This window comes from Pristis pectinata, chromosome 9, assembly GCF_009764475.1.
Source record: "Pristis pectinata isolate sPriPec2 chromosome 9, sPriPec2.1.pri, whole genome shotgun sequence".
Taxonomy (NCBI): Eukaryota; Metazoa; Chordata; class Chondrichthyes; order Rhinopristiformes; family Pristidae; genus Pristis; species Pristis pectinata.
The window spans coordinates 86,154,775-86,443,132 of NC_067413.1; the positions used below are offsets into that span (position 1 = coordinate 86,154,775).

A 288,358-nucleotide genomic window follows, 5' to 3' on the forward strand; every position below is an offset into this window, starting at 1 on the left:
CCTTATTAGTCCTCACAAAATACATCACCTCACATTTTGTAAGATTAAATTCAATCTGCCATTACTCCGCCCATCTTTCCAACACACCAATATTACATGCAGCCAAAGACTACATTCCTCATTATCAACACCACCACCAATTTTCATGTCATCTGTGAACTTTCTAATCATACCTTCTACATTCACATCCAGATCGCTGATGCCGACAGCAAACAGAACATTCTCTGCAGTTCACCACTGAACACGGGCTTTGAATCGCAAAAACTACCTTGACCATTATGCTCTGCTTCCTATCACAAGCCAATTTTGCATCCATTTGGCTAAATTGTCCTAAATCCCACAGTCTCTATCCTTTTGGACCAGTCTCCCATGTGGGACCTTGTCATAGGGCTTACTGAAGTCCAAGCAGATTCCTTCAACCATATTACTCTCATCCACATACTTAGTCACCTCCTTGAAAATTTGAATCAAGTTAGACAGGAGAAAAGCTGTGCTGACTATTCTTGATTGATCCCTTCTTCTAGTGCAGATTAATCCTGCCCCCTGGAATTTTTCCAGTAATTTCCATATCACTGATGTTAGACTCACTGGCCTACAATTATCTGGCTTATCCCTACTGCCCTTCTTGAATAAATGTACCACATGTGCTGATCTCCAGTCATCCACCACTTCTTCTGTGACCGGAGATTTGAACACTTCTGTCCAACTCCCCCAGTGTCTCTGCTGTTTTGCTCCAACTCCTTGTTAATCACTTCTTCTACCTGTTCCCACCAAACCCACATTCCCACCTTCCGAAGCTGACACTGACTCCTCACCATCTTTCTGCTAACCATCCTGTCTGGAAATGTTTCCCACATCATCCGGCACCATTGTGTCCTCCCTCCCTCATTCTAATGTGCTTCAGATCTGGTTTCATAGTCTTCCAAAGCATACCAGTCTACTTGAGGGATAGATTTACCCCTCCCCAACCCATGGCCTATCTGAACCCATTCCCACTGACTTTTTACCAGATTGGGGTAAGCATGAGAAAAATCTCGTTCAAGAATGATCTTAACAGCACAACCCCTCCCTTACCCCTCCCTTCACCACCTGCAGTTGCCAAGTTACCAGACCCGGCAATCCAACATATAGTCCCCTCAGACTGCTGGCAACTAGAGTAAGGCAATATTTCCATTGCACGTTGTCACTGAATGCTGGACATTGGAGCTCTCTGTCACAGCACTGGAGAGTCTGCCTGTTCTATTCATATGGAAATACAGACGAGGTCAGAGGTTGAAGGAAGTGGGTCATTCCCAGTATAAACACAAATCCCAACCAGAAATAAGGGAAGAAAAACAAGTAAACCTTTGGACAAAATTGTATCCAAGTGAAGGATAGCAAAGCATCCTCTATTGTTGTTTACAAATTTTGCTTGTTCTGTGGCTCGGCATCCTTAATGCAGCATTTGAAATCTCTTTTGAAACAAATTCAATCCCAGTTATTGTGATCATAAGGTATGGTTGTATGTGCTAACCACTTTGTATTGGCCTGTTGTTTGTACGAAATTACTCTTTAGAGCCTGGGGTGGAACAGAATTACAGAAAAGAGTAGATGCAGTTTCAATCTGGTCCTACTGCCGAGCCAAAATATAAATGGTAATGACAAATAAACAGATTTAGAAGTGGTCAATGTAGTTTTCATTGCTTGAGTCATGGAACTTCCCAACATTGAAATGAAGTCTGGAAATCCATCATTAAATATACCAGATTAAACATGTTCATACTCACAATCAGGAATTGTAAACATAAATGATTCTTAGAAAAGAAAACACACTAACAAGAAATTATCCTCAATTGCACTTGTAGTTTATTATTTCATCTGCTTAGTATTGTCAACACACGCCAGAACACAGTAACCGACACTACACCTTGCTTTACCTTCCAAAAATTAATGGCTTCGGCACTGGAAAGTACTTCAGTGCTTCATACTCACAGAAACAAAGCTGGAAATCTGATTTGTCCTCGCTCCATTAAGCAACATAAAATATAAAATATCACTGTAAAGATTAAAATCTACATTATTTAAGCAGTTTATTTAATAACTAAAGAAACCAGCATATTGACCTTATCAAATTGACCTCCTTGTTTTAGCTCTTTTATTGTTTAAGGCATGTAATGTTGACCTTGTAGCTTCTCATGTACAGATGTACCTACATAATAAATAGATGTATGATGCCACTGTTGATTAAAAGAAATTGCTAAGTCTGAGATATTTGAGGGGTAGTAAGTTAATATTTTCAGGCAACGTTTAATTAATCTAATAAGCAAAACATATATCCTAACCTCAAGTTGTGTATACATACACACACGCACATGCATGCACGCACGCAAGAACAGTCTTCCACACACATTCTCACATGTGCTCACACATGCATGCACACACACAAAAACACTGTCACAAGTGCACACACACGCGCAATACACACGTGAGCAAAACAGTGCAGGCATGTATGCACACGCACAAAAACGGGCATATCACCCACACACACACACAGTCACACAAACATACGCACATGGTCACACACAGACACGCACACACGCGAGCCTTTGCAATGAAAATTTCTTTTTGTTGCAAAACAACCTGACTTGATTTAAAAGATGTATTCTTTTTAAAACTTAACTAACTATTCTTATTTGGGAATAAACAATAGGATTTAAGTCACAAGACAAATAAATTTAATCCAATTCTTTATATTAGACTTCTTTAAAAAATGAATAACTTTATACTCAAAGCTTCAAGGAAGCTGATAATAAAGATGTCTGAAATGATCTCTAGAGCCTTGACACAAAGTAGCAGATAGCTTGTTTAGACTAATCTCTCTAGTAAAATGAATTGCTAGAACCTTGCAACCAAAAGTAGAACACTTCAACAATGAAAGGATCAAAATGCTCACATAGGAATATTATGAATATTATTTATAACACTATGAGTTAAAGAGGCGATCTAAATAGCCAGGTTCACTGGACTTCAAATTGTTGTGAAGTTGTACACTATTTGCCTGCAGTGAACTCAAAGAATGTCTTTAACATTCCAGGGCAGTTATGTTGATAATAGCTCAGCTCAGCTGAGTTTAAACTAAGTAGTCACTACCTCTGTCAGTTTAAGGAAGGAAAATCCTTCGGAAGAGTCTTTAGAAAGCGCCGATCTCTGTCCCCCAGGGTCTGTAGGGCTTGCCGATGTTGTTTGTTGGAGTCGGAGCTGATGAACTGAATGTACTGGGAGAAATCAAAGGGAAAGTGCTGAAAGACAGAGGGAATGCAGATAAGGATGACATTGAGAACAAAGGGGGGGACAGTTTTGTGGAGGAGGTAACCACTGGAATGACTGGACCAACACTGCAACTGGGAGCCACCCTATGTGGAGACGTATCTGTGTGTGAGGAGGTTCCGATCCGGTTTTGATGGTGAGGCTCTGTCGAGGCAGTATTACTATTGTTATGGACAACCTGTGGCATCAGGAGCGGATGCAGATGGTGATGTGGGTGGTGACTGAAGCCATTGCCCCAGGAAAGATGTCCGATGCTTGGTGGGGCAGTGCTTGCAGCTTCTCTCTGCGATGCATAGTTGTTGAGATGAGAGACCAGACGCACTCGGAGTGGATCGGAGTTTTCTAGGCCTTCAATTATACTCAAGTAGCGAGCCACTTCAGCCAAACATTCTCGAAATCCCAGGCTGCGGTAGTCCATGGCTAGAGCATGAGCATCAAAATAACCTAAAAAATCAGATAAAAATGTTTTATTTTATAAATTACACAATAATAGTTATGTATTTTATACAATTTTATTTTATACAATAAAGTTTTATACAATAGTAATTATGCAGTCACTTCTGGAGACTTCTGAAGTTTTGTTTACAAAGGGGCTTTCTTACAAAAGGAATCTCATTTGCACTATTCTAAAATAAAAATAACTTGCATTTTTATGGTGAGTTTAACACGGTAAAAAAAATCATAGCTGCAAAATCAGACAAAATGGCCACTGAGACAATAAAGAATAAATTAGAGCAGTTTGGTTAAAAGGGTAAATTTTAGAGTATCTTAAAGAAGTTTCATCCAAGATTTATTTTTAGCTAGTCCCCATTAATAACTTTAAAATTAAAACAAGCTCATGTTCTCGGCTCAGAAGTACCCTTCACTTAATGGAAGTTTCTAGACATTGCATAAAATATGTAAACGTTAACTCAATTTATAACAGCAAAGTTGGGGTGGGATAATCAAACTGGTGAAGCTTGAGATATGGATTAAGAAGTTGTTCTCTAAAGTTCTGCACAGCCATACAGAAACCAGCTAGAAATTAAATAATGACTTCAATTTCAAACGAAAGCCCAGACATCAGTTGAGTGTCCTGCATTATTCAAGTAGTGGGTATATATAAGAAATACCAACGAACTGTTACCTTTGCCACCGGCCGCATGCAGCATCTTCAAGTGATCAACAGTCATTTGCAAAATTTCTGCTTTTTCCAGTTTGGCGGATCCCTGCCAACAGAGGTAGTAGCTACAATTAAATCTGAGTGAAACTGACTTGTCCAAATACTGACCTGCACGTACACAATTTACTTATTGCAAGAATGCGTTTGATTGCGAATTAGCTTTACTTGACTCTTGGAAGTGCTCAGATAGACTTTTTTAGAGCAACTTAGTTGATTTTGTTGCAATTGTTTTAAGTTGAAAATTAAAACTTTTTCACATACCTGTTTCTCATAAGCGCTCGGCACCAGTCTTCGTAGTTCAGACAAGCTGTTATTAATACGATCCCGGCGACGTTTTTCTATGATCTATGTAAAACAGTTTTGTTTTTAATTCGTCAGGCAGAACACGTACGGACAATTCTGGTTCAGATTTGCCACAGCGAAAGCGCTCCCCTTTCTCAAGGTGACTGTGAAACTTACCCCGCGTCTCCTCTTCCTGGCCAGGACCTGCGAGGAGGTGCTGGGGGACATGGAGCCCGTGGCTGTGCTGGAGTTCCTGAAATTCAATCCGGCAAACCGGAATCAGCATTTTAACACAGAGGTTCTGCGGAAAGTTTACTTCGATCTGAAATTTGCAGACCGAGGAAAACAAACCAATAATAAAACACAACTTTCAGAAATGTGTGTTTTATGTGTTGTGTGTTAAATGTGTTAAATATGTGCAGCAAAGATTTTAATGCGTGCAATTAATATTTTGCATAATTTAAATAAAATCTATTCAACCTCTGGATTTCAGAATAAACTATCATCTCTATTAAAATTCTACTAACATTAAGCATTACCCATTTTCATCGGCGCTTTCTTTCTCTACTTCGATCGTTTCGTCCAATTCACTGTCCGATGAGCTGTAATCGTGAGTTCTCTTCATGTTTGGTTCAATTGTTCCCGTGCGTCCTATAACATTAATGGAGCTTTGCAGCAGATATTGTCCGCTCCGCTGCCTGCAGTAGACTGGTAGCTTTTCCCACGGTATTGCACTTACCAACTCCTCCAGTGACCTGTCAGCCCCCCGCCGCTGGTGGCGGCGATTGACAGCCCGCGCGGCCCATTCGCCCAGCGCCCGCGCTCCGGGGGCCGGGCTCCTGATTGACAGCTCCGCCCTTCAACGGGGGAGGGGGAGGGGAAGACGCGGCCGTCCGGAGCCGCCGCGTCGCCATTGGCCGAGGCCGCCGTCCCGCCCCCCCCTCCTCCTTGCGGGGGTGGCGGCCAATCAGCTCGCGCCGCCCGCGGCTCAAACGTCAAGCACGCGCAGGTCGTGGGAAAGTTGCAGCGGCGGGCGGCGCGGGCCAATCAGAGCCGGCGGCTGTCGGGCGTTCGAATGTAAGTAGCAATTGGCCTGGGCGACTGTCGGTCTGCGGCGGACCGTGTGAACGGTAACATTAGCCCGCTCCGAGGCACGCCAGCCAATTCCAGCAGCAGCAGCGCCGCCCCTCCCTCCAACTCATTGTGCACTGCACACTGGCCCGGCTCACTCACACCATTCATTTTGTGTGGAGACATCCGCACTGCTGGGGGGGGGGGGGGGGAGAGAGAGAGAAAGGCAAACCCAACCCGCCTTCTCCAGTTTCATTTATACAAAGGATACGCGATGGGAACCATTGCAAGACAGGGCTTCACTGCACGCACTGATCAAAACAGCGCAGCTAGAAAGCACGGTTCGCTCAAATGCACGAAGTGCTCTGGGGTCCAAAGATTATAAGATGCAACATCCACTCCGTATTTATAGCCATGCGTGCCAAGAATGGTTAGGAAATGCAAATTATTTCACGTTTAGCGAATAAGCACTTGAGCCCAAATTTGTCTTTGTCAGAACGCCGCTGTTTATATTATGATGTGCCAAGTCGTGATGTAATAAAAAAAATACCGCGGGTCATTAAAACACAGACACGGCACTTTGCAGCACCACAATTTCAACTAAAAACCAAACACAAAACTGCAGATGCTGGAAATCAGAAACAAAAACTGCCAGAAAAAAAACTCCAGGGGTCAGGCAGCGTCCGTGGAAAGAGGAACAGTCAACGTTTCTGCGTCTGCGACCCTCGCACGGAACGGAGTTCGTGACCACAACCACCGCACCCGAGGAAGAACAGAATGTGGCACTACACGAGGGCAGAAAGTTGAAGAGAAAGAAAGATTTGCATTTGTATAGCACCTTTAACGGATGAAGTCCTTGCAGTCACCGTTGTATTGTCGGAAATGCGGCAGTCACTGCACAGTGAGCTCCCACGTGTCGCAATGTAACAATAACCATCAGATCTGTCTTGGCAGTGTTGCTTGAACGGTAAATATTGTCTTGGTCACAAACAATAAGTCAATGTGTTTCATTGAAATTGTGTCACGGGATATTTGACAACCACCACAGAGTTGACAGCCTTGTCTCATCTAAAAGTGGGCACCTCTGACATTGTGGCATTCACTGACTACTGCTGTATCCACCTCAATTTACGCATTTGGAGTGGGACAATGTTTGATAAACCAATTATTTTATTAAAGATACAGTCTCATATACATTTCAATCTTTGGGCATTCTTCATATGTAAATCTAGATAACATATCTTGGCAGAATTATACTGAGGAGATAATCAAAGGTAAGGAAATATTCACCATCAACACCCACAGCTGAAGATTTCCAGGTTGAGCAACTCTAAGCTGGGTTCAGCTGTGTGGCATTCCAAGCTCTTAATATACCACTGACATAGGCTAGTGGGTCTGCACTTATCAGGCCTTGACTTTCCAGGACTTTAATGGCAGAGGTTACTGGCAGATAAATACAAACCAGAAAATCCCAGCTACTCTATCCAAGTTCATACTACTAAGAAGAACCACTCATTTAGTAAGCGATCATGCCCACAAAACACTTTAGGGGGTAAATAATAGTGTTTGGATACACTTTCAACATATTTAATTTCACAAGTAGTGTGTTAAGAGATTGCAGGATAAATATGTGAGCATTCTAGGTTAGATAAAGTATATGAACTGCATTTCATTAACTATTTTCACTACTGCAAATAATATGAGGGATAGGCATAGTAGCTACAAAGGAAAGGTATGAAACCATAATTTTGCCATATAGTGAAGAAGTTACTGTAATTGGAATGAGGGGATTTTACCAGTTTTCCTTCTATTCAAATAAATATTGATCAGCCAGCTATTCGTAACTTTTTTATTGAAAAAATGCGCAAAAGCAAGGTTTTTATTGACATGAGCTTGACCTGTCAATACACTAATATTTGAACATCACTCTCTATGTAAAGTTCTTCATTCTTGCCTGCGGTCAAAATTTTGCTCCTAAATCATCAGCAAAGTGCTTTTCAATCATACAATAAAAAAAATTGCTAAGTAAACTCATTGTTACTTTGTGCACTACTGTAATATTCTGTATTGCATCTAAGTTGGGGAACTATTTATTTTATAAGATATCTTTATTAGTCACATGTACATCAAAACACAGTGAAATGCATCTTTTGCATAGAGTGTTCTGGGGGTAGCCCACAAATGTCACCACGCTTCCAGCACCAACACAGCATGCCCACAACTTCCTAACCCATACGTCTTTGGAATGTGAGAGGAAACCGGAGCACCTGGAGGAAACCCACGCAGTCACAGGGAGAACGTACAAACTCCTTACAGACAGTGGCCAGAATTGAACTCGGGTCACTAGCACTGTAATAACGTTACGCTAACCACTACACTAATGTGCTGTACACTGCAGAAATTTGCACCAATAACATCTCAACAGTATGCACAAAATTGCTTTAAGTATTAGGGAATTAAAAGTTACAACCAGAACTTGCAGTTTTAGAGACAACTGAAAGTTCAGAAGTTCGAATTGCTGCTGGAAGACTGTCAGCAAATCCAGACCATGACAAAAAGGTTGCCAAGAACTGAGCAAGCCTTTCTTTTCAAAGTTTAACAACTTTATTTCTGAGGGCTTTGAGCTTAAAGTTTCCAATTGCATCCTGTAAATCTGTTGGTCAGATTTGGAAGCTAACTGAGTTTATACAAATTGCTTTTTTTTAATTTGATCTGTTTTTTTGCTTGACCATGAACCTTGCATACCTAACTTCTTTGTCGTTAACTGCATATGTAACCAGTAATCTTTTGAAAACTGTTTTAACATGCCTGAATAAAACAGTTTTACTCAATCATAATTTATATCTTGTCCAGCTTGCATTTTAATGAGGGCACACTCTGCAATCATGGATGGTGAATTAAGTTTTAAACAAACAAGTCATTCTGTAGGGTTTCTTTCTTGGCACACAATCGCAGAAAACTTATCCAAGGGTCAAAGATTACCTTTCATCAGGGGAGGTGATAATTATATGATGAAAAAAGACTGCAAAGGAGGAAAAGGGATAGAAATTGGTACCAGAAATAGGTGTCACTGTGGCTTCTGCAATCTCCCCGTTCTGAAAATTTGGACACAGAATACAAAATTGACATTGCTGGAAAGTTAGGATCATCAGAAAACATTTTTTTTAACCTCGCTTGAGAACTTTGGCATTGAAATACTTTTAATTTTGGGAAGGCTTTCCTGTATGGTGACTACCAGCATTTCCAGCTGACAGTGCATCAGTGTCTGCTAACAAAAAACAGCCCCTCTGTCCCATTCTGCAAAAGTAACTGGCTGCTAGTTAATCAGATCCTGGCCTTTCTCTCTTTAATAGCGCTCACTTCTGCCTCTAATAGAGACTGGATCAGAAGCCTCCCTTCAGTGCCATTCCACAAAGCTCCTGCCAATAGTGGAAAGAATTCTCACTCGGCGTTTTGTAAGCAGGAACTTCTGCACTCAGGAGAATTCCTGTTTACTGCGTTCAGCAGCCGGGCTCTTGTCAAACAGCATTGTTGGCAGAAGGGGTGAAATGGATAGCAGTAAATGAGAAAGGAAAGGAAGACACCTGTCACTGAAGAGAAGGGAAAGGTGAGAATGGATGAGTGTGGAGAGGAAAGGGAAGCAGGAATTGATAGGAGGAAGAAATGAATGGGAGAAGGAAAGAGGAAATGCTGAGGAGGTGGGAAGCAGTCAGGTATTAACAAAGGGAAAGAAGAGGATCAGCATGAAATGAGAGAGTGGACAAGAATGACAGCTTGGAACAAAGAGGGGTGCTGATGGACTAGTACCAGCCTGAACACTGGAGTTGGAAGAAGGGCTCAACCCTGGAAAGTGTCACAGCAGAGCGGAAAATGGGAGGAGAAGGTGCTTAAGTGGACAGCTGAGGAGGGCAGCAAACCTGTGAAATGGGAGAGAAATCTAATTACTTCTGGGAAAGTGCCATTGTAGTTGGTCTGTTGCTTTTCCCTTAAGCTTAAAAATCTAATAATTGTAAAATATAAAAATATTTTAAATTGACCTGAAAATTTCAACATCAAAGCAAATTCTATCCAGGGGCTGGGAGCTGTAAGGAGATGGGCACAGAGGTTACCACTGAAATCTTTTAGAAATGCAGCATTCATTTTGGTTTCTCGTTTCTTCTTCCTTTTCTCCTGGGAAAGTGTAAACACCCAGAGGTTATCCACTAGCTACTTGTTTCCATGTTATGATCAGAGCTTTCTTGAATAACCAGTTCACATGAAGCATTTTGTAGCAGATCCCAGTTTCCAAAGCTGGCATAAGTGAGCTATATTTTTTTAAAACACCACCCACAGCAACCCCACACCACTCCACACACACACACACACAAACGCACACACACGCACACGCACAAACCCACACACAAGCACACGCACACACACACACACACACACACACAAGCACACGCACACACACACTTGCACACACACCCACACGCACCCCCACACATACACATACAAACCCACACGTGCACACACGCACCCACACACGCGCATACACGTGCACTCACACACACCCACACACATACACCCAGAAACCCACACACACACAGACCCACCACCCCCCCCACACACACACACGCGCACACACACACACACTCAAGTACAAATGGAGTTTATACCCTCTTTATTGACCTGAGGGAAGTTTAAACACAGCAAATGAGAAATGAAAGAGAAAGGCCTAAGGTCTCAGATTCCCACTTGCTGCCTCCATACTTTCCCAGGAATTCCTGGAGTTATTTTCTCAGAGACGTACAGCTTGCATTAAGCAGAGGCTGAACATTCCAACTATTGAGGCAGGAAGAGGCCTTCTTAGTCCACTAGGTAAGTTTCCTATGAATATGATAGTTGGACACCACAGCACAGAACATAGAACATAGCATAGCACAGGAACAGGCTCTTCGGCCCACGATGTTGCCCAGAACAGTTCGGCCCAGAACTGTTTAGCAATTCCTGTTTAATATTACCTTGTACAGCATCCTCACAGGGACAGGCCAAGGAAGAAATAGAGATTTGAAATGTTAACTGCAGGACTCCCACATGTCACCACCTATCCCAACCCCATCTCCCACACACCACCAACACCCATTCCCCCACTACCTTCCACCAAGCAGACAGCCAACCCAATAACATCAGAGGTTTCTTATGTCTGCTGCCCAGGACCAGGCAGATCAATTCCGACGGGGGCTTTCCTATTGGATATTTCACTATGGGTGGGGTTGACCCTGTGTCTGGGACAGACAATATTGTGGACCAAGTAAGAAATGTGCATTTGTTTCCTCTCAGTTCAGCCAGATACCTCCACCGAACTGCCCCCACTGCACATCACTCCCCCCAACAATAAAGATTCACAATGAGACCCTATTAAACACAGGCCACTTCCTGTATCTCTGGACCCAACTCTGAGAGAAGCCAGACATGGATGATGGAATTCACTGCTGCCCTCCATGCACCAGTATAGCCTTTTGTCAACTGAAAAAGAGGATGTCTGAAGATCAAGAACTTAGACCCAGCAATCCTCCCCATACATTGGAGATGTGAACTACTCACAGCAGGCATCTCAAGGTACTAGGAAGATATCACAAATAAGAAAGACATCTGTCTCTGCAAAATCCTCCAGGTTCACTGGAAGGATAATTGAACCAACATCAGTGTCCATTAACACCCTAGTTGCTCTCAGATGTCTATGTTGGACAGGCCACATCACCTGCAAGTCTAATACCTGACTAGAGAAAGAGGCAGTCTGTTCTGAGCTCTGCCATGGGAGGAGATTGACAGGTGGACAGAGAAAAAGATTCAAGGATGTGTTCCCTGAAAAAGTTCAACATTCCCACTGACTCCTGGGAACCTCCAACTCTTGGCCACTGAGTGTGGAGGAGCAATCATAATGGCATTAAGTACCTTGAGGCAATGCATCAGGTGCACCTAGGAACCTGCATAAGCAATGGAAAGAGCAGATCACTTCACAAACTAAGCACTTATCTGCCTTTTTGAGTTTTGGCCACCTCAGAACTCACAAACCTGGAGTGGAAGCAATTCATCCTCAATTCACAGGGAATGTCTACAAAGAAGAGCCAGACACAAACTGAAAGAGTAAAAATCTGCCCATGTGTAACTTCTGCAGAAAACACTTTCCCACTAGTTACTTAGTGTCACGTTGAACTAATCATGGATTACTTCTAAACTGGATGTCTCATAAAGTAACAGGCTCTTTAAACCTGATCTATTTGAGAAAGGCTTTATTTAAGAAATGATTCCACTTCATTGAAACCAAACTGAGTAAACTTGCTTCTCAGTGTAAGGAAATTATAAGAACCTTTTGATCCACCCTACATTTCATTCCTGTAAACCTAAGCACCGCACTGTATATACCTCTGTAATATTTGACCAACCCATCTCTCCCATTATATTGTGGGAGTAGATCTTATGATTTGTGTTTCTGCCAAAGAATTCATCGCAGTCGGACATTGGGGGAAATCTTTCTTCCTGCAGGTTAAAACTTTCCACACCATTAACCATGCAGCCAGCTTTCATATCATCCAAGGACATCTTTATTATGTCCATGCACTTACAACTAACTAATTAATATGTACTACTACAAGGGACCAGCTACTGAGCCTTGTGGAACCCCGCCCTTTGTCAACCATTACCCTTTGCTTCCTGCCACTGAGTCCATTTTAGAACAAGCTTGTTTCTCTTCATTGGATCTCATGGGTTTGTACTTTTTTGACCAGTCTGCCATGTGGGGTCTTAACAAAAGCCCTCATATTCTTCCTTGTTTCCTCCTCAGAAAATTATATCAAGTCAGACATGACTTTCCTTTAACAAATCCAGGCTGATTGAACTGATTAACCTGGGCCTTTGTAAGTGGAGGTACACAGTTCCCCAGAGTGGATCCTAATGGCCTTTAATTACTTGGTTTATCCTTTCCATTCGAACAATAGTGCAACATTGGCAATACTCCAATCCCTAGCCTGTGAGGATTGGTAAATGACTCTGTGAAATGATGGTTAACTTCCTCCCTTGGTTCTTTTAACAAAGTGGCAATTTTTCAGCCTTCAATGATACTCAGTGAGGCCTCTCTTACTACGTTTATCCTGTTCACTGTTTCCCATTCTTTCTCCTTAGCTGCATCTTTTCTGAAGACAGCAGACTTTTGGAAGATGACCTCCTCGCAAATGGATTTGAAAGCCTTGCATTAGCAGTGACTGTCAAAGAAGCCATCATTCCCAACCTTTTTGCCTCCAGATCCCTCCAGGATTCTGCCAAAGTTGTATTTAGGATCTCCCAGACAGTAGCCCACAGGTGCATCAGACAGGTCGTTTGCTGATTTGTCAACAGTGCTTGCAATGACACCAGAATGAGCAGGTACTTGGGTTTACACTCACTGATTCTGGTTGCACTTCCCAAGGCATTCCTCTTCCCCATCAGCATTCAGAATTGGATCCTGACAAGACGGCAAGATACCCTTGGGGTTTCCTGAACTACCAGCCTGCTCTTTTTGTCTGCCTGGTAGTCACCCCGTCCTTATCCACCAGCTGACAACACTCCCTACAACCATGGTTGTCTAGGACATCGGTTATAATGGAAAAACCTGACTTGAAGAGTTGTTAAACATTTACACACGTGAATCCATGGACACTGTTTTGATGCTATCAAAATTATCCTGTACTTTGGGGATCTGGGTAGAAAGGCATAATCCAGGATTCTCTCCTGTAGATGTTCTTATATCTTACAAGAAATTGATAAATATCTCATCTGCATCCTGAATAAAGTAACTCAGCAAAACATGTGAAATTGTTACATAGATCTTCTATTACTTTCTACCCAGGGCAGAAATGTCAAATACTAGAGAGTGGCAGATGCCTGGAACACACTGCAAGGGGACGTGGTGGAAGTAGATACGATAGTGACATTTAAGAGCACTTAGACAGGCATGTGAACAGGCAGGGAATGGAGGGATGTGGATCATGTGCAGGCAGATGGGATTAGTTCAGATCGGCACAGACATCCTTTCCTGTGCTGAACTGTTCTACGTTCTAACAACAACTTCCAGTTATATGATACCTTTATCATAACAAAATGATCTCAGGAGTTAACAAGCAAAAACTTATACTGAAACACATAAAAAATATTGGGGTGGTGACCAAGTTTGGTCAAAAAGATAGGTTTAAAGGAACATCTTAAAAGGTGGAAGAAGTGGTAGAGAGATGGAGAGTGGTAGAGAGATGAAGAATTCCGAAGTTAAAACACATGAAAGTTAAGGGATGCCTGCCAATAGTGGAGCAATAAAGTTAAAAATGATCGAGAGGCCAGAACTGGAGGAACCAAGACATCCCAGAGAGCTACAGGGCTGGAGTGGATTACAGAGATAGGGAGGCACTAGACCATTGAAGAATCTTAAAGAAAGAATAAGAATTTGAAATTTTAGGTGCTGCTTAAGCTGGAGCCAATGTGGGCCAGTAAACGGATGTGATTTTTTGCAAGTTAGGAAATGGGTGGTAGGGTTTTGTATGACCTCAGGTTTGCAGAGAGTACAAGAAGAATAGTATAGTATGGATAGTATGGATATCAGAAGTTGACCATTATATCCTACACCAGTCCATAACTGTATCAGGACAGTAGAGAGGGAGGCTGCAGCTCACCAACCACAATACAGAGCTTGCTGCTGGGGGTGGGGTCTCATTGGCCTTACTCAGCATCTACCTCTGGAGATTCAGACTGACAGGTCAGGTGCTGGTAGACATCAGCAGCCTTTTGGAAGAGGACATACTCACTGGTGGATTTGGCAGCCATATGTTAATAGTCACTGTCAAAATCACCACCATTCTCAACCTTTTTGGTTCCAGATCCCTTTCGATATCTACCAAAGACATCCATGATCTCCCGGACAGTAGCCCACAAGTGCATCAGACAGGTATCCTTTGGGTGCCTACAGTGACACCAGTCAGAACGAACAGGCTTACTGGCTTCCTACAGTTATGGAGGGACATTCATCCTGGTAATAATCCCCATCACCCAGAGAATTTACCAAGCTAAAGGACATCCACTTCAAAGGACTGCTGATGTCCTACACAGAAAGGTGCTGATGTGGTTTTCATTCTCTTTTACTGGTGCAAATCTGCAATGATGAGATTACTTTTAAAGTGCATCTCCACAACTACCAGTGGTGGTTTTAAACTCATGATCTTTGAGTTGTTAGCCGGTACTAGTGCACCCACCAGTCTACCTTTAAAAGAAGGAAGAAAGGTAGGACTGGAAATTAATCTGTGCCTTTACCTGAGTACTGAGTGTGCTGAATCCAGCCCTGCACCTGAACACATCAGCTTGTTAGGTGGAGAATGTAATCCCTGTGCCCCGTGAATATTGAACAGACAAGCTGCCAGTACTTATCGGGCTGCTCATTGGTAGTTGCAGAATCCAGAAAATGACACTTCCGTTACAATGCTTAAAGACCGTGTGCACCTGTTAAGTGGAATGTGATCTTTGACTGCTGAACCGTGCAATCTGTCTCAGTCACTTCAGACTTGCCTGAAACAGCTGACGCAACGACTGGCAGATCCTGCACCGAGATCCTAGTGCAAGTGCTCCATTGGAGGATTGGTCTGTGATCCTTGCTGAGGAGGGGCTGAAGAATGCAGAAGATGCCAATGCCAGGAGAGCAGGACATAGTACCAGCTGCAATATCGCAAGAGATTCAATGCTTTCAGAAGGGTTGTTAAAGTCAGAATCCTCACTCAGAACCTGCAATAATTATTCCTTGTCCAAAGCTTTGGAAGGACCATCCATACCTGGAAAAGGACACAATAAACAAGGAGACCCCAAAACCAGTGCAGAAGGATAAGGTGGAGGGAGAGAGGTTCAACACTGAACTGAAAAAAAAGAGTGAAATTTGATGGATGAATAGAAGGAGATACTTTGGTCCAATCCCCATCTTACATTTTTCTTCCTCTCTAGGCTCTTTCTCTCTGAAATTACTGGTTCTATTTCAAAGTCCAAGTCAAAGTCTAGTTTATTGTCATATGCACAAGTAAATGTGTGCAGAGGTGTAATGAAAAACTCACTTGTAGGAGCATCACAGGCACATTACATCAGATAAGCAACATCCACAAGAAAAATATAAATTAAACATAAATTATTCATAATTTTTACAAGAAAGAACACAAGTAGAGCAAAATAAAGTCCATTTTAATGCAAAATGATCAAGGTGGTTGTTGTGTTGCTATACTGTAGTGATTAGAGTTGTGCAAGTTGGTTCTAGAACCAAATGGTTGAAGGGAAGTCGCTGTTCTTGAACCTGGTGGTGTGGGACTTCAGGCTTCTGTACCTCCTGCCCAAAGATGGTGTGGCCTGGATGGTGGTGATCTTTGATGATGGATGTTGCCTTCTTGAGGCAGTGCCTCATGTAAATGCTTTCAATGGTGAGCAGGGATGTGCCCGTGATGTATTGGGCTGCGTCCACTACTCTTTGCAGCTTCTTATGTTTCGGTGCATTTGAATTTCTGTACAGACCATGATGCAACCAGTCAGGATCCTTTCAACAGTACATCTGTAGAAGTTTGTTAGACTGTTCAGTGACAAGCCGTACCTCCTTAACCTTCTAAGAAAGTAAAGAAGCTGGCACAGCTTCCTTATGATTGTATCTATGTGCTGGGCCCAGGACAGGTCATCTGATATGTTAACGCCTGTATGTTATGTTAATTTAAAGCTACCGACTCTCCACTGCTGATCCCCCAATATAGACAGGTGCATTGGTTTGCTACCAAACTGAGCAAAATCATAATAGAAGCACAATAGATGGGCCAATAGCTAAACTAAACCAAGAGGTATGAAGTCCAGCTTCTGACAAAATCCTAAAGCAAAAAAAAAACTACCATTAAATCCACCAGGTTTTTAAAAGTGTAAGGGTGGCAACATTTCAGCAGCCTATCAGAATAATCTTCTTTCAGCCATAAAGGCTGAAACTAGAGAAGGACCATTCGGGATGGGAGGGAGAATCAGGAGTCCAGTCATCAGGAGCAGGCAGGAGCCCTGCATTAGCAGCAGAAGGAGCTCACCACCTCACAAACTACCCAGCTGCCTGTCGCATCAGTTATCGTTTACCGTGAAGAATCTGTGGGTCTGATGTTGGCGTCATCAGTCACCTCAGAACTGGAGTGGAAGCAGGTTATCTTCGACCCCAAGGGACGTCACTAAGGAGAAGCTGTAATATAGTTATAAGCTTTAATGAATTCCAAAGTATTCAACTCCACATGGACTTTACATAATATTAAGAGAAGGCCCTTCTACCAAATGCTCTGCTTGTCTGATTCTGTCATTACAATGCAGTGAGCACTATCATTATGTTCATTTTACTTGCATGTTTTTGTAATTGTATTGCTGGAAATAGATCTTTTTATGCAATTACGGACACTTTATGTTGTTGAAAAATCAAAACCTCACTAAAAATCCACCTGAATGTCATCTTTACATGTAAGGCAAAGTAAAGAGCAACAGATAATCATTAAAAAAAGGGGACAATTTTTTTTCGTCCAAGACCATCTTGAATCCTCTTTGAGGACTGTGAGCTTTGACAGCTTCTACATCTGCAATGAATGTCTTTAATCCTCTCCAGCGAGTATCCATTACTGCCCAGAATCCCATGATCCCTGCTGGATAAAGTGTCCACTTCATGCCGAACAATGGGCTGAGGTCGAGTCAGTTTGGTTTGTCATGGAGACAGGAGATCGTAAATATAAGAAAAGCTGCTCACCCGGAGAGCATGGGGCATCTGGTTGCGAGATGTTGCAGGGGCCGTTGTTTTTGTCTCATTTTGCAAGAGTCGCATGACCTGCTCGACCTGCACTCCCCAAACATATTTTCTGTCAAAACACAGCAGAGACTCAACAAACAGAAAGCCTTTTCTTATTTAATGGAGTGAAAATGGCTGGACTCGATGGTCAACTGCTTCTGATCACCATCACAAATGGGGCTTTAAACTTTCTCAGGGTGGCGGGCTGAAGCTGGCTCTTTGCTTTGTTGTTTTCCTGTGTGTGTATTTTTGTTTGTGTTTGGCCTGAGACAGGAGGAGGTCCCCAGCTTTCCCACGCTTGGCCTTGCAATTGCTGTATTTTAGTTATCATTCACATCAATTCTTGTAATCAGCTCAGGCTCTCAGCAGGCTGGGATATGGGTGTCCTCACAGCCTTAGATCCTGTTAAAGTCATTCCAAAAGAAAATGGAGAAAGAAGTCAGTCAGCCAGCATTAAAAAAAATTGAAAGCTGTTTCCTTGATCCTTCCCAGTGCAGCCACAACCCACTCCCGTGCAATATACTGTTAAGGCAAGCAGGCTGGCTTTGCAGTTTGTTTAAAAATTGCTCTTGTGTTTTGGGTGAGGCTGAACAGGAGTCTACATTGCCCATCCCTAGCCACTTAGAGCTAAGAATCAACTCCATAATCTGGGGTCACATGTAGCACAGACTGTATAGAGGTGGCAGCTTTCTTTCTCTGAAGAACATTACCGAACCCATCAGGTTTTTTTTATATATCACAATCTGGCAGGTTTCATTGCATTTTCCTTTGGTTCCAGTCCACATATTATCAGATTTTATTTTTTTTAAAAATAATTTCAGGACTTGGCTGGTGGGAACTGAACTCCTGAACTCTGAATTGCTACCCTATTTCTATAAGCGCTGGAGCTACTGTGTGAAGGTTTGCATTCAAAAAGTTAGAAACAGATCCTTAATAGCAATTATAATTCTTGCAAGACCAAGAATTGGAATCTATTATTCAAATAGCAGCAACTGTTTCCTGTAGATTTTAATCATCTCTCTAATGGGATTTGAAGTCCCAAAGAAACAGACCCTTTAGAAATATAGCTCTATACACTTAAGCTCACTCTATAGAACAACTGATGCATTTCCTGTGGTTCATGTTTTACAAGTTGGGCCCTGTATTGTTCTTCATTTGTTAACAACTTGAATTATGAAGCCAAATACTAATTGTACACATACGTAGACTATGAAAAATAAGTATCAGTTGAATCTAAGGATACAGCTCAGGAAATAAAAATTAATTATATAGAAAGTGTAAAGAGGTAAATAAGCTTTGAATATTGCAGCACAGTCCAGAAGGGGCCATTTAGCCCATTGAGTCCAAGTCTGTTCTTCAAAAGCAAGCCAATTACATCCACTATTCAGCCCTTTCAGCATATTCCTTTATTTCCACTTCTGTACAGAAATAAACCTTTCTGCCCAATCAGTCAGTTGGTGCTTATCTTTTACACCAGCTGCAGCCTTAATCTCATCCTGTTTCCGAGCTCACCATCCCATTTTCCTTTACCACATATCTAAACATCAGCATAGTCTCTGCTTCAATCACCAACTCTGATAATAATAAAAAAAACAAAAGCTCTTTCATGCTCCAAATCCTAAGTCTCATACATTTATGTCTCAGCCACCAATATAACTTCTAGACCTACTGGTTTCTAATTTGTTGAACCAGATTGGTTTGTTTTTTCCTTCCAGCCCACCAATGATTTAAGACCTCACACCACACACCCTTCATGGTGAGGAATGGGTTGCCTCTTTGCCACTTGTTCAGGATCTGGACTTAAGAATGAATTAACTCAATGTCTACCATTGGAACACAGTGGTTGGCCGGTCCAGACACCTAAGCAGGTATTTGATATGAAGTCTAAGACTCTGAATAAAGATACAGTACGGATTAAACAAATTAAAAGCCCATAGGCCTAGCAGTTGTTTTTCGTGATTATGACAGTAAATGCAAGCAATTTAGTATTTGGAGGGTCGAACCTCTTGTGTGCTATCATAAAGGTAAACATCGGGTTGATTCACATACAAGCTTCTTTTCTGAAGCTTGGAATCTGGCCTGTCGCATAATGCAACTAACCTTTCTGGTGCAGCAGATATATAAGATTGCAGTGGTTCTTCATTAAAATAAAATCATGTTGTTTTATCCTCTAAACATCTGCTTGTCAGGTGAAATTTTATATGGACAAATGTCTTGGTAAAATAAGAAATATATAATATAAACATGAATGATATCAAATACCAAAATTAAGAACTTAAAAAGATTTTTGGATTATAGGAGATAGCATAAAACTTGTCCTATCATTGCAGAGCAGCAATCAACAAAGTTAATAGAATGCTTTGCAATATAAACAAAATCAAAGAAGAGCACTCGGAGATGATTTTGTCCGATGTTCTTGGTGCAATTGGCTGAGTTATAGTTCTGTAAATATCCCTGACACCAATCCTTTTTGTTGAATGACCAACTTATGGCAAAGCTTCAAGTTTACAATTATTAATTGATTATTACTTTGTGACCTTCCATAGATATGGTTAATAGTAAACAGTGTTATAAAATAAATCCTGAACGCTACTTCAATCTTAGTGGCAGAATGGGAGTTTAGAAAAAATGAAAAAACTGCAGACAGATACATAAAGCTCTCAACTCAACAAATTATCAACACGTGGAATAGAATTTCAGGGACGGCAAAAAACCTTTAAGGAACCGCAACACAATAGATGGAGTTTAGGGTAATCCAGGATCAAGTAGCTCATGTTCATCCTTCTCTCCATCTTGTAATCCAAACCCAAGTTTTAATCAAAGACACCAAGAAACATTTAGTTCCTCCACATTATCACTTCACCCCCAGTTAGAAAACATAATGCTTAGTCTTTCTTGCAGGGGATATGACATGCTGATGGGGATGGAGGTCTGAAAATCTATTGAAAAGGGAGAAGCTATTTATTGTTGGACATGAGTAGGATTTATCGAAAATCATTCTTAATTCCTTCTGGAATCCATGCACAATAAAACAGTGCACATCATAATCATGAACCTTTTAACACCTTGATTTCAACTACACAATAAAGGGTTATTTCAACTGATCAATAAGCAATAACATAGAAAGTATGCGGAAGCATTTCAACTGGATGATTCATACACATTGAATTTTAACTTTCCATATCTTTCCATTCATACGTGTTTTGATGTTTCCAAATCATTTTGATATGAATATTTACCAGGTCAGGGTTCTGCCTGAACAACAAAATGGCTGTGATTCTTATCTGAAATGAATCCTGACAACCGACTAGATGGCAATGGAAAGGTTTTCTGGCATGTTTTGAGAAGATTCCCAGGGGAATACTGACGTCAGCACTGCATACAAGTTCCACAACATTTTTACACTCTGCATCATTTATATAAAATTAAATCACAATTACAATTTTAACCCTTCATTTTATTCTATTTTGATGTAAGTACAAAATGCACAACATCAGCAAAATGTTTGTTTGATGACTGCAGTTTTACCCTCTGTCAACATAATGTTCAGATCAAGAAATATTGTTCCTAAGCATAATTCACATTGTTACAATAGCTTGATTAGATATGGCATCTGCAATATGAACAAGTAAATTTTCCACCTTTGTTAGTGTAAATGTATAATTTCTTAAAAAGTCACTCACAGCATCAGTAAGTAAATTCACCGCGTGTGCATGTGTGTGCGTGTGTGTGTATATTTCCATGTATGTTCTGAGTCTGTAAACTGATATCTTTCAATTAGCTCATGAGATGGAATCATTGCAATCAGTCTTGGGCTTGGACAGAGTACATTGAAACAACTCTTGTTCACTATCCAGTAATCCCTAATGGAACATACATGAACACAAACATTAACAAAGATAGGATTAACTTTCTGTGATGTCTTCATGATTGAATAACATTCATTATCTAAGCTCATGTGAGGTCACAGACAACAGCCAGTGCCTAAGAAATTGTACCTAAATATGAATCACTGCCATCAGGACTGGGCAAGAATTTAGATGGGGAAATAAATAGAATATATTTTAAATGCATATGTAAACCCAATGTCTTTCACAATTCAATGAAATATTTTGTTCTGTTTTAGATTACAATAGTTCCTCTGAAAGCTACTACAGGGAAAAATGTAACAAATAAAAAACAGAGAGAAAGAAAGAATTTACATCTTTATAACTCTGTTTACAAGTTCAGGAAATCTCTAATGTATCTGACAGACAGTAAGGCAATTTATAAAGATAAAAATATAATCTGTATTGATGGGAAAAAAAACAAAAAAGCTGGAAATGCTCAACAGGTCAGGCAGCATCTGTGGAGAGATGTTTCTCTTTTCATAGGTGGCTTGGGACCAGACAGCTCCAATGTCTTGGGTTTGATTCTTCCCTCAAATGCTCCTGTTTGGAGTTTGCATATTCTTCCTGTGATGACATGAGTTTCCCCTAGATACTCTGTTTTTTTCTCACATCTCAAAGACAGGCTGGTAGGTTAATTACCAATGTCCCCGGAGTAGGTGAGTAGCAGGACAATCAGTGGGGAGTTGATCGGCATTTGAGAGAGACTAGGCAACAGGGAGAGAAGTAGGGGAATGGGACTGATGGGAATGCTCCAAGAGCCAGCATAGAGCCAATGGGCCGAATGGCTGCCTTCCGTCTTATGAGAAATCTGAGGTTCTTACTGATCTGCAAAATATTTTCAACATTTTATGGTTTCATTTCTGATTTCCTGCACCTGCAGCATCTCCCCTTTGGGTCTTTATTGATGGAGGTAATTAAGGGATAAATGTTGACAGAAGAACTCTGTTCTTTCTCCAATAGTTCAAATGGGATTTTATTATTTTGGCTGAAGGGATGACATCCCTGACAAAGCAGCACTCCCTCTACTGGACTGCAGTATTAGCCTGGATTAACAGTAACCCCACATGCACATAGTATACTTAACATAGGAAAACTGTCCAAGAAGCTTCACATAAGTTTAAGTTAGATAAGTCTTAAGATTGGGATGTGGTTCCAAGACAAGCTTTGTCAATTTGAAACCACGTTTGATCTCTGGTGCTTGTTGGGTGATATCCGCTTGTTGGGTGATGTCAGTCAAAATGATGATGTTAGTTAAACAATTGGTTAGAGAAGGAAAACCATGCTATTGATTCAAAAATGTGTGCCCCTGAGGAGAGTTGGACAGATTGGAATTCAGCTTCATTATAAGTTCCTTTGTAAGTTCACATATGAAAAAGTGAGTCACTTAAGAGCCAAAGGACATGGATTGATTTATATCTGAGACTATGTAACAGAGGGAGATCCTTAAAGAATAATGCAGGTTGAGCAAAGACAGCTTCCATACAAATAACCCATACATACTGGGTTTACATTAAGCACCGAGTGCCCTTCAAGAACACCTGTACATACTTAATGTACTGAAATGTGTAAAAACCACATAATACACAAATATCTGAAATGGTAAGACAAATTCCTATAGAACTAAAGGACATCAGCCTCAGTCAGGAAGCCCTGATCATCCTGTTGCTTGTGTAAGGTCATTCAATAGAACACTAACAGTTCAGTAGCAATAGCATCATTTGAAGCTTCGCATGTGTCACCACAAGCTCAGAACTTCGCAACGTTCTCACAGCGACTCCTGTTAATAGACGCAGTTCCGACTGCAACTGGGAGCTTCCTGTTCGAGCAACACGTTAGTGCTGACAGAAATTGCTGCACTTTGTCCAGACTAAACACAAATATATCTGTCACATCTCAGAAGCTTTGGGCATTTAGCCCAAAGTGGGAATGGATGGTGGGGGAGGGAGGAGAAGTAGGAGGAGCTGTGTTAAAGTTACATGAACCAGTTGTTGAATGTTGCTCTTTGCATGCCATTTTAACTTAAACATTTTTCTAGTGATGTCTAGTGGGTCACCTTGTCAAATGCCTTCTGAAAATCCATCTGCACTATATTCACTAGCATCTCAATATCTATCCACTATTACATTTTCAAATATGACTTCTCTTTTAAAACATCCATCCTGTCTGGCTCTGATTAAACATGTACACCAAGTATAGTAACAAAATGGGTTAGCCACTGGATTAGTGGACTGATGATTTAGAGAAACAAATTAGAATCCCACCATGGCAAGTGTAGAGTTTATATCTGAAATAAAAGGCTAGTATTGATAATAGCGACCATGTAACAACTGGATTGTTATTAAGAACTCACTTGGTTCACTGAAGTCTGCCAGTGAGTTATGTGTAACCTCGAACCACATTAATATTCTCAACTCTGAACAGACATCTTAAGTGGCTAGAAAACCACTTAATTCAGTCAATTATGGGTAGGCAAAAGATGATGGCCTTGTTAATGGCACCCTCATCCCAAAAACATGCACAATAATTTTATCTTGGATTATGGATTCTAAGACATTTACAGAAACGATTAAATCATGATTCCAATCTTTGGAATATTGCCTCATTATTTTACTGCATATTCCTTGTCTCTGCTTCACTAGTGCTTTTATCTCTCACTGCAGTTTTTATCCTTCTCTTCCTCTGTGTCTTTTCCAAGAGTTTCATAAATGCTGCTCACCTTCCAGTTTAGTAATGGACTTGCTCAACCTGCTATAATATTAGATTAAATCCAACCCCCGAAACTGCTCAGTGCTTCCAATTCACGGGGGCATTGACTTGGTGAAAATGGTCCTTTTGTATGATATCCCACTGTCCCAAGAGTCACTCCCGTGCCTCGGGTCTGAGAACGCTTCCCTCAGCACCAAACTCACAACTTCTCTTTTATTGCTTTCTCTTCTTAACTTGTTGGGCTATTCTCTCCAGAAATTTTCCACATTTTCCATTCTGTCCTTCCTCCAGGCCCCAGGGAGATAGCAAAATGTTTGAAACTTTTAGACACAGTTCCAAGAACTTCTGTACCTCTGACTGTATCAGTACCTCTGACTGCAAATCCATAACTCCTATTGCTCTTTTATACTAATATTCTATTGACTTATTACCTATTTTGTTGTCCATTGCTCCTTCATGTCATAATATTGAGTCACTATCACTGTTAAATATGCATCAAACAATTTCAGTAATTAATGAGCTCTGTCTCCCTATGCTGCCTCTCTATTCTGCATTATCCATCTGTCTTGAAATGTAATCACTGCTTCTAAAATGTCCACATTCTTTAGTGTGTGATCCAGAAATCACTCATCTCCAAAGCTGCACAGTGCATCTAATTATGGTTTAGGTACAACATCACTCACTCCAGTGAATAAGTGTTCCAAAATAATGAAAAGGTGCCATCAGGATACACTGAGGCCCATATACTTCTCTCTCTCTCTCTCACACACATACACACTCAAAATTTCATCAAATTCAGTAAGCTCTCACCCATCTGATAGCTGTTTTAATTGTTGGGGAGAAACTTTAACGAAACTGCACCTCGTGGATGAATGGTCAGAAGGAAACCACATTTTTCTGACCTTCCACATTTCAGGGGCATTTGTGGCTTATGACTGTTTTCCTACTTACCTCTGAAAATATCTTATTAGTTTCTCTACAACAGGAGAAAACAAACCAGTCAGAGAACAGCTAATTACATCCCTTCTGTAATCTACTAATTATCTATCATTTCGACATAGTTAAGGTTAAAAATAAACAACTTTAAACAGCTTCTAGCATTGAACAAATAAAATGAAGGCAATGAAAATCAATATTACTGATAAGTCATTGAAAATATCAACCTCAATATCCTAATCATTGTTCTAACTTTAAACATATTATGTTATATTAACAAGACATTAATGAAAAGTTTTGAGGCTTGAAAGAGTGAAATGGAATATCATACAATAGTGGGGGTGGGAGCCGAGGGAGGGAGTATAGTGATAGACAGTTTTCTGAAAAGGATCCTGGTCCTGGTGAGTTGGAAGGGAACATGGGATCCAGGGCCTCAAGTGTGTCAGAAAGGAGCAGGGGTCCTGGATCCCTGTGAGTCGGAATGGAGAACAGGAACTTGGGCTCTGGTGAATCAGAAGGGAGCGAGGCAAACATAACCTGGTAAGCCAAATGCAAGACTCTCAGGATTTCCAAATGGTTGGATAGTGGATTATTGGAATTTTAATGTACTGGGCAAGCCAAGTTTTGAAGACTTCAAGTGTCTTGATAAAAGTTTATTGACAGAATTAAACTGTCTTCTCTAGTTGTCTAGATACTATTCTGTTGGAAAATATGGTCAATGCTTGTGATCTATGCATTGGCACCCTCCAAGGCTTGTAGACAGCCTACTTATCTCAATTGTAAAAACAAAATTCATTATTTTAGAGACATTTTAATACAGTCTACAGACACAACACTCAATCTTCGGGGAGGGTTAAGAAGGACGATTCCCTGAACATCTAGTCTACAAGTCAAAAAATTGTGTACAGATCTATAATTGATACTGATTATATTACAGCTGTGAATACACTAAAAGGTACATCAAGATGTACCTTTTAGTGTATTCACAGCTGTAATATAATCCTTTGGAACTTTGCATGAAAGATGTGGTATAATTGCAAAGTTTTCTTCTTTATAATGACACAAAAAGGGACAGGTACCAGCCAAATCAGAAGCCCATTTAACCTCATCATGAATCAGCCACATTATAATTCAAAGAGGAAACAACCCTGTCTCAAATTAGAGCTTTCACCTTATAATATGTTTAATAATTTTTTGAAAAGCAGTTTGAAGGAATTGTCTAAGTGGCTGTTTTGGTTTGGGTTAACTCCCACGCTTTTATGTTCCTCTACATTTTTCATTGCTGTCATTGGGGGATAGAACCCAATATCTAGGGGGCTTTGGGTTGACTCATTGCAACACAAAGATTGCCCCTGCACTAAGTTCATAGCAGTAGACAGCTGCAAACCAACTTCTCATGACATATCAATTTGGAATACCCACCCACACATATGATATTATTAATATATGAAAAACACTTTCAATCATCTCCAAGTTCTGCTGATTATCAAATTGTGAGTATATTCTTTTAAGCACATTATAAATTGGTGCATTATTCTGCATTTTGGAGTGGCCATCATGCAAGTGGACCAGTGTAGGAGTGGGAATCTGAGGCTTTAGCTCAAGAGGCTTTGGTGAGGAGGCACAGGTGAGTTGCAGGCAAGAATGGGTAAGGATATTTTATAATAGTTAAATAAAAAGACACCAAATTACAACTAATTAAATAAAGTAGGGATGCAGGATCAGATGATGTGTTGTAGCCACATGATGTGGGAGCTGGTAGACTCTAATGTGGTTCCTGGTGACCACATCTGCAGCAAGTCTCGGTTGCTTGAGGAACTCTGGCTCAAAGTTGATGACCTGGAACCTGAGCTTCAAACACCGCGACGCAACAGGGAGGGGTAGAGTTACCTGGACACTGTGTTTCAGGAGGTAGTCATACCCATTAGATTAATTAATTCAAATTCGGTCTGTGGTCAGTGACAAGAGGGTGTGACTGCAAGTGAGGCAGGTAGGGGGATCCAAGAGGTAGTGCTGGAGGAGCCTCAGCCCTTGAGCTTGTCCAACAGGTCTGAGATTCTTGCTCTGTGTGTAGATGAGAGTGGGGGCTGTAGGAAAGATGAGCAAGCAAACTATGGTTCAGGGAGCCATTCAAGAGGGGGTAGGGAAGAGAAATGTAGTTATAATTGTGGATAGTATAGTCAGGGGATTAGACACAATTCTTTATCGCAAGGATTGCAAGACCTGAAGGCTGTGTTGCCTGCCTGGTGCCTGGGTTTGGGACATCTCATCTGGCCTGCAGAGGAATTTGGAATGGGAGGGGAAAGATCCAGTTGTCATGGTCCATGTGGGTACCAACGACGTAGGTAGAACAAGGAAAGAGGTTCTGCTGAGGGAATTTGAGCAGCTAGGGACTAAATTAAAAAGCAGGAGCATAAAGGCAATAATCTCTGGATTACTACCTGAGCCACGTGCAAATTGGCACAGGGTCAATAAGATCAGAGAGTTAAATGTGTGGCTCAAAGATTGGTGTGGGAGAAGTGGGTTTGAATTTGTGGGACATTGGCACCAGTAATGGGGAAGGAGGGAGCTGTTCCGATGGGACGGGCTCCACCTGAACCAGGCTGGGACCAGGGTCCTGGCGAATCACATAACTAGGGCTGTGGATAGGGCTTTAAATAAATAGTAGGGGGGTGGGTTCAACAGATTGGAAAAGTATGGATAAAGTAAACAGAAAGGAGAGTGCAGGAGAGGTTACTGAAGTCTCCAGAATAGAGAATAAGACAGAAAGTTTAGAAAGGGATAAGAATTTAACTTTAGGCAACATGGAGACAAATTTGAAAAGGCTGATGAATACAGGACTGAAGGTGTTATATTTGAATGCACGCAGTATACAAAATAAGGTAGATGAGCTTATAGCGCAGTTAGAAATCGGCAGGAATGATGTTGTGGGCATCACAGCTAGGAGTTAAACATTCAAGGATGTATATCCTATCGAAAAGACTGGCAGGTAGGCAGAGGAGGTGGGGTGGCTCTGTTGGTTAAAAAAAAATGAAATCAATAAGAAGTGACATAGGATCAGAAGATGTAGAATCCTTGTGTAGAGTTCAGAAACTGCAAGGGTAAAAAGACCCTGATGGGAGTTATATACAGGCCTCCGAATAGTAGCCAGGATGTGGGGTACAAGTTACAACAGCAGATAGAAAAGGCATGTAAAAAGGGCAATATTACGGTGGTCATGGGGGATTTCAATATGCAGGTAGATTGGGAAAATCAGGTTGGTACTAGATCCCAAGACAAGGAATTTGTAGAATGCCTACAAGATGGCTTTTTAGAGCAGCTTGTGGTTGAGCCCACGAGGGAAAAGGCAATTCTGGATTTGGTGTTGTGCAGTGAACCAGATTTGATGAGGGAGCTTAAGGCAAAGGAACCCTTAGGAGACAGTGATCATAATATGATAGAATTCACCCTGCAGTTTGAGAGGGAGAAGCTAAAATCAGATGTATCGGTATTACAGTTGAGTAAAGGTAACTACAGAGGCATGAGAGAGGAGCTGGCCAAAGTTGATTGGAAGGGGACCCCAGCAGGGATAACGGTAGAGCAGCAATGGGAGTAATTCGGAAGATGCAGGATCAGTTCATCCCGAAGAAGAAGCAGCATTCTAAAGGGAGGATGAGGCAACTATGGCTGACAAGGGAATTCAAAGACAGCATAAAAGTAAAAGAGGGCATAAAATATTGCAAAAATTAGTGGGGAGCTAGAGGATTGCGAAGCTTTTAAAAACCAATAGAAGGCAACTAAAAAAAGCAATAATGGGAGAAAAGGTGACATGTGAAGGGAAACTAGCCAATAATATAAAAGAGGATACCAAAAATATTTTTAGATACATAAAGAGTAAAAGAGAGGCAAGAGTGGACATCGGACTGCTGGAAAATGACGTTGGAGGGGAAGTAATGGGGATGAACTTAAGTATTTTGCATCAGTCTTCACTGTGGAAGACACCAACGACATGCCAGAAAATCAAAAGAGTCAGGGGGCAGAAGTGAATGTAGTCACTATTACTAAGAAGGTGCTTGGGAAGCTGAAAGGTCTAAAGGTAGATAAGTCACCTGGACCAGATGGACTACATCCCAGGATTCTGAAAGACGTAGCTGAAGAGATTGTGGAGGCATTAGTAGTGATCTTTCAAGAATCACTAGGTTCAGGAATGGTTCCGGATGAATGGAAAATCACAGATGTCACTCCACTCTTTAAGAAGGGAGGAAGGCAAAAGACAGGAAATTATAGGCCAGTTAGCCTGACTTCACTGGTTGGCAAGATGTTAGAGTCCATTATTGAGTTTCAGGGTACTTGGAAGCTCACGATAGAATAGGCCGAAGTCAGCATGGTTTCCTTAAGGGAAGATCTTGCCTGACAAATCTGTTGGAATTCTTTGAGAAAGCAACAGACAGGATAGACAAAGGAGAGTCAGTGGATGTTGTTTACTTGGATTTTCAGAAGGTCTTTAACAAGGTGCCGACATGTGGCTGCTAAACAAGATAGGAGCCCATGGTATTACAGGAAAGGTACTAGCATGGATAGAAGATTGGCTGACTGGCAGAAGGCAAAGAGTAGGAACAAAGGGGGCCTTTGCTGATTGGCTGCTGGTGACTAGGGGTGTTCCCCAGGGGTCAGTGTTGGGTCCGCTACTTTTCACATTACATGTTAATGATCTGGATGACGGAATTGAGAGCTTTGGGGCCAAATTCGTGGATGATACAAAGATAGGTGGAGGGGCAGGTAGTGTTGAGGAAGCAGGGAGTCTGCAGAAGGACTTGGACAGGTTGGGAGAATGGGCAAAGAAGTGGCAGATAGAATACAGCGTAGGGAAGTGTATGATCATGCAGTTTGGTAGAAGGAATAAAGGCATAGACTATTTTCTAAATGGGGAGCAAATTCAGAAATCAGAGGTGCAAAGGGACTTGGGAATCCAAGTGCAGGATTCCCTAAAGGTTAACTTGCAGGTAGAGTTGATAGTAAGTAAGGCAAATGCAATGTTAGCATTCATTTCGAGAGGACTAGAAATGTAAAAGCAAGGATGTAATGTTGAGGCTTTATAAGGCATTGGTCAGACCACATTTGGCGTATTGTGAGCAGTTTTGGGCCCCATTTCTAAGGAAGGATGTGCTGGCATTGGAGAAGATCCAGAGGAGGTTTACGAGAATGATCCTGGGAATGAAAGGGTTAATGTATGAGGATCGTTTGATGGTTCTGGGCCTGTACTTGATGAGGGAGGATCTCATAGAAACCTACCAAATATTGAAAGGCCTGGATAGAGTGGACGTGGAGAGGATGTTTCCAGTGGTGGGAGAGTCTAGAACCAGAAGGCACAGCCTCAGAAGAGAAGGACGTCCCTTCAGAAAAGACATGAGGAGGAATTTCTTTAGCCAGAGGGTGGTGAATCCATGAAATTCATTGCCACAGATGGCTGTGGAGGCCATGTCATTGGGTATATTTAAAGCAGAGGTTGATAGGTTCTTGATTAGTAAGGGGATCAAAGGTTTCGGAGAGAAGGCAGGAGAATGGGGTTGAGAGGGGAATGGCAGATTGAATGGCAGACCAGACTCGAAGGGCCAAATGGCCTAATTCTTCTCCTACGTCTTATGGTCATTCTGTATACCTTGTCTCTCACTGCTTCACCCAAGCATATTTGGTCTGCTGAAATTATTTATTACTGATAGTTCTCTCACTCTATTGCCATCATTTTATAGTGTTAGTTTAGCAGAAGTTTCCTTTACAGAGTTCATGGCGGCAGAGTGTTAAAAGCTCTGAGGAAATATCTGGAGTGCGTCTCCCATAAAGTGAAACTTATGCTCTTATACACACCACGAGTGCGATAACTTGATTATGAATCATAGCATTATTGCAGGTATCAAGTGTGGATCTTGTGAAATAACTGCCAAAATTTCCTGATCAAGGAAAGGCTAATAGGTTTATTTGTGGGCATTAATACACAGAAATGATACATAAGATACAGAATTTAGAAATTTGATGACTTTGAGTTCTTTTTGCCGGTCTTTACCCCAACTCCCCAGAGTGAAATGTGATTACAATGATTTCTGAGATGAATAGCACTTCTCTGGATGCTCTCCTAGAACATTGCCACAAAATAATAGTTCACCCAATTCCGAAGCCAGATGCCACTGGGCACTCCTGACTTAGCCAGGCTTTAGTATCGCAATCATGCCCAAAGCCTGGGCCTCTGATTCTTCTGAATTTTCGGGCAGCAAATCTCAATTCAAATCTGTCCTTGGCACATGGTGCTGTGACTGATAACACAGGAGCCCAAGCACAGAGGGGTTGCAAAACAACAAAGCATTACAAAAGGTATGTTTAATTGGGATAGGAGCAGGAACTGATGAGTAGCATTGGCAACCCCTGTACCACCCACACATCTACACTGAAAAACATTGCTGCACCCAGACTCTTATGTTTTGATTCAACCATTCACGACCTGCGCTCCAGTAGTTTCAGCGGCTGAGAATTTAGCTTGACCTTTGCCTAAACAGTGTGAGTTGCATGAGTAACCAGAAATCGGAATGCTTTATGGAGTCCCAGATGGGGGTAGAAATTGTTTCATTGCCTGCCAATTCCAACTAAAAGGCCTCAAACTTTGAACTCCTTAAGCAAGGGGGCAATTATCAGTGGAGCTCACAGTTAAGTTGAAGGGAGGGAACTGAGCTATGCAATGAAGCATTTATTAAGTGCAGTGTAAATGGTAGCAGCCAAAGTACAGATTGCTTCATGCTTCTCTCAGTGCCCTACCTCCCCTTTGCCCAACCTCAACTTTCTGCACCAATTGCAGGGAAACTGGTAGAGCCTTGGGGGTCAAAGTTGCGGAGTAATGACAGCAAAAGAAACAAATCAGACCGGCAAAAAGAACTCAAGGTCAACTAAAGGTGGCTTGAGGTAGTGCATTTCTGAAATCTGCCACACAAATGCAGGGTTCCCTAACTTGATAAAATAACTCGAGCATTGTCTTTGTGGCTTATTCTGCATGCAGTATATACCTGAGAAACTATGATTCCACAATGCTATAATTCTGCATTATTTGATGAGCTAAAAATGATTCAACGTCATTTTCTCGTCCATCATATAAGGTACAAACTGATACTTTCTTGAAGAGGTGATTGAAATAATAAAATATGACTGATCAATACCACACAATCCTGGGATTGTTCCTTCAACCACACTTGAGCAAGAATCATGGAGAGATACAGCACAGAAACTGTCCCTTCGGCCTTCGGACTCCTTCACCCACCTACTTCAGAATCAGAACCAGGTTCATTTTCACTGACTTATATGACACGGCATTGGTTGTTTTGTGCCAGCAGTGCAGTGCAAAGTCATAAAATTACTATAAATCACAAAAATAAATAAATTGCACAATAAAAAAGGAATAATGAGGTAGCATTCATGGACCATTCAGAAATCTGATGGCAGAGGGGAAGAAGCTGTTCCTGAAACATTGAGTGTGGGCCTTCAGGTTCCTGTACCTCCTCCCCGATGGTAGTAACATAAAGAGGGCATGTCCCAGGTGGTGAGGGCCCTCAGTGATGGATGCCGCCTTCTTGAGGCACTGCCTCTTGAAGATGTCCTCGATGGTGGGGAGGGTTGTGCCCGTGATGGAGCTGGCTGAGTCTACAACTCTGCAGCCTCTTGCAATCCTGTGTATTGGAGCCTCCATACCAGGCGGTGATGCATCCAGTCAGAATGCTCTCCACCGTACATCTATAGAAATTTGTAAGAGTCTTTGGTGACACACCAAATCTCCTCAAAGTAGAGCCACTAGTGTGCCTTTCTCGTGATTATATCAATGTGTTGGGCCCAGGATAGATCCTCCGAGATGTTGACACTAATTCTACAATAATCCCATTTTTTTTTATTTTCCTACATTTTCAAGAAGTGCCACCAGATTTACCACTCACCTAGGGGCAATTTACAGCAGCCCTACAACCAACATATCTCTTAGGCAGGCCACAATGTTCACATTTTGGTTGGACAAACCAGAACAGGACACAGACAGTAAATGGCAGGGCCCTGGGGAGTGCTATTGAACAGAGAGACCTAGGGGTGCAGGTACATAGTTCCTTGAAAATGGCACACAGGTAGACAGGGTGGTGAAGGTGGTGTTTGGCATGCTTGCCTTCATCGGTAAGGATATTGAGCATAGGAGTTGGGACATCATGTTACACCTATACAACACATTGGTAAGGCTACATTTGGAGAACTGTGTACAGTTCCGGTCGACCTGCCTTTGGAAGGATGTCATTAAACTGAAGAGGGTGCAAAAAAGATTTATGAGGATATTACTGGGAGTGGACACCTTGGATTACAAGAGGCTGGACAGGCCAGGACTTTTTTCCCCACGGAGCGTAGGAGACTGAGGGGTGACCTTACAGAAGTTTATAAAATCACGAGGGGCATAGATAAGGTGAATAGCCGCAGTCTTTTCCCCAGGGTAGGAGAGTCCAAAACTAGATTGCATAGGTTTAAAGAGAAGAGGGGAAAAGATTTAAAAGGGACCTGAGGGGCAATTTTTTCCACACAGAGGGTGGTGAGTATATGGAATGAACTGCCAGAGGAAGTGGTAGAGGCAGGTACCATTAAAACATTTAAAAGGCATTTGGACAGGTACATGGATAAGAAAGGTTTCGAGCCAAATGCAGGCAAATGGGACTAACTCAGTTAGGCAACTTGGTCAGCATGGAGGAGTTGGGCCAAAGGGCCTGTTTCCATGCTGTATAACTCTATGACATGCCAATGCCCAACTTCCAAAACAGACATTCCGAGCTCTGTCACAGGAAGGGATTACTAGGCAGGCAGAGGAAAAGGTTCAAGAATGTGCTTAAAAAAAAAAGCAGTATCCCCACTGATTTGTGGGCGCCCACAGTCCACGCCTACTCAGAGTGGAGAAGGAGTTTTCAGGATGGGCCTGAGAACCTCAAGACCCATAAATGGCAGAAGGAGCACACCGCCTCACAAACTAAGCACCTACCCGCCCCGTAAAGCACCTACTGCCCCATTCGTGCAAGAACCTGTGGTTTCCAAATTGTTCTCCTTCTTGTTGTGTCAGCCACATCCCAAAAACCAAAATAAGACTACAGTACTTGGGCATAGTGCTTCGGGAAGTAGCAAGCAGACCATTTTGAACCTGATGGAAGTTTATTCTTAGTATGTGACAGGAAATAGTGTTTTACAGAATAATGATTTTCCCTGGTTGTGAGTATAATTAGATCATGAATGGATTTCATGTTCAAAACCCACATTATTTGAGTCTCATGGAAGGGAGGCAATGGGGAATCCAACAACACCCAAGGGCAATCATTGTGAATAGATCACTCATATTTAAATCAGGAACACTGCTTTTATAAACATATTTAAAATATACACTGTAAAAATTAAAGATTTATTGAAAATCACCTTCTCATAGGCTACTGGGACAAAAATAAAGGATTTTTAGTTATATGATTTACTCCAAAACTAACAGTGTCCCACTCCACTCTATCACTTGATATCCCTAAAGTAACAGATGTGACAGTGAGTGTGTGCTGCTTGGGACACAAGGTCAGACTGCAGGTGGCTGGCATTGTACAGCTGTAGTTCCCATTTCATTCAGTAAATACTTACTTCCTGCCATGGCTCTGATGCAAGATATGTCTCACAGAAACATAAATTATGTAAAACACTATTTCCTGTCACATACTAAGAATAAACTTCCATCAGGTTCAAACTGGTCTGTTTGCTACTTCCCAAAGCACTATGCCCAAGTACTGCAGTTTTTATTTAGTTATTCAGATGTCACTGACACCAACAAGGAGTAATTGCTGTCTCTCCTTGGTTGTCTTAAGAATCACCGACATTGTGAAGGACCGGAGTCACATATGGGCCAGACTTGGTCACGTTAGCTAGCTCCCAATACTAAAGGAAGAATCAATTGGGTGCATACAAATATTCAGAAGCTTTTCTGATTATTTGGCAGATTAATGCTTTAAATGTCACAGTTATGGTGGGATTTGAAGTAATGGAGGCATGAGGATTTCAAGTCAGCACCTTTGACTTGCTAGTCTTTGCAGGCAAGGTAGTGTAGCAGTTAACGTAACGCTCTACAGCGCCAACGACCTGGGTTCAAATCCAGCCACTGTCTGTAAGGAGTTTGTACGTTCTCCCCGTGTCTGCATGGGTTTCCTCCGGGTGCTCTGGTTTCCTCCCACATTCCAAAGACGTATGGGTTAGGAAGTTGTGGGCATGCTATGTTGGCGCCGGAAGCTTGGTGACTCTTACGGGCTGCCCCCAGAACACTCTACGCAAAAAGATGTATTTCACTGTGTGTTTCAATGTACATATGACTAATAAAGATATCTTACCATGGTCAATAGGCAGAGTACTGGATCAAACTGAGCTTTTTTTTAAAAAAAAAGTTCCATTCACAGGAAATGTGTATCAAGGGCAAAACCAGCAATCAATACCCATCCATAATTGTCTCTGAGATGACAAGCTGCCTTCCTGAACTGCTACAGACTGTATTTGGAAGATAAACTAGCAGTCCCATTAGGTGGGGAGTTGAAACCATCAAACCAGGGAACCAACACTGTTTCAGCTATGAATGTAGAAAGGCAATCAGGGTCAGACAAGCTGGTGAAGGAAGAATACAAGGCTACATATATGCCTCATGGACAACAATAGGAGACTATAGATGAAGTAGCCTGCTAATAGACAGTGCTAACTGAACTCACAGCTAATGGACCAGATCAAAGCTCTGCAGTCCTGCCACCTGTGGTCATAAGCATGCTGAATTAAACAGTCAAGGATGATGAAAATTACTCTCCTCACTGCTGGTGAAACCCACAATGCGAGTACAAAGTTAAAGGCTGAAGGGTTTGACAACCACCTTCACCCAGAACCACTGAATGGACGATCCATCTCAGCATCCTCCCCAGATCCCATCATAGAAGTCAGTCTTCAGCCAATTTGATTCAGACCATGTGATATCACAGAACAGCTGAGTGTGCAGCAGCCAGAAAAGGCTACTGAGCTGGCCAACACTTTCACTGTAATGCTGAAGGTGTATACTTCAGAGCTATCTGCACCTCCAGCCAAGTTGTTATAGTATTGGTATTGGTTTATTATTGTCACATGTACCGAGACACAGTGAAAAACAGTTTAGCAAGCCATCCATACAGATCATTTCAAAACATAAGTACATTGAAGTAGTACAAGGAAAAAGCAAATATAAAATGCAGAATAAAGTGTTACAGTTACAGAGCAAGTGCAGTGCGGGTAGACAATAAGGTGCAAGGGCCATGACAAGGTAGATTGTGAGGTCTTTAATGTACAAGAGACCTGTTCTAGAGTCTTAGCAGGATAGAAGCTCTCCTTGAGCCTGGTGGTACATGTTCTCAAGCTTTTGTTTTTTCTGCCCGAGGGAAGAGGGGAGAAGAGAGGATGTCTGGGGTGGGTGAGGTCTTTGATTACGTTGGCTGCTTTTCCTAGGCAATGAGAAGTGTAGACAGAGTCCATGGAGGGTGGGCTGGTTTTTGCGATGGACTGAGCTGTCTACAACTCTCTTAATTTCTTGCGGTCTTGGGCAGAGCAGTTGCCATACCAAGCTGTGATGCATCCGGATAGGATGCCTTCAATGGTGCATCTATAAAAATTGGTGTGGGTCAACGGGGACATGCCGAATTTCATAGAACATAGAATATTACAGCACATTACAGGCCCTTCGGCCCATGATGTTGTGCTGACATTTTATCCTGCTCTAAGATCTGTCTAACCCATCTCTCCCACATAGCCTTCCATTTCTCTATCATTCATGTGCCTATCTAAGAGTCTCTTAAATGTCCCTAATGTATCTGCCTCCACCACCTCTTCCAGCAGTGCGTTCCATGCACCTACCACCCTGTGTAAAAAACTTACGTCTGACATATCCCCTATACCTTCCTCCAATCACCTTAAAATTATGCCCCCTTGTGTTAGCCATTTTTGCCCTGAGAAAAAGTCTCTGACTGTCCACTCGATCTATGCCTCTTATCATCTTGTACACCTCTATCAAGTTACCTCTCATCCTCCTTCATTCCAAAGAGAAAAGTCCTGGCTCACTCAACCTATCCTCACATGCTCTCCAATCCAGGAAGAATCCTGGTAAATCTCCTCTGCACCCTCTCTGAATCTTCCACATCCTTTCTATAATGAGGTGACCAGAAATGAACACAATACTCCAAGTGTGGTCTAACCAGAGTTCTATAGAGCTGCAATATTACCTCGCAGCTCTTGAACTCAATACCCTGACTAATGAAGGCCAATGCACCATACGCCTCCTTAACAACTCTATCAACCTGCATGGCGACCTTGAGGGATCTATGGACGTGGACCCCAAGATCCCTCTGTTCCTCCACACTGCTAAGGGTCCTGCCATTAACCTTGTATTCTGCCTTTGAATTCAACCTTGTGAAGTGAATCACTTCACACTTTTCCGGGTTGAACTCCATCTGCCACTTCTCAGCCCAGCTCTGCATCCTATCAATGTCCTGTTGTAACCTACAGCAACCTTTTACACAATCCACAACACCACCAACCTTTGTGTCATCTGCAAAATTACTAACCCACCCTTCCACATCCTCATCCACGTCATTTATAAAAATCACAAAGAGCGGGGGTCCCTGAACAGATCCCTGCAGAACACCACTGGTTACCGACCTCCGGGCAGAATACACTCCATCTACCACCACCCCGTCTTCTATGGGCGAGCCAATTCTGAATCCACACAGCCAAGTTTCCCTGGATCCCATGCCTCCTGACTTTCTGAATAAACCTTACATGAGGAACCTTATCAAACGCCTTACTAAAATCCATGTACACCACATCAACTGCTCTACCTTCATCAATGTGCTTTGTCACATCCTCAAGGAATTCAATCGGGCTTGCGAGGCACGACCTCCTCCTCACAAAGCCATGCTGACTGTCCCTAATCAGCCTATGCTTCTCCAAATGCTCATAAATCCTGTCTCTAAGAATTTTCTCCAGTAATTTTCCCACCGCTGAAGACTCACTGGCCTGTAATTCCCAGGGTTATCCCTACTCCCTTCCTTGAACAAAGGAACAACATTTGCCACCCTCCCAATCATCTGGCACTACTCCTGTGGCCACTGAGGATGCAAAGATCGTCACCAAAGGTGTAGCAATCTCTTCCCTGGCTTCCCGTAATAACCTTGGATATATCCCGTCTGGCCCCAGTGACTGATCTATCCTAATGTTTTTCAAAAGTTCCAGCACATCCTCTTTCTTCACGTCAACATACCCTAGTGTATTAGTCTGTTGTACGCCATCCTCACAAATGTCAAGGCCTCTCTCACTGGTGAATACTGAAGCACAGTATTCATTAAGGAACTGTCCTACCTCTTCCGACTCCAGGCACATTTCCTCGTTTATCCCTGATCAGTCCTACCCTCACTCTAGTCATCCTCCTATTCTTCACATATGTGTAGAACACCTTGGGGTTTTCCTTAATCCTACTCGCCACCTTCTAGCTCTCTTAAGTCCATTCTTAAGCTTCCTCCTGGCTACCTTGTAACTCTCCAGAGCCCTGTCTGATTCTTGCCTTCTAAACCTTAGGTAAAGCTTCTTTCCTCCTCTTGACAAGATATTCTATGTTTCTTGTCAACCATGGTTCCTTCACTCTACCATCCTTACCCTGCCTCAACAGGACAAACCTATCCAGAACCCCATGCAAGTACTCCCTAAACAACTGCCACATTTCCATTGTGCACTTCCCCAAGAACATCTGTTCCCAATTTACGCTCCCAAGTTCCTGCCTAATAGCATCATAATTCCCCCTCCCCTAATTAAATACTTTTCCATATCGTCTGCTCCTATCCCTCTGCAAGACTATGGTAAAGGTCAAGGAGTTATGGTCACTGTGGCCAAAATGCTCTCCCACCGAGATCTGAAACCTGATCAGGCTCATTGCCTAGTACCAGGTCCAGAATGGCCTCCGCTGTAGTCAACCTCTCCACATACTTCGCCTTCTGAGGAAATTGAGGCACTGGTGCACTTTCTTAGCCTATTGGTGATGTTTACACCTAGAAACTTAAAGCTCTCAACCATCTCCACTTCTACACCACTGATACACGCAGAGGCATGTGCTCTGCTCCGCTTCCTGAAGTCAATGACCAGCTCTTTTGTTTTGCTGACATTGAGGGAAAGCTGTTATCCTGACACCATGCCACTAGGCTCTCCATCTCCTTCCTGTACTCCACCTCATCATTATATGAGATCTGGCCCACTACAGTGGTGTCATCTGCCAACTTGTAGATGGAATTAGAGCAGAATCTGGCCACGCAGTCATGAGTATGTAGGGAATAAAGTAGGGGGAGTAAAGCACACAGCCTTGTGGGGCACCAGTGTTGAGGATAATCGTAGCGGAGGTGTTGCTGCCTATCCTCACTGATTGCGGTCTGTTGGTCAGGAAGTCAAGAATCCAGTTGCAAAGGGAGGTGCTGAGTCCTAGGTCTAGGAGTTTGGAGATGAGTTTGCTTGGAATTATCGTATTGAAGGGAGAGCTATGGTTAATAAATAAGAGTCTGACGTAGATACCTTTGCTCCAGAGAGGAGCGCAAGGCCTTTGAGATGGCATCCACCGTTGACTTATTCTGGTGGTAGGTGAATTGCAGTGGGTCAAGTTTGTCTGGAAGGCTGGAGTTGATGCATGCCATGACCAGCCTCTTGAAGCACTTCATGATGGTGGATGTCAGAGTCACTGGGCGGTAGTCATTAAGGCACGTTACCTTGTCTTTCTTTGACACCGGGATGATGGTGGACTTTTTAAAGCAGTTGGGAACCTCTGTTTGGAGTAGGGAGGGGTTTAAAAATGTCTGCAAATACTCCTGCCAGCTGACCTGCGCAGGATCTAAGGACACGGCCAGGGACTCCATCCGGGCCGGATGCTTTCCGCAGGTTCACTCTCCAGGAGGCTGATCTGACGTCTGCAACAGTGACTGTGGGTACAGGTGCATTGGGGCGGGTGATGTCATTTCATTGCCTTACTGTTCAAAACATGCATAGAATGCACTGAGCTCATCGGGGAGGGATGCGTTGTTGTCAGCGATGCTGCATTTCGTAATCCGTTACAACATGTAAGCCCTGCCACAAATGACGGCTGGTCAGGAACTCGATTTTGGACTGGTATTGTCTCTTGGCATCTCTGATAGCTTTACAGAGGTCGTACCTTGATTTCCTTTACAGGTCAGAGTCACCTGATTTGAATGCCGCAGACCTGGACTTCAGTAAGGAGTGGACCTCTTGGTTCATCCATGGTTTCCAGATGGGAAACACCCGGATTGACCTCTTTGGTACATAGTCCTCAACACATTTGCTGATGAAGTCTGTGACAGCAGTGACATGCCCACTTAGGTTAGTACCACTACAAGACATACATTGGCCAAACAAGAGGGAAAATTGCGCAGGTAAGTTGTATCCACAAGTAGTAGTACACTTCCAATCTAGCCAATTACAGCTCCATTTGTTGAATCTCAGTGATCAGCAAAGTGATAGGAAGTATTGTTCACCATGTTATCGAGGCACTTAATACTTAAGTTGGAAATCTCACCATGGGCTCCAGATCTCAACATAACCTTAATCCAAACATGCACAAAATGAAAGTCAAATGCCAGAGGTGAGGAATGAGTGGCTGCTCTTGACATCAAAGCACCATTTGACCATGTCTGGCATCAGAAGCCTGGTCACACTGACGTCAATGGGCACCAAGGGAAAAACTCTCCACTGGCTGGAAACATACCTCACAAAGGAAGATGGGAAGAATTTTCTCAGCCCCAGAACATTGCTGCAGGAATCATTCAGGCAAGAATTTCTAGGTCCAATCATCTTTCATCATAAGGGCAGTGGGGATATTCACTGATGACTGCACAATGTTCAATTCCATTTGCATTTCTTCATGAAATGAAGCAGTCCATTCCTGTATGCAGCAAGTCCAAGGCAACATTCAGGCTTGCACTGGTAAGTAGCAAGTAAAAATTGCATCACATAAATCCCAGCAATTAATATCTCCAACAAGGAAGAATCTCCTCTTGACATTCCCTACATTACCATTACCAAATACAACCTCCTGTGGATCACAGAATTATCTGACCTGCATAAAAATCATGGCTGCAAGAGGCTCAGAGGCTGGATATCCTGCAGTGAGGGACTCACTTCCTGACAACCCATAGTTTTTATGTTGGTAAAGGGGAAATCAAAGAAGTTATCTGTATGCTGGGAGTGAGGTCTGGGTATCCATAAATGAGGTAAATTGGAGAAGAAACTAATAAATGGGGAATCTTCAGGACTCCAATAAATGGGGAATTGTGCTGAAAGAAAGATTAACGTTTATAAATAATGTTTTGCTGTACAATATATTTGCACCTGAAAGATGATTTTGGCCACTAACACCACAGCCACATCAAATGGAGTGTGGCCTTGTGAAGAGCTTTAAGACCTTTCTGAGACACAAGTACCAAATAAATTCAAATGCTTATTTCTTCCTTGGTGCCATATTTGGATGCTTTCTATATTAGGTACAAAATAGCAGGACAATTCTCTTTCTAATCTCGGTTTTCTCATTATCCCCTCCATTCTTTAATTAAGACACAGGCTCATATTGAGTGCAATTAGATGTTGGAGGCTCTTCATTAACTAATAGCATTTCTACTTAGAATCTAGCAGGGGAAAATCAGCAGGTTGTTAACTGGGGTAACTCAGTACAACTGAGCCTGATCCTCTTGTCCATTGGTGACTACACAGGTACCATCCAACAGGGGAGTAACTGCATAACCACTAATGGGTGTTACAGCTGAGTAACCCTACAAGCCTGAGTTCAGTGAAAGTTGAAGTGCCCTCTCAACTTTCCTCCCAACCACTCTGAGATCAGCTAACGTGAACTTTAAAAGTTGCAGTTAGAGTTTCTGAGCACCTGGCATCAGGCATCTAAGTCCCAGTTTTTAAAAATTAAATGGTTTAGGGTCATACAGTCATATAGCATGGAAACAGGCCCTTCGGCCCAACGTCCATGCCAACCAAGTTGCCTACCTGAGCTGGTCCCATTTGTCTGTGTTTGGCCACATCCCTCTAAGCCTTTCCTATCCATGTATCAGTCCAAATGTCTGCTAAAATTGTCCCTGCCTTTACCACTTCCTCTGGCAGCTCGTTCCATATACCCACCACTAACTGTGTGAACAACTTACCCCTCAGTTCTCCTTTAAATTTATCCCCCCTCACCTTAAACCTATGCCCTCTAGGTTTAGACTCCCCTACATTGGGAAAAAGTCTGTGACCATTCACCTTTCGGCAGAACATTTGCAGTCATTGGTCCACACCACGAGCCTGAATTGGAAATAAATGTTCAAAAACTCTCATGAGTGTTCAGCTCTCATAATCTACTTTAAAATCTCTTAAAGAGCACAAAGTGAAATCAATGTAAGATCTGCCCAGTACCTATTATGCAGTCAGTCAAAGAGCAGCAGCTTGATCATGTGATACCATCACTCACAAATTATATGAGAGTAAATTGTGAATCTCTGACCACTTTCCCTTCAAAAACAGTAACCCATTTTTGAAACTTAGGTAGGTGTTGGTTGATAGAACTCTATTTCCATCCTGTGGCAAAAAAAACCCTGCTCTTTCCTGCTTCCCTCTGTATTGCTCTTACTTTTATACCGAACTGGAGGATAATTGGGTACCTGTATGTAGGCCATGCACCATTCAACAGTGCAGGTTTCTAATTCTGTGAATGCTCTGGGGTCTGTGCAACTCTAGCACCTAATAAACTCTACAAGACAGTAGACTCTACAAGAGTAAACTCTACTAAGTTTCCATGCATCAGAACTAAGTCGATGACCTACTTTCCTTTTGCCTTGCCCGCATTTGCCGGCTGCCATTTCATGTTACAAAGTGTTGAACCACTTTCAACCTGGAGCCAGGCTGGAACTGACCGGGATAGCAATTGGTAGGTGGTGGTTGGGGGTGGGGGGTGGCGGGAGGAGTAGGGGAAGCAGAAAGGGGAATATCATTCTGCCTCTACATGTGCCTCATGTATCGTCATATGTGCAGTTTTGCTGGAGGGTTAAATAAACCTGTTCCACATGATCTAGCAGCTCTATATCTTTTTGTGCTTCTCTGTATTCTCCACATTACCCATGGTAAGAATAACGAATAAAAACAGAGAATTCAGGAATACTCAACAGGTCAGGCAGCACCTGTGGAGGGAAATGGACAACCGACGTTTTGGGTCGAGACCCTTCATCTGGACATTTTGTTTTATCCTATCAGAGACATTCCTCCCCACTCCCCCAACCGCAGCTTCAATTCTCTCCTTTTCAGTTCCGACAAAGGGCCTTTGACCTGAAGCATTCTGTTTCTCTACCCACAGATGCAGCCTGACCTGCTGAGTACTTCCAGCATTTTATATTTTAATTTAGTTTCTCCACATTCTCTGCACTACACATGGTTAAATTAGGGAACATGTAGATTTGCACATAGCTTACAACATGGTTTAGTGGTTTTGAACATCTTAAAAGCCATTGTCCTGCACTTATACAAAATGTTATTAAAAAGTGGAGGCATAGAGAGATGTGACTTAAATTAAAATTTTTAAAAAAGGAGATGCAAGTTGTGTCTAATTAGTATATTTTAAATATGAGCAGGCACTAGTAAATTTTGACCAAATGGAACTTAAAACATTTTTAAAATATATACTAAAAATCAATAAAAAGTGCTGGAGTATTTCAATTCTATTGTGACAGTTTGACACATAACTTAAAATGTAATTTATGCTGGAATTTTTCATGCAGTGCTAGTTTTAAAATGTGATGACACTGCCTATAAACTGCGTGCATTCACTTCCAACTTACATAAATATCACTGAAAATCTAATAAAACATAAACTAAACATATCACTACTTCATCCAAAATAAGTCATTTATGCAACATTTCAATGAGTATGTGACCAGTTACACATCTTGCATTTATGCCTTTAGGAGAAATGATCCAGGAGGGCGCATCAAGCAGAAATGAGATCCTGAAACAAAAGAGGAAAAATTAGGAGGAATAAGCAGAAGGTTTATAGGAAACCATAAAGGGGGAGAAAGTAGAGAGTAGGAAGAGTTCAGGAAGGGAATTCCAGTACATAGGGAAATTTAATACCAATGTTCAACCCTCTTTCGTTAACACACTGGTTATCATCATTGACCAGGAACTTAACCAGACACATACTACGTGAACAAGACCAGAGACTGCTGTTCTGCAGAGTTCCTCTTACAGACTTCCCAAAGCATTTCCATCACCTATAAAGCACAAGTGAAGGGCATAACAGAACACTCTAAGCTCACAGGCCACCACTTCCAAATGATAACCCATCATGACTTAGAAATATCTTGCTGTCCCTTTGTCATCAGGTTAAAATGCTGAAATTTCTGCCTAATAACACTGTGGCCCCATCTTCACCACGTACAAAAGTTCAAAAGAGTGGACTACCACCATCTTAGAAATGGCACTTCGGAACAGGCCGCAAAGCCTGACCTTGTCAGTGGTGTCCAAATCCTGTGAAGGAATGAACAAAAAACTTATCAGCACAGGTCAGCAACAAAAGGAGTGAGGAAATCCATACTGGATAAATTTCAGACGTTTACTCCCATTCTCAGAAAAGAAATCACAATTTGCAAATGCATACAGATTCATAAAGTAAAGTAGTTCAGTCACAACAAAACATTGAATAGAATAATTTGAATTAAGCAATATAGAAAAGGAAAATGGGAATTTAATACTAAAAGAATTAGAATTTTTCAGTAATATAAATTTACCAATTTTGATAAAAGGTGAAGTATTTCCATGACCTAAAGCAGAATTTATTGCATCATTCAGCACACCTGATGGCAAACATTTCCAATCCTTGTGAATGGGCTGAAATTCTCATCCATATACACCACAATCAAAATCTTCCAACAATGATCTTGTGAAGGCCCTGACTACCCAACTTCTTGCCTCTGGTGGCACAGCTGCCTCGTTGACACCCATGTTGAAAATCCAGGCTGGAAGTACACCTGATTTTCCAATCCTTAATGCAAGGTGTGCACTGGATTTTTTTTTGCTGGATTTCTGGTAACAGATTACCTCACATTTCTTTGACTGCAGAGATAACCTCACTTATGCACATGACACTAAGCAACTGACAGTGGTGGGCAAAGCAAAATCTTTCATGTTTTAACATTCCCAATTATTGGCAAATGATGTTGTCCAAGAATTATTACAATAGCATATGGGACCCGCCTTCTTGTATCTCATTTCAGTGACTCAGCTGAGATAAGACAGAAATGAGAGTTCTAGGAAGATTATCTCATTTGGTCAACGTGGTTTTATTTCAATAAAATTATAAACCTGGAGATTTTTGGCTTATTTCAAGAGGCCATTTGCCACTGCCCAGTAACAGCTAAAATCCCAAGCATTAAGCTCCATGTCAACTGAACAGATAAATGACTAAAGCTCTGGTGGAACCAATAAAACTTACCAGGTACTAACACAGTAAATATAGCATGAACACTAACATTACTATCATTTTCAGGAATCAGCTTTCAAACTCTCCCATAAACCCAATTATTGTAAAGCTCAACCAGACCCACAATGGTCCTTTCACAATACAAATCACGCAGGGATAGATGTAAAAAGTATTCTTCCCCAAATAAAAGAAAACATAGAAGTGGAAAATAAAGTGTACTCAAAAGGGTTAATCTGCAGTTTCATTTCATTGATGTTTTGGTGTTTTTTTCTAACTGTACAACTGATATTTCCTACTCATAAGAATTGCATCAGTAGACAGATCAATACATTCATGTAAATGAGACCGACAGGACAGTTCTCATTTTCCATCTTGCTGTGTCAAAGGTGTGGTAAAGGTCGTACTTTTAGAATGTTACTTTTTAATAATTTGTGTTTGTGGGCTTCCCTTTGCTGCTTCTCGAATAGTTTTTTAATTAAACACTTTCGATATGAATACAGATACACTTACAACATTCAGGAATGTACCTTGGATGGAATAATCTCTCAAGCCTATGGCAGTGATATATCAGTTATCCATAAGGTAAACAACCAAAGTTGAATTGATGGGCACCTGTCTTTAGTAATCCATCAATTAATCCTTTTTGAAGTGATCCCCAAATTAGATGAAGCAGACCTTGACTGCTTACTTGGATTTTAACCCCAACACTTATACAGCAGCAGTATGAGTCTTTTTAATGCATGACCACGATCTACATTTCTAATGACCTAAACCCAAAGATTCAGGTCATGGTCATGTCAGGCAGGGCACCTGCAGCAAGTCAAATGCTTTCATAAGCTGTTGTCTCCTGTTGTTGTGACACACCGTTCACTAGCTATTGCACCTGTATAATCAGTCAGTGAAACCAATTACTTATGGAAATGCCTCACTATATTGATGATGTTTCTTTAAAACTCACTGATGCCAGATTTAAACTGAAAATAAAATACTAACCTCTCAACGCTGTGCACAAAAGTGTGGGAACAATGGGTGTGGCAGGTGCTGCAACACCTCTCAGGTATGAGATGATTGCTAAAGCTGTCAAGCAAAACTGCTCTCAGCACCGCCCTATAAAAATGGGCCCATTGCCCCTGGCTAAACTCGCTTTTCATAATGGCATTAACACTGAAATTTGACTTGTTTTCCTCTTAATAAAAATGTTTGTGGTATTGCAATCAAATTGAAGGAATACAAATGCTTAAAGAAGCAACAAAGAGACTGTTTCTTCTGTTGCTGCTTTAGTCAGCTACAGCCTAACAAATATTCACTACTTTTCCATTAGTTATTAACCAAAGGATTGGCAAGTTCTTAGTGTTTCATAAAATATATTTTAAAATCTCTGCATTAACAATTGAACACTTACAGCTGGAAACATAGAATTTGGTGCTTAAATGTCTTTTTAAATTTATCTTAGTGTTAGTCATCATAGTTACCATGGTTTCACAGAATGCCAGAACACTGATAAATGGGTGCATTCCACTGTAATATTTGGCAGCTTCTCCACTATGTCAGTCCTATAAAGAATGATTAAAAAAAATAATTTGACTAGACTGTCTATCAGACAAAATAGCTACACGCACGATATCTTTCCTTCCTCCCTCCTCAACAAAAATGGTTTTAATTGTATTCATGACCAAAATATTCTCACCATTTATTCTAGTAAAAAAACAGGCTACGACAATGAAGAACATTATTTGCAATATATTGCTCTTGTTTTGAAGAAGCCTGACAAAAAAAACCTTTAAACCACAAACACATTCCTGGTACATTGCATGAGTAAAGGAAATTTTTTTTAAAAAGATTTTTTTTAAAAAATTGAGCTTTTTAAAATATCCTTTGAAAACAGACCTGACACAAGTTAGGAGGAAAGGCATACAAGTTTTGCTGTTTGTTCTTTAATTTATGAACCATCAATAGTTTACCACCAGATTTATCACATGGAACTGTCTGTCTTTCATTCAGCAGACCACTTTCCCAGTGGACACTCCATGCCAGCTGTCTAGGCAGCAGCAAAGTCTTTTCCCAAGCCCCAACCTGTGGGAAAATCTTGACTGGCCAGTAATTGATTCCGCCCTGCCAGCTCCATTACTGACGGTGCAATGAAACTGCCAGAAAGCTGCAGACTCCTCCAGCTTGAACATTTACTCTGCTCTGTGTAACTGTCATTAAATATACTGCGGGGCCACAGGCCTGGGATATTGAGCCTGTGTTGAAGTGATTGGTTCTTGATAAATTGGTCACTACTGCAAGCAGCACCAGGTACCTATATCAAAGAAAAACATTGAGAGCAAGAGAATAGGTCAGCAGAATTTGCACATAATCCAATAGCTACGATGACCGTCCTATGTGTTGTATACTCAACTTTTCAAATTGTACATGCAAATAACTTTTCATGTAATGTGGGAGGCAGCACTGGAAATATATGTATTTTATATACACAAATGTAGAGGGCTTTTTTCCAATTGGCTGTAAGGCCATGAATACAACATGTATGGATGTGAATAGATGTGCTTCAATCTAATATATAACTGGCGGCTCATCATTAGTTTATTAATTATTCACTGTTTATCCGCTCGGCTCAATAAATTGGAATTGAGATCTACCATTCACCACATGCCTAATTATAGATTTAAGGCAATTTAAATAAACTGGTCAATTCTAACATGACTAGCCTGCTGCTGAGCTAGAATCCATTTCAAAATGCATCACATCAGAGCTGATTTTAACCTCTGGTGGGAAGCCAGCAAGAGCAAATGGCAATCCTAAATGGAAAAGTAAATTGGATTTCAATTGCTGCTCAGCTTATTCTACTAACAAGGCTGTGGCAAGATCTTCATCCACTGCCAAAAGCAGCAAATGGTGAGACGAAGGAATTTTAACTTCCTCCTTATTCCTTTCCCACTGATTGGAGAGAGCGCCTGGGTTTTACAACAAGCATCTTGGTCACATGGCTACCAACTTTCCATATTTATTAATTCCTGATTACGGTTGGGGTGGTAGCAGACAGGGAAGTGAAAAAATAATCAGAATAATACTCCTGATTCCATAAGTTAACAGCAGGAGGAACATTGAAAGTTGTCTAGATACATCAGAGCTGCTGTTAACTTATGGAATAGTCTCCATGCTCTTTAGGGTGAATCCAAGTACTGCATCTAAAACCTCTAGGAAGCAGCTCTCTTTGTCCTCATATATTTGCTCCTTGTAAAGATGTGGCTCGAACCTAATTGGCATCACTCTTGTGAATGCAGCTGAGCTTAGCATCTTGGATCTCTGTTCTTGGCTAGTAATTTAGATGAGTAGAAGTAACAACCTTTACACATGAAAGTCACACCCCTCTGGCCTAGTGACCTCATTGAAATTGTGTTCCAAAACTATTTTGACGGTCTCTTTCTAAAATCAGCTGTCAGGTGTTACACAAAATGAATCAAGAATGTCTAAGCTTCCCCTTTGATAACATGCCAAGCCTCCACCAAAACATAAATGTTACTGGAGTAGCAATCAGTCCGTAGAAAATCAATAATATTTTTTTGACCGAAATTATGATTCAGTGAACTGCCTCCCATTCTAATTTGCTTTTCCTTATGACTACTCACCTAGCCTTTCTTTCTCACACTAATTGAAGGGTTTTGAAATAAAAGTTTAACATTGTGTATCACTTCCTAGTCTTTTTTTTAATTCCCTTTAAACTTGATGGACCATGCTTTGGATTAAGAGCCTCAGTTTCAAAATTCTCACCATTCTGTGGGCTAAGCATGTTGTATTCTCTAAAGATCTACACCCCTCTTATATCATGCAGGAACACAATTTTAGTTCTATATTAACTTTAAAAAAACAATAAAATTAATACAAACATCTTTCCACAATACCCTTGCTGTCTTTGGCACTTTTATCTAAATTATATTAAATAAGGAAATTTAAAAATCATAACAAAAAAGAACTGGAATTTTGTACCACAGCCATTATTTGTCAGGACATCCCTTCAGGGCTTTGCGAAGATTTCAGCAAACAAGCATTTAAAAAAAAAGATTCTATTTTAAAATTACCTTACAAATCTTAAATACATCAACATTCCACAAAAAACAATATTACGAAAAACCCTCTGGATTTAGATAAAAGATTGGATATATATGGCAAATTGCACATTATTTTAGCCACAATAATTTTGCACTTAATTACAGCAAACACACCCAGAAAAGCATTTTTCCAATTATACTGCTCGCTGGACCAGCTGACATACTGAGAGTAGGAGAGATGTTAAACTGCATTTTTTTTTGATCAACATTTCTCATGACTGCAACAGCCTTTATATAACTAACAGCTGAGGAGTGCACTTTCCCATGCCGTCAGGGGTGAGGAGGTTAGGATTTAAGTATTGTGGCAGTTGTTTTTCACACAAGAATCAAACCCACTGTAGCTGAACTGAAAGAACCCAGCACTGTGAAAGAGCAGAACCTCTTCCTTTTATGAAATGGTACGCCCACCACTTGAGTAGGCAGCTCAGTTTAACCCACCATTGATCTGTACAACTTGCAACACTAATTGGGAACAGGGACTTTTTTTCAAAGTCGCTGAATCGGTAAATGAAACCTCTGCTCCCCTGTGATCTAGCGTGTGCATAAGATGCTCTAGTCCAGAGACCAAAGGGTAAGGCACAAATATTCCAAACAATTGCTTCTCTCTAGCAGCTTATTTTACTTCTTCTACCTCTTATTTTCTTCAACATTTGATACAATTTCAATTTTATTTAATGCAAAACAAACACATTGCTGGACAATTTAATGGCCATTCTTAGATAACAGCATTATACACAGTGCAAGAAGCAGACTAATGAAAGTGTCCATATAAAATGCTTGAAAGGAATATATCCTGTGTTCTTATAAATGGACATATACATAACGAATGCAAATGTGATTCATTATGTACAATATTATTACTCAACAGACTATGGAATGCAAAGATGTCCATTATACATCAATATTAATAACAATATGAAAATTATTCTTAAACACTTTCTTGAATGATACCAGTGATATACAAGAGAATATTCTCTCAATGTACATAGAAATATGGTAACATTCCCTTGCTTAAATTAACACATTAGTTCATAATTCAATTTAGCTCTTTTTAAAGTTGTTTTTAATTAATTTCTTTGGCTTACTCAGAAATTATTAAGAAAGATAGAAAGCTGGTCTGCTAATTTATGTAGCAAGAGTTCTCCAAATTTCTTCAGTGTCTGAGTTTGAGACAAAATTGGCTGTCATCATTGCCACTGCCGAAAAACTTGGTAACATTCACTCTTTAGGCTCTTGCATGAAGAAAGGCTCACGGGCTGAAGAATTTCAGCCTAAGTGACCTGTTTATAATTATATTTTGAACAAGAGATTAATAATATTTGGGGAACTGAGATGGAGAAGGAAAGAATTAGCTGTGCTTTGTGTAGTAAATGCACTGTTTAAAATTTCTCTATGTAACAAAGAACTGTAATTCAAAAATGAAGTGGTATTATTTAATTTTTGTGTAATGCAAATCATTTTAAATCCAGTTCTGATACTAGCTTAACATCGAGCTACAATTAAAATCCACAAAACACAGTCTAGATTGATATAAATGTTGCTCTATAGTCTTGAAGGGAGGAATTAAATCACGTTCAAACAAACTATATGTTTTGTTCCACTACATGTATGATAAACCTGTAATTTTTGGATGCAGGTATTATTTAAATTCACAACAGCTGCACAAAGACGCTTATGCTTAAGATGAATTAAATAGTTTGAAAGAAAACAATAACCTAAGCTGACTCCACTGCTGAGGAAATGAGAAAAAATAACTAGTTAAAATATTAACTTGGAAGAAGAGTAATGTAGAAACTGTGCAACTAGATAACACAATTCCATTAAATTAATTTGTTTTCACTATCAGCATTTATTTGCCCTGTGGCGACTCACCACACCGGCATCGAACCAGCTCCCGACATTGCGAACATCGTCGGAAGCCCCGATCCAAGATGGCGCAGGGCCCTCCTTCTTCTCCATCGTCGGGCTAGGAAAGCCCACATGCGGGAAGGTCAGGTGACCCGCACGTGACATCAGCGCGGGAACTGTAGCACAGGAAGCTTTCAGGTACTGAAGGCGCACCACGCTCCTGTCGTTCATTCGACTTCTGACTTCAAACAATCGACCGTGTCTTCATTTCCTCGTGTGTAGCTAGCCGCTACAGCCCAATAAAAATTAAACCATAAGGTCAAATGTTGTGATTCTGTGCTTTTGGCCAATGTGAAAAATGAAACCAATGAATGCATAAAATAATTACAAGGTCTTTGCTTAGTATCCAGGGCATAGACACGAAAGCCTTGCTAGATATTTCAACTTCAGAGATTAGTAATCATTTTTGATAAGTCTAAAATACAATATTGTAAAGTTAAAGAATAGTTCTTAAGGTGTTCTTATGTCTGTGCTGATTGTTAGCATCGTTTCTTCTCCTTTTCTCCATTTAGTGCTTCTTTTAATAGATTTACCCATATCCCTCTTAAATCCATTATGTATTTTGCTTTGTTTTGGTGGGGCATTTTAATCCCTTGTAACACTTAGTTGCATTGAATCCCACAACAATTTCCAAATACACCTCTCTCTACTGCGATTTTCATGCTGCAGGTAATTATTTAAGAAAACAAGAAACTGAAACTAGATTTGAGAAAAGCTTTAAGCTTTTACATTCACACATGTCTGAGAATAGGCACATGCCATAAGTACATTTTGGTGAAACACTGAGTGACGATCAGAAACGTTATGGAATCAGACGAACTAAAACAGTGAAAATAATTTAGCTAAATAGAAATGCCAGAAAACTGTGCCGCAGAAACTGAGTAAACTGCAAACACAGCCAGCAGTAAAATAATATTTCACATATGGTGATGAAGTGATTAATCTATTACTGGATGAAGTTTTGGAAAGTATGTGGCACATTCAATAAACTGTGTGTTATTCTCCCAGCCAATGTGAGGTATGTCAGTATAGGATAAACACAACTTGATAATAAATTGGGAGAGAACAAAATAGGACTGATTTATTATATAGATGGAAACAGAAGAATTACAAAAATTCACAAAAAGATTAAGATTGTATTCATAACCATTAAAGTCGTAACTTGACAAAAAGGAAGTTAGATATTACTAAAGGCTAATCAGACTATTGGTAAACCCAAACACATTTCTGCTGACGAGTGCGTAGTGACAGGACAGTGGTTGAGGGTATCGATAGAAGTTGCTGTACTGACACCATAGTTGAATAGCAACATTAACGCTAATTTTAAACACCCTCCAAAATCCTCCCAACCTGCAGATGGCTGCAACTTTGGGAGATTTGGAAAGTAAAACTGGAAATTCAAATTTAAAAAAAAACTTCTTATGTTCACACTGTGCTATGCTTGAGTAAACAAAAAGAAAATTATTTTTATCAAGTGACGTGTTTCTTCAGCTTGGATGTTTCCGCAGTTGTATCAGTCAAAAGTGTATAACCTCTGAATTTTGAGAAACGCACAAAAGCTGCACCTTGTAGTACGTTTATTTTTCTTTTTAAATCAGGAAATATACACTCTTTATAGAAACAAAATCGTATCAGGTCATGATCTCTAATTTTATTCTCTTTGCTTTGAATCTTTGGTGTCCAGCAGCCCCAGAAGAGTAGCTTCAGCTTCCAGCAGAGTTGTATCAGTCTTGGCCCCAAGAAAGCGTGATGTCAGTTCAAGATCAACAAGCCTCAAACGTACTCTTGCTCCCCTCTGATACTTCCTAGACAAGAAAAAACAAAACTTGTACATTTGTTTTGTTACAAAACAGATTCCATGTACTGCTGAAATTAATGCCTCAACAGAAAAAAAAGGATACCTTTAATGTACAACATAAATTGTTCTATTTTGCTGGGCACTACATAACAAAAGTTACCAACAATCTTATTTTGAATTCTTGTAATTAAGATTACCAAAACAATTTTTACATTTAAAACAATTTGATGGTTTGAAAGTTTTTTTTTAAAAACACAAGTAATTACTATGCATAGAGTAATTAAATCAACATTACAGCAACCACAAGAAAAACTAGAAAAGAAAACCATCATGACAACCTGGTAATATAACCCAAATAAAATCACTGAAGTAACACGAGATCTCTCACACCAAAAGAAACAAACATACCACCTGCGGATTTTTCACAATGCAGAGACAAATATATTGCACACACGCTCACTGTGGTACACAGTGCTTTGAAATGCTCACTAAAACAATTTGATATGTCTCATGGATACAGGATTAAAAGAGGACATTTATTAAGGTACTCTTAATTATGTGTTGTTAACATCATACAAGTACAATAGAAAATAAAGCTTTGAGATTTTGATTTCACAGGATATGGAGCATTCTTGGGATTTAGTCTGATTTTCAATGTACCTTGTGATTGCATTTTTTTCCAATAGTAGAGAATCTCATAGAAAAGCTGCAGGTTCTCGCAGTTAATTCCATCAACTACCTCACAGCTCCAGCAACCCGGTTTCAATCCTGACCCCCGGAGTGCTGTCTGGGTGGAGTTTGCATGTTCTCCCTGTGACTGTGTGGGTTTCCTCTGCTGCTCAGGTTTCCTCCCACGTCCCAAAGATGTGCGGGTTGGTAGTTTAATTGGCCCACTGTAAATTGCCTGGATGTGTGAGTCAGTGGTAGAATCTGGGGGGGGGATGGGGGTTGATGGGAATGTGGGGAGAATAAAAAAAATTGGGATTAGTGTAGGATGACTGTAAATGGGTGCTTGATGGTTGGCATGGATTGGTGGGCCGAAGGGCCTGATTCTGTACTATATGCCTCTTTGGCTCTATTATCACTCCAGTTCTGGGTTGTCCTACGCAAGAACATATATCTGTTAAACTATAGAAGTGTCCAGTGCATCCTTCTCCAAGTAGGGTGCTTGGAATCACAATTAATAGGCAGTTCCAGTGCATTTAAGTTTGAATAAGTTCGTACAGGATGGACCAAGGAAGCTAAAGTTCACCAATTGCCCAATCTTGAAGCTGACAAATGGACTTAGATAAAGCTCTCGGTGCCTCCAGAACCAGCGAAGCTCAAATTAGGGTATTTTGCCAAAACTGTACAGGATTTTGGTGAGACCAAGCTTCAAGTATTGTTTATAGCTTTGTGTTATTTTTAATTTAAGGCAATGGAAAAAATATTCATTGGATTGATTCCAGGAATGAAAAGAATATTTTAAAAGTTCAAGGAGACTAGGCCTGGAGTTAGAATCAGCGAGGAGATCTTATTGAAGCATAAAAGATCACAAGGAGCTTGACATGGTTAATTTTGTTAAGGGTTTTCCCCTTGGGGGCATTATCTCAGGGTAAGTGGTAACCCATTTAAGAATGAGATAAGGAGAGATTTCTTCTTTCAAAGGGTTATAATTCTTTAAGTTCTTTAAATCAAACATATTGTCTATTTGAGTCCGAGAGAGATTTTTGGACAGTATGGAAATCCTGGATTATGGGGGCCCAAGCAGGAAAATGGAGTCAAGACCAGATCAAGTTTCATCATATTGAATGGGTGAGCAAGCTCCAGGGGCTGCATAGCGCATCACAACTCTTATTTCTTATGTCGTGTTCATGTACCATGCAAATGGTACACAAAGGTCAATCAGGAGCACTACATTACAAAACCTGGAACCAAGTCAAGGGGATACATTTCTGAACCAGTACAAAGTAACTGTAGAAATTACAATACGTGATTCTTAATACAGTGATCAATGGATTTTTCAGAGAAGTGGTAGAGGCAACAGCCCTAGAATTATGAGGACACTCAATACAGGAATGAAGATGGATCAAATGGCCTTCACCATCTTGTGAGATGCAGCTACAAGGTCTTTAAAATAAGTGAACAACCATATCACCTGCTTCAGAGTTCAGAATCACAGACATTTACAGCAAAGAAACATCAGTCTATCACAACTGTGTCAGTTCTTATTTCAGGTTGGAACTGAATGTGAAGAAGAAAAAAATAAAATAAGCAAACATCAAAATAGCTGCAATACAGTGATAAATTTTATGGCCAAATTAAAAATAATATACATTTGAAGTTAAACAAGTCTTGTATGCAACAACATTTCAGCTTGTTTTTTTGACAAAGAATTGACAGGGGAATTTATGCTGCTTTTAACTAAACCTCATTTTCTTAAGTTATTAATTTCATAGTAACAAAAGTCAAATTGAATGACAAATAATTTCCCACTGTTAAAATTTAAATACTGCTTATAGAAGATTTATTAATCCTGCTAACTAGTTCTTGCTTAGTGGAAAATAGCAGAAGCTACATGGACCATTTTTAGAAATATAAATTTCACTGTTTGAAAACACGAACTGACTTTAGAACATAGAACAGTACAGCACAGGATCAAGCCCTTTGGCCCACGATATCTGTGCCAACCATGATGCCAAATAAAAATAATCCCATTTGCCTGCACATGATCCAATATGCCTCCATTCCCTTCATGTTCATGTGCCTGTCTAAATGCCTCTTAAATGCCACAATCATGCCTGCTTCCACCCCCACCCCTGGCAGTGCATTCCAGGCACCAACCACTCTGTATAAAAAAAAATTGCCACACACATCTCCCTTAAATTTTCCCCTTCTCACCTTAAAGCTATGCTCTCTAGTATCTGACATTTCCACCCTGGGTGCCTACCCTTTCTATGCCTCTCATAATTTTACAAGCTCTTATCAGGTCTGTCAGGCCCAGACTTTGCTAAGATAGCCATGCTTTTCATTTGCTGCTTCAGTAAGGAAGGAATGAATACAGTAAAAAATTGAAAATTTATGCAGTTGTGATGTCTATCCAAAATATTTTTCTGGTTAGTAGTTACAAAACAATACTCATGTGGCATCACTACCAAAACTGTTTCAAACTTTACAATGAACAATGATATCAGACCTTTGCCCATATCTTACTGCAACTAATTCTTGGAAACCAAATCCAAATTTGAGCCCTTTTTAGTGTACATCTCCCCTCCCACCTGTGGCAAAAACCAGAATGTCTCAAACCTGCCAGCCTATTTCTACTTCTGAATATTCTTCATCACTCACCCATCTTGGTCTAAGTCCTGAAACCTCTGCCCAACAGCACAGTGGCAATACCTGCACCAAAAGGACTATGTGGTCAGCCTCGGTCAGCAATGCTCAGATCACAAAATGAACAAGTGGAAAAAAAAAACTCCTGCCGCCCTGACACTGCTGTAAAAATAATCTATTGTCTTGTTATTAATGCTAAACAAAAAGCATTATACACCTTTTTATTTTAGTGTGAATTTGGCTTCAGAAAAACACACATAAAGGAATGTATAAAACAAGGATATTCATTGAACGGATTGTAACATAATCAAGGCCAGTGATTTGGTTCCAACCCCCAAACAGTTAATAAAAGCTTCTAATAATAGTGTAAAGTAAAGCAAATGTTGATGAAACCAGGGACTAAAATGTGTTACATCACTATATAATAGGATGTTAAGGCATTTGGTAAAGATAAGCAGTTTAAATCTGAGGAATGCTCGCCATTTCAACTTGCATCAGTCAAGCGAGTTTTCAGTCAAATTTAGAGGAAAAAATGTGCTTCTGTTGGGCTTTTCTAAATTTATCCATAGTTTTAAGAGGTTTGTGTGGTGTTGTTTGCTTTCATGCCCTCTAGAGAATGGAGTGGCCAAATACAGGAGAAGGTTACACTTTTCTAAAAATTTGCTGGCAATTTCATACTAACTCAAAATAGCATTTCTCCAGATCAACATTTAAAACAGCACTTTGATCAGTGAGCCCAAATCAGCACTTCCTCTGACTCCAAAAAGATATAGGAAACACACTCTAAAATATGGAGGGAGTTTTGCTTCCTCCTCAGCAAATTTATAGTCAAAGGCAAATTATAAGATTACTGTGCCTGCAGCAGCCTAAGTCCACCCTCCACCCCGTTAGGCACAAAAATCCTTAATCTTCCAAACACCAAGGGTCCCGATGTTTGAGCATTAAACAGTTGAGCACCTTGCAGCCAAATGTACATGGGATTAAACTGTCGACCACGTCTTGGCATTTGGTTTTAAATTTCAATTACTTTGCTTTTGAACAATTCCTCTGAACTCCAAACCAAACACATCGAGACCAAGCCCTTATCTTGACTGCTCTTCTGCTGTATTTTCTCATCACCCACTCCACAAAACCAGCCCAGTGACTGAGCTTCCAGGACCAAGCAAAGGGCAATTAGATCCATTTCCACAACTGAGAGTAGGGATGCACAATGAAAACAGTTTTCTTTTATGGGGGCTTAATATCTGTTCCAGACAGTCTAAACATTTCCAGTGCTCAAGTCTTACTGCATTGGAAAGAAAACCATAGGAAATTGAGAACAAATGGATAAAATATATGCTTGGAAGAGAGTTTTTTTTTTAAAAGTTACTTCTAAGAATACTTTATTCATTTGTTGTGTATGTGAATTACCCATTTGTAACCAGTACAGCAACAGTCTTTATTCTGTTGCCAATTTCTATTTCAAGAGGTTGAGTGACATTGTGAACAGTGCCTATAAAAGACAACTGGTACAATGTATGTGATGCAATATACAATTATCCAAAAATCTTACCCAAAATAATACTGCATCTACAATGCTAAAAATTGGTACCATTATATTTTAAATATGGAATATGACAAGGGCAGTTAAAATGATCCATCACCATTTAGTTTACTGCCAGCAAATTCATAAATGAAATTAATTTAAATTCTACAGGTAATTTGCAGCATTAACAGCAACAACGTAATACTTTTAAGATGGGTGTAGTTTACAGTTGTTTAATCAAGACAACTGGGGGAGGGGAATAAAATTCTTATCGCAAAACTGGAAAGACAAAGGACATCAGATTTACTTTAATTGTCGAGTATACATTTATTGTTTTGAATCTTCCTCCTTCTGTGCCACACTCTCGATTCCCTTAGCAATGCACTGAATTCTTTTTTAAAAAAGCAATCTCTGATTCCTTGTAAAGTGAAACAGATATGATAAAGTATGTGAGACATTGAAGAAAAGGAATTGCAAAACAGACCATAAAACAAAGGAGTAAACAGCATTAGAATGGAAGAAACAAAAATAGATGCATTGGAAGAAAGGCAGAGAGGGAATTTTTTGACACAGATCAATCTATAAATGACAATTCTAATAACAAAGGGTTGATAAGCAGAAAATGGGTTATTTAATCAGGTCCCATGGAGAAATTCACAAGAAGGTGCAAAGAACCATTAGCTGGGAACATAAAACTGCACTGGCACAATTCAACAACTCCTGGAACTTTATTCAATGTAAAAAAAGCCAGAGATCACTGCATGACTCCAATGGTATCATGACATTTTTGTGTGTATGGTAAGCACATAGTTTCTCAGAACCTTTTGTGCAAAGCTGTATAACTGGGGCTTGAAAGAAGATTCAGAATGAAAAGTGGAATTTAGGTTTCAGCCTTGCCTGTGATTGGAATGAAAGAGTCATTTTTTTTTAACATGTACATGTGCTTGTTACACTTGTTGTAGCTCTGTTACGTTATTTGAAGTTATTTAAATTCAGATATAAATGTCGACTGTGTGCCCTCATAATAATCATTACAGGCCTACAACAAAAGCAAGGTGTTGTCAAACTAAGATCATTAGTTAGCTGGTAATCAAAATCAATTTTGCATAACTCTTGAATTTATCTACCTCAAACCAAACAGAAGTTTCAATACTAGTCTACTGCAATGAACTAATGTATTCAGCTTTCATACCTCTTGCATTACATTGCAGCCAGCTTGTGGGTAGCTCTTTCAAATATTCAAAGTGAAATCTCCTAAATTGAGTTTTAGTTTTTAAGAACCCATTACATCATTGTATCATGATCACAATAACTGTTCGTTTCATTGTTTTAGTAGTGCAGATTAGGTTTCACATCTGATTTTTTTCACAAAAAGATGTCATGTTTTGCTGGGTTTATTGTGGGCCTCATTTCTTCATCAGTGAGAAGCAATGTTGCAGTAAAGAATTCAAAACACATATCAATCAGACTATAGCATCAAGAAGTTAATAACTGAACAATTATCAAACTCTGGGAGAACTGTCACATCATTTAAAGAATACACTCAAATGACAATTTCTTTGGCTTTACATAGGATTCCAATTCAACTGCATATTTAAAAAAAGAGAATTATTCTTGTATATTTTAAGCATTATTTTTATTTCAGTACTTCACCGTAGATCATTAAAGTCAGCAAGGGCCTATTTCTTGTGCTGTTCACCAGGAGGAGAATCCTACCTCCAATCAGCACATCACTGGGACACTATTATGTGGAGAATGTGTAGATTTGGATCAATATGATAAAGACAACTAGATGTGACTCCTGCTGGACAATATGGTGTGCGAACATTAAGCATGGACAGGGTTTGGCTCAGTAAAGATTTGAAGAAGAATTGATGTCCCATCAAGTTACTGGAGGCATCCAATATCCTTAGGTCTGTTCCTCAGCTTGTGTTGTTGTCTTTAGGACAGAAAGAAAGAAAAAGGGGAAAGAAAGGTGTCCTAGATAAGATGGTGCTCTTCACTTCATTTTCATAATTTGCGATATCCTAAATGTTACGGATTAGGTTACTATTTGGTGAATGTCCCTTTAAGACATAGTAAAGGTGTGTGTGTGTGTGTGTGTGTGTGTGTGTGTGTGTGTGTGTGTGTGTGTGTGTGTGTGTGTGTGTGTGTGGCGTTATTATGACAACAACAGGAGATAACGACGTGCTGACGTTTTGGTTCAGTCAGAAAAGAGAGAGAGGAAGAGAGAGACACTGCCTGCTGGTCTCTGTATTGATGGATGAAAAACAATAACTGTGTCTGTCACTACAATCCACGTATGGATTTTTGGAATAATCTAGTGGAGTCCACTTTGTCATTGACCTGTAGAAGGAAACAAGTATTTGTGTGGAAGGCCATGTCTCGAATGCCTTTTGGGGTGGCAGATACTTCAGAACAAAGCAGTGGAGATCATCAGTGACTGAGGTGTCGTATGGGTTCCATCGTGGAACACTGGATTTCGTAATTTCTCTCTATTCTCTCTCTACATTTTATCTTCAGTCAATGGTGGTTTTTGCAAAAGCCTTTTGCTCACATTTCACTTTATGGTTTGCTGAACTGAACTTTGAGAACTATTCCTGGACCTGGAGTGTGGGAATTTGCCACACACATACTTTGAGTTTAGTTTTGGGGTTAATGTTTAATATCTAACATTTTTACTTTTAACATTCTAACATTTTTACTTTTATTTTTCTTATTATCATAAATAGTTATTAATAAAATAGTTTCTAACACTTATACATGACTCGGTGTATTTCTTTTGTTGCTGGTACATAACATAAAGAACAAGTGAATTATCGCAGACAATAAACAAAAATGAAAACATTTACAGAATCTTACAGTGTAGAAAAGGATCCTTTGGATTGTTAATTGTGGACCAGTGTCTTTCTCCACATAAGCTATTGCTTAATTATACTTTTTTTAAAAACTTGTTTTACCTTTTAATATTCCAAATAGTTACAAATGTGGATTATATAATAGAATATCTGCCGGCAACTGCACCACCTTACATGTGCTGTGTAGGGTTTGAATGTCTTTTAAAGATGCAGCTCTTCTGCCTCTGGGCAATATAACCCTTTTCACTGTGCCAAATTACAAGATAAAATGTCCAGCTAGACCAAACACTGACTGGACATCGGCTCTTCTCCCCTCTCTAGCAAATGCAACAGTAAACGAACATCTCTGCAGCCACACTATGAAAATATTCCTCATTAAATATCTGACTCAAAATCAGAACTAACAACTTATACAAATGCCAGTACTTATAAAGTTCAACAAAAATAAAGCTGCAATAGGCCAAATAACTGAATCAAACATAGATATGGATTCCTCGTAACATGCCTGCCATTTGAAGAATGTTCTGATTCCAACAAGCAAGCCTAGAAATTCGCCAATTCTGGATTTCCTCATTTCCTTTCAAAAAGGTTTGGACCACTTGTAGAGTTTCTTGCAGGGGTGGGAAGGGAGAGAAAGGGGAGCATACTTCAAACAAAACTACATATGCATGGGAAATATTTGTGACTGGAATGCAGTAAAGAAAATAAGTACAAATTAAAAGTTTAAGTATTTAACTCCGTGCAATTTTACCAATACTCAACTTTCTATTAGTCAGGATTGCTGGGATACAAAAAAAAGATGTGGGTCAATTGGAGAATAAACATTGCTGCACTGCAGTACCATAGTATTTTATTCTTACTGATTGAGAAGGTAGAGTTCAGTTTTCCCAGTGTATAGGATTACTGATGCACAATGTCCAGGTGATAATTTACTTAAATATAAACTACTACTTTTACAAACTTTTGAAAACTTTTCTCTATGTGTCTTTAGGTACCTATTGAAATTCCATCCACCTCCACATTAAAAAGACAACAAAGCATATTTGTTTTGATTGTATGATTTCAGTTACTCGAGAAACTAAAATACACAAGAGAAAAGGAATGCAACCTAACATGCTCAAAGGTGCCCGTTAGACCCTTATTATCCCAGATTAGTCTCTGCTGCTACTCAAGCAATAATATTGGTACAGAATTCCTAAACAAATCAAGCCAAGGTCTACTTAATACAGAAGTTGTTCAGTTAATACATATATAAACAGTTTAAATTAAACAGACCAGTTTCCTTAAAGAGTAAATGCAAGTTATTGTGTGGTATTTCACATACAACCCAGAACTGATACTGGTTAGGGACAAGAAAATAGGGCAAAACAAACCTCAAGTATTCACATGTTTGGTTTCCAGTGACTGAAGGGATAAGGGACAATGAACGGTGGAACTTTGATGGGGCATTTGAACTAATTTGGTCATAGAAACATTGGCAAGAAACAACTAAAAAATGTTTGACATAGAACATAGAACATAGAACACTACAGCACAGTACAGGCCCTTTGGCCCACAATGTTGTGCTGACATTTTATCCTGCTCTAAGATCTATCTAACCCTTCCCTCCCACATCCCCCCCCCCACCCATTTCTCTATCATTCATGTGTCTAAGAGTCTCTTAAATGTCCCTAAGTATCTGCCCCCACAACCTCTGCCAGCAGTGCGTTCCATGCACCCACCACTCTCTGTGTAAAAAAACTTACCCCTGACATCCCCCTTATACCTTCCTCCAATCACCTTAAAATTATGTCCCCTCGTGTTAGCCATTTTCGCCCTGGAAAAAAGTCTCTGACTGTCCACTCGATCTATGCCTCTTATCATCTTGTGCACCTCTATCAAGTCACCTCTCATCCTCCTTCTCTCCAAAGAGAAAAGCCCTAGCTCACTCAACCTTAAATGAAAGTTAAGCATAGGGTATGAGGTGGCCATCAATTTTCTACACATTTGACAAATAGAAGGAAGAAACTGAAATTATTCGAAAGCAACCTAATAATCTCAATACCTTTGCAGAGTTATATACAGTAAAACACTGAATTCAACATATAGTGCAATTGTAGGAAAACAAATGAACAAAATGTTGGCAAAATAGCAGCTTTCATTGTCTAGCTTATTACATGGGAGTGCTTCAAATGTATGAAATGCTGGAACAACAGGTTCCTGTTTGAAGAAAATAAGCATCCTGTGCACCAACAACTTCAATACACATTTAATGTACATTCCATGTGATTCTGAAGCTCTTGAAATTTTAGCTTCTAATATTCTGGATACCACACAAGTACATACTCCTGATTTTTCACAAAGATGGGTGGTAGGAAGGGGGAGAGGTGGTGGGAAGGGGGAGAGGGGGGGGAGAGGAGGGGGGGGGGAGAGGGAGGGGGGGGGAGAGGAGGGGGGGGGAGAGGAGGGGGGGGAGAGGAGGGGGGGGAGAGGAGGGGGGGGAGAGGAGGGGGGGGAGAGGAGGGGGGGGAGAGGAGGAGGGGGGGGAGAGGAGGGGGGGGAGAGGAGGGGGGGGAGAGGAGGGGGGGGGAGAGGAGGGGGGGGAGAGGAGGGGGGGGAGAGGAGGGGGGGGGAGAGGAGGGGGGGGGGAGAGGAGGGGGGGGGGAGAGGAGGGGGGGGGAGAGGGAGGGGGGGGGGAGAGGAGGGGGGGGGGAGAGGAGGGGGGGGGAGAGGAGGGGGGGGGAGAGGGGGGGGGGGAGAGGAGGGGGGGGGAGAGGGAGGGGGGGGAGAGGGGGGGGGGAGAGGAGGGGGGGGGAGAGGAGGGGGGGAGAGGAGGGGGGGAGAGGAGGGGGGGAGAGGAGGGGGGGAGAGGAGGGGGGAGAGGAGGGGGGGAGAGGAGGGGGGGAGAGGAGGGGGGGAGAGGAGGGGGGGGGAGAGGAGGGGGGGGGAGAGGAGGGGGGGGGGGGAGAGGAGGGGGGGGAGAGGAGGGGGGGGAGAGGAGGGGGGGAGAGGAGGAGAGAAGGGGGAGAGTGTGGGGTGTGGGGGAGAGAGCGGGGTGGGTAGGGGAAAGTGGGCAAGTGAGTGGGTGAGGGCAAAAGTAAAGGCTGGGTTGGGTGGGGCAGGAGAGAGTAGATTGGGTATGGTGAGAAGGGGAAAGCTGGATGGGGGGAGCTGAGAGCCACAGAAGAAAACGAGAAGTGGCTAGGATGGAAGTGCCCAAGTGGGTGTAGGGGTGAGGTAGAGGATAAAGAAGGGAGAATACAGGGAAGTTTGATGGAGATGCTTATGAATTAGATAGGAAATGTGGCAGGAAATCCCCAGCCAGAGCATCAACAAGGAATAACACACAGGACATTTATACTTCCTGCAAGGATGATCTCATTGAAAGTTGCCACCTGCTGAGACTTGCCACACTCAACAGCACCACTTAGAACCACATGCTCTAATCATCTTAATTAGCAGGCAGCACAAAGTTATCATGCTGCCTGCATTGGAAGGATCAGACTAGAGTTAATGTCACATCTATAATCCCAATGCCCACTTTTGGGGAACTATCAAAATTAGCTCCTTATATTTTATGGATGGTTATAGTCTACTCTACACAGACAACTGTTGGGATCGATAGTAAAAATATGGGGAAAGCCTGGTACAAGATCAATAACGAAATAGCGTGAAAGGTAAATTTCACATTGACATTTCATTCGGTAATAAGTAAGATTCATTAATAGAGATTTTGGGACCCTTCCACTGATATATTTCACTCTCACAGACAACTGTTGGGATGGATAGTAAAATATGGGGAAAGCCTGGTACAAGATCAATAACGAAATAGCGTGAAAGGTAAATTTCACATTGACATTTCATTCGGTAATAAGTAAGATTCATTAATAGAGATTTTGGGACCCTTCCACTGATATATTTCACTCTATCAGGGTATTTAGACAGGTCAGAAAGGGAAGTGGGAGACAGAGAGAAAAAAAAGATAAGAAATCACAGGATAAGTAATAGTTCTAAGACAAGTAAAAGGGAAGAGAATATTAATATTCAGAATATGTGCCTTAGGGCCAGAGGAAAAGGGGAAAACTAATAGGTATGAAGTAATTAAAATGGGAAACAATTTATAAAACATGTGAATAAAATATATAAGGAAGGCACATTAGGTTAAGTTTCACCCATAAGTATCCTTTTTATTACAAAATATGTGTTGTAGCGGTTTGCTACCGCGGAATAAAACAAGACTCTACTCGGAGGATTGCCAAACAGAAACTGGTTTATTTTCCCGCCTTGTGCGGGCCCTTTAAGGGAGGAAAAACTCCCGCCCAAAAAAAACCGGCAATGACGTAAGTCCTACGTCATCAGGACTTTCCCGCGCGTGGGTTCTCCCCGTCGCTCGGAAAGACCAGGCCCGCCGCCATCTTGGGCCTCGTCGCTCTGACGCCGCGCGACCCGACTGCCGAGCCGGTTCGCCCGACTAGACGGTGAGTCGCCACAATGTAATATAAAGAACAAGTTGCACGGAATTGCAGGCAGAAATTCACAGTGGAGATATGACCACCAATTAGACTGCCATCAGAGGGAATGTAAAATCAGCACAGAAAATACAGAGAGGCAGTGGAGGTAGTAGCCTTCGTTGTAGGGAAGATATCAATGCTGAGAGATGTAACGAAGGGTTATCAGACAGTGAATATTGAAAAGATTTAAGAAACAAAAATATTGAAGGCAGGTGGGTTTTCTGAACATTGCTCCCAGAAGCAGCTGTGAAATGCAGAGCTTAGACAAGCATAAAGTAAAGGCAGAATGGCTTTAACGTTTGTAAAAATTAGGGTAGGCACTCTAGATTGCATTAGAAACGTAGTGAATTTCTTGGGTCTGTTCTGAATAGGTTTCTGCAATAGTCAGACAGCCAATATTAAACTTAGTAATGAGCCAGTTCACAGCTTAATGGTGCATGAGTATTTACCTAACAATGATCATAATATGATGCTGTTCCATATAGTGTTTGAAAAAAGAACAAATGGTTAGTGAAGAGTTTAAAAAAATAATGTGATTCAGAGCCAGTTTATGCTCCCAAGGGACACAAACCCTGGCTGTGCAAAAGCAGCAGCCATGGATTTCAGAAGTGGTAAGGGACAAGATATAAATGGAAAGAAAAAGCATTCAAAACCAGCACATATCCCAGCAACTGCAAGAGGTTTAAAACAAAAGCAATGCAATAAAACAGACATTAAGAGCTTCAAAGACAAAGCATCAAAAGAAACTTGCAGATAATATAACAATCAATACTTTAAATTTAGTAAGAAAAGATGGTCAGGAGCAACATGGGAAACTAATAAGTAGATTTTGTGTCTGGAACATGTGGGCAGTTACTTGCTACAGGCCCTGCTGCAATTTAAACATTACATAAAGATCTAACATGCCATATTCCGCTTTCATCCGAAACATAGTGCATTTGTGAAAATTGACACTGCAGATTTGTAGCAGTATTTATGTATTCTATCTTCATAGTTACAGATTTTGATTAATCATTTGATTGATATTCAATAAAGCTCAGCTTTGGTGATAAAGTAAAATGGCAACTTGGAAATTATTTTGAATCAATTATTCATAACAGATCAAGAGGATGGCATGAAATAAACACAAAAAGTGCTGGAAATACTCTGCAAGTCAGGCCGCATCTGTGGGAAGAGGAATGGAGCTAACCTTGCTGGGAAGAAGACAAAAGCTGCAGCGAGGGTGGGAAAGGGGCTGTCTCTGATTGGGTCTCCCCATGGATAAACTGGTTCTCTGGTAAATGAGTGAATGGGAGCAGTTAGAGAGCGAGAACATAGACAAAAAATGTGGGAGTTGCAAAATGCAGAGCAGGAAGCCATGCCCAGCAAGTCAGGCTGGGCATGTCCTCCAGTCCCAGAGGACTAACAAAGAAAAAAGAAAAAAAATAGAGAAAAACAATCAACCTAAGCCCATACCACAGATGGACGACTGTTACAGACAGAAATCAAGAGGATAGCATGCCAGTCATCAATGCTGGAATTCAATATTGAATTTGGGACAAGGATTCACCAAGGTTAACAAGGAAAACATTAACACCACTACATCGCCAGATTCCCACAGCTACGCTGATTATACTTCTTCCCACCCTACATTCCATTCTTTCAGTTTCTCTTTCTCCATCACCTTTGCTCCAATGATGAGATATTTCATACAAGTGCCTCTAAAACGTATTCCTTATTCCTTAAGGGTTCTTTCCCCTCTCCTGTAGTGGACAGGGCCTTTGACCGCAATTCATCTATTTCCAGAACCTCTGCTCTCACCCCTTCTCCTCCTGGATGGAGCAAGAACACAGTTCCCGTGGTCCTTACCATTAACCCCAACAGCCTCCTTATTCGATGGACCACTGATCCACAATTTCTGCCAGCTCCAACAAGATTCCACCACCAGACGCATATTCCTCTTCCCTCCTGTTTAAGCATTTTGAAGGGGATTGCTCCCTTCCCTTACTCCCTGGTCTGCTCTTCTGACCCCCCACCCCCTTTCCATGCCCCATTGCACTTGCCCATGCAGCTACAAGAGGTGCAATAGAAGCCATTTCACCTCTTCTCTTCCCACCATCCAGTGATCCAAACGGTCTTTCCAGATGAAGCAGCGATTCACTTGCACTTTCTTTAAGCTGGTGTACTGCATTCCTGCAACGTGGTCTCCTCTACATTGGAGAAACCAAATGCAGATTGGGTGATCACCAGTGCTCAGGTGGCAGGAGTAGCCCTGGCTTACAGTTGCTTGCTACATGAATTCCCAATCCCACCCTGACCTTTCTGTCTGTGGCCTTCTGCACTGTTACAACAAGGCTCCAACATAAGCTTGAGGAGCAACACCACATCACCCATTTGGGTATATTGCAGCCTGCAGGAGTCACTGTCAGATTCTCCAAGTTTAGACAACATGCTCTTTCTTCTCATTTGTATGAGGAATGCCCATGTTTGCCAGTCGTAACTTTTTTTTCCTTTTTCTTTGTATAGTCCTGCATATAGATTTCCATAATCCTGCCTCCGAAGAATAAACTGTTGGAGGGCACAGCCTCAGAATAAAGGGACATCCCTTTAAAACTGAGATGAGGAGGAACTCCTTTAACCAGAGGGTGGTGATTGGTAAGGGGTTAAGGATTACGGGGAGAAGGCGAGAGAATGGGGTTGGGTTGGAAAAAAATCAGCCATGATTGAATGGCAGAGCAGACCTCGATGGGCCAAATAGCCTAAGCCCTGCTCCTATATCTCATGGCCTGCTAAACTTGTGCCAGTAGGCCAGACTTGGTGACATTACACAGACTATAAACATTAGCAACACATTATACAAAGCAGCTTAATCTGATTTTACCTGCCAAGTTATCTCACCCTAACAGAGAATTTCTCTTCATTCAACCCATTGTCTTCCCCCCACTTTCTCTGCTACTTAGACTGGTCAAGGGTCCCAGATCTGAAATGTTAACTGTTTCTCTTTTCCACAGATGCTGCCTTGAATTTTTCCAGCATTTTCTGCTTTATTTTCAAATTTCCAGCAACTGTTTTCTTTTTACTTTCAAGAAAAACATCAATAATGATGAAAAAAAAAATTCAGTCCTCATGATCCACTAATTTGCCATCTGTAGATTTGTGAGGTTGGCCCTGGCTCCATTTTGTTTTTGAACAAATGTATCTATAGTCATGCACACATTGAGGAACCAATCATTTTCTATATAAACCGTATCAATATTTTAGACCATAAGCCAATAAGATATAGGAGCAGAATTAGGCCATTCAGCCCATCGACTCTGCTCTGCCATTCAATCATGGCTGATTTTTTTCAACCCCATTCTCCCACCTTCTTCCTGTAACCCTTAACCCACTTACTAATCAAGAACCTATCAATCTCTGCCTTAAATACATCAAATGACTTGGCCTCCACAGCCCTCTGTGGCAACGAATTCCACAGGTTCACCATTGTCGGGATGAAGAAATTCTTCCTCATCTCAGTTGTAAAGTGACATCCCTTTATTCTGAGGATATGCCCTCGGATCCTAGACTCTCCTACTAATGGAAACGTCCTCTCCACGTCCACTGGTGTCCAGGCCTTTCAGTATTCGGTAGGTTTCAATGAGATTCCCCCTCTCCTTCTCAACTCTATTGAGTACAGGCCCAGAGCCATCAAATGCTCCTCATACATTAAGCCTTTCATTCCTGGGGATCGTTCTTGCGAACCTCCTCTAGACCCGGTCCAGGGCCAGCACATCTTTCCTTACATACAGGGCCAAAAATTGCTCACAATATTGTAATGCGGTTTTGACCAATGCCTTTATAAAGCCTCAGCAGTACATCCTTGCCTTTCTAGTCCTCTCAAAATGAATGCTAACATTGCATTTGCCTTCCTTACTGCCAACTTGCAAGTTAACCTTAAAGAAATCCTGAACTAGGACTCCCAAGTCCCTTTGCACCTCCGATTTCTGAATTCTCTCCCCATTTAGAAAATAGTTTACACCTTTTCTTCTTCCTACCAAAGTGCAATAACCCCACACTCCCCCTACGTGTATTCCACCTGCTACTCTTTGCCCACCATCCCAACCTGTCAAGTCCTTCTGCAGTCTCCCTGCCTCCACGACACCACCTGTCCCTCCACCTATCTTGGTATCCTCTGCAAACTTGGCCACAATGATATTGGTTCCTTCATCGACCTCATTAACATAATAAAGTGAAAAGTTGCGGTCCCAACACTGACCCCTATGGAAACTCCACTAGTCACTGGCAGCCACCCCCCTTTATCCACACTCTCTGCCTTCTGCTAGTCAACCAATCTTCTATCCATGCTCATTTACTGGAATGATGCTTGGATGTTAAGAGTTTGATTACAAGGAGTGACTCCACAATCTTTTCAAGATAATAAGATGGACAGATAGGGTAAATAGAGTGAAACTATTTCAGATGGAAGGGGTCTAGGACTAGGGGATATATTATGAAGTTTGGATCCAGATCTTTTTAAGAGCAAAATGAGAAACACTCCATACACACAAAGCTATAAACTGACTGGTACCAATAGCTCTTCCACAAATAGCTATTGATGCTAGTCAATTCTTAAATATGATCACTAAATTCTTGTTTACTAGAGGAATTAAGGAATATTTGGTAAAGAGAAGTATGTATTTTATTACATGAGCCATCATGTCAATAAATAACTTAAGGAGCTAAATGTCCTAATTATGTTTGTATGTGCCTTTAAGTAATGACCCAGCCCATCTATTCCTGCCAGCTAGAGCTTATAAAAGGAAAAGACAATGCCCGTATTTCTAGTCATTCCTCAATATATGATCTTGAGAATTCTTTCATCAAAATGAACGAAAGCATCCTTAATAAAATGCAGTTTACGACCAATGTGAAATATCAGAATTGTACGTAAACCAGAGAGCTCAGTTTGGAATACCGTCAACTTTAAGTCAGAAGGTTGAGATTTCAAATCTTACTCTGAGGCTTTGTGTACAAGAATCTAGACTGTAACCCAATGCAGTACTAAGTGAGTCCTACAATGTTGAAGATGCGATTTTTCAGAAGAGACATAATCCAGTGTGCCTTCTATTCTATCAAGTGGACCAAAAAGATCCATTCAAAATCAGAGTAGGGGAGTCATTCTGATGACCTGGCCAATAATTATCCGATATTACTAAAATATTTTATCCAGTCATTCCAGCAAAGTTATATATGTGCAAACTTGCGGTGGCAAACGCCACATTTCCTACACTTATATAATGGAGGAGGGATGGGGATGCTGGGGGAGGAAATGAAGAGTAGTGGGAATGGAAGAAAATGGACCTGAAGGAAATCTGTGCAAGGGGGAATAGCCACAATGTTAAGGACACAAGCCTTATTTCCTCAAATATCAAACAGTTCTGTCTTATTGAGTCTCAAATAAATAGTGAATAAAAATTCACGTTTCCTCCATGTCTGTCTCACCACCTCCCCCCAACACCTGCCTCTCCCCAGACAGGACAGCAAGAGCTCCCCTGGTCTCCACCTTACACCCCACCAGCCTCATCAGCGAACACATTATCCTTCACCTTTTCTGCCAGCTCCAACCAATCACATCATCTCCTCTCCCCCCTTTCTGTTCTCCGCAGGGACCACTCCCTTCGTGACGCTCTGGACTCTCTACACATCAGGAGGTGTAACACCTGCCCCTTCACCTCCTCCCTCACCGCCATCCAGGGAATTAAGCAGCCCTTCCCCATGAGGCAGAGATTTGTCTCTGCGCATTTTCCAACCTCATCTCCTGCATTTGGCGCTCATTTTGTGGCCTCCTCTTCACTGGTGAAGACAAGCATAGAAAAGGTAACCGGTTTGTGGAGTACGTGCACTCTGTTCACAACGATCAATCACCAATGTTCTCCTCCCACACACACTCACCTGTCCACCGAGTTTTCTTCTCTGTTTGTTCACCTTACTCATCCCCTCCCCCATCTGACTCCATCTGCCCATCATCCCCTCCACATCTGGTTCCATCTATCACCTACCAGCCTCTGTCCCCCCACCACCCAACTAGTCCAGCCATATACTGGCCATCGTTCCCATTTCCTCAGTCCCAATGCAGGTTGTTGACCCAAAATGTCAACATACACCTTTTGCCTCCACAGATGCAGCTTGACCCACTGAATTAGTCCAGTGTTCTATTTTTTGTTCCAGATTCCAGCATTTGCAGTCTCTTTCTATCTTCAAAATAATGCAGCAGTCTACTCAGATGCATGAAAATTTCATTTCAATTTAAACCAAAGATTATGGTACAAAAAGTTGTACCATAATGGTACAAAATAGGCAATAAGGTGCAAGGTCATAACAAGATCGATTGTGAGGTCAAGAGTCCATCTAGTATGATAAGATGGACTCTTGACCTCACAATCTATCTCATTATGACCTTGCACCTTATTGTCTACCTGCACTGCACTTTCTCTGTAGCTATGACACTTTACTCTGCATTCTTGTATTGTTTTACCTCATGCTACCTCAATGCACTATGTAATGAATTGATCTGTATGAATGGTATGCAAGACAAGTTTTTCACTGTACCTCGGTACAAGTGACAATAATAAACCAATAAGGTTAGTTGCAAACAAAATTGTCTAATTTTTTGAAAAACTGCCATGAACTAATTCACAAGGTCCAAATGGCTTGGAAGTTCACATAATACTAGAAGTTATGCAATCCACCCCGAGGCTTTTAAGTAATCCTGTTATAAACTCAATAACAGCACAGCAACAAATCTAAAGAAAAACAAAGGACTGCAGATGCTGGAATCTAGATTAAAAAAACAAGATGCTGGAGGAACTCAGCAGGTCAGGCAGTATCCATGAAGAAGAGTCCTGACTCTGCTGAAGAAGGGACCTGACCCGAAATGTTGACCGTCTGCTTTTCTCCACGGATGCTGGCTGACCTGCTGAGCTCCTCCAGCATCTTGTTGTTTTTTCAACAAATCTAAAGAAACCAGTTTTGGGAAAAGCTTCCTAATAGGTTCTTGTGTTTGCAACAAACAATCTGCTGGAGGAACTCAGTGAGTCAAGCAGCATCTATGGAAGGAAAGGAATTGTTGATGTTTCAGGTCAAAATCCTGTATCAGGACTATGCATCAGGTCCTAATTCAGAGTTTCGAACCGAAACGTCGACATTTCCTTTCCTCCCACAGATGCTGCTCGACCCACTGAGTTCCTGCAGCAGATTGCTTGTTGCTCTAGATTCCAGCATCTGCAGTCTCTTGTGTCTCCAGGTTCTTGTGTATGTTGTATCTATTAACAGCTAATTTTTATTGCAGGTCAGCTATCTTCAACCTGCTGGAAGAGTAAGTGTTGATGGCCGAGAAATTCAACTGCGATTAACTCACTAAAACAACTAACACGTTAACGTCAGTAATGTCTGAACTGTCAGCCCTTATCTTTCCAGATTGGAAGGTGCCAAAACAGCAGATTCGCTCAGAGATTACCCACCTGCTCACCACACTACTAGGAGCAAGAAGTCTCTATGTTTTTTGTTGTGGGTGGCCTTCGCTGGCAGTAATCCAGACTCCAATGGCATTTTGTTTTAATAACATGAGGATTGCCAAGTGGCAGGCAGCCCTGGTTGAATGAGACTCTGGGGAAGAACAAGGTCTCAGGTTCAGTCTGGGATGCCTGGGAGCAATGGGGGGGGGGGGGGCACGATGTGATGGTGGGGATCTATACTACATGGTCTGAAAGTGAGGCAAACCAGCTCAGAGCAAAGACACTGGACTTAAATCAGCACAGACTCCAACATAGGAGTCAAAGTCATATGCCATGATCTCCCCACCACTTGCCCTTTGAAATACTGGCAGGGGCAAAATATATGGCTAATTCCTACTGTCCATAGCTGATGAATGCAATAATCAGCAGGTAAAAATTGTCCAATTCAAAACACAGGTGTCAGAACCATAGTCCAAATGAAGAGGTCTTAATAAGTGACTGAGCAACAAAACAACATAAACTGACAAACTGTGCTTTAGTGTGCAAGCAGCACCATTCATTCCACTAATGCAAGGAAATAAATTTTTACAGAATTATGAAGAATTATAAAGATATCCAAATACCTAACCAATCAAAAATCAAAGTAAACAAAGAAATAGCCAAAAAATTATCAACTCAATTATCTATCAAAATAAACATTCTAATTGGTATGGAGTTAGCAAATTAAACACTCAATATACAAATAAATATTTACTCAATTGCCTGTATAAAGCAAGGATAGGATTTGACTTTGAGGCTGGACCTCATGAGGAGACTGCAGCAGTGCAGGATTCAACAGAGGGAGAAAATATCAAATGCTGTTGAGAGTTTGGTAGGGTCAACAAGCCTTTGCCAAGCAGCACTCTTTGTAGCTATTACTGTCAGGTAAGAAGCCAGCGAATGGCGTGCTGACCCATTGACAGTGATTGATTGACTGCCCTTTAATCACCGTTAATGTGTGCCTTGAACTCAAATGCAAACAGCCACAGTAATCTTATAATATGCCAACTGCATTTTAAGAAATACTTAAAAAAAACATCTAAAAGGCACATCTGACTGCAGATGGTGAACTTTGACCCTCTGCCAGGATGCTCGAGGCATAAGGCAGTAACAAGGCATGGGCCTCTTATCACATGGCTAACCTGTCTCTCATTGCCATTTCCTCTGACTACAACCAGCGCTAATTTAATTTATTTGCTGGTTGGAGGTGAGGTTAATAGTGATAATCTACTCGACACATCCCAGAGAAGCAGGACTGTTCCCAAAGTGGATGTGGAGAGAAGCAAAACAAGAAGTGGTTTGAAAGATGCAAGGAGTTGCTGACATTCAACAGAACCTGAGATCAAAACATCCCATATTCTCAGCATTCGTGGGCCACATTGCTGCAATTCCAGTATGGAGATGATGATGTCCAGCAATAACAACTTAAGGTAAATCACAGCTCATACCAGGGGCCCCTTTAGTTTCGAACGAACATCCAATCTGTATTTGCAGAACATGACAATTTACTGAAAATGTCTCAACCAAAAATACCCATCTCCACTTGTCCACATTAAAGCTAGTGTTGGCCTAAATGGCTGTAGTGTGAAAATGCAACTCCCTTCCCTTCGATACAAGCAGAGGGAAAAGGGTCAATTTTATCACTCATTAGTGTCATGGTCAATGTAATTAAAATAGTGATTAACTCACAATTAACCCTATTAATTGTACAGTTATTCACAATTAATGTATTTTAAATTGCTTGATAGAACTACACTGTAGCCTTTGTCCAAACATGCAGAAAAAGCTGATCTCAAGAGGCAAGATGACATCCTTAATACAGCATGAAGACAGGCCCTTTAGCCCAACTTGTCCATGCTGACCAAGATGTATATCCAAGCTAATCCCATTTGCCTGCATTTGGCCCATATCCCTCTCAGCCTTTCTCCCTCTCAGCCTTTCCTATCCATGTACCTGTCTAAATGTCTTTTAAACATTGTAATTGTACCTGCCTCTACTGCTTCCTCTGGCAGTTTACTCCATATACCCACTACCCTCTGTGTTGAAGGTTCCCCTGAGGTCCCTTTTAAATGTTCCCCTTTCACCTTAAATCTATGTGCTCAAGTTTTAGACTCCCCTACCCTGGGAAAAAGACTGTGACCATCCACCTTACTACTGCCCATCATGATTTTATATACCTCTAATAAGGTCACTCCTCAACGTCCTATGATCCAGGGAAATAAAGTCACCTATCCAGCCTCTTCACTAACTCAAGCCCTCCAGTCCCGGTAACATGCTCGTGAATCTTTGCTGCACCCTCCCCAGCTTCAAGGCACCATTCAGAATGTAGCATCAAGGAGCCGTAGTAAAAATGAAGTCAATGAGAATCAAGAGGAAAATTCTCCACTGTACAAAAAAAATGGCTGTGGTCACTGGAAGCTGATCATCTCAGTCCCAGGATATTGCCGGTTACCGAGACAAGTTCTTAGGCCCAACTTTTTTCTGCTGTGTCATCAGTGACCTTATCTCCTTAATATGATCAAAAGTGGGAATGATGACACAGTGTTCAATTCCATTCAAAGCTCTGCAGAAAATGCAGCAGCCCATGCCTGCACACAGCTGAACCTAGTCAACATTCAGGCATGGATTAGTTAAGTGGCAAGTGACTGTTGTGACACACAATTCCCAGACAAAGGCCACCTCATCAAGAATGCCTCTGACATTCAATGGCATTACTATTGCCAAATCACCCATCGTCAATGTCCTGGGATTCACTATTGGCCAGAAGCTGGATCAGTCACAAAAGCCGATTCTCCAACATCAAGTCAAAGGTTGCGTGATTCACCTCATGATCCCCCAAAGCTTTTCTGCCATCCACAAGTAAGGAGTGTGAAGGAATCCATATGCCTAACAACAAGCTTGATACCATCCAAGACAAAGCAGCCCAAGTTGTCAAGGACACCATGCACCATCATAAATATTCACTCCCTCCAAAACTGGCTCATCATGGTTCAAGTGTGTACCATGGCAAACTTTTTAAACAGCACTTTCCAAACTCATGACCTCTATCACCTCGAAGGACAAAGGCAGCAGACACCACCTTCAATTCTCTCCCTAGTCCTGACTTTAGAAACTTTTTTTGCCCCTGTCTTCTCCTAAAGGTATTGCACAATTGACAGGCTACAGTACCCTGTGTGCCAACTACCCTTGAATACCCAAGCATCTACTCTTCTTGTACAAGTTTGGCTAGAATCAGGAGATACTTGACCAACATGCACCTCAACTATTTCCAGACCCAGATCTAAGCTCAACTGACATCACTTTCATTTTGCAATAGAGATCATAGCCACAGCAGTTGTTCATGATGCCCAGGGCCACAACTGTACTGGCTAGAACAAAGCAATTTCACTGGCATCACACATCGATGTCTGGCTTTCCAATACAATGGAAGTTTTCCAGGGAAATCAAATAGCAATTATTCCTTCTGTTAATCCTTGCTAATGCAGTGTACAAACAGACTATAGAAACAAATCTCCTTAATTAGCTAATTGTTTTCAAATATTTCACAAATCAACCCAAAAGTTAAAAGAGACTGCAGCAAGTATTTTAAGTGCTCTTTTGACACTGAATAGCAACAAAGTATGAATACAGAATGATTACACCCATATTAAGACGCATTCAGGTTATATTTCTGTACAAGCATTATATTGCAAAACCTAGATCACTCCCAACACTCACCTCATTTATTGTGTTTTCTAACTCCTTTTACATTTTAATTTCTAATAATTCTTCATTTGCAGGACAGTATCTCATAACAAGTGCTGTTCTGATTTTATAGATGAAACCCACACATGCTGAAGATGTAAATCAAATGTCAAATCCTTTCCCTGAGATGAGTGTCCCAAAGACATTCCCATCCAAAGGTCCTGCTGAGAGCTGATGAAACCTCTCCGACATCAGACACATCAGCTCGAGTGTCTGCCACCACCCACTCCTGTTGTAAGGTTTGCATCCTAACCTCTCCACACCTTGGCGTCTTCTCAATGATAACACCATTTTACTGCTTTTGGTTGACAGGTTCATCAATATTTTTCCAACAGCAGCAGCAGAATCTGCCTGAAATCATTCAAAATCTGATCCATTTCCCATTTTAAATTTGCCCCAATTATAACATCTGAACCAATTCCAAAGAACACACACCCACAGGCAATAATAAATAATTGTACTATTTACATTTCTTTTGAGCAATGGAATGCAAGGGGAGTGGGTGCAGGATGATGTGGTTATTGAGCCTAGGCACAAACCAGACCTAGGACAGGTTTGTTAGAAAGCATATGCGTTTTCAACTTAGTTCCCTATCAGCAAAATTCCTCAGCTGAAAACTGCTAGCAATACAGTGCAATTTAAAAGCAGATCTGAAACTTCTTTCAGTATAGCTTATGCAGGAAACTAACATTTTCAGTTGTGGCAGCTCAATGAAGTTGGGTTAAAGAACATATTGGAGAATAATGCGGTAAATTTCAGTCTTATTGTTTCATTTTGTAGGGTCCCTAACCGAACTGATATCATGTTGATACCAGTCACTAAAGGTGGCAAATGATTCTATTCCCCCTCCTGGTTTTAGAAACACAAAGAAAACCAAGATCAATAAATACAAAGATTTAGTGGAGTTTCTAACTAGTCTAAACAGAAGGCCTCCATTAAATATCCTTGAACAAAATTGCCCACTCTGTATAGCTGACTAGAGAGACAATAGTCTAAACAAAACATATAAATAACTTGAATCTAAAAGCAGCAAAAGACGCAGCAATTATCTTTCAATGTGAGGGGATTGTCCTGGAGAGATTACCTGTAAATTTTTGATCAAATTATTAAATCTTCAAACTCAGTTGAAGTGCTACAGGAGGCTGAGGCAGTCTGGTCATTATCTTATGGGAAAATTGGACAGACATCTGTAACAGGAAGGTTCACGGCTCTGCAGAAATAGCAGAGCAATAGGATTAGCCTTGGATTGCTCCAGCAAAGATCCCACACAGGCACAATGGCATCTTACCGCACTGTAAACTTCAGTGATCCGATGGAAGGAGGTGGGAAGAAAAAGAACAGCAAGCAGCACACATGGCTCATAAGCCCTATAGGTAAGCATAATAAAGGAACTTGCAATCAATAACCCAAGTCTCTTGGATGAAGGCAAAATTAATAAATTAGTGGGAAGCTGAAAATTGCTGGGCCAGATTTTGCAAATAAAAAGTGAAGGTAGAACATTAATAGAAGACAGCATTTGTTGACATGTGCAAAGATCTGGCATTCCCTGTGCCACCTCCCCATTTCCAACATCGCTTTGTGTCAGGTTTCACTCAAAGTCAGTCCAATCACCGTCATGTTATCAAACTGGGTGAGCAGCCAAGCATATTAAAGCATTGTCACAGACAGCAAACCAGGTAGAAAGAAGACTTTTCTAAATGTTTAAGCATTTTGCAGTGCTAGACAGAGTGGAACAGAGACATGATTAAGTTAGAGGCAGAAATAGCAAATAAATTTCTTATTCTATCCAAATATCCATCTAATTTTCCCCTCTTGTGGCAAACCATTTCATACATCTAAAATTTAGACTTCAGCTCAGTTTACTGTTTTAATAATTTGGCCAAGATATATATTTTAGAAATAATTGACCAGTGATGAAATTATAATTTAAATAAATATTGAGGGAATTACAATTCAGATTAATGAAGTTGTCTATTTTGGGTGTAGAAATTTGGCTAATTTATAAATATGGTTTAGTATTCCATTAAAAACTAAATTAAACACCATGCAATGATGCATAATATGTTCAACATAGTTAATAGTGAGATTTGTTCATAGATATGTTAAGCACAAATTAATTCAACTGATATCTTGAGTGCAGTTAGAGAAGATTGCAAAGCAGCAGAGTTTGTGGAGGAGGGTCAGTCACTGGGAGCAACTTCCACCTCAGGCCATGCATGCATGGAAATTCCTGTTACTGTCAGTCTCACAATATAATGTGGTGAACACTGGTTCTTTCACTCCTCTTACAACTGTAAAATCAGGACTAACAACATTAATCGTCTGAAGAATAAAGGCTGCAGAAAAATGTTCAAGTAGGAAGTGCCAGGGAATAATGCTTACCAGTTCTTAAAAGAAAATTCCAAATTGACTTAACAAAGCTCTTAAGATGGCTCGATGTGGGGTCAAGGAGGCCGTGAGAGCAGGAGTGGTCAAGAGTTGGAGGAGGAGCAAGGAAGATACTGAAGAGTGCAGGAGGTAGGGAGGGACGATGAGAGGAAAGATGGAGCAAAGAGGATGTGGAGGAAGAGATGGATCAAAAAAAACAGATCTTATCTTTACAATTGGCCATTTATCATTCTTGGTTCACAACAAAATGCAGCATACCATAACAGTATAACCATTTTATTGTTTAAAGGGTAATATTATGTGATACCATTCAGCAATAAACATGGTCTTTCTAAAACACTTGGCTGGATTTCACTGCTTGCTAGCTGTCTGTAGAGATACATTTATGAAACTTTGCTTTAAGACAAAAGAATCATTATGAAGCCGATATTGATATTGATGGCAGCATTGTTATTAAACCAATCAATACTCTTCACTGTCCTGGTCAAATATACTGTTCATCCAAGATTCCAGACAAACAAGTCTATGCAAACATCTTTCAATGCATGCACATCACTGACAAAACCTTGGGAGCAGCCAATGATGCTCAAATGTTTGTGTCAAATATTATGGTGCATTTCATTAACTTCTTGCTTTTTAGAGGTTAACAACACTCAAAAATTAACCTTAATTATGTATGAATTTACCCTGGTGTTTTGGGCTCTAATACCCAAGTTTTTGGTGACAAAAATGTAAACAAAGTCCATAAAATTAATAAACTGCCAATAATAAACAACTTTATATGCCCTTATAATAATGAAAAAGGAGAACACGACAATGTTCTGGCCCATACTTTTCTAAGAGAATAAAGCATGGTGCTCAAAAGGAAACAGTTCAACTGTTTATACTTAGCATTCAATCTAATTATACCTATTCTGTTGAAAATTAATGTTATTTGTATAATACCTTGACACTATGCCTCAAGCGGCAGGACATGGGTGGGATTTTTAATGAATATTTCTCCTCAGTGTTTACTGAAAATTATGGTTGCTCAAGAGATAAGGGAAACAAGTGGTGGTGGTGTTTTGGAGGATATTGTATTACCAGGGAGGAGGTATTTGCAGCCTTACAGCGCATTAAGGTGGATAAATCCCCAGGGCCTGACCTCGAGCATCCTTGGACTTTGTGGGAGGCCCTCACAGAGATATTTGCTTCGTTAGCCACTGGTGAAGTTCCTGAAGGCTGGAAGGTAACTTATGTTGTTCTGTTGTTTAAGAAGAGTAGCAAGGACAAACCAGGGAACTACATCAGTAGTGGAGAGGTTACTGGAGAGAATTCTGAGGGACAGGATCCACCATCGTTTGGACAGACAGAGTCTGATTAGGAGGAGTCAGCATGGCTTTGTGTACGGAAAGTCGTGTGTGACGAATCCTTTGGAATTTTTTTTTGAAGAGGTAACCAAAAAGGCAGATGAGGGTAGGGCAGGGAATGTTGTCTATTTGGACTTTAGCAGGGCCTTCAACAAGGCCCCACATGGTAAGCTGGTCTGGAAGGTTAGGTCCCATGGAATCCAGGGAGTGCTAGTTAGGTGGATTCAAAATTGGCTCTGAGGCAGGAAGCAGAGGGTGGTGGTTGAAGGGTGTTTCTCGGAATGGAGGCCGGTGACTAGTGGTGTGCCACAGGGGTCGGTGTTGAGACACTTGTTATTCATTACTTATATAAATGATTTGGATGCGAATGCACAGATCAGTAAGTTTGCGGAAGACACAAAATTAGGAGGTGTTGTTGACAGTGAAGAAGGTTATCATAGATTACAGGGAGATCTTGATGAGTTAGGGAAGTGGGCCAAGGAGTGGCAAATGGATTTCAATATGGGTAAGTGTGAGGTGATGCATTTTGGAAAGTCAAACCAGCGTAGGACTTACACTATGAACGGTAGGGCACTAGGAAGTGTAATGGAACAAAGGGACCTAGGAGTACAAGTGCACAGTTCATTGAAAGTAGCGTCACAGGTAGACAGGGTGTCGAAAAAGGCATTTAGCAAGCTGGCCTTCATCAGTCAGGGTGTTGAGTATAGGAGTTGGGACATTATGCTGCAGTTATATAAGTTGTTGGTGAGGCCGCACTTGGAGCACTGTGCGCAGTTTTGGTCACCCTGTTATTGGAAAGATGTGGTTAAACTGGAAAGAGTGCAGAGAAGATTTATGAGGATGTTGCCAGGACTAGAGGGCCTGAGTTATAGGGGGAGGTTGGCCAGGCTAGGTCTTTATTCCTTGGAGCATAGGAGAATGAGGGGTGATGTTATAGAAATGTTGAAAATTATGAGAGGCATAGATAAGGTGGATGGCAACAGTCTTTTCCCCAGGGTAGGGAAGTCCAAAACCAGGGGGCATAGATTTAAGGTGAGAGGGGAAAGATTTAAAAGGACCCGAGGGGCAACTTTTTCATGCAGAGGGTGGTGAGTATATGGAAAGTCAATGTGTGGGACTCTTCTCCCACCCACCTCCCCCTGTGTGAGACCCCCCCACCCCCAGGGAGAGTTGGGGTGTGTGTGTGTGTGTGTGTGTGTGTGTGTGTGTGTGTGTGTGTGTGTGTGAGAGAGAGAGAGTGAGAGGAGAGAGAGAGAGTGAGAGGAGAGAGAGAGAGTGAGAGGAGAGAGAGAGAGTGAGAGGAGAGAGAGAGAGTGAGAGGAGAGAGAGAGAGTGAGAGGAGAGAGAGAGAGTGAGAGGAGAGAGAGAGAGTGAGAGGAGAGAGAGAGAGTGAGAGAAGAGAGAGAGAGAGTGAGTGGAGAGAGAGAGAGTGAGAGGAGAGAGAGAGAGTGAGAGGAGAGAGAGAGAGTGAGAGGAGAGAGAGAGAGTGAGAGGAGAGAGAGAGAGTGAGAGGAGAGAGAGAGAGTGAGAGGAGAGAGAGAGAGTGAGAGGAGAGAGAGAGAGTGAGAGGAGAGAGAGAGAGTGAGAGGAGAGAGAGAGAGTGAGAGGAGAGAGAGAGAGTGAGAGGAGAGAGAGAGAGTGAGAGAGGAGGGAGACCCTTGCCCCAGGGAGAGTCAGTGTGTGTGGGACCTAACCCCCACCACCACAATAACTAATAATATTCCCTGCAGAACATAACGGATCTTTAAGGAAGTCCCCCTGACCACAGCAGCACTGTGGAAGGAACAACAGATTCTGGAAAAGGAGACACAAGAGACTGTAGATGCTGAGATCTGGAGCAAATTCTGGAAAGGATTCGGCAGTGCAGCAGTGGGAACAGTGGAGAGAATGGAGTCGGAAGTGGGTGATTCTGTTCAAATTGTGGGCATAGAGTATTATATAAAAAAATGAAAGCGAGATTCCAAAATCAGATAAATGTTCATTTCACTTATAATGTGGGTAGCTTATAACAGGGCTGTTGTAAGACCAACATAAACTTCAGGAATTACATCAGATATTTTTGACTAGGCACAACGCAGCCCCCAGGAGTCAACATCAGATAACCAGCCTTTCCCATTCTATCAGAACCAGACAGTCCTGATGAAAGATCATTAATCTGTAACGTTAACTCAATTTTTCTCTCCATACAAGATGCCTGACCTGCTGGGAATTTCCAGCATTCTTCTGTCTCATACTTCCAGCGTTGCTTTTTCTGCCCTCTCTCCTCTATCCTTATTCATCACCGTCTATCTGCATCTCCCCTAGATGGATCATTTGCAAATAACAAGCCTTCACCACCCTCTTATAGCTAGTAACACCACTATTTGCATCAATATCTCTTGGTCACCTGCCAATCAGACACTCTTTTTGCTACCTGCACCCCTTTCCTTCCCTGCAGTTTAAAACATGCTTGTTTTCTAACTTTGCCTAATTCTAATGGAAGGTCAATCTGAAACATTAACGTGTTTTCCTCACCACAGATGCTGCCTGATCTGCTGTGTATTTCCAGCATTATCAAGTTTTATAACAAAAGATTTACTATTTTCCCAAGCTGAAATATTACAAACTTATTTTTTACCCCACAACCTTCTCTTAAGTGAAGGACCTGGACTCCAGTATGCATTACCCTATAGTAACTTGGCTAAATTATATGAGAATAAAGCTCACCACATAGTGGCTCAGTAACTTCTGTTTCAAAATAGAGTTCTATTTTTACAAAAATCTCAAATGATGTAAAATAATTTTTAAATGCATTATTGGTTATGAACCATTGCAGGTAATAGTAGATATACTAAATTCCTTTCAAAGCCAGATTTGGTCAATGTAGCCAAAGTATGCTCTGACCTACTACACAGCTGCTAGTATGAGACCAGCAATTTGACAGTGCTTCTAACTAGTTACAAGCCTGAGAATCTGTCGGAAAGGTACTGTCACAGCAGATGACACCATGTTTCCAGCTGTCGACACCCAGCAGGCTGCTGCAGTTTTCACCAGCATCTAACAGCTTACCAAGCCCTCACAACCTGACAGTTCGCCAATTGCCAGTAATACTATACATCTGCTAATGAGCTGTGTGTGCAGTTGGAATACAATGGGCCACACCAGGAGTCATTTAAAATAAATAGTTTGCTGTCTATTCAAATACAGTGTACAACCACATGGGCACCAGGATTTTCTTTTCAGTGATTTCAGCCTTTTGCAGGCCTGTTCCCTTTCAAGAATGTTTTCTACAATAACATTCAGAGATTTTTGCTGCTTTCAGTAGTCATTAATTATGAGTACAGGTTAAAATTTCTGCTATTTGGTGCAATCAGAAAATTGGAACCAAAGCAACCTCAAAACGTTCCACAAACCAATGCCCTGGACAGTCTAATAGAACAATCTTATTTTTTCCATTGAAAAAGCATTCTGTGATACACTTAAGCAGCAGTGTAACTTGCAGCAGTTTCACTGAGACATTAAAAATGAGCTGAGTACCAGAAACAAGCATTTTCAATAAAGGCATGCATTCTTCTGTCTATGAGCATTCTGATTTAAAATCACTGAAAATGACAAACTATACTGAACCATTTCATTGGTGTACAGTGATCACTTTTTTTGAATATATCTAGAAACTTGAAAACATTCCTTCAAGTACCAAAGAAAATAAGATGGAAATCTGAAATAAAGCTGAGTATTTCAACCACTATTGAAGATTCCTTCCTATATCAGCATAACTGGCAAAATTGTACAACTTCAAACAGGGGCCATGGGAAGGCTTCAATGAGGGAAATTAAATCCTGAAGCAATGACAAAGCTAATGAAACCAGGCTAATGAAAAAGCTAACCAGGCAAGAGTTGTTAGGTGCACCTCATCCACATCTTGCATTTCCCAAGTTTTTGTGCTGGAATCTGGATGCAAAGCCAGCAGAGACTCTATTTGTTTTCGTCGCTTGCTTAGAGTCAGTGTGAACTAATCTATTCACTTTTCTCCTCTTGCATCTGTGCATTCTCCAATTTATTTGTCGAAGTAATAAACTGGAAAGGAAGCCCATAATTTCCTTTGCTACCTCCCATTCTTGAGACTTCATTTCAAACAGTGTGCACCACCTGGTGGCCAAAACCAACTTAAGTATTCAGTTGCAAGTCTTGCACTTAGAATCACAGGCATCAGATTCCTGAACCAAAACTGTAGCACTGATGGGCATTTTTAAAATGGAGAAGAAAGCATTTCCAATACAAGTTAATTCTGACTGGTGTGTATGATTGCTTTATAGGATTGTAGCAGTTCAATAACAAGGCTTACCAACATCTTCCCCTGGGCAATGAAGAATGGGCAATAAATGTAGGCCTCATCAGCAACACCGACTTCCCATAAGTAAATATTCTTAAGAAATATGGAATTAACAAAGGGGTTTTCTTAATACCTGACGAACTAAACTAACTGCTGTCCATCTTGTCTTCATCTGCAGCAGTCGATAGAAATCTAAAAATATTGTGCCTTAAATTAGTTTTATTTTCTCCTCTTCATGAAGTGCTACTAAAATGGTGTTGTTATGTGTTAGAGAAGTACAAAATACCATCCAGCATTCAGAATGTCCCCATCTACTTCAGTCAAAAGCAGCTCTCGCCGGACTTTACATTATTTTATTATTGTGGTTAATAGGTATTATTAAATATAAAGAACCTTAATAACCTAAGTTTCAAAAACACATTGCTCATCTTGTAGATAAAATGATGGACACGATTTACTCACTTTTACATAACTATTTAACACCATACCACATAAAATCTTTTATTATCATAAGCTGAAAGCAAAATCTGAAACTAAGAATAATGAGGTGGGTTGGGCGCTGACACGGTATGAGATAGTTTTTGTGTTGAGCAGGGTGTGAAAGGGACAGAGAGACATTCTACCAGAGAGGTCAAAATGGCTAAAGACTTTGTGATTGAACTTAACGATGAAGAGATGACAGCAGAACTGACACAGAAGGTTGTGGAATGTTGCTAAGATAAGAAATAGGGAAAAGAATTTTGATTGAAACAATAAGGGAGGTAGAACCAATGAAGATTAACACAGAAAAAGCAGAGAAGGGATGGTAGGATTAATAATGGTGGTAAACTTTTGGACGTGCTCATTTTAGAAGGTGACTCCACTGAGAAATTTGGCAACAGTAGCATTATATGTATTCATTTCTTACATTTTAACATTATTTACCTTGCTCCCACCAAATCCCTTCTACTATCATGTCTATGGTACCTAATAGTCTCTCATGAACTTCTCTGTCTTATTTAGATTAGTTGAAGTTGTCAGAACCCAGAAAGGAATTCACATTTTACCACCTTGAATGACACTGTATAAATTGCAGCAACAGTCAAAGGAAAGCAATGGAAAGAACATATCCCAAAATGCAAAAATGGTGCCCTACACTATAAAAAGAATTAATAAGTGGAGTGGAATATAATCAGCCAATGAAAAATAATATGTAACCGAGGAACAGCATTTGAAGAAACATACCTGAGACAGCCAGACCTAATATTACCAATGCACCTTCTTTATATTGGTAGCTTAGCTTCACCTACCTGATCAATCAAATAATTTTTTTATGATTGAAAAACATGGTCTTGCAGGTCTACAAGAAAGGTGCAACCTGTAGACAGGAAATTTATTTTGAAAAATATATCATGATTTTTTCCCCGGTACACAGGTTTCTTTTCCCAATTTGCCTAGGCCCTAAAGTGAATTATCACTCTTTGTATGCAAGTATTTTTAAATGTACAATTATTGGTTTATGAATAATTCTTAAAAAAGCAAAATGTAGACCACTAAAACCCAAAGATCCAGTCGATACCAACATGTGAAATTATTAACATTTTGCTTATTTACTTGCCTTAAAATAAATCAGATTTAAAAGGTTCTCAAAGAAAAAAACATACCCTTTGGTTGCTTGTTATTGGTTCCAACCAAGTTGCATGATGCTCAATGGGAACTTTAGGTTCATGCATTTAATGTGATATTTGATCTTAGAGATGCATTGCGACTGAGGGCAATGGTTCAACATTTGAGATTGCTCATGATTCATTTAATTAAATATACATTCTAGACAACAGTAAAAGTAGGATTCTGAAACGCAATATTATTTGCCCTGAAATCTAAATCTAACAATATTCAACACTCGGTGTCCCTCTATATATGCATCTGCTAATTTATTTCTATATAAATCTCAAATAGTTGTTTAGACTACATAAAACAATTTGGGCAGAATTGGGCAGCTATTTTGCCCATTCTGTCCATTGCATGGATCCTCAAGTGCTCAACCAGGAATTTTTTTTATTGTGATTAGATGCAGGCAGTGTGTTCCCTCAGCGTTCATTGTGAAATAATGTTCTCAACATCCCCTCCAAACCTTCTACAAATTAAATCCATGTTCCCGAGTTACTGACCACTCTAATGGAACCAAGGTTCTTCCTGCTTACCCTGTCTAGACCTCCCATAATTTTATACACCAACAATCTTCTTTGTTCCGAAGAAAACAATGACAGCTTAAGTGGTCTCTCCTCAAGTTGTATTTCTCCACCTTTGGCAACTTTCTTGTAAATCTCCTCTGCAACCTTTCTAGATCTATCACATGCTTCCACAGACCAGAACTGTAAACAGTATCCTCGCTATGGAGAATAGGCAGAAATAGGGACTGATTGTTTCAGAAGGCCTATTACTTTGCTCAGAATTTCTACAAAATTCAACACATTATTTCTATTGCCTATATTGACAGGCATCATAATAACATGCTATAAAATACCTCTAGTGGACAATTTAACATGACTAGAATTAACTGTTTATAACTTGAACACCAGAAAGAAATGAGAAAAAGCTGCTGAGAAAGATCAAACTATAGATGAGTTTAAAGTTGCATATGATATGGATTTTAGAAATGTTTGGTCTATTTTTAATATTATCTTGATAAAGCAGCGCAAGCAAACCAATAAAATGCCTGAGCAGCTTGTGTTTAGAGAGCATGTTCAGAACACATCCAAAAATGAATATCACTGATGCAAGTTAATGGACTGAGATAATTGATCTTCACCACATCAATCTGAAATAAATTGAACTCTGACATCCGACCTCAATACTAGCCAAAAATGATCAATCGTTAGCCTTTCCAAATGGAAATTGTTTAAAAAAAACACTGTTATGTAAACAAAGCACGATCTGCAAAATCTTGTTGTGAAGAAAAATTCACAAAAATCCCAAAACATGATGGTAGTGAAGGTCAATTTTAGAGCAAGGACTAGCTGTTCATTGTGTCTCACTTTGCATCAGGCAGTGTTGAGCTGAGGTCTTGCCTACATGCCCCACTCCCTTGCACCCTCTCCCAATACCCCCTCCCCCTTCTGGCCCCAGAACATCCTGACAATCTTTGACACGTGACAAGCTGGGAGAAGAATCTTGCCTTCTGTCAAAATTTAGAGGCTTTTCATAAAAATAAACAGGTTTTCAAACATAATGTTCACAGACATTTACATTAAAAGGTACAAAGAGTTATAACAAATAATATATTTAATTCAAATTACATTAAAATATTTACAAATTTATAAACATGACTAGCATAGGATCAGGGAGGTGGATTCCACACCGTAAAGTTGGGGAATCCTGGTTAGATTGGGTTTCATTGCTGGATTTCATACACAGTCCAACAGAGCAGAGACAGATGATGCAGTAGCACCTATCGCTTCGTGAGTCCTAGATTTATTGTGTATATGCCTACATCTGGAATTTACTCACACGTAAATGAATGGATACCAGCAGTTCCCTTCAGAACCACCAGCTACAGTAGGATTCTACCCAATATTGCTAAATAACTATCCAGACTCTATACATTAAGGTTTTTTTTCTAAAAAAGCAATTCCTAAAAAATAATCAATGCTTTTCTTTCTAAAGCAGGGTAATAAATGCTTTCCTCACATGTATGAATAAATCTCTAAATGGTTTATGGGAAAGATCCAAACTTTTCATAAACCTTTCTCTGCTCACTTGTTTAATTTACTGGTTTACATAGATAGAGAGCACCCTGGGGACTCAGGTGTTAAGATGCAACAACACAAGTACTCATTGGTCAACACAGGTGGTACAGTCACGGAGCAATCGTCACTGCTGTCTCACAGTTCCGTCCTGACCTTGGATGTTGCCAGATAGACTTTGCAAGTTCTTCCCTTAACCACTCCAGTTTCCTCCCACATCGCAAAGTGTGGGATAGGTTAATTGGCTGTTGTAAATTACTCCTTAGTGTTGGTAAGGGGCAAAAGTATCAAAGGCATTTGATGGGTATGAGAAAGAATATAGTAGCAGGGCTACAAGGAAACAAGGAGAGGGAGGAAGTGGGACTGATGGGATTGCTCTGCAGAGGAGCAGGCATGGACTCAAGATGGCCTCCTTCTGTGTGGTAGTTTGTGATAGGCCATTCTTACTGATAAGTTTTTAAAATATTTTTAAAAAATGAAATTCAAAGTCCATACTTTCCCTATGGTATTGTGATGATCAGCTAAATAACAGCACGACATGGTGGTATCCACTGTCCTACCCCGTCTCCTTCTGCTCACGTTTCTCTTCATGCCTGCATTGGAAAATGTCAGTCGGGGGGCGGGGGGGGGGTGGGGGGTGGGGGGTGGTCAGCAGAGTGACAGGTCATTGTGGGAAAGGTGATGCAGCTGGGAAATGGGTAGCAGGTGGTGACTGTTCTTTGGAGAGGTTAAGATGACTGAGAGTCACATGAACACTTGAAATTGTACTTGTAGCATGGGCTATCAAGTATGATGCAGCCCAAATGGTGAGATGTTTCATGTGGGAGCTAGGTTTCAAGATCCTAATCTATTTAATCTTATTTCCAGTTAGCACAGCTCTACCATGCAAAACAGCCCTAATTCACTATTCAGATGGTCATTCAGATAGTCTTCCACTTTGGTGCAGTGGTAAGAGCTCATCTGTGTTTAGGGTCAAAGTAAAATAAATAGACAGTGTGTGCTGATAGTCATTAGCAGAAACAAAAGATTTCTCACAGAGCATTGCTAGTCTCCATCTCAAATGAAAAAAAATGACCTCAAGAACATTAACAATTGCAACCACAAAATTTGTGTACTCAATCACCATTTAAATCTGACTGTAGTAGTGACTTTTTGTAGTGAGATTATGCACAATATTTCAGATTATCCTTGAATAATCATGGAACATGATTGTTCCTGCTAAGCACATTTCAATCTTTCAAAAGGCTGCTGTGTTGAGAATGTACTGTTGACTCCACGTTTTTACCAACTGCCCTCTTCACCAAACATTTGAATTACATTATCTGGATTAACATTCAACCACCACTATTAAAAATTAAAATGGCTTTTTTGCATATTTATTTCAAAGATGCACTGCAGCTGTGACCACATGAAACATACACAGATGACTTCAAAGCTCCTGATCTTATCTATACTTTCTTAAGAGAGCTTTTGAGTTCACCATTGTTGGATGCAGAGTTTTGAGAGGACCTCAACAAATGCTGTCACCTGTTCTGCAACCATCTGTGGCTTAATATTTCTCCTTAAAGCTGAAAAAAATTGTTGTAAATTATCTTACAAAAATGAGCATTATATGCAACCCTTACTCATCACACACACAGAAAATCCAACGCAGAATACTCACTAACATATATTTCTGCTAATTCTCATTCGCAGAAATACATGTCAGCGAATATTCTGTGTGTTGGATTTTCTGTGAGTGTTTTTTCAGCAATATATAAAATGTAAAATCCATCAGTTTTGCAATGCTATAGTATATATTTAAACACTGTAAAGATCAAAGACCAAATCCATTTCTGTTACACAGTACCCTCGATGCCAGTTTCATCCACATTCCCAACCACTGTCTCAAATTGAAGCCCATAGGAATCCACATCATCTTCATCACAAAGATGGCTTTCTTTGACCTCAGTGTTTCTGAAATATCCTTGTCACCTCCAGATTCAACTATTCCAATGCTACCTTGGCCCAAATCTTGACCAGTCAGCACTGACTCTCAGGCCGAAAAGCTTCAAATTTAAACTTCTCATTTTCCTGTTCAAACATTCCCGTAGCCTCACTTGTTGCCTTTTATTTAAGTTCACTCTGACCCTAAAGCCCTTCAAGAACTGATATGCCATAACTGTTTTCCATTAACTATGATATGAATCAATACTTCACATCTGCAGCAGGAAAAGAATCGGTAAATTAATTTCCTCTTCTCTAAATTTAAAGTTTGCCTCAACTACAGAATCCCATCAGTGGCTTTGGATGCTAGGCTCATTGCCTCATTATTCTAGAAATATTAAAAACATGTTAAACCTCAACAAAAACTCCAAAAAAAATCCTCATCTCTAATTAGTTTTTGTTGTGGTAATTCTATTCGAAGTGAAGGCCACATAAAACAGTAGGGTTAAAAATAACAAAATTAATTACTCAAGATTAGAAAAAGGAACGAGGGTGACAACCCTGCACACATGGAGCACAGCTCAAATTTAATTCCATCACAGAGACAGACTGCCTCCGCAGTCTTGAGGTTAGTTGCACTAAACAAGACATCATTTCATTTGCTGTGATCTTCCTGCTAGCCTCAACATTCTTTCCAGGCAGAAAACAAAGCAGCCTGGTGCATTGAGCACCATACACCCCCAGTTTCACATTTCTATCAGGCCCAGAACCTGTTTCTCCTTTTCCTTTCACTTAGCTGAATTTTAGCCTGAATCAGTCAGCCGCTGCCATCTGGCATTTTTTTTTTATCCCATTTAGCAGCTGATCAGCACAAGAGACCAGAGCAATGTTCTCACAAGAAGGATTTGTGCACATACCATACACAATAATTGACATCAGCAAATGTGAAATGAAAGCTAAATTCCTGCAACAGGAATGGACACCCTGTCACATAAATCCAGCTTGTCCTTTATTTTGAAATACTGAAACCACCTACAAAAATAGAATGATGTACATGGAGGCAATCTAGCCCATCAGGCTGATGCCAACTCTTTGAACAAGCTATTCTGTTAGTCCCACCCCTCCTCTTTTCCATATTACCCTGCAAACATTTTCCCACATTCCAATCGGGGAAAATGATAGGGAATGGGATGGGACGGAATATAGGGTGGATGCCTGTGAAAGAAATATGTAGAAATGTTACACATGGATCCCATTAAAAAGTTATTCAAATAATTCTATTTTTTTCTAATTGTCTGTCTCTTTGGAAGATTGCAGAGGTGAAGTTCTTCAGATATTAGCAACCCTTGGATATTTCAGCCCAAGATCATGTTATGACAGAGGGTCATCACAAACAAGCACAACTCTGTCACTGGACATGCAGACTTCCAGCAAGGATTTAAAATCAGCAATCACAAGTGGAAGAACTTGCGAGTTTCTCTACATTTAATCCCACCCTCCCAACTCAATCTCTGCAAGTTTGAGATGTAGAGACTAATTGTATCTGTATGGTTACAGCACTGATAATACTGGGGCTAGTTAACAGAAAGATTAAGAAATATTGAAACACAGCAAGCCTGCATAATTGAGGATGGCAGAGTGATACAGCTGGTAGACTTGTTGCCTCATAGCTCCAGTAACCCTGGTTCAAACCTGACCTCCAGCACTATCTATCTGGAGTCTACCCATTTTTCCTGTGACCCGATGGGTTTCCTCCTACATGCCAAAGACATGTGGGTTGGTAGGTTAGTTGACCAATGTGGGTGAATGGTGGAATCTAGGGGTAAATGATTGAAACGCAAGAAGGTTAGAGGGAGAACCAGAAGGGGAATGGCATTGAATCTATGCCAACTCACGGTGGAATGGTCCAAAATAACCTCCTTCTAGGTCATGAAGAAATTTAATATAAAGTATGAAAATGGAATGACTGAACTGAATGGTCCATTTTCAAGTTATGACCTCTATTTCATTCTCTCTCCATAACACCCAACTCAATGAAACCAAGCAATTTTTCCTTCCTCGTGCTCTGAAGAAGTTAATGAGTGGACAGTAAATAAGCATTCTAGTCAAAATACTCCAGAGGTGACATCTGGGATGGACAATCGCTCACTCAGGCTGCTTTCAGACCCCTTATGCTCGCCATCTCAAAGTCAGCTTACTTTCACCACTGCAACATCACTCAAACCACTTAATTAATTAATTATTCCACCATTTTCCTTACTGACCTTGCTTTGCCTACCCTCCACTAATTATATTATAATTACATGTATATAAGAATTATTAGCAGTCCAGTGAGCAATCTCCAAAAATGTAACACTTTAAGATAAAACTTATTTTAACATACTACATTGTAAAGTATGTAATTACATACTCATTTTAAGATCCATTCTGAATCCACTCAAAATTCCTTCACTCAGATTTGGAGGGGAAAAAAGTCAGTAAAAAAAATTAACGAGTCAAATCTAAAACACAAAAACACAATAGGAGCAGAGGTAGGCCACCAGGCCCCTCAAATCCGCCCCACCATTCAATATGATCATGGCTAACCTATGCTGGCCTCAACCCCTCTTCTGTGCCAGTTCCCCATTACCCTCAATCTTTGAAATATTTATCCATCTGCAACTTAAATATTTCTAATGATCCAGGCTCCACCACACTCGGGAGCAGAGAACTCCAGAGATTCACTGCCCCGAGAGAAGAAATTTCTACACACCTCAAATACAAGATAAGCAGCCAGTCATTGAAACCGTGTCCCCTTGTTTGAAACTCTCCCAGTCATGAAAACATGCCAACATCTAGCCTGTCAAGCCCCCTCAGGAGCTTATATGTTTGAATTAGACAACTTTTCATTGTCCTAAACTCCACTGAATACAGACCCAAACTGTCGAGCCTCTTTTGATAGCTCAACCCTCTCATCCCAGGAATTGGCCTAGTGAATCTTCTTTGGACTTTCCCCAGTGCTACCATATCCTAATTTAGGTAAGTAGATCAAAGCTGTATGCAGCACTCCAGGGGTGCTCTCACCAGCACCCTATATTACTAAAAACGTACTATTTTAAATTCCAACCCCTTCGCAATAAAGAAAAAAATACTATTTGCCTTCTTAACTACTTGTTCGACATGACTGCTGTGTTTTAGTTATCCATGTACTAGAACATCTAGATCCCTCTGCACTTCACTCATTTGCCGTCTCTCCCCATTTAGACAATAATCTGCCTTTTGATTCCTCTTACTGACAGGCATAACCTCATATTTTTCCATATTAAGCTCCATTTGCCAGGTTTTCATCCAATCACTCAATCTATTTATATCCTGTTGCAGAATCAGTCCTCATCACAATTTCCCCTTCCACCTAGTTGCATTTCATTGGCAAACTTGGAAACCCAGCATTTCATTCCCTCCTTCAGGTCATTATTGTAAATGGTAAACAACTGAGGATCAAGAATCGTTCCCTGGGTACTCCACTAGTTACAACCTTCCAGACTAAAACATTCAAAAGGAGAAAGCTGTTGGTACAATTTTATGAAGTAGCTGTTAAATCACCCATAAAATTAAATTTAAAAAATAAAAGTGATCTATTTTGATTATTATTTTTGATACTTCGCAATTGATTTTTAATCTTAGAAAAAGCTGAAGCAAAGTTACATGCAAATTGCCAGATCAAATCAACTTGGTCTTCAATTCCCAGAGTTACCTCAATGATATCCTCCAGCATACAATTTCCTGACCCACAGCTAAACACTGTCCAGTTCAGAAGAACAATGTAACCTCTTCATTTCCCCATCCTTTGACAGGAACAGAGTCATTTGGCAAGTATTTATCCTTCAAACATCATTAAAATGAAAAAAAATCTGGCCATTATCACATTGCTAATTGTGAGAGCTTTGTGTCTGCAAGATGTATTTGTATTCATGTCATGTGACATGACGATACTAGAGCTTCTGGCTCTGTGAATGTGTCAAGTGAAAAGCCGCAAGTGTTCTAGGTTGTGAAACCCTCCAACCCTTGCTTTTCAAACTGGCACGCTTCCCTTGCCTCTTTTACTTCAATTCAATACTCCACCCACAGTAAAGCTGACAGTCCTCCTGCACTCTGGAACACTCATCCACTTCCTCTCACTCTTAGTTCACGTACATAGTGTCTCATCCTTCCTCATTTCTTGCTGGTGGTCATTTCCCATCTCTGATGATTATTCATAATTACTAATCTCATTCAGAAAAGAGTGACATCATATTCTTATCTGAAATTTTTTTCACGTCTATCAGTGTAACCTTGCTGCTAATGAACAGAATTCTTCCCTACATTAGATAACAACTGGAATCACTTCACCACAACAGGACACTCTTGAAATGATACTGAAGAGTGGTGTAAACTATCAGCAGCAAATGGTAACATATGTGTTGGGTATTCAAAACTATGACCTTTCATATTGAGGTTGCTTTGACTACCTAACTCAGGGTTATTACTTAATAGTCTCAGTCTCTCTCAAAAACCTGGGTCTTGAAGTTTATACCCTTCACACAGCTACTTGCTTCCCTTTCATTACTTATTCCTCTACCACATGGAGTTATCTACCATGTCCCTGCTACCGCAATTACTCACTTAGGCCCCAGTACTCCATTGTCTGTTACCACTCCTCACACTTAAATGTCAGAAACACAACTATTAACTCACAAATTAAGAGCAAAATTACCAAAGATACATATCTTTGTATCACTGAAAAGCACTTATGTTATGACCTCAAACTTCCTACCAGTGACCTTACAATGCCCGGTTTTTCATCTGAACCACCTTAAAATACTAGGCCTAAGAAATTCTCTTGCAAGGCAATTTGTTTAAGTACTATGCGATTGAATAATTGGGATGAAGTGTTTACACAAAAGCAGCCAAATACCACATTTTGCAAGTAACAAGAAACCTTTGCCAGCACTTAAGTGCTGATGCACACTACACAGAGCGAGTCCCTGTGTAAAGCTCATTTGCAACCTCCCCATTTCAATTTTTTTCATTAGAGTCTGATAAAATTGGGTATTCTCAGCTACTTAAATAAAATCACACAAGAGGAATCAAGATTTAGTCTTGATAATGTGCAACTAAATCAAATATAGCTACAATTAATTCCTCAAGCTTTCCGTGAATTATTCTTCAACTAAATCTCCAGTTTCTCTCTTGAAATCAGGAATATATTTTGTTTCTCGTCCCATTTCATTTCTATTGACCTTTTTCACCTTGCCACTGACTAGGGCACCCTACAATTGCTTTGGTCAGGAACGCAAGTGTTTACTTTGAGAGCCATGTGGCATTCTTAAAGCAAATAGAATATGTAAATGTTGCATGCTGGATATTTGTTGCTGGCACAGGGATTAATCAGCTGGAAAGATAAGAAAATGCCCTTTCTGTACTGTCTTTGTTTTCTCTTTGAATTTCTTTTATTGGTAAAACCTAAAAATCAACTCTACATGTACCTAATTAAGAAAGAATATGGACCACCAACACTGCACTTCACCTGCCGTATTCAGATAAGTAATCAACCAGAGGAGTTCTGTTGCAAGTCTTTAAAAAAGTCTGAGTAAGAGCTCAGCATTCTTGCCATTATATTGCCTCTATTGTTACTGCCTTAATAAGAGTCTTGTTGAACAGGGAGACCATCTCCCCTTAGGAGAGGAAGAAGGGTTCTTTCACCGACACTCTCCCAAGAAGCTATGGAGGACAACACTTCGTGGAAAGCAATATATCCAGATCCTAAGGTTTCCCAAGGCAGTGGAGACAAGAATTTGTCACCTTTGACAGGTAGAGCTCCAGCAATGCACCAGTGCCTGAACTAAAGCCTCCAGATAAATCCTGGCAACAGCTGCCAAGCCACTTCATACCATAGTTTGTAACATACCAATGCATTCGGGATGTCTCTCATGCTTCCTATTCAAGGACAGGGGTCTTCATCACTTCCTTGAATAGAAACTAGGTGCTACAAGCACAAGATCTGCAAGAATTGCAGCTTTTCCAAAGACATGGTGAACGATGGATTGCACTTGTACACCAAGCTCCCTAGTAGAAACCTGGAGCGCTATAGGAATTATATGACACTTAAATCAACAACAAGCTGAAATTCAATGCATGCATGGCGCCGGCCATATCTCAGCTGCTGCACCATGTTGAGAGGTGACCTTGGCTCCTCACTCCTGGTGCTGCAGAAGTGTAACAACAATCATAATCATAGGTCATCAGTGGCCTTGTTGAGAGTGTTATCAGAGTTCTCAAAATGAAATTCTGGATCAGTTCAAGGGGAGTCCAGCAGTATTCGCCAGAGGGATTCGTGCATTTGGACTAGGAGACAGGAGAGGTCAGCTGATCTGTGGGATTTCAGGGTGTTCTGCACCCAGACAGAAGCATTCTCTTATCCAATGTGCCATATGGCTTTGAAACTTAGCACTAATTACCATGGCAATATAGTAATGACAATCTGCTTCAACTAGGCATCAGAGCAATTGAATTGGAGACTTTAGCATAATCAAACGTCCATTCTGCATTCTTCAAATACCTTAAAGAAGAGCAGCAAGTGACAGCTGTATGACATGCACGTGGATTACCGCCACGATAATGGCATCATTGTTTTACCTCACTAATCTTTTCTTCAACACCAACCCCTTCATCTGGAAAGAATTCTCTTCCTGAGAGCCACCCACCAAAAAGCTATGTATCCATTGTTGCCTAACCCAGGGCAGATCTTGCTAATTACTGAAGTTTATGGGTGCTACCCCAAACATAATGAAGTGTCAAATTCATTCAGTAAGGTTACAACAGCTTGACGTGTAATCCCTTGAAGCAGCCTGTCCCGTTACAGCACTTTGATATGATGGACAAATGAATGAATGGACCTTGTGGAAATTTGTTTTCCAAAATAAGTGAAATTTGAATAAGTGAAAGCTCTGTCAGCCGAGACCCAAGTACTTAAGCATTTACAACATGGACCAAGTCACTCAGCTTCTGATTTGCAGTTAATTCCATTTGGCTACTATCTCCATTCCAACTGCTATATCCTTCCAAAGGCACTTCACCTCTGTGTGAATGGCCTCCAGGACCCTTGTCATCAGGTGTTGCCCTTCCAACTAAGTATTGGGCTTGATTAAAACAACTAGCAGACTGATAACTTTTCCATGAATGACTCAACAGGAAATACAAACCAGCTTGGATTTATATAGCACCTTTTTTGATCCCTTCATGATCCTTTCAGTTTGTTCCAAAGTGCTTCACGATCAAACAAATACTTTGAAATGCAGTCACTGTTGAACATGGCATCCAATTTGCAGATGGCAAGCTCTCATAAACAGTAATGCTGAAGAAGTCATCAATTTCAGTACTACTAATCGGATGAATACAGGACTGGATACAAGGGTAAGTGTTCTACCCTTAATCAGGAGCCAAAATTTGGGCTGAAGAAATAACTTGGGCATTGTTAGTTTAACCAAATGGAAGTTAAAGGATGTTGTACAACTTATAGCCGGTAAGTAGCCTGTTCTGTGTTTGGCAGAGTGAACTATGGGCATAAGATGACAAATCTGCTCTCCACTGGAACACATTGTATGTGGCAGAAGAAGAAACCACACTATTTGGGAAGATCATAAAGTAAAAAAGTTCCAAAACAACAAATGTAAAGCTTTGCATTGAGAATAAATTTACTATATTTATACAGCCAATATAAATTATTTATATATATAGTTTTAACCATGTATTCTGAATGTTTTTCATTATGTGTGGTTAAAACTAACAATAAACTATTCAAATAGTCAAATAGCTTGCTTTTAGAAGGGGGGATGATTTGAGCAAGTTTTCACACGTAAAGGCACGTTTATTAAAAACTACAATTGATTTTCCAGCAGGGGCAAATGCAGGAAATGAATCTGGTTGCCCCTGGAAGAATAAACAGATTCAAATAAAACCAGCCATAATCACAGATAGTCCTTGGTAGTAGGATACCAAGAAACATTTTATCAAAGCCAAATCTGTACAAATTCCAACAATTAAAGAGGAGGCCTAGTTACAGCAGTTGAATAATGTGAACCCACCCCAGCTTCACCTGTTGGCATGAAGATTAACAAAAGTGAATGTTAGATTTCCACAGACTAGACAACGGATGCATATGTTTTTCAATTAGATATGGCCCTAAAATATTCAATTGTGGTTTTGTGGCTACAACCTCAAAACTAGAATGATTTCCTGGGTTTACTGAAGACTAAATTCACTGCACCCATCTTCATGTCCTACACTGTTTACCAGCTTAGTGATACAGAATTCAAACTGCACATGTTGTCTTTACAGGGATGAGAGGAGCACAAAGAAGTAGATATTGGAAAGAAACTTCTAAGTGATTATCCCTTCACTTTGGGTCAACAGCAGCCCCTGGGCTCAATCAGTGCAAACTGCTGCATTGAATGTATTTCGCTGGATAATTCCAAGATTCATCCTGGGAAACCACAATCATTTTATTTTATTCAAGTTCATGGAGGCTTTTTCTATATCGATGGAATATTGAAATTTTGTCACGACACATGAAAGAAGCATACCAAAATAAAGTTAGCATTATCTCACAGCATTAGCAGGAAAACATTGCTCCCATCAGCTTCTTAGAACTCTCTCTCTTCTCCACAACAATGTATGAGTGATGTGCCATGCTTCCTCAGTGCAAGAAATCACAAACATCTCACTTTGGCAACTTTTCATTTTGGAAAAAGTTTGCTTCCTAAATTAGATTTTTTCTTCATGATATTGCAAATAAGGCCCTGATAAGAGTTAGTATATATTTATGTATATAAATATAGCTCACAGCTTGAATTGTTCTTTCAGCTAATTTGAACAAACATTGCAATAGGCTCCAGCTTCAGACTGACCCCCTGGCCCAGCAGCTGCACTACCCTAGGGCTGCAGTCCAGTGTGGACCTTCCCAAACCTTTCCCCAAAGTCTTCAGAAGAACTCCAGCTGCCCACCAGATGCTGCCTCATGTTGCAGGCCACTGCCACCCATTCTAATGTGAGTGGATGATGGGGCCAAATACGTATTTGGATGGCGGATGGAAAAAATTCCATTGCTCAGTTCCTATCTGCCCTCTCAATCGCTCCCTTTGAAAGTTAAAATGAATCTGGTACCAACCACCTTTGGACACTCATCAGGCAAATCCTATATCAAGCATCGCTACCTGACCGCCTCAGATTAAAAAGACTATCCAATAGCTGAAACACATGGCCTCTAGAAATGAAAAAATTCCTGAAGCACAAAAACATGTTGGAAAAGTACTTCTGGTGCATATTATTCACAAGATCACAAGACAAGGGAGCAGAAGCAGGCCATTCGGCCCATCGAGTCTGCTCCAAGGAAAGGGAAATAGAAATGAGAAATGGGGAATGGGGGAAGAAGAAGAAAAAAAAACCTATTCTAATCCCAATTACCGGCCTTATCCCCATATCCCTTGATATCCTGACTATTTAGATATCTATCTATCTCCTCCTTGAACGCCCACACTGATCTGGCTTCCACTGCTGTACGTGGCAAGGATGATCTCATCCTTTTTATCTGGGAACAGGAGAGCATGGTAAGGAAACCTAGAATCCACTTTTATGGTTATAAGGGGATCTTACCCAATGTCAGCCAAAAGAATCCCCCTCAAACCACTTCCTCCTGTTGACACAAGGGTTCCTCTCGGAGTCGTAATAGAGATTCTGACATCAGGAAGCACAATGGACGTGGCCTGCACTGCCCAACAATGTAGGAAGTAGCATCAACCACTCCCTAAGGCCTTTTTTAACTCACAAAAACCTGAGACTCAGTCAACCAGGAGGGATTATGGAGGATCCTTTTCAAATTTGACTGTCATCAATAATTCATTTCCTACCTCTGTCTGGTCCACAATGACATGCAAACCGCCACCTTTGCCAGTGGATACACCACAGACCCAACCTCAGAGCATATTGGGTGAAAGAAAGGCTGTGCCATTGCATCGGACTTCCAGATACATTGCAACATATCACCTCAGCTTCAACAAGCTCCCCACTGGAGTGGAGTTGACAACAGAATCAGCAGGAGACTATTCAATCTTTGGAAAACAAATAAAGCTGCAGGTGCTGGAATCTGAAACAACAACAGAAATGCTGGAAGAACTCAGCCAGTTATGCAGCATTTGTGAAAAAAAGTTTTGGATCAGGGACCTTTCCTCAGAAGTGGAGGAAGAACTGGGGCAGAAATCTTCCCCCATGTTAACCCGAAACGTTAACTAGTTTCTCTTTCCACAGATGCTGCTTCATTGACTGATTCTTCCAGTATTTTTGTTACTCTTCAATCTTTGTTGCCACTCCTTCAGAAGCAAGCTCCAACCTCAAGTTACGATATGTGGATTACACTTGTGCATGAGCACACTGGGAGGCCAAGCTCCACACCATCATTAATTCCTTTACCAAAGTGTACAAAAGCGGGACCTTACACTAAATATCCAAAATGATCTTCATTAATCGACCCAACACTTCCCTCGGACAATCCAGATCCATAATGAGCCATCTCTCAATAAGGGCAGATATCACTGACAAAATCCATCCCTGCTCTAGCTCACTAGCATAGCCTATAGCTCACTGAGAAAAAGACCAAGAACTTAAGCGCATCACAATCTTTGGGCATACCATGCAATGGGAGTATGTATACATTGGGAATGTGGACAAATTAAAAAGGCACCACAAAAGAGAAATACCACCATCATCTCCACTAATTTCTCCAAATTGACTGGTAGGATAGGCAAAAGGACATTCTCTCTCAGGTCAACATCACGTGAACTAAAGCTCTGATCATACTCAGCAGTTCTGATGCATGGGCCACATTGTCTCAACATGTGAGATCACACTGTGAAAGCATTCTACTCCATTTCAACAAGCAATTTTGAGGACAAAGAAAACCCTTCAAAAAGTACCTGCACAGCTTTCTTAATAAAACATCCACATCAATTCATTGGAATCCCTAGTTCATGACCACACAAACTAGTGGCGATCTATCCAAAATAATAAATACTTAAATGGAGGCTGGAAAAAATGTAGAAAACTATGATGGAAGCACACCAGTTAACCTAGAGAGACTGCACTTACAAACTGTTTTTAGAATGGTCCAGTCTTACAAAGAGCTTCGATCCTTTATAAGGCAAGTTACCAATTGTTAGGTGGGCCCAGATACTGGAAAACAATATACTATTGTTTGATTTCAGCAATAGCTTATGAGGGCTTCAAACAACAAGAAAAAGTGCCAAAGAGAAACAATAAGTCAAAGAAAAAGATAGAGAAATGATGTGAGCTTCCATCACAATTTGGGGAGGCAAATGCTCAAACTATAATCAAGCTCTAATGCAGTTGACTGTGAATCTTATCCACCTGAAAACACTTCAACTTCAAGATTACCATTGTGATGACCTCCACATATGGACAGTTTCTAAAATAGTATCATATCTGGAAATATCTGATTTGAGGACCCACACCTCAAGGTTCAACAACAACTTCTTTCCCATCGCCATCAGGTTTTTGAACCGACCTGAAAAACCCCAACACTACCTTGGACTATATTCCTTTTTCTCTCTCTCTCTCAACTTGCATTGGTGTCGTTATGTTTATTTTGTTGTGTAAGTTAGGTATAATTTATGTTAATTTAAGTGTATGCTAACTTATGTTTGTATTGCACTGTGCTGCTGCTGCTGCAAAAAGCTAATTTTCATGGCATGTATACACTGTGTATGTATGCCCATGACAATAAACTTGAACTTGGAATTTATGCTAAACTAGTATCGAGTCAACACAGGTAGTTTGCATCTATTTTCAGCTCTACAGCATCTGTTTCATGCAGCCTCCTCTGTGCAACTTGTCCTTCATCCAAAACTTTCACTCTGTTTCTCTGCTCACTGATGCTGCCTGATTTGACAAACACTTAGAACATTTTCTGTTTTTCAAAATCTGCAGTTTTTTGCTGCAGGTAGTTTGCTTGTTCACTATCAACTTTGGTTCAATTGTACAAACTTGGTATACTTATTTTTTCAGAGTGGTAAATCCACATCTGTCTCCAAAGAGGACAGATTTGCAATGAAATTGCAATACATCTAGCAGCATGACAACCAGTTTCAAAATTACCACTGCTTACCTGAAGAAAAACTATCAACAACATATGTATTAAATGAAGGGAATGTTGAGTGAGGCTCTCTGATCTACCACAGCAAAGAACTGATATATTTTACATCTGTAAAGATCTAAGAGAGAATAGATAAAACAAACAGCCTTGCATTGGAGGGCATAAATGTAGTTCATACTGGCCTTGGGTTCACCATGATATGGTTTTGCCATGCTTGGTTTCTGAACATTTAACAAACAACAAAAAACATGCCCCAGCATCATCTGAAAGCTGACTATGTGCATGCTGTTATGGCAGGTTTCAACTAGAACTTCACTAAAACAAAAGATATACAGCATTTTTCACCAATAAGTTATGTGTAGATCCATTTACTTATGAGTTTGGAAGTCAAGACATGGTGCAGATGAACATGACCACAATGCACTTGACTTTTTTCTTTGAAGTGCTAGCAAAATTCATGGTTCATTGAAAATTGAAAGGGCCTTTCTGCAACTGATATAAATGTAAGTAATTTCAATAACAAACCTTGAATAAAAATGCTGAACTTGGAGTTGGTTACCACTCAATTTGCCACCCAACCCTCACCCTAACCTCTTTAGTTCTCAGCCTCCAACGCTGTCCCAATGTAAGCTCAAGGAAAAACATCATATTTTCAGACTGGGCACATTACATCCTCCTAGATTCAGATGATCAGAATATCCAACATTTTCATTTTACATTTGCACTAGAATTTCAAAAACTGCAGAATTGCAGGCCATAACTAGCCTATTTCCCAAGACACAAGCACATGGAAATACACTTTACAACTAAAAGAATTGGTCAGTTTGTATCTGCATTTATCCTTCACACAAGCAAATGGTGCCAATTACATTTTCTTAACCTATTTCCAGACTCCACTTTTCCTTCATCCATCCACTCTGATTTTGCAGGTTGACTATCTTAATCACCATACCTAACTAAAAGTGACAGACACCATGCTCACAACTCTGAAAGAATTTCTTCCCTAATGGTCTTAAATCTCCTAGAATTAATCTTGTATCTATCATCTCTCACTCTTGATGTTTTAATTATTGGAAACACAGCTCCCTTCTATCCTATCCCTACTTTCATAATATCTCCACCATATTTCCTCAATGAAAACTCCCAGTTTCTGTCTTTCTTCACAAATCCTTACACAGACAGCATCCGGCTGAATCTTTATTTACCATCCCAAAATTTTCATTATCCATCCTACTGGAGAGCCTGATATTGCATTAGCTAGTCCAGGTAGAATAGTGTTTGGGTTCATTATATGTTGATCAATATCTCTTGGGTTTCGTGTACTACACACCTCACTGAAACAGAGAATTCTATTAGCATTTTGATTGGCTCCTTTTTCCAAGGTCAGATTTGTTCTTGAGCGAGGCTGTTACCAGTAAGGCGATACTTACTGCCCACCCCTTCTTACCCTGAGGGCTTAAGAATCAACCATGTACTGTGAAACTCAAGTCACACAGATGCCAGACTGACTTCTTTCCCTGAAATACAGAAGAAGAGATTGGGTTTTTAAGGCATCCAGCATCATCTCTCTTATTTTTTTTACCTGATGGAAGTTCACAAGTTACCAAATTCCTGCTGTGGAATTTGTAAAGGATTAAAAATCCAAAGATAAGAAAATCAGTGAACTTCACTAATCTATACCCCAAATCATCTGCTCTTTCACAAGTATAATTATTGCTTTTATATACTTCTAATCAAAATGCATTGCCTCACCTTACTTACAGAAGCTACTTTTTAAGCTTGCTTTTATCATTATCATGATGCAGATTCCTTTGGTCTTCTCACAAATAAACTATACATTTTTGTACAAAAGTAGTGATGTCATAAACTATTATGACATCACTACTTTTATATATATAAAGGTACAGAACAGAAATGGTTACATAATTTATGTAAAATATGGGAGGAGGTAGAAAGAAGCGAAGTAATTTAAAAGACGGAAAATCTAAAACAAGAGGTTTAGAGTACAACACTAAATCTAATATTAAGTCCAATATTAAATCAATATTAATTACAATACCAAAAGAAACTTCTTTAGAAGAGAATTGTAAAGTGTTGTAATTCATTGTACAGTTGGTGCCTTTGCCAAACAAAGCTCCATCATCCCCCCAACCTTTCTCGCCACAATGTAGGACATCAACTCCAAGAAGCTTCCCACTGCAGTGAAACTAAATTATGGGTTAATGTGAAATTGTTCAACCAATGTTACCTCCACTCCAGAATCAAGGTCACTCCAACTTTAGTAGTACAGCTACAGTTGACAGATGATGCTAGCATACATGTGCATTTAGAGGCCAAGCAAGTCACCATCAACTTGTTCACTAAAGCACAAGAGGATGGGCTTTACATTCAATATTAGCAAAATTGGAGTCCTCTAACTTGACACTGCTGTACAACACCACTCTCTGACAATAAAGATTCACAAAAAGGCTTGGAAAACATAGACTACTTTGCATATCTCATAGAGGCAGACACTGAGGATGAAATTCAACATCAACCTCAGTGGGACAGTACAGGCATTCGCAATCTGAAGAAAAGGGTATTTTAAGATTAAGACCCAGAATGCAACACAAAACTCATGGTTTACCAAGCAACAGAGATCCCTGCCCTCCTCTATGCTTTTGAGACTTAGACTATCAACAGCATGCACCTCAAAGTGCCAGAGATACTACTTACGTCATCTTTGCAAAATCTGCCAACTCCATGGGCAGGATAAACAAACCAGTATCTGCAACCCCTCCCAAGCAATATTCCGGCATTATAATTCCTTAATTATACACAGTTTGTTTCATTAGGGCAGGCAACATCATGTGCACGCCTGACACCAGACTCGGGAAGCAGATACTCTATACTGAGATAAAAACAGAAAATGCTGGAGATACTCAGCATGCCAGGCAGCATTCAGGCAAAGAGAAACATAATTAATGCTTCAGGTCAATGACTTTCCATCAGAACTCTATTCTGAGCTGTCAAGGTAAGGGATTACTCAGTGGACAGAGGAAACGTTTCAAGGATGTTCCCAAAACTGCCTGAAAAAAGTGCAACCCCCATCAATGCCTGGGAATATCTGTCCACAATCACTCAAAGCAGAGCATGAGCATTCAGGAGGGCTCAAAGAACTTTGAGCACCAAGGAGCTGAGCACAAATGGCAGAAAGATTACGCTATCTCCCAAACCACTCACATTCTTACCTACCAAGCACCTCCAATCCCATCTGTGGCAGGATCCACAGGTACTCACCACCTCAGTACTCACAGAGCTGAAACGGAACCAAGTAATTCTCGATTCCAAGGAATTGTCTTGACAGAAACCCTCATAAGGTTCAACAGTCGATTTTGTGGATTAAGGAAAACAAAAGGATAGGGGCCTTTGGGACCAGGGTGTAAGAAAATTATTAGGAGTACTTGCTCATGGGGGTACTTGATAATGGTTTAACAGCCCAAAAGACCCGATTCTCTGATATAATTTAAAATATGTTTTTCCTAGGATTCCTGGAACAGAAAAAACAAATATTTTGGAGCAAAAAGTAAACCCACATGTAAAATCTATCAATATAAAAATCATTTCATTTTGGAAAAGTGCAAATTTTGTACATTAAACTTTTTTTAGATAAATGAAATTGCAATATTGAAGAACATGAAAAGCAAACAATTCTGGATAAATTCCCCTGAGAAGTATATTAGAGGAAGAAATTAAGGATAATATGTCTTTATAACTCAAGTATTTAAATGCATTGAAAACCAATGTTTTAGCTCAATATTTGACATTAATCTACATTACATTTTGACAAAGCAAGGCATCAGAGAATGCTTTGATCTTAACCCAAGTAGTAAATTATCTGTTCAAGACTTTGAGGTCAAAGAACAATGTTCAGCCTCAATTATGGAGCATGAGGCAAGATGAAAGGACCACATCACGTCTGAAAAATCCATCACAGGGACAACCAACTTAACTGACCAAAACCACTTTTTCCAACTGATCGACTAAAAAGTGTTCAAGGAAACCACAAGGGTGTTTGATTTGTAAAGTATAATTGTGACAGAACCATAAAGCACTGAAGTCTCCAAAATTGTTAAATTGCACCCCACCCAATGTAGGAAACTGAAAGAAGATTGTAGTCTGTACTGGAAAGTCATAAATACAAGCTATTTAAAACAAAAATATGAAAAATAGTATCTTTTTCGATTTTGCTAATGTATAGTTGGTCCTCACTTTAACAACTTGTGTCTGTAAATTGATGACATTTGTTTAAAAAAAACAAAAGACAACATTATCATTGCCAAAAAATATATAATTGATGCCTATTGAGCTTTAGGATATAGATAATGCAGGCTGGTTACGTGTCAAACTACCATGTGGCAGGCTTCTACAACCTTCAGTGGTGAAAATCCGCAATCATTTTAACTCAAGTCCTTTCCCTTTCATCAGCCCTGACCAACAACAAACTCTGGGAAAGTTGACAGATTTTGTGGTCCTTCCTTTAATTATAGGTTCTAAGTACAGCGAATCACTACAAAGCTACATGTCTGACAGGTACCTTCAACACAATTGCAAACCTATATTGTTTTGTTTCAGGATTTGAGCTTCTTCTCTTTCTTTCCCAGAACAGGTAGGTTAAGCCACAGGCAATGCTGAATATACGCACACACCCAAAAGGCATAAAGCCACAAGAATTTCCGCAGCCAAAGCTAAAAACATTAACAGCCTTTGGCATTCAGCCAACGTCAAATCCAGTTAGTAAGAAAGTCAGATTAACCACCAAGTTTGAACCATTAAAAGAGATTGAAAATTGCTAACATTTTAACTATTAATACAGCAGTTTTCAAAATGCTTGCACTTTGACTTCCCAACATCACCGATCATTTGCCAATTTCTATTAATACCATTAGTACTCGAAAGAAAGTGGGAATATTATAAAGAAAACCACAAGGTACATTTTTAAAGAGACGATGATTACCAGATGTCAAAGGAGATTTCATATTGCAGCTGTGACTACATAATTACCTGTTTGCATTATTGTAAACCACAGTTTAGATTTAATAGTGTAGTTGACAATGCTGTGAAAGGCATTTGGTCCACAACCACACTTTCCAAATATTCTTTCAATCATAGGTCCAACCCTGGGAACATTACAAGCTGAGACATAGGTCAATAAGAAACACTGGCGAACACAATAGCCATTGCCTCAAACAGCGCTGTTGACAGACACAAGCACAAAGGCAGTGAATAGAGTCCCCCTCAGTTCTCACACACAGCGAAGAATGAGTCAGTGTATTGCTGCTTTGGTGCTCTGTTTGTACAGTGTATACAGCTTTTGTCTGCAGCCACTGTTCTCTACTGAATGAGGACTAAATAGTCTAGGAAGTGCACTCATAAGAAAAGCCTTTTACTCCCACCTCCAGCCAGGACAACGTTCAGTGCGTGTGATAGGCCAGCAAAGAAGTCTAAAGTCATCTCCTGAAGTATAAAACCACATTACTTGCTTGAATTAGCAACATGCATTAATTTGAATCCTTCAGTTCAATTGGAAATTATAACCCTCTCTTTCCTCTTTATTCAATAGCTGGACAAGAATGTGTAGTATTCAAATGTATAATACAGTCCTTTTACTAACATTCTTAAAATTATATTTTAAGAATGTTGACTTTAGGAAAATTTTACAATGTGTTAGCAAAGTCTCTTAAAACAATTTCACACTAATTAATCAAAAGATGTTATAAAACCAGTTACTGGTAAAACTTCAGGATTACCTGTGCAAAAATAAACCTCACAAACATACACATAGAAATGTTCACTTCTGGCATGGACCATCAGAAAGACAAGGCTAGATTGTCATTAAATACTAGTAGTGGATAGTCAGTGCCACTCCCGGCAGCCCCAGAGGAGAGGAACCAGAATCAATTACAACAGAACCAATGTTGGATAGCAAAACTGCTTGATATGAAAAAGAAACCACTTTAGTTATATTCATTGTTTAAAAAGAAACAGTCCCAATTGTCCCAAATTAACTGTCCCAAGCATTTGACAGAGATGTTATAAAGTTGGGGGGGTTGTGGAGGAAGACAAAGGGCCAGTGGTGTCCATCTGGGAATTCTGGAGTACAAAGCCTATGGGGTTTAAGGATAGGTGAAGGAAGTGGGAAACACTTAAGGGGCTGGTTAGACTGTCACAGAATTCAGAGTGTGATTTCTCAGGCTGGAGATGATTTAAAATTAGATGGTTTTTAGGTCATAAAGGGATCGAGGAACACAGGAAAAAGTATACACACTTAACACCTCGAACCTGCTCTGACTTTCAACAAGATCATGGCTGACAAACATCTACCAATTACACCATGTATTTGTTTTCCAACTTCAGTAGTGACTGGCGTAATTTTTAGACAATGATCCTGAATCCAATACTCACCAGCCAACATAGACAATTTTGTTCTCCCAACCCCATCAGTCCACTTAATATATTTTAAAAAAATCAAATAAACCTTAACCTTCTATTTCCAAGGAATACAATGATACATGCAAAATTCTCTTTAAACCTGAGCATGAGAATTTTAAAGTTGCGTTTCTGGGCAATAAGATGAGTGATGATGGACCAAAGGGATTTAGCATTTGTTAAGGTACAGCCATCAGAGTTTTGTTATGTAAGACAGAGGAAGCCATCGTGGGGAGCTTTAAAATATTTGAATCTAGATTTTGCCTTTTTGAGTTAAACATTTAATTCTGAAATCAAGGCAATGAATTCACACAATTGCTTATTTTTATAACAATTTTCATCCACCACATTTGCCACTTAGGAACTGAAATGTTTAATATTCAACAAGAGTTCAAATTATATTTAAATTTCAAAATTTAATGACCAAATATCCATCAATTCTCTATTAAGACTTCAGGGTGGAAAGCCATATGCAATTTTATGAAAGACATTGAATTTTATTTGGGTTACAGGTGATGCTATTGTTCTTCATGACATTATATTCTCATACCAGGAAATAAGAGGATAATATAAATCAACTTTAAAAATTGCTCACACGATGCCTACAGTTTGCACCATCAACAAAATGCAGAGCAGTAAATAATTGCAGAAATTGCAGGGTTGCGAACACAGTACAGTCCATCACGCAAAGCCATGTCCCCTCAATTGACTCCACCTACACTTCCTGCTGCCTCGGGAATGCAGCTAACATATTCAAGGACCCCTCCCATCCCAGTCATTCTCTCTTCTCCCCTCTACCAGTGGGCAGGAGATACATGGACACCTTCTACCCCACTGTTATCAGACTCTTGAATGGATGTCTCATAAGCTAATAGATGAACTTTTGATCTCCCAATCCACCTTGTCGTGGCCCTTGCACTTTAATTGTCTACCTGCAATGCACTTTCTCTGTAACTGCAACACTATATTCTGCATTGTTTTCTTTATGCTACTGTGCAGTAATTATGTATGGCAAGAGCTGTCTGGATGGTACACGAAACAAAACTGTATCTCAGTATATGTGACAATAATAAACCAATACTACACAGTTCATCAGGAATGCTCCAGCAGCATTGTCACAACAACACAGTGGGAGTTCTACCACCAGAATGTGGTTCAAGCAGTGGTTCACCACCACCCACCCACCCAGAGTTATTAGGAGTGAATAATAAATGATGACTTACCACCAACACCCACATCTTGCAAATGAATAAAAAAAATACAGGACATTGATCTTAAGATGATTATTTGAGTCTCCTGAAGTTATCAGGATTCATTTCACAGAATTCTTTTCCATGAGTAGGGCACTCATTTTAAGAAAAGTATTTCTCCATCCAGATTACAAGGATGATGATGAATGCAGACCTTCAACAGCTGTGAAACTTAAGCAGAATGAGGCCATGGGACTGAAGTGCTGCTTTCCAGTTTGTTACTTTCATATGGTAATTGGCATACTAGAGGTTAACAAAATTGCTCAGCTAAAATGAACTTAATGATGCTCAGTTGTCTGCCATGGCAAATGGACTTGCACACAGCCTTTAGCAGAATTGGAAATCAAGATTTGGTAGGACAAGATAAAGTATTAACTATGCAAACTCAGAAAAGGATTAACAGAATTGACTGAGTTGGTGACTGATCACAAGTTTTAGTAAACTTAGAAAAGTACGATACTTCAAAAATGAAGAACAGTGAAACTGCCTGCTGCTTTAACCAAAATCTTTTGTATGCTGTCAGAGTAGTGGTTAAAATATTGTTGACTGGGAGAAAACAGAAGTGTTCTAACATATGGCCAAAGGTTAGTCAAGGTATCCGAGCAGCATACATCATCAATCAAAATCTCTAAACTTAATCTAGTGACATTTTTAATTAATATCTGACTATGATTGCTTCCAAATGTGCAAAATGATGAATGAAATATACAAAATCTGGTGCTCACATTAATACCAGCTAATTTTATCATTCTTTTTAAAACAAAGCATGATCAATTCTGTTAACTTCTAGAAAACTGCTTCAGGAACAGAAATACATTTGTCATATTTTTGCATTTTTAAAGAAAAGCAAACACAATTTTTTTTCTAAATTTATGATGAATAAATAAACCTGGAAATTATAAAACTCAGAGGGGGAATCTATGGAAGATTTTAGAGGTGAAGAGTGTTTATTTGGATCCCACATAAAGAAACAAAGTCAGTTGTTTGCTTCAATATATTGGCATGGCCTTAGCAATTATAATTGGAGGATACAATATTGCATTTTAAGATATAGAGTTATGTCATACTCATGATCTGGACTAGAAGTTGAGAAATACATATTTTTGTGAACGTTAGTTGACTCCTTAAATTTAATTGTCTTTAACGCAAACATGGACATTTTATTCAAATAGGGACTTGGTATGTTTGGACAAATCTACAGAACTGCATTTTATGACATTCAAAAGTTAATAACAGAAAGATGATGCGCTATTTTTAAATAATATAGTTGTTAAATTTACTCACTCTTCAGGATTTAAATTAGTGAGCTTGTCATTTCTAATTTTCAAAACATGAAAGGTTGAAGTATTATTCATTCGGAAATGATCAAGGACAATATATTGTTTCTATAAATATGCTGTGCAAGGATTTCTAATGAAATTAGTCCACATACACTTACTGCAGTAGAGAGCATCAAATCAACATTTACTCTACTTGCAAGTTTTCATACATTACACTTACTGCGCACGCGAGCTGCAGAGAGAGTCCGACGCACTTCACATCTGGTCCTCAGCATTACATCAGGGATGGCTGACATACATTCATTTAAATGGGATAGAAAACCCAGTGAAAAATGGAAAGTGCCTGGCTTATTTTACTTTATTTCAGTGAACCTATATGCTGGTCATCTCTCAGAGCGTTCCAGGATCAGGGATGGAATACAATACCCAAGGCCCAGTCATTGCTTGGAGCTTCCACCATATTGTCACACCCCAGTCAGGTGCAGAGCGTCAATTTATTCAGCTCTCCAGATCTGGAAGGAAGAAGTGTGGGCTGGGCTATGTGCAGCGAGAAAGGACCAGAATGGTCTGGTCCAACATTCTGGATCTGGTCAGTGCATAGATTACTCTACAGTCCATTATATAAATATGTTCTCTGCAGTTTCTTTAGTAAGAACAGTAATATTAAATGAAACATATTTACTTGAGAAGTGAAAGGCAAAAATGTATCACCACCTCAAAAGAGAAGGGTGACAAAAAGCTTGGTCACAGTGATATTTAGCAAAGACCTTAACAGAAAGGGATTGTACTTAGGTTTCCAGAAAAATCAAAAATAGGAGACTGGTCAGGACAACAGTGGGACAGTTAGTCTGAATGTGACACAAAGTAAAGACAAATAGCACAAAGAAGTATTGGATAAGTTGGAAATGTTAAAATATGGAAGTTTACAGGAGTGCTTTGCAAAAGATCTGGCATCTGAAACTCACCTCAGGATTGAAATGATGGAAGTCTACAAACAGTCTGATTCAGTTGGAGATAGTGGCTAGAGACAGGGAGAGAATCAGTAATAAGTAGGGGGAATTTGCAGCAGGGGCTGAAGATTGGTCTTAATGATAACTTGGAAGAAATTTGGTTCATCCAAATCTGACAAGCACTTTGACATCCCAGAGCTCATCAAGAGATTAAAAGGGAGAAGGGCAACTTGAAGTTGCCAGCATACATGTAGAAACAGACAGAATCGGGTGATTACATTACATTGAGACAATTCAGAAAATCAATAAGACCAGGCGAGAAGTCATTGCTTGATGCACTCTACCTTTTATTAAATGTAGAAATGCGAGATAAATTGAGGATAGTGCTAATGGGAGGGACAAAGGAAAAAAGTTGGAGGATGGCCTGATTAACTATATTGAGGTCAAGTATGATGTGAACCAATGCACCATGGTGATAATCTCTCTGGTTGGGTCTCATTCAGTGCCGACATTGGGCCCAAAATGGATTGGAGAAATTCAAATAAGGGGTTGTTTAACATATATCCTGAACATTTCTGAACTCTGTAATACTTCAATGTAGTTTTTGTGATATTCCTGAGCACAACAAATTTAAAAAAAGATGGAAACACATTGTTATAGAACACCTTACATAACATTGACCTGTGGAACAGAGTGAGTGCAACATCCGCTGCCTAGCAAAATGGAGAAGACATATATCTGCTAAAATACTCCCAAACAATGCAGTTTAATGTCATCTTCATTATTTTGTATAATAAACTCCATCTTTAATTACACATTGATTTATTAGAAGCTAAATAATGTTTTAAGCTACTGATGAGGTATTGATGACAATGTTGGTCATGCACTAATGCAATGTTACAGACATACAGTAGTGAAACAGGTCTTTTGGCCCATCACGTCCATGCCAACCATCAAGTACCTGACTATACTAATCCCATTTACCAGCACAATGTCTTATGCTAGATCTTGTCACACAATTTCCAATAAATAAGTGAATCCTGATACTGCTGTTTGCACTATACTGATGCACTGTTTTAAATCAAAAACTATTTTTATTCTTAATTTTCCAACATTCATTACAAAACACAATGCAAATGGGAAACCCAGAGATGCAGTCATCTTGTTTTATTTAGGCTCCAACCTAAAGGCTGCAGATATGTGTCTAATTATTGCAACCATCTAAACACTCTGGTTGGAGAGAACCAGAAACTGAGTAGTTGTGGTTTATGATTCCTAAGTAAAGAACATGAATAAAATTTCAATATTAGTCTGTATTTGATAGTTCATATTAAACAACTGCAGATGTGAACCCTTTCAATTCCCATTAAACAAAAAAAAATCCATCAATTTAAACTTTATTACCTTTTAGTTACATTTTCTAAGCTTATGCAAATAAATTGAGAGAAAATCAGCATTTATGTATGCCAAATTAGCGTATTGCACCAGCAATAAACATAATAACAATGAAAATAATTTTTCTCTAATAAAAGATAATTTTGTATTTATAATCGCACGTACGTATACTTAAAATCAAATCACACTCACTTCTTGATCAGCACTAAACTACTTACTCTCCATCTGCTGCTGGTCTTCTGCATACACAGTGAAACTTGCCACCGAAGTCAACATAAAGGTCATCACCCACTACATGGAAGATATTACCAATGACGACTTTATCTTTGGCAGGGCCCATCTGCATCAGAGGGGAGTGCCGCAATAATGCGGCAAATGACTTTACATTCTGTGCAGACACCTAAAAGGCATTAAAAGCACAATTTTAAACGCATATTGATTTCAGATCATTCTACCCTATTCAACCTATCCTTTCACATCAAACTTGACAATGCTTTATCTATACAAGTAATTTTAACAATTTTTATAGAAAATACAAAATTTATACCTGTGATCCAAATAGAGTGCATAATTCTGGCTGTCAGCAATAAAACAACTTATTAGCACATACAATAACACATTGTTTCATTGACTGTATCTATAATTACAGAAAATTTTCAAGTTTGATGACAGACAGAAAAATCTAGTGCCTGGAAGAACTTTTGGATTTCTTCAGGTCTATAAGCAAGAACAAGAGATTTTCACAGATCGTTGCATAATAATTATAAAACGAAGAGTTGGAAGACATTTTATTTGTAATATCAAAATGTAAAAAGTCCTCTCTTCAAGACAAAGCCAAATTTAAGAAATCAGTAGCATTTTCTCAACCAATAATATACATGCCTATGATGAACTTACTTGGAAAATATTGCATAAAAAATCATGGCAGATTTCTAGTTTGGTGAAGCCATTGCTTTAACATCTGATAACAAGCATCATTTAGTATCTGTAACTTCTGCATAACAAATTCAAGTGCAGTTCAATCGCCCTGCATTATTTGAGATTTGTAGTATGAAGTGCATCTAGCAACACTGGAATTGAACTTGATTGTAGAGCTCTATGTATACACATACACCTTCACACTCAGAACTCTGCACAAGTTCCGTTTGGTAAAGATAACACAAATTAGAGTTTCCTTTTTCCTCTAACAAAAAGATTGTAGTAAAGTTTATAAGCTGATTAAAAGCAACACAATACCCAAGTATTCTTTTTTTTAAAAAAGTCTTCACTACTTTGGGGTTATTCTAAAAAAGAAGTTGAGACCAAATCAGGTTGAGGCACTCTTTTCAAGGACACCTTGTATGTAGCTTGCAATCAGGTGGGAAACTAAAATACCATCGCATCAGGGAAAGAGTAGCAATTTAACAGTTGCTTAAGAAATTTTCTAGATTCTTCTAAAAATCTGCAATACTAGAAATGGCACAGAAATGAAAACTGAAATCAAATATAGAAAGCTTGTTGGACTTTGGGGAAGGAGAGAGAGAGGTTGAAATTCTCACTAGGGCTTTAACAAGGGCTCTGAGATTCAAGATTTTTATTAAGTTAAAACAACTTTGATATTACTTTTCTCGATCTTAAAATTGCTTCTGGAAAAGCCTCATATCATGTGTTCTCAGAAGCTAAAAGCAGGTTAGTTATTACAGATTCTGCTTCATTTCCTTAAAGTATTACGTATGGAATCCAAATCACCCTGTTACAGAAGTACTGTGTTCTTAAGGTTCAAAGGTTGGTTCAAGCTTGGATAAAGACAATCATCTGATTTAATAAACGAAACCACAAGGAGTAATCCTGCATAGGAAATCAAAAGTATTTTTTTAAATGAGTGTATTTCTGTATGAAATCAAGTACATTCAATGGATCTGGTCTTTTTTGCCCCATCTTGGAACCTTAGTCATCTCCACTCAAAACAGGAATACTTCCCATTAACTATATTTAATTAAATTTGAACCCGTTGGCTGGCATAATAAATTTGAGATTTGCCTTGTTTGAATAAAGACTGTATTTTTTATTACTTCATGAAAATTTCTAGATTGGCTACATGATGACTTTTAAAATAATTCCACTATGGCACTATGCTCTGAGGCTGCTTGGTTATTTTATGTTCAGGTCATTCAGTATCACGATGCATGAACACATGCACGATAGAATCACTTCAAAGAAAATTATGCAAATTAATCAGTGACTAAAAGCTGTAAATGACAATCACCACCCTCAGCACTAACTTGTCTCTCAGGCTTCTCAAGTGCAATAGAGAGATTGTTCTAATTTTCTGTAGGTAGTTTCTGTGTTACTTGACAATTTGGAATGTCAGTGCTGAATAACTAGAATGGTTGCTTGTGCTAACCTTACAACGCATTACTGATTTTAATGATAAAGCAGAAATGAAGAACTATACCTAAGTTTCTTTAGTAAATCTTCATTTTGTCTCAGAACATATTAACCGCAGCTAATAGAAAACACTATCAATATTCAAGTATGAACCATACTACAGCATAATGTTACCAAGCATGACAGAAATTTGAGATACTTCAAGTATTTTATGACTTTGCAACAGCTTGTTTAAGCTAAGTGGGAAACACTGCAATTCATCTATTCACTGTTGTTTCCTAGTTTACCAATTTTATACTAACTTGGAGTTGCAGTCTGAAATATGTAATCCATCAGATTAACAAGATGATTGCCATAGAGGTTCAAAGATGTTGTTTGCAGTATCCACATTGGTAGAAAACGTGAGTATGATTTGTCTGAATCCCACTGGGTCTCAAACCTCCATGTGGTTTGAGACCCATGCACCCACTTTTGGGAGAGTCTTTTCAATGGACAAAAGATTGTTTTGAAAATGCTCTTGCCTGAATATTTAAGATGTTATTTCAATAAGCAATCTTTTACTGAAAGCAAGCTCCTCATGAAGTTGATGTAGTACTTAAATCGAGCATAGTTCACTCATAATAAAGACGGAAAGTTGTGCCTCTGCATTTCTTTATTGGAAGACTTATTTGTTTGTAATTAAAACATATATGGTAACCTTAAAACCATCAGCAAAAACAGAGTACTAACAATGCCCTAAGATGAGGTATAGTTAGTATAGGAATTACTTGCTAATGTACCCATGATACTGCCTAATGATCAATGCAATCTCAATGCAATGACACAAATGCCTTCAGAAAAGTACTGGGTTCATTGGACAGACAGGACTATTATTAGGAAGTATTTGACTTAGAGCACTGATGGCAAAAGGTTACAAGTTAGTTTTAATGGGAAACAGAGTCAAAAGCATTTCACATGACACTTTTAGATAACTTGCTGTATTTATCAAATATGATAATTTTAAATACTTAGACATTCCCCAAGTCTTAAGATAAACAGTTGCTGGCATCACTATTATAGCATAGTACAGAACATGTAGCAAACAATATTTGTATCACCAACTTCAATCCATGTGCCAAATTACTGTGTGCAGTTTTATTGCAGCATGAAATAACTTTGTTCTGTGTAATATAAATTAGCTTTTTCATAAATAATACCGGCATTAATTGCAGAGCATTAATTGCAATTAATAAAATGGTGCTTCTCCTTTTACCAAAAGGTTTTACTTGTGAGAAGCAGGTATTTTATTATGGCTTCTGAATCTTCTCTCTTATTTCCATGTTGACAGCTTGAATCACTCTAATTCTAAATTTATATTGGGAGACAAGGAGGATACAGTTTTGATACCTAGCAGAAAACTTTACTCTTTTCATTATTGTTCAGACATCACCTGTTCCCATTGAATATACTTATGAGTATGAAATAACAATTTCGGTCTCAAATACAAAGCTGTAATATTAAAAGAAAATCAAAATAAATTGCAGATACTGGTAATCTGAAATAATAGTGTTTCCTGCATGTTCTGCTGTAATATTAAAGATAGATTCTGCATTCCTAATGGTACTCTGAGAAACAGTATTGCTCTGAGAGACTGAACGTAACTGCTAAACAATATCATTCATTTAGCAATAATCTACTAAAAATCTCATTTAACCTGAATAATGCAGGTGCTGGAAATCTTAAATCAAAACAGAAAATGCTGGAAATACTCAGTTGGTCAGATAGCATCTGCACCTTCACCAGCCACTCTCAGCTGGCACCATTCAATTTCTCTTAGAATCCAACCTATTGCAAGATACCCTCTTTGTTTTCCTCAAAACACCCATCCATTTGTCTGCAACTTAAAACACAACATCTCCAGGTTTTCTCAGCTCTAATGAAAGGGCATGATGAACTCTGTTTCTCTCTTCACAGATACTAGAAATACTCAGCAAGCCAAGCAGTATTTTCTGCCTTTATTACAATGATCTCATTGTTTGCTTTCCAGAAATTGTCCACTAACAAAATGTATTAGACAAAAAAAACCCACCAAAACCTTTTCATTAAGGCAACTAAAAGAAAGAAACAAGAGAAATTAAGAGGACATCTATATGGAACTGTAAGAAGTGAACAGCTGTGCCGGGAACTGTAGCACACCCAGCTTGAATTTCAACAAAGTATCTGCAGTGTCATTACAGAGCTGGCACTTACACATGCAACACACAAACTATCAATAGCACTAAGCTAGCTATCTCACATAGAAAGCTCCACTGAAAGTGCAATCAGCTCGCCAGCAGGGCTAACATTCAGCTCAGTTATGTGCCAATAATTCAATAATTTTATTTTTCATCTGGTCTTTACTATATCCAAATGTTGATATGAAAATAAACAGTGCCAAAGCAGAGCTGACATTTTCCTTCAATAGAATTGGTTTGTCTCATTTTGAGGAGGATTAAGAAAGCTTGCCTTTCAGGACCCAAAGACATTCCAAAGCAGCTCATAGTCATTTAAGCACTTTTCTCCTGGATACATAGTTATTGCTGTAAGGTAGCTTCCATGTTGTGCATGGAAAGTCACAAACAAAAAAGACAACCTGAAAATAGCTAGATGATGTTTAAATAATGTATTTATGGGATAAATATTGGCTACAACATCAAAGGGAACACTACTGCTCTTCTTCAAATAACAATATGGGATCTTTCACATCTGCCAATTGTTGGTATCTCTGAAAAAGTGACACACACTCAATAATGCACTGGACTACTGGACTGAAGTATGGGCTTCGGTTCCGAGACTAAAACAAATCCACAACTTCTGACTCTGGTTGGGAAGCTACTTAGCCCTAGCCACAGCCAAATAATTCTTTAAAATATGCTAAAGATAAATTAAAACTAACAAAAATTATGCTGCATGTAGATCTCTGGCAATAAATGGCTCTAAAAATAGAAATCCCAACTTTGACCGATATTCAAACCTGTTGGCACCAAACAAAATTTGTTTTCATTCGGATTGGCCAAGGATGCACTGTGCAAATAGAATGGTTATATGCAAGGTTAGCTTCAACACATGGACAATAATTTGGCAAAGTGAATCATTCAGCCATGTTCCATGGAGTGAAAGTCAGGCAAGTGCGATAAAGGACAGATGTTCTACAAAAGGTCAACTGCTCGCCATGCAGTAAAGAGAAAAATCTAACTCAACATTCCTAATTAAAAGTACGGCGTGTGGAATAAACCAATCTTACATTTAGAAATTCATTATTTGAATCGAAGGTTCCCTCTATATTATGCTACTCTAGTTTGGTTAAAGAAAATAGTTACAGAAAGGACGGAAAACAGAATAAAAATAATTTTTGTCCTGCCATCAAAATGTAAAACTTGGATTAAAGATATATTTGGTAATTCTAAAATTGCAGACATCAGAATAAGAACAGTTTGTTTCTAATTCTCTACTCAATGTTGCAATATTGCTGTTCATGAGTATTTAAAAATGAGTTTTCCCCCCACTTAAATCATTTACAATACATTCCATGTCTCCCTAATTTTACTTCAGAGATAAAGGATCAAGCAATGAAGAAGCCATTGCTCTAAAATGCTAGCTCCAAACTAAGAGTATGCATGTTCTCACAATGACTTCTGACACTGATCTTCATCTATTGTTTCACCAGTAAACAACAAAGCCCAAGAGTTTTTCTGATTCAGAGTTGAGGAAAATATAATGATGCAAGTAAAACAACAGACAAAAAGATTTAGTGGTAAATCTTTACCTTTCCACCTTCCAAACCATGTTGTATTTTTAGCCTGTTTTTTTTTATTTGACCCCTTTTCTATTAATAGTTCCTGAGGGAACTATTAATCTTGATTCATAAACAGAATGGTCAGTCTACTAAGAAAGGTCCAATATTATTTTCTCAGGACAAGAGGTGGGCAATAAATATGACATTGTCTTTATTTCAAGCGATTCCAACTTTTGTCCTGAAATCTTTTTTTGACACTATTGATTCTAAAATTCTTTCATATATTTGGCAGAATAAAAACCCAAGGTTAAGTAAGAAATATTTACAAAAACTAAAAAAGGATGGTGGTATGGCCCTGTCTAACTTTAGATTATATTATTGGGCAATTAATATCAGATAGTTAATTTTTTGGATACAAGATTCAGATGTAATTCAATGCCCCAAATGGGTACACCTTGAGCACCAATCAGTACTTGAATTTTCATTAGTTTCTATTTTAGGAGCTTCACTCCCTTTTGCACTTACCAAATTAAGTAAACATATGATTAAGCCAATTGTTAAACATACAATACGAATATGGTTTCAATTTTGTAAATTTTTTGGATTGAATAAATTTAACCTGTCAAGTCCCATTCAATCTAATTTTTCTTTCATCCATCCAGAGTTGACTCAGCTTTTTCCATATGGAAAAGGAAGGGAATAGTATGTTTTCGTGATTTATTCATTGATAACTGTTTTTCATCTTTTGAACAATTGTCTAACAAATACAATTTGCCTAGATCACACTTTTTTCGATATTTGCAGATTAGAAATTTTTTAAAAGCTACTATACCCTCTTTTCCAACACCTTACAAAACTGAAATTAAGGAAAAAATTTTAGGTCTTAATCCTCATCAGGAGGGCTTGATAGCGATAATCTATGATTTAATTATGAAAATATATCCAGAACCACTGGACAAAATTAAGAATGAATGGGAAAGTGAACTCCAGACATCTCTACCTACAGAGACTTGGAAGAAAATTCTTTATTTAGTTAATACATCTTCAATGTGTGCCAGACACTCTTTGATACAGTTTAATGTTGTCCACAGGACCCATATGTCAAAAGATAAGCTAGCTCCTTTTTATCACCATATAAATCCTATATGTGACAGATGTAAATCGAATGTGGCTTCTTTGACACATATGTTTTGGTCCTGTTCTCTTTTGGAAAAATATTGGAAAGACATTTTTAATATTTTTCAAATGTATTGAAGATTGATTTACAACTTCACCCTATCACTGCAATTTTTGGATTACCAAGGATAGAGTCTGGCCATTTATCTGCTTCCGCTAACCGCATGATTGCCTTTGTTACATTAAGGGCCAAACAATCCATTTTGCTTAAATGGAAGGATCCAGTACCCCCTACTACTCTTCAATGGTCATCCCAAACTATATCATGTTTAAACTTGGAAAAAATTAGGAGTGGTACTGTTGATCCTTCACTTAAATTTGAAGATATTTGGAGTCCATTTATTCAATATTTTCATATGCTATAGATCCCCTTTCAATAACTTTCCAACTTAGAGGAACAGAGTTGACGACATAATATTGCTCTGTTTCTACTGAGAAATTTTAGTCCAGTCTTTTTTTTTGTTTGTTTTTTTTTGAAATTTTTCTGTTTAGATTAGTTTGGTTTGATATATTGTTCATAATTTTTCTTATTGACTTGGGGATTTTTTTCCTCTTTCTTTTTCTTATTTATATAATAAATCTTTTTCTTTCCTTTCTTTTATATTATATTCATTTACTAAGAGATCGTTGGATCTACAGATTTTTTATATTTTATTGTTCTTTATGATTATCTATGCCATGATTGTTCTCCTGATCTCTTTGTATTACATGTACAAACATTGATGTTATATATTAATCTGTACTAATCTGAAAACTAATAAAAAGATTCATTGTCAGTGTCATCCAAGTTCAAATATATGATACAGAACCTTTGGCATGGGAAGGAGTCAACAGACAATTGCATATTTATTAATAATCAGTGACTGACTCCATTTGAAAGAATATGCGATTTTAATATGCAAACACTGGGTGACTGCGAGTTATATCCAATCGCGCCTGCTCTACAGTAGCCTGGAGGGCTACAAGGGCAACATTCTATTGTCAAACATCTGTTCCACTCCTAACTTCATTACAGTGGGAAAGTCACTAATGAGGTGGCCAAGTATGGATTGCATCAAGAATAATTCCCTAAAGAATTCCTACGATGCAGCCCTGGCACTAAAGTGACTGACTTCTAAAGCAACAAACATTTTTTTGTGTCAGGTACAACACACAAATGCTTTTGCCTCTAACCCCAGTAGATTTGCTTAGATTCCTTGGAACTGGAGTCATATTTGATTGATTGCTGTCTTGATGTTCTCTCCTCCAGAGCCAAGCATTTGCATCTATTTCTGGATCAAAGCTGTGACAAGCTCTAGAGCCAAGAGCTTCTGGAGGAATCCAAACTGAGCATAAGCAAGCAGATTATTATTACTATTACCTGATGACACTTCATTACTCTTCCTATCACTTTCCCAGTAAGCAGAAGTAGGGCCATTATAGGTCGTGTTAGATTCATCCTGTTTTTGTTAGACAAGGCATATCTGTGTCAAAGCATATCTGCGTCAAAGCATATCTGCACTGCCATATGTTTGTTCAAAAGACAAGTCTGCCGTCTGTGCAGATCTACAGAATAATAGCTAACTAATTGCAAATATTGTTTTGTACTCAGTCTCTCCCATTTCCCTGTCCTATGTCTAAGAGAGAGTTATATTAAATCCACTTTTCAAAATGAGGGAAATCACCAGGTAGTGTAAACAGAGCACAATATCCAGAATTCTTTATTCTACCTCTAAACATGCTGTTATTTATCCAGATTGTGTGCATTTTAACAATTATAGGGAAGACTATTTTGAAGCAGAAGTGATTAATGTTAGAGAAAGTGAGCTGAATACTTAGAGGGAATAACAACTTTTCTACAGCGGTAAATAAATAGTATTGCACATGGGTTTGAATGATCCTTTACCTTAATTCACAGCAAACTCATATCCAGACACCCAACAGCCCAGTGCTTTCACAATCTTACTACCATCTAAAAACCAAAGGCCATTCTCCACACTCTAGCATCTTCACATTTCACCCACCAAACACTATTCTGGTATTCTGAAACTCCGCTTCCCATTACTCATCATAGAACAGTACAGCACAATACAGGCCCTTCGGCCCATAATGTTGTGCCGACCTTTAAACCTCACAAGACTATCTAACCCCTTCCTCCCACATATCCCTCTATTTTAAATTCCCCCATATGCTTATCTAGCAATCTCTTGAATGTGACCAATGTACCTGCCTCCACCACTGCCCCAGGCAGCACATCCCACGCCCCAACCACTCTCTGGGTAAAAAGCCTCCCTCTGATATCTCCCTTGAACTCCCCACCCATTACTTTAAAGCCATGCCCTCTTGTATTGAGCATTGGTGCCCTGGGACCATCTTTTCCATCCCCCTCCATCACAGTTCCCAAGATCAGTTTGCATTCACCTGGGACGGGAGACAATATACATACTGCCGTCTGCCCCAAGGCTACATTCACAGTCCCACCATTTATCACTGTTTAATCTCCTGGGATTTGCAAGGCATTCAACTCCCCTCAGAGGTGTCAACTGCCCATTACATCAACGACATCCTCCTACAAGGGCTGTCTGAGACCATTGTCTCAGAGGCTTTGATTTGCTAGTCTCCTCCCTCAAAGAGCAGGGCTGGGCCATTAAAATGGATAAGGTATAGGGCCCCAACCAGAATGTCCCGTTCCTCAGGATACAATGGCACTCAGGCCAGCAACATATCCCCAGGCTGCCAGGAATAAAATTCTGAATTTTGCCATCCCCTCAAATAAAACTGACACCCAGAGCTTCGTGGGCCTCCTAGGCTATTGGCAGCAGCATATACCCCACCTTACCAAACTCCTTAGACCACTCTATAGGGTCTCCTGGAAGAAAGCCACATTCTCATGGGGACCCAAACGACAGGTTGCTTTTGAAACATCAAAGCAAGCTGTTGAGCAAGCACCGCCAGGCAGGTGTCCCCTGAGTTACAGGTCTTCGCCAGTGAGATGGTTGCCAAACGGAGCCTCTGGCAGAAGGTCCAAGGGCGCGGAGTCCCGCTCGGCTTTTAGATCAAATCTCTGCCTGAAGCTACAGTCCCTTCGAGCGCCAGCTGATTACCTGCTACCTGAAGCTCCGCCACAGAACACACCAAACCGGCACCGACCTGGTTGTCCTTCACCCCCACCCGCCCATAATGCATGGGGTCAAGTCCCCCGATTCTACCCACAAAGAGGGCCGGGCCCAGAGGTCAATTATTAGCAATTCCACAAGAGATCCATTCACTTAATAAGTACCCCAAAATCATTAATTTCAGAACATATTGTACCAACCACATTACAGTATATCAACTAAGTACAGTTGGCACTTACATTCAACTGCTAGTGTGAAACAACATCAACCCAGCTAAGAGCAGTTGCCTTTACAAACAGCAATGGAAACTGAATAAGATCCCAAATCTTAAACAGAAGATTCCAATACTAGCATAGGTTTCATGTGGTGGGCCTCCCACCTTTTCACAATCAGCACACATAATTGACAGGTAAAGTTGTGATATAACTGGGCTAAATAATGTACTCCAGAGGGAGTAATAACAACACCAGATTCCAATGGTGTTTTAGGAAGTCTATGCACTACGAATTCTGAAAAACTCGTCAACTTGGAAAGTAGGAATCTAAAGAAACACAAATCTTTAAGATCATTCACTGAGTTACAGGAAACCTCAATCAGGCTAATTCAGAAAGGGTTAGGGAAAACCAATAGTATCACTACAGCAAAATCACGTCCAACATTTGCATACAATTTGGTTCCTTGAAACTCCAGATGTAACAACCCTCCTCTTTTGATATCTACTAAAGCAAAAGTTCTCTACAGTTTAGCTTGGTTTAGATTTAGACAACCTAGCAAGGTAAGTTCTGAAACTTTAAAACTCTCACCTTGAAGATGCAGAATTTCAATAGGCTGGCAAATGAGCAACAGACCTTTATCTCAGGGATAATAGTCTTTCTCTTTGCATAAAATTTTCACACCTATGATAAAGCCCTGAGATCATGAGTGATCAAAGAGAATTTCAGCTTTCTGTCCTGGTGAAGAAGCAGTCTTTCACAAAGTTTCCCAGATATAATTCTACATAAAAATTAGAAACAAAATCAGCTTGAGAGCAATGACAGTGGAATTTGCAAATTCCTCAATAGTTTCCACAGAGAAATTATATTGATCAGAATTTTCCTGTAAAAATAATGGTTTTAATGTAAAACATAGTTATCAATGATGTCAGCTAGCTAGTTCAGACAATTCAGACTACTACAAGGGTTAAGAACTTCTGGATTTAACTAGTTGATATAAACTGGTCCAGAATTCACACAGACAGCAGCATCCCTTTATATTTGAAAGAATTTGTTGGATTTTTATATTAATTGCTCATTAGACTTGCCAAAGTAAGATACGTCTGGCAATTAAGAGCACATCACCTTTTCAGTGTCATGATGATAGTTAACACATTGTCTGTCTGGCTCAATCTGGGGAATATTTTAATATGTTCAATTGCAATCAGATGCTATTAGAAAGTTCTAAAAAAATTATTTTTCTCTTCAGTCTCTTTTATCTCTTAACTTAATTCCACTTCCTTTATTCTTCCACACGTAACTCATAATTTACCTTTGTCATCTGTTTCTTGCCCAATCCTTAAATATCATCAGGTAAATTGATGCACTATTGGTCTTACCGTTTAGTGAGGTTCCAGATGCATCATTGACTCCATGGCACTATAAATCAGCTTGTACTTCCAGCAAGTTGTAACACAAAATTTTTTGGACCTGAACACTGCATAAAATTCTTACAAATGCCTCCACTCCATGAACTGTCTACACTTCCTTCTGCCTCAGTAAAGCAGCCAACATAATTAAAGACCCCACCCACCCCGAACATTCTCTCTGCCCCCCCTTCCCATCGGACAGAAGATACAAAAGCCTGAAAGCACCTACCACGGGCTCAAGAACAGCTTCTATCCGACTGTTATAAGACTATTGAACAGTCCCCAAGTACAATAAAATGGATTCTTTACCTCACAATCTACCTCATTATGACCTTGCACCTTATTGTCTACCTGCACTGCACTTTCTCTGTAACTGTAACACTTTATTCTGCATTGTTATTGTTTTACCTTGTACTACCTCAATGCACTGTTGTATTGAATTGATCTGCATGAACAGTATGCAAGACATGTTTTTCACTGTACATGTGACAATAATAAACCAATTTACCAAAATGGCACATGCCCCAAAACTGTAAAAATACTGTGCTCATTCTAATACAGCAAGTCCCCGACCTACGAACGCCCGACTTACGAACCGACCTTCGTGGTCGGTGCGTAAGCGGGCCTGGCCCCCGATCCTACCACGGCGGCGGTACACCTTCTTTGGTCCAACCCTGGGCCAAGTGTGTATGTGCAGCTGGGGCCATGCGCGGCCACGATCCCCAGCCCAAGTGTGCATGCGCGGACACTGTTCCGAGTTACATACAAAATCGAGTTACGAACAGTCTCAAAAACAGAACTCGTTCATAACCCGGGGACTTCCTGTATATGAAAAGCCAATTGTTTTGAAACTGTACATGACTTTTTGGGCAAATCTTTTCCCAATTAAACTTCAGTGCGTATTTAGTATGTTGTAGCGGTTGCTACCGCGGAATAAAACAAGACTCTACTCGGAGGATTGCCAAACAGAACTGGTTTATTTTCCCGCCTTGCGTGGGCCCTTTAAGGGAGACTGTTCCCGCCCAAAACAACCGGCAATGACGTAAGTCCTACGTCATCAGGACTTTCCCGCGCGTGGGTTCTCCCCGTCGCTCAGAAAGACGAGGCCCGCCGCCATCTTGGGCCTCGTCGCTCCGACGCCGCGCGACCCGACTGCTGAGCCGGTTCGCCCGACTAGACGGTGAGTCGCCACAATGTGAATATTAAAACTCAACAATAAGCTAAGGAAAATTGTACTCCATTGAGAAAATGAATGATTTCAATAAAATGTTCCCTCAGGAAACATATCCAAAGTGCTCAACCCAAATAGGTCCAATACTGAAATTGTGCAATAGAGAATAGAATGAAGGCATGTACTATATGATTTGTATTTTCTCCAAAGTACTTAGAAGATTTTTTTCATTAATGTTGATCAGTTTTCATCAAAATAGTTTTCTGCACTAAAAGCACATCACTACATCTCTTGCAAAATACTAAGTCACATGCAAATAAGATGCTCTGTTATATCAATGCCCCAGTTAGAAACAATTAAACAACCATTAAAATTGAAAACTGACTATTGTGCTTGGCGTTTACTTGTAAACTAACTCTCCAACTAGTTCTTTGGATTCCAGACTGGAAGACTTACAAAGACATTTCCAATTCAGTTAATTATTAGGACAAATGACTTCCCACCCAATTCAAACTATTTATAACTTATCAACATATTGGTCTTTGTAACATAAAATACATAATTAAAACTATATTTGGAAAAGTGCAGCTTCCAAAACCAGGCATGCAAATACTTTTATCATTCTGAAGGACATCAAAAGAGTTTGTCAGATGCATGGGACCTCCAACCCAAGTCATGATTTGTGTACATATGTACCATATTAGACAAATACAAATTGAGGGGTCGGTTTGAGAGTATAAGGTTCCAGTAGCAAAGCTTTGTAGAATGAGAACACACATCTAGACTCCAAAAATAAAACACACCAACTTACAACATACAATATTCAATCAATCAAAAAAATCTGACAGAAAATCAACAGAGCTGTGATATTCTGCAATGCTAGTGCTAAGTTATAAAAGTTAATCTTTATAAATTAAAGTTTGGTCAAACTACTTTAGAATAATTGTTTGATCAAATAAAAACCATCATTTGAAGTCACAGCTATAATCTTACAAAGCAATCAGCTGTTGATGTCTAATTTCAACTGAGTTTATGCTTGGGTCACTGGTAATGACTTCAGAATAACAATTCTGAATTCTGCTTTTTCCATGGTGAATCGTTAACTCTCCCCAGCATGTTGCCAACTCAATTTTTCAAAGTAGAAAACTATATTACAAATGTTACTAAATATTAAAAACTGTCTCTACCTTCACAATAAAAATACAAAACCTAACTATTTAAAATTTAACTGAGAATTATTTATGTTTTTACCTATTTAGTCTTATTCACCCATTTCATTTATTTTTATAGCCAATAACATCAGTCTAAATACAACTGAATTGCCTAGGCATCTGATTTGCCTAGGCATTAAAGGCTACTGGCATTGTGCTGAAAGGTGGGATTAGTAAGGATAGTGCCCACTGATCGGCATGGATGAGGTAAGATGAGTGGCCTGTTTCATGCTGCATGACTCAATGACAACAGTAGAACAGTTGGTAGATTCAATAACTTTTCTGCATATAGGTCTAAAAAGATTTGTTGCACCTAATTCGTTTACCCTCAACCTCAAAATGAAAAAAATCCCTTTACCTTGTATTTGAGAAAGCTTGATGGGTATGGCATACGATTTGCAACTTAACATCCTATGAAATAGTGATCTTGTATTGATCCAGTAGAAGCCAAACAAAGTAAATGCATTAAGGTCTGAAGTATTTGCACAATTACAAGTATGAGAACGGTGTTACAGGCAACAAAAATAAAAATATTGTGGTTTAGTTGTTCTACTTGTATTAAAAATAAATTTCAGCAGCTTTTGCCAAAAGTGCTATGACATTTATAAGGGTGAGAGTAGCTGAAAACAAGAGGGTCTGAAAATATTGCACAACGAGAAATCAGGCAAAGTGGCTCAGGGCTTCGGCCTGGAAAGTGACCAGCTGCCCTGGTGGTAACTACACATCTGCATCCCCTGACTTACACATCATATTTTCTTGAAAATTTATATAAAATCATTCTTTCCTACTTTGTATTTGCAAATCACCTGAAACCCTGCTAACACATTTATTGATTTGTGATGCTTCAACCCAAGAGTGAGAAACAATGTCTGCTCTCCCATAACTTACAGCACTTCCCTGCATTTTTAATCTATGGCTCTATGCAAAAGACAAAAAAAAGATTTAATCAGATTGGCTTAAATGCTTCTTTCAGAAACTGCAGAAATCTTGTAATTTTTCCTTATCAAGCAAGAAAATAAATTACATGATATTCCAGCCTAGGCTGAAGACAATTCAATTTAAAAAGGGATTCAAAATATTGTACTTATATCAATAAAGTGTAAGGTCACAACATTTGATAAGCACCTTTTGTTCTCCTAGTTATTCTTAGGTAGAAACAACAAATTTTCAATCTGGCTTACTATAATTATTTTGTGCTCATTTTATACTGAATTGTTTGCCAGTGTTTTTCATGATTTGGAGTGGCTGTTAATTTTATGACTTTATTGCACTTACTGTGCATAAGAAAACAATTTTGCAGCCAGTTATTTCAGACACTGGACAAAATGCAATTAAAAAAACATATTAAAGATGTAGGTACTGGAGAAACCATTCTGAATTAATACAACATTAAAAGGGAAGGTGAAAATTAAAAAAACTGCAGATGTTGGAAATCTGAAATAAAAACAGAAAATGCTAGAAACATTCAGCCAATTAGGCAGCATCTGTAGTCTTCAAGCTGAGATGTTAACTCTCTTTCCCTTTCCACAGATGCTGCCTAATCGCTGAGTGTTTTCAGTATTTTCTGATTTCATTAAATGTGCTTATACTATGAAACAACCCAATTTACTAATACCCAAGTAAACTGTCAAGTAACAATTTAAGCAGGACTCTGGAGATACAGATTTCAAAATATTGTTATGATACAATGAAGTAATACATAGAGTTCTTTGGCAATGACTTCCTCAAAAAGAGGATTTCTGAATCCATCCAACCCATCTGAAAGAAAGGAGTGAGAGGACAAATGACACGAAAATTATAATGAACAGTTGTTATTTATGGCCTGTTAATCAATAAAGACAAATGTAACCCAAAACAAATAATGTTTTCCATTGCTGAAAACTTGGAACTGTCTTGCAAAAAGAAATGTGCAGACAACAGAAACAAAGAAACAAAGAATTTAATTCCCATTTGGCTGCATGACCAAAGTAAGAGACTACCTCACATCTGTTGCAGTGAAATAATCTGAGTAACACATTTTTAACCTTAAAGTTTAAAAAGTTCCAATGGACTGTCTTTAACTTTCTAACATTAGTAAGGAGCTGAAAGGAAAGTCAGTTCTTCATTCATTTAAAGTTCCACCAGTATTTGAACAGCAATTGTTTATACAGCCTAATACTGTATGTCATTATGAGCGTTCATTATCAATTATGTTAAAAACACTAAAGTGGAAAATCAAATAACTTTACAAATCTATGCTGCTGAACAGTGCACTCAAAAAGCTGAATAACTCATTTACTGGAGGCAGGATTCCTTCTGATATTGCCCAGTGATGGGAGATGCCAGTACTTGTGTATCCCAACCAATGGCAAAATCATATCGTTGTGAAACCCACTCAAAGTTGGTCAGTGCAGTGATTTCCTTCTTTCATGTGAACAGATTCAAATAGGTAAAATACCAGAAGGCACTCTGATTTGTTAACTACTTCCAGAGGAGGGTAAATAGAGGGGAAAAAAACAGAAAAAATCTGCTTTGGTGCAAAGAAATACAGTATATCCTAATGTAAATTACTAGAACATCCAAATGCTTTATGAGATGACATAATTGGCCCTGCAGGAGTCAGTAAAATCAAATTAAATACAATGTCGTAAAAACAGGACAACAAGGTTGTAAGGGCACCCCCTACTGTTCTGACAGTGTCTTTACAATACAGCTTCGTCCATTTGAAATTTATGTCAATTTGTTCAAAGATGCCACCATGTGGAAAGTTTTAGAAACAACTGTCCAACTGCTTTGCACTTAATTGCTTTGACAAGAAAAAGCACAAATGAGGGCCATTGGTTCTCATTTGCTCACTTACTGTAGAAGGCTAAGCACTAACAACTACACTCTCATCTTCATAACATTTAAATGTGTTTTGAATGATTCCCTGCATTAAACTACATAATGGTAATATTTATTTTTCCTCACTGAAAAAAAATCACAACTCAGACATGTAAAATTAGTTTTGCAAGGATTGTATGAGCTCCACTTAGTCTTGAATTAGTTTTATAAAAACCATTTATAAAAAAACTGCATCAGATACACAACATTGATAAACTTCCCTTTTAATTTTCAAAGCTGCCCTAAAATAAAGCAGTACATTAACCAATACTTCAGCAGCGTGCGCTGCCACTTTTTATCCAGCTCAGTCAAGCTGAGGATTTAGCCCTCCTACGGGAGGACAATGCATTTTTCTTGATCACTGGACAATGTTCTCCACTCAAGTTCAAACGGAGGAAAATAAAATTTTTAAAAAATCATTCCTTTCAAACAAAAGCTTGCAGGCAAGCTGTTACTCCAGCTCTGCAGCATCCACTCCATAACATAAATGTAATGCTTACACAGCACTGGAAATTAACATTACTGCAGCACCTCTTCTTCCATCAAAGAGATGGTTTTATAATCTCAAATCATTAGAAGTAAAATGGTATCACTGAAAAAATCAAATTTCTCTGCTGTCAAGGATTTTCAAATGTGTTTTTTTAAAATCGATTTTATGGCACTAAAAGTAATAAAGCAGGTTATTTACAGCTGAGTTCCAATATATTATTGTGACTATTCACTCAAAGCAATTTAATTTTTTTTCAAACGACAGGCGTTTTTGGCACAAAGGAATATGTCCTTGGATATGTTTTATACTGATCCATTCCAAGAATCTTGGTGCAATCATATTACCTACTGATTTGAACATGAAATGTTTTTGGTAGATTCTGGAATAAGATTTTAGTTAGCTTAATCCATAAGTATTCATTGATCTGCTTTGGCTATGATTTGAGCCACACTTTAGGAAGGATGTGAAGGTCCATGAGATTTATTGCGAAAAAGATTTACCAGAATAGTTCCAGGGATGAGGGATTTCAGATACAATGTTAGACTGAAAAAACTGGGGTTGTCCTCCTTGAAGCAAAGACATTTGATAAGAAATTTAATGGGAGGTTTACAAGATGATGAATAGTTTTGATAGGCTGAGTGCCTACCATAACTCATAAGCCCTCAAATGATAACACATCCCATTGGCTACAGTGTGCCAAGAGAGGAAAAAGAGAGGAAAAAGAGGAAAAAAGTGTTTGAAGATCAATATCTCAAGCCTGGCACAAAGTCTATGATCTACTGGGCAACGGTGTTCCCTGCCCTCTTCCAAGCTATGGCCTATTTCCAATAGGCACTTCAAAGCCCTGGAGTACCAAATCCACCAACAGGATAAGCGAACCAGCATTGAAGCCCCTAATTACAGTTCAATAGAACAGAGGGCCTCCTTCTGTGTCTTCATGATTATATGAACTCCTGAAGTTGCACTGTGAATATTTATTGTTCCCCAACTCTTCTGTCAACCCATTTATAAACTTGCTGGACTAAGTGCAGAAAACATAACTTAAAAGTTGACAGGATGTGTTGTGTGAAGTGTGCAGCATTCCGATAAACATTCTTTTTTTAAGTTCAATCTTTTCAATAGTTTGATTTGGAAATTTAAAGACGACTGTGGTTTATTTGTGGTTAGACAGTCCAGTGTCCCAAAACAAACCTAACTCAAGTATAGGTTGGTGGGAGGTAAATTAGTGAATATCTTAAAATCATTGATGAAATGTCATTTAGATATACACCAAACTGCTACTGAATCTACTGGATGGATTTCAAGCAAATTCTTCAGTGAAACACAAAACCACAAGTACATATGAACATACAAACTGGGAGCAGTAGGCCTCTTTGCCCCTTAACCTGCTGTCATTCAGTAATATCACGGCTGTTCTGATTGGAACCTCATCACATTCCTGCCTTTCCCCAGAAACTCTTCAACCACATCACCAAACCCCAACCACATACTCGCCAACGATCTATCTACTTCTTCCGTAAAAATATTCAAAGACTCTTCTTTGTGGAAGCAGAGTTCCAAAGATTCATGATACTCAAAATTTTGCCTCATCTCCGACTTAAATGGGTGAACCCCAGCTCTGGATTCCTGAACAAGAAAAAAACATCTTCTCCATGTCCACTCCATCAAGATCTCTCAAGTTACAAACCTCTGCATTTCAAATAAGGAAACCATTATTAGTTTATTGTTTCTTGGTAGTCACCTGAACAGGGACAAACTCCAACATTGCTTTCTTCATTTACATGAACATATAATCAGTAATTAGTTACAAGTGAATAAAAAAAATTTCATGTGACTGACTTAATTAGTGATTCTGACTGTCGATCTGACCTGCCCTTCAAAAAACATGTACACTGATGCCATACGACACTGATTATGAAATGGCATTTTTTTTGGTTAATTTGTTATAAACCTCATCTATATTCTAGGGTTTTAAACTTTAAAACTTTACTTATTCAGCATGGTAACAAGCCCTTCTGGCCCAACAAGCCCATGCCGCCCAATTACACCTACTAACATGTACGTCTTTGGAATGTGGGAGGAAACCGGAGCACCTGGAGGAAACCAACGCCGTCATGGGGAGAACGTACCAACTCCTTACAGCGGTGGGAATTGAACCCCGATCGCTGGCACTGTAATAGCGTTGATAAATTATTGATAAATGATGGCAATTAAATAGGTTTCCAATTTTTATCTTGAGAGCTTTGTTTGCTACCCACTCTTTATTTTAAACCATGATATTTCAGGGTCAGTAGTTTTCGTTCCACAATAAGGAATCTGCCAATATGTGCTATTCACTTGTGACTTCCTATTGTTTTGTAAATATAACATTTGACGTAAAACTTTTCCCTTTTGTGGAAAGGCAAATAGTGGTTTATTTTTGCCTTCTTAGGTGTGGGGCAATACTGGCAAAACTGTATTTATTACCCATCCCTAGTTTCTCTGAGAAAGTTGTGTGCGTTTTCTTCAATTATGCTTATCTGTTTATTCAACTAGGATATTGACCCAGAAAAAGTGGAGGCTTGACAACAAGTAACTAAGTAAAGCTGAAGTGCATCTTATGGCTGTGGAAATGTGCTGCCATCAGACACAAAGGAAAAAAAGTTACAGTTTTGGAAAACTGCAGTAAATGGAGTTTGCTTCAGAGAGGACGCAGAAGCAAGAATGAAAGCAGAAATGAAATAGGGACAAGGTCAAACAAAAGGACTAACATGGGTGTGGAAAAGTTATCAAAACTTCAATGGACAGAATGAATTCTATGTGGCAATGCAGTAAATGCACAACTTTAACACTTAGATTTTTCAGTATAAGTTTTCTACAAAAAAAACAAGCAGTTTTAAAGGATATATTTATGCTTCCTTCTACAGTAGTTTATATGCTAGTGTAACATAAGTTAGTTAAAATATATTTTGTTGCACAATTCTGCACACAAGCTTAATATGCCTCAAGTAATATATTGCAGAGAAACCAATGAAGGTAGTGTATGACAGTGGGGAGTGAGCAACACGGGGGAAAAGGATGTGGTTATAAAGGCTTTGTTATCTAGTTGGATCCCAAAACCATGAACCACCAGTAAGTTTTGCAAGCTGTGTTGTTTGAGGGCAGCTTGTGGAGCTAATTACATTGTTAGCTGCAGACACCTCTGAGTATTGTCACGCAGCCAGAGGCAGTTTTGGAGATGGGGCCGCGCTGCTGTTGATCTCTCATAAATATTATCACAGACTAATTGGTGTGAAACAGAATAATCAAAGGGTGGCAGAGGTTTGTGCAGTTTTAGACACTAGATATGTCAGTCTTGCAAATTTCAGCAAATAAAGACTTTATCATTACTATATTACTTCCGTCATTTGTGCATTTAGCTTAAGATCATCTTAATAACTACTGCAGCCTCATCTTGGAAGACCAACGGTGATGCATTAAACAATACAGTCAGAGACAATAATTTAAGTGACAAAAATAACTGCAAGAAAGTGTTACATGTGTGTAACTGTGTGCTATCAGTTAAAGATTACATTATTAAGAATTCTCTTGTCATGGTGAGTTGGAGGATACAATATTTTCTATCAGTGGTACAATGCTGTATAGCAACGTATTTATAGTAAAGCATCTCAAGGAGCTTTATCCATACAAGATTTGAGGGCAGAGGGACAAAGCTTGGTCAATAAGGTAGATTTAAAGCAATATTTTAAGCAGAGACAGATGTGGAGAAGGGAATGCCAAAGCGCAAGGTCTAAGCAGCTGAAGGAAATGGTGTCGATGGTAGAACAATTCAAATCGGGGAAGCAACTGAGGTGTTAGCAAAAGGGGCAATAATGCAGGTTAGTAAAGAGCAGGGGAGGGGGATAGATATTTACAGCAGTGACAACATGCAAGAATCTTATTTGACAAAATACAGGTTGCCTCCCCAGATTACGAATACCTGACTCATGGACATACAAATGAGGGCTTGGGAGACCAGCAAGTTGGATAGGGATGGATTTGCCAGCTGCTGCGGGGCAGGAATCTTCTACTACGTGGGAATGGGCATTTCCATGTGCCTTCTCTCCCCACCCCCAGCTGCAACAATCTGGTGCTGGGTCGAGATGAACAGAGCTGGGAACACTGAACAGATTCCCTCGCTCATTCAATGACTTGTGGTGACCACTCTTCCTGCGACTGATCGCTCTCCCGTCGCAGCTGTTTCTGTGATCCTCTCCCATACACTGAACTTACAAACAGTTCGGATTACAAACAGTTCTCAGAAACAGATCCTGTCATGATCTGGGGACACCCTGCATAAACTGGGCCAGGCCATCTTCTAGCAGCTACCATTGGGCAGGAGGCACAGAAGCCTGTAGTCCCACGCCACCAGGTTCAAGAACAGCTACTTCCCCTCAACCATTCGGTTCTTGAAAAAAATGTGTATCATTTATGTTTAGTTTATTTTTCTTGTGAATGCTACTTATCTGATTCTATGTGCCTGTGATGCTGCTGTAAGTTTTTAATTGCATCTGTGCATACATGTAGTCTATGCATATGACAATAAACTCAACTTTGACTTTAACAATTTGCAATTATCCTTGGATACTGACTGTTTCTGGGCATCTGATATAAAGCCTCTGTGCAAAGTAAACAAATCCAATATCATAGGAAAGAACATACCTTTACTTTGTGCCTTTCACGACCTTGTGACAGCCCCATTACAGCTTGCAACCAATTAAACACCACTTGAAGTGTGGTCACTACTGTATTGCAAGAAAGAGCATAAAATTTGCAACAGACTCCTGCAGATTTCCTTGCTCCTCTTCAAAACAGTACCACTGTTTTTTTATATATCTCAGCTCCAACAATGCAGCTATTACTCAATACTACACTGATTTGTGCATGTAATTCCCAGGATTCACAATCTTCTAACCTGGAGGCAAAAATACTACCCACTGAACTACAGCTGACACAAATATCATGAAATGTTTGCTGTACTGTACTAATCTAGAACAAATATTCATCAAATAAACATAAAATTAAGTTACTTTAATTAACCTTTTTTTCCCCCATTTTAATTGGAATCACTTGCTAAATATAAATTCAATCTCTTGCAATAACTCACTCCAAAACAACATGTGGCAAGTTCATCAAAAAATAACAGATGTTGGAAATCTGAAATAAAAACAGAAAATAATGGAAACACATTCTGATAAAAGGTCTTTAACCTGAAATGTTAACTGTTGCTCTTTCAACAGATGCTGCCTCACCTGCTGAGTGTCTCCAGTCTTTTGTGTTTTTATTTTATGTGGTGTGTTATTGAGCAATACATATCATGTAGAAATGTAAAAATTGTGTATAATTTATGTCTAATTTATGATTTTCTTGTGAATGCTGCTTATCTGATACTATGTGCCTGTGACACTGCTGCAAGTAAGTTTTTCATTGCACAATTGTGTGCAATGAAAAACTTACTTGCAGCATACATGTGCTCATGCATAAGACAATAAACTCGACTTTCATTTTGAGATCACTCCGTTCGATTCTTGGCCCTTATTGAGTTAGCTTAAAGGATAACAACTCACTGTACCACGTGAGGGAAGATAGAAACACATTAACTGAACTCTGAACTTTCAATCCCTGCTGAAAGTACATGCTCAGCTCTCCAGCAAGAGCAACATCAGAGATTCAGTGCTCTGCAATACTTCTTGTCCAGTCAATACAGAAAGAATAAAGCACCAAGGGCCTACCATTCATGGAAGCAAGTCTACACATTGGTCTGCAAGTTCAAGAAAGGGCAGGAATGGGGACAAAAGTGAAAGAAAATAAAGCACAAAAAATTTGCTAATGAGAGAACTTGTTCACATCTTTTACAATTTTATTCATCAGGCCTCAAGTCAAGTCAAGTCAAGTTATTTTATTGTCATTCACCCATATGCTATAAAAACACATGGAGGAACGAAATGTCGTTTCCCCCAGACTCACACAACAGAAGCCATACATAAAACAGAAGACAAACAATAAACGCAGACAAAAAAAATGTGCAAGTACAAATAGTGCAAAAAATGGTATATACAGAATACAATTTATTGCAGTTAGTGCAAAACCTAGTTGGACAAAGAAAATACAGAACTCAGTGTGTTACAGTAATTGTGTAACAATTGTGTAATCAATTTCAAAACTAAAAATGCTTCTCTGAAATTTTACCTATTGGTGTACATGTCTAGATGAACACACACAAATTAAAAACTGAGCACCCTGCTTACTACTAAAAGTGGGCAACTGAGGAAGACAATGGGTTAGAACCAGCCAGGAATATAAGGAAGAAAATCTATGTCTGGTGTCTATAATAAAATCATTAAATGAACTTGCAATTTCAATTGCATGCAGTAAAATAACGCTGAACTAAATGAGAAGTAGCGATGATATTCATAAAGAATTAGGCTCAGATGCCATGAGAACTGAAGAAAATCCCATACCATTTCAGAGGCTCATTTTTGAACTGTGTAGAATAAATTTTACTGGACAGTTCAGCTAATCCAGGAGTGCCTGGTGTGGATACTGTGTGCTGAAATTAAAAATGTTCATTTCTCTAACTCTGACATCACTTACAAGAAATTAGGAGTGGGCCAACTGGCTCATCAAACCTGCCACCATCCAATATGATCATGCCTGATCTGCCCCAGGCCTCAACTCTTCTATGTCTATTCACCAAGGCCTCAATTATGCAATCTTTCAAACATTTATCTCCCTCCTCCTTAATTATTTCCAGTGATCTAACTCTCTCCCCCTCCACTATAGAGAATTGGAGAAATTCACCACCCTCTGCAAGAAGACATTGCTATGCTACACCATTTTAAATGATTACCCCCTTATCTTGTAACTAATCCCCTCATTCAAGACTCATCCACTGGTGAAAACATCTCAACATCTACGTTGTTACACCTCATTAGAATCACCCCTCGTTCTCCGACAAGCACAAAAACATTGATATAAGTATTACTTCACCTAACCAATGCAGAATTTTAAGTATGATCCAAATACAGTTAGATTTAAACACTTCAGCATAACCAGTCTCATTAGCATTGACACCAGGACCAAGGACACTATGACAATCAATATTGCAGGACGCAAACAGTATCAAAAGATGACAAACACTGGCCACACTGGCAATTAAACTGAACCCGATTAGTCAATTTCAGATAGCATTTGAAAAAAAACTCCCGATAAGCAGCAAACTTAAATAAAATCATAAGATTAGGGAATGTCATGATAGTCATTTTTTTTAATTAAGTGAAGTGACATCTTTAAACAGCAAAAACATTAACCAATCTACAGCTAAAATTTCATCAGCTTGTTCTCAACTTTTCTGAGGTAAACACTTCAATAGAGGCAGTAAGCATGGTGCATGAGGAATCAGTAACCAAACCAATGCCAAACTACTGCACTTGAATATGGGGAAAAAAAGCTGGAGTAGGTCAATGGGGCTTGTTGAGTTTGCTCATAATTTAGTTAGATCTTTTTAAAAAGTGTTACAAGTAATGCACACAATGTAGGGTTAATTATACTGCAGTTGAACAGTTCAAATCAACAATGCTTCATTATGTGCAGGGGCGAGGGAGGAGGGGGAGGAGGGAGGAGGGGGAGGAGGGAGGAGGGGGGCGAGGGGGGAGGGGGGCGAGGGGGGGGGGGGGCGAGGGGGGGCGGGGGGGGGGCGGGGGGGCGGGGGGGGGGGGCGAGGGGGGGAGGGGGGGGGAGGGGGGGGAGGGGGGGGAGGGGGGGGAGGGGGGAGGGGGGGGAGGGGGGAGGGGGGGCGAGGGGGGAGGGGGGGCGAGGGGGGGAGGGGGGGCGGGGGGGCGGGGGGGCGAGGGGGGGAGGGGGGGCGAGGGGGCGAGGGGGCGAGGGGGGGCGAGGGGGAGGGGGAGGGGGAGGGGGAGGGGGGGGACGGGGGGAGGGGGAGGGGGGGAGGGGGAGGGGGGGGAGGGGGAGGGGGGGAGGGGGAGGGGGGGGAGGGGGAGGAGGGGGGGGAGGGGGAGGAGGGGGGAGGGGGAGGGGGGGAGGGGGGAGGGGGTGGAGGGGGGGGAGGGGGGAGGGGGGGGGAGGGGGGAGGGGGGGGGAGGGGGGTGAGGGGGTGAGGGGGGGAGGGGGGGGAGGGGGGGAGGGGGGGGGGAGGGGGGGGAGGGGGAGTGGGGAAGGGGGGAAGGGGGGAAGGGGGAAGGGGGGGAGGGGGGGGAGGGGGGGGAGGGGGGGGAAGGGGGGGGAGGGGGGGGGAGGGGGGGGAAGGGGGGGGAGGGGGGGGAAGGGGGCGAGGGGGGGAAGGGGGAGGGGGGGGAAGGGGGAGGGGGGGAAGGGGGGAAGGGGGGAGGGGGAAGGGGGGAGGGGGAAGGGGGGAGGGGGGGAAGGGGGGGGAAGAGTGGGGGAAGGGGGGAGGGGGGGGAAGAGTGGGGGAAGGGGGGAGGGGGGGAAGAGTGGGGGAAGGGGGGAGGGGGGGAAGAGTGGGGAAGGGGGGGGAGGGGGGGGAAGGGGGGAGGGGGGGGAAGGGGGGAGGGGGGAGGGGGGAGGGGGGGGAGGGGGGGGAGGAGGGGGGGAGGGGGGGGAGGAGGGGGGGAGGGGGGGGAAGAGGGGGGGAGGGGGGGGAGGGGGGGGAAGAGGGGGGGAGGGGGGGGAAGAGGGGGGGGAAGAGGGGGGGGAAGAGGGGGGGGAGGGGGGGGAAGAGGGGGGGGAAGAGGGGGGGAGGGGGAGGGGGGGAGGGGGAGGGGGGGAGGGGAGGGGGGGGAGGGGGAGGGGGGGAGGGGAGGGGGGGGAGGGGGGGGAGGGGGAGGGGGGAGGGGGAGGGGGGAGGGGGGGAGGGGGAGGGGGGAGGGGGAGGGAGGGGGGGAGGGGGAGGGAGGGGGGGAGGGGGAGGGGGAGGGAGGGGGGGAGGGGGAGGGAGGGGGGGAGGGGGGGAGGGGGCGAGGGGGAGAGGGGGCGAGGGGGAGGGAGGGGGCGAGGGCGGAGGGGGGGAGGAGGGGGGGAGGGGGGAGGAGGGGGGGAGGAGGGGGGGAGGGGGGGGAGGGGGGGAGGGGGGGAGGAGGGGGGGAGGGGGGGGAGGGGGGGGAGGAGGGGGGGAGGGGGGGGAGGGGGGGGAGGAGGGGGGGAGGGGGGGGAGGAGGGGGGGAGGGGGGGAGGAGGGGGGGAGGGGGGAAGGGGGAGGGGGGAAGGGGGGGAAGGGGGGAAGGGGGAGGAGGGGGGAGGAGGGGGAGGAGGAGGGAGGAGGAGGAGGGGGGGGAGGGGGAGGGAGGAGGGGGGAGGGGAGGGGGGAGGGGAGGGAGGAGGGGAGGGAGGAGGGGGGGGAGGAGGGGGGGGAGGAGGGAGGAGGGGAGAGGGGAGGAGGGGGGGAGGAGGGGAGGAGGGGGGGAGGGGGGGAGGAGGGGGGGAGAGGGGGGGAGAGGGGGGGGAGGGGGGGGAGAGGGGGGGGAGGGGGGGGAGAGGGGGGGGAGAGGGGGGGGAGGGGGGGGGGAGGGGGGGGAGAGGGGGGGGAGGAGGGGGGGATGGGGGAGGGGAGGAGGGGGGGGAGGGGGTGGCGGTGAGGGCGGGTGGAGGGGAGGGGGTTGAGGGGAGGGGGTGGCAGTGGCGAGGGGACTGCAGCTAGGTCCCGCTGCCGGCGCCGCACTCACCGTCCTGTCGGCCGCCCTCGGCCTCTCCAGCTCCGACCTCCGCTGCAGGTCCGAGTGCTGCTCGTAAGCCGCGGCGAAGCCGCCCCGCTTGTCGCCCTCTGATGAGCGGGGCCTGACGCTGAGCGGAGGGAGGCGGCGGCTGAGCGGCCGGAGCAGCGCTGCCCCCAGGCCGCCGCGCCACACGGTCGCCATGAGAGCGGAGGGAGGGAGAGGAGCCCCGAGCGGCGGCGGGGAGCAGACCTCCGGATACACCGCCACCAGCAGCGTTACTGCAGCAGCTCCTGCCACAGCACATGGGCGTGTGTGTGACTGGAGACACCAGAGGCGGCAGATGCCGGAATGTGGGGCAACAAACCATCTGCTGCAGGAACTCAGCGGGTCGGGCAGCATCTGTGGGAGGAGAGGAATTGTCAACGTTTGGGGTGCAAACCATGCATCAGCATTTCTGCCTTTCACTGAAGTGTGGCTCCCTGAAAATGTAGCAGATGTCCCAGACAATTCCCACACAGCAAGTTCCCAACATGACCAAATAATCAACAACAACGTCTTCTTGGGCAGTATTCATCCTCGGGATGACTTATTTCCACTCTGGTTTTGTGTGTTCTGAGGTGGCCAATGAGGCCAATGTTGGAACGGCAGACTTATCCCCAGTTGGAGCAGGAGGTGCCCGACGGGGCAGACAGACAGTTTGTGAGGTGACTCCCTTCTGACACCAGGCTTCAAGGTTTTCAAAACCATCTTGAGAACACGTACCACCAGGTTCAAGGTCAACTTCCATTCCGCTGTTATAAGACTCTTGAATGGATCTCTTATACGACAAAGATGAACTCTTGATCTCTCGATCTACCTCATCATGACCCCTGCATTTTATTTGTCTACCTACACTGCACTTTCTCTGCAACTGTAACACTATACTCTGCATTCTTTGTTTTTTTTTCCTTTTGTCCTACCTCGATGTACTTGTGTATGGAATGATATGTCTGGATGACATGCAAACAAAAGCATTCCACTGTATCTCAGTGCTTGTAGCAATAATAAATCAATTACCAAATGCTCCTTTTCCACGTTGAACAGTCATGGGCTAGAAGTTTCCTGGAGCCGTGGGGATATTGCATTTCTTCAAAGAAGCTTCGACCACATCCTTTTTCTTCATCTGCTTGGTCATCTCCCACAACAGAGCTTGCAGTCAAGTGTCTGTTTCTGGGACTGGTGTTGGACATGTGAACAATGTAGCCAATCCAGCTGAATGGCAGTAAGTAGGGCCTCAATGTTATGACAACATAACATGACAACATTTACATAGAAGAAAGCAGATAGTGCTTCTTTCTAAAACCTCATGGTAAAGATGGCACCCCTAATATGTGGCACTCCCTTAGTATTGAATGAGGTATTAGTCTTTTTTTTGGTGCTCAAGTTTGGAATCTTTCTGTCAGAGCCCAGTGTGCTATCCACTAAGCCATAGCTGACATTATTGGAAAAGAAGCAGTTCTAGTCAAAAGTGATGCTCCTGCCCTCAACAACAGCTTTTAATTTCTTGGTGTATCAACTTCACTCTTAGTATTCCCTGGGGCAAAAACCACATCTAGTTGTGAACAGTGGTCAATGATTAAATATGCAATGGGGTAGGAGGATCCAAAAATATCCTTATCTTCAATTATGTCAGGGCCCAGCATATGAGTGCTAAAGAAAAGGCTGAAGAATTGGCAGCCACATTCAGCCATATATGCTGAATTGATGATCTCACTAAGATGCCCGCCATCAGGGAAGCCAGTATTCAACCAATTCAATTTACTTCACGTGATATCAAGAAACAGTTGAAAGCACTGGATATAGCAAACGCTATGAGATAATACAACATCCCAGTCACAGTACTGAAAACCTGCACAATAGAACTTGTTGTGTTCAGTACTGTTCCAATATTGGCATCAAACTGACAATGCAGAAAATGGCCCAGGCTTTTCCTGTTCACAAAAAAAAAGACAAATCTATTTACTGCTCAATCAGTCGACTCCCAGTAATCAGCAAATGTGATGAATGTTGTTATCAACTGTGCTATAAAGCAGCACCTACTGCACCAAAAAGCAGCACCAATTACTGCTCACTGATGCTCAATTTGGGTTTCTCCACGATCCCTCCACTCCAGATCTCATCAAAGCTTTGGTCTAAGCAGGCACCAAAGAGCTGGATTCCAGAGGTGAGGGAGAGGGACTGTCCTTGATTTCAAGGCAGCATATGACAGTGTGTGGCATCTAGGAGGTCTGGTAAAAGTGAAAATGAGCATCAAAAGGAAAACACATTTGAAGAAGATAGTTGTAGTTGTTGAAGGTCCCTGCAGCATATCACTACAGGATTCCTTGGAGCAGTAGCCTAGAACCAACTGTCTCCAGCTGCTTCTTCAATGACCTTTGTTCCATCATAAGGTCGGAAATGGGGAATATTTGCTGATGATTGCATGATATTTAATTCCATTAGCAACTACTCAGCAAAAATGAACAAGTCCATACCTGCATGCAAAAAAACCAGGACAACATTTAGGTCAGGACTGATAAATGACATTTAAAATTCTCACCACAAAATTGCCAATAAGAGTGGGTCTAACCATTCAGTGGTGTGACAATCACTGACCCCCTCCAACATCAACATCCTGAAGGAGTGTCATCATTAATCAGAAATTCAATTGGATCAGCCACAAAATCACAATATCACATAATCACAATCAATCGGGGCATGCACAGCAGCTGTGGGAATTTGCTACCAGCAGATGGAAGCGTTCTGCTTGTATTGCAGTCTGCACCTTTAAGGGAAGGCTGCTCAGGCCATTGTTCCTCAGATGAGAGTCAGCATCTACAAGACCTTGTAATTGATCAACAAAGTAGCACACACTAAAACTGACACACAAAAATTAATAATGCTGTGTTTGGAAAATCATAATTGAAGATCACAATCTTTGCAGGACTTTTGCAAATGGCATTAGCATGACAAACAAGATTGTTCTAAAGCCAGTGTAGCAATTTTCAGGCAAGCATCTCCAACAGAAGCTCACCCTTAGTACTGAAGTGTCAGTCTTAGATTTATATGTTCCTATCTTTGGATTGATACTTGAACCTGCAACCTTCTGAGTCAACACACAAGCATGTGACCAACTGAACTACATCTAACACAAGGAAGAAAGAGCACCAAGCAGAAATGGAAAAGATAAACAGGAATAGTTGGAAGCACCGATGAAATATTAAGTATTTGAAAGCAAAAAGGTTCCGTGTCATAAAACTGCCTTGTTAAGGTTCAGTGTGCAATTTTGAATATGATTGATCGACCTCTAGTGGTAGAGCAGGAGTAGCAGTACTGGTGATACGGGAAGTGTTGGTCGGCTCTGGGAAAGAATTGAAGATATTGAATGGGTCTGGAGTAGCAAAAATGGCAGAACAAGTTGTCAGAAGAGGAGTTTAATAATGGGGATTTGTCACTCTTCAGTGGTACTATTCGGTATTATTTTGTGGCTTTGCCTTGTCCCTTTCCCTCTCTTATAGTTGTTAATTCTAGTTTTCATCATTCATTCTTCTTTCTTTGTCGCCCATTCATCAGAACATAAGGGATTTGTTTTGCTTGCTTTTTCATATAGTTATCTTGCCTCTTACCTCTTGTCATCTATACCAGGTTAGTTGAGATGGTCAATGCTTCGGTTCATGACTCTGTATTAGGGCTAAGGGTGTAGAGGGAAGAAAACCAGTAATAAAGAGGTGAGAGGGAGGGGTGAGACAGAGGCTCATGGGTGATTGGTGGAAACACAAGAAAAAATCCTTTAGGCAAATGAAGCCAGGAGGAGGAGGGATGCTGGGCAGGGTAGAGAGAGTGGCTTGTAGGTGATAGGTGGAACCAGTTAAGGGAGGGATGATGGGCAGATGGAAACATGGGAAGAGCGATGAGTCTATGTAATGACTGGGGGGGGGACAGAATGGAAAAGTTGAACAAAGGGAGAGAGAACCTGGCTGGATTGGTGGGAGTGGGTGACCTGAACTTGGAAAATTCAATGTTCATGCTATCAGGTTGTAGACTACCCAGGTGGAATATGAAGTGCTGTTCTAGTTCGCGTTTGGCCTCACCATAGGACTGGAGAAGACGGAGGACTTACAAGTCAGTGTGGTAATGGAAAGGAGACTTGAAGTGACATGCAACTGGAAGCTTAGGATGGCAGTTGCGGACAGAGTGCGGGTGCTCTGCAAAACGGTTGCCAAATCTACACTCAGTTTCACCAATGTAGAGAGGGCCACAGCACGAGCACTGGATATAGTAGACCAAGTTATAGGAGATGCATGTGAATCTCTGCCTCACCTGGAAGGGCTGCTTTGGTCCCTGGATGGTGGTGAGGAAGGAGGTGTAGGTAAGGGAGTTGCATTGCCTATGGTTACAGAGGAAAGTCCCAGGGACGGGAAGGTGTGCGTGGGAAGAGATGAGCGATCAGGGAGTCATGGAGAGAGTGGTACCTGCGGAAAGTAGAAAGGGAGGGAGAGGGGAAGATGTGGCTGATGGTGGGATCCTGTTGGAACTGGTAGAAGTGGCGAAGGATGATATACTGGATACAGAGTCTAGTGGGATGAAAGGTGAAGACCAGGGGAACTCCATCACTATTCTGTCTCAGGGAGGGGGAGGGCGGTGAGAACAGACATACAGGAAATAGAGGAAATGTGTGTGAGGTCTCCCATCAACTATGGCAGGGGAGGAAGCCATGTTTCCTGAAGAAGGGGGGCATTTCAGAAGCCCTAGAATGGAAAGCCTCATCTTAAGAACAGGTGCAGCAAAGATGGAGAAAATGAAAGAGGACAAGGTGGGAGGAGGCGTAGTCGAGGTAGCTGTGGGAGTCCGTAGATTTACAGTAGATATCTGTGGAATGTTTGTCTCTTGAGATGGAGACACCTGTAGAAAAGGAAGAGAACTATCAGAAATAGTCCAGGTGAATTTGAAGACAGAGTAGAAGTTGGTGACAGAGGGTGATAAAATTAATGATTTTTGCACAAGTGCAGGAAGCAGCACCATTGTAGTCATTGATGTCGAGGAGAAAGATTTGGGGAGGGTTGCTAAAGTAGGTTTAGAACAAGGACTCCTTCACATAGCCAACAAAAAGTCAGGTGCCTTGGGCCCATATAACTGGAAGGAATCAAAAAGGAAGTTGTTGAGGGTAAGAACAAGTTCTGCCAGGTGGATGACAGTATTAATAGAGGGGCACTGGATGGGTCTTGTTTCCAGGAAACAATGGGCCCCAAGACCATGTTTGGGGGGTGGGGTGGGGGGGGGGGTGGTGTGGAGGTGCATAGAGACTGGACATTCATGGTAAAGATGAAGCAGGACCAAGGAATTCAAAGTTGTCAAAATGGTGGCGGGCATGAGAGGTGTGCACAATGCAGTTGAGAAGGGACTAGACAAGGGGAGACAGGAGTCAAGGTATGAAGAGACAAGGTCAGTGGGGCAAGAGCAGGCAGAGACAATGGGTCTACCAGAGCAGTCCGCTTTGTGAATCTTAGATAAGGGATAGAAGTGGGCAGTGCAGGGTTGGGGCACTGTCAGGTTGGAGGCTGTGGAGGGGAGATCTCATGATGTGATATCAGGAATGGTCCAGGAGACAGTGGCGTGGTGTTTGTTGGTGGGGTCACGGTACAGGGGTAGTTATGTGAAAAAAAGCTCGCAGGCGTAAATAATCCTTATATAGACAGGAAGAAAGAGCGTGTTATCTGAAGGTGGAGATTTTGATATTGAGAACAAAAGGCTGTGACGTTCCTCGAGCTTGCATTGAGTCGCGTTGTAATTGTGCAGGAAGCCACAGATACGTCAGAATGGGAGTAGGTTGGTAAATTAAAGTGGCAGGCAACTTAGGGTTATTCCTGCAGACTTCGTGCAGGTGTTTCACAAAGTGATCACCCAACCTGTGTGTGCGTAGAGGAAGCTACATTGTGGACACTAAATGCAGCAGACTACATTGAAAGAAGTAGAAATGAATCACTGCTTCACCTAGACATACTCTTTGGGTCCATGGATTTTTTTTGGCGGGGGTGGTTAGGATTAGGAAAATGGTAGAAAGACTACAAAGACAGGTTTTCCATCTCTTGCAGTTGGGTGGGAAAGTGCTATATCACAGGGAGTGGTAGGGAAGGACAGAAGAGCAAAAGAGTGAACCAGGGAGCTATGAAGGGAATGATCCCTACAAAATGCTGAGAGAGGGGAGGGGACTATGTCAGGTGGTGGAATCTTATTGGAGCTTGCAGAAATTGCAAAGAGTGATCTTTTGAATGCAGAGGCTGTTGTGGTGGAAGGTAAGGACCAGGGGAACTCTGTTCTTGCTCTATCCAGGAGAAGAAGGGATGGGAGTAGAGGTGCAGGAACTAGACAAGACGTGGGCAAAGGCTCGGTCCACTATGACAGAGGGGAAGCCACCGTTAAGGGAGGAGGAAAACAATTCAGAGGCACCTTTACAGAATTTCTCATCATCTGCGTCAACGTGACAGAGACAGTGGAACAGGGAATTGAATGTCATCCTTACAAGAAACAGGGTGGGAAGAAGTGTAGTCAAGGTAGCTGTGAAAGTCTGTAGGCTTAGTTATTCCTCTTTGTTCCAGCAAATAATGCTACAAAAACCTATCCCAACATATAACGTTACAGCATAGTACAGGCCCTTCGGCCCACGATATTGTGCTGACCTTTTAACCTACTGTAAAATCAATCTAACCATTCCCTCCCACATACCCCTCCATTTTTCTATCATCCATGTGCCTGTCTAAGAGTTTCTTAAATGACCCTAAAGTATCTGCCTCTATCAGCACCCCGGCAGCATGTTCCATGCACCCACCACTCTCCGTGTAATAAAAACTTACCTCTGATATCCCGCCTGTACCTTCCTCCAATCACCTTAAAATTATGTCCCCTCATGTTAGCCATTTCCACCCTGGGAAAAAGTCTCTGGCTGTCCACTCGATCTATGCCTCTTATCATCTTGTACACCTCTATCAAATCACCTCTCATCCTCCTTCGTTCCAAAGAGAAAAGCCAAAGCTCGCTCAATCTATCCTCATAAGACATGCTCTCCAATCCAGATAGCATCCTGGTAAATCTCCTCTGCACCCTTTCTAAAATGTCCACATCCTTCCTATAGAGGCAACCAGAACTGAACACAATATTCTAAGTGTGGTCTAACTAGGGTTATATAGAGCTGCAATATTACCTCGTGGCTTTTGAACTCCAACTAATGAAGGACAACATGCCATACACCTTCTTAACAACCCTATTAACCTGTGCAGCAACTTTGAGGGATCGATGGACTTAGACCCCAAGACTCCTCTGTTCTTCCACACTGCTAAGAATCCTGCCATTAACCCTGTATTCTGCCTTCAAACTCAATCTTCCATAGTGAATTACTTCACACATTTCCAGGTTGAACTCCATCTGCCACTTCTCAGCCCAGCTTTGTGTCCAATCAATGTCCCATTGTAACCCTCGACAACATTCTACACTACCCACACCACCACCAACCTTTGTGTCATCTGCAAACTTACTAACCCACCCTTCCACATCCTCATCCAAGTCATTTATAAAAATTACAAAGAGCAGGGGCTCCAGAACAGATCCCTGCAGAACACCACTGGTCACCGACCTACAGGCAGAATACACTCCATCTACATCCACCTACTTTCTAAGGGCAAGCCATTTCAGAATCCACACAGCCAAGTTTCCCTGAATCCCTTACCTCCTGACCTTTTGAATGAGCCTATCACAGGGAACCTTATCAAACACCTTACTGAAGTCCATATACACCACATCCACTGCTTTACCCTCAATGTGTTTTATCACATCCTCAAAGAATTCAATCAGGCTCATGAGGCATGACCTGCTCCTCACAAAGCTATGCTGACTATCCGTAATCAGACTATGCTTCTCCAAATGCTCATAAATCCTGTCCCCAAGAATCTTTCACAATAATTTGCCCACGCTGAAGTAAGACTCACTGGTCTGTAATTCCCAGGGTTATCCCTACTTTCTTGAACAAAGGAATAACATTTGCCACCCTCCAATCATCTGCTACTACTCCTGTGGCCAGTGAGGACGCAAAGATAATCGCCAAGGGCTCAGAAATCTCTTCCCTCGCTTCCCGTAGTATCCTGGGATGTATCCCTTCCGGCCCCAGGGACTTATCTATCCTAATTTTTTTCAGAAGTTTCAGCACATCTTCTTTAATATCGACGTGTTCTAGTTTATCAGCCTGTTTTATGCTATCCTTAAGTGTCAAGATCTCTCTCACAGGTGAATATTGAAATAAAGAATTAATTGAAGACCTCCCTTACCTCCTCCAACTCCAGGCATGTTTCCTCCTCTATCCCTAATCGATCCTACCTTCACTCTAGTCATCCTCCTGTTCTTCATGAGTAGAACGCCTTGTGGTTTTCCTTAATCCTACTCGCCAAGGCCTTCTCATGCCCCCTTCTAGCTCTCCTAAGTCCATTCTTAAGCTCCTTCCTGGCTACCTTGTAATTCTCTGGAGCCTTGTCTGATCCTTGTTTCCTGAACCTCAAGCAAGCTTCTTTCTTCCTCTTCACTAGATATTCCACATCTGTCAACCATGGTTCCTTCACCCTACCATCCTTTTCCTGCCTCAATGGGACAAACCTATCCAGAACCCCATGAAAGTAATCTCTAAACAACCTCCACATTTCTATTGTGCATTTACTCAGAGTACATCTGCTCCCAATTTAGACTCCCAAGTTCCTGCCTAATAGCATCATAATTCCCCCTCCCCCAATTAAATACTTGCCCATACTGTCTATTCCTATCCCTCTCCAAGGCAAGAGAGTTGTGGTTACTGTCTCTGAACTGCTCACCCACCAAGAGATCTGACACCTGACCAGGTTCATTGCCCAGTACCAGATCTAGAATGGCCTCTCCTCTAGTTAACCTGTCTACATAGTGTCAGGAATCCTTCCTGGAGAGACCCAACAGATTCCACCCCATCCAAACCTTTTGCACTAAGGAGGTGCCAATATCAATATTAGGGAAGTTGAAATCACCCAATGACAACAACCCTGTTATTTTTGCACCTCTCCAAAATCTGCCTCCTGATCGGTTCCTCAGGTGTCTCTGTTGCTATTTTTTTTTGGGAGAGGGGTGGTGGGGAGAATGTCTATAGACTACTCCCAGTAGAGTGATTGCTCTCTTCCCATTTCTGACCTCCACCCACACTGGCTCAGTAGACAATCCCTCCAGGACATCTTCCCATTCTGCAGCAGTGATACTATCCCTGATTAGCAATGCCACTTCCCCACCTCTTTTACCTCTCTCCCTGTCCCTTTTGAAACATCTAAAACCCAGAACATCCAGCAGCCATTCCTGCCCTTATGACAGCCAAGTCTCTGTAATGGCCACAACATTGTAGTTCCATGTACTGACCCATGCTCCAAGTTCATCACCCTTGTTCCTGATACTTCTTGCATTAAAATAGACACACTTCAACCTATCCAACTGACTGCAATTTTGCCCTATCAAATGCCTATTCTTCCTCTCAGTCTCTCTACATGCTTCATCAACCCGTACACCAACTGCTCCATTCTCTGACCTATCAGTCTCCATAAATGAACTTTCCAGTCATGCTCTTTATCACAATCAAAGTTAAATTCCATATTAGAACAATTCCACCTTTGCTACTAACATGTTTAATATCTGCCGCTTTGCAGCCAATAGGCAGCCTACACACAACTTTGAACAACATTAAATTCCCCTTTTCCTAATTGTTACTGAGAAGTTCTACTGGTCATATCCTTGTCTATCCTTACTGTAGATCTTATTCCCTTTCTAGTGTAGCAATATTTGCAAGAGGATTTGAATACAGGAGTAAGGACATCTTAATGCAGTTATATAAATCTTTGGTGAGACTACATGTAGAGAAGTGTGCACAGTTTGTCTCGAGGATGTTAATGTCATAGAATTGAAGCAAAGACTCATTTGGCCGTTTCCAGGGATGCCATATGCGGAGAGATTCAGTAAATTGGGACTCTATTCTCTAGAGTTCAGAAGAGATCTCATCAAAACGTACATAATTCTTGACAGGCTGGACAAAGTGAAAATGTTATCTTTGGCTGAGGAGTCCAGGCCCTGGAAGCACAGTTTCAGGGCAAGAAGTGGGCTGCTTAGGACCAAAGTAAAAAAATTTCTTTACCATAGTAGTGACTATTTCAAATTCTCTACCCCAAAGGCTGTCAGGACTCATTGTGTTCATTCAAAACAGATTGATAGATTTCTGGACATGAAGGGAATCAAGCGATGGCACTCAATAAATGGCACCTGGGTAAGTCAGCCATGATCTTTATGAATGGCAGGGCAAGTTCAGAGTTGCTGGATAGCCTACTCTTGCTATTTCTTATGTTCACATTTAATCCTTCTACCAATTAGTTTAAATGTATGCTCTCTACTGAGGGAAATTAGTGAATTCTGTTTACCTTGCCATGATAAACAATTTGGCAATTGGTTATTTGAAAGTCAGGATTAGCTGTCATTCAGAATTGGTTGGTTAGGAAAGTTTGCAAATTGGAGTATGGTCACTTTGAATTAAATGAGAGTACAGGCCCAAAATCAAGGTGTTTTGTATTGCATCAAAAATAAATCAATGGACAAAATCTTAACCAATTCTAGAAAGAAAATTTCACATTAAACACTTCTACTAATCTTTATTAAGTGTTGCTTTTTTGTTACAGAGTGCACCAAGATATTTGTGTGACTGTACAATATTTCACTTAGCTTGAGTGAACAAAAATTACCATTTTACAATTTATAACACTGAACTCTAACCTCAAGTATTTTCAAATATGCAGTAACATGACATCTTTAAATCAATGTCATTCATTCATTTGGTCTACAACATTCAGACCCAAAAATCTGAACCTCAACTGATGCTAACTGTCAACATGCTTTAAAATGAGAAGTGTACATTTACAAATCACCTCCCTTCTACAAGAAAATACTTTGCCATGTATTAAACGTGAAACTAGCTGAATAGGATTTTAAAATAGCCAAAAAACTGCAGAATTCCAAGTCTGAGGAGAAATACAATTAGCTTCTGATCAATTTACAGTATTTCCCTACAAATGTGTTTTACACCATTGAACTGGAACAAATAACACCTCCCAGAAGCAAGAAAGGTCTTCCACGTGTCTTTAATAGACAGTTAATATTAAAACACAAGCCATCATTTTTAAGCTGAGCCATAATGTGGGTCTGCTGGTTATCAAATTCATACGGAGTGTTTCAAAATAGTCCCCTCCAGAAAAAACAATTGCAATTTAATATTCCATACATCAAGATGGTTTCCCTGTGGTATTAAGCGAGGCATGGCTTTGGAATGAATCATCATTCAAGTCTGAAGGATATTTCAACCAAAAAGTATTCCATCTAAAACAAAGCAATTTTTGCAATTAGGGCCAGACTGTTACAATTTTAAAAGTATAGTAACCTAGGGCCAGGCAGACCTTGTGAGCTGTTAAATACAAAATGCAATGTTGTGAGACAAGGGCACAACTGGATGGCAAAATGCCATTATTTGCAGCTACTAATATTAATGTTCTTGATTTGTAACACGTCCAAAAAAAAGAGTTAGACTTAAAACTACATATTAATGAGTTTCTTGAACATCTGAAACCTCTTCTGTAATGGCCTCCGTGGCGCTTGCATTTGCTGCAGAGTTTAGAATGTTCCCAAAATCACCACCACCTTCCTTGTTGCCTGCAACCTTAGACTAAACAAAAAAAGTCAAATGAATATTTTCGTCCAAAATGTGGTTGAAGTACAATACAAAATGAGACTGATAGAATCATTTATTAAACAAAGTTGTACAAGTTCCTTACTGTACAGTTTTAAGCTACAAGATATTAATGCAGGAACAAAATTACACTTAAATGCAACTTACAACAAGCTGAAAAAGTTAAACTGATATCCTCATTGGCTAGTTTTAAAAATATGAAGCTTCTCAGCACTATGCAAGTATGTAATACAGCAGAAATATGAATGGATTTTTTCAAAGAATGTATTGCATAAATCAAATTTTCCCCACATCTCCACAAAGGGATCATAGTTTCTTTCTGGCTTAAGCAGCAAGTTACATCCCTCCAGTTTATGAAACTTTACATTTCCAATCAAGCAATAATGCTGTAGAACCATTTTAACTCGAAATGATTGACTAGGGTGTAAAGCAAGATTTCCAACGGCTTTTAAAAAAGTGATTAAGGGAAGAACTCATGAGCCTTCTGATTATTAAAGAATCAAAACAAGTACTGCAGCTTTTACACCTTCAGGCACAACACTGCTGCCACACCACTAAAACAGAAAGCACTGTTCCAGGTCAATGGAGTACCTCCTTTTTATAAATAATGGGACATACAAGCTTTAGAGAGCAATTTTCAAACCCCTTAAGAAAAAAAATGTATATGTATCCATTCTCCAGTTTACAAGGGAAAATGCAGGAGAGGCACTTCCAAGTTCTGGCATTGTATATTTTGATCTCCCTTAGGTCATTAGTTTAATAGCAGCTTCCTTCACCAATCTAATTTTTTTTTAAAAAGTTAATCTATGTACTGTATTGCAACTTCACTTACCTTTAAGTTTTCAACTCTATCTTCAAAGGATTTGAAAGTCGGTGAATTTCTGCAGGAAAAAAAAGAAAATGTGTTTAAACACTTCAACTGAACTGGAGAAACTACTACTTCTTGTTGCCTCAGTAAAGACCCCACTCACCCTTGACATTCTCTCTCTCCCCTCCCATTAGGCAGAAGATACAAAAGCCTGAAAGCACGTACCACCAGGCTCAAGGACAGCTTCTATCCTGCTGTTACTAGACTATTGAACAGTCCCCTAGTACGATAAGATAAACTCAACCTCACAACCCACCTCGTTCTGGCCTTGCATCTTATTGTCTGCCTGCACTGTACTTTCTCTATAATTAGTATTGGTTTATTATTGTCACTTGTACCAAGGTACAGTAAAAAACCTGTCTTGTAACACTTCATTCTGCATTCTGTCATTGCTTTTCCCTTGTACTAAATCAATGCACTGATGTGATGAAATGATCTGCAAGGATGGCATGAAACAGTTTTTCACTGTACTTCTAGTCAAAAGGAAAAGAAAAGCATATAAAAGGTACAGAGAGCTAGGTAATGTTAGAGATCTGGAGGAGTACAAGGCTAAAAGGAAGGAACTTAAGAGATTAGGAGAGCCAGAAGGGGACATGAGAAGGCCTTGGCGGGCAGAATTAAGGAAAACCCCAAGGCGTTCTACAAGTATGTGAAGAGTAAGAAGATGAGATGCAAAAGGATAGAGCCTATCAAGTGCAGCAGTGGGAAAGTGTGTATGGATCCGGAAGAAATAGCAGAGGTACTTAATGAATACTTTACGTCAGTATTCACCACGGAAAAAGATCTGGGGGATTGTAGTGGAGACTTGCAGTGGCCTGAAAAGCTTAAGCATGTAGATATTAGAAAAGGGGTGGTGCTGAAACTTTTGGAAAGCATCAAGTTAGATAAGTCGCCGGGACCGGATGAGATGTACCCCAGGTTGCTGTGGGAGGCGAGGGAGGAGATTGTGGAGCCTCTGACGATGATCTTTGTGTCGTCCATGGAGACAGGAGAGGTTCCAGAAGATTGGAGGGTTGCGGATGTTGTTCCCTTATTCAAGAAGGGGAGTAGGGATAGCCCAGGAAATTATAGACCAGTGAGTCTTACCTCAGTGGTTGGTAAGCTGATGGAGAAGATCCTGAGAGGCAGGATTTATGAACATTTGGAGAGGTATAATATGATTAGGAATAGTCAGCATGGCTTTGTTAAGGGTAGGTCCTGCTTTACGAGCCTGATTGAATTTTTTGAGGATGTGACTGAGCACATCGACGAAGGGAGAGCAGTAGATGTAGTATATATGGATTTCAGCAAGGCGTTTGATAAGGTACCTCATGCGAGGCTTATGGAGAAGGCGAGGAGACATGGGATCCAAGGGGACATTGCAGTGTGGATCCAGAACCGGCTGGCCCACAGAAGGCAAAGAGTGGTTGTTGAAGGGTCATATTCTGAGTGGAGGTCGGTGACCAGTGGTGTACCTCAGGGATCTGTACTGGGACCCTTACTATTTATGATTTTTATAAACGACCTGGATGAGAAAGTGGAGGGGTGGGTTAGTAAGTTTGCGGATGACACGAAGGTTGGGGGTGTTGTGGATAGTTTGGAGGGCTGTCAGAGGTTACAGAGGGCCATAGGTAGGATGCAGAGTTGGGCTGAGAAGTGGCAGATGCAGTTCAACCCAGATAAATGTGAAGTGGTTCATTTTGGTAGGTCAAATATGTTGGCGGAATATAGTATTAATGGTAGGACTCTTGGCAGTGTGGAGGATCAGAGGGATCTTGGGGTCCGAGTCCATAGGACGCTCAAAACGGCTGCGCAGGTTGACTCTGTGGTTAAGGCGGCATATGGTGTATTGTCCTTCATCAATTGGGGAATTGAATTTAGGAGCCGAGGGGTATTGTTGCAGCTATATAGGTCCCTGGTCAGACCCCATTTGGAGTATTGTGCTCAGTTCTAGTCACCTCACTGCAGGAAAGATGTGGAAGCCATAGAGGGTGCAGAGGAGATTTACAAGGATGCTGCCTGGAATGCAGAGCATACCTTATGAAAGCAGGTTGAGGGAACTCGGCCTTTTCTCCTTGGAGAGATGGAGGATGAGGGGGGGGGGGGGGACCTGATTGAGGTGTATAAGATGATGAGAGGTATTGATAGGGCAGATGGTCAAAGGCTTTTCCCCAGGGCTGAATTGGTGGCCACAAGAGGACATAGGTTTAAGGTGCTGGGGAGTAGATATAGAGGAGATGTCAGGTGTAAGTTTTTTTTTACTCAGAGAGTGGTGAGTGCGTGGAATGGGCTGCTGGAAACTGTGGTGGAAGCTGATACAATAGGGTCTTTCAAGAGACTGTTAGATAGGTATATGGAGCTGAGTAAGATAGAGGGCTATAGGTAAGCCTAGTAATTTCTAGGGTAGGGACATGTTCGGCACAGCTTTGTGGACCGAAGGGCCTGAACTATGCTGTAATTGTTCTATGTTTGGTACCTGTGGCAATAATAAACCAACTAACTAATATCGCACCATGGTTCAGCCAAAAAATTGTTAAACTTTAACAGAATATACTCAGACATACACATTTTTCTCTCAAGCATTTCAAAACTGTTCAAATCATACAACATTTACAGAAGGGTCATGGAACTATACAAAGTGAACTTTTTGCATTATAGATGTAGAAAACTATAATACACAGACATGATCAATGCACAAAGCATCCTGGCAGGTGTATCATCTGCACTGAAAAACTATTTTGGACCAGTGTCAGTGTCATACTTCTAAAGTATTGATAGAAAGCACAATTTGGAAAAGTTCTTCCCTTGAAATTTGCCACATCAGATACTATTCCATACTGGAAAAATGAGTTATGTTGCTTATGTTTACCAACACCACAACAAAAATCAGTTGCAAGGATACCCAAAACTTGGGTTAGGTTTTCTTCTCATCATTCAGTTTACAAGACAGCTGGAGTTGTGTGCAAAGAGTGCAATGGGGGTCATTCAAAAAGCTCTATTCGTATAAAAATCTCCCACCCTTTAAAATCATGCCAACTAAATTCCTCACATCCACAACAAAGGCTAAATATTTCATATCAAGCACTGATAGCAATCAATGTTAACATTTACAAACAAAACAGAACACTCAGCAACGTCTACTATCTACAATGCGCAAAGCACAAATTCACATGCAATGAGTAAACAATTTTATTTTACATCACTGTTATAATACAGTACCTCATAGCAGGCATGCTAATTGAGTGTCGTAGGGAGTGAATGCTAACCGGTCAGCATTAAGAAAACAGCAGAAAGTTAGTTTAAACTATTTAATACTCCATTTAATATTTAGACATTGATAGGAGGGAATTAAGTTCTTGATACACCTTAATTTTACATTTAATAATTGTCCATTTGATGCTCAAAGTACCCCATGTTAAACTTTATATTCAGTCATGCACACCTTTTCCTGAATTGTTTCACAATCCAAACACATTTACTCTGTATTTCAATATTTAAAGGTTATTCTTTCTTACCTAAAAGAATGTGAAATAGCATGTAATCTGCAGGATGCCATTGTGACGGAGGGCATTAATAAGAAAATTGAACATAAAACAGATCACTACCACTGCAAGTTTTAGCATTTTTAAAGATTTCAAACCTCTAACCTTAGCATTAGCAAGGGGCTATTGTGATGCAACCAGATATTTTTCTAGAAGTGATCTATGGGATTTATCCACAAACTATTGTCAGCTCCTAATAGACAATGTAATCAGAAGTATGCAGATATATATACATTTGTATAATTTTCCATAATTCTACTTGAATTTGAACACTGGATTAGTCCTTAGTAAAGTGAATTAGAAGAAACCTGCATTTTTTTCCCCTTTAAAAAGGTCAGCAGTAAAAGGTAACCCCAAGGAGAAAAATACACTCCAAACTAAGCAAACCCAGAAACATTATCACAGCTTTCCAAATTTAAAGTACTAGTATACTTCCATTCAGAAATCTAAACCTATTCATTAAATCTTATAGCTGAAGCTTGCATCAAGATTCAGCTACTATAGAGATTGAAGATGCTAGTGTTAGCACTCATAAGTTGCATTAAAAAGGGCAAGTATATGCCACCAAAACGACAAACCTGAAAGCAAAATGCAAAATAAGCCATCTGGCATTGACTTCAGCATCAGACATAGACATTCACAGCTACACCCAAAACCCTGAACTCCGCAAGATCCTCATGAACATTTGAGAGGCTTGCCAAAAGTGGGAAACCTGAGCCACAGACTGAGGAATTCCAGAGGTGACTTCAACTTCCACAGAATGTCTCAGTAACACACTATTGAACCAGTCCTGAAGGATATGCCTCTGACTGGCAGGTGGCAAGAGAAAAAGAACCAAGCAGAAACATTTGCTCGAACTAGTCTTCACTGAACTATTTGTTGCATATGTTTTAATCTATAACAGTATTAAAAATCATCACCACATTGACGAAGAGAAAATAACCCAACTTCACATAGGACAGACTTCATTTGTTATGTATTACTGCTTAACTAAATGGGAGAGATTCAGAACAGATCCACCAGTTCAAAGCTAGGCATCAAGTCATTGCAGGTTAGCAGCTGTAGAACCACATGCAGCACTAACTGGAACTTTATGGCCTGCAATGTTCCTCACTTTTATCATTAAGCCAGAATACTAACCCTGGCTCAAAGCGAAGCATAGAACAGCAAGCCAAGCACAACAATAGCATTCTTAAAAGAGGTGCCAGGCTAATGAGCTACACCACAGGATGACAGGCATGTGAAAAGGAGGCAGCATACCAGTCATCTTCAAATTATCTCTCAGCCAATGGACAATCTCAAAGTTCTTCAGTCCTGTCGTAGCTGGATTTAATGGTGGGCAATTAAACAAAAAGAGACTCCACTAAAACCTGCGCCTTTGAGAGTACAAAAGACAAAGTGAAGCACTTACAACCACCTTCAGCCAGATGGACCATGTGAATGGTCCATTTTGGCTTATACAAGGTTTCCATTTTTTCCAGAAACCCATCTGATTCATTCTATGAAGTAATATCTGATACAGCAAAGACAATCATCCCTGATAACACTTTGCTGTAGACAAACTTCAAAACTTAGTCCCGCCATCCAGCTACAATACTAAATGTAATTCCACAAATGAAAGTGACCTGGTTTGTTCTGTCCAGAAAAACAGGCAAACCCAATTCAGTCAATTACTCAGTGAAGTGAAACATTCATTCAGTCATCAATAGTGCAAGTACATGTATAGACCATTAATCTGATGACCAATGCTATCTTGGGCTCACCCAGGAGCACTCATCTCCAGAGCATAATGTCTTTGATCCAAACATAGATGAGAAAACCAAATTCCAGAGGGAAACTGACAGCCCCTGCCATCGGCAGCATTAGACACCAAGGTATTCTTGAATTTAATGACCATCTGAAGAAAATTTCCACTGGCTAGAGGGATTCCCAGCCCAATAGACTATGGGTGTGGTTATTGGAAGCAGATTACCCCAGTCCCAAGATGTTTCTGCAGGTGTTCAAGAGTGTCCTCACCCCAACAATCTTTCACTGCTTGATCACATCTCCCTTTGTCAAACGTGGGTGTGCTCACTAGTGATTGTAGATCATTCAATTCCATTCTCAACTTTTCACAGAATGTGCCCACTTGCAGCAAACTGGACAACATTCAGTTTTGACCTGAATTTCCAAGAGACATTTGCGTCACTAATGTTGGGCAAAGATTAACAAGGTGTTGTTAAGCACCTCCCCGGACAATAAATAGCATGATCACCAAACCCTCCTCATTCAATGTACAGGGGAAAAGTCATTACTGACCACAAAGTCAACTGGATTTGCCAATTAAAATAGTTATTCCCCAACAATTGGCTTGCTCAGCTCTGAAAATCTTTTCCCCCAAGTCATAATAGTGATGAATACTGGTCTTCATTTGGCTGTTTGAGCATAGATCTACCCACCCAAGTTCAACACAATTCTGGAGAAAGCAGCCCAATTGTTTGGCATCCTATTAATAAACAATTATTGGCACATTGTGGCTGCAGGGGTCACCATAGAGAAAATACACTGCAGCAACTTGCCAGATGCATCTCTATAGAACTCTGGTTAGGCCGCATTTAGAGTATTGCGTGCAGTTCTGGTCACTTCACTATAGGAAGGATGTCGAGGCTTTAGGGAGGGTGCAGAGGAGGTTTACCAGGATGCTGCCTGGATTAGAGGGCATGAGCTATCAGGAGAGGCTGGACAAACATGTATCATTGTGCCAGATCAGGGCTCTGTCTTATTTGAAGGTGGTTTATCAAACATTTGATACCATTTATAATCCATGGAATGAGTGTCAAACATGGACAAGTCAAACATTTCCATCATACTTTCAAACAGCAGTCCCATCTCTTCTACTCAAAACTTGCATTCCTGGTAGTTTTGATCAGAGATAAGAAATAGCACTTAAATCAGCAGCACTCCAGTGTCTCATGTGGATGAGATATCTCGACAAGTAAACCTTGTCAACAATTGCCTTTTTTAAAAAAAAAATCTGGTTTAGGCTATCAGAGCAGGACTAGATTCTGTTTGTTGCAACTTGTGCATTTTGTTCATAGGTGGTGCTCATTAGAAATAGAGTGGAAACTCCAGGATGATTTTCCCCTTTAGTCTAACATCTAAAGCAATTATTAACCACTTATTGTTAGCCATATCAACTGGACCATACAGAACTATTTGGGACTTTGAGCATTTAACATCTAAATAGGTGGTGCATTACCAGTTCTAGAGTTTAAGCAAGGGATAGTAATAGAATAGTGTCAAATAAGGATGTCATTTCATAAAAAGAATTACGGAAAACTTTGGAAAGTACAAATAAATGGCTTTAAAATGAAGACAATGAACAGTGTAATATGGTCATCATGCTGGAATTAATTTGCAGCAATACAATGGGATCATTGCTAAAATCAATCCTTTCAGTGAATAAGCCAAACTGTTTTGCTGAAATGAAATAATGTCATGGCAACTGAGGTATATCCTCAACCAAAACATTGCATGACAGAAAAAGCATTCATTACAATCATAGAAGGGGAAAGGAGGAGAAGCAGAACATGCACTGCATCCTACTCTACCAGAAACCCATTATGTTTTAAATCATAGGTGGGGAAAAAGTTTGAAGATTTATCTCCACTTTTCTTAGAAGATTCTCTTGGGTGATAGGAGTTCCCAAGCTTACCTGGCAAGTTTATCCTTTTATACTGTATGCTTCACAGACCTGTGGAAATTTGGGATAAAGTCTACCACAGGCCCAAGATTCTAGAGGGGTCTCAGAGGATCAGAAAACACCAAATGTAGTGCCATTATTCAAAGAAGCAACAACAAAGCAGGAAACCATAGGCCAGTTAGACTAATGTGTCATATGGAAAGCTACTAGAATCCATTACTTTTTTTTTTAAAAATGTAGGAAAATCTGAAGTAATCTACTTTTGGAAGGAAGAACGCAAATGGTATTTAAAATGGAATGAGCACACAAAATATGCTACAAAAGGGAACTGAGGATCCTAGTACATAAAACAAAATATTAGCATGCATGTACAGCAATTAATGAACAAGGCTAATGGGACATTGGCTTTTATTGCAAAGGATGTGGAGTGAAAAAAAAATGGAGAAGTTTCGTGCAACTTTAGAGTACTGGTGTCACCACACCTGGGAGTACTGTGTACAATTTTAGACTCCATATTTAAGGACATAATTGCATTGGAGGTCATGCCAGAGAAGGTTCACTACACTGATGGGGATGACGCATGAATAAAGCACAAGCAGAAATAGCCTAGATTTATTGGAGTTTTGAATAATAAGCGATGATCCAATTGAAACATACAATTCTGAAAGGGATCAAGAGGGTAGATATGCTGAAAAGATACTTCTCCTAGAGGTGGCATCTAGAACCAGAAGGCATGGTTTCAGAATAAGGGGCTGCCCATTTAAGACTGATAGGAGAAATTTGAGGGTCATGAATCTATGGCATTCTCTACCTCAAAGACCTGTGGGGGCAGACATTGAATATATTCACAACAGAGACTGACAATCAAGTCCAGAATTGTGCAGCAAGAGCAGGCAAGTGGTGTTGAGGTGAGAATTGCATCAGCCATGACCTTGCTGAATGGCAGAGCAGGTTTGAAGGGCTGATGGGTCTGCTCCTGCCCATGTGCTTATGGCAGATCTTTACCTTTAGTTATATTGCACTCAGCAAAAAAAGTGTTTTTTTTAAATTTACAGATGTCCCACTTGGTCTTCTTTCAACTGTCAATCTTGCATTCCAACATTTCCCCCCCACCCCCCAGTGCAGGCCAGCAAAACTAAAAAAATCCAGCTTGCAAAACACCAACAGGCAGCCCTGCATACTCCAAATTTATGAAAGCCACAAGCTCTTTCACGAAGTCAGTTAACATGACACCAATGAGGAAATATGGCAGGTTCAAACGGGGGATCTTGACAATGGGTCCGATATGGGAATCAGGTAACTGAACAGCCCTTGACAGAAGACCTTTCCCACTATTTCTAAAAAAAAATCTTATCAGAAACACTTACACAGTTGAAAAATTTTAAAAATCATTTTTAATAAGATTTTTTAAATCAATTGGTTTTTCCATCCATGAATTGGAGACTGTGGGGAAAGACATGCTAGTTATCCCTGGAGCAAGGCTAAGGGGCTGGAATAATTGGCCTCTCACTACAATACATTATAGAAACACTGGGTGCTAGGTCCAGCACAGCACTTTCATCTGACCCTTAGTGTATTTGGCACTTTCATGCTCCAGTGCAGGTAGCAGTTAAAGTTAGTCCGGCTCATTATGTTCACAACAGGATAAGCATGATCAATTCAGTGACCAAGCCTAAATGCTTTCACATTTGCAAAACCTGGAACCATTTGTATTAAAGCTAGAAACAGGAGGTCACACACAGTGAAAAATAATTTAACTGCTCACAGAATTTGCTAGTTATTTTCAAACAAAAAAAAGTGTCCAGGCCTTGAAGTTACTACACTGCTTGTTATTCTTATTTGGGAGATTGGTTGGTGGATAGGGGGAAACAAAAGACATGAGTAGTGTTTTGTGACAAATAAAGCAGCAAGAAAAACTGCATTACTTGTCTTCAAATGAAAGCACCCTCTACAAACTAGAGAAGGAAGTGCAGGTTGACCCCAGAGGTGGATTAAAAAGTGGAGTTGAACCGAGTGAGTGGGGTGACAAAGCAAATTTTCCTCTCTGGTACCACATAGGGATGCTCTTTTGCAGAAGGCTATTAATTGATTTTCCAGTATGCCTAAACAAAGCAATAGTCAGTTATAGATATTAGCCTCAAATAGGAGTGGAATCTTGGTGCATAGAGGATACTTCCATTTAAGAAATGAAGACAAATAAACATTAGATTCCCCTACCTTTGCTCTTCATTCCAGCAGCTTCCACGGGTCACATTTTCAGTAGTATTTAAGAGGAGGGGATGGTTGTGGGAGGAAAGGCAACCTTCTCAATCTAGACGAAACACCTTCCTCCAGTACAGACCTGCCAAAGTGCAAGTCATCCTTAACCAACACACCCAAGGAATTTTGCTGAGAAAACTAAAAGGGTTGTTCCAAGTCACATGGAATCTATATTCAGTTTATTATAACCTAAGGTTAGCCTATGATGCAAGTCTAGTAAAATCACTTAATTTCTACTCGAACTGTTATAAACTACATTCAATAGTACAGTGGTTCCAATGTTGTTTCTTTAACTGTTGATTCAACATTGTAGTACAAGAAATACTTGTTACAAATGTTTGGCTAATTACCCCGCATCTCAACATGTCAAAGTCTGCACAATGGTTATAAAATGAAATCCATGCTCTAACAGTTGTTCCCCACAGAGGATAAAATAAAAGTTTTATTGTGAATCAAAGCAATCACTGCAAGAAATTTCTGAAGTCACCTGTTGAAGTACCAATACTGGAGCTAAGACAACATTTTGGGGAAAAGTGTTTTAAACTTAGAATTTTTTGAAAAATCATAAACTTGAATAAAGTGATAAATCAGATCCTAAGGAAAAAGTTGAAGGAACATAAAATGGAGGTCCACATTACCAGACTTCCTTTCCATAACAGAACACAATGTCACTATAAACCCGCATTCTTAAAAGTAAGCTAAAAGTCTTGCAAGAGCTGGATCATAAACACCCCCTCCTCCCAACTAAAACTTTGCTGCAGACTGAGTGTACTCCAAAATATCCAAGATTTTACAGCACACTTTTCCTTAGACTAGTGTGTGACTAGCATGATTGATTGCCTGAACAATCAATCTTTTCTCTGAATGTTCCATCCAATAGTCCACACTACTAAGCTTTTTGGGGACACACAATAATGGAATCAAAACCTTTCTATTCTTTCCTAAAAGGAAATTTCCACATGTAAAGAATTTCAACTCCAAATGAAACTGGCAAAGATCTCATATCTGAGACACAAGAATCTGCACCGAATCTCACTGAGGTGTGGAAAGTAAGCAGCCAAATTATCCCACTACAAATAGTGTACTGCTGCTGAATGGCACTGATCAAGTTAATGCCAATACATTACATTTTGGGCTTCTATCAATTAATGTCCCTAGCTCATTGCAAAACATTACTCAGTCCTTAAACAGCCTTGGGGACAGGCCTTCTGATTCTCAGTCATAAATATCCACCCCAAGATTAACTGCTGCAGAGCACATACTCAAAGTAGTTATGATAGGCCATACAGTCACTAACATGGTACAGAGAAGTATGCAAAAGTCTAGTTGGTTACTGTACCCCAACTCCTGATGAAGGAACAAGACCATGTCAAAGCTCAGGAGGAGTTTCAATTCCAGTTAGTTGTAAAAATATTTCAATACTGCACACTTCACACAGAGCCAGTTTTAATAAACAAGTATGATTACAATCAAAGCATTGTACGGATGCCAGTCTGTTGATACTTTTGTAAATTTCAAAGTAGTTCAGTAAAAAGGATATGTAGGTAATTGTTCCCACATCAGATAATACAGGGGGAATTGATAAGAAAGTCACAAGTGGGAACAATAGTGCTGCCTCCAAGTTCTGATCCTTCAAAGCATTAAAGTAGATATTAAGCTCTTGTATATTAAATTTCAATCCATATTCTAATTCTGAATTATTCCTGTGGTAAATATTGATTTGAAGGAAAAACTATTACACATTTCATGTACACAAAGATTTCATTGGATAGGTTTGTATACTTCCAGAGCAAAAAAAATCAGCCAATCACAGAGTTATGTTGGCATAAACACATCATAGCATTTGAAATACCATCGTTCCAGATTCTATTCCCTGAGCTCTTTGTGATGAACTTTGAAGGCCAAGTCTTGCATTATGCATAAACCTTCACAAATTAAGACTGATTTTTTTTTAAAACAAATCACATTTGCTGATCTCTTCAGCAAATTTTGTGGAATCACCATCTTTGAATGAAAGACTAGGAAGTTTTAGGAATATTTTAGAAGGGAAAAAAATAACAGGTTCATGCAGTCGAGTGAAGAAAGATCATGACTGCATTCAGTTATCTTCCCCTATTGTCAACCTACTATCAACCCCACAATTATCGTAACGAGAAAAAAAATCAAATTATCTATGTTGAACTGGAAGTAACAGACTTGATATTTATAATTCAAATTTTAAAAAGGGCACCATTTGAAATGAGAAACAAGTACATGCACAAGTGTGTAAAGTGTAATTCAGTACCAATACAATATTGCTATACATTACAATTTACAAATCTAAGAGGAGCTTTACTTAAAATTTTAACATTTCTATAGCTGTTTATGAATTAAATACTGTTGGCATTAGTGGACATGTACAAGTTTAACTAAAGACACTCTTCCTGAAAAAATTACTAAAATGAATTTTGAAAACCATATACAAACTTCAAGGCAAAAGTAATACACGAGTCCCAATAAAAATCAGTTTAAATGAAACCACTCATCTTATTTTCTTAGGAGCAATTTTGTTTTGGTGGGGGGGGTGGTGAAAGAAAACTTGTAAGTTTTGAAATTTGGTTGCTATAAATTCCAATTAAATTAAATTTCTGATGTTTGATTTCCAATATTCATACAAACTAAAATTTCTGCAGAACTTACCATTTTACCAGTAAAAATATTGCATTGTCTGATAATAAATCAATATCCCAGAAGGCACAGCATTAATCCAATATATTTTGATTTTCAAGATTAGGTTAGTTGCAGTCACAAAAAATGTAAGTCATTTAATAGACCATCATCTAAAATACATCAGTTGAACTTCCTACATTCAGCCACTTAATACAAAAAACAAAAACAAATTTGGCATTAACACATTTATATCAAGCTAGACTAGATCCAAATGATCTAAAATAGCCCAATATCAGTTTACTTAACCACTTAACTCCAAAAATAGTGGATTGATAAGTGTCCAAAGTTTACGGACAAATAACAACTTGAACTGAAGAGATTCTGGAAAATGACAAAAGATCAGTTCTGCACAACCAATCAAATTTCTATTAAAACAACATGAAATTTTCCACAATTACTACTACAGCAAAACAAGCTTCATTAGTCATTTTATACTTCAGCTAGCTCAGTCACATTTCCAGTTAAAATTAAAGAAACACTGCATCAAGTTTATTGAATTTTATGAGTATGAAGAATGCAAATCTTGTTGCAAAGTGAAACAATGAAAACACAAGAGCGATAACGGAAGTCCTCAGAGGCTGCATTAATTGATAATACAATGGGAGACTAGAGATAAATAATTCTTTTTTTTAAAAAAAAAATCACATGATGGTCCAAAGCCTAGAATGTATTTGCAGAACTGACAGCCAATGCATAAGCTGACTCATTTCCATAGAATAACTAACTTCACTTGAGTAGGAGGCCTAAGCAGCATTACGCCAATTTGAAAGACCCAAAATATCATCCATCTATAGGTTTAAAATTCAAGTACCTCCATATCTTTGTACCAGTCTTCCACCAACAAACACACAGTACACGATTCAGTGCAAACACTCTTGTAACACACCGAACACAACAAGTGCAGATAGACTGCTGCCATTATATGCAACCGCCAGCAGTTTTCTGCCACAATGACACAACATTTAGACAAACCTCAAGTCCATGACAAAAACAGAAAATGATGAAAATACTCAGGTCAGGTGGAGTTCATGTTTCAGGCTGATGTCCTTCAGAAATTCAGTACCACTTTTCTGGGAATGCACAGCCTGAAGTAACACTGCTAAATGGTCAGCCAAATGGTTTCCATCTTCCTTGCTTTTGATGAGGTGTTGACCATTTCTGAAGGGTCGTCAGACTGACATGTTAACTGCTTCTCTTGTCACAGATACTGCCAGAGTATACAGGGCATTATTTGTCCCTCCATCCCTGCCACCTCCAGATGTCCAGCACAAGATTAAGATGCCCACAATTTGCTCACCTCAGTTCCACAGTGCTGACTAGGATAAAATCTCCATTGTAGTAAAGGGCAAACAAAATATAGCATACATCATTTCTAACAAAATTGTAAAGAACATTACATCACCTATTTCCTTCTCAAAATAGATTCCAATCCATTCATTGGTCACTCAGGAAATAAATCAGACAATGCAAGATTTTTGGGATAGGGAGCTAAAAGTACACTGAACAACCAGTTACTGTTACAATTAGAAATCAACCACCATGTACAAGATCCAAACTCCATCCCAGTCATGCTTCAAACTAAATATTACCACGCAAAATACAATCTTCATGCAAATAAAAAAAAATCAAAAGTACAACAATGGAGGCAAAATAAAAATACAACATTCTTACCTTTTGTTCCTAAAGTGTTTGCCTCTTTGCCCCTCCAGATCAAGATCTGGTCCACTAAGCATGGTCCTTCATTGCCCCAAAGCACAGTTGCAAACCCTTCGAATTGAAACTTCCTGGGTCCCCAAGATGCTCCCCAATTTATTCAGAAATACTGCCCTGGTGCTTTACTACAGCGAAAGGAGCAGCATATTTTACAATTGTTTCTTCTAATCTTCAGGACCCAGGAAGTTTGAGCCAATAAAGCAGATGTTGCATGTGTAAAGTGAACTACAAGCTGAAAGAGCCTTCAATGGATGTTACTGCAGTAGTGGGTCACATGGCAAAAGAACCTACAACTGAATTCAACAAGCTTCTGCACATTTATAGGGCAAGTTAAAAGGCATAAAAGAGAAAAGTTACATGCTACAGAAAACAAATGCAAATGTCAGAATGAATAATTTAGAAAAGGTATGCACAACCAAGCTCATTTAGGTGAAAAAGACAATAGTAAGATTGGCCAAATGGTATTTCATCAGGAAAATACTCTGATCACACTAAATTGGGAACTGATAATTGTTTTCTGTACAGTGCAAAACAGAAGGGCAGATTAAGAACAAAAAACTAAATAGTAATGGGAAGGAAAGAAATTGCAACTGGGAAGCAAAAAACCTCAAAATTTGCAGTGAACAATACATTCTGCTAATACAAGAACAGAGTGGGAGCAAGTACACAAGGAATACAAGGTTATTTGTGCAAATTTGGAGGAGGTAGGTACCCATTACTGAACCTTGTAATAATATCACAGCAATGTTTACCCAGATTATGATGTGACAACAATGATAAATACATCAAGATATCAACCATCAGATAATAGAATTTGATTTAAGCAGACAGCAGAAAAATTATTCCTTATAAATATTTTAGTGGACCAAGAACAAAATCATCATCATAATTTCAAGCTGTACTTAAGTAGGACAGCAAACTTTAAAAATGAATGGTACCATAGATAAGATCTTTTTAAAAAATCATCAATAAAAATTCAGCAAATTATTTAATCAATAGGAGAAAATAGCTCAACATACCTAACATCTTCAAACTTTTTGGTAATGGCAGAACCAAAATTAGTAAATGCAGAGGATGCCTTCTGACTAGCTTGAGCAAGGGTTTCAGATGTCTTCTTGAATCTACAGAAATTAAAATTTAACAATTAAAATAATATAAAAGCACCACACAAATAAAAAAATATGGTTTTTGCATTTCTTAATTTGGTCTGTTTCCACCCTTGATTTACTCTTTTAAAAGCTCCAAGGACTTGAGAAGGTGCATTGCAACATTAGCCACTTGCCTATAGGGAGTCCAAAGTATACAGTACTTGCCCAAAGTATAGATGTCAGGCAAAGTATAGGAGGCAAGAAATAACTACATCCCACAAAATGCAACATCATCCCAGCCAATATTACCATTTTGAAATCAGTCATTATTTTAATACCATAGCAAAACACAAATTTTGAAAACACAATTACTTGGCACATGGAGTTTCTCTACATTAGACACAGAAGCTAAGAGAACAAAAGTAAGGCATTGTATTAGTTTCATCAGCAGAAATATGCCATTAGTGTAGGGATCACACGTGCAATTCATTACAAATAGAGATGTGGGAAGTTGCTGGAAAAGCAGACAGAATGTTTCAAAAGATGCATAAATGTTCTGCAATGTAACATGTATCTCCCAACCTTGTTGCACAACTTATGCTTATTTTACATAATGTTACCTCTAGGACCTCTCTCACACTGGAAACCATTATTAACCCACAAGAGATTGTAAAGGCATGTATATTTTCTTTCATTCTTCCTCAATGCTAAGAGGTACTATTGCATTCCCAAGCTCCCACTCTGAAAAGTTTCATCACCTTTGGATAAAACAGCCATTTTATTTCTCTATTTGAATTCATAAAAGTGAAGGCAAAATCTGGTGTTTTGGAAATGCCTTCACTTGACATACTATCAAATGTTCAAGTTCAGTCAAAAGCAGCACACTTAGGAGAAAGGAAGGTACCACAAAGCTTAACTATTAGTGCAAGGCTTGCCATTACAATACAGTAGTTCAAATTCACAGACTTTTCCCACCACTAGTATTAAAAGGCCAATTTATTTTTAAAGTTTTGAAAAGACGATTGTAAGCACCTATTTGGTCAACTCAAAGCTTGTTGCAATGTTGCTACCACCCATCACTCACAAGAGCTGAGGATAATGTACTTACCTCATTTTAACTATTCAATCCTCATTCTCAACTTCTACAAACTAAATTTGAATAATGAAACCCAAGGAAGGGAACAGCTTTGCCTCGGCACCAATGCAGACACATCTACGGATTTGAAGTTACTCATATTATTTGTTTCTCCTTCCCCCGCACCCCCCCCACCCCACCATTCTCAACCCCAAAAATAAAAATTCAGGATGCAAAGACAATGCCCATCTGTAGTTGGCTCCATTGTTTACACACAATTGTTAGCTAAGCCACGTCAAAACTGTTTCATTCTAACACCCTAATGGCATCAGTGATTCTTAATTAATTCAGCATATTGTAGAGCCAAATTTACTGAATTCAATTTCACTAGTTACCTTAGTGGGAGCCAAATGAGTCCCCTGGACAAGTAGAATATCTACAACATTGTACAAACTTTTAGCTTGTTATTTCAGAGTTCCTTAATTTGCCCCCTCTCTGCAATTATCCTCCTTTTTAAGAAAAGGAAAAGTAATACAAACTGGGTACTTTGTAGATCTGTTCCCTATATATTAGCAGAGTCTGTGTATTGGCTTGTGGAATGGGACAGAAAAATTTGTGGTCCTTGTCTCAATTACTACCCAAATGGAACAAGTAAAAACCTATTGCTGATTGCAATGAAATAAGTATTCACAACCCCAAGCGTCTAGGTTACAGAATCTCTATTGTCTGTTCAGCTAAAGTGGAGTTAGTGGCATCCACATTTTAAAAAAAAATTCCACAACTTAAATCTGTGGAAGATTGCACATTTAAACTGAAATTCTGGTTAGGTTAATGTAGTGAAGTTAAATTTGACTTAAGGATGGGAAAACAGACACACCTCAGGTATGTCTAAATCTCAGCCAGTAGAAATTTAAGAGTACATTTATGTATTCTCATAGATTTATTTATTTCTATCTGGACTCTAAAAGGAAGAATAACGATTTCCCATTCTTATAGACCAGTACAAGTTTATCTTCCACTACTGACAAGCCTGCCTTGATATTTATTCATTATTCTTTTGCTCACTGCTGTACAATGCACTTACGCCATGGAGGATTGTACATCTAACCAACTTTTTGATAAATTCTGTTTAAGTTCATGTAGTGGAGTCAATCCTAGCTTCTTCTTTAACTCAGCAACATGCTTCTCTTTAGCTGCAAGGACTTGAGAAAGTGTTTGAATTTCTTCCTCCACCTAGAAAACAAACAGGAGTTCAATACAGCTCAATAATGCAAATAAAAGGTAAATATCAATATGATTTTGCCACCCCCCCCCACCCCCAATAAGAATGGAATATAATTCCCTTTCCTATTTATCTCTAACCATTGCCTCAAGGACATTTTTAAACCAGCAAGGACTTCTTTACCAGCAAAGAAGAATTTTAAATATATGTCCATTTCCCAAACTTGGGCACTGATCATCACTACTTCCTACGGTCCTTCAAGACGGCAAGGAACAGAACTTGCTCTTTGCCCTACCAATCCTGTGCTGAAGATTTGAGCAAGTGCAAAAGTGTATTCCATGCATGTACAAACATACAAATTAGGTGCAACAGCAGGTCACTCACCCATGCTTCATTTAAGCACCATGGTTGATCGAACTGTAACCCAAACCTGGCATTCCCATCTACCCATTCTAATACTTCAGCTCCCCTCCCCCCCCCCCCCCCCACTTACAAGTATCCCTCTACCTCTGCCTTAAAGATATTGAAGGCTCTGCTTCCACAACCCTTTAAGAGTTCTGATAACAGTCAGAAAAAAGTCATTTCATTTGTCTTAAAATGGATACCTTTTTCTTTTAAAAAAAAGACCCAAACTCCTAGTATTGGAATCTCCCACAAAACAAAATATCCTCTCCATATTGATTGTGTCAAGGCCCCTCAACATAGTGTTTCAGTAAACCTCTTTAGAAGGAACTCCAGTGGATAGAAGTCTGATTAATCTTTCCTCATAGGAACTTCTTGCAAATTATGTATTGGATAACCAGAAAACTGCAATGACTCATTTTATTTTACCTACCAAAAGGGCAATTCCACATTTCCCTACTCTACACTGCCAATTGTCAGATGCTTACACACTTAGCTCATCTGTATCGCTTTGTAGCTTCGTGTACTGTTCAAACTTTCCTACTTACCTCTGAGTCATTAACAAGTTCGGCAGTTATACTTTTGCTGTCATCATTGAAATCATTTTTATAAATTGCAAAATGTTGAGGCTCTAGCACCACTCTCTGGCATACAACTTGCTACATCTAGTGATATGGAAAAAGTCTCTTGGTTTTTAGCCAGTCATTCCTCCATGCATGCCAAAATGTACTTAAAATGGGAAGCCCCAAAGCATCTCAAACATCAACAAAACATTCCTAACACAAAGTACTAGGAATCTACACTGGTTACATCAGTTCAACAATTTTCAATAGGACTCAAAGTCTAAAGTTACTATTGTTCACATGTAAAGGTTAAAAATAATTTCCTTGAGCAAACTGATGATTAAATCCTAAATCTTTACATGCACCTCATTTGAAACAGAGGAAGGAATTTGTCTACAGTTGCTAGTATTAAACTTACAACATAGAAGTGGATGCACATTGTACTCAGCTTCCAAAATAGCAAATTCCAGTGACCACAAACTGCAAAAGGATTAGCAATCAGACTTTCATGCTATCAACCAAGCTGCACAAGTTGATTTTCTGCCATAACTTGTCAAACAAAGTGAGCATTGATTATAAATCATCCATTTAATCTTAAACTGCTCACTCTTAACTTCATTCACTATGGCATTTTCTCCTGAATTTTGCACTGGCTTCGAATTAAGCCATTGAAAATCAAAACATTGCAGATGCTAGAAGTCAGATATAAAAATGGCTGGAAACATTCAGTAAGGTCAGTGTTGGTGAAAAGAGAAAAAGTTAACATTTCAGGTCAAAGATCATTCATCAGTCTGAGAAGAGAAGTTGCAGAAAGGTGGGGGAGAGATTAATAGGGCAAAGGAAATATCTGATAGGGCAAGGCAGAGTTGAGAGAGAGCAAAAATGTTAAAGCTGTTGAACTGCAAGTCAGCTATTGGTGAAACTGGAAACCATCAGGAGAATGCTAGAAACATCCAACAATCCAGGGAGCATATGTGGAGAGGGGAAAAAACAGTTTGGTGTTACAGATCGATAACCATGGAGCAGAACTAGCCAATGATGTTACAAAACAGAAAAGAGCTTTCTGAAATTGTTGAATACAACATCAATTCTAGTGTGCCCAGATGGCAGATGAGACGTTGTTCTTCAAGCTTATGCTGGGTTTCAATAGAATAGCAAGGGAGCCAGTCAAATAGGTCAAGGTGGACAGTGGGACAGAAACAGGTACCTGGAAGCTACCTGTGCAGAATGAATAATGCATTCTGGAAGGTGGTCACCCAAACTCTGATTTCTCCAAAGCAGAAACCACCACAAATGAGCACCCAATGAAATACAGTAGGTTAGAAGTAGAAGTGAATTGCCATTTCATTTGGAATGACTGTTCAAACCCATGGATGGTGGGAAGGAACAAACAGCACACATTACATCTGTGGTTGCATGGTAAAACACTGAAAAGGGGAATGGGTTGGTGGAGATGAAAGAACCAGGAAGTTATAAAAAGTCCCCTCAAAATGCCAAAATGGGAGAGTGGTAAATATACCTGGCAGTAGAATCTCATTCAAGATGGCAGAAATTACCAAAAGGATAATCCACTGTTGGTAAAACTGGTGGGATGAAAAGGATCAGAGGAATTCCATCTTTGCTTAGGAATGTTCCCCTGACACAATATTGCCAGAACATTGAGGGAAGCAACTGAACTCTTGTAATCAGCCTGTGCTCAAATTCTGAAATGTGACATGATTAGCAGTCAAAACAGTTCTAGCACAAATCAGACTGAAAATTAAGCAGACTACTGATGAGATCATTTCATTTGGTGGCACCACATGGTTGATTTCTTCCAAAACCAGGTTAGGAAATAGAAGAAAGGTTTGATTGAGCAGAGACAATCATCCACAGACATCCCAAAAAGCCCTAATTAAGGCTTGATTTTAAAACACTTTTACTCATTTTCCAGTCCCTTCGATGCCTTACCCCTCTTCAAGCTAACTGCAGCTCTCCAAAATCTAAAATGTCTTTCAAGTCCAATCTCAAGCCCAATTGCTGCACTTGCAGCTGGTGAAGCTCTAGGCTTTGGAATTAGTTTCCAAAATATTTGCTGTACTTTCCTCCTTTAAGATTAAGGAGAGTCTTAAAGCTAGTTTTGACCAAGCTATTCACTGTCCCAGTAACAATTTTTCTTCAATAGCACAAATTGTTGCTTGCAAATGAGACACACCCAAGCCCCCTTCATAGCTGCACCAAAATAATGTGCTATTGGTGGTACAATGTCACAACCTATAGCCAACTATATCCAGTGCACTCAGCCACTTATTGGCAATGAACCAAAATGCCAGATACTGGGATCTATAATGGCAGGCACCTCAGGAAGGAGAATGCTACTCTTGTTTTATTTTCCCTTACTGATAACAATTACAGCCTACAAAACAAATCAGGAGCATGATCGAACACTCTCCATTTGCCTGGATGAATGCAATTTCAACAACCCCTAAACTAATTGACATTCAGGACAATGCAGCTTGTTTGAAGGGTACCTATTTACCACCCAAAACATTAGTTTGCACCCCCCCCCCGCCCCCCCACTGATACACAATGGCTGCAGTATTTACCACTCACTGTGTCCATAATTCTGGAATTCCCTATCTATAGCACTGTGGGAACTCCTTCATCCAGAAGACTGCAATGGCTCAAGTAGGCAACTCTCCACCACATTCTCATGGGCAATTTGAGATGAGTAATAAGTGCCAGCTTTGCCAGCAATGCTCAGATTCCATGAATAAATAAAATGAAATTTGGCCTGCCTTGAACATTGCTGGTGAACAGATCATTTTGGGTATAATTTTAAAAAGGGATAAAAAAAATCATTGAAGGTTACATGTCAACCTTTCCCCATAATCTAGTTAATTGTAATTGTCAAAAGTGCAACAGTCCAAAATCCTAAACCGATACAATAAGCTGCCTGTCTCTTGTAATCAAGACCAATGCACAGATATCAGGTTTGCCTCAAAACTATCCATTCTTTTTCCCAGGGTAGAAATGTTGAATACTAGAGGGCATAGCTTTAAGGTGAGAGGGGGAAGTTTTTTTTTGTGGGGCAAGTGTTTTTTGTGGCCTTTCTTTGGGTTTCTTTTGTTTCAGTGTGGTAGGTGCCTGAAACACACTGCCAGGGGTGGTAGTGGAAGCAAATATGATAGAGGCATTCAAGAGGCTTTTAGTCAAACACATGAATATGCAGAGAATGGAGTATGGATCATGTGCAGGCAGAAGGGATTAGTTTAATTTGGTACCATGGTCAGCACAGACATCATGGGCTGAAGGGCCTGTTCCTACACTGTACTTTTCTGTGTTCTATGCTCCAGGAATCATTCTGTGATCACAGATACGATTTCTAGATTTAGGACACGCATATGTTACGTAGATAGCACAGTTGAAAAATGGGATCTCTAAAAAAATAATGAATTTTTTTTTAAAAAGAACACATTTTCTCATCATTTGATAAGCCATTGTACTTTGAAGACTTGTTTTTGGTCCAGGAAATGTCTTTATTTATGACAAAGAACTGAAGAAATCTCCTGAAACAGCTCATTTGCCAAACAATACCCAAATCCAGAGGCAGATTATTTGATCTTGTTTTTATCGGTTTACATGATTTGCTGCAAATAAATCATTTCCTACATTTACTACCAATGTGGTTTCTTAACTTTGAATACTTGTCGTTTCATATCATCTTTTATCCTTCTAATATTCTGCAGCACTTAATTTAGTTAGCAAACAAAGCATCTGCTTCTTAACAGATTTTCCAAATCAAATTTGTTTCAGATCCCAAATTTAGACAAAATGTGGACACAATCCTAGAAATTGGACACATTCATGCTCATTGTTTTTGTGCAAATCATACATCAAATTGCTCATGGTATTTGCACCCTTTTCCTGTTAAGTTGCACCCTCTAGGAAATTGGACAAGAGCACCACCTGTCAGAATGTGGGTGTTATTTTTCCTCCATATTTCAGATGTGACAATACCAAGGTGCCCAGTGCCAATTACAGTGACAGAAATTGGATCAAAAAGTTTACAATTTGACCTTTGTAAATAACAATGTTCAAAAAGGAGTATTCACAGTAAACAATGAATCCTATGTGATTTAAAACAATGCTTGTTTAAGAGCCTCATGTGTGGCACCTTGTCAAAGGCCTGCTGAAGGGGTGAGGTCCTGGAGAACCAGAGAGTAGCAAGCGTTGTTCCTTTGTTCAAGAAGGGAAATAGGAAAAATCCAGGAAATTATAGGCTGGTGAGCCGCTCAGTGGTCAGGAAGCTATTGGAGAGGATTCTTAGTGTTGCAATTTACATGCATTTAGAAAAACATTAGGGACAGTCAGCATAGCTTTGTATAGTGCAGATCATGTCTTACAAACTTGACTGAGCTTTTTTTGAGGAGGTGACAAAGAGGAGGGTACAGCAGTGGATGTTGTATACATGGATTTTAAGATTTCACAAGGACCTTCATGGTAGGCTGATCCAGAAGGTGAAGATGCATGGGATCCACAGTTGCTTGGTAGTTTGGATTCAGAATTGGCTTGCCCATAGAAGACAGAGGGTAGCATTGGAAGAGTGTTAGTTTCACTGGAGATCCCTGACCAGTGGTGTTCCACAGGGATCGGTGCTGGGGCCTCTGTTTGTGATATAGATTAATGACTTCGATGAAAATGTAGATGGGTGGGGTAGGAAGTTTGCAGACAACACAAAGATTGGTTGAATTGAGGACAGTGTAGAGGGCTGTCAAACTATACAGCAGAATATAGATCAGTTACAGGTCTGGGTGGAGAAATGGCAGGAGTTTACTCACAGTAAATGAGGTGTTGCACTTTGGGAGGTCTAATGTCAGGAGAAAGTATACAGTTAATGGTAGGACCCTTAATGCTGTTGTATAGAGGGATGGTGGGGTCCAAGTCCATAGCTCACTGACAGTACCCTAACAAAATGGTGGGTGTGGGGGAGGGAGGGGTGAAAGCAGATACATTAGTGGCACTTAAGAGGCTGTTAGGTAGACAAACGAGTGTGCAGGGAATGGAGGGATCACATACAGGCAGAAGAGAATTAGTTTAAATATTCAGCAACATGTTCGGCATAGACCGTGTGGGCAGAAGGGCCTGTTCCTGTGCTGTGTATGTACACTCCAAACCAGGAGAACCTCTTCTACACTCTCTTCAAAACCTCCACCTCCTTCAGTGTGGCAACTAGAACACATGACAGTCAGGCCATTTTTGGAGTAAAGTTTTATACAGCTGCAACACAACTTCTTGACTTTTACATTCAATGCCCCAAAGGCAAGCATACCCTACACCTTCTTTACCACCATATCCACTTGTGTTGCCACTTTCAGGGAGCTATGGGCTTGCACCAAGATCCCTCTGTGTATCAATGCTCCTAAGGGTCCTGCCATTTACTGTTAACTTTTCCTCTTATACTTTGGGAGGTCAAATGCCTCATCTCACATTTGTCTGGATTAAACACTGTCTGCCATTTTTCCACCCAAATTTTCAACTTTTCAAATTTTCCATTAATAAATGCTTGTAAACTACATCAGTTTAATCTAATTCATGGAAGTTCAAACATTGCAACTGAACATTGGAAATACCAAATTAGATGGTCTGGAGCAGGTAGGCTACTGTGTGACATGGTGGCCTCTGGAATGTCAGGCTACAAGCTGTATAGAACATTGGAGAGACCACACCCAGAATATTGCATGCAGTTCTGGTCGCCATACCATAGGACGGATGTGATTAAGCTAGAAAAGGGTGCAGAAAAGATTCACAAGGATGTTGTCGGGACTGGAGGGCTTGAGTTACAGGAAAGACTGGGACTATCCTCCCTTGAGCGAAGGCAGCAGAGGGGTGACCTCATAGGAAGTTTATAAAAGTCAGGAGAGCCACAGACAAGACAAATGGTCAGAGTCTTTTCCCTGGGGTAGGGGAATCCAAAACCAGAGAGCATAGGTTTAAGGTGGGGGGGGGGGGGGCGGAGGTAGATGTAAAGGTTCCCGAGAGGCAGGTTTCTCCCCGCAGAGGGTGGTGGGTATATGGAACGAGCTGCCCTAGAAAGTGTTAGAGGGAGGTACGATTACAATGGTGAGAATGTTAACAGGTTTATGGATAGGAATAGTTTTGAGAGATATGGGACAAACACCAGCAAATGGGACCAATTTAGGAAGGCACCTTGGTTGGCATGGATGAGTTGGGCTGAAGGGCCCACTTCCATGCTGTACAACTCTGATTACCCACAACCCCACCAATTTTCATGTCATCTGCAAGCTTACTAATCAGAGCACTTACATTTTCATTCTTCCAAAGTGAGCAACAAAATAAACAAGTGCTTTTATTTCAGGTGTGAAATACAGCATTTGCTTAAAAAGCATTCAAATTAAAATCACATTATCAAGTGGACACACATCGACATCTAGTTTTAATAAAGATTCATATACCATAATAATTTACAGGTCACTAACCGAATAAATTGCTAGCCCCAGATTAAGTATATACCCCCAAGCATTAAAAGGGGTGAGGAAATTGCAGAAGCTCCAACTACAATTTTTCAATTCTCCTTGGTTACAGGTGTGATAGTAGAGGATTGGATGACTTCTAATTATTTAGAAAAAAAGACAAGGGATCAACTGATCAATACAAGGACAAATTCAGTGTTGGGCAAATTATTGAAATCAATGCAGAGTATAAACCTTCATTTAGAAAGGAACAGATTAATCAAGGACAGTCAGCACAGATCTGTTAAATGAAAGTCAATTCTAACTTCAATGAATTATTTTGGAGGAAGTAGAAAGTATTGAGGGTGGCAGTGCGTTTGGGGCAGCTGAAATATATTTCAGCAAGGCCCCACATGGCAGCTTGGTCAAAAAAATAGAAGCTCATGAGATGCAAGAAAGAGTCAAATTGCATCTAAATGTATAATGATATAAAAACTATTCATGTGGTTATAAGGAGGCAAGGTTTAGAGTGCCAATAGATACAGGTGGTCTGGCCATCTGGACAGAAGAATAATAATCCTGAGAAGTGCAGGGTAATATATTTGGGGGAGGTACAAGGCATGGAAATGCAAAACAAATGTGTAAATGACGACATGTGGAAGTACAGAGACCTTATTGCAAATGCCCAGAGATCCTTGAACACAGCAGACAGGCCAATACATTTTTTTAAAATATATCTGAAGAACACTACGTCAGAGCAGGAGTTCTGTCAGGACTGCATGCAACACTGGTTAAACTTCAGCTCAACTGTAAAATCTTTGCTAATGAAGAAAGATTGGATAGGCTGGTATTGCAGTAAAGGAGGCTGAAGGGAGACTTAACCAAAGTGTACAAAGTTAAGAGCCTAAAACCCACTTCCCTTGGCAGAGGGACCAGAAATCAGAGTGCACCAATTTAAAAGCAAATAGCAGAAAGATAAGAGGGGGAAAGCTTTTCTCATCCACCCACCTACTCACCCTACCTTAAGTAATTGAGTACCATACATGACAGATTCACTGATCTTTTTGCGAGCTTCATGTTTATTGGACTACACAGATTCAAGGTCACTCGTGACAAGGAATATGTATTTCCAGAATTTGCAGACAGGCAAGTTACTTGAAAGAATCCCTCTGATCTCAATCTTCCAATCACTTGAGAAAACATTCTTATACAAGTCTGCCAGTTCTTAATCTGGCCATTCTTTACCTTAGCAAGTTCATTGGTAAGTTCTTCTCTATCTTCGTCCGTCATTCCACCTTCTAGGTCAGCAGTTGCAGCTGCATCTTCCCCTACTTCAGGTGCTGGATCACTTTGCAGCAGACCTGCAAAACAAAAGAACAGGAAATATAATTTTAGCTATTATTCCCTGGCCACTTTTGTATCCATTTACCTTTGTCTTGTAGGTTTATTTTTAAATAGCTTGCTCAAAACATCTACATTTTTAAAAAATTACACCACAACCATGACATTTTTTTTTAAATATTGATTTTTAATGTTTCCCAAAAGCTGCAGTTTACCTAGAAATACACAATTAAATTTACAAATACTAATCTTTATATGGATAAGTTGCAAGTAGCTGAAAATAAATTTTGTGCAAGTCACTCCTGCAAAAAAAACCAGTACTAACACAGTACCACAATAATAAATTTCAGCTCAACATTTGTTACAAGGAAACTTTGAGAAATCACGTCAAAAGACTTATCCCTGCTCCTCTGAAGAATGCATAATTACAATCACCCAGCAATTTAACACCATTCTCATATGCAAGCAGATGCAAGATTACAGCTAGATTTTTGGTCTTGCACACTTCCCTCAGTGACCCAAGGTCAATGCCATCCAGGCTAGATAAAGGGTTACAGTAAGCTAAAAATAGAACATTTATCTCCACCTATTTTTATCCCATCCAATTTTTCTATCATCTAATTTGTCAATATCCTCTTGCTTGGTAAAGTAGTTATTTAGTATGTCAGACATGGCTGCTCACTCCACAAGACATTTTGGGTTCCTAAAGAGTTCCATCCTCTGTTATGTGCCTTAGGGTTCTTTTACGGCACTGCCAAGTCTTCTCCAAATTTTTTTGGCCCTTTTCCACTCTTTTCTACAATCTGCATTCTGCTAACTGTATTACAAAACAGTTTAATTTCAATCTCCATCTTTAAACATCCATAGAACTCGAGTTCCTTCTACAGCCCCTTATTGAAGGGGGTCGCCCAATTCTGCCCTCTTAAAGCTTCTCATTGTTAGTTTACTTTTACCTGCCAATCTGCGTTTCCAATCCACCTGGGCCAGATCCCTTTTCAGCTCACTGAAATTAGCCTTCCAGTTGAATATCTTCACCTTTGCTTGTTCCTTGTCCCTTTCCATAACTACTCTAAACTTAAGACATAAATAATTAGATTGGACTAAAGACGTGGAATGTTATCATAGTTCAAGATTACTGGACCTTTTCCCAGCCAACTTCACCAATGGGGAGGGGAAGGAATCTTGGATATGTTATTTTGAAATGTTTTCAAGCAAATGGTTCTTAAGCCCTTGATGAACAGTGGATTGGCAAGGAGCTGAATTGCAATTATAATGCAAGATGAAAAATTCTCAGGGATCCGTAGATACTTTGCACCTTAATATTGGAAATACTTCTTTGAAGATTGAGGGACCTAATAATTACCATTAAAATCAGACAAAAAGCCAGCAAGGGAAGAATCTTTGCCCTAAATTTTGTGCTTGCATGTTAAAAATGGCTCACAAGTAGGGAAGTAGATGCTTATCTAATACTAAAAACAAAATTCTAATAGATGTTTAGATGCTCATCACATTCAGCTAGAAAGCTCACTGTAATAAAGTAGCTTATGAAATAAACTTCTTGTCAAGCACTACTCTGATCAATCTTCAGAGAGATTTGAGAAAATGTACATAGAATAGGCTGCTAGCTCAGAATACATTTGGCCCAAATACTCCATACTGGTATTATAATGGAATAAAATTAGATAACTCAAAATTGAGAGTAGTTGGCTTGAACGTGTTAAACATTGTTGTAATGGGATTTAGTGGTAGTTTGGATGGAAAAAGGGAACTGTTTCAAGAAGTTAATATCTGTAATGGCTATAATATACCAGTCCCATGATCTATCCATACTTCAAGTTCATCCACCTTACCTGTCAAACCTCTTGCATTGAAATAAATTCAATTTAATCCAGTCTTTCCTCACTCCCTGCCATGCCCCTGCCTGTCTAGTCTACTGAAGGCTGTTGATGATTTCTGCATCACTTCCAACCTCTCATCTGCTTCACTACTACTTTAGATTGTACCCCCTACCAATTTAGTTTAAACCCTTCCTAGTAGCACTGGCAAATCTGTCCATCAGGATATTAGTACCCTTCCAATTCAGCTGTAACCCATCCCCTTGTCACTCTTGTCCATGAAGAGATTCCAATGGTCTAAAAATCTGAATCCCTGCCCCATACACTAACTCTTCAGCTACACATTCATCTGGCCTATCGTATTTCTGCCTTCACTAGCACATGGCACTGGGAGTAATCCAGAAATTACCACCCTCAAGTCCTGCTTTTTAACCTTTTGACTAACTCTCCATAATCACTCCACAGGACCTCATCCTTTTTCTACCCAAGTCATCCATGCCAAGGTACTCAATGACTTCTGGAAGTTCACCCTCCCCTTTGAGAACATTCTGTAGCCATGCAGAGACATCCTTGACTCTTGCACCAGGGAGGCAACACAATCCTGGAGTCCCATTTGTGGCCACAGAATCTCCTGTTTATCCCCCTATCAAGTCTCCTATCATTAAACCCTTGTCTGACTTCACCCACCCCCAGTGTCATTAACATTCATGGACAGCTAATTTCATGCTTTTGCATGTATAGCAAGGGGCAGCACATGAAATTAGGGTATATTACTATATTGTTGGATGGCACATCACACTAAACTTGTGTGGTATCAAGACCCAAAGCATGGAGTACATGTGAAAACGTAGCTGCTCCATAATGACAGAAGATGTGCATCTGATGTGGAAATAGCATCAGGTGCTCAAGTGCAACTAACGTCCAGAAGTACCTGGTCAAATTTCCAGAATGTGACAATTGCAACTGGCAGCACAATTTTTCCTTTGTTTAATTTCAAATACATGAAGGTCAGATATCTACCACAGCTCATAGCACTCACCCAATTTGCAAGGTACTAGGTTCAAACCCCAGTCCAGAAACTTGAGCCAACTCTCCAGTGCAGCATTGAAGGAGTGATACACTGCTTCCAATTCAATCTTGAAATTTTATACCAATGACCTATTTGTTCTCTGTTGAATGCAAAAGATCCCATTGCTCTACTTTGAGGAAGAGCATGAGATGAAGGATTTTCTAAGTTAAGTTTCTTTTTCCATTGGTGCTGCCTGCCAAGTATTTCCAGCAATTTGTTGGTTTTCATTTCAGCTTCCAGAATCTGAAGCTCTTGATTTTCAGGAGAGTTATCCTGGCATCCTGACTAATATTTAAAACTCAGTCAAACACTTGATATTACTTGGTCATTATTATATTACCAATAAAGTTTACAGTAAGCGAAATGACTGCTGTATATCCTTCAGTAGGAGAGGAACTCCACTGCATTTGCTGTCAAAGGATTTGGAATTTGCTGCAGATGAGGAAGGTGTTATATAATGAAAAAAGTTCAGTTAAAATGCTCAAAGCTGCTACTGCATATACCAACTCCAATGTTGCATATTTATTCATAAATACAATTCCCCATTATACTCCAATAATTTAAAAACATTTTCATAATTCAACTCAAGTTTCAGGAGACACACGCAACACAATGTAGTTTGGCAGAGCCAAACCTCAAGCATGCACAACTGATTTATTCCAAGAACGGTAATCCAGGGAGAAGGAACGGACAGTACTTTTATGCTTACAAAATCAAATTTATGGGTATAATTGGATTTCCACAAATAATTTGTCAGGAAAAACAGTCACATGGATTTATATGGATCAGTCAAAACCACTCATTTTGTTCCCAAGCCTTAGTAAAACTTCCTCACAAATTAAACCCTTAATTACTTTCCCCAGACAGCATTAGTAGTGTTTGCTAAGTGCTCAGAAGCTGCTTTTATGAACAATGTCCAATAAATGGGCTAGCATGACAAATTAAAATCAGCAAAAAAAACTCTCAAATCTGCCAAGTAGGTCAAATAAAATAATGCAATCATATACCAGCAATAGAAACCAAAGTAAACCATTATGTCACCTCTGGAGCTGGTTAATCCCATTTCATATTTTGCTTTTCCTCCATATCTTTCAATGTTGTTACTTGCTGAGTACATGTACCTCACTTAAAAACTTCATGATCTGATCTCCTGGATCAAAATGCATTGCACATTCTTGGTGTCAGAAAAGGGTTTCTTGACACGTTGTCTATACTACAAGATATACACAATATACTTGCATGCCAAAAAGAAACAAGTGCTTTAACAATGAAAAAAAGCAGAAAGGCATTAAAAATAGAGTAGTTAGAATGGGGAAAAGATTAAAATGCATCGAGTAAAGCTCAGAAAGCTGGAAAGTAGCAATAAGAGAGCCTTAATGATAAGTGCACACACGACAGGATCCTTAAAGCACAGTCACAGACACCACAGTTCTTTGCTTTGATTTCAAATCCCGCAAAATACATTACACTGAAACAAGCAAATAATAGAACCTTTCAAAGAACAGGTAGTGGGAGTGTAAATCAACATAAAGAGGAAACTACTACAATACCTTGAATCAACTAAACCTTGAAGGATGATACAGGTAAGCATTTAAAAAGAAAAGTAACGCTTTGAGATGAAGGGATGCAGATATAGATTGTAGCAAAAGCCAAGAGAAGCAGGGACTGCAGGGAATAAAATCAATTCTCCCTATTCTTGAACCTATCCCACTAGTCTGGAATCTACAATCACAGGTCAACCTCTGCCATTCTTTCTCCAGAGCACAGTGTTCAAAGGCTAGAGTGCCTACAACCACCTTTGTCCAATCACAAGTTTAATATGGTCAGGACAACCGCACTGGTCACATGATAAAATGGGGCCTGTAGAATAATTTCTATTCACAAAACTTGGCAAACCTCCCAAAACTCATCAGCACAAATTGATCTGGAAGAGTATCACTTGGGTAGGGGGCATAGGGGTGAGAGAGAAAAAGAAAAATTTAAGCACAGAACCTCTTCAGTAACAGTTCTACAACTTATAGTCATGTACTGTATAGTCATACAGCACAGAAACAGGCCCTTTAGCTCACCATGTCTATCCTTACCATCATGCACCCATCCATACTAATAGTATTTACCAGTTCTAGGTCCACAGCCTTCCTTGGCTTGGCTTTTCAAGTGCTTTGCTTATCCAGATACTTCGTAAATGTTGAGCATTTGTCTCCACCAGCTTGTTGGGCCTTGCATTTCCCCACCCCATGAGTCTGTCCCTCTGGAAAGGAACTTTAAAAAAAAGCCATCCAGTCTCACTTCACTTCATAACAAACATTCCACTCCAGGCAATATCCTAGTAAACCTCCTCTGGGCCCTCTCCAACGCAATCACATCTTTCCTATAGTATGGCAACCAGCTCTGCACACAGCACTCCAGCTGTGGCCTAACCAAAAGTTGTATCATGATCTTATATACCATACACCACCTTCACTTAACTACCCATGGCTACTGACTTGTATAGAAGGTCCCTCTATTCCTCACCACTCTTTGGGGTTCTACCAATCATGATATCCTACCCTTGTTAAGACTCTTAAAATGCATCACCTCATACATAATTCCATTTCTCACTGCTCTGCACAACTTACCCAAATATTGATTACTCAAGCTGATCAATATTTTTTCTGCAATTTACGGCCATCCTTTGCATCATCACCACTTTCACTCGAGACTTTGAATGTATCATAAATGTTGAGATCTTATGCAAGATAGTAACATCCAAGGGGGCAGAGGGGATCTATCATGAACTACTGAATGGCAAATATAAACTTGCTGCCGCTATGTATTCCCCACACATGTAGGTCAAGAACAAGATATGCAAGCTTTCCAGACTGAGGAGGAATGCCTTAAATAGTTTAAAGTTAACAAACAGAATGACTGCAGTATGCATACACCAAGCACTCTGCCCAAAGCATAGAAGGACATCAGCAACTTGAATTTCAGATCTCCTCATGACCATTCCAGAAAACTTGCAGTTTTACATTTGTGCAAAAGACCATGGTTTCCATTCACTCATTGAGATGTTAGATATTTGTTCATCAGTTTGCTATCAGTTTTCAAAACAGTTTTATGATCTCCATTCTGTCAAATCAGACAGGTTGCAATTGAAGTCTGCTTAATTTTAAATGGCAGTATAGAAATTACATGTGCATAAGACCATTAAGTTCTCAAAACAAGACGCTTTGAATTTGATAAGCTAACCTCTGTACAAGCATCAGATCGACTTGCAGAAGCTATTGAAGGAGCAAAGTCATACATGCTTCTGTCTGGCTGCTCACCATGCTAGATAGCTTCACTTAGGCCTTTAGTTCCTGGCAGTCCCAACACAAAACAAGCAGCCTGTAATGTCATCGAGAGAACTGTGGAGGTCAGGAGGAACATTGTGAAGGTTGGAGCTGAAGGTAAGAATCAACTCCCTTCATCTGTCCTGGGGCAGTGAGGGACTCAGCAAAAACAAATGACGTGGGACAAGTCTCTTTAAACACAAGTAAAAATCATTAACTGGTTATGTACAGAAGAGATAAAAACAAGCTCCCCAATGGTCCTTTGAAGTAGATTGGATTGCAAACCTGGCCCTCTCACAACATCTTTCACCGGTGCTTTGCAGAATTTATCCTCGGCCTCAAATTATAACACCAAATTCTTAAAGACAAGTTATGAAAGCCAATCATAACTTTCCTGTGATCCAAGCTTCTGCCATCTTCCATTCACCTGTCTGTACCAAAGAATTCAATGGAGCTTTCAAGTTATTTCATACATCAGGAAACCTTTACAAATCAAGTTTTAATATTCTTTCATCTCCTCAACCACTCACCTTATTGACCTTAAAAGAAAAACACAAAATTACAATAAATTTTTCCATCTTCCATTTTTACTGGTGCTCAAATCTGTCCAAACAGGATTATAACAACTTTCTCAATAATTGGCATTAAATTCAGTGTTCTATAGTTTGTTTAGGTTTCAGAAATTATGCACGGAGTATAAAACAATATAGTGCAATTCAGGAACAGGCCCTTAGGTCACCTGGTGGCACACACTTCAATTCCACATCCCATTCCCATACTGACGTGTCAATCCATGGCCTCCTCTACTGCCACATTGAGGCCAGGCACAGGTTGGAGGAACAACACCTCATTCCACCTTGGCAGTCTCCAACCTGATGACCTCAAAGTCAATTCTCTAACTTCCAGTAACTCCGCCCCTTTTTTTCTCTTCCCCGCCCCCCCACTCCTTTGTCTTCCCTTATTTCTGTGGCTCCCTTCCCCCACCTTGATGACCTACCCATCTCCTCTCACCTATCCTTTATTCCATGGTCCACTGCGCTTTCCTACCAGATTCCCCCTGCTTCAGCCCTTTGCCTCTTCTACCTATCAACTCTCAGCTTATTACATCTTCTGCCCCTCCCCACCTACCATCCCCCTCTCACCTGGACTCACCCATCACCTGAACTCACCTATCCCCTGCCTGCACATGCTTCTCCCCCTCATCCAACCTCATTCTGGCTTCTGCCCTCTTCCTTTCCAGTCCTGAAGAAGGGTCTTGGCCCGAAACGTCAACCGTTTATTTCCCTCCATGGATGCTGCCTGACCCGAGTTCCTCCAGCACATTTTGTGTATTGCTCCAGATTCCAGCATCTGCAGAATTTTTTGTGTCTTTAGATCCACCATACCTGCACCAACCAGGATGCCAATTAAACCAATTCCGTCTGCCTGCATATGGTCTATATTCCCCCGTTCCCTGTCTGTCCACGTCTGATTCTTCTTAAATATTGCTATCATAAAATGCAAGGAAAATTGTGGATTTCATGGCAATTGACATCCTCTGGTTACTGATCCAACTGGTGTTGGAATCCTTTCTCCAAATTACTTTATCAAAATAGTTCATTACTTAGTGCCCTTCTATCAGATCTGTTAGCCTTTTCTACTCTAAAGGGGAGCTACCAATTTCTCAGTCCAAGTCCCTCATTCCTGGTACCACAAGTAAAATCTCCCCCTGCACCCTCTGGCTTCCACATCAGTCCTCAAAAGCAGGATACCCAAAATTTGCTACGAAACATCATTGCTTTGGTGAGGGATAAAAACAAGGATGGATCCCAGATACCAATTTAACAGCTTTTCACCTTAAAAACATTGCACACATACTTTGGTCTCTGTCCCTGCACTTCTTATGAACTAAGTGGCACATTTTTAAAATCACTTTTCCTTATCCTTCTGAACTATTCACACCAGACTTATTTCCATTATATCTATCCATTTCATCAGCCTATGCACCTCTGCAGTCTGTCACCATCAAGTTTTACTGCATTTCTGAATTACAAATGATATACCCAAGCAGGAATGCAAAAAGCAGCTCTCTTGACAGAATTCTGGGGAAACACCAATGCACACAGTTTCCTCCAGTCTGGAAAAAAGTCACTATAAATCCCCATTTTGTCCAAGACATGCTGGGACGCTCCTTCCTATGAACAGCTTTTCTTCCTGCCATTTCAGCAAACATGATGGAACAGAAGGACACGATTTCCCTCCACTTTCTACATAACACACACATCAGTGGGCCTACCAAACTCCCAAATGAGTTTAGCAGGCTGACTCCATGGCAAGCATCATACCATTTACCAATTATCAGCATGCCGAGATTGTGTGTCTTCAACATGATAGCCAACCCAATCACCCGAGAATGTGATTTCATCAATTTTGCTGGTAGGCTCTTACCGAAATTCCTTTTATTAAAATAAAGTACAAATAAAAAAAGTTGTCATGGCTATCAATTAGGCTCAGTTCAGTTTCAGCAAGCAGAAGCCAGGACTTGGAGTGAGAGGTGGGAGATTTCAAGAGCAGTGAGTCTTGGGACTTTGTGTTCAGTTTCAGCTAACAGGACCCATGAAGAGACACACTTGCATATTGTTAATTAACAATGTTGAGTCCATCTGGGTGAAGATTAGGAACAGTAAAAAGGGGGAGAAAGAAAAAAAAAAATCACTTCCAAGTTGTCAAAAGCCTCCAAATAATAACATTACTGTGGTACAGGCAATAAACATATTTGATGCATGCAAGAATGGAACAGCAGTTGTCATAGGGGGACTTTAACTTCCACATAAATTGGGTGAATCAAGTTGGTTGAGGCAGTCTTGAGGAGGACTTCATGGAATGCATCTGTGATAGCTTTCTTGGACAGCATGTTAGTTTCCCTACAAGGGAAACTGCTATTTTAGATCTGGTCCTGTGTAATGAGAGATAAAATTAATTATCTTGTAGTTAGGGATCCTCTTGGAAAGAGTGATCACAGTATGATTGAATTTCTCATACAAATGGAGAGTGTATGCCTAAACAAGGGAGACTACAACAAGATGAAGGAGGAGTTGGCTAGTGTAGACTGGGAACACAGGCTATATGGTGGGACAGTTGAGGAACTGTGGAAGACTTAAGATTTTTCAGTGCTCAACAAAAGTATATTCCAGTTAAAAGCAAGGACAGCAAGGGTGGGAGAGCCAGGAAATAAAAAGGAAATAAAAGGCAGCATCAAGCTAAAAGCTCATGCATACAAAGTTGCCAAGAGTACTGGGAAACTGGAAGATTGGGAAAACTTTAAACAAGAGAACCACAAAGCAAGCAATAAGGAAAGGGAAGATGGATTATTTTGTGCTAGTTTACTTTCATAAAAACAGAAGTTTTTATAATTATATAAAGCAGAAAAGGGTGGCTAAAGTGAACATGGGTCCCATGGAAGATGAAGGGGGAATTAATATTGGGTAATGTGGAAATGGCTGAGGCCTTGAACAACAGTTGTGTGTCAGTCTACACAGTGGAGGACGTGTCTAACATGCCAAAAAGAGATTTTATGGATGCAATGGAAGGCGAACCTCAATACAATAGCTGTTAAAGAGGTAGTGATGAGCAATTTAATGGGCCTAAAAGTCCCTTGGTCCTGATGGGATGCATCCCATGGCACTGAAAGAAATGGCAGAAATTATAGTCGAGGCATGTGTGATAATTTACCAAAACCCTCTGGACAGGTCTCAGCAGATTACAAGACAGCGAATGTCATGCCACTGTTTAAACAAGGATGTAGGCAAAAAGGCAGCTAACTATAGGCCAGTTAGTTTAACATCTGTAGTTGGGGAAAATGCTTGAAGGTATCATTAGGGAAGAAATAGTGAGACATCTGGATAGAAGTGGTTCATTAGGCAGACACAGCATGGATTCAGGAAGGGTAGGTCCTGTTTGACAAACTTACTGGAGCTCTTTGACGATATAATGAGAGCAGTGGATAGAGGGGAACAGGTGGTTGTTGTATACTTGGATTTCCAGAAGGCATTCGATAAGGTGCTGCATAAGACTTATCCGTAAGGATGCATGGTAACCTATTAACATGGATAGAGGATTGGTTATCCAACAGAAGGTAGAGATAAATGGCAGTTTCTCTGGTTGGCAATCAGTGGTGAGCAAGGTGCTGCAGGGGTTGGTGCTGGGCCTGCAACTGTTTGAGATACATTACACTGTCCCCTCTTCCAAATTATTAATGTATCTAAGTTTGCTAATGACACTAAATTGAGTGGAAAAGCAAATTGTGTAGAGGATATGGAGAGAGTCTGCTGAGAGATGTAGATAGGTTAAGTGAGTGGGCAAGAGTCTGGCAGATGGAGTGTAATGTCAGTAAATCTGAGGTCATCCACTTTGGAAGGAAAAATAGAAGACCAGATTATTTACATGGTGAAAGATTGCAGCATGCTGTTGTGCAGAGGGACTTGGGAGTGCTTGTGCATGAATTGCAAAAGGTTAATTTGCAGGTGCAAAAGGTTATCAAGGCAAATGGAACATTGGCCTCCATTGCTAGAAGGATTGAACTTAAGAGCAGGGAGGTAATGTTGCAACTGTACAGGGTATTGGTGAGGCTGCACCTGGAGTACTGTGTGGTGAATTTGATCAGCAAATTTGCAGATGACACCAAGAACAGGGGTGTAGTGGACAGCATGGAAGGCTATCAAAGTTTGCTGTATGATTTTGACCAGCTGGGAAAATGGGCTGAAAAATAGCTGCTGGAATTTACTGCAGATATGTAAGGTGTTGCACTTTGGAAGGACAAACTAGGGTAAGACTTGCTCAGTGAATGGTAGGGCTCTGAGGAGTTGTGCAATAGAACAAAGGCACCTGGGAAAATAAGATACATAGTTCCTTGAAAGTGGTGTCAAAGGTAGATAGAGTTGTAAGAGCTTTTGGCACTTTAGCCTTCATGAATCAGGGCATTGAGTACAGGAGTTGGAATGTTATGTTATGTTGAAGTTGTATAAGGCATTGGTGAGGCTGAATTTAGAGTATTGTGTGCAGTTCTGGTCACCTACCTCCAGGAAAAATATCTAACCTTGAAAGAGTGCAAAAAATTTTTTACAAGGATGTTGTTGGGACTTGAGGACCTGAGTTATAGGGAAAGGTTGAATAGGTTAGGACTTTATTCCCTGGAGTACAGGAGAATGAGAGGAGATCTTAAAGGTACACAAAATTGAGGGGTGTAAATAGGGTGAATGCATGCAGGCTCTTTCTTTCTCCTCCCCCCCCCACCCCACCAAAGGTTGAGTGAGACTAGAACAGAGGACATAGGTTCAGGGGGAAAGGTGAAATATACAAGGGGAACCTGAGGGGAAACTTCTTCAGAGGGTGGTGCAACTGTGGAACAAGCTGCCAGCAGAAGTGGTAGATATGGGTTCAATTGTCACATTTAAGTTTGGATAAGTACATGGATGGGAGGGGTTTGGAGGGATGTGGTCTGGGTAGATGAGACAGAAGATCAGGTCAGCATGGACTAGATGGACTGAAGGGTTGTTTTTGTGCTGTAGTGCTCTAAATTAATTTTAATTAGTTGGTTTCTTGGAAACTCAGACTAAAATATGAAATTGGCCATAAAAGTTAACAAAGAAAGACAAGTGAAAAGGAAATTGCAATTTATATTTTTAAAAGTCAGGATTAAGGGCAGGTTCTATTTTTCAAATACATCTAATCAATATTTAATACTCTGATACATTTCTAATGAATATTGACACTAAAAGTTGCTGCAGAACCATGTAGTGTCACCTGGTATTGACACTTTAAAAATAAGCAAGTGGTGTACTAAACTTACATCCCTCATTTATATTTTTGCACCAAAGTTAAAAATTATTAACTGCTTTACAATCCAATAGCAAGTAAATTTTGCCCAAACATTAGTTATGGTAAGATTAAAGTTGAAGCGATGAGATACTGCAGGGTGAATGAGACAAAGACCATCAAGAGCCTGTTATGTGGATTTTTTTATTAAGAGTTCTAAATGGGTTCATGAGCAATAGCTGGGCTGACTTGTGTGGTCTCACCCAAATTAGAAGCACAATTAAAAAATATACAACATTAGTACCAGGCCTTGTGATAAACTTGATCTCCACCTCTTTCCTACTGTGAACAGAAACTTCCCAAAGAGGCAAACTGGATTCCAACTGCTGAAATAGGCCAACCACTGATACCTTTTTCAATTATTTATCCTTACTCAATTGCTCCCACTCCCTCCTTTTTACCTCAATGGCACCAATTCTTCTGGATAGAAACAAAATTAACTGCAATAACAACAGTTTGCTCATTTTAATCTAATCATGTTCTGCTGATTAAAATAGGAGTCAAAATTAGGAACCAGTCTTTTATCATTCAGAAGTGTCTTTGCATTGCCAAATATTAAATGCACCAGTCATGAATACAGGATTTGCACAAACATAACTAATACACCAAATAGTGCAATGATTTGAACACCAATACTGAAATGTCTAAACCTATGTCACAGCTGACATCATGCCATAAGCTCGTATAGCCAAGTACAACATAAAAGGATAAAAATACTAAAATGAAAAAAATCAAAAATCTGCTTAATTGATGGATTATTTCTTCTGCTGTTAATGTAATCAGGCATTCTTTTTCAATATTCTGAGTATTGAAGTGCTATTGAAATACTTGGGTCATTTAAAAATTAGTCCATTTAAAAATTAGTCCAAAGCAAGGTGGAGAATAACCTGACAATTTTTCCTCTGGGGAGCACAGCATTATGGGCATGTCAAGAGTAGGGAAAACGAAGAGGGAGGTGGTTAGAACAAGTGAGAAATGGACTCTCAGCAGTAGCCCATATTCACCCAAGATCTTCAGAGGTAAGTTCTACAAAAGTGAATGTGGTAGAGAAGTACAAATCCAGCTCCCACCATGCTGCTGAGAAATAAACACTTTGGAGTAGGCTGCTGAGAAGACATGTCAGAGGCCCTCTATATACAAGAAACCATTGTTCCTTTCTCCCTCTTGCCAAAGAGGGACAAGCAGGTAAAGTGAGCAACATTTTGCACCGACTGAAGGTTTCTCCAGGGTGTGGGTTTCACTGGCCTCATGCACCAATTTCCTGAACCATAGGTTTCCATCAATGTAGGTGTGGAGTCACAGGCAGTGCTTCATTGCAATGCCTATTGTCCAGCATGGTCATAATTCCTTCTTCAGTAAGCCTCTACCAGTGTACCTGGCATGTCAAGAATTGGCTGATGGGTGACATTCATGACTCAGATGAGAAAGCATGTATACAGCAAAGGCATAAAAATTGATGGCATGATACATTATATTATGGAGCAGAACTTCTCAGATGTCACTTCCCAGGATCATCTGGAAGCACCCTGCAACATTGCATCAATTGGTTAGCAATGTTGTGGTATTGTGCAGTATTAAGAAAATGCTTTTTTCCCCCCCCAAGATGGATTACTGACAACAGACATAATCAGAATTAAAGTTGAAAATGTAGATAAATGGATACCTCTAATCACAATTGTAAAATGATCAAGGCAACCTAACAATTCTTATGCAATATTGTAAAAAGGGGGGAATAACTTTGATGGCATTATACTGTAGGTCCCCAAATAGACAGTAGGAATATGCTGGGAAAATAATGGAATTTTGTTGGAATAACAGGGTTGTAATAGTAGGGAAGTTAAAAAAAAAATCACAATGTTGTCTGGGACTGCCAAAGTGCTAACAGATTAAGTGGGGCAAAGTTTGTTAAGCATTTGCAGGAAAGTTTTCTGAAGTATTATGTAGATGGCCCTACTAGAGATGGGGCTATACACAACCTCCTCCTGGGAAATGAGGCTGGGCAAGTAGCTGATGAGTCATTGGGGAAGCACTTTGGAACCAGTGAAGACAATTCAAGATAATTTCAAGATAATTATGGAAAACAGTAGGACTGGTCCACAAGTTTGATAGCATTAGGCAAGAACTTGCAAAAGTTGATTGGGAAAGGCTGTTAGCAGGTAAACAAATGACTGGCAGGTGGGAGGCTTATAAATGTAAGATAGGAAAAGTTCAGAGCCAGCATGTTTCTGTTAGAGTGAAGGGCAAAGCTGGCAAAATTGGGAAACCCTGGATGATGAGGGATATTGAGGCTCTGGTCAGATAAAAGGAGGTATACATCAGATATAGGCAGCTCGGATCAAGGAGGAAATTAGGAAGGCAAGAAAGAGGACACAATATATCCCTAGCAGACAAGGTAAAGGAGAATCCTAAAAGATTCAAAGTATATTAAGAGCAAAAAGGAAAACTATGGAGAGAATAGCATCCCTTCCCCCCCCCCCCCCCCCAAAAGGATCAGTGCAGTAATCTGTATGTGGAGCCACGGGAAATACAAGGGGTCTTAGGTGACTACTTCGACTGTATTTACTGTGGAGAAGGATTTGGAAGTGAGAGTGTTCAGGGAATAGAACAATGATATCCTGAAGCATTAATCGACATTATGAAGGCAGGTGTTGGCACTCTTGAATTGCAGAGAGGGTGGATAAATCCCTGGGGTCTGACCATTTGTATCCTTGGACATTGTGGGAAGCTAGGGAAGAAATTGCTGGGACCTGGCAGAGAGATCTTTAGCCACAAATGAAGTACTGCAAGATGGGAGGGTGGCTAATGTGTCTTTAAGAAAGGCCACAAGGACAAGCTAGGGAACTACAGGCCAGTAAGCTTTACATCAGTGGTGGGGAAGTTACTGGAGGGGATTCTAAGAGACAGGATCTAGCTGCATTTGGAAATGCATGGACTGATTAGAAAAGGTCAGCATGGCTTTGTCATCTCTCACAAATTTAATTTTTTTTTGAGGTGGTGACCAAGAGGATTGACAAGGGCAGGGCAGTAGATGTGGGCTACATGGACTTTAGCATAGCCGTTGACAAAGTCCTGCAAGGTAGGCTGATCCAGAAGGGTAGAATACATGGGAATCTAGGCTGAGATAGACACTTTTGTATCCAATTTACTTGGTGGTTAGAGGCAGTGGGCATCAGTGGAGGGTTGCTTTTCAGATTCTAGACCTAGAACCAGTGGTGTGCTGTAGGGAGCAGTGCTGGATTCTTCATTGTTGAAGAGAATGTAGATGGCATTATTGGCAACTCTGCAGATGACACCAAATTTGGTGGTATAGTGGACAGTGAAGAAGGCTGCCAAAGGTTAAAACAGGATCTAGATCAACTGGGAAAGTCGACAAGGGAATGGCTGATGGAATTTAACTCAGACAAGTGTGAAGTGATGCATTTCAGTAAGGTAAACCAGGACATACACCGTAAATGGCAGGACAATGGGGAGTGTTGTTGAACAGCAAGACATTGGGGTACAAGTTGTCTGAAAGCAGCAACACAGGTAGACTGTGGTGAAGGAGTATGGTATGCTAGTCTTTCAGCTGAGGCACTGAGGATAGGAATTGGGACGTCATGTTACAATTGTAACAAATCATTAGTTAGGCTGCAGCATTATGTGCTATTATGGTTGTCATACTATTGGAAGGATGTGATTAAGCTAGAAAAAGTGCAGAAAAAGATTCACAAGGATATTACCGGACTGAAGTACTTAAGTTACAAGGAGAGATTGGATAGGCTGGGACTGTTTTCCCTGAAGGGGTTTATAACATTTTGAGGGGCTTAAATAGGGTCAATAGTCAGTCCTTTTTCTCAAGGCAAGTGTCTAAAACCAAAGGGCATAGATTTAAGGTGATAGAAGAAAGATTGAAAGATTTGATGGGCAAGCATTTCCCCACACAGGGTGCTGGGTATAGGGAATGAGCTGCCAGAGGTTGTGGTACAGTTACAATATTTAAAAAGAGACTTCAACAGGTACATGGATTGGAAAAATTTTAAGAGAAGGATTTGGGCCAAATGCAGGCAAATGGGATTAGCATAAATAGGCATTTTGGTCATCATGGACAAATTGGGCCAAAGGGCCTGTTTCTGCCCTGTGTAACTCCATGAATCTAATTCTATAAAGCACATTGTAATACAAATATAGGTCAAAAAGTGCTAAAATGAAAGACAAAGGAATGATGGTATTGGGTTATTATTGTCACTTGTAACAAGGTACAGTGAAAAACTTGTCTTGCATACCAATCGTACAGGTCAATTCATTATGCAGTGCAGTTACATTGAGTTAGTACAGAGTGCATTGATGTACTACAGGTAAAAACAATAACAGTACAAAGTGTCACAGCTACAGAGAAAGTGCAGTGCAGTAAGGTGCAAGGTCACAACAAGGTTATGAGGTCATAGTCCATCTCATTGTATAAGGGAACCATTCAATAGTCTTATCACAGTGGGGTAGAAGCTGTCCTTAAGCCTGGTGGTACGTGCCTTCAGGCTCCTGTATCTTCTACCTGATGGAAGAGAGAATGACCTGGGTGGGTGGGGTCTTTGATTATGCTGGCTGCTTCACCAAGACAGTGAGAGGTAAAGACAGAGTCCAAGGAGGGGAGGCTGGTGTCCGTGATGCGCTGGACTGTGTCTGCAACTCTGCAGTTTTTTGCGGTCCTGAGCAGAGCAGTTTCCGTACCAAGCCGTGATACATCCAGATAGGATGCTTTCTTTGGTGCATCTGTAAAAGTTGGTGAGAGTCAAAGGGGACAAACCAAATTTCTTTAGCCTCCTGAGGAAGCAGAGGTGCTGGTGAGCTTTGACCACGGCATCTACATGATTTGACCAGGACAGGCTGTTGGTGATGTTCACTTTCAGGAGCTTGAAGCTCTCAACCCTCTCGACCTCAGCATCTTTGATGTAGACAGGTGCATGTGCCCCACCCCCTTTCCTGAAGGGAATGACCAGCTCTTTTGTTTTGTTGACATTGAGGGAAAGGTTGTTGTCATGACACCATTCCACTAAGCTCTCTCCTTCCTGTACTCCGACTCATTGCTGTTTCAGATACAGCCTAGAACGGTGGTATCATCTGCAAACTTGTAGATAGAGTTAGAGCAGAATCTGGCCACGCAGTCATGAGCGTATAGGGAGTAGAGGGCTGAGGACGCAGCCTTGGGGGCACCAGTGTTGAGAATAATTGTGCCGGAGGCATTGCTGCCTATCCTCACTGATTGCGGTCTGTTCGTTAGGAAGTCAAGGATCCAGTTACAGAGGGAGGTGTTGACTCCTAGGTCTCGGAGTCTGGTGACAAGCTTACTTGGGATTATTGTATTGAAGGCAGAGCTGTAGTCAATAAACAATAGTCTAACGTAGGTGCCTTTACTGTCCAGATGCTCCAGAGCTGAGTGTCGGGCCAGGGAGATTGCATCCACTGTAGACCTGTTTCAGCGATAGATGAATTGCAGTGGGTCAAGATTGTCTGGGAGGCTGGAGTTGATGCACTTCATGATGGTGGATGTCAGAGCCACTGGTCAGTAGTCATTGAGGCATGTTACCTTGCTTTTCTTCAGATAAGTGGTTAAGCCTGCTTTTAAATAAATCATGAAGCTTCAGCTTTAAACAAGAGATCCATACAGAACATCTTATCCCCAGGAAAGCAGCTTTGTCACAAAAGATTGTTATATAACAAAAATCACAAATTTCTTCCCCAGCTTTAATGTTTGCACAGCAGAGGGGATGGTGCAGAATTGAAGTCAGGAAGCTGAACACAAGATAGTTCCTCAAAAGCAGGAAAAATTGATAATTTTGTTTTAGAAAGCAATGGATAGTCTGTGGCCCCATAACTCAAAGACTGGAATCACAAATCAAAAAGGCTGTGTACTGGTGTAGAGTAGAGTTAAGCAAAACAAAAATCAGAGCCCCCTCAGATGTTTAGGTACTCTACCACATGCCATTTGGTCCAAACTGTTGATTTTGTTTTAAGTCACTGAGGCCTTGCTGTCACCCATCAGATAAGAAACAGGAGCAGGACCATGAGGAAGGAGCAGCAAATCTCCCAGCAGTGGAGAAACAAATGTGAAGCAAGGGCAAAACATGGAAGCTACAGATGATGTAAAGAAATATCCAAGTCAAAAAGAGATTGAGGGATGAGGTGCAAATCACAGAATGCAAATAGAGGATTAATTAAGAGATCTTCCTCAGCAAGCTACTCAACTCAATCATGTCCTTCCCATGAAAGCTAGCATGTGTCCATGTTAATTTATGTTATCTAAGACTTTGCCCTGTAATACAAAAGGGAGGGGCAGTGAGTGTTGTACAATTTGTCTGGGTAATACAACTGTAACATTGAACATTGTGCAACAAACTAGAATATATGCTGTTGAATATCAACTTGCTAATCTTGTCAACTCAAGTGAGATCTTGATCAACCACTTGCAGCTAAGTGCAACACCACTGGCATTAACACCTGTTGCTACTTCTTCAAAGCTCTAGGGTCTTTACCACCAATCTACACTACTCACCCACCTTGCATTGCTATTCACACTATTTTCCCCCCAAAGGACTCCATCTCATTCAATGAGGGTTGTTTTAATTGCACTGATCTACATACCCTTTATAAAATACTACCCCAAATTTAACCACTCGCTCTTTCAATCTCATGCTGTTGTTTTGTTCACATTTCTTTGTGCCAATTATTTTGCATCTGTTTTCCCAACACATTTATCTACTTCAGTGCATGCTTCCCCACACACCGCAACATTTCTTCACATACACAATAATGTACAACAATGAAGCTCAATGAAATGTTACACAATTACCACACTCCTCAATTAGTGCATTCCAAGTATACAAATCAAATTACAAGGCAAATGTAAATCAGATTAAGTGAATCTATTCTGAAGCCAGACAAAACTGGTTTAAATCCTTAAAATAATCTACCAAGCACAGTAGCAGAAACAGTTCAATCCAAGAACAAACAGTACCATGCTTATTGTTCAATGTTTCACCACAAGACTTCTGCCCTTGACCTTCTTGGTTGGCATGTTTGCAGGTTTTGGAAATATTGCAAGAATTGCCCAAGTAACTGCAGTGTTTTTATTAAGTGGCATTACCTGCCACAGGAGTTCACTTCAGCTATCCTGACAGCAGTCTACATCACTCCCCAAGCAGATGAGAAGCCTGCACTTTATGAGCTATACTCCGTGATCAACAGCCTTGAAACGGGATACCAAGGCCCTCTTCATCATAGCCAGTGACTTCAACCAGACCAAGAGTGTTACCAAAATACTACCAGCATGTCTCCTGTCCCACCAGGGGCCAAATACCCTTGACCACTGCTACACAACCAAAGATACCTACCGAGCCACCTCCTGCCCACGCTTCAGTAAATCAGACCACCAGGTTGTGCTCCTCCTCCCTGCGTACAAACAGAAGCTGAACCACAAGGATCCAGTACATAAAGTCATGGTGCTGGTTTGAGGAAATAGATGAGCTTCCACATGACTGCTTTGAGTCAGCAGACTGGTCCATGTTCAAAGACTCAGCAGTCAGCCTAGATGAGCATGTCACCACCATCAAGGATTTTAATCAGCTAGTGTGTAGAGAACCATGTACTAAAGAGGTCAATCTTGGGGGTTCCCAAACCAGAAACCATGGACAAACCAGGAGATCCACTCCCTACTGCAATCCAGGTCTGTGGCATTCAAATCAGGTGACCTTGACCTATACCAGAAATTGAGATATGATCTCCGTAAAGCTCAGGGATGCCAATAGACAATCAATCCAAAGTTGAGTCCCAGACCAGCCATCTATTGTGGAAGGGCTTACATGCTATAATGGACTTCAAGACAGTCAGGCAGCATTGCCAACAACAGCACATCCCTTCCCGATGAGCTTAATGCATTCTAGGTGCATTTTGAACAGAAGGGGATTGGAACTTCGTCACCCTCCCCAATAGCCTCCAATACACCTGAACCCACAGTCATCATTGCAGGCACAGGATCAGTCTTCCTGAGTGTAAACCCACAGAAAGCATTTGGCCTGGATGGTGTCCCCGGCCATGCCCTTAGATCAGCTGGTGAGGGTATTTGCAGACATTTTTAAACTCTCCCTACTTCCATCTGAGGTTCCCACCTGCTTTAAGACTACCACTGTCATCCCAGTACTTAAGAAAAACAAGGTAATGTGCCTTAATGACTACCGCCCAGAGGCTCTGACATCCACCAACATGAAGTGCTTTGAGAGGCTGGTCATGGCACGCATTAACTCCAGCCTCCAAGACAACCTCGACCCACTGCAATTCACCCACCACCAAAACAGGTCTACGGCAGATACCATCTCCCTAGCCCTGCAGTCATCTCTGGAATATCTGGACAGTAAAGACACTGACATTCAACTATTGTTTAATGACTACAGCACCACCTTCAATACTAAAATTCCAAGCAAACTCATCTCCAAACTTCTAGACCTAGGAGTCAACATCTCCCTTTGCAGCTGGATCCTTGATTTCCTGACCAACAGAACACAATAAGGATAGCCAGCAACACATCCAGCACAATTATCCTCAACACTGGTGCCCTCCAAGGCTGCATCCTCAGCCCCCTACTTCACCCCCTATGTACTCACGAATGTGGGGCTAGATTCTGCTCTAACTCCATCTGGAAGTTTGCCCACTGTAGTGGGCAGAATCTCAAATAACAAAGAGTTGGCATATAGGAAGGAGATACAGAGCCTAGGGACATATTGTCATGAAAACAACCTTTCCCTCAAGGTCAGCAAAACAAAAGCTAGTCATTGACTTCAAGGGGGGGCAGAACACATGCTGTTTACATCAACTGTGCCAAGGTCAAGAGTGTTGAGAGCTCCAAGTTCCCACCAGTGAACATCACCAATAGCCTGTCCTGGCCCAACCACGTAGACACCACAGCCAAGAAAACTCACCAGCACCTCTATTTCAAGAGGTGAAAGAAATTTGACATCTCATTTGACCCTCAATTTTTTAAAGAAATATTGATACACCATAGAAAACATCTTACCCAGTTGCATTACAGCTTGGTATGGCAACTGCTCTGCCCATGCCCACAAGAAACTGTAGAGAGTTGTAGACACAGTTCAGCAGTCAGAAACCAGCTTCCCCTCCATGGACTGATTATACTTAGTTCCCTCAGTAAAATAGCCAACATACAAGACCCCACACACCCCAAGTCATTCTCTTCTCCCCCCTCCCATCAGGATGATACAAAAGCCTGAAAGCATGTACCACCAGGCTCAAGGATAGCTTCTATCCTGCTGTTATAAGACTCTTGAACTGTCCCCTTGTATGATGAGATGGATTCTTGACCTCACAATCTACCTCACTATGGCCTTGCACCTTATTGTCTGCCTGCACTCTGTAACTGTAACACTTTATTCTGCATTCTGTTATTGCTTTCCCTTGTACTACCTCAATGCACTGTTGTAATGAAATAATTTGTATGGATGGCATGCAAGTTTTTCACTGTACCTCAGTACATGTGACGATAATAAACCAATTCAATACTGTGCCAGTGATGCAAGAAATCAAGTTTTTAGAGTGGTAGACAAGATAACAAAAATGACAGCTATTTTGACCAGATAGTATTGAATGTTCTTGGAAATGCACTCCTCCAGATTAATGGAGCATATTCCATCATGTTTCTGGCTTGTAAATGGCAGAAAAGCTTTAGGTTCTCAGACTTCTCCTCACTGTCAAGACAGCCATTCTCAACTGCATTCTAGAATTCAGTACCTTGGTCCATGCTTTGTCCAAGACTGACAAGGACTTCCATCACTTAGCTATAATTGAGAGAAGACTATGTGATAATTAGCATGACTGGATCTGTCTGCTTTTTGTGAACTGGACACATCTGTACAATACTCTACAATGTCAAGTAGATCGTAGTGTTGTAAAATGCATCAGAACAGTTTGACAGACTTCTAGCACAAGCTTTTAATGGTACAGCCAGTTCTACTACAATTGTACAGAGTGAATCCAGGGTTCTCAGCTGGGCCTTTGTATCAGATGGAGCAAATTAACTTGAGCACTAGTTTCTGTTATGACGTGGATCAAGGGAGAAAGCAAAGATGGTACTTTTGGCCAAATATGGTTATGAATGCTTCAATGTTTATGTTGGGCCCCGCCATCACCAAGAATGGGGACTTTCTTGGAACCTTATCCTCATGCAAGTTTTAACTGTATCATTCACAAGTGGATATGGTAAGATTACAGGGTGAATTAATGAGGTTGTGGGCAATTTCTCAGGTGTCTATTGCACACCATTTCTGTTTGGCACTCATGTGATTGTGCTGCAGTTTCATCCTGTTGCCACCTCAGTTTGGTAAATTTGGTGCTGCTCCTGGGATCACCTGCTGGCACAAATGGGGGGTGCCTTTGGTGTAAAGACAAAACAATGCAATGGTCACTTAGATCAATGTTATCCTGCACTGATACATCCACAAGTAGAATGGCAGGGATAAGGTAAAGCAGTTTTAACCCTCATTCTGGTTTACACCCTACCAGCCCCACATCCAATCTGGCAGCCTGAAAGACTTGGCCAGCTCACTGGTGGTATGCTACTGTGCCACTCATGGTAATGGAATACGAAGTTTCCAACCAGAGTACATTCTATGCTCTTGCTACTTTCAGCACATCATCCAAGAGCTTTTCCCCTCAAAATAGAGGGTGTATCAATTCATCAGTCAAAAGAGAACAGCAAGTGATAACCAGGGGATGGCTTCCTTGCCATAAGCCTCCATAGGGCTAAAAGTCAATGCAGAGGACTCCCAGGACCACTCACTCCCTGTACCATGACCTCCAGCCAACCCATCCTGCCAGTAGTACAAGATGCACACAAGAAAATGATGTAGAAGCCCAGCACATTGTGTGCAAGGTTAGAATCTAACTATGGTTAGGTCAGGCTGTTTCTTGGCTTGTCTGCAAGACAGCTCTCAATTTAGATATAGTAGGATGGTAGAGCAAATAGAAGTGACTTTGCTGTGTCCAAAGTCACTTCCTAGATGTCAAATGGCTAATCCAGTTTTATCATTTAAACAGCTTAACAGAGCAGTTGCAATACAATTTAGTGGCTTGCTAGGTCACTTCAGTGGGTAGTTAAGAGTCAACCACATTGCTGTTGGCCTGAAATCACATGCAAGCCTGACTGATCAAGAATTACAGATTTCCTCAAGAACAGTAAAAAAAAAACCCAGATTCACTAAAGACAATCCAATGTTCTTAAGATCTCTTTAAAATCTTCCGAGTTACTCCTAATGTAACTTTCTCCCCACATTACCTCAGAGTCTGAATGTGGCCCCAAGCAAATGCCATAACCCACAGATTGGGATGACAGCATTATACAAGTTTTAATCCTGTTACAAAAATATCCTATAAAACACATTACAATGGTGGCCAACTTAGTTCTTTACAAAAAAAGCCAAGTGGAAACACATTAACAACTTCAAATTACTACAAGGGCAAGTCAGAAAAAGATTACACACACAGCAAAAATTATGGTTCACTGACCTACTTCAATATTTTGTGAAACAGTTATATCTCCCAAGCTGCTCAAAAATGTCTCTTCTGGAGCAATTCCTTGCACCTCATGTGATATCCACATTAAAAAACATTTCCAATCCAATCCCCGATATAGTCATCCTCCCACCCACTCCACCAGCATAGCAGCTAACTATAAACAGCTTCTTATTCATGAAGATTTACTCTGAAATCTCAATGCTCAAACTCTTGTCTAAAAAAATGAATTAGATGCTTTAGATTTGCTGGTCATTGTCATAAGAGTGGACTGTTTGTTCCACAATACTATTGCATCAGACCAAAAGTTGACAAAAGCAGATGCAGCATTCTACTAATGACAAAGGACAGAGTCAGTCCCTAAAAGCAGTTTAAAAAGAAATGAAACCAGCAAAAGCTTTTGAGTAAATGAAGAAAACTGATTTTTTTTTAAATAAACAATCTCAAAAAGCTTAGATTGACAAGATTACTTTAAAAAAACTATTAAGTCAAAGCAGTAGCTCAAGTTTTGTTGAATATCAAGATGAATTATAAATATAGGCCATCCCCAGGTAACAAACAGGTTCAGTTTTTAAAAAGACATCCTTAACTCTATTTTGTCCATAAGTCAGAAAATACACAAAAAAAACTTGCTATGGTAACAATACCTCCAGAGTATTGTAATGAATGGCATCAAATACACACGACTGATGAGAACAATTAATAAAAGTGGAGCAAGAAAGAAAACTAGTTCTGCCATTTGTAGGAGCAAACGTATGCATGTCAGATTTTTGAACGTAATGACATGGAAGCTTGTTCATATGTATGGGCGTCTGTAAGTCAGGTCTTTGTAACCCAGGGATAGCCTGTAATGGAAACACTCAATAGGTCAGATAGCATCTCAAGAGAGACACACAGTCAACTTTTCCAGGTCAAAAGATCCTTCAACCTCAATGTTCACCATTTCTATCTCCAGTGGTGTTCTGCAATGATCAGTGCTCAGACATCTTATTTGTGACATTTATAAATGATCAGGATGAAACTGTAGAATGGTCTGACTAGCAAGTTTGCAGAGGACAAAAAAATGGCTAAGTTGTAAATAGCAAGGAAGGTTGTCAAATGATACAGCAACATATAGATCTGTTGGAAATTTGGGTGGCGAAATGGCAGATGGAGTTTAATCCTGACAAGTGAGAGTTGATGCCTTTTAGGATATCAAATGAAAGGAAATAATTATGGGGTGCAAGTTCATAGCTCCCTGAAAGTGGCAATACAAGCAGATAGGGTGGTAAAGGTGGCATATAGCATCCTTGCCTTCATCAGTAGTAGGACTGAGTACAAAAGTCAGAAAGTCACATTGCAGCTGTATTATACTTCAGTTAGGCCAAATTTGGAATATTGTGCAGTTCTAGTTGACCCCTTGTTGGAAGAATGTGGGGGCTTTAGACACCATGCAGAAGAGGTTCACCAGGATGTTCCCTGGATTACAAAGTACAAGGTAGTTAGACACACTTGGTTTGGAGGCTGAGGGGGTGACCTGATAGAAGTACATCAAATTATGGGAGGCTTAGATAGGAAAGAAAGACAGCCTCCTCTCCCTCTCCCCTGGATGGAAATGTCAAATACTAGAGGGCAGAGGTTTAAGGTGAGAAGAGGGAAGTTTAAAGGAGATGCAAGAGGCAAGTACATATTTGAAAAAATATGCAGAGTGGTAGGTGCCCAAAACATGCTACCAGGAGAGGTGGTAGAAACAGATACAAAAATCAGCAAAGAGGCATTTAGACAGACACGAACAGGCACAGAGTAGAGGGATACAGACCACACACAGGCAGGTGGTATTAGTTTAGATTAGCATCATGGTCAATGCAGACATGGTACGCCACAGGGCCTGTTCCTGTGCTGTACTGATCCATGTTTGACCCAAGTGCTTCCAACATTGTTATTTCAGATTTTCAGCATCTGCAGTTTTTGATTAGTATGTGCTTTTGACAGCTCACAAAGAAATACCTGGAATAATTTGAGAAATAATGGGATTCTATTTTTCTTGGAAAAACTAGTCAAGAATACACCGAATCCAACACCAAGCCACTAACAAATAAGCAAGCCAGAGCCATACAGCACAGAAACAGGTCCTTTGGCCCAACTGGTCCATGCCAACCAAGATGCCAAGCTAACACAATGGGAAGGAGATCTGAAATATAATTCCTATACACATTTTGGTCTAGAAGACTAGACCAATATAGAAAAGATTAGCTAAAAATCCACAATATGTATTTACAAGTTAGCTCCTTTCCATGTCAGTGTAAATTCAAGTCAGTTTTATTTCCTGAAATAGGTCAGGTGAAAATCTCAAATAAAACCACAACTGTCAGATTATGAGATGGAAGGAGTAAGAGGAGGAAAGGAGCTTATTTTCTTCTTGTTTAAAAACAAAGATATCAAAATTCCCTACTCCTGATCATTCCCTGCAACAACTGGTACAAACCACAAATGGTACACAACTTCTCCCAACAGAAGGCCGGATTGGCCCTCAAGAGAGACGCAAGAGACTGCACTTGTCGGAATCAGGAGCAACGAAATCTGCTGGAGGAACTCAGAAGATCAAGCAGCATCAGTGGAGCTGGGAGGGTCAGGGAGGAACAGTCAACATTCCGGGTCAGAATCAGTCCTGATGTAGAGTTTCGATTTGAAATGTCGAAAATTCCTTCCTCTCTCCTCCACAGATACGAATCAGCCCACTGAATTTCTCCTGCAGATTGTTTGTTGACAATCCAAATCACTTGAGGGCTAATCAGATAAACTGTTTTAACTTAAATGTAAATAACCAGATACTTTGCTTGGACATGACCTGCCATGCACAAAGACACGTTGACTATCCCTAATCAGGCCCTGTGTTTGCCTTCATCAGCCGATGCACCAAGTACAAATTGGGACGTCATATTACAATTGTAATAATCATTAGTTAGGCCACACTTGGAGTACTGTGCGCAGTTCTGGCTGTCATGCTATTGAAAGGGTATGATTAAGCTATATGGTACAAAAAGATTCACAAGGATGTTGCCTGAACCAGAAGTTTGAGTTACAAGGAGAGATTGTATTGGCTTGGACTGTTTTCCCCTAGAGTGAAGGAAGCTGAGGGGTAACCTTATAGAAGTTCATAAAATTACAAAGAGCATAGATTGACTATTCACAGTCCCATTTCTTACCCACCCAGAGTAGAAGGCAGTCTAAAACTAGACTAGAGGCCACAGGTTTAAAGTGAGAGGAAAAAAAATTTAAAGTGGATCTGGGTAGCAAATTTTTTCCCCCCCACCGAGGAAAGTCAGTAATATGCAACAAGCTGCCAGACAAGGTGGAGGAGTCAGGTACAACACTGAAAAGACAATTGGACAGGTATAGAGATAGGAAAAGTTCAGAAGGATCTGGGCCAAACACAGGCAAACTGAGTTAGTATAGATAAGCATCTTGGTTGACATGGACAAAGAGCCTGTTTCTGTGCTGTGTAACTATGAATCTTCACCTGGAAGAGAAGAAATAAATTTACAGGTTCAAGGGCAAGGTAGGTTACTTACTTTGAAAACTGATGGAACTCCTTTTTATGAAGGAAAGTATAGATCAGAAATTTCCCCTGGACTCCTCTATGGATACACCACAAAGTATCAAGATTTTAGTTAGGAGAAAGTGAGGAAAGAAAGAAGGGATGATATGTACAGCTAATTGGTTTATTATTGTCACATGTACCAAGATACAGCAAAAAGCTTTTGTTTGCATGCCATCCAGACAGATCAATCCATACACAAGTACATCAAGGTAGCACAAAAAGGTAGTACAAGGGTAGTTAATTTTCATAGCAGAGGGTCCAAGTGGCAGAGCCCTCTGTGCCCACCAAAATTGCATCCTCCTCAACCTGTGAGAATTCCCAAAGACAGCACCATGACCTAGAAATATACAACAGGGCTCTTAAGGTGAACTGAGACAAAGTGTAATTTTCCGAGTTTGGGAATATATGATGATCAGATGAGGGAATTTTTAAATATTTTCTTTGAACAGTTCACAGTTATAATTTTCCTACAGGGTATTTTCTGAGGATCCAACCATTGGCACTGATCAATAAATACTAATTATGATTCATGCCTTGGCAAATTAAAGATCTTCTAACCCCCACTTGTGTTACACTAGAAAAGAGTATGGTGTGTGCTAATACTAATACATTTCACTTTGCTGGGACATCATGCTGGACCACTGTTTGACAGTAAATTGGCTCTTTCCTACCAACCTTTTGCTGTTAGTATCAGGTAATTAGAGAGCAGAGCATTTAGAAGGTGCAAATCTGAAGAGTCTGGAATGGTCAAAGTGGCTCCAACCAGCACTGATCATGTAGCAATGGCAAGCTGTTAGGTTTACATGATATGCTATTTAGTAGAAGGCTGTCAAATTTTCAAGAAAAATTGCACATTAGGTAATCAGTGTACAAGATCAGTAGTGACATAGAAAAAAAAGCAAGTTCCATCAATAGAACCTCCCTCCTACAGACACCAAAAATAAAGATCTTATGGGCCAGTTGTGGCCTAGGGTCATAAATTCTGCAAAAAACAAATGTTAACTGAAGACAAAATTTTAGTCCACCCATGTCAATCTCCACGAGGAGCAAATAAGATCTTCCTACAAATATTGTCAACCAACTGGATGAGGACCAAAAGAACTGATGAAACATAACGTTTTACCCAAAGTGGTGATGCCTCTGGTTAAATACATTCCCTCCCTTTTTCTTCAAAATGTTGTTTACCAAAAACTCAATGTAATATAACATAAGAGCTCAATACAGATAATGAGTTATTTCCTTAATAGCTCACTTCATACCAGTCAGGTGTCCATCAGTCACGTGCAAGTGACTCAAAGACTTGACATGGATTACCCTATAAACAAACCCTGGTCTTGCACAACCAGGCATACGTACTGTACTTTTTTTCTGCAAACAGCCTTCAAATGTACAGAAATAGCACATAATCTACAAAGGGGAGCTATTTATTAAATACAGAATGTTTAAGTGCAAGTTTAAGAACATTCTTTTCTCATATTAAAACATGACCACTGTTTACAACTAAGGCTGTACTCAAATGTCATGAAAAACACAATTTGCAATATTAATTCTTGCAAACGTCCTTGCAAATGAAATAGTTTCCGTTGGCTCCAACTTGAAAGAAAAAGCAAATAAATGAACCATCTATTAGCACAACTCCCCTCGAGATACCAGCTTCAAGCGGTGGACAAAACATGGCAGCCTCACCGGACTAATTTTAATTTTTTTTACGCAATCAAACGAGTTTACAAGGGAAAATCGTGAAGCAGCTGAAGAGGTGGCCTTAAAATGAACGGGGAGCTGCGTGTGGCGTGCCCAGGGCCGGAGCATTCGCGCAGGAGGTAATAAGAGCAGCAGCAGCCACTACCTCGGGTTCGCCCCTCGGGGATAATTTAAATCAGGCGGCACTCCGCGATTAACGCGGCTCAGGGTCCACTTACCTTCATTGGAAGAATCCATCCTCGCTTGTTTCCTCACAAACACGGGGAGACGGGAAACCGTTTCCAGCCGCACGCTTGCTCTCTCCAACCGACCGACCCCGCAGCGCACTATTTCTTGCCGCCTCCTCCCCTGACAGCGATACCCCACCCGCTCCCTCCCCTCCGCCCCACCCCGATCAACCGCTTTTTGCAGCGGCGTGCGCTGGTTTGTCTACGTCACCCGGCACGTAAAAAAAACGCTCTGGGCGGCTGCGGCACGTGCTGGCTGTGTTTTCGGGAGCGCGCCGGGGCGGGCTCGGTGTGCGCAGGCGCATGGGCGACCCGTCGCCTGTCGTTGAGCGCTTCGGCGGGGCTGGCGGACGCACTCGGGGGGCCCGTTGGTGCCCTGGCCCTCGGCACTGGCGGTCTAACGGATGGGCGAAACTGTGCTTACCATCAGCGGTAAAAAAAACCCGTTCAGTTCTTACATAATAAGCGGTGCATGTCAAATTAGGTCATGCATTTGAACCAGAGGCAGTTACTGTGGAGTCCATTGATTGTCACTAATATGATTAGTCAATAAAATGCAATTCTTTCAAAATTAAGATCACAAGATAAATATCAACGAGGAAGATCATCTAACTCATTTTAGCTAATTTTCCCAGAAAGATTATGCACTTCCCTCATAATGGCATTTAATTACTGAGTAAATGCTTTCAGGCTTTTGCCACCACTGGTTTGTCCAGAAGTTCATTTAGTGTTTTTTTTCTGATTCTGAGATGATGACCTTTTGACATCCATCTGGAATTTATCTTCTTCTCCAACCTTGAACAAACCCTGACCTGCATCCCAAAGAGAGATCAACCGATTCTCCTGGGTGACTTCAGTGCCAGGGTTTGAGAAGGTGGAATGATGTGTTTGGCCAGGAGGGAGTAAAGAAAGATAATTCCAATTGAGTGCTGCTGACAAAATGCTTGGAGACCATCTTGTCATTACGAATGCCCTGTTATGTCAAAAGGACAAGCCTGAGAAGTTTATGCCAATACCCCCAATCCATGCACTGGCTCCAGCTAGATTATGTCGGTGTCTGAGCAACAAACTGCAAGGGTGTCTGCATCACCCATGCCACAAGGTTCCAGTGACTGCTGGACTGACCACTGCAAGAAAATCACTGTTGAAGGTCTCAAGGATTCTGCAAAGAAAGCTCTTCTCAGGTAATGCCATATTTTTAACATGATGTATCTATCCAGGGTGTGGAGTATGCACAGCATCTGGACTGCCCTGAAATCCACCATAATTAGAACCTGTGAAGAAACCTTCGGCTTCCCTCCAGAAAACATCACGACTGGCTTGATGAGTATGTCTAGGAGATCCGAGACCACATCAACTGCAAACAAAAGATATCCTTAGACTGGAATTTCTACCATGCTTCAAGGGACAAGAAACAGTTCTACAGGCACTTGAAAGCTAAGGTTCGATAGAAAACCCATAACCTAAGGAACAGCTGATGGGTGCGAGGTGCAGATTTTTCAATGTCCTTAAGAACATCTGGTGCATGGACAGGTGCATGGATGGGAGGGGTCTGGGTGCAGGTAGATGGGACTAGGCAGAAGATCAAGTCAGCATGGACTGGATGGGCCAAAAGGCCTGTTTCTGTGCTGAAGTACTCTATGACTCTAAGTTGAAAAGGCCCTCTTATGCCATCTGAAAAACTAGTAGCCTTTGAGAGCAAGCAATATCGCTGTTGAAGTTCTAAAACTTAGCAGAGAGGGACCTCACTCAAATTCATAACATAATTTCCTGCATCTGGCAGGAGGATAATATGCTGGGAGACCTCAAACATGCTGTAATTTTGACCATTTCAAGAAAGGTAACAAATCCAATTGTGGTAGCTACAGAGGTGTCTTGCTGCTGTCTCCTGTAGGGACAGTCATTTTCCGGGGTCCTCCTCAGCCACCTCTTCTCATTGACTGAAGGGCTGCTCCCCGAATCGGTTTAGATTTCATCTATCTAGAGGCATAAGGGACATGACCAAGACAAATTGGGGAGCAATATCAACCACTATACATGTCCTCTCTTGACATCACAAAAGCCTTTGATTCCATTAATTGAAGGGGACCATGGAAAATCCTTCTCAAATTTATAGGTGGCAGAAATCTATCTCCATTTCATATCTGTTACATGATAGATTGCAGGATGTTTTAACCAATGGGTCCAAAACAGACCAGTCTCAGAACAGCATGGTGTTATCACTCCAACATTTTTTTTTCAAATCTTTCTCGATGCAATGCTGCTACAGATTTCCTGTTGGAATGGAGCAAACCACAGGAGAAATGGGAAACCATTTAATCTACTTCACCTCTATTTCCAGAACCAAGGTCCCAACTTTAATCATTGATTTGCATTACACAAACAACACTTAATTGTGCGCATATTTGAAGGCTGAGCTCCAAGTTATTGTCAACTCATTCGCTAAAACATGTAAGAGAATGGCTCTTATTCTTCCCAAAAGTTTGTTCCTCCATCAACTTTCTTCTGCTGTACATTACCAGCCCTCAAGAATATAGCTCCACAATGAGACGCTGGAAAACATGGACTGCATCTCATATCTCAGGAGTCACCTCTCAAAGAAGGTAGATGTGGTATAAGGTTTCTTGCAGTATGTTAATGCAGTCTTTGACTATCTAAGGAAATTACTGCTTCAAACCCAGCACAAAGCTCATAGTCTGCCAAGCAGTAGTGGTCCCTAACCACCTGTAAACTTCTAAGACCTCGATTACCTACAGCAGGCACATCAAAACACTGGAGAGATACCACTAACCCTGACTCCACAAAATGCTCCAAATCCACTGACAGGATTAGTGAGCCAATGGCAATGTTCCCTCCCATACAAAAGTCCCCATTTACAAAAAGTTGCCTCCAGTGGGGAAGCCACATTGTTTGCCTGCTTGATGCCTGACTCCAGTAATGGACATTCCATTCCCAACTCAGTCATGGCAGGAGAATACCAGGCAGATGGAGGAAACAAGTCAATATGTTCCTGAAGCGTCTTTGATAAAATGCAACATCCCCTGAAACTTGTGGGAATCCCTGGCTCTTGACAGTTCAAAGTGAAGAAGGAGCATTTGGAATAGCATTGAGAGTCTTGAGGCTCTTCATTGGGAGCAGGGCATAAATGACAAAAGGGGCACGTCACCTCCCAAGCTACCTATCCACCCACGAATCAAGCATCTCCTGCCCCATCTGTGGCAGCCCAACAGCCTGCTCAGAGCCCACAGAACCGGAGTGGAAGCAGATCTTTGATCCTGAGGACTGCCTAAGAAGTATTTATAAAATGTGTTTTCATTATCAAAATTAAGATCACAATATAGATATCAACAAGAAAGATCATCCTGCATATTTAATTAATTTCACCAGGAAGTGTGTACACTTCCCTCATAATGACATCCATTTATTGAATAAATAACTTAAGACTTTTTGCCACCATAGGTTTTCCTGGATGTTTTATGTTGAATATGAACTTCTGACCACCTATTTTGCTGTTTAGAAACTGTGCTCCCTTATTTTGATGCAGTATTCTAGATTTGGCAATCTAGAGGACCTACATTCTCCCTGATAGCTACATCTGCACGAGTTAAATCCAGCTGCAGCTCCTTAAAGACCACGTTAGGGAACTGGAGATGCAGCTAGATGACCTTCGGTTCCTACGGGAGAATGGGGAGTTCATAAATAAGAGCTACAGGGAGGCAGTCACTCCTAAGCTGCAGAAGGCAGGTAGTTGGGTGACTGTCAGGAGGAAGAAGGAGACTAGACAAGAGTACAGAGTACCTCTGTGGCCGTTCCCCTCAATATAGGTATACCGCTTTGGATGCTGTTGGGGGGACAACCCACCAGGGGAAAGCCACAATGACCAGGTCTCTGGCACTGAGCCTGGTTGTGTGGTGCAGAAGGGAAGAGGGGAGAAGAGGAGAGTGGTAATAATAGGGGATTCAATAGTAAGGAGGGCAGACAGGAGATTCTGTGGACATGAAGAGACTCCCGGATTGGTATGTTGCCTCTCAGGTGCCAGGGTCAGGGACGTCTCAGATTGGGTCCACAGCATACTGAAGGGGGTGGGTGAACAGCCAGAGTCGTAGTACATATTGGTACCAATGACATAGGTAGGAAAAGAGATGAGGTCCTCAAGAGGGAACATAGGGAGCTAGGTAGGAAGCTGAAAAGCAGGACCTCAATGGTAGTAATCTCTGGATTGCTGCCTGTGCCATGCGCCAGTGAGGGTAAGAATAGGTTGATTCGGCAGATGAATGTGTGGCTGAGGAGTTGGTGCAGGGGGCAGGGTTTCAGATTTGTTGATCATTGTGATCTCTTCTGGGGAAGGTATGACCTGTACAAAAAGGATGGTACATTGATGGTACGTTAAACCTAAACTGGAGGGGGACCAATATTCTTGTGGGCAAGTTTGCTATAGCTGTTGGGGAGGGTTTAAACTAGTTTGGCAGGGTGATGAGAACCCAAGTGATAGGTCAGAGGTTGGTGCATTTAGTATACAGTAGATGCAAGACTGTGAGGAAGGATAGGCAGTTGAAAGGGCAAAATTGCAGTCAGTTGGATGGGCTGAAGTGTGTCTACTTTAATGCGAGAAATATCAGGAACAAGGGTGATGAACTTAGAGCATGGCTAAGTACATGGAACTATGACGTGGTGGCCATTACAGAGACTTGGCTGTCGCAAGGGCAGGAATGGCTGTTGGATATTCCAGGGTTTAGATGTTTCAAAAGGGAGGGGGATGGAGGTAAAAGAGGTGGGGGAGTGGCTTTGCTGATCAGGGACAGTATCACAGCCGTAGAAAGGGAGGACGTCCTGGAGGGATCGTCTACTGAGTCAGTGTGGGTGGAGGTCAGAAACAGGAAGGGAGTGATCACTCTGTTGGGAGTATTCTACAGACACCCCTAATAGCAACAGAGACACTGAGGAGCAGATCAGGAGGCAGATTTTGGAGAGGTGCAAAACTAACAGCGTTGTTGTCATGGGTGATTTCAACTTCCCTCATATTGATTGGCACCTCCTTGGTGTAAAGGGGATAGATGGGGCAGAATTTGTTAGGGGTGTCCAGGAAGGATTCCTGACACAGTATATGGGCAGGCCAACTAGAGGAGAGGCCAGACTGGACCTGGTACTAGGCAATGAGCCTGATCAGGTTTCAGATCTCTCGGTGGGAGAGCATTTTGGAGACAGTGACCATAACTCCTTTACCATAGCCTTGGAGAGGGATAGGAGCAGATGATATGGAAAAGTATTTAATTGGGGGAGGGGGAATTATGATGCCATTAGGCAGGAACTTGGGAGCATAAACTGAGAACAGATGTTCTTGGGGAAGTGCACAGTGGAAATGTGGAAGCTGTTTAGGGAGTACTTGCATGGGGTTCTGGATAGGGTTATCCCATTGAGGCAGGGTAAGGATGGTAGAGTGAAGGAACCATGGTTAACAGGAAACGTAGAATATCTTGTCAAGAGGAGGAAAGAAGCTTACCTAAGGTTTAGAAAGCAAGGATCAGGCAGGGTTCTGGAGAGTTACAAGGTCACCAGGAGGGAGCTTAAGAATGGACTTAGGAGAGCTAGAAGGGGGCATGAGAAGGCCTTGGTGAGTAGGAATAAGGAAAACCCCAAGGCGCTCTACACGTATGTGAAGAATAGGAGGATGACTAGAGTGAGGGTAGGACTGATCAGGGATAGAAGAGGAAACGTGTCTGGAGTTGGAAGAGGTGGGGAGGTCCTTAATGAATACTGTGCTTCAGTATTCACCAGTGAGAGAGAGGATGTGCTGGACTTCTTGTGAAACATTAGGATAGATAAATCACCGGGGCAGGACGGGATATATCCAAGGTTATTACAGGAAGCTAGGGAAGAGATCGCTGTGTCTTTGGCGAAGACCTTGCATCCTCACTAGCGGCAGGAATAGTGCCAGATTATTGGAGGGTGGCAAATGTTGTTCCTTCGTTCAAGAAAGGGATTAGAGATAACCCTGGGAATTACAGGGCAGTTGGTCTTACTTCAGTGGTGGGAAAATTACTAGAGAAGATTCTTAGAGACAAGATTTATGGGCATTTGGAGATGCATAGGCTGATTAGGGACAGTCAGCATGGCTTTGTGAGGAGCAGGTCGTGCCTTGCAAGCCTGATTGAATTCTTTGAGGATGTGACAAAGCACATTGATGAAGGTAGAGCAGTGGATGTGGTGTACATGGATTTTAGTAAGGCATTTGATAAGGTTCCTCATGGAAGGTTCATTCAGAAAGTCAGGAGGCATGGGATCCAGGGAAACTTGGCTGTGTGGATTCAGAATTGGCTCGCCCATAGAAGACAGAGGGTGGATGTAGATGGAGCGTACTCTGCCTGGAGGTCAGTGACCAGTGGTGTTCTGCAGAGATCTGTTCAGGGACCCCTTCTCTTTGTGATTTTTATAAATGACTTGGATGAGGATGTGGAAGGGTGGGTTAGTAAGTTTGCAGATGACACAAAGGTTGGTGGTGGTGTGGATAGTGTAGAAGGTTGTTGCAGGTCACAACAGGACATTGATAGGATGCAGAGCTGGGCTGAGAAGTGGCAGATGGATTTCAACCTGGAAAAGTGTGAAGTGATACACTTTGGAAGATCGAATTTGAAGGCAGAATTCAAGGTTAATGGCAGGACTCTTAGCAGTGTGGAGGAACAGAGGGATCTTGGGGTCCACGTCCATAGATCCTTCAAGGTTGCCATGCAGGTTGATTGAGTTGTTAAGGAGGGGTATGGTGTGTTAGCCTTCATTAGTTGGGGTATTGAGTTCAAGAGCCAGGACGTAATTTTGCAGCTCTATAGAATTCAGGTTAGCCAAACTTGGAGTATTGTGTTCAGTTCTGGTCGCCTCATTATAGGAAGGATGTGGAAGCTTTCGAGAGGGTGCAGAGGAGATTTACCAGGATGCTGCTTGGATTGGAGAGCATGTCTTATGAGGATAGGTTGAGCGAGCTAGGGCTTTTCTCTTTGGAGAGAAGGAGGATGAGAGGTGACTTGATAGAGGTGTACAAGATGATAAGAGGCATAGATCGAGTGGACAGTCAGAGACTTTTTCTCAGGGTGAAAATGGCTAACATGAGGGGGCATAATTTTAAGGTGATTGGAGGAAGGTATAAGGGGGATGTCAGAGGTAAGTTTTTTACACAGAGAGTGGTGGGTGCATGGAATGCACTGCCGGCAGAGGTGATGGAGGCAGATACTGTACATTAGGGACATTTAAGAGACTCTTAGATAGGCACATGAATGATAGAAAAATGGAGGGCTATGTGGGAGGAAAAGTTAGATAGATCTCAGAGCAGGATAAAATATCAGCACAACATTGTGGGCCAAAGGGCCTGTACTGTGCTTTAATGTTCTATTCTATAAAGGACCTTTTTCCCCTCTGCCATCAGATTTCTGAAAGGTCTGTGAACCCATAAACACTACCTCATTATTTCTTTTTATTCGCTCAGTTTATTTATTTTGTAATTTACAGTAATTTATGTCTTTGCACTGCACTGCTGCCACAAAACAACAAATTTCATGATATATGTCGTGATAATAAATCTGATGCTGATACTGATTTGCTTTTTTTATTTAGAAAGTAATGTTCTGTGATATTTTCTCATTGTCCTGCTTTGAAAGCTGCATTACCAGGGTAACAGCATTCATGTAGAGAAAAAAATCAACTGCAACTGAAAAAGCAGCTTTTTAAAATTTGGACACAAGATGGGTTATGGGATTTTTGGGATTTTTGGGAATTTTTTTGTCACACATTTAAAGAAAGAATTCTTGTAAAATGTATCTTACAGGGGAAAGGGTTAAGTTGAGACCTTTGATTCTTTTCAAGACAGATCTTAGAATTATGTTCTGGATGCTTGTGTTCGCTGTTGACAATGGACCAGTTTGATTATCTGTTCAATCATTCTTTATTTGCTGATAAAAATCTGAGCTGGTTTAGTGGTGCATCTCCTAAATTAGCTGTAACTCAATTGCTAATATGGTTGACTGAGTCAGAAGGCTGTAGGTTTACAGATGCACTTTAGTCCTGAGAACATAATCTAGGCTGACACACCTATACAGCATTAAAGTGCTGCATTGGCATAGGTGAAATGCTGAACAAGCCTTCTGCTCTCTTAACTGGGATATTAAAAATACCAAAGATTTTAAAGAATAGGTTAATTACACCTGATGTTCTGGCCAGTATTTATTCTGAACTGACATAATTAAAAATAGATTTTCTGGTCATTAACGTATCAAGTAAATTGGCTGCTGGAGCTCTTGCTTACAACAATGGCGATATTTAAAAGAGTAAATGATTGGCTGTAATTCACTTATGAAAGGCACTGCATTAACACAACTTTTCCTTTTTGCATTGTGATCCTAGCTGCTGTATATGGGTTGTGGAAGTTCTCAACACAACATGAATTCCAAATGACAGCTGAAATCATTTCTCAGCAGGATTCAGGTCAGAGCAATACTGAAGGAAAAAGTAATGGGGTTGGTTATCAAGGTGAGAAAGAGAAAGCAGTGAATGGAAAATAAAAAGGAGGAAATAAATAGCAATTAAAATGGAAAAAAATAATGGCAATGTATAAGTTGTGAAGAACATACACTTGTAGAGACACAATACAGGTCTTTGCATAAAATATTTTGAGGAGATTTTTAGCACAAAGGCAACTATGTCTTCTGAGCCAATCCCTCAAAGATGACTTGTTCCAATTCCTTGGGCCTGTGGTAGGTCAAATAGGGCAGATGTTTCTGACAGGATTTGTTGTTTGGGATATTATACATTTCTTCTAATATTTGCTTCTGGCCCCCACAAATTCCTGGTGTATAGACTTAGGGTGTTAAGTGCCTTTCCAGATGTTTCTTTTTCATTTTGAGTTGTCACAGGCCAGAGCTATTTTCAGGATTGTGTGAGGATGTCACAGATTTTCAAGGAGTCTTTGAGAATGCCCTTGAAACCTTTTCTGTGTCCTCCTGGAAATTTCTTACCATGACAGAGATCATAGTAGAGAGCTCATTGTGGAAGTCTGATGTGAAACATGCAGCCGATGTGTCTATCTACCAGAGCTAGTTGACAATGATTAAAGCTTTGATGCTGAGGACGTTGGCTTGGGAGGGGATGCTGACATTGGCTTATCTATCCTGCCTGTGGATTTAAAAGACGTGTCGTACTTCTCCACTGCTTTAAGGTGCCCATTCTAAATTGTCAGTGTCTCTGAAGCATACAGAAAGGTGGGAATCACTACTGCTCAGTAAACCATGAGTTTGGCAGCAGATTTGAGGTTTCGGTCTTCAAACACCCTGTTCTTCTGTTGGTCTAAGGATGTGCTGATGCACTAGAAATTGTTTTACATTTTGTCATCAATGTCTACCTGTGCTGAGAGGTGACTCCCAAGGTATGAAAAGTCTTTCCAGGGTATTGTCATGGATTTTTATTGTTGGTATTGTTGGTAGAGAACTTTTGTCTTCAACTTGTAAAGTGTATGGCCAATTCCCATGGGAAGAAATCAGTGGTACTTTAGAGTGCAACCATACACAGGGATTGTCTGTATGCTATAAATACAATGACTGCAGTTGGAATTGTCTTGGTTCTGAAGTGGAGACAACAAAGATTGAATATTTTCCAATTTGTCTTAGAGATGAACTCCACTCTAGCATGTGCCTTGTGTCACGAACCAGCAACAAAAGAAACACACTGAGCATGATTCAGTGTTAAAAACTATTTTATTAATCACTACTATTGATAATACGTAAAATAAAAGTAAAAATGTTAGTATGTTAGAATTCAAGAATGTTAAACCTCGAACGTTAACCCCAAAACTAAACTCTTCGTGTGTGTGTGTGACAAAGTCCAAAACTCCCAGTTCCTGAATGGTTCTTAAAGTTCAGTTCCGCAAGCCATAAGGTGAAACATGAGCAAGGGCTTCTTCAACAACCACCGTTGTCTGAAGATAAGATGTAGATGTAGAAAAACATAGAGAGAGTACATACGAAATCCAAATATTCCATGATGGAACCCAAACGACACTCCAGTGTTTACTCGGTAGTGACTTCCTCACCCCGAAAAGCATCCGAACCGTGGTCGTCCACACACAAATACCTGTTTCCTTCTACAGGTCAGCAACAAAGTGAACTCCACCGGATTACTTCCAACTTTTCCATACATGGATTTCAGTGGTAAACACAGTTATTGTTTCTCATCCATCGATAGAGAAAAACAAGCAGGCTGGTGTCTCTCTCCCTTCTCTCTCTCTCTTCTTCTTCTTCTTCTTCTTCAACGTCATTACGTCCTTTATCTTCTATTGACGTAAGCACGCCCCACACACACATACACACACACTCTCTATCTTAAAGGGACTTTCACTGAGTCCATAACACCTCCCACCTAAAAAAAAATTTTCCCAAGAAAATTTTAACCGCGCATAGTTAGTAATGTTAATAATTATCATGCTACACAACTACAGACTATCAGATTAGTACAGATACATGTTTCCCATTTAACATCGGGAAAGACAATCAGCAATCACATTATCTTTGCCTTTAATGTGAGTTATCATGAGATCAAACTCTTGCAAAATTAAACTCCAGTTTAACAGCCTTCTGTTCTTGTTTTTGACTCGGCTCAGAAACACCAATGGGTTATGATCTGTATACACAGTCAATGGTTGCTGAGCGGTGCAAACATATACACTGAAATGTTGCAAGGCTAAAACAAGCGACAGTAATTCTTTCTCTATGGTGGAATAATTCTTTTGATGCTCATTAAATTTCTTTGAAAAGTAAGCTACAGGATGGTCAATATCATCAAGGTCACCCTTCTGCAACAACACAGCTCCTGCAGCTTCATCACTGGCATCTACTGCTAATGAAAATGGCTTTTCAAAGTCAGGTGTTCTGAGCACAGGATGATAGCATAAAATGGCTTTCAGCTTCTCAAATGCTTCTTGACAGGAATCTGTCCAAACAAACTTTACTCCCTTCTTCTGAAGATTAGTTAGGGGAAGAGCAATATCAGCAAAATTTTTACAAAATTTTCGATAATATCCAACCATTCCCAAAAATCTTCTAACAGTCCTCGTACCTGTGGGAATAGGGAACTCAGATATTGCTTGAACTTTTGCCTGAACAGGAGCTTGCTTGCCTTGACCTACAACATAACCAAGATACGTCACAGTGGCATGGCCAAATTCACTTTTAGCCAAGTTAACTGTAAGGTTAGCCTTGGAAAGTCTTTCAAACAACCTTTCTAACGCAGAGATGTGATCTTCCCAAGTATCATTCCCAGTCACTAAGTCGTCAATGTAGGCATCTGTATGTTTTAACCCATGAATCACTGAATTAATCATTCTTTGAAATGTTGCCGGAGCATTTTTCATTCCAAATGGCAAAACATTGTATTCATACAATCCAGAAGGGGTTACAAAGGCTGAAATCTCCCTTCCTCTATCTGTTAATGGAACACACCAGTACCCTTTTAATAGGTCAATCTTTGTAAGAAATTTTGCCTTTCCCACTCTATCTATGCAATCATCCACTCTAGGAATAGGGTAAGCATCTGACTTTGTTACAGCATTCACTTTCCTGTAATCTGTGCAAAATCTAACAGTTCCATCAGGTTTAGGTACAATAACACAGGGCGAACTCCAATTTGAAGTAGAATGTCTAATAATATCATTTTCCAACATGTACTTTATTTCCTGATCAACAAGTTTACTTTTTTCTACATTCATTCGATATGGGTGTTGTTTGATTGGTTTTGCATCCCCAACATCAACATCATGGGTAATTATCGATGTTCTGTTTGGAACATCTGGGAACAGATTTTTAAATTTTAAAATTAATTCTCTCATCTGTTGTTTTTGTGAAACTTGTAAATGGTCCAACTTCGTTTCAAGGTTCTCCAGGATATTTTGGTTTTTCAGTTTCGATGGAACAATATTTGGTCTAAATTGGCCTTCCTCAACATCAACATCAGGCATTCTAGAAACAACCTTTTCACCATCCACCAAGGCCACAACTGAATGCCTCTCATAATAAGGTTTTAGCATGTTTACATGACAGAGTTGTGTTTTCTTGCGTCTATCTGGTGTTTTGATTATATATGTTAGATCAGTCACTCGAGATTCAATAACATAGGGTCCAGAAAAACGAGCTTGCAAGGGATTATTTTGGCTAGGGAAAAATACCAACACCTTTTGCCCCACTGCAAATGTCCTAGGCCGAGCACGTCTATCAAAATATGTCTTCATTCTTATCTGGCTTGTTTTCAGATTCTCTCTCGCTAGCTGGCAGACTCTCTCCAACCGAGTTTTAAATTTTTGGACATAGTCCAACAGACTCAAGTGAACTTCCTCATTAACCCATTGCTCTCTTAACAACTCCAAAGGTCCTCTCACCCTATGTCCAAACACAAGCTCAAACGGACTAAATCCGATTGACTCCTGGATCGATTCTCTAACGGCAAACAAAAGTAAATGGATACCTTCGTCCCAATCCTTGGTGTTTTCAAAGCAATAAGTCTTCAGCATATTTTTGAGAGTAGAATGAAATCTCTCCAGAGCTCCTTGAGATTCTGGGTGATATGCAGATGATACAATCTGCTTTGCTCCCAGCTCATAGACTATTTGTTGAAAAATTTTTGACATAAAATTACTACCTTGATCAGATTGGATTTCTTTTGGCAAACCAAACAAGGTAAAGAATTTTACAAGAGCCTTTGACACCGTCTTGGCCTTAATATTTCTAAGGGGTATTGCCTCTGGAAATCTAGAAGTGGCACACATGATGGTTAACAAATACTGATTTCCAGTCTTAGACTTTGGTAAGGGGCCAACACAGTCCACAATCACCTTCGAAAAGGGCTCCCCAAAAGCAGGAATTGGTTTCAAAGGAGCCACAGGGGGTTTTTGATTTGGTTTACCTACCATTTGACATGTGTGGCAGGTTCGACAAAACATCACCACATCTTTTCTCAAACCAGGCCAATAGAATTGTTTCAAGATCTTCCCTACAGTTTTATTCACCCCAAAATGACCACCCAAAGGCATACTATGGGCCAGGTTTAAAATCTCATCCCTATAAACTTTTGGAATAACAACCTGATGAATAACTTCCCATTCCTCAGTAACAGGAACATGAGGAGGTCTCCATTTCCTCATTAACACTCCATTTTTGACATAGTATCCAGTTGGCACTTTTTCAATCTCCTCACATGAGAGAGCTTTTTCTTTCAATTCTGTCAACTCAGGGTCCTTTGTCTGTTCCACCATAAAATCCTTCCTCGACAAAGACAAATCTTTAAATTCAGGCTCACTGTAAGGATGTTGATCCTCCAGTGAAGACAGAAAAGTCTCAGATAAGGCATCAAAATTTTCTTCCTGTTTAGGACTGTCACAAGGAACCACATCAGACTGCACCGGACTGTCTGTCTTGGCTAATTCTCTAGCTCTAGCTCGAGTCACTGCACATGATGGGTAAACATCTGGATCATCCTCAGACTCATCAATCCTTGGTTTGGTTGTTAACCGTACCACAGGATCACTTTCTCCATTTGCAAGGTCATTTCCCAATAACAAAGAAACTCCTTCCACTGGCAAACTAGGTCTTATCCCTATCTCGACTGGTCCTTCTACGAACTTTGACTTTAAAATCACCTTGTGAAAAGGGACAGACATGGTCTCACCTGTAACACCTCGTACTAGATTTACTTCACCAGTGTCACTTTCTTCACCAAAATTTAAAACACTGTCCAGCAAGAGAGATTGACTAGCCCCAGTATCTCTGAGAATTTTCACTGGCACCTGGGGTGACTCATCATTCAGTGAAACAAAACCCTCTGATACATACGAACGGAATTCTTTTCTCACCTCCTCCAACTTTTCCACTTTTCCCTCTTGCAAGGACTGATCTTTAACAGCATCTCCTAAACCTTTTTGATTTTTAATTGCCTGAAAGCAAGCATTGGGCCCAGCTTCCTTCTTTTTCTTCAAAAGGGCACAATTAGATATCACGTGGCCAGGTTTCCTACAGTAATAACAAGTACGCTCAACAGATTTCTCCAGCCCTGGCTTCTTTTCATCCTTTCCTTTTTGATTACCTCCCAATTTAATCTCTGGTTTACCTGGATTGTCTTTGTAACTCTTTTGAAAGGTTTTAGGTTGTCCCCATTTGGATTTATGGGTTAAAGCATAATCATCTGCCAACCTAGCAGTTTCTTGTAAAGTTTCCACTGCCTTTTCATTTAAATATGTTGTTAATTCAGCTGGAACACATCTTTTAAAGTCTTCCACCAGTATCAATTCTGTCAATTTATCGTAATCCCCATCTACATTTTTAGCCAGGCACCATCGTTCAAAACATATTCTCTTTCCATTGGCAAATTCCATATAAGTCTGATCTGCAGATTTCCTCAAGTCTCTGAATTTTTGTCTATAAGCCTCAGGGACCAATTCATAGGCCTTCAATATAGCTTGTTTTACCTTGGTATAATCAGCTGCATCCTCAACAGACAAAGCAGAATAAGCTTTTTGAGCTTTACCTTTAATCACACTCTGTACCATAAGAGCCCATCCTTTCCTTGGCCAGTTTGAACTCACAGCAACCTTTTCAAAATGTTGGAAATACTGATCAACCTGATCTTCTTCAAACGGAGGGACTAATCGAACCTCCCTGCTGGCTGAAAAACCATCATCAGAATCAGATTCCGAACTCCTACGCTTCATTTGTAACTCATGCTGCCTCTGTTTCTCCTTCTCCTCACTATCCAGCTCCATCCTCTTCAATTCCATCTGCTTCATTGCTAGATCAGCCTCTATCTTCATCTGAGTTAGCTTTTGTTCGGCCTCTAATTTCTCTCGCTCGGCCTCTATCTTTAACTGGGTTTGCTCTCGTTCAGCCTCTAATCTCTTTTGTTCTCGTTCAGCTTCTATCTTTGCCAGCTGCACCTGTGCCTCAGAAATTGCTATTTCACTGCCAGGAAACTGTTTTAACACTTCCTTCTCAAACACCTTCTTTTCCACATAATGGCCAGCTATCAATCTCTGAATATCTGCCTTTCTCATAGACTGCTTTACTTCTGTAAGGTTTAGCCTTGTAGCAATCTTTATCAAATCATCCTTTTTCGCCACCTCCAATCCCTTTTGGGTTGGTGACTCCAAAAATGCCTTAATATCCATTGCTGCTGGTTTCCACACACACAAGCCAATTAAAAAGAATTTATCAGACCTCCCTCAAAAATCTTTGGATTGAATCTCGAACAAATCTCGTCAATCTGGGGTACAATCCCAGACGACACTCGTTAACCTTGGGAACTATCCCGGACGAGCCCCCAATTTTGTCACGAACCAGCAACAAAAGAAACACACTGAGCATGATTCAGTGTTAAAAACTATTTTATTAATCACTACTATTGATAATACGTAAAATAAAAGTAAAAATGTTAGTATGTTAGAATTCAAGAATGTTAAACCTCGAACGTTAACCCCAAAACTAAACTCTTCGTGTGTGTGTGTGACAAAGTCCAAAACTCCCAGTTCCTGAATGGTTCTTAAAGTTCAGTTCCGCAAGCCATAAGGTGAAACATGAGCAAGGGCTTCTTCAACAACCACCGTTGTCTGAAGATAAGATGTAGATGTAGAAAAACATAGAGAGAGTACATACGAAATCCAAATATTCCATGATGGAACCCAAACGACACTCCAGTGTTTACTCGGTAGTGACTTCCTCACCCCGAAAAGCATCCGAACCGTGGTCGTCCACACACAAATACCTGTTTCCTTCTACAGGTCAGCAACAAAGTGAACTCCACCGGATTACTTCCAACTTTTCCATACATGGATTTCAGTGGTAAACACAGTTATTGTTTCTCATCCATCGATAGAGAAAAACAAGCAGGCTGGTGTCTCTCTCCCTTCTCTCTCTCTCTTCTTCTTCTTCTTCTTCTTCAACGTCATTACGTCCTTTATCTTCTATTGACGTAAGCACGCCCCACACACACATACACACACACTCTCTATCTTAAAGGGACTTTCACTGAGTCCATAACACTTGTTGGAGGTGGAGTGCAGTATTGCAGTAAGGAAGTTTGACCAGAGGGGTAGTGTGTTGACACAGCCTTGCTTGACTCTAATCTGTTCTCATTTGGACCCACTGATTAGGATCAGAGCTTGCATGTCATCCTGTAGCAAATGCAGAATGGTATCAAATTTTTGAGGACAACAAAATTTGAGATTCTCTTTGTTCCCTTTGTGCTGCTCCCTGCGTGACTCATGTGGTGAAGATTATTTACCTCTTGATGGACAGAATCCACATCCACTCTGTGGGTAGCTCTTCAGACGTTGGCAGAAGGCAGTTGAGGAGGATCCTTGTAACACCTTTCCATGGCAGACAAAAGCAGATCCCTCTGTACTTATTCCCACATCACAATTACAGTGTCTCTGAAATCCCTTGGCATTTTCTCCTCTTCCTGAATAAGGGAAATGAGGTTATCATTTTGTATCAGAGGCACTTACTGCCAGACTTTACACCTTCAACAGAAATCCTGTCTGGTCCATTGGGTTTGTGCTTTTCCTTTATCTTTGATGAGATTTGGAATAGCCTGATGCGTTTCTTTTAAATTTAGTTTGGAAGTCCAGCATAATTCAGCAGACATGGTAGCATTCTTGTTTCTGATTCAGAAAGTTGTAGACTCAAAAGTGAGCACAAAAATCCACCCCAACACAAAAGGAATGAAAAATTATCAGATGTGCTGTCATTTGTGTAAGGTATTAAACTGAGGTCCTGTCTGTTCTCTCTGTAGGACAGACATAAAAGATCCCATTGTACTATTTTGAAGAAAAACAAAAGAATAATCCTAGGTTTCCTGTTTTATATTTATCCGTTAATATTAATAAAGAAACAGATTATCTGGTCATTATCAAATAGTTGTTTGTGATACTTTGCTTTGTGCAAATTGGTTGCATTGTTTCCTATTATGATTACACTTCAAAAGTACTTCATTAGTTGTAACGTGTTTTGAAATATCCCAAAATGATTTAAACAGTGCTAGTTAATGCATCTCTTTTCCCTTTTTTGTACACTAGATAATATTAAACAAATAACCAAAGCCACTTTAACATCATAGAAGAAACTTCCATAGATAAGGATTACCACATAAAAGAGTAAATTCCTGATTATTATGAGAATCATAATTGTGAATTTAGATCACTTAGATTGATTTTGCTAATCCTTAGCAGGATTTTTTAGAAATACAGTAAAACTCTGATGATCTGCTCTTCGACTATTCAGAAATCCTAATGGCTCAGCATCTGGCTCACCAGGTGATTTTCCAATTCACTGCAGCACTCCCTTCCAACTTACCGCAGCACCAGTTCTCACGCTCCCAATTCACCAGAGCTCCTGTTCCCACACTGCCTTCTGACCTACTGAGTCCCCAGTTTCCTAATTCTCTTCCAACTTACCAGGGCCCCATTTGCTGTACTCTCTTCAAACTCACAGGGACCCTGGTTCCTGCACTCCCTTCCAGCTCACCGGAGCCCTGGTTCCCATACATCCTTCCGACTGATCTGGGCTGTGATCCCTGCACTCTCTTTAAACTGTCCAGTGTCCCATTTCCCATGCTCTCTTTAAGCTTACCAGGTTCACTGGGAAATTTGTTATAATACATATAAAAAAAAGTAAATTAAAATGTGTTGATTAATAAGAATAACATCCAATAGTCTGAAAAATCTACTAGCCTGACCCCACCAAAGTCCTGAGCATGTTGGAGCTTTGCTGTATTATTTTTTAATTTGTTTTGGACTTTGAAACCAGATTTGAATGTAATCCAACAATTAAAGTGGCTTCCTGGTAGACTTCAACCAAAAACTATCTAATTACAGAGCAAAATAATCAGTGTTCTTAAACACCTAAAGTAACAGAATGCAAGATAAGAGTTTAAAATATACGACTGCTTTTGAGTTCTTTAATGCCTGTTTCTATATTCCCTTGGTGTAGATATTGACTAATTAATTTTCTTTTAAATCTGACTTGTATATTTGTGCCTATTGTATAAAAGTTTTGAAAATGCATTTTGTTGATCTAATTTTTCAGTTTTTTGACATAATGCTGTCCTTCACACAATCTCTAAGCTATCATCTCCATCTCTCTCATTATTAAAGTTAATATGGAACCATATGAACAAAGACAAACAGGAAAGGATATTTTGGTCCATCCAGTTTGTGCTTTATGCATCTTTACAGACACCCTTCCCATTCCATCTTGTTTTCTCTTAGGAGATGTGAAAAACCAGATATCAAAAGCAAAAGATCTAAAAAAATTCCTCACCTCCTCCTTTGGTAATCGAAATTAGTCCAGGAGACCATTCTTACAAAGAGAATGTCACGCGTATCAACTTTTTCTCTTAGGTGATCTCCAAGCAGAGAAAAATAGACAGGTCAGACTCTCACTTGAAGGAATTCAGTGCCACTGTGTTTATCACATCAGCCAATAGTTTTTTTGAGATCCACAGGACGAGTGAAAAAAATATCAAGCTCAAATGCAGCAAGATTTTTTTTCCAATGAACTTGCAAAATTGATTGTATTGATTTATTTTAACACACAATCAATTTAACAAAAACCTGCATTGAAATCTGAATAAAATTGAGAAGAATTATGACGATCAAAGGATACAGGCGGATGCAGAACATTAATCACAGGTGTGACTAGCTTACAATTTCAATAAATCATTGATGTATAATATGAGGTTTAAGGCCAGAAAGATTTTTTAACATGTCTAAACATTCATCTTTGGGTAACAGAAGAAAAATAACTACTTCTGAGCTACATCTGTGAAGCACATAATATACCCTTGTTAATTTAATGTTACTGGAAAAAACAGGTATTACATGCTGAATGATCAAAAGTCAAAAGTCAAGTTTATTGTCATATGTGCAAGAACATGTACGCACAGGTGTAACAAAAAACTTACTTGCAGCAGCATCATAGGTGCATAGCATCATATAAGCAGCATTCACAAGAAAAATATAAATTAAACATAAAACATTTTTTACAACAAAACACAATTAGAACAACAAAAACAAAGTTCATTTTCGTGCAGTCTATTCAAAACCATATTTATTTTGTGTTAGTCACTCTTTATCAATGAATATCTTTTTTGTTTCTGCCATATATTATTCCACAAAGCTACTAGCCTAAGAGATATGTAAGAACCAATAACATGGATGTTGATTGTAAGCTATTTAAATATAGTTGTGGTTTTAAGTGATATTTATATGCATCAAAGTCAATCAGAACTTTAATGATTTGTATGTCTGTCAGAAATGGTGACAATTGAAAAATGTAACTTTTTAAATTTCTCTCAGCTGGTAGCTGCACTGTAAGACTCCTTGGGCATTAGGCTTGTCCATATCACCTCAGGAAGTCTGCTCAGTCCAGCATGCCTGTTCATTCTGTTTTCTAGTTCCTGTCAGCAGTTCAGAAGAACCTTAATTTCAATCTTTTTGGTCAACTGGATTGTTGATGCAATGGTTGTTAAGTAGGTGTAATATTCAAAAATACACTGTTGTGAAAAATCACTTCTGTCTACTGAGGAAACCTCATGTCCAATTTGTATTGTGCAAAACAGCAATAGCTCAGCTTTCATTATATGTTGAGTTCAGGTGCTGGCAACAGTGTTTTACTAATTCTAATACAGTGGCTCCCCACGTTACGAATGACCTCACGGAAATCCAACTTTATGCCAATTCTCCCAAACATTTTTAAAGCACTTTTCAAGCTAGTACTAAGAATAATAAAATGTTTCATGGTTTTCATTAATGACTGGATACAGTATGTATTCCATTAGTTTAATTATTGGTAGTGTTAAGGTGATTATTGAATGAAATTAAAGAATTATAGCAAATGTATGTGGAATGACACGATATGGGTTACTATAGGAAGAAGACATTCCTGGCTTATGGAGAAATCGGCTTATGGACAGTTCTCAGGAATGGAACCCTTACGTAACCCGGGAGCTGCCTGTGTAGTAAATTACCACAGTAGCTAAGTAGCACAATAATCTATAAATGTAGCATGTACAAACAAAATCTGAGTGTTGTATCTGGTCTAATGACTCAAATCTCCAAAGACACCGGTGGTTCAGTGAATAAGTGTCATCAATGTTGTTCTTTGGAGCATAAGTTTCCAGGAAAGACCTGATTTGATCTCACATTTCTGCTTGGTTAGCTGATCATAGGTGGAATAGGATTTGGAGAATGTTTCCTGGGAATAAAAAGGAAAATAACAGATGAAGCTCCTAATTCCTATCCACTGACTAATTTTGGTAATCTGCTGATGAGAACAACAGGGGAGAATAAAATTCACTCCATGGTCAATGTCTTGTTATACTTACTGTTGACATTCATTGATGAAGTATCTTCATTGGAGCAAACACCAATCAGCTACAGTTTACCTATAAATCTATTCTAAGCTGCTCCCAAAATGTAAGCTATTACAGTATAGTTAAAACTTCAGCCTTTGCCCTCCCAAATGCCACTAGCTGCTACACATACCGTAGATCCCAATCGTTGCCATCTCTCTCCCAATCACCATTGCTGTTCCTCCCAATTAGCTCCCTCTTGATTCTCCCTTGCATTCACCTCCCTTTGCAGCACTGCTTTTCACTCCCCCTTCACAGTGAAGTCCCTGATGTTGCCCAAAGCATGTCGGTGGTGAATTGATATGTCCTAATATCACATGTACCTCATGTCTAGACAAGCAGGAACAAAGATAATTCCATTTTCGGGATGCATCTTGTAAATTTGATATATCTAACCTATTGCCTGCAAATCATTAGTTTTGATTTTACACCAAAGCCACACAACTCAGCTACAATTATCTCATGATGGAAGAAGTGATAAAAGCAGCTATAATAATTCCTTCATGCAGCACCTACCCAGGAATAATCTAATCATTAGATCATATTTTGGTTTCCACCAGAACTACTTGACTCAGACCCAATTGTGGCTTTCATCCAGACATAGACACAAGAGCTGAACTTCAGGAGGTGAGAATCATTGCCCTCAATGTCAAGGCAGCATCATCTGAATAGAGCAACAAGTCAAGCAAAACTGAGTTCAATAGAAGTCAAAGGGAAAACCTGTTAAAAGCAGGAGTCATATCTAAAACAAAAAAAAGAAAGTTTTGGCTTTCGGAGGCTATGTCAACCATTTGTATCCAGATATAATTTTGGCTGAAGCCCATTGAAATAGGGATCTTAATATATAAGTGTAATCAAAATCAATTTCCTTTGAATCCATGACTTCAAGCGTTCTAAGCACCAAGATTTCATAACCATAGGAAGATATAACCAATATTCCACAATAAGGTAACTATCAATTCAAAACAGAGTAACCATGATCCAAAACATGCTCTCAAATTACCTCTTCATTAAAGGTGCTCATTGTTATTAAAGGTTAAATAACATCAATTTCAGGTGAGTTAAGATGCACGATTACATTTGGATATTACTATCTGAAATATGCTGCTTACATTTAGCTTCGTAAAAATTGTATTTTGCCTTTAGTTGCATTTGGTTGTGTTTTGCCCTTTTTGAGAACTTGATGCATTTGTTCATTTATTTCCCATTAAGATCACTGCAGGAAGTTAAGTCTTCCCATAACAAATGTCAGTACACTCTAATTGACATTTTAAGTATTAATTGCTGCCAATCAAACGTTCTGGCATGGGAAATTAACAATTGTGAGTGTGGACTCTCATTTCTTAAGGCCCTGATATTAACTTGCAGGAGCATTAGGAGTGGGTTGACTGATAAAGTGTCAGAAACATGGAAATACGATGTGTGCAAGTATCAGTGTCATTTTAATAGAGTCGCCTCATTGACTATGGTGTGGATTTGGCCTCGGAGGTCCACTAAATGAGCACTGTGCAGCACTCCTGGATTCAGTCTAGAAATTGATTTAATTACCTTATCAGGAAAGGTAGATGCACTGCATATTTAAGGAAGATTGTTGTGGGTATTGCAGGCCAGTCATTTAAGCCCCATGACATCAGCTACCACATGAATAACCTTCCCACAAGGTCACATGTGGGGGTGTTGTTGATGATTACACATCCTCACTTCCATTTACAACTCCTCAGACAATGAAGCAGTCCGTGCCTCCATGCAGCAAGAGTGGATAACATTTAGGCATGGGCTGATGAGTGGTAAGTTTCATTCACCCCACACAAATACCAACCAATGACCATCTTCATTAACAAGGAAATGCTGACTACTTTCCCTCAACACCATCCGGGACAGAGTGACATGTATCCAGGACAGAGCGACATATCTGATCGTTACATGAACCACTACCCTAATTGTCACTGCAAACCATGGGTCCTATGTCACCAGCCACAAAGTGCATTGCAGTAACTTGCCCACGATTCAATAGCACTTCCCAAACCACAACCGAGAAGAATGAGGGCAGCGGACATATGAGAATATCTAAAATATAGTTTCCCCTCCAATTCATATCTGGAAAGTATCTTCCCATTGTTTCACTGATGATGGTCTTGAAGTCCACCAAAAGCATGGTGAAGGTGCCTTCTCTCCAAGGAGAATAGTGGTTCAACAAGCTGGCTCACTACCACCTTGTTTATGGGTGTGATATCAAATCTCACCAATGAATGAGAAAGGAATTTACCTAATCCTATTCTGTTCATCCCTTCCCCCCCCCCTTTGATTGGTCAAACCCACTGACTACACCCGAACCCGAAGGGGGCCAACATCCTTGCAGCCACAGGTTTGCTAGGGTGGTTCGGGAGGGTTTAAACTAGTTTGCGAGGGGGATGGGAACCAGAAGGGTAAGTCAGAGGAAGAAGGGGATGGGGAAAAGTCAGATCTAACCGGCAGAGAGGCTTTGAGGAAGGAGAAGCAGAGTACAGGGTACAAAAGTGGAAAGGTGATGGGCTAAAGTGCATTTACTTAAATGCAAGAAGTATCAGGAATAAGGGTGATGAACTGAGAGCTTGGATAAGTACATGGGACTACGATATTGTGGCTATTACAGAGACATGGCTGACACCAGGACAGGAATGGATATTGAATATACCTGGTTTCCAGTGTTTTAAAAGGGATAGGGAAGGGGGGAGAAGAGGAGGAGGGGTGGCGATACTGATCAGGGACACTATTACAGCTGCAGAAAGGGTGGATAATGTAGAAGGATCCTCTCTAGAGTCAATATGGGTGGAAGTTAGGAACAAGAAAGGAGTAGTTACTCTACTGGGAGTATTCTATAGGCCCCTCAGTAGCAGCAGAGATGCTGAGGAGCAGATTGGGAGGCAGATTTTGAAAAGATGCAAAAATAACAGGGTTATTATCATGGGAGACTTCAACTTCCCAAATATTGATTGGCACCTGCTTAGTGCCAAAGGTTTAGATGGGGCAGAGTTTGTTAAGTGTGTCCAGGACGGATTCCTGTCACAGTATGTTGACAGGCCGACTAGAGGGAATGCCATATTAGATCTAGTTTTAGGTAACGAACCGGGTCAGGTGACAGACCTCTCGGTGGGTGAGCATTTGGGGGACAGCGACCCCTGCTCCATAACCTTTAGCATTGTCATGGACAGGGATAGGAGCAAAGGGGATGGGAAGATATTTAATTGGGAAAAGGCGAATTATGAGGCTATAAGGCGAGAACTCGAGAGTGTAAATTGGGATGACATTTTTGACGGGAAATTGTATTATGGAGATGTGGTCGATGTTCAGGGATCTCTTGCAGGATGTTAAGGATAAATTTGTCCCAGTGATGCAGAGAAGGAATGGCAGGGTGAAGGAACCATGGGTGACAAGAGAGGTGGAACACTAGTTTGGAAGAAGGCAGCATACATAAGGTGTAAGCAGAAAGGATCAGATAGGGCTCTTGAGGGATATAGGGTAGCAAGGAAGGAACTTAAGAAGGGGCTGAGGAGAGCAAGAAGGGGACATGAAAAGGCTTTGGCAAGTAGGGTTAAGGAGAATCCCAAGGCTTTTTTCTTGTACGTGAAGAGCAGAAGGATGGCTAGAGTAAAGGTAGGCCCGATTAATGACAAAGGTGGGAAGAGGTGCCTGGAAGCTGTGGAAGTGGGTGAGGTTCTCAATGAGTACTTCTCTTCAGTATTCACCAAGGAGAGGGGTCTTGATGCTGAGGACAGTGTTGGTAAGGGTAATGTTCTAGAACATGCAGATATCGAGACAGGATGTGTTGGAGCTGTTAGAAAATATTAGGACCGATAAGTCCCCGGGGCCTGATAGAATATTCCCCAGGCTGCTGCACGAGGTGAGGGAGGAGATTGCTGAACCATTGGCTAGGATCTTTGAGTCCTAGTTGTCCACGGGGATGGTACTGGAGGATTGGAGGGTGGCAAATGTTGTCCCCTTATTCAAAAAAGGTAGTAGGGATAGTCCAGGGAATTACAGACCAGTGAGCCTTACGTCTGTAGTGGGTAAGCTGTTAGATAGGATTCTAAGAGATAGGATCTATGAGCATTTAGAGAAACATGGACTAATTAGGGACAGCCAGCATGGTTTTGTGAAGGGAAGATTTTGCCTCACAGGCTTGATAAGGTTTTTTTGAGGAGGTGACCACGAAGGTTGATGAGGGTAGTGCAGTAGATGTGGTCTACATGGATTTTAGTGTGGCGTTTGACAAGGTTCCACATGGTAGGCTTCTTCAGAAGGTCAGAGGACAAGGGATCCAGGGGGGCCTGGCTGTGTGGATTCAGAATTGGCTTGCCTGTAGAAAGCAGAGGGTTGTGATGGAGGGAGTGCATTTGGATTGGAGGGCTGTGACTAGTTGTGTCCCACAGGGATCGGTTCTGGGACCTCTACTTCTTGTGATATTTATTAATGACTTAGATGAGGGGGTGGAAGGGTGGGTTAGCAAGTTTGCAGATGACACAAAAATCGGTGGTGTTGTGGATAGTGTGGAGGGCTGTCGAAGCTTACAGAGGGATATTGATAGGATGCAGAGCTGGGCTGACAAGTGGCAGATGGCGTTCAATCCGGAGAAGTGTGAGGTGGTACACTTTGGAAGGACTAACTCTACGGCGGAGTACAAGGTTAATGGTACGATTTTGGGCAGTGTGGAGGAGCAGGGATCTGGGGGTTCATATCCACAGATCACTGAAAGTTGCCTCACAGGTGGATAGGGTAGTTAAGAAAGCTGATGGGATGTTAGCATTCATAAGTTGTGGGATCGAGTTTAAGAGCCATGAAGTAATGATGCAGCTTTACAAAACTCTGGTTAGACCACACTTGGAGTAGTGTGTCCAATTCTGGTCGCCTCATTATAGGAAGGATGTGGAAGCATTGGAAAGGGTGCAGAGGAGATTTACCAGGATGCTGCCTGGATTAGAGAGTATGGATTATGGGGAGAGACTAAAGGAGCTAGGGCTTTACACATTGGAGGGAAGGAGGATGAGAGGAGACATGACAGAGGTATACAAAGTATTAAGAGGAATAGATAGAGTGGACAGCTAGCGCCTCTTTCCCATGGCGCCAATGTTCAATACAAGAGGGCATGGCTTTAAGGTAATGGGTGGGAAGTTCAAGCGAGATGTCAGAGGGAGGTTTTTCACCCAGAGAGTGGTTGGTGCTTGGAATGCGCTGCCCTGGGTGGTGGTGGAGGCTGATACGTTGGTCAAGTTCAAGAGATTGTTAGATAAGCATATGGAGGAATTTAAAATAGAGGGATATATGGGAGGAAGGGGTTAAATAGTCTTAAGTGTGGTTAAAAGGACGGCACAACATGGAAGGCCGAAGGCCTGTATTGTGCTGTATTTTTCTATGGTTCTATGGTACTCAGTAAAATCATTATTTGTATCCATTCATTCAATATTGATCCATTCTTCACAATATATATTTATACATCCGCTATTACTATTCACACTTATAGAATTTCATCCCTCCTCCAGCTAACCATTCTCATCAAATGCATGATATCAACTGGATGAATAAATATCAATGCAGACTCAGAAGAGAACATCGAACTTTCTCCACAAATTTCATAGCTGACAAATGCAGAGGTAGCAATGCTGGCGATCTGAGGCATGGTGACATTTCTCATCAACAGAGATGAAGTGATGACGACTTCCGAGCTATCGCATGATACAGGTCATTGAACACTGAGTCTTGTTGATTTCATCAGCAAATGGCATATGATTATCTTCATAATGATAAGCAGCAAAAATCATTTCTTGCCAGTATTATTCATATCATTTCTCTCCAACTGTCAAATAAGCAGCAATTCAGAGGTACTGATTCTTCCTGAGGGTTCATAAGTATTGTGCACAATTCAGATAACAACTTTTTGGTGGAATCAGTAAGGGAGATACCTGGGTTTCCACCTGATGGCTTATGTTTCTCCAGGAATCAGGAGGAGATATGGTAGCAAGAATAGTTGTGAAAAGTCAACATTGGAGGTTGGAACCTTCTCTAAGCTTTGCGGAGTTGAATACGAATGAAGTACATTGTGTGTCATTGACGTAAAGAGTAATCATTCAGGATCACTGGGAAACATAGCTGGCCCTCCTAACACATTGACCACAATTGCAATGAAAATGAAGGAGCCTGACTCAAGGACATGACAATGTTATTTTGCAAGAATAGAGGAGCCAATGCTATGCATCACAAAGGGACAGCAAAAGAAATTTGAAGGTATATTGTTGTTCAAGGGTATTTATAATGATCTAGGACAAAATCTTTTTTGTTAATTGTCTCTTGAACAGTAAAATCCCATCTTCACTCTGATCTGAGATGCCCATTTCCCAGAAGGGACTAGACAGGGTAAGTGCTGAGGAAATGTTTTATCTTCTGGGGGAATCTAGAACTAGGGGGCATAATCTCAGGATAAAATGGTCACTTACTTAAGACTGAGATGAGGAGGAATTTCATCTCAAAATGTTGTGAACCTTTGCAATTATCTTAGAAAATTAGGGCAGAGGCTTTGTATGCCATGTCATTTCCTGACCTTTCAAAGCCTCCCCATCTACAAAGTTGTATAGAATTATATAAGATGTACATTACAGAAAAAGGCTATTCAGTTTAATTCATCTTTGCTAGTGTTTATATTCCAGCGGAGTCTCCTTCTTTTCCAAAAACTTCGTCTCATCTTTTCACTCCTTTTGCATCAATATTTTTGAGTTACATTCAGGATTATTATTTTTAATTGCAGAGGCTGCTTTTAATAATTTGTTCATCTATATCTTGTTCTTTTACAGCTAGTTTCTTATTTTCTAAGGTAAATATTAAGTTTATCCTTTGTTTAACTAATTCAATGGATAGTTAATGTTGGCGTCTCACTGTTCTAAAAACCCAGGTTCGATCCTGACCTTGGGCGCCACCTCTGTGGACCTTGCCTATTTTATCCGTGACTGCATGGGCTTCCTCTGGATGTTCTTGTTTCGTCCTGCATCCCAAAGACATGTTGGTATGTTAAATTGCTACTATAAATTACCCCTTAGTTTGGTTTAATGACAAAAAGAATCAAAGGTGAATTGATTTTTATATGTGAGAGAGAATAAGTTGCTGATACACAAGGAGAATGGAGAGGGGTAATGGAATTAATGGGATTTCTCCATTGAGAGCCAGCATGGACCCAATGTACCATCTGGCTCCTTTTCAGTGTCTCTATAAGACTAGATAAGTCATTCTTCTACTTAATTGCTCAGTCTGCTGGTTTCCTAATGCAGACTTGTAATGCTGCTTGTTTCTCAGCTTTGCCAGGTTGGAATCAGCACTGCAAGATTAGTATCATCAACAAATGTTGATACTGAGTTACTTGTTACCCTCCGAATTATGACTGCAAATTTTGAGTATAAGTCTCTCTGTTCTAGAGCACTGTTTTGCTTCCTCCAATTTGAAACAAAAATAACCAATTTACTGTACTGCAATTAGCTTTACAATCAAGGTCAGTGATTCCATTGAAAACTTTTGACCCAGAGGCAAGGGAGCTATCAATTTTTTTCGGTCAATATACTAGTTTTCAAAATGTGAAGAGATATCTTGTTCTTTTTTATTAGATATTTCTCAATCTTATCAAACAATTGTAAACGGATTTGAATTTCTGGAAAGATTTGATAAAGGATAGGCAATTGGTAGTTCTATGTATCAGAACCAATTTTTGTGCTCATATAGTAAAATAATCTAAATTAATAAAAACAAAAATATTAATGAAAGCTGAGCTTAGACATTCGATAAGGAGGAACATGGTTTGGCACATTGCTGTTCTGCGCTTGTATCAAGGATGCATTACCTGGAGATGGTTGCATTCTGTTGCAGTTTCTGGATCATCACCTAAACTGTTAATACGTTTCTCAGTTCCAAATGACAATGATTTTATATCAGATTTCAATATTTAAACATCAAGGTAAATTCAACCATACCAGAGTTCATTTGGATTTTGGGCTTAGTTAAAGCCAAAATAGAATGTTGTAACTGGAGGCACAAGAGGCTACAGGTGCTGGAATCTGGAGCTAAATACAAACTGCTGGAGGAAATGTGGGTCAGGCAGCATCTGTGGAGGGAAATGGACATCAACATTTTGGGTCAAGACCCTTCATTTCTAAAGGTTCCCTTATTATTCTATCCAAAACCACTATTTTCTGAAATGGACTCTTTAAGATGTCAATGATACACATTAAGGCAAAGAACCCCCTATTTCTGACTTAGCTTTGTAACTCTCCATGCTTTATGATTGGAGAAAATTGTACATTTTTGGAAACAATGTATGGCATATAATGACTTTCTTGTGTCACAGCACACCTGAAAATTATGCACAGTAGCATGCATTAAATATTCGAATATTCTTTGTATGCTGCTGCAGAATATGGTCCTGATTCACACCTCTTCAGTGATTGTAAACCCAACACACTCCCTTTATACCCTGGAAATATTTTGATCTTCACCTGCGCAGTAATTCAGTAAGGTGAACAACTGGTAGGTTCCAGAGTAGCTGAGCAATCAGATTCACTAAATTACCATCAGGCAGTAGGTGTGAAAATTGTTCCCAATAACTTGATTCATTCCAAGCTTATCTTTAACCTTTGAGTTTCATGTCATGCTCTGTCATAATCACGTGAAAAACATAGTTGATGTGAACCAAATCTAAGCGAATACTGAATTCTTAGAACATATTCTTTGGCAATTCTTCTCTTCTTAGGCAATCCCGTGGATCGAGGATGATTTGCTTCCACTTTGAGTTTGTGGGATCTGAGCTGGATAATGAGGCAAATGTGGGAAACACAGGACTCTTTCACAGATGAGGCAGAATGAGGTGGATCAGACAGATGGGGCTGTGATTTGTGAGGTGCTGCACTTCTTCCATCACATGCAGGCTTTCTGTGTGCTCCTGATGCCTGACCTCAATACTCCTTCTCCACTTTGAACGATCATAGGACAGGAGTTAGTGGGGATGCTACACTTCTACAAGGAAGCTTTGAGCACATCTCTGAATCAGTCTTTCTGTCCACCTGGTGATCTCCACCCATTATAGAGCTCAGAATGTAGTGTCTGTTTTGGGAGTCTGGTGTTGGGCATGCTGAAGGCCTCAGTGTTGGGGATATTGCCAGAACACTGACATTGGTTCATTTATCTTTCCAGTGAATTTGTAACAATTTGCAAAGACATCATTGAGTGTCTGTATAGGTAGTCCAGGTCTCAGAAGCACACAGGAATCACAGATCACAGCTACCTGGTGAACCATGAGTTTTTTGCCAGGTCAGAGGGCTTGATCTGACAAATATGTTGGTTGAGGCCATGTGACAGGAGTGGTCTCAGCCACTTGCCCTGCAGTTGGAACAAGTGGAAATATTCTTTAGGGCGAATGATGTTTACTGTGTCCTAAGGGAGTGCACAAAACAGGGAAATGGGGCCATACAAGAGAAAAGGAAGGCAATATTGTTGCAAGGGATAAGGCCAGAAACACCTGAGCCATTGGTGAATTGCTAGTGTCGTTAACGATAGATGACATACGATAGGAGGAAATAGTGGAAAACTTGAAGGGACATTTTAATCCTACATCATCAGATATTTTTGAATGTTATGAGTTTGGCATTACAACAGAAGACCAGAGGAAGTAGTTGGTGAATAAAAAGCTAGGCTAAAGACGCTGACAAAAAGGTCCAATTTTTGGGCTCTTTTAGATGGACCATTGTGGGATCATTTAATGGAGAAAACTGACAAATGAGAGAATTCAGGCAAAACTACTTGATCCACTGGATATAAAGTTCAACGAGCATGTAGAATGGCCATCAGTGTGAAGATGGTACTTAACAATTCAAGCAGTTTCAGTCAGGGTACAATTTTGAGGCACAAATGGAGAATACTCCCACAGAAATGGTGGATGGTCTTGCCCAAGGTGCCAAATGCCTGAAGAAGCCAATTGCCTTTAAAGATGGTGGTCCCCATTTCCCTCAGATGCAAGTGGGTCCATCTGGGGTATCCCAAATGCTGTAGATTCAGATAATGTGGAGATGGAATTAGAAATATTGAACAGCATCTATTGCACCCACATGGAAAGTGATAAGGAAGGTACACTTAAGGCCACCTTATTGATTAAGAAGGCAACTGCAAACACACTGATACTGCAGCAACTGTTTTAGTAGGCCAGATGTGTATCGGAAAAACCATGACAACTTTCCTTTAAGGTAGAGCAAAGTGGTGTTGGGCACATATGCAGAGGGAGTCTCTCAATTTATCGGGGGGGGGGGGGGGGTAAACAGTTTGGTTGCCAGTGAAGCCAGAAGGGTCCATTTGCCTATTATAGTTCTGGGCACAAGCGATCTTCAGCATCAATTGCACTGAGTTACTCAAACTGAAGGACTGTATTTTTGAAAGGATCATACTGTTGAGCAATGAGGACATCCAAGAGTCACTCATATTTTGGGGTGCCTCCACAGCCCATGTGGGTAGAGAATATAAATATTAATTATCCTCTGGTTGAAGAAATTTCTTCTCATTTCAGTCCTGAATGGCTGACCCCTTATTTTGAGATGGTGACCTCTGGTTTTAGACACCTACCAAGGGGAACCATCATCCATGCACATACCCTGTCAAGCCCCTTGAAAATTTTGTATGTTTCAGTGAGGTCACCTTTCTTGTAAACTGTAGTGAGTATAGGCCCATTCTGCTTAATCTCTCCTCAGAGGACAATCCCCATCACCCACAAATCAATCTGGTGAATCTTTGTTGTAAGTATATCCTTCATTAGGTAGGGAGAGATAAAACCTGAACACAATATTTCAGATGTGTTCATAGGATGCCGCAGGATGCCTTTACCTTTGAGCACAAATCTTCATTCAAATACCGGAAAGTGATAAAAATACTCAAGATACTGGAAATCTGAAATAAAAATGGAAACTGTTGGAAAGACTCAGCAGGTCAGACAGTATCTGTGGAAGGAAAAACAGAATGAGTGTTTCAGTTCAAAGACCCTTTGTTATAGCTGGGAAGGAGAGAAAAACAACTTAGCTTTAAGTTGCAGAGAAGGTGGGGCAGGGAGGGGCGATGACGGGACAAAGAAAATATCTCTGATTGGGTGCGGTCAGAGTTGCTGTGGGGATAAGTTGTGGTCGATGATTAATGGCAGCAGTTTGAGAGTTCATGGGGCTTTTACACCTTTAAATAACACATATGTATGCAACTCAGGAGGATCCTATACTCTGCCCCTTCCCCACAGCGCCCTGGTCGTGGCTGCGCCCAGCTTCAGCATATGTTCCTGGACCTTTAAGCATGCCACTTTACAGCATCAGTTCATGCTCAATACCTTGCCCTGGAATACCGGTGAGTTTCAGGCTTCCCAGAGGGTTCCTATCACTGTGCTGACAGTTTCCAAGAAGCAATCGATAATGTCTCAATGTGTGTCCCTGGGAACAGCTTGTAGAGCACAGGGAACTGTGTTATGCTGTTGTTTGGGATGAACCTCAGCATATTCCCATGTATATATTCCTAGTCCTTCTTGGCAAAGTCTCATTCTTGAAGGAGAAGGGCAGGGGTGTTATTTCCAGTGCAGCCATCATGAGGCCATCATATGGAATTGCCAAAATGCTGACCATACAAGAAAGATCTGACGGGAGTCCTCACTGGGCAAGGTCTTTGTGCTTGTTTGAAAGGTTTTGTGGTAAGGCCTTCTGCCAAATGACTTTGACAGTCTGCTTGGGGAGTGCTGTTGCCAGAATACCAGTTTTTAATTGACCCGGTCGATGTACTCCACCCTGTACTTGGTGTATGTCCTGGCTCTTCTGAATCATATTCCCAGCACCTTTGGGTAATTGGAGCTAACACTAAAGGGAAAAGAATCACTTGAACCGCTAGAAGTTGTTTTTATTTTAATGAAAATGTATTTATATTGATGCACAAATTAGAATTGGAGCCTCTGGAACTTGTTCTTTCTTGTCTTGTACTATTCTTTAAAATTTACTTTGACTTCCCACCTGACTTTGTGTTTCAAAACAGGATCCCTAAAAGTATCCTTGTTCACAATGGTCTTATCCAGGGGAATGCCAACTGAGTAACTGGCTGGTATCAAGCAGTTGTAGTTATACACCTTCAGAAAGCAATTGATCTTGGACCTCTTGGCTGCCTATTTCTCACCCACTTTATGAGGGTGATGATCAATGCAAGCAACAAGGACATGGCTGTAAGGCCTCTCAGAAGTCACATCATCAGTGTTTTTTACAATGACAGCTTTGCATCTAGTATAGCCTCGAGCCAGCACTGGAGCCACTTCCCCAGGTTTGCTGGTTCTATACATAGTAGTGTTAGCACATTTTGTACAAAGTACCACTGCTACTCATGTGGTCCCCTGGGGTAATACGTTGTTTGAGAAGCTTCCCCATTGGACACAGCCTCTCAGTGTCCAGTAGCAGGAAGGACCGTAGACTCTGGTCTTTCCTCACAGAACCTTTGCATTGGCTGCACGGAGCTTCAGTGCATCCCTCAGCATGTACTCCTGCCGCCTGGAGTGTACCAGTTGGCAACATTCCCTTTTGGACATCTCGCTGTGCTGGGAGACCAATAAGTTTCAGGCAGACCAAAGGGCATGGATGGGCATTGAATTTCGGGGTTGCTGTGTTAGCTGCAGCCTCCTACGTTCTGGGAAGAACATTAAAGTCAGAATAGATCAGAAGACTTTTCTTACCCATAAAGCTCAGGATGACACCATGTGCTGTCTTAGCCACTGAGCTGGTGGGGGCCACTGCAGAAAGCACATTTGAAAAACATTCATCCGGAAGAAATGCATAACTGCCTTGCACATTCCACTAACTTGTTTAATTTTACACAGCAGTCTGAATTTATTGCTTGGCAACAATGTTGCCACACAGATAATGTTATGATGGTAACAAAAAAGTTCATTTAAGCATATTTTCATAATCACACCAATGTGCTATCCCTTGGGACTGTGTAGCCTTTTCAATAAATTCTGTTAAAACGTGAACTGAGATGAATTATTATACCTTAGCAGAAAGAAAGGTGTTATGTAATCCTATGAACTGGAGTTTATAATATAAAGTACACATGGACTAGAGAGAGTTTCGCTATGAATCAAGAAGAGATTATGAAATACATCATAAACTGCAAGTGCCAAATTCTTGTGGCTTATATCTATCCTCTGAATACAAAGTGGTGTAACCCAGACTTTTTACTGGATTTATCACAACAGAATGACCAATAATCGTTTTCCTGCAGCAACACCGGTCTCATCCTGTGCAAACTGTCCACGTAAGCCTTATACCAGAGAGTTGAGCAATACAGCACTGAGGGACTACTGTGCTGTGTTTTCAATAAGTTACCACACAGAGGATCCATCGACTCTCTGACATGAATATAAATAATCTCAGTGCACTAATTTGAAGAAAAACAAGGAAAGTAACCCTGGTGTTTGAGCCAACATTTATGCCTTGGACACCATTGCTAAAACAGATTATCTGAAAATTATCACATTTATTTGGGAGCTTGTGTGTAAATTTCCTGCTGCATTTCCTACACTATTAACAGTAACTACATTCAAAACGTATTTTAGTGGTTTAAAGTGCTTTGGAACATCCTTAAGAGGAAATGATAGACCATAAATGCACTTTTTTATTTATGATATCTAACTTAGAAAAATAAGATCTTTATAAAAATTCCCGTTTCATCTTCTACCAATGCTGTCTGATTTGCTGAATATTTCCAGTATTTTCTGTTATATTTCTCATTTCCTTCAATTGGAGTATTTTGGTTTGTATTGCTACAGATTCCATCATTTTCTCACGGGAATTACACTAGGCAGTAGAGGAACCATTGAAGAATGTTGTAGTGCTAAATGGTTTCCTTTTAGGAACAAACCTGGATTATCTGTGGACTTTAGTAGTCATGAGGGGAACAAAGTGTGCACTTACCTTTTGGCTATCCCCTATACACATTATCTAGAGAAGGAGTTTGAGCAAGAAGCACAGAACAATGTCCCAGCAGTCAGGGAACAACAGAGCAGAAGAGTTGCCTTGAGTAGAGCGGCACCTCATCACCAAAAGACCTTCTTGCACTTGTGAACAGTTCTGCTTCCAGACGCTTTATTTCAGTAGAAAAGCAATCAGGAAGTTATAGCATCTGCTGGGCCATAACCTGTAACCTTGGTCCAGAGCTAGCATTAGGAGTATTGTGCCAATGAAGGTCATAATGAGGTAAAATTTTATGCCACAAGAAAATTCCAAAAGCACTACAGGAAATCCGTGCCATAAGCTTGAAAGATTTAAGGCAGGACCCAGGACAATAAAGCATTAAAGGGAAGAGCAATGAACCTGAGGGCAACTACCTTCATACAGTTACACTGGTCAATGGAAGATTGACTGGAAACTCATGTTTTAGGTATTTTCCTTCTTCTTCTTAGGCAGTCCCTCAGGATCGAGGATGGCCTGCTGTAGGTTCTGATATGGCTGATGAGGCCAATGTGGGACCCACAGACTCCACAACAGGTGAGGCAGGACGCACTTGACGGGGCAGGTGGGTGGGTAGTTTGAGAGGCGGTATGCTCCTTCCATTGTTTACACTGTGTAACGCTTGTCAGATCAACCAAAGAGAACACCACTGATCAGAATATAATCAAAATTTCTGGAGTAAGTTTTAAAATTAAGTAAATCTGTATGTTCTGCAACATTACGTAAGTCACGTTTCTATGGTGTGGTGGAGTGCTCAGAAAGTAAAATGTAGGCCTAGGAGTTCATCAATAAAACAGACAATGCACAGACAAAAGTAATTTAATGCTTCTGCAGATTCCTCTGCCTCCTCTGGGAGGACTCTAGCATCCCCCTCCCATCACTATAGCATGAGTTCATTCCTTGCCAACACTCCGAGGTAGCTGAAAGATTGCAAGTTGTATTGTGATTTAACCTTTTAAGTTGTTACCTGTTAAGCTCAAGACTGTGAGGAAAGACGCTACTAATGTGAAAAGTACGGTGCCTGACACTGGAGGTTCCTGAAACAGTGCTACATTAAGTAGCCTGCTGGTATTATACTGGAACTGCTGTTAACAAATTTTGTGAACTTTTTAAAGTAATATTAGGGAGATTGCTAACTCCAGTTTAATGCTAGGAAAATGACGCAGTTGAACTTCTAAGCTGTAGACTTTAAAAATATGTTTATGGCTGAAGACTGGAACAGCATTCTGGGAAACGGCAAGTGGGTGGCATTATCCTTCACCACTGATGTCTTCAGACTCTTGTCTTTCTGCCTGATGTCCAATCATTTCCCAGCTGTTTTCCCTCCTCCTGCTCTATTAACAGCCAGCCCATTGCCTACCTTACCAATTGCTTGTCCACTTTATGCCACAACCTGAGAGCTGCTTACCCAGGAATTCCTGGCTAATCCCTTGTCTCAGCAACTCCCAACCTGCTCATCCTCCTTCCTGCACCTGACTTCATCCCCACCTCCCCTTTATCCTCCACAATAAGGGAGCCAGAGAACAAAGAACCTTTGTGTACACAAAAATACAAAGCCTTTCAATTGCTCATGATGCCTTGGGCCTGGACACAACAGAATACATTTGCCGTGGGTCTATGTATAAAACTGTTAAACCCCCACCTCCAATATGGCATACCTGGCATGCTGTTGTTTAAGCACCAAACAATTTCATTAACCCAGGGTCTTTTCTGAGCATATGTGACAACACTTTGCCTTTGTGCCAGTGAATAAGTGCCAGGGAAACTCTGCAAGCAGACCCACAGCAAATAAACGGTCAGGAACCAGTCAGTGTCTCCACCTCTGAACATAGACTGCTATTCTCCTTCACTCTCAGTATTAGCTTTGTAAACTCCCCAATTCCTCCAAAAGATTCTGAAATTCTGAATTCTTGAGTTGCTGCCTGAATTGTAGCAGTCCAGGCAGGGGTAGCAGATGTAGCAGATGGAGGGGTATCTCAAATCAATAGATCAAAGGTAGAAATTTAATGGATTTTAGGATGGATGAGTCATGAAATCTTGTGGAGTTTAGCAAAACATCCAGTTAAGTATGCAAATTAATGTTTTAAGTTTATTTCCTCAGTTTCCACCATTTTGTCATCAAAATTACAGCCACTTTGCTCTTAATATATCCCATATATCCTCCAGATGTATGCCCCACTATTCCATCACAATTCTTAGCTTATGGTAAGTGTTTGGTTCCAAACAGTTGTTTCATGTAATGCCCCTCACATTCTTTCACTTGAGATGATCTTCTGAGGCAGTACCTTGTGGTCCATTCCAGTTCTGATGAGCGGAAGGTTCTTGTGAATAATTTCTTTTAATATGGGATAACCGTTATGCACCAGCTACAACACAATCATAGCAGAGCAACATTTTGATCCAATGGTAATGATATCTAAGATGACTAGTGGTCAGAATCTACTGCACAGACCTAGCACACATTAAACACACACACACACACACACACACACACACACACACACACACACACACACACACACACACAGAGTGACACACATGCACATGCACACACACAAATACATATGCTCTCATTCACTGCTTTTTCCTCAGCCCCTATCCTAATCCCCTCCCTCCAGTCTGATCCACATCTTCCAGTCTGAATAATGTCAACTACATATGCCCCTACTTTAAAAAGGACATCTGCTGACACTGTATCCTGGGGACTAGCAATGAATAGCCATGGATTGGTATGGAGAGGCTGCCAAAAAGGCTTAGCATCAAACAGCCGGGGTGTTTTGCACCTCTTACTCCAATCTGCCTAACACCAGCCCTCACAGGGGGCATCTTCCCAACGGGCTATGGTGACTCATTGTGATGGGAGGCAGAGTGCAGCAGAAGAAAGGGCAAGGTTCGCACCTGATTCTGAGTGCAGCAGCACTGTCTATAATGCATGCTACAATGACCCCTTTTGGTGCTGATTTTGATTGCATCCTCATTCCCGTGATCACATTCAGAGCACTAAGTACCAGTGTTACGGACTCAGTGAAAGTCCCTTTAAGATAGAGAGTGTGTGTGTATGTGTGTGTGGGGCGAGCTTACGTCAATAGAAGATAAAGGACGTAATGACGTTGTTGAAGAAGTCAGAAGAAGAAGAAGAAAGAGAGAGAGAGAAGGGAGAGAGACACCAGCCTGCTTGTTTTCTCTATCGATGGATGAGAAACAATAACTGTGTTTGCCACTGAAATCCATGTATGGAAGTTGGAAGTAATCCGGTGGAGTTCACTTTGTTGCTGACCTGTAGAAAGAAACAGGTATTTGTGTGTGGACGACCACGGTTCGGATGCTTTTCGGGGTGAGGAAGTCACTACCGAGTAAACACTGAAGTGTCGTTTGGGTTCCATCGTGGAACATTTGGATTTCGTATGTACTCTCTCTATGTTTTTCTACATCTACATCTTATCTTCAGACAACAGTGGTTGTTGAAGAAGCCCTTGCTCATGTTTCACCTTATGGCTTGCGGAACTGAACTTTAAGAACCATTCCGGAACTGGGATGTTTTGGACTTTGTCACACACACACACGAAGAGTTTAGTTTTGGGGTTAACGTTCGAGGTTTAACATTCTTGAATTCTAACATACTAACATTTTTTTTTTTACTTTTATTTTACGTATTATCATAAGTAGTGATTAATAAAATAGTTTTTAACACTGAATCATGCTCAGTGTGTTTCTTTTGTTGCTGGTTTGTGACAAAATTGGGGGCTCGTCCGGGATAGTTCCCAAGGTTAACGAGATTCGTCTGGGATAGTTCCCAAGGTTAACGAGTGTCGTCTGGGATTGTTCCCCAGATTGACAAGATTTGTTCGGGATTCAATCCAAAGATTTTTGAGGGAGGTCTGATAAATTCTTTTTAATTGGCTTGTGTGTGTGGAAACCAGCAGCAATGGATATTAAGGCATTTTTGGAGACACCAACCCAAAAGGGATTGGAGGTGGCGAAAAAGGATGATTTGATAAAGATTGCTACAAGGCTAAACCTTACAGAAGTAAAGCAGTCTATGAGAAAGGCAGATATTCAGAGACTGATAGCTGGCCATTATGTGGAAAAGAAGGTGTTTGAGAAGGAAGTGTTAAAACAGTTTCCTGGCAGTGAAATAGCAATTTCTGAGGCACAGGTGCAGCTGGCAAAGATAGAGGCTGAACGAGAACAAACCCAGTTAAAAATAGAGGCCGAACGAGAACAAAAGAAATTAGAAGCTGAACGAGAACAAAAGCTAACTCAGATGAAGATAGAGGCTGATCTAGCAATGAAGCAGATGGAATTGAAGAAGATGGAGCTGGATAACGAGGAGAAAAAGAGGCAGCATGAGTTACAAATGAAGCGTAGAACTTCGGAATCTGATTCTGATGATGATTTTTCAGCCAGCAGGGAGGTTCGATTAGTCCCTCCGTTTGAAGAAGATCAGGTTGATCAGTATTTCCAACATTTTGAAAAGGTTGCTGTGAGTTCAAACTGGCCAAGGAAAGGATGGGCTCTTATGGTACAGAGTGTGATTAAAGGTAAAGCTCAAAAAGCTTATTCTGCTTTGTCTGTTGAGGATGCAGCTGATTATACCAAGGCAAAACAAGCTATTTTGAAGGCCTATGAATTGGTCCCTGAGGCTTATAGACAAAAATTCAGAGACTTGAGGAAATCTGCAGATCAGACTTATATGGAATTTGCCAATGGAAAGAGAATATGTTTTGAACGATGGTGCCTGGCTAAAAATGTAGATGGGGATTACAATAAATTGACAGAATTGATACTAGTGGAAGACTTTAAAAGATGTGTTCCAGCTGAATTAACAACATATTTAAATGAAAAGGCAGTGGAAACTTTACAAGAAACTGCTAGGTTGGCAGATGATTATGCTTTAACCCATAAATCCAAATGGGGACAACCTAAAACCTTTCAAAAGAGTTACAAAGACAATCCAGGTAAACCAGAGATTAAATTGGGAGGTAATCAAAAAGGAAAAGATGAAAAGAAGCCAGGGCTGGAGAAACCTGTTGAGCGTACTTGTTATTACTGTAGGAAACCTGGCCACGTGATATCTAATTGTGCCCTTTTGAAGAAAAAGAAGGAAGCTGGGCCCAATGCTTGCTTTCAGGCAATTAAAAATCAAAAAGGTTTAGGAGATGCTGTTAAAGATCAGTCCTTGCAAGAGGGAAAAGCGGAAAAGTTGGAGAAGGTGAGAAAAGAATTCCGTTCGTATGTATCAGATGGTTTTGTTTCACTGAATGATGAGTTACCCCAGGTGCCAGTGAAAATTCTTAGAGATACTGGGGCTAGTCAATCTCTCTTGCTGGACAGTGTTTTAAATTTTGGTGAAGAAAGTGACACTGGTGAAGTAAATCTAGTACGAGGCGTTACAGGTGAGACCATGTCTGTCCCTTTTCACAGGGTGATTTTAAAGTCAAAGTTCGTAGAAGGACCAGTCGAGATAGGGATAAGACCTAGTCTGCCAGTGGAAGGAGTTTCTTTGTTATTGGGAATGACCTTGCAAATGGAGAAAGTGATCCTGTGGTACGGTTAACAACCAAACCAAGGATTGATGAGTCTGAGGATGATCCAGATGTTTACCCATCATGTGCGGTGACTCGAGCTAGAGCTAGAGAATTAGCCAAGACAGACAGTCCGGTGCAGTCCGATGTAGTTCCTTGTGACAGTCCTAAACAGGAAGAAAATTATGATGCCTTATCTGAGACTTTTCTGTCTTCACTGGAGGATCAACATCCTTATAGTGAGCCTGAATTTAAAGATTTGTCTTTGTCAAGGAAAGATTTTATGGTGGAACAGACAAAGGATCCTGAGTTGACAGAATTGAAAGAAAAAGCTCTCTCATGTGAGGAGATTGAGAAAGTGCCAACTGGATACTATGTCAAAAATGGAGTGTTAATGAGGAAATGGAGACCTCCTCATGTTCCTGTTACTGAGGAATGGGAAGTTATTCATCAGGTTGTTGTTCCAAAAGTTTATAGGGATGAGATTTTAAACCTGGCCCACAGTATGCCTTTGGGTGGTCATTTTGGTGTGAATAAAACTGTAGGGAAGATCTTGAAACAATTCTATTGGCCTGGTTTGAGAAAAGATGTGGTGATGTTTTGTCGAACCTGCCACACATGTCAGATGGTAGGTAAACCAAATCAAAAACCCCCTGTGGCTCCTTTGAAACCAATTCCTGCTTTTGGTGAACCCTTTTCGAAGGTGATTGTGGACTGTGTTGGCCCCTTACCAAAGTCTAAGACTGGAAATCAGTATTTGTTAACCATCATGTGTGCCACTTCTAGATTTCTAGAGGCAATACCCCTTAGAAATATTAAGGCCAAGACGGTGTCAAAGGCTCTTGTAAAATTTTTTACCTTGTTTGGTTTGCCAAAAGAAATCCAATCTGATCAAGGTAGTAATTTTATGTCAAAAATTTTTCAACAAATAGTCTATGAGCTGGGAGCAAAGCAGATTGTATCATCTGCATATCACCCAGAATCTCAAGGAGCTCTGGAGAGATTTCATTCTACTCTCAAAAATATGCTGAAGACTTATTGCTTTGAAAACACCAAGGATTGGGACGAAGGTATCCATTTACTTTTGTTTGCCGTTAGAGAATCGATCCAGGAGTCAATAGGATTTAGTCCGTTTGAGCTTGTGTTTGGACATCGGGTGAGAGGACCTTTGGAGTTGTTAAGAGAGCAATGGGTTAATGAGGAAGTTCACTTGAGTCTGTTGGACTATGTCCAAAAATTTAAAACTCGGTTGGAGAGAGTCTGCCAGCTAGCGAGAGAGAATCTGAAAACAAGCCAGATAAGAATGAAGACATATTTTGATAGACGTGCTCGGCCTAGGACATTCGCAGTGGGGCAAAAGGTGTTGGTATTTTTCCCTAGCCAAAATAATCCCTTGCAAGCTCGTTTTTCTGGACCCTATGTTATTGAATCTCGAGTGACTGATCTAACATATATAATCAAAACACCAGATAGACGCAAGAAAATACAACTCTGTCATGTAAACATGCTAAAACCTTATTATGAGAAGGATTCAGTTGTGGCCTTGGTGGATGGTGAAAAGGTTGTTTCTAGAATGCCTGATGTTGATGTTGAGGAAGGCCAATTTAGACCAAATATTGTTCCATCGAAACTAAAAAACCAAAATATCCTGGAGAACCTTGAAACGAAGTTGGACCATTTACAAGTTTCACAAAAACAACAGATGAGAGAATTAATTTTAAAATTTAAAAATCTGTTCCCAGATGTTCCAAACAGAACATCGATAATTACCCATGATGTTGATGTTGGGGATGCAAAACCAATCAAACAACACCCATATCGAATGAATGTGGAAAAAAGTAAACTTGTTGATCAGGAAATAAAATACATGTTGGAAATGATATTATTAGACATTCTACTTCAAATTGGAGTTCGCCCTGTGTTATTGTACCTAAACCTGATGGAACTGTTAGATTTTGCACAGATTACAGGAAAGTGAATGCTGTAACAAAGTCAGATGCTTACCCTATTCCTAGGGTGGATGATTGCATAGACAGAGTGGGAAAGGCAAAATTTCTTACAAAGATTGACCTATTAAAAGGGTACTGGTGTGTTCCATTAACCGATAGAGGACGGGAGATTTCAGCCTTTGTAACCCCTTCTGGATTGTATGAATACAATGTTTTGCCATTTGGAATGAAAAATGCTCCGGCAACATTTCAAAGAATGATTAATTCAGTGATTCATGGGTTAAAACATACAGATGCCTACATTGACGACTTAGTGACTGGGAATGATACTTGGGAGGATCACATCTCTGCGTTAGAAAGGTTGTTTGAAAGACTTTCCAAGGCTAACCTTACAGTTAACTTGGCTAAAAGTGAATTTGGCCATGCCACTGTGACGTATCTTGGTTATGTTGTAGGTCAAGGCAAGCAAGCTCCTGTTCAGGCAAAAGTTCAAGCAATATCTGAGTTCCCTATTCCCACAGGTACGAGGACTGTTAGAAGATTTTTGGGAATGGTTGGATATTATCGAAAATTTTGTAAACATTTTGCTGATATTGCTCTTCCCCTAACTAATCTTCTGAAGAAGGGAGTAAAGTTTGTTTGGACAGATTCTTGTCAAGAAGCATTTAAGAAGCTGAAAGCCATTTTATGCTACCATCCTGTGCTCAGAACACCTGACTTTGAAAAGCCATTTTCATTAGCAGTAGATGCCAGTGATGAAGCTGCAGGAGCTGTGTTGTTGCAGAAGGGTGACCTTGATGATATTGACCATCCTGTAGCTTACTTTTCAAAGAAATTTAATGAGCATCAAAAGAATTATTCCACCATAGAGAAAGAATTACTGTCACTTGTTTTAGCCTTGCAACATTTCAATGTATATGTTTGCACCGCTCAGAAACCATTGACTGTGTATACAGATCATAACCCATTGGTGTTTCTGAGCCGAGTCAAAAACAAGAACAGAAGGCTGTTAAACTGGAGTTTAATTTTGCAAGAGTTTGATCTCATGATAACTCACATTAAAGGCAAAGATAATGTGATTGCTGATTGTCTTTCCCGATGTTAAATGGGAAACATGTATCTGTACTAATCTGATAGTCTGTAGTTGTGTAGCATGATAATTATTAACATTACTAACTGTATGCGCGGTTAAAATTTTCTTGGGAAAATTTTTTTTTAGGTGGGAGGTGTTACGGACTCAGTGAAAGTCCCTTTAAGATAGAGAGTGTGTGTGTATGTGTGTGTGGGGCGAGCTTACGTCAATAGAAGATAAAGGACGTAATGACGTTGTTGAAGAAGTCAGAAGAAGAAGAAGAAAGAGAGAGAGAGAAGGGAGAGAGACACCAGCCTGCTTGTTTTCTCTATCGATGGATGAGAAACAATAACTGTGTTTGCCACTGAAATCCATGTATGGAAGTTGGAAGTAATCCGGTGGAGTTCACTTTGTTGCTGACCTGTAGAAAGAAACAGGTATTTGTGTGTGGACGACCACGGTTCGGATGCTTTTCGGGGTGAGGAAGTCACTACCGAGTAAACACTGAAGTGTCGTTTGGGTTCCATCGTGGAACATTTGGATTTCGTATGTACTCTCTCTATGTTTTTCTACATCTACATCTTATCTTCAGACAACGGTGGTTGTTGAAGAAGCCCTTGCTCATGTTTCACCTTATGGCTTGCGGAACTGAACTTTAAGAACCATTCCGGAACTGGGATGTTTTGGACTTTGTCACACACACACACGAAGAGTTTAGTTTTGGGGTTAACGTTCGAGGTTTAACATTCTTGAATTCTAACATACTAACATTTTTTTTTTACTTTTATTTTACGTATTATCATAAGTAGTGATTAATAAAATAGTTTTTAACACTGAATCATGCTCAGTGTGTTTCTTTTGTTGCTGGTTTGTGACACCAGTGTCTTAATAACAGGGTGGGGCATATTGCATGTGTCTATAAAGAACGTCACTGTCAGTAAAGACTATAGACCTAGGTTGCCTCAGATGCAGGGCAATGGGTTTGGACTTGTTATGTTGGGGTGCTATGTGTGTGGTAGGATCGGATAATGATAAGGTGGAAACAGGAATGTTGAATGGCACTTATTTCACACATGAGGAAGGTGATCAGGATCGTCTCATTTTTTTAAGCAGTCCAGTCCAGTTTGTGAGGTGGTGCACTCCTTCCACCACTTCTGCAAGGCTAGAGAAACAAAAGGACTGCAGAAGCTGGAATCTAGATGAAAAACACTATGATGCTGGAGGAACTCAGCAGGCCAGGCAGCATCCGTGGAGAAAAGCGGGTGGTCAATGTTTCAGGTCAGGATGCTTCCTGAGGACTGAGTCTGAAGGGTCCTGACCCAAAACATTGACTGCCTGCTTTTCTCCACAGATGCTGCCTGGCCTGCTGAGTTCCTCCAGCATCTTGTTGTTTTTTCATCGCGATCATTATGGTTGCTTTCATTGCATCAAACAATGTACTAAGTGCAATGTAAGATCATAACTACTGTAGTGGTTGATAAGAGATTTTAGTCTATGTTGAGTTTCATATCAATCTGTTGATTTTTAGACTGTGTGATGCAGCATATTCATAGTTATACATTGTTATAATTTTATATTGAAGTAACAACCGCAGAACAGCATGTGAGACCACATGTATCTGAAACTCATCTGGAGAATGATTCACTGGAATTATCAGTACCTGAAGTGGATATCTCTGAAATGTTTAGCACAGCTCACAGTGAAGAGTTTTGTAGTCAAGAAAAGTCTAAATTGAATTTATTGCCATATGCACAAGTACATGTACGCACAGGTGCAATGAAAAACTTACTTGCAGCAGCTTCACAGGCACAGAGCATCATATAAGCAGCATTCACAAGAAAAACATAAATTAATCATAAATTATACACAATTTTTACAAGAAAGAACACAATTCTAGTGTTGCTAAACTGTAGTGATTAGGGTTGTGCCGGTTGGTTCAAGAACTGAATGGTTGAAGGGAATTAGCTGTTCTTGAACCTAGTGGTGTGGGACTTCAGGCTTCTGTACTTCCTGGAAGATTAAGAGAGTGGGTGAATTTATGTTTAGTTATATTTACAACTGTGTATATGTAAAGACTTGGCTAATTGTATACTTCCACATTTATAAATAGGTAACTGGAAATGTAATTTAATGTGCACAGTTGACAGTTGTATGACTTTAATACTTTCTTTTATGGGGGAGCAGTGTAATTAAGGGTACCTTTAAGATCTGAGTGTACCATATGATATGACTTCTGATACATTGTTGTGCCAAACATTCCTCCAATAAAGGATGTTTTGTTTGTACTCTGCTATTTGCCTTAGTAAGCAGCAACAGTAAAGGACATTAGGTTGCTGCAATATGGAATTAAATTGTTAAATTGGCTGAAGATTGGTTTCTGTGATATTGGGGACCTCGGGGGTTGGGGGGGGTGGGATGGAGGCCAAAGTGAATTATCCTCCCATTATTTTTTTCTATGGATAGTTAAAAATATTCCAACCTTTTGTACTCCCTTATTGGGATCTGTCACCATTGATATCCTTGGAACCCTCCACCTCCCATTGGCAGATTAATCACCCACCATCATTTCTGGTGGATGGGGTCAGACAAAAGGGTTATATTTAATCCATTGGTCCATTGGTTGCCTAATCACTTAGTTCTGTCAATAGCTAATGCTTTTTTTTAGCATGCTTGTGCTTCAGTTTTGGCAGGTTGGCACCTCATTTTCAGGTATGCCTCGTTCTGCACCTTTTACATTCCTTTGGCTTGATTCTGGTATATATTTCTACTGCTCTGATGGTCCACTCTGTCTTAAGTAAGCCTAATTTTGAGCTGCCACTTCTGTTCTAAATCTATTCATTTCAGAATGATAGAAGGTTCCTCTTTGTGAAGATGGGGTTATCTCTACAAGGGCTATGTAGATGTCAGTCATCTCCAATACATCTGCGTAGATTGGTGAAGCAAGGTGGCTTTGAGCTTACTCCCTTATCACCTACCACTGGCCCAGTCAGGTAAATGTATCCTTCAATACCTGACTTGCTGTGGTCGTTAACCATGATCTTCTCCTTGGCATTTTTCTCCATATCAGATTGAACTACACTCATTCTCCACACAACTGTTAGAATTTTGTGGTACAATGGGTACTTCTTTTGAGAAATATTGTACTGGTTATTCAAAAGACCTGATAGAAGGCCTGAGAGAAGATTATAAAATTATAGGAGGCATAGATAGAGTAGACAGCCGGTATCTTTCTCCCAGGGTTGAAACATCTAATATTGGAGGGCATGCATCTAAGGTGAGAGGGGGAAAGTTCAAAGGAGATGTGCAGGGCAAGTTTTTTACACAGAGAATGGTGGGTGCTTGGAATGCACTGCCAGGATAGGTGGTGGAGGCAGATATGACAGAGGCATTTAAGAGGCTCTTAGATAAGTATGTGAATATGCAGAGAATGGAGGGTTATGGACCATGTGCAGGCAGAAGGGATTAATTAGGTGTTATTAGCTTAATTAGTTCAGCACAACATTGTGGGCTGAAGGGCCTATTCCTGTGCTCTACTGTTCTATGTTCTATGTTAAAACAAACAGTAAAATCCTGCAAATCATTGTAAGATTTAGCACATGCAACATGCTCAATATTCCCTTCAGTTTGGTTTCACCTGAAAAATTTCAATGTAATTCATATTAAAGTTGTAATTCTTTCATTTGCCCACTAGATGAAGCTTTGCAGAAAAAGCCCTCTTGTCTGATTTGCAGTAATTTTCTGATCAGTCTTGGGTTAACCAATCAGATTTTACAGAACCATCTGGAATCCCAGTTGACATTTGATGATACTTGTTACTGGGGCAGTGCTGTAATGTAGAATGGTTGTATTGTTCAAGCTGTAGTAATTTGTAAGGAGCATTTGAACTATTGTTTGTTTCAATGTTTATATCTCCAGATTAATAAATGGAATTTGTACAGTATCACTTTGAATTCCCAGAACTATCTTCACAAATGTTTTCAGAGCATGTTCCAGTTCACAAACTGGGGAGGGTCATATGTCTGCATTTTGATTGGATAACATAATTTCTCTTTTATATCATGGACTTCAATCCAGTATAAATTAGTTATATTTTAGGATGTGAAACATTGGCACTAGGTGAAGGATTTTTCTATGAGCTGTAGTTCAAAAGGGGGAAGCCATAAAAATGCAAAAACAAACACATTCAGAAACACAAAGAACATTGCTGAATCCTTAAACACATAATTTTATAGGTATTTTCATGCCTTTTAAACTTGCTTCCATATCTTGGTGAAGCAATTTCATAGACATTTAATGCTCAAAATAATTTGATTTTGACTAATTTACTTGTGAAAAAGTATGCTACCTCTAATGATTAAAGAAAGAAGAATTTTTGCACAGCTATAAATGTTGACAACTATTATCTTTACTTTCCGAGTACTAAAGACATTTTTTGAAACAGATAAGATGAAAATTACATGATGTTTGTTGATGTCTTGACAAATTGTACTCTAGAGTGAGAGGTGGGTGGGGGAGATTGGTAATTCAATCAGGGAGGAGGAGGGTTGGCGCAGAGAGAGAGAGAGAGAGAGAGAGAGAGAGAGAGAGAGAAGAAAAATGGACAGGAGGGCAGGAAGACCTGTTAAGAAGATTTGTAATCGGCCAAAAATCAAACTTATGTTTCTCGATAGATGAGTTAGGCACAAAGAATATAGATCCTAAATAATACTTGATGGAATGCATGTCTACGAGTGTGCAAGGAAATGGGAGTAACATTCGGATGAAGACAACAGACCAAAAGAAGCAAAACTGGAAATAAAGCCGCGAAGATCAATAGTCAAGGAAATGTGCAGTGGGGTAAAATAGGCAGAAAATTATGTTAACCTGAAGGGGTTAACGCCTTCTTACTTATTGATTCATATGACTTAACTAATGGAAGGTCTAAGACTTCCACAGTGATACTCAGTGGACAGGATCTGAAAGTACCTACCGTTTTTGTTATTGTTGACCCCAATCTAGTAGTTATTGCCTTTGTGCTGTACCAAGAAGCACAGAAAAATGTTGATTCTTTTTTTGATGAAATTTGATGTCTGAGTTCGCTATGCATTTTGAAATGGAATGTTTCACTACACATAGCATTTTTAATATATAATAGATGTTGTTCCATCAGTATTGTTGGTGGATCCAGAATGAAATGTACACTATTACAGGTTTAAAATCAAGTAGAAGTTGATCTTGTCAAATATAGCCATGCACAAACTTGTGGACTGCCATTATTACAGCATTTAGAACTCAAAGTAAAAACAGACAGAGGCTTATTTTTGTTATCTATTCTATTACATTCATTTAGACTATGAATAACACGATTAAAGAATGGTGCTCACTTTGAAGTTCAATAATTCCAAGTTTACTCTGGCAGCTTGTCCTGTAATAGTTAACCCACCAATATTCAGTATGACCTTAAAAAACAGACAAACTGTTAAAATGGGAGATCCCCTACAGGTTAGGTTGATTGCATTTACAAATTGGCAGCAGAGAATAGTGCCATGATTTTGGAAGCTTGAAGATAACAAAAAGAATGACAGCTATCTGGTTCACAAGAGGAGCAGGCTATTCAGTCTGACAGGCCTGTTCTGCTGATCATTTAGATTGTAGCTGAACTGTATCATGACTTCATCTTCGCATCTGGTGACCCAGTATCTGAGTTAGTAAATGAGTGTGCAGCATACAAACTAGATGAGTTTAGCTTGTTTCTAAGGGATCGCCTTCTCAAATGGTCATGCAGCAACAATTCCAGGTTGAAGTGATAGATGTATGTATACAAAACCTGAAAAGAGCAATTTTGAGGGGCATATGAACTATAGACAACAAGACCAACTTCCATCGAGTTTGATTTCTACGACAAAGTAGTTGGCCAATCATATCAATCAATCTCTCTCAATTAGTTTACAGCAGATCCAGACCAAGGCATACACATAAGATGCACCATTGAAAGCATCCTATCTGGATGTATCACGGCTTGATACAGCAACTGCTCTGCCCAGGTCAGCAAGAAGCTGCAGAGAGTTGTGGACACAGCCCAGTGCGTCACGGACACCAGACTTCCCTCCTTGGACTCTGTCTTTACCTCTCGTTGTCTTGGTGTAGCAGCCAGCATAATCAAAGACCCCACCCACCTGGGACATTCTCTCTTCTCTCCTCTTCCATCTGGTAGAAGATACAGATGCCTGACGGCACGTACCTTGTGACCTTGCACCTTATTGCACTGCACTTTCTCTGTAGCTGTGACACTTTACTCTGTACTGTTACTGTTTTTACCTGTACTACATCAATGCACTTTGTACTAACTCAAAGTAACTGCACTGTGTAATGAATTGGCCTGTACAATCGGTTTGTAAGACAAGCTTTTCACTGTACCTCTGTACAAGTGACAATAATAAACCAATACCAATACACAGGATTTTAAATATCACTGCTTTTGGAGGAGCACATTAAACATACTGTACATACATTAACATATATCTTCAACATGCTTAGTGATTATCAGGGTAATGGGTTTGGTGGAAGGTGATATCCTCCATGTTTCCCCTGCACCCCTGCCCCCACCCTTGCATGTCCCACTGGACTCAGACATGACCCTCAGAAAACCCCAGTGGTTTTGTGGTGGCTTATCTCACTACCTCAGTCAGGTCACATGTTGCTGAGAGGAAACTGCTCATAGCCTGCCTCCTTTGCCCATCTACTTGATATACTGCAGTACTGGCTACCATTACATTGACAGGCTTCCTGAGGTTGTTAACATTTTTCCTCATCTGCTTCCATATCCTCTGGTGTTTATCACAGCAAGTGACAGGTAACCACTCCTGCCAGACAGCCTAGATTTCTGTTGCTGAACTTCTGTCAACATCTTTGTTTAAAAGGCTCTTTCTCTGCCTCTTGATTGCCACCACTGAAAGAAAATCAAATGTCAAGGTAGCACAGTTTTGGTTATCATTAGAGGTAGAGTATTCCTAAGAACTAGTTATTATGAAAGGTACTTCTCATGCAATATCCAGACAAAAGTTTAATAAAACTAGACGGTATTTTGAGTTTAGAAATTTCACATACCCTAAAAGATCCTCATGTCAAGGTGCACGATGGCACTGTTAGTAGAACAACTCAGTCACTGCTCCAGTGACCTGAGTTTGATCCTGTCCTCTGATGCAGTCTGTGTGGAGTTTGTACATTCTCCCTGTAACTGTGTGGGTTTCCTCTGGGTGCTCTAGTTTTCTCTCACAGCTCAAAGGTTGGTAAGGTTAATTAGCCACTATAAATTACCCCAAATTTGTGAGTGGTAGGATCTGCGGGGATTTGACAGAAAAGTGGGAAGAATAAAATGGGATTAGTGTATGAGTAGTGTAAATGGATGCCTGATGGTTGGATCTGATTCTGTGCTGCATGACTCTATGACTCTATTTTAGCATTCCCATCTGTAAACATGTTTTTCTGGTGATTTGGACTTGGTAAGATGATTTCTTCAGATTGGGAATTAATTTACAATCATTACTAAGAGAGTGGGCCAATAGATCAAGAGATGCCTAGTTAATAATGTGTGGTATGTTCTGCCACAAAATTTTTGAGACAGAATCAATTGGAGAATTTCCGGGAGAACTGAATAAATGTTTGAAAATAGATGAAACATCGGTCTGCGTGGAATAGTGGGAGAGTGAGGTAAATTTTGGATTGGTCCAGCAAAGGAAAGGCATAGACAGAAACTTGCTGCCCTTTTTTCCATGCTGTACACTCTGTCATTCTAAAACATCCTGCAGATCCACTGTCTTCTGGTATAGGCTGTAGCAGCAGATCATAGAATCGTACAGTACAGAAACAGGTCCTTACGTTTCACCTTGTCCATGCTGACCATAATGCCTAACTATGCTAATCCCATTTGCCTGCATTAGGCCCATTTCCCGCTATCCTATCTATCCAAATGCCTTTTAAACGAAGTAATTGTAACTGTTTTGTACGGCTACAAAATGATGTACCAACTCTTATAGTCAATGCCTTGGCCAATGAAGGTAAGCATACCAAATATTTTCTTCACTACCCTATTCACCTATGTCAGCACTTTTAACCACCCATGGACTTGCACCCAAAGGTCCCTCTGAAAATGAATGCAGCTATGGTCCCTGCCATATATGTCCTAGCAGTATTTGACTTCCTAAATTGTACTACCTTGCATCTGACTGGATTAAATTCCATCTGCCACCATTCATCCCAACTTTCTAGCTGATCTATGTCCCATTGTATGCTTGGACTACCTTCTTTGCTATCTATGACTCCACTAATTTTCATGCAAACCTACTAACAAACCACCTACATTTTCATTGAGGTCATTTATACAAACAACCAAGGTCCTAGCACAAACCCCTGTATTACATCACTTGTTACAGACTTCCAGTCAGAGAAACACCCGTCCATCACCACCCCCTGCCTCCTATCACCAAGCTGATTTTGGATCCAGTTTGCCAACAGGCCTCAGAACCCTGTTCCTCAACCTTCTGGACCATCCTACCAAGTGGGACCTTGTCAAAAGCCTTAAAGTCCATGTAAGGCACGCCTACTGCTTTGACCCAATCAATTTTCTTAGTTACCTCCTCAAGTATCTCAGTCAAATTTGTAAGACATGATCTCCCCTGCACAAAACTATGCTGACTCCTCTAACCAGTCCCTGCCCTTCCAAGTGAACAAAAATCCTGTCCCCCAAATCTTCAACAACTTCCCTACCACTGATGTAAGGCTCACCAGTCTGTAGTTTCCAGACTTACTCATACTGTCCTTTTTGAACAAGGGAACAACATTGGCTGTCCTCCAGTCATCATATAATGGGATGGAAAGGGATATACCATTTCCCTCAGATAGCTCAACGTCCTTTAGAGGCCAGTAAGTGACTCAAAGAGGACACCCCACCACCTCCCCATGTTGGACATCCTCACCTCCAATTCAGGACACAGATTGCCACTGGGAATGCATAGGTCAATGGTAAAGAGGAATAGATAATATGCAAGAATGAATACTGACGCAGAACATAGTATCACCTATGTATCGCAGGAAGTGGGAAAATAAATTGGTATTATTGGAATTAGAATTGGTTTATTATTGTCACATGTACTGTGAAAAGCTTGTCTTGCATACTGTCATACAGATCAATTCATTACATAGTGCATTGAGGTAGTACAACGTAAAACAATAACAGAATGCAGAATAAAGTGTAACAGCTACAGAGAAAGTGCAGTGCAGGTAGACAATAAGGAGCAAGGTCATAATGAGGTAGATTGTGAGGTCAAGAGTCCATCCTATCATACTAGGGAACTGTTCGATAGTCTTATAACAGTGGGGTAGAAGCTGTCCTTGAGCCTGGTGGTACGTGCTTTCAGGCTTTTGTATCTTTTGCCCAATGGGAGGAGGAGAAGAGAGAACGTCTGGGGTGGGTGGGGTCTTTACCTTCTTTGTTCCATGTTCAGAGAACTTCTTTCCCGAAGCATAAGGACAATAGGCACATAGGTACATTAGCACCTGCAAGTTCCCTCCAAACCACCCATAATCCTAATTTGGAATAACGTCACTGTTTGTCCATTGTCACTGGGTCCAGATACTGGAACTCACTACTCTGCAACACTGTGGGAATAACTTCACCAGAAGGTTTTCTGTGGTTTAAGAAGACAACTCACCACCGCCTTCTGAAGGCCAATTTGGGATGGGCAATGTCCACATCCTCTAAACAAAAAGAAGATTGGGTTCCTATTCATTGTCATTATGTTTACTGGAATGAAATTGCAAACATGACTCTGCAGCATGATGCTTCTGTACAAGCTTAGGATGCTCGAACAATGCCTTCTACCATTCAGTGGTATGAGCCACTACCACAAGGGGAACTCAATCCCTTTACACACTAGAGTACGATATAAAAATACATTTATTTATGTATTTGCACAATGCAGAGCTATAACAATAAGACCCCTTGTATTCTGAATTGGATATCTGTGTTTTTCATACATTCTAATGATAGAGGCGACATCATAATGCTTTTCAGAAAGATAGTGCGAATATGTGTAACTACAACAATCCCGAATACTTTTAAGAATGGATTCAGGTGTGGTTCATACAACAGAATATCTTTCTTGTCACACAAGGAAATAAACAAGTCCTTGGAAAGCAAACAGGAAATTAACTGGCTTGAGAGAATGAGAAAACTGGTAAATATAGATCACAATGTTGGTTTAATATATGAACAGAAAGGGATAATGGAGATTCAAAGATAAGGGTGCTAGGCATGAAAAGTTTGGTGAGATAAAAGGAACTTGGTCCAAGTTCACAGGGTAGAAAAGGTAACCTATTATCTGATGAGCAGTGAGAGATATTTCAAGTTAAATTAAAAGTGATATTTTTCTATAAGGAAAATACAGAATTCAAGGGGTGAAGGATAAACTGAAACAGATTGGGATCTGGATTTAATTAATTTAATCTAAATAAATGGGGAAATGCTAGAAATACTCAGTGGTTCAGGCAGCACCTGAGAAAAAAAAGAGAATTAACATTTCAGGTTGATGTTCTTTCATCAACTCAGATAGGTCAATGATACAAAATATGAACTCTCTTATGCCCAAAATCAGATAGAAACTCTGACTGGCTGATGGGTGATAGTGGGATTTCAGGCATTAGGTATCTTTGCCAACCTGTGGAAATGGTTTCCAGTGCAAAAGTAGATGGTAGTAGTGAGGGAGAAAACAGACAGAAGAAGAAAGGAAAACCAAAGGCTGGAGTAGGATTATTATTATCACATTTTCCTTTTGTTTAAGTAAATAACATTATTGCTTGTTTTGATTTTGACCAGAGGCAACAACCACAGAAACTGGCACCAAGATTACTAACTTGTTTATTCAATTGCCAAACAACTTGTAACTGTTCTAACCAATGCCCACAACAGGAAGCACAGTTTTGTTTTATGTCTGTTCTGTATCCTTAATGATTGTCTCTCCTTTTCATACTGTTTTTTGATGCTGAGTTTTATGGTTGGCAACTCCCATAAATATGGCTATTTTTGATGTGATGTCCAATGGGTGGGTGCGCATCACAAACACACAATTTTCACCACATACACACTTTATTCCTATCAAGCATGAGAATGAGAAATACCCTGTTAGAATTTATCATTTTAGATAAATCGGTCAATATTTAGAAAGACATATGTTTAGTCAAAGATAACGTGCAAACGTTTGTTCATGACTAATAATATTGTACACGTTTAGGAGTTTTTTTTAATGTTGGATTGAAAAGAGAGTTTCAAAAGGTGCCTCAGAATAGGCTTTTTTGGAAAATCCAAGTGTACGATATAAGAAAAAAAGTACCAACATGGTTTGAAAGTTGTTGATGAAAGGAAGTAAAGGACTCGACATTGGTTCCTTTGTCAGAATGGATAGATTCCAGGGCTGAGACCCAAAAGTGTGACCCCAGGAAAATTGCTGGTGAAGAAGGCTTGAATTTGGGGACACTCTATCACCTTCAAGTTAACCACAAACACAAGGCATTCTTGGATTGGAAGATCTGCCAGGCCTCAGCTGAAGACCTAGGTTCAGCAGAAAGTCAGTGTCTGAAAGAAGAGATGAATGGTGGAGCACAGGAGGTTCAACAAGGCACTGATAGCCATGACATGCATGGTTTCTTCAGTACTGCCAAAGCCATTGGTGGCCCAAACATCTTTGGCCCCAGCTTACTGAGAGCCAAAAACAGAGGTGATCTTATCAGGGACAGAGAGGCATTTGTGCTCACTATCTCTTCAACCACGACTCTTTGATCCACAAGTCTTTGACTCCAAAACCCAGCAATTTATCTGGTCCAGCTTTGTTGCTGTCATTGACTGAGAAGAAGTCAAAAAAAGACCACATGTCAGCTAAAAAAAGTATAGCCTTGGCACCAAAATAGCATCTGTGCTGAAGTTCTAAAACTTGGCGGTGAAGAAATTCAGTCACAGGTCCACACCCTCATCACATCAGGGAAGAGGTGGATATGCCTTGGGTTGTTGTCATCATGACCATCTTCAAGAAAGGATACAAATCTAACTCCGGTAACTACAGGATTTCATCGCCAGGGTCCTCTCCAAAAGCTACCTCCTGGGGGCTGAAGAGCTGCTCCCGAAATTGCAGTGTGGATTCTGGTAATCCTGAGGTAGAGTGGACATGGTCTTCACTGTGTGACAACTCCAAGGAAATGCAGAGAGTAGCACCCGCATGGGACAAGGCCTTTTACAACCTCACTAAAACCTTTAACTCCATCATTTGGGAGGGACTGTGAAGAATTTTCCTCAAATTTGTCTGCAGCAATTTATTTCCACATTATATTTCTTTCATAATGGCATGCAAGCAATGCTCGCAGTCAGTGAGTCCACAACAGATCCAATCTCAGTGGAGACTGGTATCAAGCAAGGCTCAGTCATTGCCTCAACATTTTCTTCCATCTTTGTTATCACAATGCTGCACCGTCACCTCCAACAACCTTCCTGCTGGAGTTAAGCTAATTTACAGGACTGATGGGAAAAGGTCGAATATGCATTGCCTCCACCCCACAACCAATGTTATCCCAACACAGTTTGTGGTACTTGTGTACGTGTGAGTTTGGAGGCCAGTCTCCAACTCATTGTCAAATTGTTTACTGAAGGATACGAGAGAGTTGGTCTCTACCAATCTGTCCCTGTATACAGTATGCATTTTGATAATAAAGGTTCACAATGAGACTCTGGAAAACATGGACCACTTCCCATATGTCAGGACCCAGCTCCAGTGAAGGTAGATATCGATAATAAAATTCACCACTGCATACTGTGCATATGCACAGCCTTTGGCTGACTGAAGAAAAGCGTGTTTGAAGACCAAGACCTCTATCCTAGCACAAAGCTCATGGTTTACTGGACAGCAATGATCCTTACCCTTCCAAATGCTTCTGAGATAAGGACTACCTACAGCAGGCACCAAAAACCACTGGAGACTACCATCAACCTTGTGTCCTCAAAATCCTCCGAATTCACTGGCAATATAAGCAAACTAACGTCAGTGTTCTCTCACAGCCCTGCAGCCCCAGCATGGACAGCCTTGGTACACCCAGTCAGTTCCATTGGGCAGACCCCGTAAGACCATAAGAATGTAAGAAATAGGAGGGCAATAGACCATTGAGACCCACAACCATGCTCCACCATTCAACAAGATCATTGTTGATATTCTACAACACCATTTTCCTGGCCTGTCCCTATATCCCTTGATTTCTTTAATATCCTGAAATGTATCAATCTCTTTAAAGAATGCAATCAACAACTGGACTCCACAGTTCTACAATGTAGAGAATTCCACAGGTTCCCCATGCTCTGAATAAAGAAATGTCTCCTCACCTCAGTCCCAAATGGCCTCACCCTTATTCTGAAACTGTTCTAGATTTTTCAGCAAGGAGTAAACACCCTACTTTCATTCACCCTGCCAATCCCTTGAAGAATTTAATAGGTTTCAATGAGGTCATCTCTTATTCTTCAAAACTCGGTCGAGGCCAAGCCTGCTCAACCTCTTCTCATTGTGACAGACCCGCTATTCCAGGAACCAATTTGGTGAATCTTCATTGCACTCCCTCAACAGCACATATATCCAAAATTGTGAATGATCCTGCTCCTGTGGTCTCATAAAAGCCCGATAAAATTGTAGTAAGACATCCACATTCTTATACTCAAACCCTTTTGCAATAAAAGAAAACTTACTCTTTTGCCTTCCTAATTGCCTGCTCAGAGACATATGTACAAGGATGCCCAGGTCCTTTTGAGTATGCAAACTTTCACTTCATTGGACAAATGCTAGTGTTGGAACTGTACTGAGATAACATCTTCAGAGGTGTAACTGGTTCTGGAACACAAATCTTCAGTACTACAATTGAATGCTTTAATAATTTGTGATATTTGTTGTATACAGTGCTCTCGGTTGTTTTTTGATATAACATATAGTGTGCATTTTTTAAGTTATAAACACCTTTATAAACTGAGCATACTATGTGGTATGACTTCTTATACATTGTTGTATAAAATATTACCATTAGCTGGGAATTTTTGCCTTCAGTAAAGGAGCTTCTGTTGATAGTTGTACCGCTGAGGTTTGCCTTTGCAAACAGCAGCACAAATGAGCCAACAGACACAATATTGGCACAAGGTTTGGGATGTTGCTATTTAAGGGAGCAGTAGGACAGTGAACTGGTGCAAAGAAAATAGACAATAGAGTTCATTAGGTTGAGAAATGGTGATGACAAGTAGTGGATGTGACAGATACGTTGATGAGTGAGGCAGATACAAATAGTCTTGGCCATTGTCCTGAATATGGAATGAATGGAAATATTCCTGAGAGCAAATGCTATTTCCAAGGTCCTGGGAACAAATATAGAAGAGAGAAACTTGGCCTTAAGCAAAAAGATGAAGGAGACATTGTTGCTGGAGGGGCTGGAAACATGGTACATTGGTGAATTAGCTAGTGCTATGAACTACAGACAAGGTCTCATATCAGGGCATAATAAAAACCTTGAAGGGACATTTTAATCCAATGCCATTGTATGTTTTTGAGAGGCATAGTTGGACATTAACAACAGGGGACAGAGGAAGCTATTGTTGAAGAGGTGGATGGATTGAAGACACTGGCAAATAAGTACAATTTCCAGACCTTTTTTGATCAGGCGTTGCAGGATTACATTCTCAAGAGAGTGTGCAGGAGACCCACCAGTATGAAGATGACATTTAAAAATGTGAAACATTTTCACTCATGGTACAATTCTGAGGTACAGGCAGGAATCAAGACCACCAAGATAGTAATGGAGGTGGAAACAGGACTGTTAATCAGTTCTACACCAGAAGTGGGTGATTGGGACAGTACAGTTAAGGACATTTTATTGATTTAGCCATAGCTATAAGTAGACAAATTGAATCTGCGGGAAGTTAGTCTATTGCAAGCTAAGGCATCGATCAGAAGTATCTAACCTCTTTCTGTTGAGGCACAGGAAAAAGGTGATGGGTGCTTTTGCAAGAGAATCCTTTCATTTATGTGAGGGATTAACTGTTAGGTTACCAGTAAAGACAGAGGTGTCCAATAGCCTTTTGTAGTTATAGGCCATGGATGTGCATTGGCAATCATGGCACAGACTGAATTGTCACTTGGATTGACATGAAAACAAGATCCAGAGGTCACTCACACTTCAGATGCCCAAGCACTCCACTGGAAGTGTTCAGTTACTGGCAGACCAAAGTTACAGCTCCAATCAAATGGTAGTTTGACCGGTATGATACAACAGCTTGGGCCAGTGAAAGTACAACCCAGGGTGAGAGTGCAGTGAACGTAGGCAGCTTTTTCCACGATGGCAGGTGTGATGATCAAGGAACTGGTAGCGATGCACTGACACAACTGCTGATGGAATTTGAGGACAGCTGAGGAATGTGAAGCCTGGGCTGAAAGAAGAATTAAACAGTCAGACACAAGACCTTCCTGGGACTGGGTAAGCTAGCAGTTCAGCATTCTGAGGAAGTTGAAGGAATGTCATGTGATATTGAGCCAAGGGCTGTAATGAAGCGGTGTGGGACTGAATGTCTTCAGAAGTGGGATTGCAAAGACAGTGGGTAATATTAGAGAGGTAAGGAGAATACTGAAGACATTCTTCGAGTCATGGATTGGGCATGCTCACTGTTCAGTGTATGTCAATAAGAGTTCAGTGAGCAAAGGGAGCAAGAGATTAATCAAATTTATAGTTGGTTGAGCTTTGGCTGATGGAACTAGTTAACCAATTGTATAATTTTTATTGATGCACTATAGAAAGCATCCTATCTGGATGCATCACGGCTTGGTAAGGCAACTGCTCTGCCCATGACTGCAAGGAACTGCAGAGAGCTGTGGACACAGCCCAGCGCATCGCGGAAATCAGCCTCCCCTCCATTGGTATTGGTATTGGTATTGGTTTATTATTGTCACTTGTACCGAGGTACAGTGAAAAGCTTGTCTTATAAGCCGATCGTACAGGTCTATTCATGACGCAGTGCAGTTACATTGAGTCAGTACAGAGTGCATTGATGTAGTACAGGTAAAAACAGTAACAGTACAGAGTAAAGTGTCACAGCTACAGAGAAAGTGCAGTGCAATAAGGTGCGAGGTCACAACAAGGTAGATCGTGAGGTAATAGTCCATCTCATTGTATAAGGGAACTGTTCAATATTCATGGACTGTGTCTATACTTCTAACTGCCTTGGTAAAGCAGCCATCATAATCAAAAACCCCATTCACCTGGACGTTCTCTCTTCTCCCCTCTCCCATCAGGCAGAAGATACAAAAGCCTGAAAGCACATAGCACCAGGCTCAAGGACAGCTTCTATCCCACTGTTATAAGAATATTGAATGGTTCCCTAGTACGATAAGGTGGACTCTTGACCTCACAACCTTGTTATGACCTTGCACCTTATTGTCTACCTGCACTGCACTTTCTCTATAGCTGTTACACTTTATTCTGCATTCTGTTATTGTTTTACGTTGTACTACCTCAATGCACTATGAAATGAATTGATCTGTATGAATGGTATGCAAGACAAGTTTTTCACTGTACATCAGTACATGTGACAATAATAAACCAATTCCAATTTCATGTTTGTAAGTCATTAATGGTTTGTAAGAGTTTATTTTTTTAAATGGGGGAAGCAGCGCGGCGCGGTGTATATAAATGTAAGTGTACCATGTGACACAACTTTTGATATATTGTGATGCCAGACAGTATTTTTAGTTGAGGGTTACTGCCTCCATTAAAAGATGTTCTTTTGATTTTTCAGTTGCTGTTATTCACCTTTCCAAGCAGCAGAGCCTACAAGTACTGCAAAAGGAGCAGTGGAAAGAGTAAAATGATAGTACTACCTTAGAAAACCGCTAGCATAGATACAATGGACTGAATGATTTCTCTTAAAATGTGAACTTGTATGGTACTTTCGTTATGGACTGGGATTAATGGGCTGACAAACTCTGCAACTGATATGTGTCAGTGGAGATGAATAGTTCCCAGTCAGCCAAGTAATTGGAACATTCTGTTTTCATAGAGTTGATATTACATCCTTCTTCAGCAAAAAAAATATTTTTATGTTATTCCAGCTCTGAGTAAGATTTGTTTTAGATGTTGAGAAGATGTCACCAATTTGTTCATTCTGTCTTTCTAACGAGAGGAAGAACTAATGGATTTGAGAGCTACTGTGAGGAAATAACATAATCCAAGTTGAATAAAAGTGCTGATCTGGTGCACTATATAACATTACATTTTGTAAGCTGACACATCTTTTTCTCCTTAATGTTGAAATAGCTCCTTTATTAGATGGTTTCATCTTACTTCCAGCTCATATAATTACCAAGCATTTCCAATTAGAAACATGAAACCTCCCTGCCAGCGTGCTGAAGCACAATAGAAATCTGCCTTTTGGACACACGTGTCATCCCTCCTATGTTAATGGATTAATGGATTTTTTGCATTTCATACACTAATAGATAAATGGGCAGGCTAACTTTGAACTGGCAATGTATCACTTATCAGTTTAACATGATGGCACAGAACCTGCTGCCAAGATAATGCTGTGTCTAATTCTGGTTACCTTTATTAATGTGTAAATTGTCTTTTCGAAGAAGAGGTTCCCCATAAATTGTGAATTGTCATTCTTCACAATTGTGAAAACAACAGCTTGTCTTTTCTATACGTTTTATGGTGTTGTGTAGCGGTTGCTACCGCGGAATGAACACAAGACGCTAGTCGTAGAGTTTCAGAACAGAACTGGTTTATTTTCCCGCCTTGCGCGGGCCTTTTAAGGGAGACTGTTCCCACCCAATGCAACCGGCAATGACGTATATGCTACGTCATCAAGTCTTTCCCGCGCGCAGGTTCTCCCCGTCACTCAGGGAAGACAAAGGCCCGCCGCTCCGACTGCTGAGCCAGTTCGCTTGCCTGGACGGTGAGTCGCTACACAACGCCCCCCCCCCCCCCCCCCAGGACCGGCGAAACAGTCCCCAAGGTCCACGGGCTGTGCCAGTCGCCGCTTAGGGGGTCGGCCTCTGCGTCGCGGCGTTGAAACCTTGACCGGTTGTTGCAGATCTAAATGGGCCGGTTTGAGGCGGTCCGTCGTGAAAACCTGCTCCCTGCCCCCAACATCCAAAATAAAGGTGGATCCATTATTCCTGATGACTCAGAACAGTCCCTCATATGGTCGTTGCAACGGCGCCCGAGGTGTGCCCCTGCAAACGAAAACAAACTTACAGTCTCGTAGTTCTTTGGGCTGACAGGATGGGGCTTGACCGTGCCGCGAGGTGGGGATCGGGGCCAAGTTGCCGAGCTTCTCGCGCAGTCTTTGTAGGACTGCTGGGGGTGTTCCCCTTTGTCTCGAAGGGCAGGTATGAATCCCCTGGGACAACTAGGGGCGCCCCGTACACAAGCTCAGCTGACGAAGCGCGGAGGTCTTCTTTGGGGGCAGTGCGTATACCGAGCAGGACCCAAGGCAGCTCATCAACCCAGTTAGGACCCTTCAGGCGGGCCATCAAGGCTGATTTCAGATGGCGGTGAAAACGTTCCACTAACCCGTTTGATTGAGGGTGGTAGGCCGTGGTGGTGTGCAGCTGCATCCCCAGCATGTTCGCTAATGCAGACCAGAGGCTGGAGGTAAATTGTGTGCATCTGTCTGAAGTGAAGTGAACACCAAAACGTGAGATCCAAGTTGTGAGCAGCACCCGGGCACAGAAATCAGTCGTGATGTCAGATAGAGGGGTTGCCTCTGGCCACCTCGTGAACTGGTCCACGATGGTAAGGAGGTACCGAGCCCCTCTTGAAACCAGCAGAGGGCCTACGAGGTTGACATGGATGTGGTCGAACCTTCTACGGGTAGGCTCGAACTGCTGTGGCGGAACCTTGGTGTGTCGTTGGATTTTCGATGTCTGGCAGTGCTGACAATTCCTGGCCCACTCTCTGACCTGTTTGCGCAGGCCATGCCAGATGAACTTGCTGGTGACCAGCTGGACAGTTGATCTGATGGATTGGTGTGCCAACCCATGTATCGGATCGAAAACGCGTTTCCGCCAGGCTGCAGGAACTATAGGGCGGGGTTGACCTGTTGCAATGTCGCAAAGGAGGGTCTGCTGACCAGGACCAACCAAGAAATCTTGGAGCTGCAGGCCCGAGATTGCGGTTTTGTAGCTGGGCAGTTCGTCGTCGGCTTGCTGTGCAGCAGCCAGGGCCTTGTAGTCAATACCCAGGGACAAGCTGTGGATGGTTGGTCTGGAAAGTGCGTCAGCAACGACATTGTCCTTCCCAGAGACATGTTGGACATCCATTGTGAATTCGGAAATATAGGACAAGTGTCTCTGCTGACGAGCTGACCAGGGATCAGAGGCTTTGGAGAAGGCGAAGGACAAAGGCTTATGGTCAGTGAAGGCAGTGAAAGGCCTGCCTTCCAAAAAGTACCGGAAATGCCGGACCACCAGGTACAGCACTAGAAGTTCACAATCAAAAGTGCTGTATTTCAGTTCGGGTGGTCTAAGATGCCTGCTGAAAAATGCTAAGGGTTGCCAACTGCCTTCGATTAGTTGTTCCAATACCCCACCAACTGCGGTGTTGGATGCGTCCACCGTGAGGGCGGTTGGGACGTCTGTCCTAGGGTGTACAAGCATCATGACGTTTGCTAGGGTGTCCTTGGCCTTAACAAAGACAGCCGCAGCCTCGTCGTTCCAGGCGATGTCCTTGCCCTTACCAGCCATCAGCGCGAACAAAGGGTGCAGGATACGGGCTGCTGCAGGGATGAACCGATGGTAAAAGTTGACCATCCCCAGGAATTCCTGTAGGCCTTTGACCGTGCTGGGGTGGGCAAAATGGTGGATAGCGTCCACCTTGGCAGATAGGGATGTTGCTCTGTCGCTGGTGATTCTGTGGCTGAGGAAATCTATAGAGTCAAGCCCGAATTGGCACTTGGCCGGGATGATTGTGAGGCTGAAATCACGGAGACTGGAGTCCAGCTGGCGGAGGTGGGAAAGGTGTTCTTGGCAGTCACGGCTGGCGATTAGTATGTCATCTAAGTAAATGAACACGAAGTCCAGGTCTCGGCCCACCGAGTCCATCAGCCGCTGGAAGGTCTGCGCGGTGTTCTTAAGGCCGAATGGCATTCGAAGGAATTCGAAAAGGCCGAATGGGGTGATAATTGCAGTTCTGGGGACGTCATCCGGATGGACCGGGATTTGGTGGTATCCCCGAATGAGGTCCACCTTGGAAAAGATGCGGGCCCCATGTAGGTTCACTGCGAAGTCCTGGATGTGAGGGATGGGATAGCGGTCCGGGGTGATGGCGTCATTCAGCCTGCGGTAGTCGCCGCAGGGCCTCCACCCGCCGGTGGCTTTGGGGACCATGTGCAGGGGGGAGGCCCGGGGCTGTCTGACCTGCGAACCATCCCCAGCTCCTCCATGCGATGGCACTCTTCCTTTGCCAGGCGGAGCTTGTCTGGAGGTAGTCATCAAGCTCGGGCATGAAGTGGTGGCCCTGTGGCAATGATGTGGTGTTGGACCCCGTGTTTGGGCATAGAATTCGTAAACTGAGGTGCCAAAACTGATGGGAATTCGGCTAGGAGCTTGGTGAACTCATTGCCGGACAGGAAAATGGAGTCCAAGTGTGGGGCTGGTAGGCTGGTTTCTCCCGGAGGTAGGTCTGGAAGGTTGTGGAGTGGACTAGCCGTTTCCCTCGCAGGTCGACTAACAGGTTGTGGGCCCAAAGGAAATCGGTTCCTAGGAGTGGTCGGGCGACGGTGGCAAGGGTGAAGGTCCAGGTGAAACGGCTGCCGCCGAATTGTAACTGAAGTGTACGGGTACCGAAAGTCCGTATCGTTGTGCCATTTGTGGCATTGAGTACTGGACCTTGTTGCCTGTTACGAGTGTCACGGCCGGTTGGGGGCAAAATACTTACCTCTGCTCCAGTATCGACGAGGAAACGCCGCCCGGACTGCTTGTCCCGAACGAATAGGAGGCTTTGTCGGTGGCCAGCCGCCGTAGCTGTTAGCGGCAGCTGGCGCTGGCGTTTCCCTGACTTGCAGGGTGGGCGGCATCGACAGGCCTCCGCACCCCACCTCTGATGGTAGAAACACAGTTGGTTGGCAGTGTTGTCATCTGTGTTTCTGGGGTGTGGTCGCCCGGTTGCTGGGACTGGTTCAGGCGGGCGTTGGGCTCGCAGCCTGGCGATTTGGCTGACAAACGAACCTCTCTCGCGTTTGACCTTCCACAGGATGTCTGCCCAGGCAGCCACCTCACGAGGGTTGCTGAAATCAGCGTCGACCAACAGCAGGTGAATGTCATTGGGTAGTCGTTCGAGGAAGGCCTGTTTGAACATTAGGCAGGGCTTGTGCCCCTCGGCCAATGCCAGCATCTCATTCATTAGGGCGGATGGGGATCTGTCCCCCAGGCCATCGAGATGAAGCAGGCGGGTGGTGCGCTCACGACGGGAGAGGCCGAAGGTCCGAATCAGAAGGTCTTTGAAAGCCGGGTACTTATGTTCCTCTGGAGGGGACTGGATGAAATCACTGACCTGGGCGGCTGTCTCCTGGTCCGGAGAGCTGACTACATGGTAGTACTTTGTGGAGTCGGAGGTGATCCGCCAAAGATGGAATTGCGCTTCGGCCTGGTGAAACCAGACGCTGGGACAAAGCGTCCAAAAGGTGGGCAGCTTGAGTGCCACTGCGTTGGCTGCTGCGTTGCCGTCCATTGTGCAGGTCCAAAATCTGTTTGGACCATCAGAGTCACCAATGTAGTGGTTGCTACCGCAGAATGAACACAAGACGCTAGTCATAGAGTTTCAGAACAGAACTGGTTTATTTTCCCGCCTTGCGCGGGCCTTTTAAGGGAGACTGTTCCCGCCCAATGCAACCGGCAATGACGTATATGCTACGTCATCAAGTCTTTCCCGCACGTGGGTTCTCCCCATCGCTCGGGGAAGACGAAGGTCCGCCGCCATCTTGGGCCTCGCTGCTCCGACGCCGTGCAACCCGACTGCCGAGCCAGTTCGCTTGCCCAGACAGTGAGTCACTACAGTTGCTCAATTTGCACATTAAGTGCCCATCGGAGCCCTATAAAAAGCTAGAGCTAGCTTTAATGGTGTAATTACCCTTTTAATGAGGAGGATTATCCAATGTCAGTCAATTTCTCTGGCCCAGAAAAGTTCAATCCTCTTGGATGTTTTAAGTGCTGTCAATTAGAAACAAATAATAAAGGTGAAAAGATATTTACATTTATTACTGCAACACTTTTGCTCCCAGTGCTTCAGGATTTACGTATTCATTGAACAGTAGAATAATTGCAGCACAGAACCCATGCTGGCTCTGAGTAGAACAATCCCAGCAGTCCAACTCCCCAGCTCTTTCCCCCATGGCCCTATAATATTTTTTCATAAGTATCTATCCTTTGTTTGATTCTGTTTCCACCACCCTTGGAGCCAATGAATTCCAGATCCTACCTACACCCAGAGTGAAAAAGCATTTCATCACCTCCACCTTTAGCCCACAAATTTAAATCTGTTTCACCTGATTCTTGGTCCATAGGAATAGCTTTTCTCTGTTTTCCTCAATTAACCAGTCATGATCTTGCAGCCTCTATGAAATGTCCTCTCAGCCTTCTTTGGTTCGTGTATCCTTACATCCCTTTAACAATTACCATTTTCCATTCTTCTGGCACCTCTCTTACATCCAGGGGAAGATTGAAAGATCACAGCAAACCTTGCTGAAATATCCACCCCAATCTTTCTATTCCTTCCAGACCCGATATTTTGTTTGCATTAAGCATCGCCAGCGTTTCTAATACCCTCTTCTTATCAATTTTTACTCCATCTTTAACTCCTTTCCTTTTACTGAGACTTTGTCATTATCCTCTTTCTTGGTGAAAATGGCACACCCTCTTCTTTGCTATTGCAGGTGGTTTCAAGAAATAACTCATCTAAAGACATTAACCTGATCTGTTCTGGTCCAAGGCATGATAGTCATTTTTACTGGATGATACATTTGTCCGTTGCCATTAACATTTTACTTCAGTCAGGGTAGGCTGTTTGTTTTGTTTACAACACTTTTATTCACGCTTCAGGGCACACAGTACTTATGTAGGCAGAGTACAGCTAAAAGTATTTGTTCAACCTCATGTTGTATCCCCCAAGGGTGGAGATGTAGCATCATCTGTGGATTGTAGAGATACTATTACCACTGCTTTGAGTGAAACCCCTGATTTGCTAACACGTCTCATTGCTGTTCCGGGCAAATCTGCCTCCAGTTACAAGATTCTTCTACAATAAAGATGATGCAAATATTGTCCTCCTTTACTGTTATTTCTCTGCTAAAGTACAGAGTTCAGTTTAAGCTTCCATCACTCTGCACCCAGTTGATGTTAAATGATGTTTCTCCATTGATAGTCTACCCTCTGGCATCAATTCATTTGGACTTACCTCAACAATTCACTGCATGTCTTAGTAAATACTTTATTACTTTTGACACCACGTAGTTCAGGTTGTTTTGCACATGTGGAGCCTAGAGTGAGTAAATGAAAAGTAGCAACTGGAAAACTCCAGTGGTGGCCTGAACTTTTCCATTTCCACTCCCTGGTGCCAGTGGAAGACTTATCCTGGGGTTAGGTGCAGGCAGGGCGCACATGCAAACCACACAATGTCAAGTGAAGAAAACTGTCTGCCACTCTAAGAAAATTCTGGAGCATGTACTTCATATTACAATCTACGTTATTGTAAAACGTTTTATTAGAATATCTGTTCAATTAGTGTAAACAACGTTAATCCAACTGATGGCTCCAAGAGTAAATGGATCGATAAGAATTTCAATAAATGACAGCGATGGATTCTCATGCGAAGGACTGACTGCCTCACCTGGAACTGCCCTCTCTCTCTCCATCTGCCCATCACCCACACATTCCTTCCACCAGTTCCCCTTGCCACCTCCCTCCCTTTATTCCAGGCTCCATCATCCTCTCCCATCATATTTCGTCATCTTCAGCCCTTTGTCACTTCCACCTACCACTTCCCAGCTTCTGACATCATTCCCACCCTCATCAGTCTATCACCCCCCTCACCTGGATCCACCTCCCAGCTCTTGCTCTTCCTTCCCCCAACTTTTTATACTGGCTATCTCCCCCTTTCCTTCCAATCCAGATGAAGGGTCTCAAAACGTTGACTGTCCATTTCTCTCACTAGATGCTGCCTGACCCACTGTTCCTCCAGCACTTTTAGTGTTGTATGATCAGAGCCTAGTGTAGCAGTTCGCGTTGTTATGGACTCAGTGAAAGTCCCTTTAAGATAGAGAGTGTGTGTGTTTGTGTGTGTGGGGCGTGCTTACGTCAATAGAAGATAAAGGACGTAATGACGTGGTTGAAGAAGGCAGAAGAAGAAGAAGGAGAGAGAGAGAAGGGAGAGAGACACCAGCCTGCTTGTTTTCTCTATCGATGGATGAGAAACAATAACTGTGTTTGCCACTGAAATCCATGTATGGAAGTTGGAAGTAATCCGGTGGAGTTCACTTTGTTGCTGACCTGTAGAAGGAAACAGGTATTTGTGTGTGGACGACCACGATTCGGATGCTTTTCAGGGTGAGGAAGTCACTACCGAGTAAACACTGGAGTGTCGTTTGGGTTCCATCGTGGAACATTTGGATTTCGTATTTACTCTCTCTATGTTTTTCTACATCTATGTCTTATCTTCTGACAACGGTGGTTGTTGAAGAAGCCCTTGCTCATGTTTCACCTTATGGCTTGCGGAACTGAACTTTAAGAACCATTCCGGAACTGGGAGTTTTGGACTTTGCCACACACACACACGACGAGTTTAGTTTTGGGGTTAACGTTCAAGGTTTAACATTTTTGAATTCTAACATACTAACATTTTTACTTTTATTTTACGTATTATCATAAGTAGTGATTAATAAAATAGTTTTTAACACTAAATCATGCTCAGTGTGTTTCTTTTGTTGCTGGTTCGTGACAGCGTAACACTATTACAACGCCAGCGACCCGGGTTCAATTCCTCCGCTATCTGTAAGGAGCTTGTACATGCTCCCTGTCACTGCGTGGGTTTCCTCTGGGTGCTCTGGTTTCCTCCCACATTCCAAAGATGTACGGGTTAGGAAGTTGTGGGCATGCTATGTTGGCACCGGAAGAGTGGCGACACTTGCGGGCTGCCCCCAGCACATTCTCAGGAACGCAAAAAGATGCATTTCACTGTGTGTTTCAATGTACATGTGACTATTAAATAAATATCTTAACTATATTAATATCTACTTCTTCAGTATAACCTGGGATACACTGCGTCGAGGCCCGGTAATGTATCCTCTTTCAAAGATTAAAACTGTTAGTACATTTTTTATTATACTTATCACATCCAGCATTTCACACACTTCCTTCTTAACTACAGCTTTGGCATCATCTCTCTCCTATCTCTCTGTCTTTCTGTCTCTCTCTCATAAAGACAGTTGCAAACTATTCATTAAGAACACGACCCAAATCCTCCACCTTTGCACATTGATGACCTCCTTGTTCCCTAATAAGCCCAACTCTTTCTTTAATTATCCTCTCGCTCTTTACATAAAGAAGTCTCCTGTGTTGTTTTTCACCTGCCAGTATTTTCTTCATGTCTTCCATTTTCTTTCCTAATTTCCCTTTTAATTTCACTCTACACTTTCTCTATTCTTCACAGCCTGTTACAGCATTAATCTTCCTTTGGTGTCTTATGGAATGGACCTTGTCACACAGGGATCTCCAGATTTGACAGTTTTGTCCTCCTTTATGGGAACGTATTTCCCTGAATACATGAGTCTCCTTTTTGAATCCCTCCCATTGCTCTGAGACAGATTTACCATCAAATAGCTGGATCCAGTTCAATTTTGCTAAATCATTTCTCAGCCTAGTAAAATTGGCCTTCCCCAAATTTAGAATATTTATTCCTGTTTTATCTTCCATTAATTTTTTTCAGATGATAGTCTGAAAACATGAGCAACTATTGAAAGACCACATCTAAAACTAGCAAACCACAGAAAACAGTAAATCTAAATAAGCTACCACAGTAAACCAACAAAATAGTACCATTCATCAAGTGTGCAAGCCACAGAGTGGTACTGTGAACCCTGCCATATGTTTCCTGCTGGTTCCCTTCTGTTTTGGGATATATACATAATAAGATTAAGAAGAAGCTGTTCCCTTATCCTGTGTTCAGTTCCATTCACAATGCCCTTGATAATGCTAGCCTGCAACATGATTTGCTTGACCACACTGTGAGCACAGTGTGCAACACATTAAACTTAATATGAGTTTCCTGTTGCCCGCCACTTTAATTGCCTATCCCACTCCTACTCTGATCCTTCAGTCCTTGACAGCCGACTTTGCCTCAGTGAAGCCCAATGCAACTTGAGGAATAGCACCTAATCTTTCATCTCTGCACCTTGCAGCCCTCAGCACTTAATACTGAATTTAATAATTTTCAGTAATGGCTCCTCGATATCTCTCTCTCCCTTCACAGATGTGGCTATATCTTTCTATTTCAATATGTTTCCTTTTTTCCTTGTGCCTCTGATTGCTGGTTTTTAGAATAATTGTTACCTTGACAGCTTTGATCTGCACCCTATTGCAGGCATTTCCTCAATTCTCTCCAGCCTACTCACCCTCTGCAACTTAAAACATGCATTCTTTCTCACTTTTCAAGTTCTGATGAAGGACACCTTAGCCCAGTACCTCGATTCTGTTTCTCTCCCCTCAGGTGCTGCCTGAACAGCTGAGTGAAGAAGGAGTCTGGGACATTAGATGCTAAAGTGTCACAGTCTTAGGCCTGAGACTGTTCTCCAAACTTTGTTGTGCTTGATGCTTAGATGATGTCTCTAGTTTTATTCTTGTTAGTAGTTTTTGGTAATGTGGCTTACTAGTTTAGTACAGTTGTAGACACCCTTCACTGCGACTGTGGGCATGAATCCCAAGGGGTTTGTTCCCTTCCTGGTGCCAGACTTAAGGACATCTGCTCGGGGGTGGAGAGGAACTTAGAGTGGGAGGAGAAAGATCTTGTTGTGATCCCTGTGGGAAATAACAATATAGATAGGACAAAATAGTCATGCTACGGTAAGCCAAGAAACTTGAGTGCATGTGACAAGGTTGCTTGAATTGTTGGAGTCATTAACCTGCATATAGTTTAGGCAAAACGAGGAACTATAGACCAGCCTGACCCCAATAGTAGGGAAAATGCTAGAGTCTATACTGGTAGCAGGATATTCGGAAAATAACAATAGAATAGCGTGGAGTCAACATGAACTTATAAAGGAGAAATCATGTTTGACAAAATCTGTTGGAGTTTTTGGGCTCATAACCAGCAGAATAGATGAGGGGGAACCAATGGACATGGTGTGTTTAAACTTTCAGAATGCTTTTGATAAGGTGCTACATAAGAGGTTATGAAACAAAATTATAGCACATGGACTGAAAGCAACATACTGATAAGGATTGAGGACTGGTTAACAAACAAGAAACAAGGAGCAGAAACAAACAGGTCATTTTGGGGTTGGGAGAGATGGACTAGTGTGGTGCTGGAGGTACCAGTGCTAGGGCATTAGATGCTCACAATCTATATTATGATTTGGATGAGGGGAGCCAAGGATAATATATCCAAGTTTGCTGATGATACAAAACTGGTTGACAGTGTGAGTTGTGAGAAGGATGCAGAGAGGCCGGGAGACGTAGGCAGGCTGAATAAATGATGTGGGGATGGCAGATGGAATAGTGTAACAATGGGACTTTGTTCACTTTGGAAGAAAAAAATAGAAAAGTAATATTTTTTTAATTAAGAGAGTTTGGAAGTTGGATATTCAGAGAAACCTTTGTGTCGTACACAAATTACTAAAGATTACCAGCAAACAATTAGGAAAGCATAGAGTATGTTAGCCTTTACTGCAAGGTCACTTGAGTGTAAAAGTAAAAAATGTCTCACTGAAATTCTTCAGGGCCCTGGTAGAACTGAGTCTGAAATGTTGTGTACAGATGCAGGCTCCCTGCCTATGGAAGGATTTACTTGTGACAGAGGGAAGTGCAACAAAGGTTCAGCTGATCGATCCCTGATATGGGGGTGATTGAGCAGAGACTAAGCAGAATCGGCTTATAATCTGTTGAATTTTGAAACACAGAAAAATAAGAGCAAGATTAGGCTATTTGGCCTTTGAGTTTGTTATGACATCCAAAAATATCACGGCTGATCCTTCATCTAAATACCATATTCCCCATGATGCCTTTTATGTCTACAGATCTATCTCTTTCTTAAAGAAATTAAGTGGCTTGATCTCTATGGCCTTCTGTGGTAGAAAATTCCACGGGTTCACCACCTTCTGAGTAAACAAATTTCTCCTCATCTCAGTGCAAGATGTCTTACACCGCCACCCTCCTCACCCACCCCATCCTAAGACTTTGACCTCTGGTTCTAAACCCCACCCCACCTTCCCACATCATCCACCCAGGAGAAACATCCTCCCTGCATCCAGCCTGTCAGAATTTTGTACATTTCAATGAGATCTCCTCTCACTCTCTAAATACTAGTGAAGACAAACCTAGTTGATACAATCTCTCCTCATATGAAAGTCCTATTACCCCATTAATCAGTTGGTCATGGCTAGAATTAACTCCTGCCTGAGCAAGGACCTGGACTTGCTGCAATTTGCCTACCGCCACAACAGGTCTACAGCGGACGCAATCTCACTGGCTCTCCACTCTGCTTTGGAGCACCTAGACAACAGTGAAACATATGTCAGACTCTGTTTATCAATTATACCTCGGCATTCAACACCATTATCCCCTCAGTACTAATCAACAAGCTTCAAAACCTGAGCCTCTGTACCTCCCTCTGCAACTGGATCCTCGACTTCCATGTTGGGAGACCACAGTCAGTGCGAATCGGAAGTAACATCTCCTCCTCGCTGACAATCAACACAGGCGCACCTCAGGGATGCGTGCCTAGCCCACTGCTCTACTTTCTCTGCACTCTTGACTGTGTGGCTAGGCACAGCTCAAACACCAGCTATAAATTCACTGAAGACACCACTGTTGTCAGCAGAATCTCAGATGGCAATGAGGAGGCATACAGGAGTGAGACAGATCGGCTGGTTGAGTGGTGTTGCAACAACCTTGGACTCAACATCAGCAAGACCAAGGAATTGATTGTGGACTTCAAGAAGGGGAAGTCAGGAGAACACACACCAGTCCTCATTGAGGGGTCAGTGGCGGAAAGGGTCAGCAGCTTCAAGTTCCTGGGCGTCAACATCTCAGAGGATTTATCTTGGGCCCAACACATTGATGCAATCATGAAGAAGGCATGCCAGCGTCTCTACTTCATTAGGAGTTTGAGGAGATTTGGTATGCCACCAATGACCCTTGCAAATTTCTACAGATGTACAGTGGAGAGTATTCTGACTGGTTGCATGGTATGGAGGCTCCAATGCGCAGGATTGAAAGAGGCTGCAGAGGGGTGTAGACTCAGCCAGCTCCATCACGGACACAGCCCTCCCCGCCATTGAGGACATCTTCAAGTGGCGGTGCCTCAAGAAGGCAGCATCCATCATTAAGGACCCTCACCATCCGGGACATGCCCTCTTCTTATTACTACCATCAGGGAGGAGGTACAGGAGCCTGAGGACCCACACTCAACAATTTAGGAACAGCTTCTTTCCCTCCGCCATCAGATTTCTGAATGATCCATGAACCCATGAACACTACCTCATCATTTCTCTTTTGCACTATTTATTTATTTTTGTAACTTATTGTAATTTTTACATCTTTATGTTTTGTACTGTACTGCTACCGCAAAACAACAAATTTTATGACATATGTCAATGATAATAAACCCGATTCTGATTCTGATAGTGTATTTTTTTTGCCTTCTTAATCAATTTCTTGGTCCTTTTTAGTTGTATTCTAAACTGCACCCAATCCACAGACTTGATAAGTTTTCTGGTCAATTATTGGATCTAATATGATTTTTGATTTCTTCTATTCGCCATGGCTAGATCCCTTCTTCTTTTGTGTTTGTACTGTTCCTGTTTCTCAAACATTAGTCATTGCCTATCCACAGTCATGCTTTTCAATGAAGCTCCCCAATCTATCCAAGCCAAGTCACTCCTCATACCTTCATGTTTTCTCTGTCCATATTTAGACCCTAATTTTGGAATGAACTACTTCCCAAATTAATGAAGAACGTTATTACATTATGGTCATTCTCTCCTCAAAGACATCAAACAGCAAGAGCATCAATTAACCCTTTCTCATTGCACAAAACAATATCTAACAAGAAGAATGGGAAATCTCCCTGAGATATGCAAAGTTCTTATGGGACTTGACTGGGGAGATACAGGGATGATGATATTCCTTGGCGGGGATGTCTAGAACTAGAGGTCACTGTCTCAAAATAAAGGGTTGATCATTCAGGACTGAGGTGAGAAACAAAATTTCTTCAGCAAGATGATATTGAATCTTTGGAATCCTCTCCCCAACAGTACAGTTGGGGTTCTGTCACTGAGTATATTCAAGGGAGACATTGATAGATGTTTGGATATTAAGTGTACCAAGGGATGTGCGGTTAGTGCAGGAAGGTGACATTGAACTGAAAGATCAGGAACTATCTTATCGAATTGCAGAGCAGGTTCAAGGGGCCAAATCACCTGCTCCTGCTCTTATTTATTATGTGCCTTAACTGACGGAAGGATGTGTTCCTTGAGCTTAATTGATGCATTGAGCTTCACCGGAACAGGCCAAATGCAGAGAGGTCAGAGTCAGAGTGGGATGGAGAATTAAAGTACAAGGTCCCTGGAAGCTCGGGATCACACTTGCCAAATGAACAGAAGTGTTCTGCAGAGCAGTTACCCAGTCTGCTATTTATTTCCCCAACAGGTGAAACACACAAGCACAAGCACAGAGACACCTCTTTTCAAGAGGCGGCATCTATCACTAAGGACCCTCATCGTCCGGGACATGACCTATTCTCGTTACTACCATCAGGGAGGAGGTACAGGAGCCTGAAGACCCACACTCAACAATTTGGGAATAGCTTCTTTCCCTCCACCATCAGATTTCTGACCGGTCCATGAACCCATGAACACTACCTCGTTATTCCTTTTTTTGCACTTTTTATTTATTTTGTAATTTATAGTAATTTTATGTCTTTGCACTGTCCTGCTGCCACAGAACAACAAATTTCATGACATGTAAGTCAGTGATAATAAACCTGATTCTGATTCTGATTCGTAGTCTGGGTGAAAGGAGGAGTGAGAACAGAAATATGGGAGATTGAACAGACATATTGAGCGGTGTGTCAGCAATGGTGGAGGGGACACTATAGTTGAGGAAAAAGGAAGAGAGATTGGAAGCAGTTGGTGTGGAATGTGGCATTGTCAGAACAGATGTGATGGAGACAGAAAATCTGTGACAGCTCTGCAGTACACTTCCATTCAATTCATAAGAATGATCCTGAGGTGCCAGTTCCCTGTCACTTGTAATTCCCTATCCTACTGTCACTCTTGATGTCCCTGTTGTCAGCCTGCAACAGAGCTCAAACTAGCTTCAGAGAATGCTCTCCCTGAACAGCAGTGCAACACCTCCTCCCCTTTTGAAACCGCTTACTCTTCATCATGCCTGAAAATACTATACCCAGGAACATTGAACTGCCATTCTTGCCCTTCCCGAAGCTATTTTTCCGTGATTGCCATAATTCCAAGTGTTGATCCATGCCCTCAGCTCATCCGTCACCCACCTCTGACTGCTCCGCCCACTATACCTGCCTGCCCCATTTACTACATATGCTTCTCTCTTCTCTCCTGCTGCACTATTTTGGGTACCACCCCCCTCTGTCACTAGTTTAAACCACCCTGAGTAGTACAGGCAAATTTCCCTGCTAGGACATTGGTCCCCCTCCAGTTTAGGTCCAACCCATCACTTGCAAGTTCCTTCTATGCATTATCTTGACTGATGTACATCACTGTTCTTCCATTGTCACTCACTGGCACATTACCTCAGTATTTCTACCTATCAAAATTAAGAGAGTAATAAGGACTGCAGCAATTCAAGAAATCTGATGACCTCTCAGAGAAACTAGGGAAGGGCAATAAATGTGGTGCATAGCCCAAAAACAAAATCTTAACAACTGTCAATAGCAAAGCAGAATAAACAGCTGTTTCTGTCAATGAGAGAGTCAGGTACTTAATTCAGATATTTCTTGCTATTGCTCTGGCTGATCAAACAGATGATCCCGTGCTAAATCAGTGTCAGAGCTCATCTGCAGTCTACAAATTTAACGCTGTGCTGTGGATTAGTTGCAGGTCCTATGCATTTGGTGGAAGAGATCTGCGAGTGACCCGTGCTATAGTAGAAGTCCACTTCATTTTGTCATTGCTAGATAGTTTGGCCTTGGAGTGAAATTTGCATCACACCAACCTTCCATACACGGTCCATTACAGATAAACCATTGATGTTTCTAGTGAACCAAATTTCACGAAGCACTTGAGAAATCCTGGTGTCAGCAGCATTGACTACCCTCATTGCGAAGTAGGTTTGCTAGTACAGACAGATATGTTTGGCATCTTTTTGGGTGATTCTAATCTGGTAATAGTGCCTGCTGGCTCCTAATGTGCTTTTAAGATGAAATTTTTGTGTTTCAGCTTCTTTTAACTGAATAACAGAGTGTTCCTATGTACCTTCATTATACTTACTGTGCCTAAGAAGCTGTTGGTCACCTGGAGGTTCTATAAATGCTGCTATTGTAATGACATTTTAAGATTCAATCTCCTTAAAAGTACTCCCTATACTGCTGTAGTTTGGAAAGTGTTTCTGGGTGGTCAGTTTTTCCGTCTTATTGGTAACAACAGTCCTGATATAAGCTCTGTTCCATTTAGGCAAAGTGACACAAGGAGAGTGGACAGAAGTGGGATTTTAGGTAACAGGGGACCATCACCAGGGACCTGAGGTAGTGGCTCATGTGATCCATAGGCAACTGATAAATCAGGTCAAAAATTGGCTCAGTGGTAAAAAGTAAACTGTAAAAATCAGTAGGTATCTTAGTGACAGGAATGCTGTTTGCAGTGGAATTCAGTCGTTCCTTCGTAGTCTTGTACAATAAAAACGAACTCTTGACCCCACAATCTACCCCGTCATGGCCTTGCACATTATTGTCTACCTGCACTGCACTTTCTCTGTAGCTGTAACTGTAACACTGTATTCTGCATTCTGTTATTGCTTTTCCCTTGTACTACCTCAGTGTACTTACAGTACGTTGTGAAATGATCTGTATGGCATACAAAACAAAGTTTTTCATTGTATCTTGGTACATGTGACAATAATAAACCAATTACCAATGTTTTGGACTTCGGAATCGTGATTAAGAAGATAGTAGTTTATGTAAAAATTCACCATGTGGTTGACAGAGAGGAAGAAAGCCATTGATTATAAAAAGATTTCAATGAAGGATATAGGTGGGTAGGGAAGTAGCAAATGGGTTTCTATATCAAGAAGGGTGAGTTTTTGTATGTGAGGTGGGCAGACAATGTTGAGAACTATACAATAATTGGAAGAATACTGAGGATCATAGAGAAACAGTGAAACCTTGGAGTATATATCCAGAGATCTCTGAAAGTAGCAGAACAAATGGAAAAGCATAAGGGAATGTTCAGTTGAATAAAACGGTAATTAGGCCACAGGGAGAATACTGTGTACAGTTCTGATCCTTATGGGAGATTAGAGAAGCACAGAGACAAAGAAGCTTATGGAGGGAGTTCCAAAGTCTGAGGACTTTTTCGGTTGAAAACATTTGCTGCTCACCTTTGCTGCTCTGATTAAATTGAGGGATGATCAAGATATTTTGGTTGCATGAAATTGTACAGTTAGGGAGGTCAGTCAGGGATTTTTTCAAAATGTTAACAGCTTCACAGTTTTCTCTTTCTAAAAATCTATTCTTTCTTTTCTTTGGTATTCCTTCTTTAGATTATTTTAAACATTGATAAATTCTGTCCTACAAGGACTGTGTAGCTTGGTAGCTGCCATTGTTGTTCCACAGTGCAATGACTACGAAGTAATTACAGTGCTGTGTTATAAAAAAAACTACCTATCAAGGTTGCTCTTCTTTTTCTTCTTTAGTTTCTCATTAGTTCTCAGGATCTTTGCCAAGGCTGCTTGATTTATGAACATATGGGTTGAATGAACTCCTGATTTTTTCAGTTGGTGTACTTTGTGGCAAAAGAACAGAGTGCCTTCACCTTCAGTCAGCATATGTCCTCCCCATTCCCTCTGATCTCTTTCCATCAAGCTTTCTAAATTCAATTTGCTTTATAAATTATTCAAATCCAACCCCATTACCTGTCCATTTTACACCCTACTGACTTCAACAAAGAGTTAAATCAGGCAGAGTACACAATGTGCTGCTGCCAATCTAGTCTGGTTAGTTTGCTGTTGGGCAGATGGGTTACAATTACATTCTCTTGCTATTGAAAGCTTAGATTTTCATGTGGATAATCGAAGTGTCTCTCCTTGACTGTTTTTGCCCAGGTCCAATGCCAGGTGTATAATACTGGTGCAAATGATTGCTGCTGCTGCTGTTGTTGGTGGTGGTTCCTGCACCAAATGCAGAAATCTAATGATCAATGGATAGATGTCTGATGACCTCAGGGACCCCCTTTGATCTACTCAGGCAGCTGAGTTCACAAATATATGATGCTATAAGGTGCATATAAATAAGTATAATTGTCTTTTTATTGCTGCACAATGAAAAGCTAAGCAGCAGTGACAATTCATCTGAGTATTTTGTAGAACATGAAAAAGAATAAATAAATGCCTTAGAGCAATCTTCCAGCAGAATTGAAAGCTGCACCTAACAAGAATCCAGTGACATTTGTCCGATTTCCTCTTGCTCACCCTGTTGGCAGTTGGCCAGCCCATCTGTCAAATGGAATGTATTTATATACATTTTGAGTCCCATCCTCCAGCAGCGAAACAATCATTAGTCTGCTCAAATATAATGTTATGCATTAATTCACCAGACACCTTCTGACAGCCTTACTAGGACCCCTGGTTAAGCTGCACCACAGTTGGTACCCCATCTAAGTGAAGTATCTGAGACTGTGTAATGTATACACTTACATTTTGGATTATATTTGTTCCACTTGGCAAAATAGAACTCAGATTAGTATATTTAATCAGTATTATGCACGTTTCAAGCATGGTGGTTCACTCATTTACAGGCCTGGCTGACTATCCTCCACTGATGTGCTGCCGTCTCCCCACTTTCAACAGATGATCAGACATTTTTAATAATTAAATATGTGATGAATTGGATTCACCCCTGTGGCATTAGCAGTTTCTTCAATATATTGCTGTTTGGTAAGACAAGCAAACTGGGTAGAGCAAACATCCTTTATCTTTGCAAATGGCATTGATACAACAAGTTTTTCAAAGAGGTACCACAGACATGTTCAGAGAGGTACAGACAAGGTACCTAAAACAGTAAGAAATCCATAACAACAATAACTAGCTGCACATAGTTATCGTTATCATGGAGTAACGGAATAAAACTCTGATAATCCCGCACATTCAGAACTTTGGTGGTACTGGATTGCCAGATTTTCCAAGCTGTTAGTTGTGGTTAAATATTAATCACCAGTACTTTTAATTAGTTTTTAAGATGTTACACATTATTATAATAAATCTTCCACAAATTCATTAAGTTTTAGGAGAGTGCAGGAACCAGAGCCCCAGGAAGTCTCAGGCAAGCATGGGCCCTGGTGGGACTCAGGAGAACACAGGGCCCTGGTGAGTCTCAGGGGAGTGTGGGGAGCAGTGTATGTCCCTCACTCCTGCTGTGTCTGCATCCATGAGCTCAAGACTTCTTGT

The 288,358-nt window shown here is 40.9% G+C and overlaps 2 protein-coding genes and 1 pseudogene across 7 annotated transcripts; all 3 read right to left on the reverse strand.

The window, feature by feature from the left end:
* Positions 1–1,828: 1,828 nt before the first annotated feature.
* Positions 1,829–5,546, reverse strand: hey1 (hes-related family bHLH transcription factor with YRPW motif 1). The gene is made up of 5 exons (XM_052023188.1): positions 5,290–5,546; positions 4,928–5,003; positions 4,730–4,813; positions 4,433–4,514; positions 1,829–3,750 (listed from the first exon to the last, which is right to left on the reverse strand). Exons 1-5 carry the CDS (start codon positions 5,373–5,375, stop codon positions 3,170–3,172), a joined length of 909 nt encoding a protein of 302 aa, XP_051879148.1. The 5' UTR covers positions 5,376–5,546; the 3' UTR covers positions 1,829–3,169.
* A 47,774-nt stretch (positions 5,547–53,320) lies between these two features.
* Positions 53,321–209,868, reverse strand: tpd52 (tumor protein D52). 6 transcript variants are annotated; one of them, XR_007956900.1, is made up of 10 exons: positions 209,426–209,577; positions 181,259–181,379; positions 180,210–180,325; positions 171,410–171,558; positions 169,182–169,283; positions 163,699–163,822; positions 157,773–157,799; positions 157,477–157,518; positions 154,243–154,291; positions 153,298–153,386 (listed from the first exon to the last, which is right to left on the reverse strand). XR_007956900.1 is itself a non-coding variant. In XM_052023279.1 (8 exons), exons 1-8 carry the CDS (start codon positions 209,429–209,431, stop codon positions 53,412–53,414), a joined length of 879 nt encoding a protein of 292 aa, XP_051879239.1. In that variant the 5' UTR covers positions 209,432–209,571; the 3' UTR covers positions 53,321–53,411. The 6 variants fall into 6 exon arrangements, 3 of the variants coding, with proteins under 3 accessions (XP_051879239.1, XP_051879238.1, XP_051879237.1); XR_007956901.1 differs by lacking the exon at positions 157,773–157,799; XM_052023279.1 differs by lacking the exons at positions 153,298–153,386; positions 157,477–157,518; positions 157,773–157,799; positions 163,699–163,822 and adding exons at positions 53,321–53,565; positions 114,441–114,622 and having other exon boundaries at positions 209,426–209,571.
* A 31,949-nt stretch (positions 209,869–241,817) lies between these two features.
* On the reverse strand, positions 241,818–242,210 carry LOC127574431 (60S ribosomal protein L27-like; annotated as a pseudogene).
* Positions 242,211–288,358: the final 46,148 nt, after the last annotated feature.

Coding starts and splice junctions, on each gene's coding strand:
- hey1 (XM_052023188.1), bottom strand. CDS start 5,375: ATGAAGAGAACTCACGATTACAGCTCATCGGACAGTGAATTGGACGAA. Junction 5,004..5,289: donor GAAAGCGCCGATGAAAATGG/GTAATGCTTAAT, acceptor ATTGAATTTCAG/GAACTCCAGCACAGCCACGG. Junction 3,751..4,432: donor GCATGCGGCCGGTGGCAAAG/GTAACAGTTCGT, acceptor CTGATTTTTTAG/GTTATTTTGATGCTCATGCT.
- tpd52 (XM_052023279.1), bottom strand. Junction 180,326..181,258: donor TTGGAAACGCAGATTGGCAG/GTAAAAGTAAAC, acceptor TTTGTTTTGCAG/GTCTGCTGCAAAGTGATCCA. Junction 114,623..154,242: donor ATAGAGTTGAAAACTTAAAG/GTAAGTGAAGTT, acceptor AATGCCTTTTAG/GTGTCTGCACAGAATGTAAA.